At 42.5% G+C, this 288,358-nt stretch overlaps 2 protein-coding genes and 2 long non-coding RNA genes across 5 annotated transcripts; 2 read left to right on the top strand and 2 right to left on the bottom strand.

Moving 5' to 3' along the window:
• Window positions 1-59,441: 59,441 nt before the first annotated feature.
• VRK2 (VRK serine/threonine kinase 2) lies at window positions 59,442-135,928 on the top strand (the record flags this gene model as incomplete). Its single annotated transcript, XM_078384033.1, has 12 exons — window positions 59,442-59,625; window positions 68,796-68,851; window positions 72,099-72,168; window positions 72,635-72,722; window positions 73,354-73,462; window positions 76,235-76,327; window positions 88,707-88,839; window positions 106,673-106,793; window positions 121,780-121,838; window positions 124,964-125,145; window positions 134,031-134,198; window positions 135,517-135,928. Coding segments are annotated over 12 exons (1,503 nt in total), but the record flags the coding sequence as incomplete, so codon positions are not given.
• On the bottom strand, window positions 133,297-189,612 carry FANCL (FA complementation group L). 2 transcript variants are annotated; one of them, XM_072987093.2, is made up of 14 exons: window positions 189,245-189,612; window positions 183,298-183,356; window positions 181,951-182,011; window positions 179,856-179,912; window positions 178,319-178,416; window positions 174,097-174,193; window positions 160,975-161,043; window positions 148,283-148,433; window positions 146,712-146,795; window positions 141,507-141,552; window positions 141,255-141,336; window positions 138,675-138,791; window positions 136,278-136,349; window positions 133,297-135,856 (listed from the first exon to the last, which is right to left on the bottom strand). In XM_072987093.2, the coding sequence occupies exons 1-14, from the start codon at window positions 189,338-189,340 to the stop codon at window positions 135,821-135,823; spliced, it is 1,125 nt and encodes a 374-aa protein (XP_072843194.2). In that variant the 5' UTR covers window positions 189,341-189,612; the 3' UTR covers window positions 133,297-135,820. The 2 variants fall into 2 exon arrangements, with proteins under 2 accessions (XP_072843194.2, XP_072843197.2); XM_072987096.2 differs by lacking the exon at window positions 183,298-183,356 and having other exon boundaries at window positions 135,482-135,856; window positions 189,245-189,611.
• Window positions 189,613-195,022: 5,410 nt separating this feature from the next.
• Window positions 195,023-213,102, bottom strand: LOC144584925 (uncharacterized). The gene is made up of 2 exons (XR_013539414.1): window positions 200,914-213,102; window positions 195,023-200,812 (listed from the first exon to the last, which is right to left on the bottom strand). It is a non-coding gene; the product is annotated as an uncharacterized LOC144584925 (long non-coding RNA).
• Window positions 213,103-244,630: 31,528 nt separating this feature from the next.
• On the top strand, window positions 244,631-281,183 carry LOC140703690 (uncharacterized). Its single transcript, XR_012082964.2, has 3 exons — window positions 244,631-253,810; window positions 280,842-280,940; window positions 281,053-281,183. It is a non-coding gene; the product is annotated as an uncharacterized LOC140703690 (long non-coding RNA).
• Window positions 281,184-288,358: the final 7,175 nt, after the last annotated feature.

Raw genomic sequence — 288,358 nt, 5'->3', positions numbered from 1 at the left:
GAAAATGGCAGCCGTATGTGGAATCTTCACATAATGGTGAGTTTTGTCACATAGGAACGCATTAAACAGGGTTTAATGCGTTCCTATGGGGTTTTTGGCCCCGCATAGTGACGTTTCCGGATAGCGACGATTTATCCGGAACGAATTACCATCGCTATGTGGGGCACCATTGTATTTGGTTTATAATACCAAATGCGGGGGGGGGGCTTCTTGCCTTTGTGTTTTCCCTCTTCCCTCTCCATCTCTTATCTTAGTAGCCAGTGGTGGAAACCAGAGGAGTAGTTTCAAGTCCTGTCACTGCCACCTATTGTTACTTCTTTTTCCAGTCATAATCTTTAAGGGAGGGACTGTCCTGGTTATTATTAAATTTTTTTACCTGATATGTAAATGGATTGTGAAGCCTTTTTTTTAAATTGGTGAAGGATGTGAGAATATTTAAAATAAATAATAAAAAATAAGTAAAACCTGAAAAAACCTTATTATGTTTGTGTAAGATTTGCATAAATCACTGCAGCTAATGGTTGCTAATTGATGGGTGCTGGAACACATCTCAGTCACGTGCCTGGTCATGCAACTGGTGATACGACTGGGATGCATACTGTCAATCAGTCATAGTTTGCTTTGTCAAATCCCACAAACCTTATGTGGACACCCAAAGGAGTCCAGCTAGTAACTTTAATCTCAAGTGACCAGAACACTTTAAACAGTGTGATTATTCAATGACCATATTTTTCCATGTTTAAGACTATACTTTTGCCGCCTAGAGTGGTCGCAAGACCAGATAGGTGGGATATAAGTAGAATAAATAAATAAAATCTTTAGACTAAAAATTGAGGGTCGTCTTATACACAGAAGTAAGCTGAGGATAGAACAAAAACAAGTGGAGGGGAAAGCAGTGATCAAAGCGATCCTGCAGCGCTTTGATCCCTTTCCCACTACACTTGCTAAGCCCCACTTAGGTTTCTTAATTTTGGATTAGAAAAGTGGGGGGCGTCTTATACATGGGGGTGTCTTATACATGGAAAAATACGGTATGTGCAACTCCTACACAAACCCAAAATGAGAGAACTCGTTCCTTATTATATTAGAATAATAATATCATAAAAGCAATACCAGGTACAGAACCTTCTCAGAACCAGCTGCTCTGAATTCCAGGAAGCTGTCAATTATCACACCTTGCAAATAACTTGGCACAAGTCTCGGTCCCAGGGGTCGGGGTTCATTTTGGGTCCGTCAAGGTTTTGCCAGTTTCCAGGAAAGGTTGCTTCGATTTGCCTAGCTTTTTAATTGAGGGTCAGGCCATTGACGAAAAGGTCCCGTCACAAAATAGAATATAAACATCCTTTATGTGGCAAAAAAAGAGGTGATTTTAAAAATCCAGTTAAAGGGGAGGGGAAAGGAATGCCAATAAAGCTCTTAAGATTTGGCTGCTGCTAATTCTTTGACGCTCCTTTTTTTAAAAAAAAAATAGTGGTGTGTAAATTGCTGGCTAACCTGTGCACAAAATAATGTCAGGTGGGTCCTTCTGGTTCACAGTAACTCATCTATCTCTCCCTCTGTTCTGTTGCCAGGATAACGCAGAGAGCTCTGTTGAAGCTGTGGAGAAAGAGCCACAGACCGGCAGGGCTGGGAACTTCCCAGTCACAAAATGCTCCAAGCCAGATGGGGTCAAATATCAACATCATTGGACACCTGTCAGCAGATCAATTCTGGACCTATTTGAAGATTAGACCATTCTGATCCTATTTGATTAATAGACCCATTTTTTAATGTCCGACCACGACAACAGGGGACAGCTGACCAATAATCTAAGATTATCTATTCTTATGAACATACCTCCAGGTATACATGAAGGATCTGTGGGGGTGCTGCTCCACCTGTAGCTCTTTGCTCTGCCCTGTGGTCACCCCAAATTAACAGATACCCCCAAGGCAGTCTGGTGTTGGACACTGGTCCACAGACAGTGTGTGCCCCTAATTTGCTTTATACCTCTTGTACTATTTTATTAGATTTGGGGGTACAAACTTTTAACGTTGGTCCGCTGCTTACAGGACAAGAGGTGGGTGAAAAATCCTGAAAGAAAGTTAAAACTAACTTTTTTTCGCCGAGAAACCTAAGAATAACCAAGTGTCTCTGTCTTGCCTACGTCTTGAAATACAGCTGTCACAGGGAAAGGCAACTTGTCTCTTCAACTATCTACCGTAGGATTTCTTTATCTACAGAAGGATTTATTTGGGCCTCGAATGAGGGTGTGCTTATGCAGATCAATTGCTAGGTGGCGCTAGAGTTAATTGCAACAGGGTGGCATCAGATGGTTCCCGTCTTGCTTAATACCCACCAACTTGTTCTAGTTTCTGAATTGTTGTGTCCTCTAAGCTTGCCATGACAGGCTTTGAAAAGTTATGGTATGGTTATTGCATGGTCAGAAGAAGATGAAGATGGCAAGGAAGAAAAACAATGCTGAAGATGGCAAAGACAATGAGGAGGACAATGGCAAAGACAGCAAAAAGCAAGAACTCATTGCTTCAGGAAAAGTGGACCTACTTTTGGAATGCACACCTTTTAACAGAAAGTCTGGTTCTCAAACACTAGCACATTGCAGACTGTCCGACCTTCTGTTGAAGACAGGGGTAATACAAAGACAAATGCATTATGTTTATTAATATTTGTCTCCTCAATAAAATCCAAACAGCCAAGGAGACCACCTCCATGATGGGAAGATGTCAGGGTTTTAACCTGAAAACAATTATTGGAGTGCTTCTGCCACGTTTTGGCAGGTAACCAATGGCTCTGTCTATGCTCAGGGGTGATTTAGAGGACCTTTTTTTCACGCTGTAGCCTAATCAAACCTCACACTTGAGAAAGCCATTATTGTTCTGGCCCTGTTTTATTCTTAGAGCCATTGTTTTATATTGGACCATCACAACAGGGGACAAACTGGCCAGTAATCTAAGACTTATTCTTATGCATTTGTGTCAATTTCTGTGCGGAGATACGTGTAGGTAGTTTGAACTGCTGGATAGTTCAGTGGTTTAGGCATCGGACTGCAGAGCCAGAGGTTTGAGAGTTCAATTCCCCACTGTGCCTCCTTCACAGGGGCTGGAGTCTGTGATCCATAGGGTCCCTCCCAGCTCCGCATTTCTAAGATGATGGTGATTATTTTAAAAAAGAAAAGCTCATGGAGGCAACAGAAGTTCAGTTGTCACTCCCAAGTCAAACAGGGGATAATCTATTCTGAATTTTGGACTAGAGATGGGGATATTCATATATGAATACAAATATCCCTGTGCAGCTGGAGTTAATGAGGTTCCACCCCCTGGGGCCGGAATGTCCACTCGCACGTCCGGCGGTGGCGGCAGCCCCTCTCTTCTTTCCAATCACTCTGGACCACCGCTCGGCTAGCCACTCAGCAGCTTTGCAGGGAGACTCATCCTCCCTCCCTCTGCCAGGAGCAGCTAGACGTCCCGGAAGAGCACGGCGCTTGGGAGCAACTGGAAGGATGAATGGGGCCGGCAGTGGCAGCAGACATGTGAGTGGATGGTCTGGCCCCCCCACGGGCCAAAGCCTCGTTAACTCCAGCTGCGCAGGGATATTTGTATTCACGAATACGAATACCCCCATCTCTATTTTACACCAAACTTACAGGAGATGTCCAAGGTGCTGAAAACTGGCCCCTGAATAAGTGTGGTGCCTTTAATCGCTCTTTTATGGTTTGGACTAAAACTTGGAGTGGATTCACTGCCCCACCAGCATCGGAGCCTCCCTTAGTGTGAGGTCCCAGGAGGGTGTGACCTCACTAGCCTCTTCCGTCTGGTAGTATATATGGGCTGTAGCGTCATTTCAAAATGAGAAATGAGGATAATCATCCTTTTTTTTTTTGGTTTTCGGTCTCAGTTGAGGGGCACAGTGAAGGGATAGAAAATGCTAACGGTGTGTGAGATGGAAATAACATTTCGGTTTCCTGCTTATGTTTATTTTTAAAAAAATTAAAAAGAGAAGGGAATGAAGCAGGGATGTTGGAAAGTCTTGGGACCTGAATCCTAAGTCTGAGTGTGAGTCTTTGTTCCCAAGTCCCAAGTCCAAGTCTCAAGTCCAAGTCTTGACTCGCCCCGAGGCTTAGCATCAGGACAGGGACCCAGAGACTCAAGCCTTCCACCCCTGTTGTCTCTGAAGTGAGGATGGGCCCACGGGAACTCAACACCATGACTTGGACAAATGCCATGAGTTCCCTATCCCTGGAATGACGTTTTTCTTCCTTCATTTTATTTTAACATCGATATTTTAAACACCCTCTTTTCAAAGCCTGAGCCAGTCACGGATTCCACTGAGAAGGAATGGACTGATCTAGCCATTCGGCTTGTTTTCCATATATTTTTTTCCTCCTTGTTTTCACAAGCTTTCATTCCTCCAACCATATTTTGACTTCAATTTATGGATTTTTTTTAAAAGGGGGGGGGAAATCCACACAAATGCTGCAATATACAATTCAAATATATTTTTGCATGCATTCCTCCTGATATGCATCTCATGATGTGCATCTGCATATATTTTCATTCATTCATTCATTCATTTATTCATTTATTCATTCATTCATTCCTATGCCATCCTTTCACACAATCAACCCTCTACGTTTACCACCACCCTAGAGAAAACACAACAGAACAAAAAGACATAGTGCTAAAAACACGGATATATAACAAAGGACCATAAAACCACCCCGAAAGTCATTAACATTAACAGCCTATGTGACACTGCACACACACCCAAGCATGCACAAGTAAATGCATTATTTGGTGCCCAGTAAATGGGAACTAGGGAATATATGGAATTTCCCTTGGTATATGCAATTATTTTGTAAGCAGTTTTCCCTTAAACTTTTGCCTTTGGATATCTTACCACCACCATCATATGCCCTTTTGTCTTTTTCCTTAACGTGCACTGTTCTGTTCTTTTTCCTTAACGTGCACTGTTCTGTACATATTCTTTGTTTGGAGAAATGCAGCACAAAATTCGCCAAAGTGAGACGAATTTTGTGAGACGAATATCAGAGAATTACTTTAGATATATATATATATACATATCCCTCATTCCTGACTCTGAGAAATATGGGAACTGGACAAGAGTCTCCTGATGCTCCCAACAAATTTAATAAGCCATGACATGCCGTGCATAAAGAAAGGTTTGCTGTTGTTATGTGCCATCAAATCAACCTCAACTTATGTTGACCTGATGAATGAGTGATCTCCAAAATGTCTTGTCCTGAACACCCCTGCTCAGCTCTTGCAAACTCAAGCCTGTGGCTTCCTTTAGGGAGCCAGTCCATCTCGTATTTGCTCTTCCTCTTTTCCTGCTGCCTTCCACTTTTCCCAACATTATTGTCTTTTCCAGAGAATCCTGCCTTCTCTTGATATGTTCCCAGGAGGACAGCCTCAGCTTCAACGTTTTTGCTTCCAGAGATCATTCAGGCTTGATCTGGTCTAGGAACCCTTTTGTTTGTCTTCCTGGCACTCCAGGCTATCCACAAAGCTCTCCTTCAGCATCATATTTCAAACGATTCAATTTTTCCCTGTCCCCTTTTTTCATTGTCCAGTTTCCACACCCATCCATGGTGACTGGAAACAGAAGAGTGTGGATGATCTTGTTCTTGGTTTCCAGTGAGATATGATATGATATGATATGATATGATATGATATATGATATATGATATATGATATATGATATATGATATATGATATGATGATATGGTATGGTATGACATGATATACTGTTTCCATTCATTTGAATGGGTATAGCTGTGCATGGTATGTTTTAATCTGTGCCAACCAGTTTCCCCTCTCTGTTTCATTTCTCTCCTTTTTTCTCTTTTCTCGCTGCAGAAAACAGCATAATGAACTTGCATTTCATTTGAATATAGTTTATTAATGACACAGAACACTAATCTATTAATCAATTGAAATCAAGTTGGTAAAGGCAAAGGGAGATCCTTTTTTTAAAAAAAAATCTCCCCCCCCCCTCTTTTCTTTTTTAAACGTATGGGAACACGCTCAGGCATGCACACACATCTTGAAAGGGGGCCCATTATCTCTACGGGTTTCTCAGCTGAAGTTAAAAATCTGAAAATGATTTTCATTCATTTCTCATTAATATGCAAAATTATTCAAATGAGGCAGTAATTAACCATCTACTCAGTAGAAAACCTTTTCATGATAATTTATGATAAACTCAGTTGCAGCTTTGATTGAGATGGGGAAGCGGGCATGCATACAAAAAAGCACCTGAAAAAAAATATTTTTAAACACCTAACTTATTGCTCAGCTAATTACATGGTAACTGTGTTCACAGCAGATTTCAAAGGCAGGCCGATGGGCAAAAATAACACATCCTTTTGAGCCTGTCCTACATTTCATCAGAGAGGTTAGTTACCCCAAATAGAAGTTCCTCTTTTGTTCCATGCAACTGAATGGAGCCGACGGAAGTTATAAGGTTATTGGGTTTAAAATAATAATAATTTAATTAAATTAGCTTTATACTCCACTCCATTACTGTGATGCACTGTTCCGGATGGTCCACAACAAGCAGAATAACATATACTGTATTTTTCCATTTATAAGATGCCCCCCCCCCACTTTTCTAACCCCCAAATTAAGAAAACTTAGCTTTGAGTATTCAGCCTCTGGGCTCAGAATGCTCAGACATTATGAGTCCCTGTTGCATCTGAGCCTAAAGGTTCCACTTCCAACAAGGTGTGTTCCAGTTAGTTTGCTCAGCATCAGCCGACGTCAGTTCCGTAAGGCTCATGACTGGAGGAAGCGAAATCTCCTGACTGTAGGAAGCTAAGCCTTGTGATTGAAGGAATCCTGTTTACAGAGGCAAGGTACGGGCGGTTTTGTTCTCTCCATGGTCTCAGTGTACGTCCATGTATAAGATGTCCCATGATTTTTAGTGCAATGGTTTTAGGAAAAAGTAGTGTCTTATACATGGAAAAATATGGTAAATAACAAAAAACATGTGAAACTATTAAAACATAAAACCATAGGAACACTATAAAGACATTTTTTCTCTATGAGAAGAGCTATGATATAAGGCAGGGTCATTATGGAAGGCCTCCCTGAAGAACAGTGTTTTAAGCTGCCTTTTGAACATTAGCAGAGAGGAGGCCAGATGTAGATCCATCAGCAGGTGGTTCCATAGAGTTGGTGCCACCAGAAACGTTGCCCAGCTCCTGGTAAAGGAGGTTCTGTGGGCTCCCCCTCTGTGTGGCAACGTGGAGGAGTATAGCCAGGGAGGGTCCGGTGGGTTGGACAGATGACATAGGGGAGAGAGGCTCCAACAATGAGGGTGGTCCCACAGTCTTAAACTGATTGTGACCTATATTAAACATATCCTTTGTGAAAAGAAATGATTTTGGGGAGATTTAAGCCCTGCAGCCCTCTGGCAGTGCAGTACAGTGGTTAGAGTGGTGGGCTGTGATTTGCAGAATTTTTAATTTTAGTCCCTGCTGTAATCACGAGGTGACCTTTGGCTAGTTAATCTTTCTCAGGGAGCACATCGAAATACTCCTGGGTTTGCATTGGGTTTAGCACACTTGAAACTGATTTAAAAATATCTTTTTACCCAACATACCTCTAAGTGCACTCTTTTTGGTTGATAAGCATTTTTTTTGTTGTTCAGAAAATTAGGGTTTTAAAAAAAACCAGTTAGGGGCTTGTTTATTTTAATTCATTTGTGAATGTGACTTATTTTGAATCATTTCTCATGTATGCTGGCCGGTGTTAGAGTAAATTGTGTCTGTGGGATTTGTCAAGTAATGGATGCCAGGCTCGTGGGTTTTGAGCTGCAGGTAACCTTGCAGTCCAATCTGTGTTTTTTTTTTCCTATCTGTAACACAGATCTAGCGCCATGCCAGTTTGAAAACGAAATTAAAGAAAACAAACAAACTAAATATTAAAAATCACACCACAACAGAAGAATGTGGTTTTTGTCTTTGCTGCCCACATCATCTCAATCTGGGAAGTGAGTTGGTAGTGGTAGTGGTGAGTGGCAGTGAGGGACAGTGAACGTGAGAGCGGGCACAGGACAAAAACCCTCAAAAGCAGTTTCAGCATGATATGCCAGCAACCAGAGCATCTCCTGGTAGCTATGGCAGTGCAGGGTTTTATTTTAGCTTTTCGGTGCAGATGTTTTACTCTGGGAACACAGGAAGCTGGAGGGCCATGGTGCCAATTTTAAAAGCCTTTATACCCCCCCTTCTAATGATATACAACACATCTTATATCCAGATTAAAAGCTGCCCCAAGAGGATGCACACACCAACCCAAAAATGACACAACTTCCACATGATGTTAAATGGATTTCAAACCCCCTGATCCAGCGCTTGATTTATTTCAATAGTGTAACCGTGCTGTCAGTCAGACTAACAGCACCGGGTTCGTTCTGGATTTTAGTGGCAAGAGCTACTCAAGATGCTAAACCTCATCATGAAAACTGGTCCAGCTTCTGGAACAATGGCTTTAAAATTAATGGCTTTCATGTCCACTTCTATGAGGCCAAATGGACTGGCCGTACAGAAAGCTTTGAGTTTTTGTACAGAATACCTTTGCATTTTTAAAAGATGTTATTGCACTAACAAATGTGTGTTTTGAACAAAAGTCATTGATCCCAGTGGACAGGCAGGTCTATACAAATCCAGGGAAGTGGCTCTTCAAAAGCCTAGCCTCCAAGCTGTTTCAGTCTTTCCTGGTCACCATATTATCTACAGTTATACATGTACATGCCACGGATCAAGGGATCCAAAACAATTGCATTAGGTCAATGCAACCGTTAAGCTGCAGAGGCCTTAAATATTCAAAACATTGTTTTTTCCCCCTAGATACTTCAGTTTCACGAGTAAATAATTACTTCCTAATAGCTTCTGTTCATTAGAGACCCCAATAGGTGCCATGCCTGTACAACTGGGTTCCTGGAGCATTGAAAGCTGTCCTCAACCAAATTCCACTTTGAAGGAAGGAAATGTAATTGGTATGACCCTTAAATGGATCTAATTCCTCCTCGTTTTCCCCAAACCTTCACCAGTTGCTAAAGCTATAACCCTAAATTATATGGGCGCATATTCTTGGGATAATAGCAGTTTTGCTTGCACGGACACTAGGTATCAGTGGGAGATGGGCTTTACAACCTCATATGATTGTCCTCTGCCACTAACCTACCATATTTTTCTGTGTATAAGACACCCCCATGTATAAGACGCCCCCCACTTTTCTAACCCAAAATTAAGAAATCTAGGTGGGGCTTAGCAAGTGGAGAGGAAAGCAGGAATCGAAGCCCTGCAGGATCACTTTGATCCCTGCTTTCCCCTCCTCTTGTTTTTGTTCTCTCCTCAGCTTACTTCCATGTATAAGATGACCCCCATTTTTAGTCTAAAGATTTTAGACAAAAGTATAAACTTATACATGGAAAAATTACGGTAATTGGTGAAATTCTTTTCCTGTCTCTGGCATTTGAGGCATGTCCCTGCCCTTCTTCCTGTTTTGATTTTTTGCTTCCATTGTTTTCATGATGGATCCCCTCTTTTTCCTCTGACCATCTTCCACACAGCAAGGAGATTCATCTCCTTTTTTCCCCTTCTTCTAACTGCAACTGTGGATAGTAACCGTAGCAAAAGATACCTTTTTCTACTTTAAATGCTTTTAGAGTGATTTCATACAAAGTGCTAGTTTGTGTGCAAAAGTACGTTTCTGTGTTTTGGTTGTTGTTTCTCCTGCTTCTAATTCTGCAAATGAAAAAGAATAACCAAATTTCTGCAAGATTCTCTTCCTTTTTTTTAACCATTTCCCCCCAATATAGATAGCTCCTTGAATCATGGGGGCATGCTTCCTGACAGTATTGTTGCTGTTAGTTGGCAACTCTTTAACCTCCAGTAACTGATTAGTAAATCAAAGTTCCATCCTTTTGTGAGAAAAAGCAAGGGAGGTGACAAGGTTAACGTCTTGTGTATGTGAAGTTGTAAAGAGTGGATGTTTTCTTTTTTTAAGTGAAGTTCAAGGCAGGGAACATCTTTATTTAATTCATACAGGGCTTGAGGGGGTTTATGTCATTTAAAACAAGTATATAAAACATGAATTTGTAGTTGTTGTTATACGTATGCTGTCAAGTCACCTCCAACTCATGGCAACTCAATGGATGAGAAATGTCCTCTCCACAACAGCCCTGCTCAACTCTTATAGACTCAAGCCTTTGGTTTCCTTTAGGGAGCGAGTCCATTTTGTATTTGGTCTCCCTTTATTCCTGCTGTCTTCCACCTTTTCCACCATTATTGTCTTTTCCAGGGATTTCAGCTTTCTCATGATATGCCCAAAGTAGGGCAGCCTCAGTTTCAATATTTTTGTCTCCAGACATAGTTTGGGCTTGATTTGATCTAGGACTCACTTGTTCGTCTTTCTCGCAGTCCAGGGAATCTGCAAAACGTTCAGAGATCATTAAAAGGTGATTCATCAATCAAGAATTAAAACTTGTTAAAACATTGTGAAGACACATAGAAGTACTGAAGTACTATAATGACTATAAAGGACGTGGTGGCGCTGTGGGTTAAACTGCAGAAGCCTCTATGCTGCAAGGTCAGAAGACCAGCCGTCATAAGTTCGAGTCCACGTGACAGAGTGAGCTCCCATCGCTTGTCCCAGTTCCTGCCAACCTAGAAGTTCAAAAGCATGCAAATGCAAGTAGATAAATAGGTACCGCCTCAGTAGGAAGGTAATGGTGTTCCGTGTCTAGTCGCGCTGGCCACGTAACCACGGAAAACTGTCTTCGGGCAAACGCTGGCTCTGTGGCTTGGAAATGGGGATGAGCACTGCCCCCTAGAGTCAGACACGAGTGGACTAAATCTCAAGGGGAACCTTTACTTTTACTATAATGAACATCTGTCACTCCATGAATCATCCAAATCTAGGTGCCAAATGCCTGCTTAAAAAAGAAAGGTTTTGCCTGCCAGCAGAAGTCTCGCAAAGAAGGGCCCATATGAGCCTCTAGTGGAATGATATTCTGTACTCAGGGAGCCATCACTGAAAAGGCCCTGTCTCGTTCCCTCACCAGATGACCTGTGAAGGTGGTTGGTCCAAGAGAAGATCCTCTCCCTGATGATACTGAAAGTGCTGGGAGCTCATAGGGTCAGATACAATTTTTCAGACAGCTGTCCTATATAGGGCTTTGTAGGTCTAAACCCACACTTTGAACTGGGCCCAAAACCCAACTGGAAACTAGTGTAATTGTTCTAACGGGGGTGTGGGGGGTGTCACATGTTCCTTGGATCCAGCTGCAGCATTTTGTACTCTCCCGTGACTGTTTGTGATTACTCCATGATGTCTTTAGCTGAAACCTAGATGAAAGTTTTAGATATAAGTGGTTCGTGAATGTACTCCTAAATGAATAAGGCAGATATTTGAGACAGGAACGACTCTTACATTCTAACAAACTTCTGGAAATGAAAATGCCTTGTCAGAAATTTGCCTGACTTCTTCAGGGCGTTCTAAGAAATGCAGTCTGCTTCCACAGCCTCCGCAGTCAACTCGTTCTATCGCTAAACTCCCATGAAATTGTGGAATCTGGGCTTTTGTTTCTTTCGCTCTGCTTTCTCCTCCACCTACGTCTACCTCCCTGTAATTTAAAGCCATTGTTTGTTTTCTTTTATCTTGGCCTCCGTCTATTAAAAGTCATTGTTATTAGGCATTTATCTTGTTTTTGTCTCTTTGGGAGAATAACCTGACATGAACCATCCAAATGGCATCCAAATTTCTATGCACATTTTTTTAAACACTTGCCCCATTGTTTCCACAGTGGCCTCGCAAACAAAAACCTGGCATCGTTTCCCTTCCCTCCCACCCCTAATCAGCGCGCCGTGTAATTGTTTTGTTTAGGAAAATATTCCCCAGATCGGCCTCTTGTTCCAAACAATTTTGCTCTTCGTTGGGTGCATTTGCCATCCACTGATCTAATACCTATACTTACAATCTGAATCTTTTGAAACAGATTCCATTGTTCGTCATTATTTATTATGCTTCTTATTGTTTCCAGATGGTGCAGACAAACAATGGATTCATTCACTCCTCTGGAAAAAATGAACCCAAATTAATGGCAATATTGGGCCCTTCTCTCTCCCCAGAGGGAGTTGCAAAAGTTTTCCACTTCCTCTCTTTTTGTATCTGCATGGAATACGACAAGATGCACCATCAAGACTACACCTGCCAAGCTAATCAACATCCAGATCAGCCTTGGTTCTCCTATATGTTTTCACAATGGTGAGAGGCCATCATCATATTATCATCCATACTACTGGGAGGAGAGTTGGTGACAGAAGCAAACTTACCATCATACAAAGCGATGGCCATGGATGAGACCACTGGGTCAATTCTGGAAGTTCTGGGTGAAAGAGTTGTCGTTGTTTAGTCATTTAGTCGTGTCCAACTCTTCATGACCCCATGGACCAGAGCACGCCAGGCCCTCCTGTCTTCCACTGCCTCCCGGAGTTGGGTCACATTCATGTTGGTCGCTTTGGTGACCCTGTCCAACCATCTTGTCCTCTGTCGTCCCCTTCTCCTCTTGCCTTCACACTTTCCCAACATCAGGGTCTTTTCCAGGGAGTCTTCTCTTCTCATGAGATGGCCAAGGTATTGGAGCCTCAGCTTCAGGATATGTCCTTCCAGTGAGCACTCAGGCTTGATATCCTTTAGAATTGATAGGTTTGTTCTCCTTGCAGTCCAGGGGACTCTCAAGAGCCTCCTCCAGCACCACAATTCAAAGGCATCAATTCTTCGGCGGTCAGCCTTCTTTGGGTGAAAGAGTGCATCCCCTAAATTTGACACCCTGACTCCATAGCCCCTTCAGCCCTATATGATCTATTTTGATTGGTAGGCCAAGCTGTAACTGAATGGACCATTGGGGCTTTGCCCCAGAGTATCCAATTTAGAAGGTGCACCTTTTCTCCTAGATTTCCAAGACTGATCCAGAAGTTTGGTCTATTGTTATAGGAAAAGAAGGCAATGGACAAAGCCTCCAGGCATTTTTTACTATGTGGACAATGGATTAAGTCATGAAAGGGAGAGAAGAAATGGAGTTAGTGTTGGAGTTTTCGCAGCCTGGCATGCTGCCTTTAGTAGTTTTGGCTGGGTGGGACCTTTCCGGGCTAGGGTGATTGTCAATCTATCCAGCACTAACCAGGCATTCCTTCCTGCCTCTGAATTTAAAAAAAAAAATGCCTCCTTTCTGCCAAGTGCTCCCTTTCCCTCTCTTCCATCTGTTGGATCCAGAGTTCTGTAGTTGTTAGTTTGCTGTTGATCTGTTCACAACTGTAAGTAATGAAATGTTTTTATTCTTTCTCCTACAAACGTTTCAGAGTGAGTTATTGAGACTGTAAGTGCCAGTTAATGAGAATGGGGTGGACTATCTGGGGCACTTGAAACTATTCCCCTCTGTGACCTTTTGTGCTTCTCTAGTGTAGCAGAAGGAATTTTATGAGAAATTCAAAACTCTACAACAGTTAGTATAACAGGCACCACTGAGGCAGTGGAAGGAAGATCTCAGTAGCTCAGTATAATGGATATCTAGTCTATTGTCCAGATAAAGGGCTGGTTTGTATGAGCAGACCAGGCTGGACCATACACACCATCACCTTATAGATTTGCTTTTATAACTCTGGCACTGTAGAAGAGGATCGATGCTGGCAAGGTGTTTGGCGCTGTCATTAAATTCTTGTATTATTTTAAGGTTATGAATTACATGTTTGAATGGGCAGCACATTTCACACTGCTTGCCCCAAGTGCCAAAATTGCTACTCACAGCTCTCATCTAACACACTTATATATAAGCAAATTCAGACATGTTTATGAGTAATTTGGTCTTTCTGATATATATAAGGAGCCTCCTGGTGCAGTGGTTAAGCTGCAGCATGGCAGCCCAAATTCTGCTCACAAACTGGGTTCAACCCCAGGTAGCCGGCTTGAGGTTCACTCAATCTTCCATCCTTTCAAGGTCTGTAAACTGAGTACCCAGCTTGCTGTGGGGCGGGAGGGTCAATGTGTAGAGCAAGGTCACCGAATTCATAAACATCTCAGCAACTGAATGAATGTTTTGGTTAGAGTTTGTAAACATAGATATGAGATTGCCATTTCTAATCCAATATTGCCGTCTTTTGGAAAAAGCAAGAATATGGACTAGAGGTTTTCTTTGCTGCGGAATTTATCTTTCAGTAGTTCCTGTATTAGCAAGAACAGTAAAAACATAAATACAGTGGTGCCTCGCGTTATGATTGCCCTGCATTATGACAAAACCGCATTACGATGATCTTTTTGCAATTGCAATTTCGATCGCAAAACGATGGTCTGAATAGGGTTTTTTCGCTTTGCAATGATCGGTTCCCTGCTTCAGGAACCGATTCTTTGCAAAACGACGATTTTCAGACAGGTGATCAGCGGTTTCAAAATGGCCGCTGGGTAAATAAAATGGCTCCCCGCTTTTTTTGGGATGGATTCCTCTCAAGACAGCCACCGAAAATGGCTGCCCTATGGAGGATCTTCGCTGGACGGTGAGTTTCCAGCCCATTGGAATGCATTGAAGGGGTTTCAATGTGTTTCAATTGGCTTTTTACTTTCGCATTACGATGTTTTCATTCTACAGTGATTTCGCTGGAACGAATTAACATGGTAATGCGAGGCACCACTGTACATGATAACAGTTTGGTTTCTAACCCAGTAAAATGAGAAGAAGTATAATCTTGCTGTTGCTCATCCAGAAATTCCTGGGTGAGAAAAACTTGAGCAAAGCAAAGTGAAGTGTGCTGCTTATAGACCTCCCCATAGTACGTAAAGCTATTTATGGTCAATTTACAGTTTAATTATGTGGGCTACACATTGCCTGCCCCAGGAGGCTGGATACACAATTTATTTACTCAGGATGGAAGCGCATTGGAATCGAACTCAGGTTGTGAGCCGTCTTCACTGCAGTACTGCAGTTTAACCACTTGTTCCTACAATTCTCACTGAATTGAGTAAGGAGAAAGAAATTGTTTACAGATGTGATAAATGTGTTTATAAGTTTGTCTGTGTTTACAGATGTTTACAGACATGTCAAAGAAGGACACACACAAAGAGCAGCATCCAGGCGTTCATCATATCATCCCAGATCCACTTTGGGCATCAGACGTCCAAGGGTAACAATCAGAGATGGGAACAAAGCAGCAAAATGGTGGTTGGTCTTGGTGGTGGCGCTGCGGGTTAAACCGCAGAAGCCTCTGTGCTGCAGAGTCAGAAGACCAGCGGTCATAAGATCAAATCCACGCGATGGAGGGAGCTCCCGTTGCTTGTCCCAGCTCCTCGCCAACCTAGGAGTTCAAAAGCATGTAAAAATATGAGTAGATAAATAGGTACCACCTCAGTGGAAAGGTCACTGTGTTCTGTGTCTAGCTGCGCTGGCCACGTGACCATGGAAACTGTCTTCAGTCAAACGCTGGCTCTACGGCTTGGAAACGGGGATGAGCACTGTGTCCTAGAGTCAGACACGACTGGACTAAATGTCAAGGGCAACCTTTACCTTTACCTTTATCATGGCTTGTGCCCATGAAGCATGATTTTCCAAACTTTTCCCGAATAAACCATGAATCGGTTTCTTGGTTTGTTGGCCCTATAAAAGCCCCCTCCTCCCGGCACCTAAAGACACCAGAATCACCTTTCCACTGCCCCGTCACCTCTTTACTTTTTGCTGTTGTTGCTTCCGCCGCCATCACCATCTTGAGAGGCAGTCCAGCTGGCTCCTGCTGGCCGCCTGAATCTCAGTTGAGAGATGAGTGCATATGTCGAGGCAGCTTGTGGGCTTCCCCCAAGTTTTCCCCCTCCAAAAAAGAACCAGGAAGTTGAGGAAATCTCTTTAAAAGTCTGTGGTTTCGGAAAGTTTAGGTTCTCCCATATGGACCAACCCCAATCGACCTGAACCAATGAACTGGCGTTTTTCCACACACTTTCTGGTTCATTTTTTTAGTACATGCCCATCCCAATCGTCATGGGATTTTAATAGCCCGGCTGGGTTGAGCTTTTTACAAACATTTCTATGTGTTTTTAACAAGCTTAGAGGCTAAGAAATGCTTTTCATTTTCTATATCCTTATTTTAAGAACGTTGATATTTTTCTATTCCTTTCCAAGAAGGCTCTTAAAGCTTTTAAAGTATTTTAAAATCATCCTGTTTTTATTTTTTAAAATGATGCATAATAGAGATGCATTATCTAGCTTTATAGGCCATCAGCTTTTGTGTTTTGGATTGTTGCTTAAAACATTCTAATGGTTCTTTTTTATTCTTAAAAGAAATGCTCCTGAATTTTTATACTCAAATATTAAGTTCTGCTACCCTTTCGATTAAGTTTTCACAGATTTTTAAGTATTTGTGCCTACAGTTTTTCTTACAAGTGTAAGACTATATTCAATACATTTTGACGTGTTGCTTTTTGCATTTTGTGCATATGAAACACAGGAGCAATTGAGCTTATAGAAACAGACAAGCTGATATTGCCTGGAATTATTGCAACAATCATGACTTACAGTATACTTTAATACTCAAATGTATGTTAATATGATTGTCTGAGGTTGTTTGGTTTCATTCTAGCATCAACACCGTATTGGGATAAATGCTGGCTCTTAATGAAGACAAGGAAGGGACGTGGTGGCGCTGTGGGCTAAACCGCAGATGCCTGTGCTGCAGGGTCAGAAGACCAAGCAGTCGTAAGATCGAATCCACGCGACGGAGTGAGCGCCCATCGCTTGTCCCAGCTCCCGCCAACCTAGCGGTTTGAAAGCATGCAAATGCAAGTAGATAAATAGGGACCACCTCGGTGGGAAGGTAACAGCGTTCCGTGTCTAAGTCGCACTGGCCCTGTGACCACGGAAGATTGTCTTCGGACAAAACGCTGGCTCTATGGCTTGGAAACGGGGATGAGCACCGCCCCCTAGAGTCGAACACGACTGGACAAAAATTGTCAAGGGGAACCTTTACCTTTAATGAAGACAAGCTTCAGATGTTCTCTGGGAGGTCTATGGAATTTCTATAGGGCTCTAAGAGAAAGTCACACACCTAATTTCTAGGTCTGATGCACTTGTCTTAATTGGGACATGCCATAAAAAGGTAAAAGTTCGTGGAAAAGACAGTAACGCTATGAAATGTTGAAAGCAAAAACCATATTGGGTCCATTATTTGGGAGAAGTGGAATGGAATGAAACAGTAGGAAATGAGGAAGACATAACATGACATCACAGGATCATGGAATAATTGAGTTGGAAAGGGCCTATCTGGCCATCAAGTCCAATTCCCTGTTCAATGCAGGAATCCAAATCAAAGTGTATCTGACAGATGGTTATCTAATTTTCTCTTGAATGCCTCCACCAGTGTTGGGGCACTCACCACCTCATTGGTTCTGTTGTCATACTGCTCTAACAGTTAGGAATGTCTGTGACTTCCAAAAGTTTTACTTTTCCTGTAACTTTTTTCCCCTTCTCGACAGTGGAAAAAAAATGAAGCAGTTAAAAAATATATATGGAACAGCTAGAGGAGGAATCTGGGAGTCTCCAGCTTCCACCTTCCTTTATTATAAAGTCATTTTTTTTTCAAATCACCTTTCTGACACATTTGTCCATATTGATTAGATGCTTTTAGAATGACATTGTCTGACCTGTCGAAATCTATCAATTGCTCCTCCACTGATGCCTAATTCCTCCTGCCTCTTCTAAACGGCAAACTGTGGCTATTATTCAGGGCGGCTTTGCTCCCTCTCCCTCGGCTTCCCTCCCTCTCATTCTTTTCCCATCTCTTTGCTTAAAAAGGATCGATATTCATATGCATATTAAATCTGTGTGAGGGTTGCTTTTCAATTTGGTCTTTTAACTGACCCTTTCCAATATTTCTCTTCCCCCCCCTCCCCACTCTGCCTTTCCGCTTTTCTTTTCCACTGCACTAAACCTATGAGCGGTAGCATTTCAAGCGTATATATTTGATACCACACTCCCAAGATGCTCGGATTCGTTATTAGGAGCTTGTTGCGAATTAGGATAAATGCATATTCCCAGCGGGTTTCATTGTATTTTTCATTTAATGCACTGCAAACTTGGCTATTAAATATTCTTTGTCCATTTCTACTTTTTTTTTCCTAAGAAAAAAAAACCCCGCTACACCCTACTTTGTAGGGAAAAGATGCCTTAATTGTTCCCAAGACATTGGATAATCCACTTCTGATGGGTCTTAGGTTGAACTAATAGGCAAGCAAGTTGCAGCTTAGCTGCATTGGGTTTTAATCGAGTAATGAGCCATGGAATTCTCCCGTTCAAAACTTGTCAAGATGGGCAAGTCATCACATTAGAAGCAGAAACAAGTTTCTAAACTGATTTTCTTTTCTTTTTTTTAAATTTCTTTTTTAAAAAAATTTAAAACAGCAATTAATGATTATTCCAGGGGAGAGAAGAATCACATTCTCTCTCTGAGCTGATTGAAACTTTTCTCACTTAACAGGCAGAAAACAGCTAAGCTGTCTTAAAATAATGCAGTGTCTCTATCTGAATATCTTTTTTGACTTGCCCTCTTTTTTCCCCTAGGATCTGGAAGCACACAAATACAATAGGTAGGTAGGTAGGTAGGTAGGTAGGTAGGTAGGTAGGTAGGTAGGTAGGTAGGTAGGTAGGTAGGTAGGTAGGTAGGTAGGTAGGTAGGTAGGTAGGTAGGTAGGTAGGTAGGTAGGTTGGTTGGTTGGTTGGTTGGTTGGTTGGTTGGTTGGTTGGTTGGTTAGAATTTTTTCTCCACCCTCCTAAAACCGTTTTGAGTGCCTAGCAGCAATTAACATCAACGATGGCTCCAAAAACATGATCATTTGCTGTGACACATGGACAGATAGATAAGTAAATAGGTAGATAGATGGACAGGTGGACCAATACATAGAATTTTCTTTGTGTATAGTGTTCTGATATGGGTGCCACTCTCTCTGTAGCCAAAACAGAACAACCCATACAGAAGATAAAGCTTAACAGAAACTTTGGAGGACCCCCCCCCCATGGTTTTTGAACTAAAACCAACAGTAACAGACCTGAGACAAAATTTAAAGTGGAGTAAGATCCCTCAGCTTTCGTCATTGGTTCTTCTAGCTGAGGATGAGGCGAGTTGCATCCTGACATTTTGAAAGTCAACACTTCCAATCTCTGCCCTAAAAGATTTAAGGACCTGTCTCTGTGATAGATCGTCTGAGTACCTGTTCCAGTAAGTGTGATCACCACTCCCATCATCTCCAGGAGTTGTAGTCTCGTGTGCCTGGAGGACACCATGTTGGGGAAAATGGGTCTAAAGATAGTGCTTCTGCCTTAGCAAGTGTAAGAAGGAAAGTCATCAGCAAAGACACCCCAGGACAAGGTGAGACAAACAATGGCTATAGCATGACTTCATTTGTCCAAATGGGCTTGGAGGACATCCAAAATATTCAGGTAATCAAATGCTCCAATAAAAGTAAGTGCAATACACACAGGGGTTATGGTGACCCCAAGCTACGCCAGTGATACACAGTGAATTTGGATAACTAGATGCTTCAAATCTGTAGTGAGGTCTGCCAGGTCACAGCTTCAAATATGAGCTACATTATGGAACTCCGATGTGCTTTTGGAGAAGTTCTCTCGAACTCTGAATTTGGAAAAATGAAGGCATTGTATATACACTTGGGTGTTATTGGAGGATAGTGGTCTCTCTGTAAGAAAAAAGTGCCCAGGACCGCTATCTCCTGGAAAGGTTCCATGCTTCTTCCTATCAAAGCTTTTCCTCCCTAAAGTGTACATTGTAGGATGTACGTGTCTATACATTACAGACAGCACATCGTTAGACTCTAAAACCATATCAGTGCTCCAGAGATGTCCCTCCAGTCTGAGTCGCCATCCTTGCAAACAAGGCTTTTGTTTGCACCCAACCACTAAGTAAGAGAAACAAATTAGAAAACGACAGGAGGAATGAAAAGCTCAGAACCCATTGAGTCAACAAGATCAATGAAATTTACACAACAGTTAGATTCACAGAATAATTAAGCAAGAAGGGGTCTATAAGGCCATCGAGTCCAACCCCCTTTTCAATGCAGAAATCCAAATCAAAGCAGATCTGACAGATAGTTGTCCATTTTCTCTTGAACGCCTCCAGCGTTGGCGCACTCACCACCTCCCGACGTCATTGGTTCCATTGTCGTACTGCTCTAACAGTTAAGACAGTTTTCCTGATACTCGGCCTAAATCTCGCTTCCTGTAATTTGAGCCCATTGTTTCATGTCCTGCACTCTGGGATGATCAAGAACAGATCTTGTCCCTCCTCTATATGACTACTTTTCAAGTACGGTGTCTAAAAAGTGCTATTGTATCTCCCCCTCAGTTTTCTTTTCTCAAGGCTAAACATGCCCAGTTCTTTCAGTTTTCCCTCACAGGGCTTGGTTTCCAGTCCCCTGATCATCCTTGTTGTGGTCTTCTGAACTTGCTCCACTTTGTTAGCATCCTTCTTAAAGTGCGGTGTCCAGAACTACACACAGGACTCAAACTGAGGCCTAACTAATGCTGAATAGAGGGAGACTAGAACCTCACGGGATTTGGAAACTATACTTATATTAATGCAACCTAAAATACCCTGTTTCCCCAAAAATAAGACCTAACCTCAAAATAAGCCCTAGTAGGATTTCTCAGGATGCTTGTAATATAAGCCCTACCCCTAAAATAAGCCCCAGTTAAGTGAAACCCCGCCCTCCACCCTTGTGCAGCAACCAGAAGAAGACGACATGACTGTATTTGAATAAATGTAGATTGTACATGAAAAAAACACCACCCCCTGAAAATAAGCCCTAATGGGTTTTTTCTTTTATTGAGCAAAAATTAATATAAGACCCTGTATTATTTTCAGGAAAACATGGTGGCATTGGCCTTTTTTTTTTTTGCAGCGACATCACTCTGTTGGCTTATATTGAGTTTATAAGAATTCCAAGATCCTTCTCACTCGTAGTATTACTGAACCAGTCCCAACTTGTAAGTGTGTATTTGTTTTTCCCCCTGGTGTAGAACTGTGCATTTTTCCCTGTTAAATGTCATTCTGTTGTTTTCAGCCCACTGCTCAAGCCTATCAAGATCTTTCTGAATTTTTGTTCCTATCTTCCAAGTATCAACTATTCTACCTAATTTTGTGTCATCCGCAAATTTGATTAAGTATTCCCTGAATTTCCTCACCTAGGTAAAGGTTCCCCTTGACATTTTTAGTCCAGTCGTGTCCAACTCTAGAGGGCGGTGCTCATCCCTGTTTCCAAGCCATAGAGCCAGCGTTTGTCCAAAGACAGTTTCTGTGGTCACGTGGCCAGTGCGACTTAGACACGGAGTGCTGTTACCTTCCCACCGAGGTGGTACCTATTTATCTACTCGCAGTTTTACATGCTTTCGAACTGCTAGGTTGGCAGGAGCTGGGACAAGAGATGGAGCTCACTCAGTCGTGTGGATTTGATCTTATGACTGCTGGTCTTTGACCTTGCAGCACAGAGGCTTCTGCGGTTCAACCCACAGTGCAACCACATCCCTCCTCATCTAAGTCATTAATAAAAATGTTAAAGACACCTGGCCCAGAAAGGAGCCTTGAGGGATCCCGATTGTTACCTCCTCTCACTTTAAGATTGAATCATTAATAAGCACTCTCTGAGTATGACTCTGTGTATTCATGTGATAGTTGTTCTGTGCAACCCACATTTAGTTAGTTTGCTAACCATAATATTATAGGGTGCTTTGCCTAAGATATATTATTAGAGTGACCACTTTATAATCTGCTCCAGACTTTTCCCTGGGATTGATGTCAAACTGACTGGTCAGTCGTTTCCAGGTTCCTCGTTTTTGAAGACTGGGAAAATTTTACCCGTCCTCCAATAATTTGACACTTTCTCCATCCTCCATGATTTAAAGAAAATAATAGACAGTGGTTCTGAGATCTCTTCAGCCAGTTCCTTCAATGTTCTTGGATGCAGTTCATCTTGCCCTGAGGATTTGAACTTATTCAAAGTAACAAGGTATTCCTTGACTATTTCTCAGTCTCAAGCTGCAATCCTGTCCCTTCCCTTTGTCCTTCTCATTTGCCTGGGGAAACTGAGCTGGAGTAGGAATTGAGCTCTTCTGCCTCTCCCTTCTCATCTGTTACCATTTTTCCATCCCTATTAAGTAGCTGAGCCACTGTTTCTTTTCTCTGTCTTTTGTTACGCGTGTACCTGAAGAATGCTTTTTTTGTTGCTTTTAGTGTCTCTAGCTAACCTCAGCTCATTTTCAGCTTTTGCCCTCCAAATGCCATTCCTGCAATTCTTTGCTACTTGTCTGTACTCTTCCTTTCTAGCCTGGCCTTCCTTCCACTTCCTATATGTGTCTTTTTTGTTTTCAGTTTTTGTGAAGTCTCACTAGTCTTTTTTGCTGTATTCCAGCTTGATTCTTGTTGGAATTGTTTCTAGTTGTGCCTTTAGTTTTTTTTTTTTTTAAAAAAGAAACTCACCCATCTTGGACTCCTTTTCCTGCCATGGGACCTTACTATCAAAATGAACCAGAAATGAACGACGAAAAGGTCCAGTTTCTGAGGTTTTTTCTGTAAACAGCATTCATTTTGTGCCCGTCTCTATTCCTGCCCATACATGCCTCAGAGATACCAAATCCAGCCAAGTATTATGGGCGATGTAAACTTCTATTCCAAGGAATTTTATTAGAAACAGCACCAATATCACTGCCAATGAGAGGCTGATTGCTGCTTGCATCTGAGAATCACTCCTTAGCATCACTTACCTATGACTCATTCTTATAAAATTATAAGAATTGCCTTTCCCCACTTCTGTTGTAAGTGCAATTTTGTGAACTGTTTCCATGAGACATTAAACACAGATCATTTCCACCGACTGTCACTTAAATTTTATGATGTTTTCCTGATAGCCCTTTAAGAAATTCTGAACTAATTCGAGCTTTTAAAGTTCCTAATATTTAATAACTAATGAAACGATATGAACTTTCATTTGATTGTAAATTCTGTTTGCCATGTTGCTGCAGACAGGTGGCATTAAATATTCAATTTCAACCCCTACTTTGATGGCATAAATACTTCAGTGCCCTGCTGCTAAGATATATCAATCAAATCAAAGGTTCAAAAATGGGTTATTATCCAGGTGCGGGGATGAGTGCAAAAAACCAAGGCTTTCGCTCACAGTCAATCGGTAAAGAATGCCTTCACAGTCAATAAACGGCTGCTACATGTACCCCTCGCAGAGTTATTACTGCAGAGTTCATAAAGTGGAACACAGCACTTCTGTCAGAACTGTAAGAGACTGTGTTTTTCAGTTCATTTTTTTTTAAAAAAAATTGTAGGTTACACTACAAATAAAACAACAACATTGTCCAAACCTATGTGAAGATTGACTTTTTGTGGAGGACACGCGGAGGATTCTTTTTTTGTGTGAGGAGGTATCAAAGAGAGGTGAGGAAAAAGATTCTGAAGGATCAATCTGAGGTTTGGGGGTCAAACTAGACAATGGGGGAAAGTGCTTTGGCTCAAAGTAACCCATTTTCCTACCCACAATAGGGCATCCTCAGAGATGTGCGACTCAGTGATCAGACTTGGAAATTAAGCATTTTATCTTCTGGTGATCACTCACGAAACAACACATGCTAAAAAGAGCTACACAGGTGAGAGAAACTGCACACCGTGGCAAACACACCTGTGAGCCTGCCGAACCTTTTTTAGTCTAATTTAATCTAATTCTGACATTTTAATTGTTTCCTCATGTAAATTGTATTTTAGGTAAGGTAAAGGTTCCCCTTGACAATTTGTCCAGTCGTGTCTGACTCTAGAGGGTGGTGCTCATCCCCGTTTCCAAGCCGTAGAGCCAGCGTTTTGTCCGAAGACAATATTCCATGCTCACATGGTCAGCGCAACTTAGATACGGAACACTGTTTACCTTCCCATTGAGGTGGTACCTATTTATCTACTCGCATTTTTGCATTTTGCATGCTTTCAAACCGCTAACGTTGGCGGGAATGTATTTTAATTGTATTGTTTATTTTTACATTGCCATCATTATTTTTAGTTGGTTGTAATTCTGTATTTTAGACATGCTTATTGTGTGTTTTCTGTTGTAAAACCCCCAGAGTGGCCTTTGGCTAAATGGGTGGTATAAAAAATGGAACAAACAAACAAATAAATAAATTGGCCCCTTGAGAAAGCGCCTCTAAAAACAACATAATAAACAGGGTGACAGGATTAAGAGAGCTACATTGTACTAGTATGTCCACCTATTCACAGGACCCAGTTATGATGGGCCTTTTCTGTCCAATTCTGTGGAGACAGTTTGACCCTAAGCATCCTCTTTTGAATTCCAAAATATTCTATATTCTCCAAGAAACAAAACAAAACAGAGGCAAAAATAACAGATTAAAAAAAAATAAAGTAGATAAAATTTTGTGGCACCCTGAAGACTACTATATTTTAATGTGAGTTTTTGTGGCTCAAGCACACTTCCTCAGACATAAGAGTTAAACTGCACAACAAACATTTGTATGTTTATACTTGCCCCCAAAATAAAGAGACTGCTTACACGGCACAAGTCATTGATTGTGCCACATATCAAACCCCTATTTGATGTTCAGTTCCTCTTTTTAGAAGCAGTTGTTCTGTAAACAGCAACAATGGCTGATGGCTAAATTAACCCCAAGTTAGAAGAAAAAATACAGAACAAGAATCCAGAGAAAGAAAGAGAAAGCTGAGATTTTTGTTGTTTAGTCATTAAGGGAAGGTAAAGGTTGCTCTTGACATTTAATCCAGTCATGTCTGACTCTAGGGGGCAGTGCTCATCCCGGTTTCCAAGTCATGGAGCCAGCATTTGTCCGAAGACAGTTCCCGTGGTCACGTGGCCAGCACGACTAGACACGGAACGCCGTTACCTTCCCACCGAGGTGGTACCTATTTATCTACTCACAGTTTTACATGCTTTTGAACTGCTAGGTTGGCAGGAGCTGGGACAAGTGACGGGAGCTCCCTCCGTCACGTGGATTCGATCTTACGACCGCTGGTCTTCTGACTCTGCAGCACAGAGGCTTCTGCGGTTTAACCCGCACCACCACCACGTCCCTTAGTCGTTAAGTCGTGTCCAACTTTTTGACCCCATTGACCAAAGCACGCAAGGCCCTCCTGTCTTCCACTGCCTCCCGGTTCAGGTTTTAAGCTATGGTTTTATATATAAAACCATAACTTAAAATCCAACTCAATGGACTTGATAATAGCCAAGGTTTCGTAGACCATTCTTAAATGTAAAACACTACAATAGTTATGTTCAATCTGTTGTATTTTCCATACTCACATTCTTTCCTAACTAAACAGAGCCATCTTATAAGCTTCAAAGGTAGTTAGAGATTCTTAACTGATGATCAGAAATGGACACGAATCAATGGTGAGTCATTTTGATTCATGATTCACCAAGGTTGGTTTATCACAAATCATAAATTTATGCTTTTTTCTGATGAATCAATACATTGATGAGTTAATTCATTTTTTCCTAAAAACCCTGTAAAATCCCCAACAAGAATTAGAGGCACCAAATCAGCAGTGGATCTTCCCCTTACTCTCCCCTACAAGGTCTGTTCACCAAACCTTAAGGGCTTCTAGAGGACAGTCAGGGGAATCTTTGCTGATATTTTGGTGTCTCCAGGTGCCTTGGGGGCCATTTTAGAGCCCCACAAATCAACAAATCAAAAATTGTTCACAATATTAAAAAGAACAGAATTTAAAACATAGTTAAGTCAAACACTGGAAAAAAACATGATAGGATAATCCAAGACAGGCAGAGTCAGTGGGCTTAATCTACATGTGGCATGGCCCTTTAGTGCTAGGAACTTTTAGTTTGTCCTCTCCACTTGAACCTCTGTATGTGTGTGTTTCAAGGTTGCAATTAGATTTATGCATGGTCTTCAGAGAAGATGACAAAGAGAAAGAATGTTTATCTCTGCTTGAAAGGAACTAGGCAAGAGGGGAAGAAAAGGTCTGTCTTTGGAGACTTCTATTTGAATATCACCCCATACAATGAACTAACTAGTTATTGGTCTGTTGCCCCTGGTGAGTTCCTCTGCCTTCTAATATATAGGTAACAGAGAAGGTAGAAAATTACCCTGTCTGCTCTTTTCCTAGCAAGTCGGTATTAAAAAGGCAGTAAAAATAGAGAGTTGCAAAGAGAACATCTTTCCAAGAGGTCAAGGAAGACTTAGGACCCACGTTTCCTTCTTTCACTCACACACACACACATATAGACTTACTTTACTCACACATGAACACACAGATGTACATACTCTCACAGACTGCATGACATGAGCATCCAAAGCCCCTGATGAACCCCTCTCTGGAAGAAATCACACGAGAGCCAACAAAACACCCTCATGGGTGGCCTCGTGTTGTGCCCCCCCTTCTTTGAGATGACACAAACTAGACTGCCCAAAACTGTACCCTTGTTGCCTTCTAAGCAAGACAGCAGGAAAAGGGGGAGGGAGGACCACACGGATGTGTGAAATTCGGAGCTGCCAGTGCTGGTATCTTTGCTATCAGTTTCCTCCGTAAGGCCTCGTCTGGGCCCAAAGAGCCTCTGGATAAATTGTATTTTCCAAGGGTTAATTAAGCTGTCTTGAGCTTCCGCATGAAGTAGGGGGACAAACTGGCATTTGCAGTGTTTTCTGAAACCTGCTGTCGACATTACAGTCCCTGCTGCTTTTAGCTGTATCGATCGGATGCCTGACCTGTAAAATCCTTGATGGCAGAAAAGGCTGCAAGCTTACTGGAGCTTTCCATGGAAGCTTGAGGACAGCTTGTGTAGTCAAGTACAATTACCTGCCCCTCTAGGAGAGCCAATTAGTTCACAAAGAGCTGGAGCAGAACAAATGGATTGTGTGTGACTTGAGAATCTTTACAGGGGGAAGGAAAGTGGCCAGGGAGGAAGGAGAGGAGGGCTTGCTTTTTCCTGTCCGTCTGGGGTTTTTGTGTGTTGTCAGTATTGTTCAACTGGTGTGTGTGTCTGTCTGTGTATGAGGGGTGTGTCTACACGTGTACACATCTCACCTTCAGAACATGTGGAGCTCAAGGATGAGACATAACAATGACGCTACAACAATTGTGTTAGCTTTGAAAGACCTGAGTGGAGTTGTTAACGACCTTTGGGATGTCACAAATTCATAGAGTCGGAAGGAACTTGTTGGCACACAATGACAACTACTGTTACTGCGGTTGATTATGATGATACAATGAAATGAGTCTAAACCTCTGGTGTAAAGAATGTGTCACAACTGAGCGCTAGCTTCCTTGTTTTCCGGAATATCAGGGCGGGGAGTCCTCTTAGAGCAGTACAGCAATGGAACCAATTACCTCAGAAGGTGGTGAGTGCTCCACTGCTGAGGCATTCAAGAAAAACGTAGACGACCGTCTGTCAGATGTGCTTCTACTTAGATTCTTACATTGAGCAGAAGGCTGGACTTGATGGCCTTATGTATCCCTTACAATTCAGCTTTTCCATGATTCTATGTGACAACGGAAACTGTCTTTGGACAAACGCTGGCTCTATGGCTTGGAAACGGGGATGAGCACCACCCCCTAGAGTCGGACACTGTTGGCTCTCATGTGTGAACCTTTACCTTTACGATATTCTGATATGCTCACTGGAAGGACAGATCCTGAAGCTGAGGCTCCAAGACTTTGGCCATCTCATGAGAAGAGAAGACTCCTTGGAAAAGACCCTGATGTTGGGAAAGTGTGAAGGCAAGAGGAGAAGGGGACGACAGAGGACGAAATGGTTGGACAGTGTCACTGAGGATGCCAACATGAATTTGACCCAACTCCGGGAGGCAGTGGAAGAGAGGAGGGCCTGGCGTGCTCTAGTCCATGGGGTCACGAAGAGTCGGAATCACAACTTAATGACTAAACAACAACATGGTATTCTGAGGTATGGGAGGCTTAACTTATATTTACCTGTTCCTACGTCTATGGTAACTCCCACTCCATTGATCTTACTTTTAGGATCAAGACATATGAAAGGATACAAGGGAGGCTGCTTAAGATGATGACCCTCACACTTTGGGTGTCCCCATGCCTGATACAGCTGGACAGAAAAGTAGCACAGTGACATAATTTGGTCATGGATGCCTTGAAAATTAGAGGACTCACCATTAAGAAAGTTTACAATATTCACTAGACTTCTCATTTTTATTGATTTAGGCTTTCCCAATGTGAGAAGAGTCAGGAAGAGTTCTTGGTGAGGAATTTGAAAGCCCTCAAGGAGAAATGAGATGAAGAACTGTGTTGTTGTTGTGCCTACTGCTGCTGCTAAAATCTCTATGATTTGCACCAGGCATACACATCATCTTTGAGGTATTTGTGGGCTAGCACAAAGTGATGTAAAGAGGAAGTAACTTTGGCTCCTGATAATTAATACATTTCCATTTTTGCAGGTAGAGGTTGTGGACGGAATCATTGTGGAGAGGACAAACCCAGCATGTACAGTATGCTGGATCCTAGCATTTTTGGACTCAGCAATATGGCTGGGAGGTGGGATGGCTAAGTGAGGAATAAGAGTGATGTTGGACTTTCTCCATTTGTGCAATTTACCAGTCCACCTATAAGAAATGATAAAGAAAATTCCCTCCCCGAACTTCACAGTTCTGGATAACCAGCAGGGGATCTGCCATATTGCAGGAGTCTCGTGGCACAGTGGTTGAACTGCGGTACTGCAGCCAAAACTGTGCTCACAGCCCTGGGTTCAATCCCAGGTCACTGGCTCAAGGCTGACTCAGCCTTCTGTCCTTCCAAGGTTGGTGAAATGAATACCCATATCAGGGGGGGGCAATGTGTAGCCTGCATAAACCACCCAGAGAGTATTTTAAGTACTATGGGGGGGGCATATAAGCAGCACATTTTGCTTCCCCCCCCCCCCCATTCTTGGACAAGGCACTGAGGTGGCTTTTCAACTCCAAAAGTTCTTGGGCAAGATGGATTATCTAGATGGAGGTGGTTTTATGTAGTGGCTCCACTAATTTCTGGAGAAACACATTTAGAAGCCGATGTTGGAAGACCCTACTCTTGGGTTGTGGGATTCCCTGCTCCGTTTAGCATGGACATGAAACTACTTAGCAATGTTGTCCACTAGTATCTTGATGGCCTCCAATGCTATCTCTCCCTCCCACCTAACTATGAGGAAACTGCTTGGTCTGGTGTCCATAATGGACTATACGTGGTGAACAAATTGAAGTTTAATCCACACTGGGCAGAGGTGCTCCTAATCAGTCAAAAAGAAGATGAGGGGATAGGAATGCAGCCTTTGATGGATGGAGCAACCTTTCTTCTGGAAATTCAGCTTGTCAAGTTGGGTATATATCTGGGTTCATCTCTGAATATCCAGGTTTTCAGGGTGGCTGGAAGCTTGCTTTCACAACTGAAGCTTGTGCGCTATTCCTTAAGATATTTGATCTATTGGACTAATGTAATGCCTTCTAATATGCTTCAGCCAGGCTGGTAAAGCTCTATACAGTTTTCATCCAGATCATCTGAAGGGTTGTCTCCCTATATAAATGTCTTTGCGTTTTGAGAGCTTCTGGAAAGGCACTTCTGTTCACCCCATCGCCACCAGTCTTCTGTATGTCCTCTTTCAAGCTGTGGACTTTCAGTCTAAAGGAAGCAAAGTTAACCTTCTCTGTGTTCTTTGGTCATCAAGCAAAAACCTTTCTTCTCAGGCAGGCTTTAGTGAAATAAGCTAGCCATTTTAAAAAGGGCTTTGTAAGCATCATTCAGTCTCGAGAGACTAAGGTAATGTGCTCTCAATAGAGGTCTTGGAACAGCATCTAGTGTGGCTGAGAAGGCCAATTTGAGCGTGACAATCCCTTCCACACGGAGGACAAATACAATCTGCTCCCGTGTGTCGCTTCCTGATTTTATTGGGTTCAGGACTGCGTCTTCACCTCGGCCTGCTGGACAAGGGTCTCTTCAAATTGGGAGAGGCCAAGCTGCTCTGTCTGCCTCCAGGCTGAACGCTCAGATGTCAAGGTTTCCCATCTGTTGAGGTCCATTCCTAAGGCCTTCAGATCCCGCTTGCAGATCTCCTTGTATCGCAGCTGTGGTCTCTCTCTGGGGCGTTTTCCCTGCACTAATTCTCCATACAGGAGATCTTTTGGAATCTGACCATCAGCCATTCTCACGACATGCCCAAGCCAAAGTAGACGTCTACGATGAGCTATTGCTTAGTATGTCTGTTGTGAGTTTTGTATTATTTTATTCTTTCATTGTTTAATTCTTTTATATTGTGCAATATGCTTGATCTTCGACTATAAATAAGTACATTCAATTCTCAATCTCATAGCCTTCTACTCTGTGGTTCCTCAACAGGACCCAGGCAATTGCCTGACACAATGAGTGCCCACTATATTGAATCCAATGTATTTGTCTTTATCAGGCACAAACAGACTGCAGACTCAACCTTCAAGCTTCTTAATATTACTTCACCAAAACAAACAACCCCCCAAACCCTCATTTGTTATGCTGGTTTGGGTGTGTGTATGTGTTTTCTTTTAAAAGTATCTTGAAAGCATTTGATAAATTAGAATGGATGTTTCTGTTTGGCATTGGGGAGACAATATGCAAGCAAAGAATAAGTAAAACAAATGACTGTGATTGAGAACATTTTGAAATACAACGGAAAGTTGTGTTTTGTTAGTAATGAGTTGGGCATGGACTTGCGAACAAAGCACTTTATGCTGATTGGGTATTGTCACATGTAGCGACTTTGATTAAAGTTACAGAAAGGGGGCTAAGTGTGAGAGAGAGTTGTAGAAGAAAGAGGAAGAGGGAGTGCCAAGTTCTGCAGCCTTCACTGATTGATTAGGAGACTTAGCAATGGTTCCTTAGAACAGCATGACTATTAAGTAGAAAATCCATTATACTCTAGTTAGCTAGACTTTTATTGTTTTATTGGGGAATTGCTTTCAGAAACACATCTAATCCTTAGAGGCTTGGCATTTTAACAATTTGTACCTCTTGAAAATCTTATGCTTTGTAATTTTTTACTCTTTTTTGAATAAACCTTATTTTTTATTTTAGCCAAGCGTGATCCTTGGGGGAACAAGGGTTTGAGTGTCTAAAGAAAGTGCCTTAACCACAGGGCTATATGGGCTATTTTTGTTCTTTGGGTGTCCTACCTGGTCAGTCTGGTGTGCAAGGCTTAAAGTACACAGCCAACAGTATTTTATCCCATATTAAGGGAATAAATGGAAATCTAGGTTTAGAAGCTTGCCCATAGTTGCCCATTCATGCACCTTCTACGTTTCACCCAGCCTACGGTTCAAAGGATGGTGTAAATTTGGGAACTACAGTTGACACCTTCCCTTAGTGGAACAGCACTCTTTAAGGAGGGGCTGTTTTGCTTCTTGTCACAAAAAATCTAATAAGGAATCTAGTTGTGCTAATGAGTTTCATCATAATCACCTTTGAACTGCAGAGCTAGGAAGAACTCTATGGATCATCATGTTCAGCCCCTGTCAAGGAGGCAGAGTGGGGAATTGAACTCCCTCCAAAAGACGGGACACCAAAACACAACAGGGGCAACATAGTATATGTAGTCCAATGCAAAGAGGACTGTTTGGAGCTCATATACACACCATCAAAAATAGTTGACTGCAAGTTGGTGGTAAAATTCTACTGCAGAGATCATCATAATATTGTTGCTGTTATTGTTATGTGCCACCTCTGACATATAGTGACTGTACAAAGGAGCAATCTCCAAAATCTCCCTGTACAGATCTTGTAAACTCAAGCCTGTGGTTACTTTAGGGAGCCAGTCCATCTCGTATTTGGTGTTCCTCTTTTCCTGCTGCCTTCAGCCTTTCCCAACATTATTGTCTTTTTCAAAGAATCCTGCCTTCTCATGATGTGCCTGAAGTAGGATAGCCTTTGTTTCAACATTTTTTTTGCCTCCAGAGACAGTTCAGGCTTGATTTGATTTAGGACCCACTTGTTCACTTTTCTTGCAATCTAGGGTATTCACAAAACTCTCTTCTAGTGCCATAATATTACAATCACTTCATGACCTTGTGGGTGAAGAAAATTGATATAATGGTTAAAGGTGATCTGCCAGTTTCATCAAACATAAGCATTTGAAGCCAACATGGAATTTCCTGTCAAAAAGAAAGAACATGAAGTGAAATAACCATAATTTCAATTCACCCACAGGACTTCCTGAGGCAGGCTGTACAGATTGTTACCACCCGTCAACTTTGATCTTTAAAATAAGCGAGAAAATAGCATACAGTCACACAATCATTGTCACAGATCTCTGCCACATAAAGTGCCTGCAACAAATGATTCTGCTCCATATGATTTTTTTTTTAAAACTCTGGTGGCTTGGACCAGTCAGGCCTTGAACTTTGACCCCTTGGAAAACATGGTTTGTTGTCTTTGGCTTGAATCCCCTCAGACCAGCCATGGAGATCCTCACAAGACAGACAAGCATGCCCTGTCTTTTGTTTGGCATCAAGAAGTAATATCTAGTGGACAGAGATGTGGGAATGACATGGTTTATATCATCTAGCTCTCTCGCCAAAGAGCACTAGCATCATCAAAAACAAATAGGCTGTCAGTTCTTCACATAAGACGCAGCCTTTTCTCCTCCTCCTCCTCCTCCCAGAAGATAGACATCATGGCTATTTCAATGTTTGGATGCGCAAGTGCTTAAAAAAATGTTAAATTGCATCCAAACCAGATTCTCAGGTCCTCAGACAATAAATATATCCCTCTCTTTCCTCTACTACTTTTTTGTTGGAGTTTTATTTGCAGCCTCACATGCTGTCTGTGATTTGAGTGACTGGGAGAGATTTTTCTGGGCTGGGGTGACTGTCAGTCTATCTAGCATTAACCAATGGTTTCCTCTGGCTTCTGAATTTGAAGAGAGCCCTGCCTCTTTCCTGAGTGTTTCCTTTTTCCTCCCTTTAATCCGTTGGAAGCAGTGTTTGTTCGTTTGCTGTTGATCTGCGCCCAACTGTAAGTAATGCAACATTTTTATTATTTCTCTTATGAATGTCACAAAGTGAGTTATTGAGATTTTAAGTGCAAGTTAATGAAAAAGGAGTGGACTATCTGGGGATCTTAAAGCCATTCTGCTCTGCGAATCTCTGTACTTCCACAGCATAGCTTAAAAAAAGAGGTGGGGGAAGGAATTTTAACCAGAAAATCAAAACCTTTCATCTGGAAACGGATTCTTGAATAATAAAGTATAACTATCCATACTTCTTATTTCTTATTATTGTTGTTTAGTCATTAAGTCATGTCCGACTCTTCGTGACCCCATGGACCAGAACACGCCAGGCCCTCCTATCTTCCACTGCTTCCCGGAGTTGGGTCAAATTCATGTTGGTCGCTTCGATGACACTGTCCAGCCATCTCGTCCTCGGTCGTCCCCTTCTCCTCTTGCCTTCACACTAGGGTCTTTTCCAGGGAGTTTTCTCTTCTCATGAGATGGCCAAAGTCTTGGAGCCTCAGCTTCAGGATCTGTCCTTCGAGTGAGCACTCAGGGTTGGTTTCCTTCAAAATGGATAGGTTTGTTCTATTTGCAGTCCAGGGGACTCTCAAGGGTCTCCTCCAGCAACACAATTCAAAAGCCTCAATTCTTCGGCGGTCAGCCTTCTTTATGGTCCACCTCTCACTTCCATACATTGCTACTGGAAAAACCATAGCTTTGAAAGTGCAGACCTTTGTCAGCAAGCTGATGTCTCTGCTTTTTAAGATGCTGTCTAGGTTTGTCATCGCTTTCCTCCCAAGAAGCAGGCGTCTTTTAATTTCATGGCTGCTATCATGTCCACCAAAACTTAATCCCACTGAAACAAGGGGCTAGAAAAACACAATGAACATGCCATAATTGACACTTCCCATTGTCCATTTAAGAAAACGGAATCAAGTCAGGACTTTTGATTTTCAGAAGTTGCAGGACTGAGAAGGATAACTGCACCAAAGGTCAATAAAGTGATTGTTTTTAAAAGCACAGCCTCCACTATTTGTCTCCATGGGGAAGAGAACACGGTAGATAGCCACCCACCCAAACTACGTATGTGGTGGCTAGAACCGTGGTATAATCCAGTCTTGTTAACTCATGTAGATGAGATGTTCCTTCCAACCTGTCATGTGTAAGACAAAAGTAAAGATAGTCATTTCTAGTGTACAACTAAAAATAGGGCTCAAAAAGTTCATTCGTAACTTTTAAAATATCCAGCGCCATCTCTAGATGCTGCTGGTTTATGGGGAAACTCATTGGTCATGCTGTTCATTATTCATATATATAAAAACTTAATTATTGTCATGGGTAATATATTAAATATGACTCACTTTTACAGCAGGATCGATTTCCTCCTGACCTCTGAATAAATATTGATCTCAGTGATCTTTAAATGTAGTGCAAGGGTTATTATATTAATGGCATATTAATAGGAAGTAACCCTGACAGTGCAATACTAATATATTTGCATTGTTAGGTCCCCTCATCTCACCCCAAAAAAAGATGTCGAGAGAGGCTGAAGAGTCTTTGCCTGAGGAGAAATTGGGAAGCGCTTGCATCTTAATGAGGCATAAGCCATTTTTGTCTGGATGAATCCGAAAACATTGTCGGTGGACTGGCCGAGATAGTATTAACTGATATCTTGAGAGTGCGGTTGTGTGTGTGTGTGTGATCTGATTCTGCTGATAGGCTCCTGTTTGGAGAGAGATCCTAGGCTGTAGGTTTGCATGCATGGGGCACTGTAGTACAGTGGTGCCTCGCATGGCAAGCACCCCGTTTAACGACGAATCCGCATAGCAATGCGGATTTAGCGATTGCAAAAGCAATCGCATTGCAACGTTTTGAATGGGCGAAAATCGCATTGTGATGATCAATAAGCGTTTCGCTTACCAATCTTCACATTGTGATGTTTCCCCAACAGCTGATCAGTGGTTCCAAAATGGCCGCCGGATGAAGAAAATGGCCACCCGCAGCATTTTCGCGCCCTGCCCTCGCTTACTGAGGTGGCGAAAATGGCACCTGTATGGGGAATCTTCGCATAGTGGTGAGTTTTTCCCCCATAGGAATGCATTAAACAGGGTTTAATGCATTCGTATGGGGTTTCCCCCCCGCATAGCAACGTTTCCAGATAGTGACAATTTATCCGGAACGGATTATCATCGCTATGCGGGGCACCACTGTATCTCATACAGTACTTTTGATAGGAGACCTCTGTGTATCTGCCTTCATTCAGCTAGGCAGCAAGGGAAGAATGTTCTGGTTGTTGTGGGTTTTTCGGGCTCTTTGGCCGTGTTCTGAAGGTGTTTTTCCTAACATTTCAGCATCTTCAGAGGACAGCACTCTGTGCTCTGGTTCGTTTGCTTGGGAGTGGAGTATTTATGGCTGTGAGATAGGTTTTGTCCTATTCAGGAGATGGGTGATTAGTGTGTCTTGTTGTGGGTGTATTGCTGTGATGAGGAGAAGAGCCTATCTCACAGCCATAAATACTCCACTCCCAAGCAAACTACACCAGAGCACAGAGTGCTGTCCTCTGAAGATGCCGGCCACAGAGACTGATGAAACGTTAGGAAGAACAACCTTCAGAACACGGCCAGAGAGCCTGAAAAACCCACAACAACCATTAGATCCCGGCCGGGAAAGCCTTCGCGAATACAAAGAATGTTCTGTTAAGTGCTAAATTTCCTGCCCATACAGTGGCTCCTCTGTCCTTAGTTCATGTCAGATGCTGATCACTGGCCCATGTGGCAAATAATCAGCGGGCATAGAGAAATAAGCAGGTGGATTAGTAGGGTTTTCCCCCTTCTTTTCTAAAGCAAAAAAAAAAAAAAGCAACATGTGCCACGTATATACCACCCCATAGTGCATGTTTAATTATACAAGGTACACATTGCTCCCTCCTGTGATGGGGCAGAGGAAGTTAAAAAACAGATACACTATATCAGGGCATCGCTGATGTGCTACATCGCTTATTTAAAAAAGAAAGAAAAACTGAAAATTTCCTCCTAGAAGCTGCCCACAGGCAAATCCACTGCTGACCAATATTTGAACCAAAAGGGGACAACTTTACCAGCATCAAAAAAAGAGTAGAAGCCCCTGACAGGGACCCAGAAAGATGCAGGTAGGAACAACTGGGGAGGGGGTCCTGATTTGCTCTAGCAAAGATGTCATCTGATCACTGGCTTTAGGGGGTGAACCAGCTGGTCCCTATAGCAGACCAAACAGTGGGCTGAAGGCCCACGTATTCACCCTCTAAATCTCCTAACCAGAGATAGAAAGCAAAATTTCTATACACTGTTTTGCCCAGCTGCTCTGAAAGAGAAGTCTTTTTTGTGTGTTTAGCCAATGAGTGAGACCATAAACAATTTGACTGATGGAGAGTTTAAAATGTCCATTTTCAGTGCCGGATAAATGTTGAGATTTGGGGAAACTTTATTCTAACTGGTTTGCAAATATAAAGAATTTTGATTTTTCAGAGCCGTCTGCAAACACATACATCAATGGAGCTCGACGAATAAATGGCGAATGGGCGTGCAGGAGAACAAAAATATAGGCGGAAGCCCAGACAATGTTATGGAGCCATGGAATATGTTTCTTGGTCTATAATTCCTGTGCTGCCTGGGGGTGCTGTAGTCCGAAAGAGGACTTTTCCAGTCTCTGGTGTTATAAACATTGCTACCCTTCCAGTAAAACCAAAACCCAAATCAAACCTGGGTTCCATTTTATCATATATAGATCTGAGATCTTAGGTAGATGTCAGCTGGAGAAGAGCCATAGGTGGAAACACAAGAGGAAAAAGCAGATATAAACATTGAGGTTATGCTTGTGTCAACCCTACTCATTATGTTACTTTTGAACCTTGACTCTATTACGTCCTTGGTATCCTCCTTACACTCTAGTTCCCCAAAATGGTAGCCAATTATAATAACTGTGTCCTGTGAAGTCAATTCTGACTTATGGCAACCCTTACCAGGGTTTTCTAGGTAGAGAATACATGTAAGTGGTTTATTGTTCCCTTCTTCTGGGGGTGCCCTGGGACTGTGCAGCTTACCCTTGGCTACACAAGTTGGTTCTTCCCCCAAGAGGCTACAATGGAAGAATCAAAATTCCAGCTTCTAGATCTGTAGCCAGCTACCTAAACCACTAAGCCATCCAGTTATAGACAACTAAATTACAGTGGTGGCTCCCTTAATGATTGCCCCGCATTGCGACAGATCCGCTTTACGATGATCTTTTTGCAATTGCAATTGCAATTGCAATTGCAATCGCAAAACAATGGTCTAAATGGGGGAATTTCGCTTAGCGCCGGGAACCGATTTTTGCTTTACGACGATCAAAAAGAGCTGATTGTCGGGGATTCAAAATGGCCACCGGGTGCTTAAAATGGCTCCCTGCTGTGCTTAGGGATGGATTCCTTGCTATACAGGCAGCGAAAATGGCCGCTGTATGGAGGATCTTTGCTGGACAGTGAGTTTTTACCCCATTGGAACGCATTGACCAGGTTTCAATGGGGTTTTTAATTTCGCTTTACGATGTTTTCGCTTAACAGTGATTTTCTGGAACGGATTATCGTCATTAAGCGAGGCGCCACTGTACTTGTAATTTCTTTGGGTCCTAGATCAAATCAAGACTAAACTATCTCTGGAAGCAAAAATGTTAAAACTGAAGTTGTCCTACTTTGAGTACATCATGAGAAGACAGGATTCTCTGGGGAAAAACCCACAATGTTGAGAACTCTGGAAGGCAGCAGGAAAATGGAAAGACCAAATATGAGATTGATGGACTCCCTAAAGGAACCACAAGCATGAGTTTATAAGAACTGAGCAGGGCAGTTGAAGGCAGGACATTTTAGAGACTGCTCATTCATGGGGTTGCCATACATTGAAGCACATAACAACAACAACAAACGTTGGACACATCATAAGAAGGCAAGGTTCAGTGGGAAAGGCAGTAAGGGTGGAAAAAGTTGAAGGCAGTAGGAGAAGAAGATCACATTTGAGATAGGGGGCTGGCTCCAAAAAGGAACCCACAACCTTGAGCATACAAGAAACTACTTGTAATGTGTTACTTTCAAGGCTGACCACCATGTTTACATGGTGTGCACTAGTTACTGGCTCATAAGTTCTTGGCTTTTTTAATATACACATGCAGAGCACCTGACAGAAGAGTGGAGGGAAGAGGGTTGCTCCCATGTATATAACATGAACCTAATCAAACAATTGATTTGCGCCTTTAGTTATTCTATACAAATTCCGTAACATTTCAGAGCCTTTGGATGGGGGAGGATGAGCAGAAGGCCACTCTCTGAATTCCTGTTTGTGTTATTACCATCTAATGAATTTGGTCCTACAGCAGGTGTCAAATCATATCCGTCGGTTTGCAATCGACTCTGAATGGAAGATGTATTGCTCCTGCAAATGAATCTAATATGAGTCTAATGAGCAGTAATGAGCAACTGTTTTGTCATTATTGAGGCAACCACTGTGATACTAATAAACTCTCGTTTCAGTTCTTTAGAGGAAAGCAGTGGCCAGGATTTATAATGTGGCCTTAATGTCCCCGAAGCCTGAGGCAAAAGAGCGCAGTGAAAGCCCCCAAAACTGAGCGTAATTTAGTCATTTTCGATCCAACGGTCCTCTTATTTTGCCTTATTAAAATGAAGCTGGCTTTATGCCTCTGAAGCATTCTCTGCCTTGAAAGGGAAAGATGAAGAATGATTGTCTATTAAAGGAACATAAAGTTAAAGAGATGGGCATTCTGCCTTAATTTCGTTTAATGTAAATATAATAATTGTCTGCCGCTATACTCAATGGTCCTTTCATAGCCGTAAAAGCGACACTGCAAGTGAGTTTCAGAGTAGGACATTTAAAGTTTGTCAAGTCACATAGCAGAGTCTAAACGGAAGGTGTTGCATAGGTTTGGAAAAGCGAGGGCAATGGCTAGAGCCAGCGACCAATTCCCCTTGGTCACAACGCAGCTCTTACCGCTAAATGATAGGCAGATTATATATTTATTTAGTCTATTTAAATAATTTTACTTCACCTTTCTCCTTAAAAAGGACCCAAGGCAGTTTACATCACTATAAGACAGAATTTAAGCTTAAAACAGGGACCAGACAGATACTAAAAAAGACCAAACAAATACCGTATTAAAAAGCATAACCAGCTCCAAAACACATTTAAGGCAATAAGGCACAACAATCTGTTTAACAAACCCCACTCAGGCAGCCACTCACTGCGGGAAAGCTTGCCTGAAGAGAAAGGTCTTTGCCTGCTTGTGGAATGACATCAAAGATGGGGCCAGCCTGGCTTCCTGTGGGAGGGAGTTCCACAGTCTGGCTGAAGCAAGAGAGAAGACCTTCTCCCATGTCCCCAACAAACGCACCTGTAAAGGTGGTGGGACTGAGAGAAAGGCCTCTCCTGATAATTGTAACACTTGGGCAGGCTCATAAAGGGAGATTTGGTCCTTGAGATAGTTTGGATCCAAGCCATTTAGGGCTTTATAGGTTATATGAAATGTCTTTCTTTGGCTGTTGTAGATTTTTCAGGCTGTTTGGCCATGTTCTGAAGGTTTTTCTTCCTAACTTTTCGCCAGTCTCTGTGGCCTTCAGAGGACAGGAGTTAGAATTTTGTCTGTGTTCTGGTGTAATGTGTGAGATAGTTGAGTATTTGTAACTGTGGGATCAGCTTTTTGTCCTTTTCAGGAGATTGGGCGATCATGGTGATCAGCGTGTTTTTTGTTATGGGTGTATTGTAGTATAAGGGGGGAGATGATATGTCACTGTGATTGATGGGTGTTGTTAGCTAGTCTTTTGTGTGTAGTGATCACCGGTCCTTGTGGTTGGGTAGAGTTTGTTGACCTTTTTGCAGGCTGTATTTTTCAGCGCCGAGAGCCAGGCTTTGTTGAGTTTTAGACTTTCTTCTTTTTTGTTGAAGCTCTGCTGATGTTTGTGGACTTCAATGGCTTCTCTATGTAGTATAACATAATGATTGCTGCCGTTGTCCATTTCTTCTGTCTTTTGAAATAGGATTTCATGTCCAGCTTGTTTCTGGGCATGTTTAGCTACTGCCGATTTTTCTGTTTGTTTTGGTTTGCGGTGTCTTTCATGTTCTTTGATTCTGGTGTGGATGCTGAGTTTTGTGGTCCCAATATGTTCGTGTCATTCTGTCAACTCCTGCGACGTCGCTGAAAACAGTTGTATTTTGTTGTATTGGCTCTTGCCGTTCCATTGGACTATTTCAGTGATGTGAAGAGGAGGGATATGCTGCTTGGGTAACAGCCTATCCTCCATATTATTTTACCCAGGCTTCGTGCCCTGGAGAGGACACTCCAGCTTCGCATACAGCATTGAAACACTAGATGCTGTTCCAAGTCCTCCATACAGAGCACGTTACCATAGTCTCTCGAGACTGAAGGATGCCTATGATGATGATATACTTGGCGACAACTGCAAGGTGTCCGGTATACTCCTGCAGTGGTGAGGAGGTCCCTTTTGTCCTTTGCTGACTGTAACATTTGTTATATTTTTGTGGTGGGTCTGAATATTGTTTGTAGGTTATGGTCCCCCCCCCCCCAAATTTCTTGCTTGCTTCCATTCTTTCTTTCGTGTTTCCTTTGCATGCCACCATTTTGCAATCCATGTCTGTGATTAAAGCAAGCATGTGCTTGGTACGTTTGTAAGATCAGGCAAGAACAAGAAGGCTTATGCTCTGTGGATATGATTGATTCCACTATTAATCAAGGACAGTAATCCAACAGGACCTTGGAACATTCCCAGCTAGCTTCAGAGAGAAGACGGCCAGCATCCAAATTCCAACACACTTTGGGGCTCATCTTGTTTTCAGGTATAAATAATACACACTATAATACAATAATGCTATCTTCTAGAAAGAAGAGACAGCTGGGTACCCACCATCACAGCCTGCATGTAATGTCCCAAAAAGTGTTTCCAATGGTTTTGTGAAGGCTAAGTGCTAGCCCTCCATCAAAAATAATACTTGTGGTTGGTACAGCGCTTTCTCCCTGTGCAATCAAATGAGACTTAATGTACAGATTTGTTCAGAAGGTTGAACGGTTCTGCGCTGGGTACAGCTGTTTGCTTTACCACCGTATGCACTATATACACATTTAACTACTGAATGGAGAACATATTGCTGGCATTTAAGGTATTATTATAGACACAGTGGTGTAATTAGGAGCCGAGGAACCAAAGGAAGGGGGAACAGGAGGAGGTATTGCAATAACTACCTCCCAGAACTGTGAATTAGAGAATATGGAAAGCCCTCCTGGCTGGAGAGGTTTTACAAGCACTGAAATTCTAGGCCAATTTGATGTACCGTCTTCACTCATACTTGCTTGGAAGTGCCACTTCACTTCCTTCCTGGATGGGGATGGAAAGAATATTCTCTAGATCCCTCTTTGTTGTACATTTGGACTGTCCAGATATGAAACTTGAGGAGGAACATTTATGTCCCGTGGAATTCCTCACCTCCAGCTGTCGGTTCACTGTTGAAGTCTCTGTAACACTTGCAGAAAATATTTCTAGTTAGTTGTTCTTTTGACTCAGAAGTATGCACACTCATGCACACCCACACACTGAAATCAAAGGATTGCCTGATTATTTAAAAAGATGCAAACACCCCATCTTCTGCTTCAGGCTCTTAAATAAAGCACAGCCTTGTTCAATGGACAGACATTTTTGCCAAGAATATTGTTTCTTATTGATGTGAGGACACCACTGAGAGCACCAGGAAATTCCTCACAATCTTTGTTGGTGGGGAGAAGCATGCTGACATTCCTCATGTGTGAGAATGAGGCAAAGAAGGATTTACTTCCTACTCAAGATATTTCCATCTCCTTCACTGCACTGAGAAATCCATAGAAGCGAAACAGATATTGGACCACCTGAGATTTTGGCCCATACAGAACAGGAGCTATCCAATGTGCTGAATAACAAAATATGTCCAGCACCTTGGAGAGCTCTGTTGAAGTTCACACTAAAATCTAGAGCGGATTGATTCAAAGCAAAGCAAAGCGTGCTGCTTATATACAGCCCCATAGCACTTCAAGCATTCTCTGGGCAGTTTACAATTTAATTATGCAGGCTACATATTGCCCCCCCCCCCGTGAGCTGGATACTCATTTTACCGAACTCAGAAGGACAGAAGGCTGAGTCAACCTTGAGCCGGCTACCTGGGATTGTACACCAGGTCGTGAGCACAGTTTTAGCTGTAGTACAGCAGTTTAAACACTGCGCCACGAGGCTCTTCACCCATGAAATTCACCCCATGAAATGAGAACCACCAGACCCACTGCCTTGTAGCTGTTTTTTGGATCCCAATTCCAGATGTTGTTGTACCCCAAGGGCATAAGCCATTACCACCATCACCACTGGGGAGGGATGGTGAGGAAAGAGAATATGGAGCAAAATACATTTCCTAACAGCAAAGGGAAACCTTTCCAGCATGGGTTTATCTGCCATGAAATTTGTCACATGTTTTGCAAAGGATTCTGGGAAGAGGAGAGTCACTCTTGAGTTGTGCAAACCACAGTCCGCATTTAATAGCTGTAATAAGATTCCAAATTAAGTTGTAATGTTCTTTTTAATACGATTGTATAAATAACCCAACAAAATATTTAATGAACAGAGAGGACTATCATAACCCATCATTAATTTAATTACACTGAATATTTTCTTTATCTTCTATATGTGTATATTTGGAGCAGGGGGAGGCCCAGCAGACATGCATGAAACTACTTCCTGATTTTCCATCATGCCTCCAATTGTCATGACCAGTTTTGTAAAATTCCTTTCTGTTCTGTGGTGTGAGGTACTGAGAATACATAATGTTATCATCATCATCACCATCACCACCACCACCACCACCACCACCACCACCACCACCACCACCACCACCACCACCACCATCATCATCATCATCATCATCATCATCATCATCATCATCATCATCATCATGTGTCATCAAGTCAGTTCTGACTTACAGTGACCCTTTCCAAGGTTTTCTAGGTAGAGAATATTCAGAAGTGGTTTCCCATTCCCTTCTTCTGGGGGTGCCCTGGGACTGTGCAGCTTGCCCAAGGCCACCCAAGTTGGCTCTACTCGGAGGACACACAGTGGGGAATCAGACTCCAACTCCACCGCCAGATACCTAACTCATTGTGCTACCCAGCTAATTTCATAGTTACATCATGTCATGTTGAACACAAACCCAAGAATATGTGGACATGCTCGTAAATATATTATTTCAAAGTTCCTCAGAAACTGAAATTGGATGGTGGGTCTACCAAGCCCAGCATTCTCTACTCTGCCCGAGGCTCTCCAGGCCATCTACCCACGTAGAACTGCTGGATAGCTCAGTGGTTTAGGTATCTGCCAGTGGAGCCAGAGTTCGATTCCCCACCATGCCAAGGGCACATACTTGATGATCCATAGGGCCCCTTCCAGCTCTGCAATTCTCAGATCATTATCTTTCAACTGGACTTGTATAAACCTGGCATCTTCATTTTTGTATAGAGGAGGACTGCTTTTGATCCAGGAAACAACATCCAATTTTTGGTAGACCACGGGATGAATTACATACAGTGGTGCCTCGCATAGCGATCGCTTCATTTTACGGCGAAATCGCTTTGCGACGCTGTTTTTGCAATCACCAAAGCGATCGCTTTGCAATGTTCCCTATGGGGAAAATTCGCTTTGCGATGATCACAGGGAAGCGATCGTCGCAAAGCCGCCATTTTCGGCCAGCTGATCGGTGGTTCCAAAATGGCCGCCGGGTAAACAAAATAGCCGCCCGCTGTTTTGCCTCGCTTTAGAGGCACCGAAAATAGCCGCCACAATGGAGGATTTTCGCATAAGGTTAGTTTTTAAGCCCATAGGAACGCATTAAACACGTTTTAATGCGTTTCTATGGGCTTTTTAAAATCGCTTAGCAGCGATTTTTGCTGCACCAATTAACATCGCTGAGCGAGGCACCACTTTACTATGTTATGTACCCAGTTGGCCATTTAAGATCGCTGCTTTTAAAACTTTCATGTGTGTTTCCACAATTAAAAAGCAGAGATCTCAAACAGCCAACTAGGCACATAACACAGTGTGTATTTGGACTCTTGATCTACAAATAATCAAATCAGCTGTTAATTGTATTAAAAGGCAGTCCTTTACTATACAAACGAGCAATGAGAAGTCCCAGACTTATACAAGTCCAGTTGAAAGAAACTTCCCTGTGAGCCATGCAGCCCTAGATGATACGGAGATAACCATGGATAGCACATTAGATATCAGTCCACAGAACCAGAGGTCCAATCCCTCATTGTGCCTCTGTGATCTTGGGCAAGCTGCGCAGTCGTGAGGAGAAGGAAGGATAAACAAAACCTGAGTATTTTATATCTCAAAACTCCTGGAAAAGGTCACCGTAAATTGGAATTGACTTGACAGCAGACAATTATTATTGTTGTTATTGCTGATGGAACTCCAGTTTCAACAAGGTACATTCTTCTTCATTCGTTCGTTTGTTTAGTCGTTTAGTCATGTCCGACTCTTTGTGAGCCCATGGACCAGAGCACGCCAGGCCCTCCTGTCTTCCACTGCCTCCCGGAGGTCTGTCAATTTCATGTTGGTTGCTTCGCAGACACTGTCCAGCCATCTCATCCTCGGTCGTCCCCTTCTCCTCTTGCCGTCACACTTTCCTAACATCAAGGTCTTCTTCATTGCTTATCCAAAAAGCATAATAACTAGCTTATAGAAATCTACTGTTTTCTCCATGATAAGAGTCTCAGGACAGTACCGCAGTTTCATTTTCTAAAACTGGAGGTGGCTGGAATATATAAAAGGGGAAAAAAGATGTGAATATTCCACATGATTTGGTTACTGATGATGATGACCATGGCGACAATGTTGCAAAGTTGGGAGAGATTTAAACCTCTCCATGTAGCTGTTTTTGATTAAAAAATTCTCTATCCCACCTAGAGAAAAAGAAAAACCTTCAGTCACTAGTAACAGAAGCTCCTTCCTCCACACCCATAATGTCGGTCATTATATTGTTATTGATATTATATTGCACCTTGCCGACAAAGGTCCGCATAGTCAAAGCTATGGTTTTTCCTGCAGTGATGTATGGAAGTGAGAGCTGGACCATAAAGAAAGCTGACCGCCAAAGAATTGATGTCTTTGAATTGTAGTGCTGGAGGAGGCTCTTGAGAGTCCCCTGGACTGCAAAGAGAACAAATCTATCCGTTCTGAAGGAAATCAACCCTGAGTGCTCCCTGGAAGGACAGATCCTGAAGCAGAGGCTCCAAGACTTTGGCTATCTCATGAGAAGAGAAGACTCCTTGGAAAAGACCCTGATGTTGGGAAAGTGTGAAGGCAAGAGGAGAAGGGGACAACAGGGGACGAGATGTGGGACAGTGTCATCGAAGCGACCAACATGAAACTGACCCAACTCTGGGAGGCAGTGGAAGACAGGAGGTCCTGTAGTGCTCTGGTGCATAGGGTCACGAAGAGTTGGACATGATTAAATGACTAAACAACAACAATATTGTTATTGAAGCATACTGTACTGGGATTCTATTGCTATGTGCTATCCAGTCGCTTCTGACACATGGCAACCCCTGGAGAGTGTTCCAGGGAGATGAAATGGTCAAAACAGAGTTTATCATTACTGCCCCCCCCCGTGACTAATCAGCCATTCAAACTCAGCTCTCCTGAGTTCTAGATCGGCATTCTCATCACTACACCGCACTAGCTCTTAAGCTGGACTAGATACTGGACTCTTAGTGACCATATACCCTATGAAAAAAGTCCAAGAATTAAATGGGAAACAGCTGGAATTCCATTTCCAGTTTTGTTTTATTTTAATATGGGCTTTGGGAGTTTTAAACACTGCCTGGTGGCCTAACTAGTTGCCCCTCCAGGAGGCTTCCAGAAGCTTCAGTTCTCTTTCTGAAACGGGGATGAGGCGAAGCCTCCATCAGAGAATCATAGAAAAGTGAAATTGGAAGGGGCCTACAAGGCCATTGAGTCCAACCCCCTGCTCAATGCAAGAATCCAAATCAAAGCACATACGACAGAGTGATGGGGAAAGTAATGATACTGCATTTTAACAGTTATTACTATCAACTGTATCAATAAACTTGAGAATCTCTCTTATGTACTAACATCTTGTTCACAATGTAGCTGTAACAATACTGTATCTCCACTGTATCTATTCCACAAATGCTCTGGATGTACAGTACCAGTTATGGTTTTATACACTATCTTAATTGTATTTTAGAATCTTATTTTGTATTGTATCCTATACTTCCTCAATGCTGTATACATTTTATACATTCTCCAATGGTATTCTGATCCTGCCCCTCAGACTAGGGCACAGCAGAGGCCATTCAGGCCCCCAGGTCCAATAGCCAGCCATACCTGATGGGAGTCTTTATGGCCCATCCATGGGCCATCTAAATCATAGGTCGGGGAACAGGGGTAAATTACCCCAAATGGGGTAAAAGTGAAAACCCTGGGGGTAATGAGCAGAGTGCTACCCCCTCCCTCCCTCCCACCCCCACCCTCTGCAGCCAGACCTCAAATTGTAAGCACCTCTTTCTGTTACTTCCTTCGTTGCAGCAGGGCACTTCTAAATGCTCCGTTCTGTTAGAGATCGGAGAGATAAGCCTCCCTAATTGGGAGCAATCAATCAATCTGGGGCTTCTGAATGACTGCTTCCTCCGGAAATGAATGCGAGCGAGCAGAAGGCGGGAAAGGAGCAAGCAAGGGAAGGAGGGAAGAAAGAAAGGTGTGAGAGACCGAGGACTTCATCAGGCTTATTTAAATGTATGTAATTGTAAAAAATGGTGTGAGGGAAGAAATGGAGTGTGTGTGTGTGTATGTGTGTGTGTGTGTGAGAGAGAGAGACACACACAGAGAGAGAGAGAGAGAGAGACTGACTCAAAACTGAAAATGAACAGGCAGTCAAGCAAAAGAGAAACTGATTTAAGGCGGGGGGGAAGGGTGGCTTTTTAAGATGCTGTATGGGTTTATCATTGCTTTCCTTCCAAGAAGCAGGCATCTTTGAATTTCGTGGCTGCTGTCTCCATCTGCAGTGATCATGGAGCCCAAGAAAGTAAAATCTGTCACTGTCTCCATATCTTCCCCTTCTATTTGCCAGGAGGTGATGGGGCCAGTGGCCATGAACTTAGGTTTTTTTTTAATGTTCAGCTTCAGACCATTTTTTGCATTCTCCACTTTCACCCTTATTAAGAGGTTCTTTAAGTCCTTACTTTCTGCCATGTTTTTGCATAGTCAATGAAGCAGAAGTAGATATTTTTCTGGAACTCTCTGGCTTTCTCCATAATCCAGCGCATGTTAGCAATTTGGTCTCTAGTTCTCCTGCCCCTTTGAAATCCAGCTTGTACTTCTGGGAGTTCTTGGTCCACATACTGCTGAAGCCTACCTTGTACGATTTTGAGCATAACCTTGCTAGCGTGTGAAATGAGTGCAATTGGAGCATTCTTTGGCACTTCCCTTTCTTTGGGATTGGAATGTAGACTGATCTTTTCCAACCCTCTGGCCACTGCTGAGTTTTCCATTGATGATGATAAAAAAAGCACACTGGTCCTTTGATATTGGGCTGTGGCATCAGGGTGTATGACATGACCTTTAGCCTGGTTTGTTCCTTTTTGCACACCACACATACAGTAGAATGATTAAAGTGGTAGGGAAAGCCCACCCCCAATTCTGTGTTGGCTGTCTCTAGCAAGCATGTCATTGCTAGGACCCTCTGGGAGCCACTGATGATGATTAAATCCTCTGCAAGCTAGCAAAAATGTAATGCAACTTGCTAGGCACGTTGGACACCTTACTACTCCCTATACCACACCATGACTGGAGTGCAATGTGTTCCAGCAAAAATAGTGCACATCTTTATCAAATTTGGTGCATCCTGCTAGTTTGGTACACAGCCTGTGTAGATTCGATAATATTTTTAATTCAAATAATGTATGATTTCCTTCCTTTCGAATCAAGGGGGTAATGTCGGCATATATACATTTTTGGGGTGGTAAAAGGTAAAAAAGTTCCCTGACCCCTGATCTAAATAAAGAAACCCCATTCTACACTAGGAACTGACATTGTCGTAAAGTATGGCCAGATGGCTACACTTAGAATAACAAAAGGGTCCTCTATATCTGGCTCAAAGTGGCACTGGAATGTCAGGGGAGGAAGGCAGTGATAATGGATACTCTTGTTCTCAGACTTTTCAAGTGCATCTTGGGCACAGGTCAAAGAAACATCAGGGCATAAAACTGATATTTTCTTCTGATTGGCTAAGTTACCATCTCAGATCCAATGAGGACCAAGATCCAAGGTTGGGGTACAGATGACCAATAGGTCAACTGCAGAAACACCTGGAGTACAATCACGGCCGAGACCCAAAAGTTGGGATACAGATGACCAATAGCAATATAGTACTTTTATGGCTCTTTATCTGTAACCATTATAAAACATAGGCTCACTTTTTGTTCTGGGTCTCCCTCTGCTTTTAAGATGGGAGGCTGAGCTGAATTTTTGTACTTTAATAAAATTGGCTTGTTCAGCTGTCTTGTGTCTTGGCCTGTCTGTCCTTGCCGGAGATTTGAACTTAAAAATATAAGGTAACAAGAGGGTTGTCCAATTTTCGCATGAATGCCTCCAGTGTTGAAACGTTCACCATCAGAGATCTAAAAGTTCTTACTATTGAATTGATGAAGAGATTTGTACATTTTGGATTGTCCCCCCCCTTTTTTTTTCTTGTCAAATCCAAAGCAAACTCAACAGAATCCTTGCCAATCTCCACACTGGCCAAATCCAACAGGCCCTGATATTCCCTTTGAAATCCTATTCTGGTGGAGGGGTCTATGGTCCCCTCCTTCCTGAACCTCAGGAAGCAAATTAAAACCTGATTTTTTTTACCCAGGCCTTGGGAAACTTCACACTTTTAAATTTTTTATTTATGAGGCAATTTCATGCGGGTCCTCCTGGGTTTGGTCCATTTTCTAATGTTTTGATTTGGTTGCTTTAGCTTTGCCATCTTTAGATGATACCCGTTAGGAGGTTTTAGAGTTGATGTCTGTTTCCTTTTGTTCACACTTTTATGTTACTCTCTATAGATAGATAGATAGATAGATAGATAGATAGATAGATAGATAGATAGATAGATAGATAGACAGACGGACGGACGGACGGACGGACGGACGGACGGACGGACGGACGGACGGACGGACGGACGGACGGACGGACGGACGGACGGACGGACGGACGGATGGATATTTCCAACATAGGCAATATATTTTTATATATCAACACTCCCCCTACAAATACTTTATCTCAAGTGGTGGTGAGTGCTCCAACATTGGAGGCAGATCTGCTTTGATGTGGATTCCTGCCTTGCGCAAGGGATTGGACTCAATGGCCTTATAGTCCCATCCCAACTCCATGGTTCTATGATTCTACATACAGAGCACTTAGCACATTCAACCCACTGTGCAACACAAAACAATTGTCCACTTGGAAACAGAGATGGTGGGGAGAGTAGAGAGGAAAACAGAGCTTTCACCAGTCACTGGGCTGGTAAATTATGCTCACACATCATCCATATTGAGCATGCATTCTCTGAGACATAGCACATTAACTGACTCATTAGCTATTTCCAACCATATGGACTTGGGTTTGGGCGGGTCACTTTGATGATATTCAGAGGTGAGGTTCCTTAATTATTGTAATTACATGATCTCAATCATAAGGCCAGCTACAAAGAAACCATGCCGGAGCCTTCAAAATGGGAGTCAATGTACCCCAGACAATGACAGAGATGAACAGTGTGGCCTTTTGGAATATTGAAGCCCCCTTGATACCAGGAGAAGTAATTGCCTGAAAAAAGAGAGAGAGAGAGAGAGAGAGAGAGAGAGAGAGAGAGAGAGAGAGAGAGAGAGAGAGAGAGAGAGAGGAGCAGCCACAGGAGAAACAAAGCAGTCAACATTGCTGCACAACAAGGAAGACAAGTTTTCATCTACAGCTTTTGGAGGCAATGTGCTCCATGCTTCCCTTGCTTTGTGTCAATGTTCTTTTCTACAAGGCTGTTATGTGCCCGGGTGTAATTTTAGCGATGGTATTTTAAGCACTCTGGGGCTAAAAGGAAGGATGATGAGAGGAAGTGCTGAAATGTCAGTGCTAAATACCACAAGGGTGTCACACACCAGACAACAGTGTGAGGAGTTACGGAGGCACTGGCAACTGCCAGTTGTAAACGTAGGTGTGAAAGTGCAAGACTTCAAGATAATTGAACTGTTTGTTTCATGCCTAGCTTCAGGGTTAAGCCAAATTGTTTGGGGTGGTGGTGGAATAGAAATAAATTAAATTTAATTTAAAAAGAGGAAGTGGATCTAAGAGGCCACATTTTGTAATGAAATAATAAAACTGCTGAAGCAGGTCTTTTTTCTGCTGTTTAGCAGAGTAGACCCAATGAATCAATGGAGATCTGGAGAATCACCTCCTCCATAAATTCCATTGATTCAAATGGGCCTACTCTAGCAGCAACTTATTTTGGCATAGTAAGTTGCAGTTGGAGCAGGCTGATTTGAATCAATGGAATTTATGGAGGAGGTGATTCACCAGATCTCCATTGATTCAATGGCTCCACTCTAGTGTGATCTACTACACTGAGCCACAGGATGCTGGCGGTCAGGCAAGCTTAAATGATGGCCCCAGTCTACACACTTGGCACTTCATGCACTTCTTGTTGCTATTGATGGAAGGAAACCTCCCATCAGCTGTAGCGGGCATCGCTTCCTGGGGGGACATTCTATCTTCCAAAAATATTTGAACAATGACTTCTGTGATCTGTTACCACTGGTTATGTTGGCTACAGCTGGTGGGACCAGCAGCCCTAAAACAGCCATAGCCCTCAGACAGTTATGCCTTGAACTCTCCCTTCTAGCCTTCTTCCCAGTCTATGGTTTGAATAAGGTCAGAAGTATTTCTTTTCACTGATCCCGGCAGCAGCTCAGAACCAGAGGCTGATTATGTTATTATTTTGAACTACAGTTTCCATAGTCCTGCACCTACCACAATCACATCCTGGAGGTGTTATCAGGAAAGAGTATATTTTCTCCGATCATAGCCTACTAAAAATGGGCAGGAATAGCTATGATTCTCCTAGAGATACAACATAAGCAATTTATGTATCTGTTTGTTTGTATAAGGGACGTGGTGGCGCTGCGGGCTAAACCGCAGAACCCTGTGCTGCAGGGTCAGAAGACCAAGCAGTCGTAAGATCGAATCCACGCAACGGAGTGAGCTCCCGTTGCTTGTCCCAGCTCCCGCCAACCTAGCGGTTCAAAAGCATGCAAATGCAAGTAGATAAATAGGGACCACCTCGGTAGGAAGGTAACAGCGTTCTGTGTCTAAGTCGCACTGGCCATGTGACCACGGAAGATTGTCTTCGGCTCTATGGCTTGGAAATGGGGATGAGCACCGCCCCCTAGAGTCGAACACGACTGGACAAAAATTGTCAAGGGGAACCTTTACCTTTACCTTTTGTTTGTTTATGTGCTATTATATGTGTGTGTGTGTGTGGCTCACTGCTACTAGTGCAGGTGAGTCCCTGAGCCAGGAAATCAAGCCATACAGGCTACTCAAAGTAATTTTAGTCAATCTCTGCTGCAGGGTAGAGAGAACGGATTCTGTAGGTCAAATGAAATTAAGCAAAAGGCCACATCTGGCCCAAAGAACACAGAGTGCCCATCCACCACCAAGCATATGAATTAGGATACGACAACCTGGACATTGGTCGTTCTTTTTGGTCTACTTTCAGGATGGGTTGGTTCATCCCTTTTGCTGGTGACCAGACAACCTAAGAGCCAGCACAAACCAGCCTTTCCCCAGAACATTCCTACCCACACCTTTCACACTTTTTTTTTTAAAGGTGTGGGTAGGAAAACGAACTGTTTTGGTTCGTTTTCATCAGTATGATTACTACTTTACATTTCTCATTGGGTTTCAATTTCCCAGTGTCATTAAGCTTAGCCACTTAATGATATCGGGAAATTGAAAACCTCTGCTGCTCTAGGGGCAGAGGGGGAAAGCAAAGGGTGTTTTTGTTGTTGTTTTTAAGTGTACTAGATTGGTGCTAATGCACTGTAATTTTTTTGGGGGGGGAGATGGAAAAATTGAAAGTTTCTTCCCAGGAGGAGGAGGAGGAGGAGGAGACAGAATGGAGCTAGGAATGATTTTGATTTGGTTTGCTTCTTTTCTTAAAGGAGGTACTTAAGGGAGGTGAAATAGGGCTCTGGACACCATGTGGATGCATCAGAAGGCATACTGGATCCCCTCGTGACCTTAAGCAACTCTAATTAAGCTGATCCAATCTGTCCAATTGAGCTGTCCACCCAAGCCCTTACTTGATTGAAGATAGTGTAGGGTTATTTCAAAGAATATGGGAAGGAAGGCAAGGCTCTGCTTAGTTGGGATCCCTTCTTTTCAGGCAATAAGAAAATATCTGGTGTTCGGAATAACACTGACTGCCTACCCCCACCTCCCGTGTCCCTTCTGCAGGGAGATCACATAGCTCGGTGTAAACAGCAGCGGCTCCCCTTCCATCTTTTCTGCGCAGACCTTTGAGAGCTGCAGCTGACATTAGTGATGACCCCAAACCCGCCATCCTTCACTGATGACTACAGATTGTCACAAAAGCATAAGCTGAGCTGGAGGTCAAAGCTATTCTTCAACAGCGGAAAAGATCAGGCTTTTCAGAGAAGCCAAAGTCTAGGAGTACAAAAATAGCAGCACAGCGTGAAGGAGACCACCGAGAGTGGCGAAGAAAGAGAGGGATTTTCCCCCCTCTTTTCCTGTGAAGAAGGCACTGCTGGTTCTTCTCCTTCTCCTCCTCCTCCTCCTCTTCCTTCCACCCATTTGGTCAGCACGAAGAGGGTGACACCAGGACAGGAGCCCCTGTTGGTGGGCCACCTCACCATGGGCTAGGACCTTTGGAAGTTTGAGCTGTGAGCTTCCCGGTAGACTTTGGGGGTGCTCACCTAGTAGATCAGGGGAACCTGGGCAGTAGGAACCCGGAACACAGGAGCATGTAAATTAGACCAATGCCCTTGTGTCCATCGGGGGGAGGCCTAAGCAGAAAGCCCGGGCAGGGAGGACTGACCCCTGGAAGGGAAAGGGGACCTTGGCAGCTGAGGGAGGATCTAGAGGCAGAGAGATAGAGCCTATCTGGAAAGGACAGGAGAGGGAGAAGATAGAGCAGAGGGAAAAAAACTGGGGATCTGTTGGAGGAGGTGGAAGAAGAAGGAAGGAAACTTGGAAGGAACCAGAGGAGGGCTCCCAGACAGAGGAAGCTCTCACTGAAGACTCTGAGTCACCTGGGGATTGCGAATGCATTTATAAAGAAGACCCCCTGGGCTAGGCTGCTTCTACAGCTGTGGATGCCCAAAGGGGAGGCAGAGAAGCACGTCAACCACCGGCCCACTCCTCATCCCTCTTAGAATGAAGAGAGAAGAAGGAGAGATGCCACCTAACCAGCCTGGACCAGGAGAGCCAACCAACAACCCAGCTTTGACACTGGTGGAGACAGATACGGAGTGAGCATCCTTCATTTCCTTGCCTTTGGGTCCCCGTGTTTGAGGGCGCGTCTCCTTCTCCTTTAAGGTGCCACCGTGTTTTTGTCTTCTTCGATATATTTTTTAAATCATTATTATTTCTTTTGTTTTTGCCTGATAACGCCAGCACAAACTAGCCCGGCGACCGCTTCTCAAGGAACAAATGTCTTTTCTTCAATAATCATCACAATCCCTTCCTCGTGGGCCACCACCAACTTCTACTTGCTCCTAAGTCCATGTATTTGCTCAGGTCCTTATAACACCCTCCACGTGGGGAACCCACAGGCGTTGAGCTCCCGTAGAATGAATTCATTTGATATGATTATATTAAAAGAAAGAGTCCAAAGGATTTTATTTATTCCGAGGCTTTAAATTCATTCAGCACAATTCTTCATTCCGTCTGTCACCTCTTTCCTCCTCAGACTTCCAGCTCTTTTATTAAAAGCCACCCTCTCTGCTCCTCAGAGGGCTCCAAAACCTAAGTGACCCTCTTATTTCCTAGGTTTCCCAACCAATCAGAACTGCTCTTACTGATAGTCACTGCTCCTCACTCACCCCCCCCATCAAATACCTATCACGCCAATGCATTTCAAAACAATATAATTATTGCCATATAAACAATACTCTTAGACATAGGTGGGCATCACAGATAGCAGTGGGAGACAGCTACCTCCCACAGTCTCTGCTTGTGGACTTCCTAATTATAATAATCGTATGCTGTCAAGTCCATTCTGACTTACGGTGACCTTTTTGGGGGGGTTTTCCAGGTAGAGAATACTCAGAAGTGGTTTACATTCCCTTCTTCTGGGGGGGGCGTCCTGAGACTGTGCAGCTTGCCCAAGGCTACACAGGTTGGCTCTACTCGCAGGAGGCACAGTGGGGAATCGAACCGCTGACCTCTGGCTCCACAGCTAGGTACGCCAACCACTGAGTGATAGGCTTCTTAAAGGCAGGAAGAAAGCACGATGGTTGCTTTGCTGCTAAATCCAAAGCGAAGTTTCTCCGTGGTCTCATTGCAACTGATGCCTAAGGAGCATCGCTCAGAAGAAAGACTGACCAAATTAAACAAGGTAAACATGCAGAGCCTCCTTCCTCAATCTGGCATCCCTCAACTGGTTGGGGATTATCAAAACTGAAGTTCCATATTGTGGTTACCGGGCTGGGAAATGCAGAGTCTATAGTGCGGCAATCAAGGTTGCATTTTATTGCTGCAAAGTCGTGGATCTTGTGTACCTTTGTCCAGAACGTCATCCAGTTTGACAGCCAGCGGCCAAAATCCTGTTTAGAGATGTGCACAGATGGCTGGTTTGTTTATCAGACCGACAGGTCTTTCACGGTTCGTGGGCAGGGCTGGATCTGGCAGGCCAGGGAAGCCAGGACACTGTCTCCAAGTGAGCACCCGCCGGAGGGGGCAAAGGGTCAAACCGCAGAACACCTATTGGTCCGGTAAACGAAGTGGGATGAACCGGTGGTTCGCGTCTATGTCTAGTCCTGTTGCTCAGTATAGTAAATTGCACTAGAGTAGGGCCATTGAATCAATGGGGATTTGCCGTCACGAAAGAGTTCACCATTGGGGGGTTGACTCCAAACCATTCACGATTTGTGGTTTTCTCATGGACCTCCTCAGACTGGGGCCTATGGGGCTGAAACACGAATATTGATTGATTGATTGATTGATTGATTGATTTGGTTTGTATCCCACCCATCTGGTTTATACGACCACTCTAGGTGGCTAGAGAGCGGGATGCCGAGCCCACTCTCCCTCCATGGGCATTTCTGGTCCCCTTCTTCCACCAATCATCCTTCCCAGGATAGACATACACTGTCCCCATTCCACTGCTTCTGCTTCCCCCAGCGGTACCGCAAATCCTTCCTTTCTTTGCCTTTTCTCCTCTTCCTTCCCCCCCCCCCTCAGTCTCCCAGTCTAGCTCCTTTTCACCTTCCAAATTCTCCTCAGCCTCTGTCACCAGATATCCCTCTACTATTGGGTCCTCCCCTTTCTCGCCTCCCCTTCCCTCCTCTTTCCTGCTCTTTTTCTCCTCTATTCTCCATTGGGCCACTGTTGGTTGATCAGCGTATAGGCTGCCTTGTACCCCTCTGTTGTGGGTGCTTGAGCGGACGGCCCACACTCCTCTTTGCTGCTGGGAAGTAGTTCCTTCTCACAAACCTATGGAAGAGTTATGGACTAGGACTCTGGAGAACAGGGTTCGAATCCCCACCTGGCCACGGAAACTGACTGGAGGAGTGGAACTGATAAAATCTACTCCTAAAATATCTCATTTACCTTGAAACCCCTATTAGGGTTGATATAAGCCAGTTCCAACTTGACAGCACACAAGATATATCTAACTGCATTTTAATACTGTAATTAATAAAAAAACCAATTTATTGTTTTAGCTATGCATGTCTTTTGGTAGAAGGCCTAGATAGAGTAATGAAGTAGGACTCAGGGATTTTTGATTGACATCCCTGCTTAACCATGGAAACTCACTGAGGGTGTGGAACTGGTATAGCCACTCCTTAAACCACTCCACTTACGGGGTAGGATCACTATAAATCAGTTCAACTTGATAGCACAAAACACACACAGACACAGACACACAGGACCAGGGATGATTGGCTGTGGATTTCCTGCTTAAGTTGGGGTTCCCTTCCAGCTACACAATTCTATGATTTTATGTAAGAGTGTAAAACTTTTTTTTTGTCTCTTTCTCATATATAACGTGTAGTTCTGAAAAGGTACACATAAAATGGTGCTGTTAAGTAATCTAAATGACTTTATTAATTTGTACCATCCTACCTTTTAACAACTTTGGCCATCTCATGAGAAGAGAAGACTCCCCGGAAAAGACCCTCATGTTAGGAAAGAGTGAAGGCAAGAGAAGAAGGGGACGACAGAGGACGAGATGGATGGACAGGGTCATCGAAGCGACCAACATGAATTTGACCCAACTCCGGGAGGCAGTGGAAGATGGGAGGGCCTGGCGTGCTCTGGTCCGTGGGGTCACGAAGAGTCGGACACGACTAAATGATTAAAAAACAACAGCAACAAAACTTTTAACAGATTACCTGCCCATCCTTAGAAAGTAAACCATTAAAAAAAACTGTGAACATTGAAGAAGTCCAAAATTGAACAAGAAACATCAAAATACTACTAGATAAAGGGGACATCTGAAAACAGCTGACAAGTACCCAACAGCCTAAAAACCCAAAGAATTTAAAAGTCAGGAGTGAGTGCTGTCTCTCATTCAACCTTATATATGAATATTGACCGCCAAGGAATACAACTTCCACATTTGTGTTTTTCCTTTAGGTTACCACTGCCATCATCTTAAACACATGCCGTAATATGCATGAAATGTTCATGATTAACAGAAGACTTGATGACTAAAGCAAGGGCCCAGAAGGTAGCAGGAAATGAAAGAGAAACCAGACAAACGGATTCTGCTTTGGCAGAGGTGATAGCCTGGGGCTCATAAAAATTGCCTTTTCTCTTAAACAAAGCCGGGGAATTTTCGAGTGACTCATCTGGGCATAATCCCACAGAAATTTCAATACTTTCTAATCCTGCAATGATTTCAGGGGGAGAATTCCTCCAGATGCAAGAAGAACTCTGCTGGATTAGACCGGAAGCAATTTTGTTCTAGGGACCTGTATCTCAAAACGTCAACTCAACCATCCCATGGGCAGGTACGAGGGTGCAGAGGTGAAGTCCTGGGGCTCATCGGAGGAGCCTGCTCTTCCATCCTTAGGTGTTTCTGTTCCACCTATGATTACCTGCCCTTTTTCACAGCAGGGTGTGGCATGGATTTTCTTGAGAACAACATATTGGTCTCTTGTGATGCGAAATATTTTGACGTGGCTTGGTCTTGAAAGAGCAATTGACACCCAGGAGCTAAGCCTTGCTCCTGCTGGAGATGAAATCTGTTACAACAGTTTTCTTGATGTATTTCAGGATGGCTGGATTACAGTTCAAGGCAGATGGGAAGAATATCCCCAGCATGTGCTTCTCCATAAACTGACTGTTTCTGTTGCGTCTTTGGACCAATCGGTCTCTTAAGCATAAAACATGGAGTACACGACACCATATTGCATGGGGAACCTTACAAGGTGGTGCGTGAAAAACTGTTTCCAGTCTGTGGCCTTCGTCAAATGTGCTACACCCCCCCCAATCAGAACAGCTGCTGTATAGGAAAGAGTGATGGACATTCTTGGATGTTCATTCGTTCGTTTAGTCGTTTAGTCGTGTCCGACTCTTCGTGACCCCATGGACCAGAGCACGCCAGGCCCTCCTGTTTTCCAGTGCCTCCTGGAGTTGGGTCAAAGTCACGTTGGTCGCTTCAATGACACTGTCCAGCCATCTCGTCCTCGGTCGTCCCCTTCTCCTCTTGCCTTCACACTTTCCCAACATCAGGGTCTTTTCCAGGGAGTCTTCTCTTCTCATGAGATGGCCAAAGTCTTGGAGCCTCAGCTTCAGGATCCGTCCTTCCAGTGAATACTCAGGGTTGATTTCCTTCAAGATGGATAGATCTGTTCTCCTTGCAATCCAGGGGACTCTCAAGAGCCTCCTACAGCACCACAATTCAAAAGCATCAGTTCTTCGGCAGTCAGCCTTCTTTATGGTCCAGCTCTTACTTCCATACATCACGACAGGAAAAATCATAGCTTTGCCTATGTGGACCTTTGTCGGCAAGGTGATGTCTCTGCTTTTTAAGATGCTGTCAAGGTTTGTCATCGCTTTCCTCCCAAGAAGCAGGCGTCTTTTAATTTCATGGCTGCTGTCTCCATCTGTAGTGATCATGGAGCCCAGGAAAATAAAATCTGTCACTGCCTCCATATCTTCCCCTTCTATTTCCCAGGAGGTGATGGGACCAGTGGCCATGATCTTAGTTTTTTTGATGTTGAGTTTCAGGCCGTTTTGTTTGCACTCTCCTCTTTCACCCTCATTACAAGGTTCTTTAATTCCTCCTCACTTTCTTTAATTCCTCCTCACTTTCTGCCACCAGAGTGGTATCATGTGCATATTGTTGGATGATCTGTGTTCAAATCCCCGCTTGGCCATGGCAACTCACAAGGGGTGGGTACAACTGGGAAAACCACCCGCTCGGTGGTTTAGCCAGAGGTTTGGAGTTCGATTCCTCCACTGTGCCTCCTGGGAGAAGAGCCAGCCTGGGTCGCCTTGGGCAATTCACACAGTCCCAAGATGCTCCCGGAAGAAGGGAATGGTTGAAACCACTTAGGGTGTATTCTTAGACCCAGAAAACCCTGCAAAGGTCACCATAATTCAGAATTGACCTGAGGGCAAATGATGATGATTAAGTATCTTGAAATCACCATAAGTTGGATGCCACATGGCATGACATTAACAAACCGTGCTTTGCAAACTAACTTTGCTTTATTTATTTTTTCAATAGGACCGCACACAAATATTTCTTCCCCCCTGCCCAGCCTTTTTTTCCCAGGGTTTGTGTTGAAGCACGTGTGAACGCTCCCAGAAGGAGACGCACGCCCACGAGAAACGCGTGTTTCCTTGGGGGTTCGGCTTCCACCAGGAAGCGGGTCTGTTCCTCCTTTCGCCCCCTCCGATAGGCGGGTTTCCCCAAGGAGAGGCGCCCCGCCTCCAGAGGGGGTTTGTGTGTGTCAGCCAATCGGGAAGGGCGCCGCTCTCCGCTTCTCGCCCCGCCCCCTCGCCCTTCTCCATTGTGATTGGGGGACGCGCACCCGGCCCGGGGGAAGCCCCTCGCACGTGACGGCGGGCGGAGTCGTGGGAACGAGACGCAAAGTTTCCGAAGGGAGATTCCCGGCTGGCTTGTTGACTTGGAAGTTTTGCCCGAGCGAAGTGGAGGAAGAAAGAGGGAGGACTCTGACTCCCAGCCTCTTCCGGAAGGGCTAAGTAGGTGGCTCTCCTTCCCCGGGAGAAAAAGGGGGACACGCGTGTGAACGTGTGAATGGGGAAGACGCGGGATGACTTCGGGCGGGAGGGCCACGCGCTACAGGGGGGGGAGAGCTCCCCCTCGAAGCTTTGCAGAAGCCCCACTTCTTTCTCTGCTTTAATTGCAGTCAGCAGAGAGAAAAAAAGATGGTGTTCCTGGGGGGGCACCCCATAACCCCAGGGCTGTGTCTGGGGTCCTGGCTCCGAGGCAGCGCCCCCATTAATAGATGTGCCCATAAAGTTGGAAAGGGTACCTATGGAGATCATAAAACTCCCCCCCCCCAAAAAAAACTCCCTCCCACATTCAAATGCATGATGCCCGGGCATATTGGCATTTGATCCTTAATATCATCATCTTCCATGTGCCATCAAGTGAGTTCTGACTTATTTTTGATTTTTCCAGGGAAAGAGGATTCAAAAGCGGTTTCCCCTTCCCTTTTGGGGGGGGGGGGGGCGAACGCCCAAAAGAAGGGTAGGCTTGTGTCTACCATTTCTAAGAGGGGTATTTTGTTGTTGTTCCTTTAAATATTTCAACACTAGGTGTTTTTAGCTTTAAATGTTGCTTTGTGTGTGTGTGTGAGTGTGTGACATAACGCCCCTTTTTGTTTTGCTCTTACATCCTAGTCTTCTTTCAACGCTCGAAGCCGCCTCGGGTCCTTTTCTAAGGAAGAAGGTGGGGTAAAAAATAGTTTAAATAAATAAATTAAAGCCCACCCAGGCTGGCTTTTTTTTCCTGGAGGTACAAGGGGGAATGAACCCCCCCCAAAAAACCTCTGGCTCTGCAGCCGGATCCCGAAACCATGGAGCGATCCAGCCCACCTCAGAAGAGGGCCGAAGAATACCTTACGGCCAGGTTTCACTCCGTCCCCCCCCAGAGTCGGTCTTCGGTTTCGAGTCACTGTCAAAACCCAACATATTTCTTCTGGCCTCACCCTGACACTTTTTGCACCAGACTCGCAAAGGGAAACTGAGCCAGGACATTTTTATCCACTCTTTACCTCCATGGCAGGAAAACCTCCTCCCTCTCAGTGTCTGAGTGTCAGGCTGTTGAACACACCCCTGGAAAAAGGAATGGGGAAAAGTGTGCTAGTTTTGAATTTTTGTTTCATTTTTGCGATGGGAGAGAGAAGAGTTTGGGAAATGACTCTTAAAAATGCAGGGGAGTCAGCAGCCAATAAATATTACATGCTTCAAAAGGTGTAAATGCTTCAAAATGTGTAAATGTGAATACAGTGGTGCCTCACTTAACGACGATAATCCGTTCCAGGAAAATCGCTGTTAAGCGAAAACATTGTAAAGCAAAATTAAAAAACATATGGAAACACATTGAAAACCGTTCAATGCGTTGCAGTGGGCTAAAAACTCACAGTCCAGCGAAGATCCTCCACACAACGCCCATTTTTGGTGCCTATATAGTGAGGAACCCGTCCCTAAGCACAGCGGGGAGCCATTTTAAGCACCCGGGGGCCATTTTGAAAACCCAACAATCAGCTGTTTTTGATTGTTGTAAAGCGAAAATCAGTTCCCGAAGCAGGGAACCGATCATCGCAAAGCGAAATTCCCCCATTTAGACCATCGTTTTGCAATTGCAATTGCGATTGCAAAAACATCATCCTAAAGCAGATTCGTCGTAATGCAGGGTAATTGTTAAGTGAGACACAACTGTATGGGAAATCACTGCCTGGTGTTCTGAGAGACTAAAACCACTAATGTTTTTTTTCCTGCCGTATTAGGGTGCGATGCCTCCCAAAAGGAAAGGAAAATATAATCTCCCTGTTCCTCTCCAGGAAGGAATAATACTGAAGGATACAGAGAAGAGAGAGTGGAGGTTGGGCCGGATGATTGCCCAGGGAGGGTTTGGGCTCATCTATTTAGGTAAAGTATACACTCTCTCCTTTACACTGTTGTTCTGTCTGGTCAGCTGTTCTGGAGTAATAGCACAAACAAATAATAATTTGGAGGAATAGAGGAAATAGTAAAAAAAATTTATGTACAAGTACTGACAACTAACATGCTAATATGCTAGTGGAAGCAAGTATGTGTATTTTTAAGTTACAAAGATCGTGCTGTCACTTGAAAACTAATTGGAAAACAGTAGATTTTAAGTATATTTTTATTTTATTCATTTCAAATATTTTTAACCCACCTTTCACCTTAAAAGAGGTCCCAAGGCGGCTTACATCTCATTTCAAAGGCAGTGTTTAAGCTAAAAAACAGTGGGCATACAAATACTAAAAAGGACCAAATGAATCCAATACTAAAAAAATGTAAGCCACAACAAAACATATTTAAAGCAGTAAGGCACAGCCATCCATTAAAATACTTCACTCAGGGAGAGGGTCCCTCGGGGAAAGAGTGTCCGAAGAGAAAGGTCTTGGCTTGCTTGCGGAAGGACAGCCAAGATGGGGCCAGGCTGGCCTCCAGTGGGAGGGAGTTCCAAAGTCTGGGAGCAGCCGCAGAGAAGGCCCTCTCATGTATCTCCAACAAATGCGACTGTGAAGGCAGTGGGACCAAAAAAAAGGCTGATGATCATGAATCCCAGGCAGGCTCATAGCAGGAGATGCGATATTTGAGATAGTTTGGACCCAAGCCATTTAGGGCTTTGTAGGTTAGAACCAGCCCTTTGGATTCTACCCAGAAATGGAGGAGCAGCCCGTAGAGCTGCTCTAACAGGGGGGATGGGTGACCCCTTTGACCTCTGTCTCTACGGAGAATCCTCCAAACAGTTTGCTGGGGTCTGCGTTTCTTCCTTTAGCTGGCGCCGAGAGATGGCCCTAGCTGTGCGGTGGAGAATTCTCTTGAACCCTTATTTTTCCTTGGCATCCACACCCTGACGAAACTGGCATGCCACCTTCTGAATGGGCACAGGGACAGGAGAGCAGATGGCCGTGAGCTGAGCTATGCCAGATGCCTCCACGCTTAGTGCGGTTGAGCGTTCCAAGGCCCAGAGGGACATCTAGAAATGCCGAAACACATTGCTTTTGCTCCAAAGGTGAAAGACCTCGCTCAAAGTCAAACATAAGTTTCTGTCACCATTAAGAGATGATTTTATTAGTAACCTTTAGGATACTGACATGAGTACTCAAAGGATAAGTATTTCCAGTCTTTCATTGTCTAGACTCAAACTGTCTTGGAACGCTAATAATTCACAGATGAGTGTAAGATTCTTACACAATTTCATTTAGGGGTTCCCTTCGTGGAGCAGCTTTTGATTTGGAGAACGTAGCAAAGGAATGGCTATCTTCATTTTGCTCTGTTTGTGGAGTTTTCCTGTGCAAAAAGGCCCCACCATAACCTTGTTCTTGTGTTAAGAGCAGCACAATATGCCTTCCCCCTCATAGTGCAAGCAGAATAATTCTACAGTTCCTTGTCTTTGTATGTGATGAGTGAAACAAGTGAGGATTTACATCCCTTTATGGGACAGGGACGTGGTGGTGCACAAGCCTCTGTGCTGCAAGGTCAGAAGACCAGCCGTTGTAAGATCGAATCCACGTGATGGAATGAGCTCCCGTCACTTGTCCCAGCTCCTGCCAACCTAGCAGTTCGAAAGCATGTAAAAATGCGAGTAGATAAATAGGTACCACCTCGGTGGGAAGGTAACAGCGTTCCGTGTCTAGTCGCGCTGGCCACGTGACCACGGAAACTGTCTTTGGACAAACGCTGGCTCTACGGCTTGGAGACGGGGATGAGCACTGCACCCTAGAGTCGGACACGACTGGACTAAATGTCAAGAGGAACCTTTATGGTACAGAAGGCTGGCTGGATAGCTCAGTGGTTTAGGTCTCTGGCTGTGGAGTCAGAGGTCAGATGTTCGATTCCCCATTTGTGCTTCCTGTGAGTAGAGCCAGCCTGGGTGGCCTTGGGCAAGCTGCACAGTCTCAGGGTATCCCCAGAAGAAAGGAGTGGTAAACTACTTCCGGCTCCTGTCTACCTGGAAAAAACAGAATAGGTTTGCCACAAGTCAGAATTGACTTGATGGCACATTATTATTATTATTCATGGTTCAGGCAAGCTTTATTGTGCAGAATCGACAGAGATTCTTTTGTTTTTGTAAAGCAGTCAACAGTGAAAGGCTTGGAGAGTTCTCAAAGCTGGACTTGGTATCTCTGTCCTTCAGTTTGTGGCCCCTGCAATTACCTGAGAAAAAGTCAAAGGAAAGGCTTGAATCTGGAGTGTGGCGGCTGCTGGAGAGTCTGTTCTGTTGACCAGACCAGGGTTGGTAACGCCGTCTGCCAATCGTAGCTCTGACCTGCTTAGGGTGATACACCATCAAGGGGAGATTACTGGATTAGGTCCCACTCTATGATCCCACCAGGAGCTTACTAAGATGCTGTTTATCCTAGGTACCACAATGATAATTTAAAATTACAGTGGTGCCTCGCTAGACAGTTCCCCCGCATGACAGTTTTCTCACTAGACATTGACTTTTCGTGATCGCTATAGCGATTTGCAAAACAGTAATTCCTATGGGGGAATTTCGCTGGGCAATGTTTGGTCCCTGCTTCGCAAACCGATTTTCCCTAGACGATGATTTTGACAGCTCCTTCTGCGCTCGCAAAATGGGTGTTTTTGGGACCTAAGCTTCACAAGACAGCGATTTAAACAGCTGATCGGCGGTTCGCAAAGCGGCTTTCCTATGGCCGATCTTTGCTAGACAGCGACAATTCTTCCCCATTGAAACGCATTAAACAGGTTTCAATGCATTCCAATAGGGAAATGCTTTTCGCTAGACAATTATTTCGCTAAACAGCGATTTTAGAACGGATTATCATTGTCTAGTGAGGCACCACTGTATATGAATGATGGTTTGATGGGGGTTTCCTTTAGTCTCAATTCTAGGTGTTGATCAGCTGCATGCACTTAACTTTAGCAGAGCTCCAGGATCATCTGCTTCCAAATCACACTTTGCAAAAGTGACCGTTTGGATTCTCAGAAGCTCCTAGCCATCCTGGCCTTTTATTACTGGGACATGTAGTCCAAATGGTAACTTTTCCCCCCTCTTTGTTTCAAACGGTTTACTGTGTTAATTTTAGATGTTGTCGGTTGCAGGGAGAAAATGAGTGGAAAGCCATAAAGGTTCAAAGAAATACAATTCCGTTGCGAAAGGTACACAATATTCTGAATACCCTTTTAACATCCCAATACAAATGTAGAGGAGTTTGACACCTTTATTGGTCCACTAAAAATGAAACAATGAATGCAAGCTTCCTGTACACACCCATCATTTGTGAGTTGGGCAGAAAAATTATAAATGCATGTCCCCCCAAAAACATCCTAGTCTCTTGCGACCTGATCTTGAAAGATTGTGACTGTTGTGATGTTAGTGTTCAAATTATTATCCTGTTCTAAACCACCCAGAATAGTGTATTACACTAATAGGGTGGTATATAAGATGAATGAATGAACTAACTAACTAACCAACTACAGTGGGGTCTTGACTTGAGAACTTAATCCGTATTGGAAGGCGGTTCTCAAGTCAAAAAGTCTGTAAGTCAAGTCTCCATTGACCTACAGTGCATTGAAAACCGATTAATCCCGTAACAGGCCGTTTTTGTTCCATTTTGTTTTTTTTCTGGTCTGTAAGTCAAATCTCAGTCTGCAAGTCAAACCTAAATTTTGCGGCCAGAGAAGTCTGTAACTCAAAAAGTCTGTAAGTCAAGCCGTCTGTAAGTCAAGGGTCCACTGTAACTCTGTTCAGAGGAAATATTACTTAACAGACGTTCACAAGTATGGGATGAAATGCAAAAGAAAAGAGCATTTTGATGCGCTTAACTTGTGTTGCACACAAATTGACTTTCTTGAGGCTATGTATGTTTGCAAAACCCATAGATTTCGCCTAAAGCTGCGGCAATAGTAATGAGATCAGCTGTGGACAGAAGTTGGGGAATTCTGTTTAATTGCCAATCGGCAAGTTTTTTTTTTTTTACTGTTCCCTATAGAACCGACTCTCTGAGATCTACTGCATACCCTTTCTCTGTTATTCCAAGAGATGATTGCCGTGAAAACGAACCTCTGCGAGGGAAAGTTGCCAAGTTCATCTTGGCAAGCAAAACCAGCGAGTTACTTTGTTGGACTTCAGGGGTGCTGGGGTGCAGGCTGTCAGCAAACAGGGAGGGAGACGACAATTTCCTCCAGAAGTGTGCCCCAGTGTTACTTTTGCTTATTAAAAGTAATAAAAGCTGCAGGGAAACAGCTATAGCTTAGCGATACAGCACATGCTTCCCAAATAGAAGACCTTAGAGTCCATTTCTAGGTAGCAAGACTCGGGAAGACTGGTTTGAACAGATAAGATTTGATTAGAGGAACTGAATATCTGGCTCGGTCTGCTGTAAGTTAATAGGAACTTCATTTCACGAATTGTGGTTGTGGTGCAAGCCACCAGGTGTTGGGGTCTGTGCGTGTGGTGGAGTACAGTGGTGCATCGCTTAACGATTGCCTCGCTTAATGAGGAAATCGCTGTATGATTAGGTTTTTGCGATCGCAAAACAATGGTTTAAATGGGGTTTTTCCGCTTTGCGATGATCGGTTCCCTGCTTCGGGAACCGATTTTCACTTTATGACGATCAGCAAATAGCTGATCGTTGGGTTTCAGAATGGCTGCCAGCTGAAGAAAATCCCCCCCGCTGTTTTTAGGAAGGCTTTTTCGCTTAACAGGCACCAGAAAATGACCGCCATATGGAAGATCTTCGCTGGACGAGCAGGTATTCAGCCCATTGGAACGCATTGAACGGTTTTCAATGCGTTTCAATGGGTTTTTTATTTCATTTGACGACATTTTCACTCTACAGCGATTTCGCTGGAACGAATTAACGTTGTCAAGCGAGACACCACTGTATTGAGGAATTAAATCTGAAAAGAGGGGAAAATGTGCCTAGAGGTCAACATTCTGCCACGAAAAGTCCTACATTTGAATATCTGGGTCTATTCAACTCCAGATTGAATTCTATTCAATCTGGAGTTGAATAGAATTACTACGGGAAGGGAAAAGGGGATAAAGGTTGAGCCTTGAAAAGGGTATGAATGGGCAGTGTATGTTGCAGAGTTCTGTTAGTAGTTCATTTATTTTAAAGCACAGAATTGGATTTCAGGTTCTTTTTTGTTTATACACCTTCAACATTTCCAAGTTTTTTGGAGAGCATTTTCTGTGGGGCATAGGACCTCAAGGGTGCATGAGTTAGTCAAGTGGGAAGAAGCTGGTAGAGTAAGAGAGGGGAAGGGAATAGATTAATGGCCAAAATCCTATTGCTTAGTGTAATAAATTGAACCAGAGTAGGCCCACCGAATAAGTGGGGGGTTGGTGATTCAACTCTGCTATGTTGTTGTTGTTCAGTCGTTTAGTCGTGTCCGACTCTTCGTGACCCCATGGACCAGAGCACGCCAGGCCCTCCTGTCTTCCACTGCCTCCTGGAGTTGGGTCAAATTCATGTTAGTCTCTTCGATGACACTGTCCAACCATCTCATCCTCTGTCGTCCCCTTCTCCTCTTGCCCTCACACTTTCTCAACATCAGGGTCTTTTCCAGGGAGTCTTCTCTTCTCATGAGATGGCCAAAGGATTGGAGCCTCAGCTTCAGGATCTGTCCTTCCAGTGAGCTCTCAGGGTTGATTTCCTTCAGAAGGGATAGGTTTGTTTTCCTTGCAGTCCAGGGGACTCTCAAGAGCCTCCTCCAGCACCACAATTCAAAAGCATCGATTCTTCAGCGGTCTGCTTTCTTTATGGTCCGGCTCTCACTTCCATACATCACTACAGGAAAAACCACAGCTTTGACTATTCGGACTTTTGTTGGCAAGGTGATACAGTATCTGTGCTTTTTAAGATGCTATCAAGTTTTGTCATATCTTTTCTCCCAAGAAGCAGGTATCTTTTAATTTCACAGCTGCTGTCACCATCAGCAGTGATCATAGAGCCCAAGAAAGTAAAATCTGTCACTGCCTCCATATCTTTCCCTTCAATTTGCCAGGAGGTGACGGGACCAGTCGCCATGATCTTGGGGTTTTTTAAATGTTGAGCTTCAGACCAGTTTTTGCATTCTCCACTTTTACCCTCGTTATGAGGGTCTTTAATTCCTTCTCACTTTCTGCCATCATAGTGGTATTATCTGCATATCGGAGGTTGTTGCTATTTCTTCCAGCAATCTTAATTCCGGCTTGGGATTCGTCCTGTTTGGCCTTTCATATGATGTATTCTGTATATAAGTTAAATAAGCCGGGGGACAATATACAAGTCCTCCTTAAGTTCCATTAATTCAAATGGGTCTCCTCCAACACTAATGTACTGTGCTAAAGTAAGTCCAATTCAGAGGAGGCCCATTTTAGTATATATGGAGAAGTTGACTCACCAAATTCCCATTGATTCAGCGGACCTACTCTGGGGCAATTTGCTACACTAAGACTAGGATTTTAGCCAAAGACTATGAGAAATCGGACATAAGACTCAACAGGAGGTTTGGAATCGGTGGTTGTAGACGATCCACTCACAAGGGATGAACTAGGTCAAGTTAATGGAAGTCTAGCATATCTTGATTATGATATCATTGTGTGACACCTGCCATATAAGGGATGTAGTGTTTACCTGCCGACTTCCACAATACCTGGAGGAGAAGCAAAATGGGATACAGGCAGAAATTCTCAATCTTGCAGTGGTCAGTTAATTAGCGTGGACTGTAATTTGATGGCTGCTGCCATAGAGGGCAGGGCAGTAACACCACCCCTACAAAGGGAATTTGGACTGATGTCCTCGGTTGCAGAAATATTTCCTTCTACCTAGTACAGTTCTTTTATGCATCTGTTTCTGCATAGTTTGAGGGCACTTAGATTCAAATGTTAGCTCTGTCATGTTCACCTGGTATGTATTAGCTAGTTGCTAACTTCTTAGACTGTAATCGTAAACTGAAGGTTAGGGTTCTGTGTCAACTAAGAAACTAAGGTCATGAGTTTATATGTTTATATCTCACGTTTTTAAAATCATCTCCAATGAGTTTCTTTTTCAACATGTGCTGTTTGTCTTTCTGTGTTTAAAAACTGTATATGCATGGAGCACCCCACACTGTACTTGGTGCTTTTAAGCTGAGATTCGCTTCGTTGGGACTTCTGTAACCATTTCCTTTCCACCCACCTCCATTCTGTCTTACAGCCTCCCCTTGTGTTGATATTCCAGTAGATGAGAAGGCAGAGCATGTCATAAAAGTGGTAATTCTCATATCTTCTTTTTAAAATTAAACTTTCTTGGCACACACACGACACAATTTGTTGGAATAACTTTTAGTTTTAATATCCCTCTTTGCTGGGCTAGCCATTCTTAATCCAGTTTCACCGTGAGCCTTTTTTTTTGCAAGAAATAGGAGATGCTCATTTAGCCCTGTACTTTGTGTTGCTAGCAGTAGGAGACTGGTCAAGCAAACTAGACTATGTGTGTGTGCTTCTGTGTTGAACTGCAATTTTTTGTGGTGATGTGATACGTGACTGGTACCTTTTATTTTTACCTGAATGCCCACCCTGTGTATATATGTGCAGTCTTCACCTTCATGTAGCATCCTGTAGCCCTCCCTAACAATACACCCAATAGTGTGATGTACAGTGTTGCCTCGCTTAACGACGATAATCCATTCCAGGAAAATCGCCATTAAGCGAAAACATCATAAAGCGAAATTAAAAACCCCATTAAAACGTATTGAAAACCATTCAGTGTGTTCCAATGGGGTAAAAGCTCACTGTCCAGTGAAGATCCTCCATACGGCGGCCATTTTCGGTGCCTGTATAGCGAGGAATCTGTCCCTAAGCACAGCGGGGAGCCATTTTAAGTACCCGGTGGCCATTTTGAAACTCAAGGATCAGCTTTTTTTGATTGTTGTAAAGTGAAAATTGGTTCCCGAAGCAGGGAACCGATCATCGCTAAGCGAAATTCCCCCATTTAGCCCATCGTTTTGCGATTGCGATTGCAACCGCAAAAAGATTGTTGTAAAGCAGATTCATTGTAATGCTGAGCAATCGTTAAACGGGGTACGACTGTAGCTGCAAAAAGGCAAATGCTATTTTAGGCTGCATTAATTGAAGTATAGTTTCCAAATCACGTGAGGTGCTAGTTTGCCTCTACAGTATTTGGCACTGGTTAGACCTCATCTAGAGTACTGTGTTCTGGACACTGCACTTTAAGAAGGATGCCAATCAAACTGGAGCAAGTTCAGAGGAGGGCAACAAAGATGATCAAGTGGCTGGAAACCAAGCCCTAGGAGGAAAGACTGCAAGAACTGGACATCTTAAGCCTTGGGAAAAGAAGATGGGGGAGGGGGAGATATAAAAGCACTTTTCAAATACCTAAGAGGTAGTCCTCACACACAGGAGGGGCAGGATCTGTTCTCAATTTTCCCTCAGTGTAGGGCTTGTAATAATGGACCCAAGTTACAGGAAGCCAGATTTAGGCTGACTATCTGGAAAAACTTCTTAACTGCTAGAGCAGTACAGCAATGGAACCAATGACCTCCGGCGGTGGTGAGCGCTCCTCCACTAGAGGCATTCAAGAGAATTGGACCACCATCTATCAGATTTGCTTTGATTTGGATACTTGCACAGAGTAAGGGGGTTGGACTTGATGATCTTAGAGGTCCTTTCTAGATCAGTTATTTTAAGATTATATTAGTCTATGATCTGTTATTGCCTGTGGCTTCTGTAATCAGCTATGCTGCTGTTGTAGGCTACTATTTTTTGAAAGGTAGCGTCGTGAATTTTGGAGTGTGGCTGTCATGATGGAGGGGAAGTGGAACTTACACAAAGCCAGAATGGATGCAGGAGAGCTTGTGGTAGGCAGAGTGAATAACGATAAGGAGAAGATTGCGTAAGGATGGACTGTGAAGAAACAGAGTCTGTTAAACATGGAATTGGTCATTAAATTTGTGAAGTTTGGCCGGAGGAAGCTTAAACTCCTTCTGTCTCCCTCCAGCCCTAGTAATTGTGGTCAGAATCAACAGATCGTAAATGATCCTGTAGAAGTTGACCAAAGTTGTTGAACACCAAACTGGCTAATTCCTGTACAACCTTTCACAATGTTTTATTCTTTGGCCAGACTTCTTGTTCTCACAGTATTTCCTCTTGAGGGTGTCAGGATACTCTACTTTGTCTTCCCTTCCCTGCCATGATGCTCACACCAGCGCTATAAACTAGACTGAGAATAGATGAGACTTTAGGTCTTCCAGTGACTTTTGCATGAGTGAACCCAGATCATATTGCTCTTTGCCCGCTATACCACAGATATAAGAATGCAGGTATGTATACATACTGGACTTTTGTGCTGCAGTGGTTAAACTACAGTACTGCAGCCAGGACTACTCACAACCTGAGATCAATCCCAACACATTTTGGTAGCTGGCTCAAGGTTGATTTGACCTTCTGTCCTTCGAAGCTTGGTAAATTGAGTACCCAGCGATGTGTAGGGAGGGAGCAAGATGAAGCCAACGTAATTATGTTGTAAACTAGTGGTTCCCAACCCTAGATGTTCTTGGACTACAACTCCCAGAATTTATTTATTTATTTATTTATTTATTTATTTATTTATTTTATTTCTATCCCGCCTATCTGATCATATTAGACCACTCTAGGCGGCTTACAGTAAAAACAACAATGTAATTTTAAGACTTTACAGCAGAAACGTTAAAAAAAAAAAGAATCTTTCACTATAAATGGTGCTGGCCAGGATTTCTGGTAGTTGTAGTCCCAAGAACACCTGGGGACATAAAGGTTGGGGACCACTGTTGTAAACCACTTGGAGAGTTCTTTAAGCATTACAGTGGTGCCTCGCTTGACGAGGATAATTAGTTCCATTGAAATAGCTGTTAAGCGAAATCCTCGTCAAGCGAAATGAAAAAGCCCATTGAAATGCATTGCAAACCGGTTCAATGCGTTCCAAGGAGTGAATACCTCAGCGTCCAGCGAAGATCCACCATAGGGGCGGCCATTTTCAGTGCCTGTAAAGTGAGGAATCCGTCCTAAAGCACAGCGGGGAGCCATTTTGCACAGTGGGTGGCCATTTTAGAGCTGCCGATCAGCTGTTTTATAATTAATTTTCTAGCGAAAAATCGGTTCCCAAAGCAGGGAACCAATCATCATCAAGTGAATTTTCCCTATCTAAACATCCTCATCGTAAAGCGGATTTGTCGTTTAACGAGGTAATTGTTAAGTGAGGCACCAGGGTGTTATATAAGAAGCATATTTTGCTTTACATATTTTTAATGCCAGTTCCTTCTCTGGTACTGTTCTCCCATGTTTTAAATAATAATGTTCTTTGATCTTGAAAGAACTTGTGTACTACTTGTGTAGTACAACAGTCCGTATCCGGTTTGTATGATCAGAAAAAGTCTCAACTGGTCAGGGGAAAATATTTTGTCTTTAGTAATATTGAATAATTTGATGCATTCCATTTGTTTCTACTTTTTTTTATATATAGGAATACCTTGAGAATGGACCTTTGTTTTCTGAACTGAAGTTCTACCAGCGAGCAGCAAAACAAGAACACAGTAAGAACAACAATAATATTAATATTTTTACTGCCTTAAGATTGAACAAACTCATGGAAACATGGATGGATCATTGACCTGCAGGCCAGAATGTGATTGCTGATCACAATTTAGGATTGTGATTCCTTAGACAATTTAGGATTGTCTAAGGAAAATTATGTAAGTCTTGGCTGACGAATGTGTTCCTGGGTGTGTTCTTGATCATGGACTTGGGCACACAACCAGGAACGCAACCAGCACCTCACTAATGAGCAGCATTTTTCTGCCTGGACTTAACATGATTACAAGTGCAAATTTGTGTGGGATTCTGGCTGCAGCATCTTTTATTAACACCCAAAATGGCTACGCAGATTCCTGATAACTGTATTGGAAACCTTTTAAAAAGTTTGCTGTTTGTTTTTGAAAAAAGAGCAGACTTTGATTATTATTTTTTAAAATTCTTCTTTCTGTGTTATTCTTTTCCCAGTCCAGAAGTGGATGAAGCTGAAACGACTAACATTCTTGGGGATACCAATCTTTTGGGGGGCAGGACAGGCTGAACACAATGGCAAAAGGTAAGAAAAACACAGAAGCACAGTAAATTGAGTTGGAAGGAGCCTCTAAAATCGCTGACTCCAACCCTCTGCTCAGAGTAGGATTCCAAATGAAAACAGATCTGACAGTCCAATTCACTCTTGAAGACCTGCAGCGTTGGAGCACTCACCACCTCCTGAGGTTATTGATTCCATTGTGCTGCTCTAACAGTTAAGAAGTTTTTCCTCCTGATATTCAAGTATGCATATACATAGGAACGTAGGAAGGTGCCTTCTATTCAGTCCATCTGTTGCCTCATTTAGCATCATACTGTCAACTCTTGAATGGCATCAGCATTCCAGAGATTCAGACAGGTTTCTTTCTTAGCCACGTCTAGGATACCTAGTATTTCCTGCTCATCTCACATGCAAATCAGTGGGTTCAACGTAGTGCACACACAGAACAACGGAGATGAACTGAACTCAATGATTCCAGAAGAACGATGAACAGTTTTTATCACACATATTCTTGAAATGAATGCAAGCCATTGCTAGCTGGAATTGAGTCAGATGTGGTGTAAGGCAGCTCTGCGCAAGGATGAGTGTTTAAATGTTGTTAGTGATGATGTTGAGCTCTGCTGCCTTGCAATGTTTCTCTTTTGTGCTTTAACAGTTACCGGTTTATGGTGATGGAAAGGCTAGGAGAGGACCTCCAAACCACCTTTGAGAGAAGGGGACGAAAGTTTAACAAGGAAACTGTCCTGCAGATTGGAGTACGAATGGTAGGTCTAGAGTCTTCAAGCAATGTAAAGCTGGAAGGGAATCTGTGGACCCTTAAATTTGAGGTCCTTCCCTAGAGACTTGTCATTGGAATCTTTGAGATATACCATATTTTTCCATGTATAAGACCTCCCCATGTATAAGACGCCCCCCCCCCACTTTTCTAATCCAAAATGAAGAAATCCAAGTGGGGCTTAGCAAGTGTAAGGGGAAAGGGATAAAAGCGCTGCAGAATCGCTTTGATCACTGCTTTCCCTTCCATTTGTTTTTGTTCTCTCTTTAGCTTACTTCTGTGTATAAGACGGCCCTCAATTTTTATTCTAAAGATTTTAGACAAAAGTACAGTCTTATACACGGAAAAATATGGTATGTGTGCATTCTTGCTTGGACGGAAGACCTCTAAGGAAGAGGTTCTGCAGGACTTATTCCATTGTTCTATTGATTTAATAGATTCCCCCCCCCCCAAGAAGAATTGTTTTCTTACCTTCCTTCTACCTGGAGCTGCCAGTGCTGTTCCACCAGGACTGCTGTTTAGGTTCACATGCATTTAGTTTTGGTAAAGTTGTACCAAGCTCTCTGGGTAGCTCAGTGAGCCAAAAACTGGAGATTTGGTTCCCCACTGTTCCTCTCGAGAGAAGAGCCAGCCTGTGTAGCCTTGGGCAAGCTGCATAGCCCCAGAGTGCTCCCAGAAAAGAGAATGGTAAACCACTTCTGTGGTACTGATGATCATCTTCTTAGAACATCAGAGCTAGAAAGGACCCTAAGGATTATCACCTCCAGCCCCTGTCCAGAAGGCACAGTGGAGAATTGAACTCCCAAACTCTGGGTTCGTCGTCGGATGCCTAAACCACTGAGCTGTCCAGCACCATGAAAAGGATTGCCCTAAAGAGAAACTAACTGAACAGTACATGATGATTATGTTAAAGCTGTACCACCTCTTGTTCTCAGATGGAGCACGGAGTTCTGTGATAAGCATGGTTCTAAAGGTGCAGGTGGAAAAGCCACACTGTGATACTCTGATTGACATCAACCAGAACCAGCCACCTGATCAGTTTTGGGGAGCTGCTAATGTCTGGTCTTAGAGCTGGAAAGGGCAATGGCCTTACAAACCCAGCCTGTGAATCAGGGGTGGTCAGACTGTTCTCATGTGCTTTTTGTCCTGTAGCAGAGAACTCAATGTAGCTTCTCCTTACTAACATCCTCACATTTTATGAACGTCAGGTTCTCATGGGGTAAAAGACGTAATATTACAGTGTGAGGAAGAGACAAAGAGAGAGACAGAGAGTGAGCCGTCCCCTCAGATGCCTAGCATAGGACAGGTGGTAGAGCAAGCAAGGGATATAGTGACAAAGCAAGAAAGAGAGCAGAAAGCAGAGACGCGAGCTGGTGAGGAGAGAGGATATCGCGCAGTGGAATTGGAAGGGGCTCGAGACGAAGGAAACCGCAAGGAAGAGGAGCGGTTAGGACAGTTAGAAACGGCTGAGGCGACGGAGGCAGGGGAAAGGAGAGTGAGAAAAGGTGACAGGGAAAGTGTAAATGTCTTCCTGACCACTGAAGAGGGAGCAAGATCTAAAGAAGCAGAGAAAATAACTGTGATTAGAGAACCCATCACTGAGAGATCCGATGTGGGAACTCAAGTCTTCTCTGTTCCCATGACGAGGGAGGTTGAAGAAGGCGAAGGAAGTACAGGAAGAGAGAAAGTGAGACCCATAATAGCCGGTTTAAGTCCAGAGGAATGGACTGTCCTGGTGTACCCCAAGGGTCAGGGTCTCGGGCGGTTGGTACACCCAGTGGATCCCGCAGTAGAGAAAAGCAGCGAGAGAGGGAGAACGGGCCCATCATCCTTGCTGCGGAACCCTGTGTGCTGTCCACGGCGGGTTCCTGCGGCCACCGACAGAGGAAGAGAAAGCAGCAAAAACATATTACTGAAAGATCTAAATAATGATAAGTCTTTGTTATGGTTTTGGGATAGCTCCCCTCCCCAGTTAACGTTACATAATTCATTGGCGTTTACTAAAGAAGAAACAAACGGTTGTGTTAATAAAAATTCTTTTATTAATAATTCTGAGTCATCGTTTGTGTTGCCAGATGAGGAACAGAATAAGACTAATCCTGAACCTGCTTACATACAGAAACATTTTTTTTTTCAAGGGCTTGTACAGCATGGCCTGCTAATGCTGAGTATTATTATCTGTAGATTTATTTAGCTGTTTGGTGTCCTCCCCGATTTCGTCCCGAGTTAAGAAAATGCTTGTTCCTTGAATCCAACATTTTCCCTTCCATTTAATCACACAACAGCTAAACGTTGCTGAGCTTCCAGCCTAAAGAATATTCAACGAGTTTGTCATACTATAGAGATGGGTACAAACTCGTTTATCAAGACTGCTGCTGCTCCCCTCCCCTGCCTCCCTCTGGCTCAACCAGCCACTCACCAGGGCCAGTGGGGTAGCTTCCCTGCACCTCCTCAACTGATCTTCCAGTTCCGGCAGCAGCTCAGGCTTCTCTGGCCCCGCCCCCTAGGCTGATCTGCCACTCAGGCAAAAGGGCGGGGCCAATAAGGCTGTGCTCTTGCTCATGACCGGGAGATCAGCCGAGGAGGTGGGAAAAGCAAGCCGGCTGGGCCTGGTGAGGGGCTGATCAGTGGAGAATGAGAGAGAATGATGAACTAGCACAAACTGGGATTAACTGGTTTGTGCCCATCTCTAAACATAAATACGAGTCTTGTTTTTCTTTGTAACCCTTTTTTTAATTTCTGTTTTTTCTTCTTCCTCAAGCTGGATATCTTGGAATATATACATGAAAACGAGTATGTTCATGGAGACATTAAGGCGGCAAATTTACTTTTCGGCTACAAAAATCCACACGAGGTAAATAACTGCCAATCCCATCTCAGACCTTCGTAAATACATCATTGTTTCCTTTGTACAGTGGGGTCTCGACTTGTGAATGACCCTACTTGCGAACAATTCAACGTACAAACCCGCCCTGTAGGGGAAATAAGGACTCGACATACGAACCTCCCTCGAGTTACGAACAGGAAAAAAAGTGCCCCCTCCCTCCCCTTAGAGGCTTCTGGAGGGGAAAAAAAGGTCAGAAACTTAAAAATAAATAAAAGAAAGTCACTTACCAGGCCTTGGTAGCCCCCAAACAGCAGGAAAAAGAGCAGGAAACAGCTAAAAGCTCACACCAGAAGGGAGCCTGGCAGCCATTTTGTGCTTTTCCCCGTTCCTGCCCTCTCCTTCCCTGCCTATCAGCTGATGGGCTGGCTCTGAAGAGGCTTGGGGAGGCTTGCTCAGCACGTAAAAAGCCTGCCTTTGTCTCTTTGTGCTGAAAAAATCAGCACAACATGCTTTAAAACATGCTATAAAATTGGCTTCGTTGGAAAAAAAGATTTCAAAACTGCTTTGCAAACTGTTCCTTGCCTTCCCCCTCCTTTCCTGAACCTAAGGGAAAAAAAGAGAAAATATTCCCCCTCTAGTGGCAGAAGGCGGAATTGCAGCTTCCCATTAGTTTCTATGGACGGAAAAGAGCAGATACGGATTAAATGGTTTTCAATTCATTCCTATGGGAAATGCAGATTCGACCTACGAACTTTTCGACCTACGAACCACCTTCCAATACGGATTAAGTTAGTAAGTCGAGACCCCACTGTACTGTTGTTTATGTCCTTTTCCCATCTGCCACTCAGATCTGTTTGGACAATGATTTCTGACATGGCTATAAGCGGTGCTGGCTGAGGATGATGGGATTTATGGTTTGTATTGCCTGGGAGGCTGCCAGGTTGAGGATGACTGCCATGATTTTCTGTTGTTTTGGAAGATACTGCCGCTGTGGCTTAGCTCTCCCTTTATTTCTAGAAAACTTGTACAACCTTATCTGCATAGGGTGCCATTCTTGCTTTGATGGAGTGATTTAGTGGGAAACTTGGGGACTGCATTTAAAAGTTCTGTTTTTGCTAAAGGGTTTGTTGCCCTGGTTATATCTATGGATGAAGCAGTTCTGGGTAGTCATAACTTTTGTGCATGTAGTTTTAGCTCTGAAGGAAAGGTGCACATGTTGTAGGACTTTGTGTTGGTGTGTATGCCTCTTCAAAGGGTCGCACAGTTGGCTGCAGAGAAACAAGTCAAACAAGCCCAGTTCAAATGCCTCAGTAGCTACCAGCATGGAGATTATTTCAGGGGTAAGTCTGTTATCAGAATTGGTTCTTCTCTGCGCCAGCAAACCACTTGCTACCATTGCTGTTTCAATGGCCAGAGTTTTTACTGGCTGCAGACTTTGGGAGTTTGATTCCTCCCTATGCTTTCTGGGAGGAAAAGCTAGCCTGTGTAGCCTTGAGCAAGCAGCAGAATCCCAAGGTTCTTCAGGAGAACATGAGTTCATGATGGCTTGTGGTTACCCACAAACCACCATTTTTCACGTGCGGGCCCAACTGTGCTCCTGATTGTTCTGCTCTGGCAACTGTTTTCAAAGCCTTCTTCAAATTTTGTTCTATTTATATTACCGGTACTGTGTAGCCGCTAGGGCAGGGTGGATAAAACTCATTTAAAAAAATATTTAAATCATGTATTAAATTTTTAAAAAATGATTTTTTCCCCTAAAATTCAAATTGTTATAGAAATCAATTTGATTGAAATCAAATCCGCTCCGCACTAAGGAAAGCAATTTGTTTAAATCACAATACATGCTTTACTTCAAGGTATCCCATCGAGTCAACGGAGAAGAGTTTCTTTTTTCTATTATAGCACCAGATTTTCTCGGACTCTGTTCCATGGGAGAAGGGCTGAGCAGCTGATCTTTCCCTTTCTCTCAGTGGGAGATCTTTTAACATGTCAACAGGATATTTATATCAAATGGGGACTTAGGGGGTAACATTTGCAGTAACATTTCCATGCTCCGCTATCATTCCAGAAAGTCGGGGAATAGCTTAGTGGTGTCTTGGCTCAGTTGAAAACCTTGATCATCGTCATGCGTCGCTTGTCGTTGTCTTCACTGAGTGTTGTGGGATTTTGGTTCGCCTCCCGTTTGGTCCATCCAAATTCTCCTTACTCAGTTTGGGAACCAGAATGTTGCCCCTCCATCCTGGGGAGGCAGATGGCTACTGTGGCAGCAACTTGATTCCTACACTGTCTGTGGACCATCGCGAGCATGTCACTGTTATGATAGCAGCTCACACCCTTACCTGAGGGATGATATGCCTGGGGTCTCCTGGAGCCTGGTCAGGTGGGGACAATGAAGGGAGGAAGGTATTTGCTTGGACTGGAAAGGCCAGCCTTGTAAATTGCTGAGGACTATGTATCTGCAGCAAGGACTTGCTTCTGTTGATGTTACCACCAAACCAAGTTAATTGGTTGCCGATTAGAAAAAAAAAACCACCGGAGAAAAGCTCTGTGGTGTAGTTGATAGAATGTTGAACTAGGACTTAGACATTCTCGGTTCAAATGCTTAGCTTGGGAAGTGGCAATGGTAACCTCAAAAACCCTGTTCTTGCTGTGTGCTTCAGCACTAATGGGGTGGTGTATAAATCAAAGAAGTCTGACTGCAGAACAATGGATGCTTTTGAATTGTGGTGCTGGAGGAGACTCTTGAGAGTCCCCTGGACTGCAAGGAGAACGAACCTATCCATTTCGAAGGAAATCAACCCTGAGAGCTCACTGGAAGGACAGATCCTGAAGCTGAGGCTCCAGTACTTTGGTCATCTCATGAGAAGCGAAGACTCCCTGGAAAAGACGCTGATGTTGGGAAAATGTGAAGGCAAAGAGGAGAAGGGGACGCCAGAGGATGAGATGGTTGGACATGGTCATCGAAGCGACCAACGTGAATTTGACCAAACTCCGGGAGGCAGTGGAAGACAGGAGGGCCTGGCGTGCTCTGGTCCATGGGGTCATGAAGAGTCGGACAGAACTAAACAACATAAATCAAAGTGACACAACCTTACACTAGATGATCTTTTCGAATTCCTTCATTGCTTCCCTTCCGAGTCTCAGTTTTCGTGTGATATACTTGGCTGCCATCTCCACTTGGATTGATGAGTTAACTGAGGAACAGAAAACCCTATTAGAATCACCATAAGGCAGAAGCAACTTGATGACACAGGAGAACCAGAAATAATCCACAGCGTGTCTGTTTGTTCTGGTGTTGTCTAAAAATGTGAGATAAAACCTCAGCAGCCATATGCTTCTACAGAGTTTCAATCTGGCTAGGTCATTCAGTGCAAAACTAAAGATTTCATTTTGGTGTGCTCAGTACACATGCAATTGCAATAACGCAAATTTACAGTAAGGGATGACACTTAATTGAAGGCTGAGGCCAGGATTAAAAGAGCTGTTTGTAAATGTCCATGTGTGTTGTGGGCTTTGTATTCACCTTCACATCCCCTTTGTTTCTATTGTTGGAGAACCCTTAGATTGAAGATTCTATTATGTATTGATTTATCAGGGTAAAAACTAACAAATGCTATTCTGGTTGACATCATTTCTTAAAATCTTCTAATCACAAGCCAACTTCTTAGGGCTTGAATTACTAGCCTGTCTGTAACTATGGTTCCTACTGGTTTATTAGCCGCCTAGAGTGGTCCTGATACGACCAGATAGGCGGGATATAAACAAAATAAAATAAAATAATGTTAACTACCAGAAAGCTCAGTGGTTTAAATCTCTGGCTGTGGAGCCAAAGATTGGGAGTTCAATTCCCCGCTGTGCCTCCTTAGCAGGGGCTGGACTTGATGAGTTCTCAGATTCTAAGATTTCTTCTGGACATGCCAGGGAACTTAAGGCAGGGAAGGAGGCACCCCCTTAGCCTTGCTTCAGGAGAATGCATTGTTTGCAGTTCAGCATATTAGAGCATATTAGGAAAGTGTGAGGGCAAGAGGAGAAGGGGACGACAGAGGACGAGATGGTTGGACAGTGTCATCGAAGCAACCAACATGAATTTGACCAAACTCTGGGAGGCAGTGGAAGTCAGGAGGACCTAAAGTGATCTTTGACTAGGATCTGTGCATTGTTCTGCTGATGAATTAGGTATTGTCAGCAAATTGGGGAGGGGGCCAGCTCCCTCTTCTCCTGCAGCCCCGTGGGACTCCTCAAAGCCGGCTTTGGAGGGACGTTTTTCCAAAGCAGGTTTTTGGGTGTTGTGCAGGACAGTGGGAGCCTTGTTGTTCTACAGTGTGTCTACCTAGCATGATGCTGGATTTAGCCTTTTGTGTTTCTGAAGCCCCAGGGTCAATCTTTTGCATCTTCAGGTAGAACTAGGAAACATCCATGTCCAAGAACTTCAGAGTCCTTCTGCCATCTGCTGTCAGCAGTGCTGCCAATGATCTGAAGCAACAGTTACCCCTGTAACCTTGTCATGAAACTCTTAAAGAGATGTTATTTTCCGACCAGCTAGTCTTCAGGTCTCCTTGACTACAATATTCTTTCAGTGACAAAGGACTTTTTGGCTCTTACATAAATCAATCTCTCTTAGGGTGCAACAACACTGGAGTGATTTGGTTATGCGTTAGCTTGATCCACTGTCTCTTTTGTCTCTCTTGTGTCTGCATTCAATGTAGAGGACCCCATGAAGACCCCAGGTGCACACTGGCTCCTCAGTCTGATGCAGTTTGATCTTCAGCACAGCCCCTTTCCTTTGATACTGCCCTACTCCTGAGTCGGGCTCTCCTTTTGTAGTCTGTTATCAAGCCACTGGGACTGTTTAAAGGGTTGCACGGTGGTAGGGGAAAATGCACAGTTTTCCAAAATTCTCCGTACATGCAAAAATATGCATACATACTATGGAAACATTGCACTCAAATGCATCAGTAAAAGTGGTTTCGATTTTCTAGCAGTGTGTATCTTCATCTTTATCATCTTCTCTCTCTTTTGGTCTGTGTGAAGGTGGTCTAGCATTAAACTAATATAGCAATGCTGTGATAAGGTGATCTGGTGCTGTACTCAATTGTTCGTTTTTATAAAAGAGGTAAGTACCTTGGGGCAATTCGGGGAGGAAAATTGACGGTGTAGTTTCTGCTGTTCCACAACATCGTGCCTCAACTTATGATGTCAGCAGAAAACCACCCAAAGTCATGACCTCCACTCCTTTTGTAGAATAAAATAAAATGATTGCACAGGCAAAACACATTTGAATTTTTATGATTAGGAAAAAAACAAAACAGAAGCCCTCAGCAGCAGGGGGGAGGAGTCCGGATTGGGAGGAAAAAAGGACCAGCTGATTCACATGGATCTTTATGTCCTATGATCACTGAAAAATACCGTATATACTCGAGTATAAGCCGACCCAAATATAAGCCGAGGCACCCTATTTTACCACAAAAAACTAGGCTTATACTTGGGTATATGCAGTACTTTGGATTCACCCGTGCCAATTCCAGAGCAAATTGAACAGTGTTTTCTATCATAGAATAATCCAGTTGGAAGGGCCCTATAACACCATCAAGTCCTAACCCTTGCTCGATGCAGGAATCCAAATCAAAGTAGATCTAACAGAGGTTTATCCAGTTTTCTCTTGAACGCCTCCTGCATTGGTCATTGGTTCTGTTGTCGTACTGCTCTAACAGTGAAGAGGTTTTTCCTGATATTAATGTAATCACACCCTTAGTCATAAAGCAGTGATGGCCAGTACATGGCTCTCCAGATGCCTCACGATTTGTTAGGTCAGCTGGCAGTTGTAGCCAAAGAATGATCAAAGGGCTGATAACTGTCTCCTTGTCTTAATGCTGTGATTTCATGTTGTACAGTTAATGGGCTGAATAATTTTGTTTTTCTTCCCTTTAAGTTGATTTCATGGCATCCTTTCTGCCTCCGAAAATGTGTAGGGTTTAAATTAGTTTTGAAAAGGGCTCAGGAGCCTTTTTTTTAAAAAAAAATGTCTAAATTAATGCTTGCCTAGCCACAGTTTGTGGGGTTTTGGAAAAAAAATGAATTAAACCGAACAGCCTCTCTACTTAGATTGATGCAATATTTGGGTAAGGCCCCCTCTTGATGTTGCTAAGCTCAATGATATGGTAGGCACAGTCAGTTCCACTAAGTCACTTCTTCCGTCACACTGACTTGACGCATTATTGTCTTCTGGCTCAGCTAGGTTGGGTACCGAGCAGCATGAATCCGCTAGAGGATGCACGAGAAAATAGAGTCGGTCAACCTGACGACGCTTTTATGCCTTGTCCCAGATTTCTAAACGCTGCCTCCAGTCTTTAATCTTTGTATCACAGTTTGTTACAGGTCCGTCAGGTGAGAAATATAATCAGTATAATCTTGCTCCTCTCTTCTAGAAAGGGGCAGGAGAGGCTGCAAGCAACAGCGTGGGTTTTTTTTTTTTTTTAAGTCGTAGACCAGCCCATCCAAACACTGTGAACCTGCCTGGAGCACAAACAAGAATCTGTAATTTTAACAGAATCGGCTACATTACGAGATAGCCTGTCTGCCTTTAGAGAGAGAGAGACAGAAGCCCATCAAGGGCAATAAAATTAAATTAAGAGCAAGGTCACTCTTCTGCTGCTCATATTTTTCAGGGGCAAGAATTTACCTCCCAGGAGAACACAAAACTAGTTAAAAGAGTGGCACAGAAAAGTGTTTCCTCCAGTTAAAGGACAGCAAATTAAGACTGTTTCCCTCCCTCTTCTTTGCTGGCTAAGCTTGAAAATGAGCTGCTTTCAAGGTGTGATGGAGAGCAGTGGTAGGAACCTCAAGGACCGCGGCCGTGGCCGTGGCTAAGTGGTTCCTTCTTAATGCCTGTTCTCGATCACACGCCGGGCACACGAGTACTTGATGGTCTTACTATTTAGAGCTTGGGTTTAGTTTCATGGTGCAAAGTGGCAAGACGGCCTCTTTTTTTTTAATTCAATGAAGAGTAATACTTGGCCTACGGACATACGTGCACGCCCTGAAGTTTGCTAGTATGGCGTCGGCTGGGGTACAGTCCAGCGAAACCACCCAGTAAAGGCTGATGTCCCCAGTTTCACAGGGTCAGTAAATCCACTCCACGTCTTGTTTCTGAACTTTGCAAGAGTTATCCAGAGCACTCCACCCAATCCCCAAAAATGGGAACAACTATATGCCTAGAACTTTTAAAGTTTGGACTAAAACCCAGAGAGCTTTCATCACCCCTGTGAGATCAGTCACCAGCCCCCCATCATGACCCCAAACTGACAAAACCTATTGGCTTTTGACTTTAAATTACTGCGTTCTAGGTCCTGCGGCACGTTGCTCTTATTTTCTCTTGCCTTTTCTGTCCTTCCTTTGTTAATTTATACTCTTGGATCACAGAGGGCTAGAGCCTTAAAGAACCCTTGCAGTTGTATCCTGTTTTAAGCAGTAGGAAATTAATTTTTATTTATTTATTTATTTGATTTTTACCCCGCCCCTCTAGACAACGTCTACTCGTCTAAATACGTCTAAATACGGCCGTTTGCTCCAGCGGGTATGGAGGAGGGCTGCAGCACACAAACTTTTGTGACATTGGGAAGCTGGGGATCCTGTTTTGGGCTCGCAAGGCGGGAAAGTCCTGAGTTGATCAGCAACCGCATTTTGAATAAAAAGAACCTGTACCCGAACTGGTGGATAGCTGAGTGGTTTAAGTCTCTGGCTGTGAAGCCAGAAGTTGGGAGTTCAATTCTCCACTGTGCTTCCTTGTTAGGGGCTGGACTTGATGACCCATAGGGTCCCTTCCAGCTCTGCAGTTCTAAGATTATTGATTGATGGATTGATTTGATTTGAATTCTATAGTGCTCCATTAATGCAATAGGCTGTTCTGAGTGGCTTACAATAAATAAGATACTTACTATTAAGCTACTAATACATGCTAAGAGTTGTTGTTGTTGTTGTTGTTGTTGTTGTTGTTGTTGTTGTTGTTGTTGTTGTTGTTGTTGTTATTATAATATGCAGGGGTGAATTAAATTAAGCACATACTAGGTAATAGGTAAAGGTAAAGGTAAAGGTTCCCCTTGACATATTCGCGAAGGCTTTCACGGCTGGGATCTAATGGTTGTTGTGGGTTTTTCGGGCTCTCTGGCCGTGTTCTGAAGGTTGTTCTTCCTAACGTTTCGCCAGTCTCTGTGGCCAACATCTTCAGAGGACAGCACTCTGTGTTCTGGTGTAGTTGGTTTAGGAGTGGAGTATTTATGGCTGTGAGGTGGGCTTTTGTCTTTTTCTGTAGATGGGTGATTAGTGTGTCTTCTTGTGGGTGTATTGTTGTGATAAGAAGGAGAGATTATCTGTCACTGTGGTTGATGGGTTGATTGATGGGTTGAGAGAGCAGTGTTTAGGATTGGCATGCTTACCTTTCCTAGTTGTGAGTTGGCAGCCATACAGCTGGCACACTGCATATGCTTCTGGCTGTTTGTGGGGCTTCCGATGCTGCACAGTCTTTTTGGTTAAACCCTCCCAACACAGAACTCTCCTCTGGAAAGCCTCCCAGAGTAGCGATTCTCCTTTAAAACAAAACACCCTTCACATTCTGTTTCGCACACACAAACTTGGTAATACAGTATAAGAAACTTCTAGTATTCGTTCTGGTCTCATGTTGGAAGGGAAGGCTAGTGGGACCTGGTATGCCCCAGGGGCAGGAAGACTGGCTGGTGGACCCCTGGGAGCCGATCCACTCTTTAGGGACGAGGGAGAAGCCTGGTTCTTTCTTTGGGGAATGTGTGGAGGAGAAGGCTGGCCTTGGCTCTTGAGAAGACTGCAGAGGGGGGAAGTCCCCCGGGGCCTTCTGCTTTCCCAAGGGTCCCTTGGTTACAGACTTAGAGAAACACCCTAATCCTGTGGGTCTCTTAATGAAAATGGAAGGGGTGGGGAGGAAATAGCAAACATTGAATGAGGAGAGAGAAGAGAAGAATGAAAAGCTAACCACAGATGGTAGACAGTGAGTGGATCCATGGGAGGATATGAGAGAGAAGAACACACTGCATTGGTTGGTTGGTTGGTTGGTTGGTTGGTTGGTTGGTTGGTTGGTTGGTTGGTTGGTTGGTTGGTTGGTTGGTTGGTTGGTTGGTTGGTTGGTTGGTTGGTTGGTTGGTTGGTTGGTTGGTTGGTTGATTGATTGATTGATTGATTGATTGATTGATTGATTGGACTTGTATCCCATCTCTCTAGTGACATACCACTACTCTGTGAGGTTTACAGAAGAATGTGTAAGACAATGTTAAACGCAAAAAAATGCTTATGCTGAAAATAGCAGTAACAAAATAGGAAGTCAAGCATTGTAAACATAAATTAATAACATATGCCTTTATTAATGTTTGGATTTTTAAAATGTTGATGTATCAATTTTAATTTGTTGATGCATTTAATTATGTTTAATTCTTTTTTAATTTAGTTATTAAAAATGTATACAAAAAAAAAACAAATTTACAAAACATGACCACTGGAAACCAACTTCAAAATAAATAAAAACACATTATCAGCCCTGTGCTATCTGCCCTCCACCGGGGAAGAGTTTCATTTTTTTATCTTTGTATTTTGTACTGCCACACATCTCTCTAAAAATACATGGATTCTTCTCCCAGTGTATACTCCTTCCCTTTCTCAAACACATATGCCAAAAAGAACTTTGGATTCTTAAAGAGATCCTTTTCTGTTTTGCAGCCTGATTAGTCCTGCCTTGTACCATAGAGTTGGTCTTCAAAATTGAAAAGCAGGTGCAGATTCCTAAACTTTATGGGGTTTTTTTGTAGTGTTTTGTAGAACATTAAATAAGTTACTTAGCCTGGCTTTGGATGTGGTTGGATGGATACAGAACGGCAGGGCAATGCTCAGTAAACTCCAAGTGATGGAGGGAGACTGAGTAATACTTGTGACCCTTCCAATCTCCTAAACTTAAGTGAACCCTTTGTCTTTTCTTGGGCTCTTATGGGTCTACTCTCCTTCCTCAGTGACCTCTGTGTCTTCATCTTCTCTTCTTTTCTACTATAGTGGTGCCTCACTTGATGAGGATAATCCATTCCAGCAAAATCGCCATTAAGCGATATCCTCGTCAAGCGAAATAAAAAATCCCATTGAAATGCATTGAAAACCCATTCATTGCGTTCCAATTGGCTGAATAACTCACTGTCCAGCGGGCGGCCATTTTCTGTCTTGCAAAAAAGCCTTCCTAAACACAGCGGGGAGCCATTTTGTACACCCAGTGGCCATTTGGAAACCTGTCGAGCAGCTGTTTTTGATTGTCATAATGCGAAGAATCGGTTCCCAAAGCAGGGAACCGATCATCGCAAAGCGAAAAAACCCCAAACATCGTTTTACGATTGCAAAAACTTCATCGTGAAGCGGATTCGTCATCAAGCGGGATAAGCGTTAAGCGGGCTACCACTGTATTAGTTTTAGTTCAGTTTCAGATTCAGCAAGCTTGTGCAATGAGGGCAGTACAGTGAAAGGTTATGTACACGTCTGTACACGTCTGTTTGGAAGTCAAGCTATTTTCTAGCTAGAGGAAAGGAAGCTAGTGCAGAGGTTCCTTCTTGCAGCCTGAGAGATCAGCTTCTCCTGGAAAAGAAAAGCATGCAATGTGCCAGATTCACCAGAGATGGGGCTTGAGCCACAGAATGCTCTGTCCAGTCAATCTGTCCAGTGACTCAGCTCATTTTTTTTCCCCCAGTAACTTCGATTCAGTGGCAATTGGATCCCACTTCACCCCTCCAACAGCTTGTTTTTAATAGACACTCAGACTCGGGACAGCAGCTTGTTTTTAATAGACACTCAGATTTGGGGCTTGGGGCCAAAGACTTTGCCAACATCCCTGTGAATCGTGAGTTTGCAGAACTGGCCATAGTGCAGGGGTGGACAATTAATAGGGGGCCACATGAAAAATCTGAACTGTGTTCAGGGGCCGAACCAACTTTACTTAAAAATAAAATGAAACAGTGATGTTATGATTGCTTTTATTTTAAACTTGTTAATCTTCACAAATACCAAAGAGGGTTTTTTTTTTGCGGTATGTTACAGATAAGCAACTGATCAACTTTACAGAAAAAGCTATAAATGGTGTTGATGTTCAAAACTGTCCGCGGGTCGGATAGGAGCGGCTCGCGGGCCGTATGTGGCCCTCGGACTGCACTTTGCCCAGGTCTGCTATACAGTGGGGTCTCTACTTAAGAACTTAATCCGTATTGGAAGGTGGTTCTCAAGTTGAAAAGTTCTTATGTTGAATCTGCATTTCCCATAGGAATGCACTGAAAACCATTTAATCCGTATCTGCTCTTTTCCGTCCATAGAAACTACAGTGGAACCTCTACTTAAGAACTTAATTCATTTTGGAATGGTGTTCTTAAGTTGAAAAGTTCTTAAGTTGAAGGAAAATTTCCCATAGGAATGGACTGAAAATCAATTAATCCGTTCTGGCTGTTTTTTTGTTATGTAGAGGTGCATTCGTACCTTGAAGCATTAGTTCCTATAGGAACTAATGCAAAGCTGGTTAATACGTACTCTACCACTAGGGGGAGAATATTTTTTATAACCTAAGATGACCTAAGGTTAAAAAAAGAGCAGGAAAGGTTTTTTTCCCCCCTATTCTTATCTTGGATTTCTGTTCTCAAGTAGAAGCAAAATTTAGCAAATGGAGCTGTTCTTAAGTTGGATTGTTCTTAAGTAGGGACGTTCTTAAGTAGAGACCCCACTGTAGTGGGTCTTTTCAGGATGGTGTGAGGCTTTCTGTGGTGTTGGTGATGGGGGTTTCTCTCCAAAAACTTTCAGCAGTCATTATTCAAGTACAGGAAACTACTTCTCTCCTGGAGGAAGGAGAAAAAAAAAGAGAGAGTCATAAATGAATATGTTGTGCACTTGGTATTGGTGAAACTTTTGCACCCCCGTTCTTTCCCATCCCTGTGGCTTTTTATGAACCCGTTGCAGAGTTAGCTGTTGAAAGATGGGATCTGTCGTGCCTGCGTATGTGAGTGTGTTTAATAAGGAGGAGAAGGGGTCCCACAAGCAGCGTGAAGACAGATAAAAGACATATTGTGCTTTATGATGTCTGGATGCCCACCTGGAGAGAAGAGAACATAGGAGCAAAACAGAGTAAAATCCTGTTCTGTTCTGAAATGAGATGTGGGCACAGGAAGGCAGAGCATTCAACTTAGAAAAAAAGGGGTAGTAGCTGTTAATAGCCCCTAGATGTACATATTTTATCAGAAGGTGCCATTTGGCTTAATAAAATGCAGATCTCAGAGTGTCCTTAAGCCACCATTTTCCTCTGGCTTAATTAGAAAGGTTATACTTTTCAGAGGACGAAAACATCATTCATTTCTCCGTTCGTGTCTTCCAGGTTTATCTTGCTGATTATGGACTCGCCTACAGATATTGTCCCAATGGGAACCACAAAGAATATCAAGAAAATCCTAAAAAGGGCCATAATGGGACAATCGAGTTTACCAGCTTAGATGCCCACAAGGGAGTCGGTAGGTGGTTTTTTTTTTTTTTCCTTTCCTCCCCCATTTTCTTCCTTCCAACACCTTCAGTCCTTTCCGGAAAAAGATGAGCCATCAAGCTTCGTGAAGCATATAAGGGTAGCGGTGGATTTGGGTGTAGCTTCCTGAGCCTGTATCTCTCGATCTCTTGATCCAGCAAGGGTGGATGTCGGTGATCTGTGCTGTGGCAAAAGCAGTGTGTGGATTTTTTTGGGGGGGGTCTTTTTCTTAGAAACTAGGGGGAATTGTATTTTCTTCCAAATGGAGTCATTTCCTAGGTGCTGGAATGCTGGGCATGATGAAGCTTGAGCCAGCAGCTCTTTGAATAGGGAATCAATGGCCTGCTGATCAGAAGGGGGAAACACAACTAATTTGCCTTGGCGATTCCGAGCCACCGAGCTGTAAGAGCTTCGTGGTCCTGGAGAACCAGCCGGAGGTCGCTGTGCGCTCTGTCACATAGCTTGGGAAAGGTCTGTGGTGGACTACGTGTCCCAGGATCCCCCAGTCAGCAGGGCCATTGGCTGTGCATCAGTGGGCGCCCTCCAAATGTACTGAATTCCAAATCCCATCATCCCCTGTCAGTATTTTATTTTATTTATTTATTTATTTGATTTATACCCCGCCCATCTGGTCTAAAAGACCACTCTAGGCGGCTTCCAATATAGTAAAAACAGTGAAATAATACAAAAAACACAAACAATTACATAAATCATGTTGTAATAAACAGAATACAACAATAGAATAGAAAATACATAAGGAGAGAATAAACAGAAACGTCAGATATTAACTGGAGGGAAGGCCTGAATGTATAGCCATGTTTTTAATTGACTTTTAAAAGTGCCCAAAGTGGGGGCCGCGCGGCTCTCAGGAGGGAGATTGTTCCAGAGGCGAGGAGCCACCGCCGAGAAGGCCCGGTTTCGTGTCCTTTCGTTCTGGGCCTCCCTCGTCGTTAGGCTTGTCAGCCTCACCTGGCTCGTGTGGGTGATCCGAGTAGATCTAGGTGGAAGCAGGCGTTCTGTCAAGTATAACCACTGGTGTTGTAATCGAACACTTGTAGAGGGAAGTGGGTTGGTGAAAGTGCTGTCTCTTTCATAGGATCGTAACTTCTCTCTCTGTGTCCAGCCTGCTTCGTCTACAGCAGATGTTTGCTGTTCTTTTTAGCAGCTGACCGGGAGGAGCAGTGTGCTGATCATTGGCCAGCCTTTGCTTCCTACCTCATTCTCTTTTTTAATTAAAGGAAGGGGGAATAGTGTGGCAGTTTTCAATCTTAATTGGTTAGTTCCATCTTTATTTTAAAATAAGCTTCTGAATAACTAAAATGACCTCCCAACTAACTGAGCATTTTTTTTTTGTTGAGGAAAAAAAGAGACTGTTTTTAATAGGCCAAGAATACAAGTGGCAAGATCCATCTTAACAGGCATATATCCTTCTCTGTGACCCATCTTTTAAGACTTCATCACAACACAACTCTTTTTGGTTGATTCTGGCCCCTTCTAAGGCAAGGGGCAGTGCTTCTATAATACTTGTTAGTTTTTTTTATGGGGCTATTTGTTTACTTAGATATCTGTTGCTGGACCATGCAAACACAATTTTGCAAAATGAGGCTCTTCTTATTCGCAGTTATATAACAGACCACACGAGCAATTATAGCAATAACAGCTTGTACCTAGAACAAGTCAACAAGGGCATTAGCAGTCTTAAGTGGCAACAGCAGCTCCAGCCTCTTCAGCTCTCCTGCTCTTTCCGATTCGGATTTCTTACTCACAGCCTTGCTCTTTCTTAGTCCCACCCATTTGGACTGAACCAATATTTCATAGAGGTTACATTTTTACTTCAGACCCATATGATTTAAATCATTGAGATTTCTTGTCTAAGAATAAATAGGGTTTTGCATTGTTCCTGGAATGGATTATCAACTTGGCAAACAACTGAAAATGTAATTCTGCCTTCTGAACATACATACACGGAGTGAAACTCAAGAGTCCTATGAGATTGTCATCTCAATACTCCCACTTGTATTGAGAAGCAGGGAGATGAGTACAGTTGTATTGAGAAGCAGGGAGATGAGTACAGTTGTGATGGTAGATGAAGTAAACCATAAAGCTCCATACAAATAATAATAATACCAACATTATCCTTAACAGCAAATGCTTCTAGAGGTAAATATATTTATTTATTTATTTATTTATTTATTTGATTTTTACCCCGCCCCTCTAGACCATGTCTACTCGTATATACCGTACATCTCAGGAGAATAGAGAGAAATGGCCTTTCTGGCTGGTGAACTGAATTTAACATCTCTGCTAATCCATTGACACTCTTATATAGAGCAGGGGTTTTAAATACAATATTTGGGAAACTTTAGATGCTGAGGCAGAGAATTGAACTTGGTCAAGGGGAAGTCTCTTGGGCCGAATTCTTAGTCTCACTGCCTTGGGAGGGGTTGTGTGTCTTTTAGAAGAATGTTATGACTTTTTAATCAGAGAATTGATAAGCAGGGTAACTAACAGAGGTGTTACAAAGGGAGGTGCTTGAAAAACAACTGGGAATGATATCCTAACTCTAACCTATATCCAAACTCTAGAAACCAAATAGTGCCTGATTAAGAGGTTCCATCATGAATTTGACCCAACACCGGGAGGCAGTGGAAGACAGGAGGGCCTGTCGTGCTCTGGTCCATGAGGTCACGAACAGTCGGACATGACTTAACGACTAGACGACAACGACAAGAGGTTCAGGAGGGAAGAATACATTTTTACACTCAGTAGAACTCACAGTGGCACGTGGGCACATCTTCAGATTTGATCAGGGCTTTTTCTCCAACCAAAGTTAAGGTTGGACACACTTTATTGGTATAATCCAGATCAGTAAGGGATTGCAACCTCTTCTCTCTTGGACTGTGAAAATGTTTTGCTAGATTATCCATGCATTCTCTGCACTCAGGGTAGCCTGCTAAGAGTTCATTGTCCTTTCAGAGATTTCTCACCTCCAGGATAAGAAGAAGACTAAAACTGCTGCTCCTTTCTTGAAGTCTTTGCGATTTGGGCGAATATAGTGTGTTTTCCCTTTGAGAAGCAAAATATTCAACACACGCTGAAAACGTAGACATATCTGCTCACTGGGGCGGGGGGAGGAAGGTGTAAAGAGCTTCTACTGTATCCTTCTATATCTTTCCACACAGCCAGTTGCTAAATCTCACAGCTGTCATCCTTTCGCTCTGCAGTTTCCACCGAAAAGCACATTGAGATGCAAAACTCCGGCTGAGACCATTAAAAACAACAAGGCAATTGAGGATTTAGGTCCCTCGTTCTCTCTTCCCTTGCCTTTAGTCCAGTGGTTCCCAACCTGTTTTGAGTCACATCCCCCTTGTAATAGCCAAATAACCTGTGACAATCCCCCCCCCAATGTTTGCATAAAAAGGCATTTTTAGTGGGGCAAAGTGATCCCTTCTCAGAAAGTAGAAGCTTCTTTCTCTCCCCAAAGGGCCTGTTTCTCATAGATAAACGTGCACACTATCTTTAAAATCTAGTCCCAAAACGTCAAGGAAGAAATTATTTAACAAGGGCCACAACACATATAAGGTGACTTATGACCCCACCAGACTGGGAAACACTCCTACACTCCTTTAGTCAGACTCCCATGCAAATATGTGAAGCCCACAGAGGTTTTCCCAGATATAGTTTGTAGGGTGCTAGATTACTGTTGTTGGGCTTGCTGGTGATTTGAACTCTTTCCCTCTCTCTTCCTGTGTTTGTGAATAAGATGATTCCAGTTTCTTTATTATATTATTTCAGCTCATTGTCTTGTCTTCTTTTGCATGCTATGTAAAGTGTTAACTTTTTTTCTAAAAAAAAAATCCTCCTCGTTCTTTTTTTCCAGTTGCCTTTCATATATCTTACTTATTTAAACTCACTTTGACGGTATTGGAAACACATTTGCAGGTAAATTACATACATAGTCCTTTTATTGGATATTGATTGCGCTGCCTTGCATTGCGAAGCAGACTTAATTCAACAATTCCCTAATTAGTTAAAGTCATAACCTGTGTCTTGTATTCATTTACCATTAATTAAACCTCAGCTGTTTATTACACTGCAGTCCAAATTCAATAGCCAGCCCGAAGAGCCATAGAAAAGGAGTGGAAGGTCAATATCGAAAATATATGGCATGGCATTGGGGGGGGGGGGGCTCCCCCACCGACGGCTACGTGGTGAGTGGTCAATAATGGTCAATCCAACACGACTTTCTTAGTTGCTATGTCAGCAAGACACAAAGTCAATTCTCATGTTATGCTACTGTGGAAAAAGAAGGGATGATTGCCAAACTTCGGCTTTTGTTTAACTTGGGATGTTTGGATTCTTCAGAATGCTTCCTAGACTTCCTTCTCCGTGTGTTTACGTGGGCCAATCTCTTCTCTACGTCCCTTCTCAAAACGCACTTCTTCTGCAAAGTGTTTAATTCAGTCTCTTGGTGTAGTGTTTCCACATGCTAGTGGGACGCATGTGAGACACAGAACTCATTTAGGTGAGATGCAGCGTTATCATAATAATTACTAAGAATTCACTGTTTTCTCACTCCATGTGGCAAGTGTGACGTGCTAACTTCTGCCAGTGACTGCCCACTGTGGGCTTTTGTTGGGCTAGTAGTAACATTGGTCACTCAGCATCTTTTCCAGTCGCCTGTTTTCCCTGCCCACCAAAAGTTGTAAACCTAGGAAGGTCTGTCGTAGAAGGAAAGGGGGTGATGTTTTTCTTTGTTTTGATCAGTGTAAGACTTGGGGTTTTTGAGTGATAGGTGTGACAGAGCAAAAAGAGCAAGCATGAGGACCACTGCCATTAATCCACATCCCACCCTAATTTAGTATTTCCCCTTGTTTCTGCTTCCTTTCTGTCTTTCTATGGATAAAGAAGTAGGAATCCACATGGACATTCTCAGAGTCTTGATATATCTAGACCAGGGGTCTCCAAACTTTTCACCATGAGGTGACGTGATATATTTTCCATATTTTCGAGGGCCAAAAGAACACGCTCTCCCCGCATGCACACACGCACAGGCCGACGGAGGCTGGATAAAAAGGCAAGGTGGGCCAGATGTGGCCCGCGGGCTGTAGTTTGGTGACCCCTCATTAGAGTCACAAAGGGTTTTCTCAATATCAGCCAGGGATGGGGGCTTGAGACATGGGACTCCCTTTCAAGTCGGACTTAAGTTGCACTAGTCACTTGGCTCAGTTTTTTCCTCAGTGACTCAGACTCGCCTTGCAACTCGGATCCCACCCACCCATCACCTTTTTTCAGGGGGGAAAAGCTTGTTTCTAACAGGGATTTGGATTTGGGGTTGGGACTCAGATTTGAAACTTGGAACCAAAGACTTGGACTTGGGACTTGGAACTCTGACCCAAAGAGTTGCCAATATCCCTGCTATCGGCAGCTCCTCGGATTTCAGAGAGACAGGGTCTTTATTCTTGTAACCAAACTTGCATTCAGAATACGTGCTGTGCCTCCTTCCGCCAAGTTCGTCCTTTCAAGCGTTGTATAAATTGATGGTGCTTTGGATGTAATAGCTTCCACCCATTAAAAAGGTCAAGGTGTGCTTGTTTTTTATGCTAATCCGTCTTCCTTGGTCCTCCCCACCTGCCTTCTGCTGCTCTCTTTCAGGGGAGGGTCTGCAAATATTTGTGGTTGTTAATAGGAGCTGAACAGTTATCTTAAACTAACACTTGCTAACGAGTTTTACTTGGTGCAGACAACTATATGCTGTATTATTGCTTTTTCTATTAAAAGGACCATTGGCCGTGTAATAATGGAGAGGGCCTTGATCATTTGCCATTGCTGTTAAGACCTCCAAGTCATTTAACGTTGGTCATTAGAGGGGGGGGGAATGAAATTGGAGTCTTGTGCCTCTCTGATGCCGAGACAATTGCATCGTTTGACCTGCTGGAAGCCTTCTGGAGGAAAGAGACCGTAATGGGCGAGCAGTGCGTGACCTGTGCAGTGGGATAAGAAGCAGGAAATCTGTTAAATCTGTTGATGCTGTAAGCTGTTTGGCTACGGATCAGCAAGCCTTTTCCATAATAGCCACCTTCTGTACATTAGGGTGGAATTATTGGGTAGCCACTCTTGGGGCAATGCTTGGGCTTATGTTGTCTTAGTGGAGTAAGGACTTTCTAGTATGGGAAGCCACAGACGTTGCAATAACTGAAATCTGGAATAAAATTGAATTGTACGGATGCTGCCCATTTACACGGTAGTTTCTCTTCTCTAAATGGATGACTATTTTCAGCAAAGGAGGATGAGTCGGCAGCAGAGAACAGACATGCTTCTATTTCTCTCCAGGTGCAGGAAAACTAGAAAATTGGTTGTTGCTGTGTCTGTTTTTTCAATCTGCAAAAGGCAGAATTCTCAAGATATCAACATGTCAGGATTGCAGCTTGCAGCTTTTATTCTCAGCCTCCTTGAGGGCTTCGTGGGCCAGAGTCCTGAGACAAAATTCTCTGAACTGAACGCACTTGGGGTGGAGAGCCCTTGGTTCCTTCACGAAACTCCTTTGCTTGCAGAATGGAATGAGAAGACCAAGAACGTTATGGTCTTCCGAGTCATTGGCGATGCAAGGTTGATAGCTTGGCTATTGAAAAAGGATTGCTTTATAATGTGACACGGTTCTCTACAGGGGGGAAAAAAGCCTGGAGGACATTACCACAGTAGGGTGGTGTATGGCAGTCAATACCAGGTTCTTCTTCCATCTCTGAATATATATATATATTTAATAATTAAAGGTATGGGGAAATATAATGTAGTTTTCAGTCTGAGTATGATGGTATCCTACGGCTTTACTGCTGACATTGTAACGTATTTTTTGCTCCATAAGACACACTTTTCCCCCTGCAAAAAAGTGTGGGGGGAATCTGTGCCTCTTATGGAGAGAAGCTGGTGATTTTGACCCCACTGGTCCCGTGGGGGGAGCCTCGCAGGGGTCCGAGGGAGCCTTCCGGGACCCTTGCGCGGCTCCCCCCACCCCCATGGGGCCAGCAGGGGTGAAATCGTCAGCTTCTAGGACCTTTTCTGAGCCTTTCAAGCCTCAGAAAAGGTCCTAGAAGCTGGCAATTTTGCCCCCACTGGACCCGTGGGGGGTGGGGGTGGGAGCCTCGCAAGGGTCCTGGAACAGACCCTAGGACCCTTTGGAGGCTCACCCTGCCCCCCCCCACCGGGCCAGAGGGGATGAAATCACCACCTTCGGGGGCTCTTTTGAGGCTTGGGAAGCTTCAGAAGAGTCCCTGAAGGTGGCGATTTTGCCCCCTATGGCCTCTGGGGGGGGGCAGGGTGAGCCTCCAAAGGGTCCTAGGGTGTGTTCCATAAGACGGACCTCGCCATAAGGCTCACCAAATTTTTAGGAGAAGAAAACAATTATTTTTCTGTTTTCTTCTAAAAATTTGGTGCATCTTATGGAGAGATGCGTCTTATGGAGCAAAAAATACGGTACCTCTATAAGACCAAGTATGTATCATGCCTAGAACATGATATTCTATTCTTACTTTTATAAAAAATAGTGCACCCTCAGAAAACCTCAAACCACTGTGGCTACGAGAGTTTAGAAAATTTAACTATTTATAGCTGACAGCTCCAACAAATCACGGATAGACATGGGCATGAAGCGATTCGTCCCACTTCGTCAAAATTCGTACACTTGTACAAATTTTGACAAACTGGGGCAAACTGTGCCCATCTCTAATCGCTGACCATTGACCGTAATGAGATGGGGATTCTGGGAAATGTAGTCTAAAAACATGACCTGTCCTTTCTTCTTTCCCACGCTGCTGAATTGGTGGATGAATGAAGCCTGTGCTACAGCAGTGGTGAGAACCTGGGGGGGGGGTGTGCTCTTAGGCATGAGCTTCCTTGGTGTCTGGTCTTGGAATGAAAACCAGGACTTTCCTGCTTCTGCTTGCATCCCTGTCTCTTGTCCTGTAGTGCAGTGGTTCCCAGCTTTGGGTAACCAGCTGCATTTGCGCAGCAATTCCCAGAAACCTTCACCAGCAGCTGTGCTTCTGGGAGTTGCAGTCCAGGAACATTTGGGCTACCCAAGATTGGGAACCACTGCGGTTGAGCATTAGTAGCCATCTTGCAACCTGGGAAATTCTTGTAGGTAGTAATGGGAGTCCTGTGTCTGAAAGAATGGGGATCTTTCTTGATGGTAGACTGTGTTGTTTTTAGTACAGAATATTACAGGTACAGCCATGGTTATCTTTAAGAAGTAACCTTTGTTGAAACTTGGAGAACTGTTATCAGTCTGGGTAGATAACGCTTGGCTATAAGCATCAAGGGACAAAGTTGACCAAAGGCTGCCACCGGTTTCCTGTACACAGGAAGAAAAGTCCCTTTCACCTACATGCACCACTGAGGTTGATTGGCCTTTAAACATAATTACTGCCCATGTTTGTAGTCAGCAAGGGATGGGCTGTGTCTTTAATGCCCGTTCAACTAATGAAAAGAATCATCATCAGTGATCATGGGTCAGACCAAAAGGTCTTCTGTAAGTTTTTCCACACCTTAAATATCAGGGCAGAAGTAGGTCACCCGACAGCTCTACATATGTGTGCCCCCCCCCAATACAGCGTTCCTCTTCCTCCATGCACCGACAGCGATTGTTTTAATCTCCTTTGGTTTTTTGGGGGGGTCGGATCGTACCTGTGTGCGGGGCAGAACATTAGAGAGAACGTTGGTCCAGTCCATCAGTTGTTCCAAGGAGACCAGGGAAGGCAAAGACAGGCAGTTATGAGACGTTGTCAATGAGTAAAAGTGCTCACAGAATTTAGAGATCTCAAGACATTTCGGCTTTAGCATGCAGGTATTTGCAGGTATATGTAGAGATCTTGAGTTGCTGAGGTTGCCTTTATTTGAATCTTCTAAGCCAGTGTTCCCCAACCTTGGGCCTCCAGATGTTCTTGGACTTCAACTCCCAGAAATCCTGGCTAGCAGAGGTGGTGGTGAAGGATTCTGGGAGGTGTAGTCCAAGAGCATCTGGAGGCCCAAGAGTGGGGACCACTGTTCTGTCTCCTTTTTTCTTGGGTAAAGGGTCTTGCATCTACTAGGCTGTCCACAGCATCTGATGCCTGACTTTCGTTCTTCCTAGGGTTTCCCCGGGGTGCTGTCAACTGGTCCATTCCCTTTTTTTTCCGCCCAACACATCCTGCTGTAAAATACCCTCTTCCTCTTCTAAAAGTAACTGATGGAACTAAGATACGATGATGATAACATACCGTGTTAAAAAAAAATTCAGTACGGTATCTGTAAGGCGATAAAAATGCCGTAATAAGTAATAAACATTTAGCATGTTGCGCTTTTATTCCTCTAAATTAAATTCCTGAGGCTTAAGACCAGTGGGTTGAGCAAGTGTGTTGAAAGCTTGTGTGTGTGTGTGTGTGTTTTAAATCCTGAAATCCAGCCAGATTTTATCGGGCATTCATTCCTTTATTCTTTTTTCTTCTTTTTAAAAGATGCATTACATAAATAGCCTTGCTTTCCTTGTTCATTGATAATTAAAGAGAATTATGCTCATGTCAGGCATACATCTTAAAAAATTGTTACATTGTTAGTAGTGTTAAAAAGTAATATTTGGATCAATGGAGCGTATGGATTTTGGTAGGTTTTCTACTCACTGAGGCATGCAGTCAATATCTACCGTGTTTCCCCGAAAAGAGGACAGGGTCTTATATTAATCTTTGCTCTAAAAACAAAAACGCATTAGGGCTTATTTTCAGGGGATGTTTAATTTTTTTCATGTACAAGCATCTACGTTTATTCAAAGACAGTCATGTCATCTTCTGGTTGCTGCACAAGGGTGGAGGACGGGGTTTGATTTAACTGGGGCTTACTTTTGGGGTAGGGCTTAGATTACGAGCATCCTGAAAAATCATACTAGGGCGTATTTTCAGGTTAGGTCTTATTTTCAGAGAAACAGGGTAATTTATCTGGAGACATACTGTGCTTTAACATATCGAGCCTCTTTTAAATACTCCAGGCCCTGCACATGAAGTGCATGAGACCAGTTTTAATTTGCTGTTATTGATGAACATAAGAAGAATATGAAATGTCTGATTTAAATTTGTTCCTGTGTGTGTGTATCAGTATCGCTTGAGAGAGTATTTCTGGGATCTCCTTCCTCTATCCAGTTCCTTTAACAGGTAAATTATATAGCAGTTACTCACAGATTTGCTCTTTCGAAAGAAGGCTGGAAACTAGCATCTCAATAAGCTTTATTAATTTGAAAAAAAGAGAAAAAGCCATACCACTGCACGTCCATTCAAGTTCCTTAGAGGGAATAGCAGGACACTAAAATATGAGGCTTAAACTCACAGGCTGGCTTTTGCTGTCTGGGATATAGGTAAAGGTAAAGGTTCCCCTTGACATTTAGTCCAGTCGTGTCTGACTCTAGGGGGCAGTGCTCATCCCCGTCTCCAAGCCGTAGGGCCAGTGTTTGTCCGTAGACAGTTTCCGTGGTCACGTGGCCAGCGAGACTAGACACGGAACGCCGTGACCTTCCCACCGTGGTGGTACCTATTTATCTACTCATATTTGCATGCTTTCGAACTGCTAGGTTGGCAGGAGCTGAGACGAGTGACGGAAGATCACTCCGTCGCGTGGATTCGATTTTACGACTAATGGTCTTCCGACCTTGCAGCACAAAGGCTTTTGCGGTTTAACCCACAGCACCTCCACGTCTCCCTGTGATATAGAACATTGGGAAACCCTGGTTTTCAATCCCTGTGGGGCAATGAAGCTAGGCACCTCAGAGGGAATCTTGGCCTGGACTGCCTGATGACCTACTTCTGCCTGCCGTGAGATTTAAGTTGTGGAAAAACTTACAGAAGACCTTTCGATTCGCTCCATGGTCATTGACGAGGATCCTTTTGCCCCTATAGAAATTCAACAGAGTTCAGGGAAAGATTTGTTGTGGAGAACTTGATTCATCATTATGGGTGCATCACTTTTTTTTGTCCCTACAAGACAGGCTGAGCAGTTGGCCGAGTAAAAAAACACTATATAAAATACAGATTATACACAAGCTGTTGTTGTTGTGGCTCATGAAGTTGCTTCTGACCCATGGCAACTCTAGGAAGGAGTGATTTCCAAAAATGTCCTATCTTCAGCTGCCCAGCTCAGCTCTTGTAAATGGCAATTGTGCAGTAATTTTTAAAGATGTATGCCCGATAGGGGTATAATGTCTTGCACACAAGTTACAGGACTGTAAAAACAAAAACAAAAAAACAAGCATATGAAATGACCGTAGATTAAGCCCCAAGTTCAATGTCACAAGCAGCTGGTTAAGCCCTAAGTTCAATGTCATGTTGGCCACGCTTCCCTCTGTCTCCCTCTACTACACCAGTGCTTCCCAACCATGGTTCTCCAGATGTTTTTGAACTACAACTCTCAGAAATCCTGGCCAGCACAGCTAGTGGTGAAGGCTTCTGGGAGTTGTAGTGTAAGAACTCCAGGGGACTCAAGGTTGGGAACCACGGCTTTAAAGCGTTTTGTGTAAAAATGCCTGTTTTCCTATTCGTGAGGAAAAGTGAGAAGCAAGGTATTTTCCCCTGGGAGAGTCAGCGCGATGCTTAAACAGAGGTTGGGTGACCGCCCACAAGGGATGCTTTAAGTAATAATCTTCTTCCATGGCTGTGCCTTTGCAATGGTTTTCCCCAGTCCTTTTATGTTTCTACAAACGATCTTGTCTGCTCAGAACCGTCCTTGCATGAAGTCTTCCCATCACCACCTCCTCGTGTTTCTGGCTCCTAGAAAGTTAATAAACACCCCTGTAAGGTGTTGCTAGACACGCTGCAACTTCTGAGTTTGGAAGTAATGATGTTGTGCCTGGCTATATAAGATGTAATTGTGCTTGCAACCGCACAGGTGCAATCTGGTTGGACCAAAAATGGAAACAATTAGCATGTTCTCTTATTTGGGGAAGTAGAAACACTACAAGGTGATAAGTGTGTTTGAGATTATTGTGGCCTTGATATCTTTAATTGGGCACATTCTCTCTCTCTCTCTCTCTCTCTCTCTCTCTCTCTCTCTCTCTCTCTCTCACACACACACACACACACACACACACACACACACACACACACACACACACACACACACACACACACACACACACACACACACACACACACACACACACTGTACTATATGTGCAGGATTGTTCAGTCACCTGCAAATTAGGAGCACCATGTCCAATTCTTGGTATATGGTTTTAATTTTCAACTCATAGGGTTTTTTCATGGGCTCTTCTCTCCTTTCCCCCTGTAACAAGGCTGGCAAAACCGGTGATGATTTTGATATTGTTGAACTTGAGTTTTCCATCAGTCCAAGCTATACAGTACACAATGGTGAACCGTGACGGGAACAATAAGCTTAATTTTTGAACTGCAGAACTGAAAGGGACCCTATGGTTCGCTGAGTCCATACTCTTGCCAAGGAGGCACAGTTGGGAATCGAACTCCCTACCTCTATCTCCACAGTCAGATGCCTAAACCATTGAACAGTCCATAGTTGATCAACATGTGGAGGGCTGAAGTATCCCCACCCTTTTCTTGGTAAGTGATAAACCTGACTAGAATATCAATTTTCAGGCTCTTCCGGAACAAACTAAAAGTTATTTAGGATGATTCGAAGACTTTTCATTTTCATTAGATTAGTGTCTTTCCACCAAACGGTGTTCAAGATGGCGGAGTGGCAGAAAGAAACGATTGTTACCTAAAGCCCAAAAGCTTTTTAAAAAAGAGAGAGAGGTAAAATACATGAAGTAAAAGCAACGGCCAGTTAGAACAACTGCAGCTTATTTAGAACGTGTGTAGCGAATCAGTTTCTGAAGTCAAAAGTCTGCCTGCCTACAATTTGACCCCTTTTTTTGCCCTGGTCTTAAAGCAAGTAGACATCATCAGATATAGTAGAAACTTTGTTTAGATAAAGACGATCAAAGGCTTTGAAACAATCCGCTGCACAGTTATTTTTTTTAAGAAAGAAGGGTCTCTCTAGCACACATTTCCTGCAGTAAAATCAAGAAATTGGGGACACTGGATAACAACCCGTCTTTTAAGGAAGCCATTTGTCTATTTAATGCATATGTTGCCCTTGGATATACATTTTCTGGAGTGGTTTATAAGGTTAAAGAAAAAGAAAAGAATGAAAAACCTTCAATAAATAGACAGCAGGATTAAAATCCCCCTTGAATTGCACAAGTCTGAACAGCACAGTTTTGGTTATACATGAATTTTTATAAGTTAATTAATTATTACAATAAACGAATATTAAATAAGTATTTGATAAATACTGTGCCCATGGCCACCAGAACTTCATGGGTTTGATACTGAAGGGCATCAAAGTGGTCTAGGTAAAGGTTCCCTTTGACATTTAGTCCAGTCGTGTCCGACTTTAGGGGTCGGTGCTCATCCCCATTTCCAAGCCACAGAGCCAGCGTTTTGTCCGGAGACAATCTTCCGTGGTCACATGGCCAGTGCGACTTAGACACGGAACGCTGTTACCTTCCCACCGAGGTGGTCCCTATTTATCTACTTGCATTTGCATGCTTTCAAACCACTAGGTTGGCGAGGAGCTGGGACAAGCGACGGGCAGTCACTCCGTTGCATGGATTCGATCTTACGACGGCTGGTGTTCTGACCTTGCAGCACAGAGGCTTCTGCAGTTTAACCCGCAGCACCACCACGTCCCTTATGTATAGATATGCATGGTCTACTTTCACCCAAAACACATCATCTGTAATTCAGCCTCTCGATTAGGGCATCATAAGGACCTTTAAGGCTCGTTACACACAGGACTATATGGAAAAAGATTGTGAAAGAGAGCTCCGATAGAGTGTGTGTGTGAGAGAGGGAGCATAAATCAACTGGTTATGCTTTATAGTTATGGTTTGGGGGGCATAAGAGTTGTGCATGGATTTTGAACTACAGAAGGGCTGGTGCCCGTAACCCTAGCATTGTTGAAGAGAGACGTGTGTATAAACACAGTCATAACAATAGATAAGCGATCTGAGAAAAGATACACCTGAACCCCCAGCAGCTGTGCGTCTGGGGCCATTTCTCTGCTTTCTCCAATGGCAGGACCGGTGAACGAGCGATTGTGTCGTGGGGAAGGCGGCACAGCCATCGGCAGAAGTAAAGAATGCCAGATTTGACACTAGGGCCAGCGTTTCCCCACCCTTGCCTCAAGAGGAAGTACATTCAGCCACCGAATCTTTGTGTTTTCAATTTCTACTGCTTTTGAACCACCACCTGTGTGCAGTTTGACACCGTTGGCTAGTTCTAGCCGCCATATTTCTCTAGCAACCCAATTCTTGTTTTTCTGTTGTTGATTTAGGAGTAATTCGTGGCAGACGTGATTTGGCCATGTCTGTCAAAGGTAATCCTGCTTCTCAAAAGCCAGATTCTTGTAATAGTTGGATGTGATGAGAGTAAGACATCAGCTACAAAAGAAATACACAGACAAATGCACACAGGCATCTACCTTCTAGACTGCCACAACCGTACCAAATTATTTATTTAGTTTAGGTTGTCACCGAAGAATTATACTACGAGCACTATAAGAATTATGCTTCTAATGAGCAAATGCCTACTCCCCTAACTCAGGTTAGGCACATTTTGTTCGCAAAGAAATTGAGCACAACGGAGTGGAGTTGGCCTTTTTGTGAGGAAAAATATAGGACTGTAAAAGTGACAGATTATAGAGAGAAAACATTGGACTTTTCAGACATGAAATTATCAGAATTGACATGTTGTTTACAGCATCTTAAAAATGAAGCAACGTGCTCTGTTTTTCCCCTCGCCCTCACACAGCGCTCAAATTTATCTTTCTTGAAATTGATGGGAGACCCCGCCCAGCCATGCTGCCTCTAGACTTTTATCGCCCGCTCTCACCCCCATATCAGCTTTATAATTATCTGCCAGTCTGTCTATTAAAACAATATAAATATTTTGTCCTCAAGATCTTGATTATATTTCCCTTGCCCCCGGCTTCTCCTCAATTCCCTTCACATAAAAAAAAAAGTATTTAGGTTGTGTTCTGGAATGCAGACTGGGACACCATGAAATGTACAAAAGACATAACTTCTTATTTGTTTCTTTATTTCCCAGTGAAGGCCGATCAGGTTTTATCCAGGGGAGCAAACTGGTAGTCAACACAAAAAGCTAAATAAATGTCTTTCAGTGTTTCCTCCTGCTCGCCGTTAAATTTAGGTCAGTTGTCTAAAGGCATTCTTAATAAATTTTTTCCCCTTTGCTTCTCTCCCTCCCACCTTCTTCAGCCATTGATAGTTTGTGTTCTTATTTCTTGTGTGTCTTTGTTAAGGCATATCAGAGGTGTAGTCATGAACCAAGGGAATGATAACTGTCCCCCATTGCTGTAGAACAGAAAATGCAGAAGATGTGCTGGCTTCCAAAATGTCTTGCATGTGCAAATCTAAATAAATACAGAAATTGCAAAGAGAAATGGGATATATTGATGTAATGTTCTGGATACAAGAAAATGTTGTTGTTTTAGTTACACAGACTATCTAAGTTGTGAAAATGAGCCTGCGGTATTTTTTCACCTGGAGATCAGTTACGGTGGGTTAAGCTTGAGAAATCGAAATGACTTACCATCTTTTCCTTCCTTCCTTCCTTCTCGGGTTGTGTCCTCATTTGAGGTTGGACGCCAAAGGGAAGTGGGAAGTGGTCATTATAATTCTGACAACTTTTCTCCAGAGGCTACTTGCAAGCTTCTCCGTCTGGCGCAAAATGGACTAGCGTTTCTGAACAACGGGGAGAACGTAATTGGGCTTCAAGATGGGAAAGGTGATCGGTCGGAATGGGTGGTGGCGGCGGCGGCGGTGGTAACGATGCAAACATAACTGGAAATATTTTTGTCATATTTTCACTCTTGCAATTGCATCTCGAGATGCTGCCGCAGAATGGCACGTGTTAAAAAGATGGGTTTTGCTTCCTTTTTTTTTTTTAATACCGCCAGCTGAGCTCCTTGGATTCAGGACGTTAGCGGGAGCTAGCATTACGATACAAACAACACCCAAAGGGATAGGATGACATCCCGCTAGATGGAAGGGCCCTTCATAACCCGAAAGCCTAGGAGCAGTTAATGCAGAGGGGAGAAGTGAGAATTTACATGCTTCTGTCCTAATAGAGAGGGGTGTGAGTATTTGGGGAGGTCACAGGCCAAAGTTGTGACAGAACCAGAATTTCCAAGAGCTAGCTTTTGTAATTAAAAAATGTGCTATGGGGAATGGCTCTCTCTTGAGAGTCCTTTAATGAAAGTTCATAAGGCAGCACCTGTTGGGTTAACAGCCACATCCTCTGAGGGCTGTGTGTCTTTGGTAGTCCTTTCTCCACCCTCCATGTATAACAGACTGAATTAGTGCAAGATGCCGATGGATTTAGAGAGGTGTAGTTTTTCTAAAGCCAATTTACCTAATTTCATTCCTTCCAGATATTAGGAGTGGGCTCCTATCATCTGTTAACAGGCATGGAAGCCTGTTGTAAGAACGCAAAAAACGATGGTTCGTTCCGTTGATCAAATCGGCTTCCTCTTCTTTAAAGTGTTTCCCCTCCAAATCGCTTCACGCCCCTCCTTTCCAAATCCTTTTTCAGTGGAGAGGGTGCTTTGAATATGTGACCAAAATGCAGAGTTCAACCCTGGTTTCGTTGTATTTTTTTAAAATTTATACCCCGCCCATCTAGACCGTAGTCTACTCTGGGCGGCTAACAATAAAAAATAGAATAAAAACAATATAATAACATGAAAAACAACAATAGTAAGGTAGTTCAAGATGGGGGGGGGCAAAATCCAAGCGATGACAGGAGGGAAAGCCTGACTAAAGAGCCAGGTCTTAAGTTTGCGTATTGGTGTGGGTGTGGGTGGGAAGGCAGTAACTGATAACAAGACTCTCTTGGATTGCTTCTCTCTCATGCCGTTCGCTCTTGGGAATCATGATTTTCAGGTCTCTGTCTGCAATGTATGCTTTGAAATCATTCTGCCGGGGTGGGATGGGAGGAAAGAGTTAGCAAGCAAGAGAGACAAATGCCTATGTTTGACTCCACTTGTAGTTTAGGACGTCCTGTATTGACTTCCTATCTTAACCTTTTTTTCAAATGCATTGGTAAATGGAGCCAAGTTTAAATTTAAGGAACGGCTCCGAACAGCCAAGTCGAGTTTCGGGATTTCAGCCTGTGTGCGAGGAATCTCCGTCGGAGACCTTAAACCCACTAGAGGGCACTGTTGCCATGCCTTCGGCCGGCCGGCCGGCTCTCGTTTAGCAGAGCAGGAAAGGCCATCTCTGTTTAGTCTGCTCTCGGAGGGTCTCCGGCATGACCAACGCGGACCCCATGGACTTCTTGGAACATGTGTTAGCAATTTAGCCGCAGACATTTATTTCTTTGTTTTACTGCCTGGCTCTTGGAGAAAGTGTTGGTGCCTGGTTATGGTCTGTCTGGATCATGTCAGAGGCCGCGGGGATCAAGTTCACGTGACAGGCCAAGGATGAAGTTGGAGGAGGAGGAGGTGAAAAAACGGACCTTCTCTCTCAACAGTAACAAATCCTTGCCTGTCTGTGGACCCCCGCCAAAAAAGCCGGGCCCTTCAGAGTTCTTGGGACAGCTGAAAAAACACAGCTTTGCTCTTTTTCCATTTCACCCCATTGCAGTTCTTAAAAGTTACTGTAGTCTCTGTTTCTCTGAAAGAAGGTTAACGGATGAAACTCAGCTGTGTTCATTTCTCTCTCTCTCTCTCTCTCTCTCTCTCTCTTCCTTCCCTCTTGCTTCATTCAGCCCCATCCCGAAGAGGAGATCTAGAAATCCTTGGCTACTGTATGCTGCAGTGGATGTGTGGGAGTCTACCCTGGCAACACAACCTGAGGAACCCCGAGGCTGTTCAGGCTGCAAAAAACAAGTAAAACAGGCCTGCCGTGGATTTAATAAACGCTGACGTCGTTGTTGCGATGACAGTCGTGCATTTGAAAAGTGGGAAACGAGAGAGGGAGAGAGAGGGTTTCAGGAAAATACATATCGGCCACCGCAATTCCAGGAATGGCGGTCAAGTAGTTAGCCGACAAGAGAATGAAGAGGACAGATGTCATTTCTGGGGCTGTTTCGTCCACACGTGTATGAGTTCTGAAAGAGGAGATGCAATCGTTCGTTTCCCGTGAAGCAAACTCGCATCCTGAGTTTGAAATAAGTTCTGTCCAATTTCAGCTGTTTCCCTCAAACTGGTCCTCTCTGGAGAACTGCTGAATACAGAAGCCAGGGATGGACCTGCAAGCTGGGAGTTTTGAGGATGACGACGATTTTCAAAGTATCCATGTGATACTTGGATACAGCCTTGTTTTAATTTCCAGTGTGTTGTCAAGCTACCGTTTGAATATGAGAAGTCTGTCTTTCTAGAAACTTTCTAGAAGCCATCAAATTGGGGAAGGACTGCAGGGCAAGCCATTTGTCCCTGTGTCTCTCTCTCTCTTTCTCTTCCCCCCCCCCCCCGGGGCCATGTCTGTGCCAGGCATGTGATCATGGAGTTTGGGGTGGGAACACAATGGCCAGCGTATGGCAGTCAGTGCGATTGAGACATGAAAGATTGTGAGTTTTCTACGATGTGTTTTCAAACCTTTGTTCATTTCGGTATTGGTTTTAATTTGGAAGCAACCGCCCAGAATAGTGCTTTTGCACTAGTGGGGCCGTATACAAATGTATTAAGTAAGTAAATAAGTAAGTGCCATTGCGGGTTAAACCGCTGAAGCCTCTGTGCTGCAAGGTCAGAAGACCAGCCGTCGTAAGATCGAATCCATGCGACGGAGTGAGCTGCTGTCGCTTGTCCCAGCTCCTGCCAACCTAGCAGTTCGAAAGCATCTAAATGCAAGTAGATAAATAGGTACCACCTCGGTGGGAAAGTCACGGCATTCCGTGTCTAGTCGCGCTGGCCACGTGACCATGGAGGATTGTCTGCGGATAAAACGCTAGTTCTGTGGGTTGGAAACGGAGATGAGCACCACCGCCTAGAGTCAGACACGACTGGACAAATTGCCAAGGGGAACTTTTACCTAAATAAATAAATAAAGCCAGCTAGACAGCACACATAAAATCTAACTTTCTTCTGCTGCTGCTAAGAGCAAAGCGCATAATTGTGCACGTCTGATGTTGCAGATTCATTCCTAAATGCTCATATTAGGGCAAAGGGCTATGAAATCCTGGATAGAGATGCAGTTCTTTGCCTATTTTTTTTTCCTGAAGCTGAAAATGAAAAGTTTCAAACATTTCCCCCCCACGCCCCTGGGTGAGACCCTGAGAGTTTTTGTGTATTTCTCCCATTTTGGCTCTGTTTTTTGCAAAAAGTCCACACATACACAAACACACTAAAAAACACAAGGCATTAAATGCAAAGCTTGAGTTCTTTGCACAAAACGCACCGTTTTGGTTTGGGTTTTTTTTAAAAAATACCATTCCTGCTGATGAAAAGGTCCTGGCCTTTTTCCTGTTAGCTAGGACTTTTTAAAAATTGCATGACGGTGATGTGTCATGACACATGACTTAGGCTTTTTTTTGTTTTAGTCAAGACAGGGGAAAAATGCAAGTATCAGTGACCTCTTTACCTTGAAAAGGTTCAGCTGGTCAAAGAAAGTGAGCAGGGCGAGCGTAAGGCTGCTTCGTGTTTGCACTCCGACTGCAATATTTTTGCTTCAGTGTATTCTGCACAACCTCTTATGTTTTCACAAGACTACATGAGGTGATCACTGATGTCCCTTAGCCTAACCTGAGGCAGTCCTTTGTTGCTGGATTAGAAGTCCGATTTAATCTTCTTCTCTGCCCTCTGTATTGGTCTGCAAAACTGTGTGATTTGTGAAACGGCATCAGAGTCTGCCAAATTCTGCGTTTCTTGGCATTGCATTTTGGTTACCTTGCTGCTAAATGTTGGAATTGGTTTTTATATACAGTCCTACATTTGGCTTTTCAGGCAATAGGGTTGTGCACGTCAGAATGTAGAGGCCTGAGTATCTTACTATAATGCACACCCCTTCCTTTCCTTCCTTGTTTATTGTATGCCTGAGACTTATGTTCCCCGTTTATTCTTGTCTCAAGAGAAAAATGTTAAGGGCTTTAATCTATAAATCCCTAAACAGCTTAGGCCCAAGCTAATGATTGAATCTCCCTTTATGAGGATACCTGAGAGTTAAGATCATCAGGAGAGGCCTTCCTCTCAGTCTCACTACCTTCACAGGTGGATTTGGTGGGGACACAGGAGAGGGCCTTCTCTGTGGCTGCTCCCAGACTCTGGAACTCCCTCCCACTGGAAGCCTGCCTGGCCCCATCTTTGCTGTCCTTCCGCAAGCAGGCAAAGACCTTTCTCTCCAGGCAAGCTTTCTCTTAAATGACTGGCTGTCTGAGAAAGTTTTTAAAAATGGATTGTTGTCCCTTACTGCTTTTAATGTGTTTTTGCTGTTGTTGGTTTTTTGTTTTTTTTTTAGTTTAGCATTCATTTGATTCTTTTAAATCTTTGTATACTTATTGATTTTAGCATTAAGTACTGTCCTTTAATGATGTAAGCCGCCTTGGGTCATTTTAAATGAGACAGGTGGGTTACAAACAAACAGAGTTCTTACTCCCTGTGATAAATATTTTATTTAAAAAAACCATTCTTCATAAAAAGTATCTCTTTTTAGGCGGCCAAGGGGACCACTGCTTAAATTTGTTAAGGTAAAATAAATTAAGAATAACGATATTGTAACTTTCATTGACAGCCCTGGCCTTCAGTTTCTTGTGACGAGGAGTGTGTGGAGGATCAGCAGGTATTCCATGTGGTTGGAACAATGTCTTGCCTGCTGCGTTGACTGGGTGTTATTTTGGAAAACTTGAGTTGTCAACACTTTGTTTTGCTTCGACACTTTTCTCTAGCCTAGGCTTTTGTTTTTCCCGTTTTTGGGGGTTTCACATAAAAGGGGTTTGATAAATGTAGAGGGGAAAAAAAGGAATAGCAAATATTAGAATCCCTTCTCTTTCCCCAACTATGCCTCCTGTAATTATCCCAGGCTAAGCATACTATAGGTTGTTACCGCATTGGTGGGAATTGAGCCAGCTAATTGCTTGGGGGCCCGTACAGCCCATTGCTTGGCGTAACACACTCCACCTCAACGGCAGTGAAGTCTTACAAGTGGGGAGGTGGCAAACCTAAGTAGGACAAGTCACAACAGAGGTGCACAATAGGGAGAGCTGATCTGCAGAAATCAATCTGTGTGTGTTCTGTTTGGCAGAAGCTCTCTGCAGAGAGGGAAAGCGGGAGAGGGGGATTTATCCTGCAGGCGCAGATAATACAGATTGCCTCGGTAAATGTGGACTGCGTACAGTATCGTTCAGCATTCTCCCGGTCTCGAACTTTGTATCGTTAGCGTTTCCGTACAAACTGTGTATCTCGCCATTCCAATAGTGCCAATCATCAAGCTTCTTTATTAAATTCCACAGTCAAGAATGAATCCGAGGGAAGGATGGTTCCCTCTGTTTATGCGTAGACACCCCAAAAGGACTCCCTAACTTTAAAAAAGGACTCAAAGTGGCATTACATCATGAAAAAAAACCAACAATGATATTTAAAGCTTTTAAAGAATAAGTACAAATACGAAAAAGGATCAAACAAATGCCACTCTAAGCCGTGGTAAACAAAAATAGCATCGAGAAGACATACAAAGCAGTAAGGCACAACCATCCATAAAAAAAAAAACCCACTCAGGCAGACGGCCAGTTATAGCAGTTTGATTCCTGCCATAGCTTGCTTCTTTAGGATACTGGAATATGTAGTTGGAAAATTCTGTGCTTGTGCCTTGGTTTCAGCAAAGGAAAGTGAAGTGTGTTTCTTCAGAGCTTAAAGCACCCTCTGGGCAGTTTACAGTTTGATTATGTAGTCTGCACATTGTGTCTATTTATTTTATTTATTTATTTGATTTATATCCCACCCATCTGGTCTGGTCGACCACTCTTCTCTGGTCTTCTCCCCTCCAAGCAACCTAGGTACTGAATTTACCAATCTTGGAAGGTTGGAAGGCTGAGTCATTCTTGATCCAGCTACTTGAGCTCATCAGGATCAAATGTAGCTTGTGAGCAGAGTCTCGATTGCAGTACCGCAGTTTATGCACTGTGCCACGAGGCTCTACAGGTTACAGAATTCTAATTACCTCTTCACCCTATAGATCCTAGAATTCTGTAAGATGGGATTGTGGCAGCCAAAGTGGAATCAGTCTTCGGTGATTGTGTAGTGTAGACCTATTCTAAGGTTGTCTTTTCAATACTGGAAGATCACTAACATGGGGCTTCTTGGCCTTCTTTTTTCTTGGTGATTAAACATCTGTTTCTATCGACTGCGTCTTATAGGACTTGCTTCCCAGATTTCCACCCTCTTGGCTGCCTCCTGGTCCTTTTCGCACAGAAGCATCTCACAACCCTCATCATTCTACCTCTGATTTTTCTTGCTTAAATGTAGAACTTCACATTTTTCCCTGTCCCATTTTTTTCTTTGGCCCAGTTACTCTGTCTGTCATCCCAAAGTATCTGGTGTGGTCTGTCCAGTGGCCAACACGTCCCTCCTTTGATACAAGAAGCTAAAAGCATGTGGAATCAGTTTTAAACAGCAAAGTTCCAGTCCAATTGAAATGCATTTGACATAGAGCTGTGGTTGCCAAACTTTTTGGACTTCAGGCTCCCTTGTTATTTACTGACCACTAGGCTCCCTTGGGATTCCCCTGGACTGCAAGGAGAACAAACCTATCCATTTTGAAGGAAATCAACCCTGAGTGCTCACTGGAAAGACAGATCCTGAAGCTGAGGCTCCAATACTTTGGCCATCTCATGTGAAGAGAAGACTCCCTGGAAAATACCCTGATGCTGGGAAAGTGTGAAGGCAAGAGGAGAGAAGGGGACGACAGAGGACGAGATAGACAGTGTCATTAAAGCTACCAACATGAATTTGACCCAACTTCAGGGTCACGAAGAGTTGGACATGACTTAACGACTAACCAACAGGCTCCCTTGATTTACTGACCTCCCTTTGCTTGGAGGGGCCATTAGGTGTCCCAGTGCCACCGGGGTGGAATTTTGACACCCCCTTCCCAGCTATCTCATCTCTTCCTGTCAAACTGGAACTTGTGCAGATGGCTTCCACTTCTATTTCCTGTTTGACATGGAGCTGCGAAGGCAATTGGAATGTAGTGGCACTGTGGGTTAAACCGCAGAAGCCTCTGTGCTGTAAGGTCTGTAGATCTTCAGCTGTAATGGAGTGAGCGCCCGTCGCTTGTCCCAGCTCCCGTCAACCTAGCAGTTCAAAAGCCTGCAAATGCGAGTAGATTAATATGGACCACCTCGGTGGGAAGGTAACAGCATTCCGTGTCTAAGTCACACTGGCCATGTGACCACGGAAGATTGTCTTCGGACAAAACGCTAGCTCTATGGCTTGGAAACAAGGATGAGCACCACCCCCTAGAGTCGAACACGACTGGACAAAAATTGTCAAGGGGAACCTTTACCTTTACCTTTCTGAAGGCAGTACAGTGGTGCCTTGCTTTACGATTGCCCCGCATTACGACGAATCCACTTTACGACAGTCTTTTTGCAATCGCAAAACAATGGTCTAAATGGGGGAATTTTGCTTTGCGATGATAGGTTCGCTGCTTTTAAACAGCTGATTGGCGGTTTCAAAATGGCTACTGGGTAAATAAAAGGTCCCCCTGCTGTGTTTAGGAACAGATTCCTTGCTATACAGGCAGTGAAAATGGCCGCCGTAGGGAGGATCTTTGCTGGATGGTGAGTTTTAAGCCCATTGGAACGTATTGAAAGGTTTTCAATGAGTTTCAATGGGCTTTTTATTTTCGCTTTACGATGTTTTCGCTTAATGGCGATTTTCCTGGAACACATTATCGCCATTAAGCGAGGCACCATTGTAGAGGAACTGTTCATAAAGCTATGAACACCTATACAGCCTTCATAGCTTAATGTCTCATCCCTTTTCCTGTGGTGCCCCTGACTGGGTTTCATGGCGCCCCATGGAGCTGTGGCACACCATTCCGGGAACCTCTGACATAAGACTTGAAAGAATAGCTCCTTCTCAATTTTACCAGGTTGATGACGCTCTTTTACTGCTGAGTCTGGTTCCCTTTTTTGAAGGATTTAAAAAAAAACAATGAAATGGCGGGGGACGTTTTGTGGTTTTGCAAATGATGGTTTCTCAAAACATTTGTGAAGGCAAATGGCAGGCTGGTGTAAAACTTGCGCTTCTAATCATTTGTCTCTAATTGGCGAAGACTCTGTGAAGCATTGAGAGCTGAGAAACAATAATAGCAAAAGCATAATTAACAACCAGGAAAGTTGTCCTACAGGCAGCCCCACGAGAGAGGTTTAGGCTGACAGAATTGGAAAAAAAAATTGCGTTTGGAAAGTGGTCTCAGATCCATTAGCTAAGAAGATCCTCAGAAGCCGGCTCGGTGAGGCCTCTTTTCAGTGATCTGGAATGCACACAAAATATACAGTGTAAACTCTTCTCCAGAAGTATCTGCTTGCAAAAAATTATGCCTCTGTACCCATCTTAATGAGGGTGAAAGAGGAGAGTGTAAAAATGGTCTGAAGCTCAACATAAAAAAAACAACAACTAAGATCATGGCCACTGGTCCCATCACCTTCTGGCAAAGAGAAGAGGAAGATATGGAGGCAGTGACAGATTTTACTTTATTGGGCTCCATGATCACTGCAGATGGAGACAGCAGCCCCAAAATTAAAAGACGCCTGCTTCTTGGAAGGAAAGCGATGACAAACCTAGACAGCATCTTAAAAAGCAGAGACATCACCTTGCCAACAAAGTCCGAATAGTCAAAGCGATGGTTTGGAAGTGAGAGCTGGACCATAAAGAAAGCTGACCGCCAAGGAATTGATGCTTTTGAATTGTGGTGTTGGTGGAGACTCTTGAGAGTCCCCTGGACTGCAAGGAGATCAAACCTATCCATTCTGAAGGAAATCAACCCTGAATTTTCACTGAAAGGACAGATCCTGAAGCTGAGGCTCCAATATTTTGGCCATCTCATGAGAAGAGAAGACTCCCTGGAAAAGACCCTGATGTTGGGAAAGTGTGAAGGCAGGAGGAGAAGGGGACAACCGAGGATGAGATGGATGGACAGTGTCATCGAAGCGACCAACATGAATTTGACCCAACTCCGGGAGGCAGTGGAAGACAGGAGGGCCTGGCGTGCTCTGGTCCATGGGGGGTCACGAAGAGTGGACACGACTTAACAACTAAACAACAAACAACAGCCCCTGTAATATTCACTGTGCATCTTGCTTCTTCTTTCCTGTACAGCTGGGTCCAAATAGCTGGGGGCTACTGGCTCCATGGTTTAGGTCTTTGTCTACGGAGCCAGAGGTTGGGAGTTTGATTCCCCACCATGCCCCCTGTGAGTAAAGCCACCCTGGGTGGCCTTGGGCAAGCTGCACTCTCAGAAGGAGGGCAGGGTAGACCACTTCTGAGTATTCTCTACTTGGAAAACTCTGAAAAGGGTCCCCATAAGTCAGAATTAATAGCACAGTATTATAGATAATAAGAAGTGTTGGAGGTCATTAATTTGTAGGGTTGCCCTTAGAGATGGGCAGAAATTGCCAGTTCGGTGGTTTGTCCAGGTCCATTTACCGGCTCAACCCTTTCCTGTGGGCACTCATTTGGGGCAGTGCCCCAACTTTCCTGCCCTGCCTCCTCTGTATGCTGCCTTTGAGTGGGCGGACACCCGAGGGGGCAGGGCTTAGAAGCACCGAACGCCTGTTCGGCCAGTAGTCGAACCGGTTTACCGACTGTTCGTGCCCATCTCTAGTCGCTGTACGTCAGAACCGGCATGATGTCACATAGCAATCTGCCCCCAACTGATATTTTTTCCATTTTAAAGCAGCAACAGCAACAAAATGGGAAAAATCAGTTAAAAGGGGAAGGACAGGGTAGCTGCCTCCATTTTGGTAGCAATAGGAAGTTTGAATCCTCTACCTGCTAGACTCCATATTGAGACAAAGTACAACAGAGGTTCTGGAGAGGGAACCCCAAGGTTTTGCAGAAGTTCAGAAAGCCTCCAGGCATGATAAACAGTTCTTCGGAGAGCTGTCAGATAGTTCATCTAGGCCTAATTGTGCTCCGTAGGCATGGAAGGCTGGCTGTTGAAGGAGGAATCGGAAAATCAGGAGGAGACACGGAATGGTGTATCTAGGAAAAAGGTTTGGCTCTTTGGACAGCTGGAATCCTGACACAGCTGCTCTGCATTACTGCATTTTGTTGCACACTCATCCTGTTTCATAGTAGTGGAAAAGGTCCAGTGACATCAATGACGGATAAAAGGGATTTTTTTTAAAGGTGTGCAGGTGGAAAAAGTAAGGTCTTGTCAGCAAATATTCATGTCACATTCAGCCACTTTAGGTAATGTGGAAGAATGTGAAGCCAGGCCAGATTCTTACAGTCAGCACAGAGCTAGCTGGCAATTTTAGCTGACCAGCTGAGTTGTACAGTTTTAGTACATTCAAAGCAAAGCATGCTGCTTATATACTGCCGTATAGGGCTTAAAGCTCTCTTTGGGCAGTTTACGATTTGATTATGCAAGTTACACATTGCGCCCCACCCCGCCCAGCAAGCTAGATACTGTACACAGTTTACCAACCTAGGAATGGATGGAAGGCTGAGCGAAGCTTGAGTTGGCTACCTGAGTCTGTTGGGATCAAACGCAGGTCGTGAGCTGAGTCTTGACTGCAGCACCACAGTTTAACCACTGCAACACGAGGCTCCTGCTATTCAGGATAGCTCTGTGAATTGAAAGGTCAAGAGTCTGATCCCTCACTGTGCCTCCTGGGAGAAGAGCCAGCCTGTGTAGCCTTGGGCAAGCTGCACAGTCCCAAGGGAAGGGTACAATACACTTTGGAGTACTCTATTTCTAGAAAAAGTGTCACTGTAAGTTAGAATTGACTTAACAGCAAATAATAATAATACCCTGTTTCCTCTAAAATAAGACCTAACCTGAAAATAAGCCCTAGTGTGATTTTTTTCAGGCTGCTCATAATATAAGCCCTACCCCAAAAATAAGCCCCAGTTAAGTAAAACCCTGCCCTCCACCCTTGTGCAGCAACCAGAAGAAGAGGACATGACTGTCTTTGAATAAAAGTAGATTGTACATGAAAAAGAAACCATCCCCTGAAAATAAGCCCTAATGTGTTTTTTGGAGCAAAAATTAATATAAGACCCTGTCTTATTTTTGGGGAAACAGGGTAATAATAATAATAATAATAATAATAATAATAATAATAATAATAATAATAATAATAATAATAATAATAATAATAATAATAATAATAATAATAATAATAATAATAATAATAATAATAATAATAATAACCTCATCATCATGCAGATTCGTCATTTTGTGGGGTAATCGTCTAGCGAGGTACCACTGTATGTGCATTTTATAATAACAATAATAATAATAATTTTTGTTGTTGGTGGTGGTGGTGCTAACAGCAGACATTGACTGTGTCACACCTCATCTGTGAATGGCCAAAGATTGCACAGATTATAAAATTAGATATGACAGAGCAGCATAATTAGTGCACAAAATATAGCTTGTCGCCTCCAGAAACCCATGGGAATATCAGGTAGAGAAGGTGTCAGAAAATGAGGATGAAGAAGAGACTGAGAAAGAAGGATTGAAGTTAGTGTGGGAACAAGACTTAGGAAAAAGAATAAATGATGAAGAATGGAGGAAGATGTGGAAAATGAGGGTTTTACGATTGATGTCGGTGAGAATAAGAGAAAATATTTTCAAATGGGGTTAAGATGGTATTTAACACTGACAAAATTGAATAAAAATAGTGCTAGTTATCTGAATGTCTGTTGGAAATGTGAGAAGAGAATTGGTACATACTTTCCTATGTGGTGGGAATGCGAAAAAGTACAAAGATTTTGGAAACTAACCTTTAAAGAACTAAATGACACATGTGAAAAAGATATAGAATTTAATCTTGAGATAACTCTGTTATCAATGTTTGTGAATGTGGAATATGATAAGGTGACTAGAGAATTGATTACCAGTTTATTAACAGCAGCCAGATTAATAATAGCTAGGAATTGGAAATCAAAGTCTGAATTTTGAAGAATGGTATAATGAAATATGGAACATTGCTATAAATGACAAGTTAACTTGGACAGATTAAAAGAATAATTTATATGATATATTGGGCGGATTTCTTGAATATGTGCTAACAAGAGGAAAAGGGAAATCTCCAGATCAAGAATCAATGTCGTTCTGGAGAAGAGGACAATAAAAGAAGAAGAATATAGATAGAAGAAGAAGAGGGCTACTGCAAGAGGTCCCAACTAGGGTGGTGGGGATCACAGTCTATTTGCATTTTGGTTTATGTATTTTATGTTTATGTTTAGTTTAAGAAAAGAGAAAGAAAGAATATGAGGAAGTCAAGGTCTTGGGAGATTTCCAGATCAAAACAGACAAACACCTTGAACACAACACACTAGACACAGTAGTAATAAAGAAAGGTCTGGATCATTGACATTGTAATTCCAGGGGATGCCAGAGTTGAAAATAAAGAATTGGAAAAACTAAGAAAATATAGATATCTGGCAATCAAAGCATGTCGCTTGTAGATAAAGCACACTTCAATGGTCTCCGTAGTCATTGGGGCTTAGGGGAACAATTATAATGAAATTTCACAGTGTTACCGTGTTTCCCCGAAAATAAGACAGGGCTTATTAATTTTTGCTCCAAAAAAAAACGCATCAGGGCTTATTTTCAGGGGATGTTTTATTTTTTTCCATGTACAACAATCTATGTTTACAGTCATGTCATCTTCTTCTGGTTGCTGCACAATGATGGACGGCGAGGTTTCACTTAACTAGGGCTTATTTTTGGGGTAGGGCTTATATTATGGGCATCCTGAAAAATCATACTAGGGCTTATTTTCAGGTTAGGTCTTATTTTTGGGGAAACAGGGTATAAGGAGTTGCAGATCTCAGAAATAACACCATCAGAGCTACAAAACCCAGCATACATACTGGGCTGATATTTAAAAGGTACTTAGGTTTTTGGTTAAAACTTGTATCTGTTATATAATACCAGTCAGTTTTTTAATACTTTTGATTGACTGTGCCAGGTATTTTTAAATATTTTTGAACAACAATGATGTAAATCTCCCATTTAGAATATATAGAAAAAAGTGTTTTTACTCTATGAAAAGTATGGTGGGGGCAGCCGTTAAAATTACATACTTGGGCAGTTTATAGATACTAACTGAAATCTTTTTGTGCAGTTACGCAAATGGTGTAACTTTTGGAAGCCGACTGCCGTAAGTTAAGAAATGTCCATAAACTGTTTGCTGACCAAGTTGTGAGACTTGGTGTGTACTTGGTAATACCTATGGAGATTTTTTTTTTAACCTGTGGCAGTTTCAATGCAAAAGTTATACTGTTTAGGTAACTGCACCACAAGATTTCAGCCATACGTAAATAAAATTCAGTATCCTCAGTTTCTATTTCTGGTAGAGCGATTTCGCTGCCTATTTTTTAAGACACTGAAGACCCAAGTGATCAGATAGCAGCTGGTGAGTTGATACTGTGCAGCCCATAAATTTTTATATCATAAGGTATTATGGTAGCTTTGTGGTGACTGACATAAATGTTTGCAAGCAAGATGCATTTAATTTTTAAAAGAGAGGCTGAAATGTTAGGAGACGTCAGTGCAATTATGGGCAAACTTGCATAGAATTACCACGAACTAGCCGGTTACACATACAGTGGTGCCCCGCATAGCGAGGTTAATCCGTTCCGGATTAACCCTCGCTATACGGAATCATCGCTAAACGGGTAGGGGAAACGTATTGAAACGCATTAAACTTAGTTTAATGCGTTCCAATACCTTGTTTACTTACCCGTTCAGCGAGGATTCCCCTTGCCGGCAGCCATTTTCGCGCCCTCGCTAAGCGACGGCAGGGCGCGAAAACGGCTGCCGGCAGTCATTTCCGGGCTTCCGGCGGCCATTTTGGAACCGCCGATCAGCTGTTCGGCGGCTCCAAAATGGCCACCGCAATACCCGATCTTCGCAATGCGGGTTTTCCCCATTGCAAAGATCGGGTATGTTTCCGTATAGCGATCCCGAAAAAGGGATCGCTATACGGAAACATTGCTATACGGTGCACTCGTTAAGCGAGGCACCACTGTATATAGAATGCCAGCTTGTCTATGGGTTGTTGATTGAATTTTTTGCCCCCTTAGTAGAGGATCTGAACCAACGTGAGTCTATTTTTATAGCCCTGAAAGATTCTAGGCTCCTGGTTTCATTTTTCTGTGCACTGGTCGCGAGTTTACTTTTACAATAATGAGAAAATGTTTTGACGGTTGTTGCAGGTTTTTTCAGGCTGTCTGGCCGTGTTCTTGAGGTTTTTCGTCCTAACGTTTCAGCGGGAAGAAAAACCTCAAGAACACGGCCAGACAGCCCGAAAAACCTACAACAACCATCGTATCCCAGCCATGAAAGCCTTCCAGAATGCACATAAATTGTTTTGTCTCTCATCCTTAATCCCGGTCCTCTAACACGCTTCATGACAAGGTGTGATTCATACCACGATCTCATCTTTTGTTTCTGTTACTACCTTTCCCCCCAAAGTAAGTGTTCTGTTCTATGTCCAGCAAACAGGTTGGGAATTGAAAGCCAGGGCAGGATATTTGCTCCAAGACCCATGATAAAGTGTCAGAATTTCCTATCTCTCCTTTTCATTCTTCAGCTAACCGGAAAGGTCAGTAAAGAACTGAAGGTGGTCAAGCCCAGGAATTCTTAAATTCCAGCCTTAAGAACCTTGTGGGTTCAAGGAGTACAACAATGGGTTGATTGATTCATTCCACACACACACACACACACACAACATGACAAAGTGTTGGCACCATGGTGAATGGGCTTTCTTGTGAACTTTGTGCAGGCAATCGGCAAGAAACACTGGAAAGCAAATTTTTAGCGTCCAGACTTCTGGGGAGTGCAAATGCTGAGCCCTTTTAAGTAAATTGACACATGTGTTACAGAGCGTAATGCCTGAAGGGAGGGTGCTCGAGACTTATGAAAGATAAAGGGAGAATGAGAGAGAGAGAGAGAAGGAGAGAAAATGGAAACCCTGAGTTCTCACTGTTGCGAATTGCCACTATCTTTGATTTTTAAAAAAATCATTTGTTTTAAAGAGTAGAAGGTTGCATTTAAAAAAAGAAAACTGTATTAGGATAGGGAGAGAGAGTTAACTTCCAGATGTTTCAAGTAGTGAGACGGTCCAGGTAATTGCACCAGACACATATTCTGGAATTTCTGAGTGTCCCTGGTCTCCTAGCGGTATATACGAGTCTCTGTTTGAATATGTACAGGGGCAGTCCATTTGTGACTGAAATGTGGGTTCTTTTCTTTTTCTGCCGTGCTCCCAGGCTTCTGTGTCATAATTGTGTAGGCTGGGGTCCTAGTGAAACTTTCCAAAACTAATCAACATACCCTTCCAGCAGAATAATGCAGGATCGTATTAGTTCCCTTGCATACACAGTAACCCCACTGGATGGGAAAAAAAACTGGCTTGAACCCGTGCAAGGAGACACTGGATCCTTCCTTGAGCCACTGCTATTAATGATAAAACAACTCACACGGTGGTTGTGTAGATTTGACTGCTGGCCAAAAGCGATACTGTTTCTAGAAATTAATTCCTCAACTTACTGTGTAGGAAATGCCCCAAACTTGGAAAAGTCACTTCTTTATTTTTCTCCTATAAATCCCAGAATCTCTCTGTGGTGTCCTGGTGACCTTGGGAATTACCGTCTTGGTTCCCATCCTCAGAATGCAGTTCCCAGAAACTGCTGGCCAGGGTTTCTGGGAGTTGCAGTCCAAAAAATAAAATAAAAAAAAGCACCGGAGTTACCCAAGGTTGGGAGCCACTGGAATAGAAAGAAACATTTCTAAGCCCTGGGACGTTTCCCTCGCATCTGTACCAACAGCTTAATTTTTAGAATGGTAAAGGTAAAGGTTCCCCTTGACAATTTTTGTCCAGTCGTGTTCGACTCTAGGGGGTGGTGCTCATCCCCGTTCCCAAGCCATAGAGCCAGCGTTTGTCTGAAGACAATCTTCTGTGGTCACATGGCCAGTGCGACTTAGACACGGAACGCTGTTACCTTCCCACCGAGGTGGTCCCTATTTATCTACTCGCATTTGCATGCTTTTGAACCGTTAGGTTGGCGGGAGCTGGGACAAGCAACGGGCGCTCACTCTGTCGCGTGGATTCGATCTTACGACTGCTTGGTCTTCTGACCCTGCAGCACAGGCTTCTGTCGTTTAGCCCGCAGCACCACCACGTCCCTTTATTTTTTTAAATTTTTTTTATAGAATGATGATTCACTTAAGTAATAACGGGTCAGTGGGTGTTATTTCTGAAGAAGCATTGAGCAGCACCTGCAATTTATATATCTCCCTCCATTTGTGGAAGGAGAGTCTCCTTGCGAGCAACAAGAAACAGGCAGTGAACTGCACTGAACTTCTAAAAAGGCCATCATTAATCTTCGAACCGAGGGTGAAGGCAAATTTTTATCCCAGGCGGGATTTCTTCCTCACATTAAATTAAATGCATTTGGCGAGAATTCTTTGAGAGCAAACTCATTTCCTCGGCGATTACTCTACTTGGCTGATTGCTAATAGTTGCACTCCCTAAAAGGTCCGATAGGGGGCAGGAGAGAGAAAGATGGAGTGATTACCTTGCTCAGGTGGCTTCCGCAGGTCTCTCAAAAGGGGAAGTCATTGAACAAGCGTCGGATTCTACCGAGAGCATTGCATGCCTCTTCAGCTCACCCTCACTTTCTCTCTCGGTTTCAGGATGCTGGATGAACTCCCAGATTCAGTGACACAGTGGGCCCCTGCAGGAACCGACTGTGGTAAGTGCAGCTACACCCAAGGGACGGCTGGTAGGTCTTCCTTCGGGGAGCAGGCAAAGCAAATTGTAGGTTTTCAGGGTTCAGAACGATCTGGATTTCTGCTTCATTGCGTTGGTCAAGTAGCTCTTTTAGTTTTTTGTTTGGAGTAAACAATAGGAAGGATGCCAACAAACTGGAACATGTTTTAGAGCAATGGTCCCCAACTTTGGGCCTCCAGATGTTCTTGGACTTCAACTCCCAGAAATCCCAGCCAGCAGAGGTGATGGTGAAGGTTTCTGGGAGTTGTACTCCAAGAACATCTGGAGGCCCAAGGTTGGGGACCACTGTTTTAGAGTATATATTTTAATTGTATTTTAACTGTTTTATCTTTTTTACTGTAGTTAAATTGCTGTAAGCCACCCAGAGACCTTTGAGTAGTGTGGGCGGCATATAAGTTGAATGAGTGAATGAATGAATGAATGAATGAATGAACGAAGTTCAGAGGAGGCCAATAAAGATGTTTATGGGGCTGGAAACCAAGTCCTAGGAGGACAAAGAACTGGACATGTTTATCCTTGAGAAAAGAAGACTGAGGAGAGATAAGATAGCATTTTTCAGATACCTGAAATATAGTCATGCAGAGGAGGGGCAGGATCTGTTCTCGATCATCCCAGAGTGCATAATAATGGGCTCAAGCTACAGGAAACCATATTTAAGCTGAATAGCAGGAAAAAAACTTCTTAACTGTTAGAGCAGTGCGGCAATGGAATCAATGACCTTGGGAGGTAATGAGCACTCTAAAGCTGGAGGCATTCAAGAGAAAATTGGACAACCATCTAGCTTTTTCATTTTGGCTGCATCTGGTCTGGTGAAAAAGCAGCAACAGCAGTGTGCATATGACAGAGGTTGTATACTTCCGACTGTGTTAAATGTTTATTGTGCTTAGGTCACCAGTGTGGCGCATGCACTTCTTAAGTATCAGTGGCCTGTCGTGTGATATGACAAGTCATGGGCCAGGGCGTGGACTCACCCCCCTCTATTACCATCTCCACACAAGAACTGGAGGTTGTTTATGACTTTGTGTACCTGGGCTCAACCATCTCTGACACCCTCTCTCTAGATGTCGAGCTGGATAAACGCATTGGCAAAGCAGCCACCATGTTCTCTAGACTCACAAAGAGAGTATGGATCAATAAGAAACTGACAACACATACCAAGATCCAGGTCTATAGAGCCTGTGTCCTGAGCACACTCCTGTACTGCAGCGAGTCCTGGACCCTTTGTGCACAGCAGGAGAGGAAGCTGAACACGTTCCATATGCGTTGCCTCCGACGGATTTTTGGCATCACCTGGCAGGACAAAGTTCCAAACAGAGCAGTCCTAGAACGAGCTGGAATTTTCAGCATGAACACATTACTGAAACAGCGACGTCTACGTTGGCTCGGGCACGTCGTGAGAATGGCTGATGGTCGGATTCCAAAGGATCTCCTCTATGGAGAATTAGTGCAGGGAAAGCGCCCCAGAGGGAGACCACAACTGCGATACAAGGACATCTGCAAGCGAGATCTGAAGGCCCATCCCAACAGATGGGAAAACCTCACATCTGAGCGTTCAGCCTGGAGGCAGGCGGTGCATCATGGCCTCTCCCAATTTGAAGAGACCCTTGCCCAGCAGGCCGAGGCAAAGAGGCAGTCACAAAAGCAGCAAAATCAGGGAACTGGACAGGGGACAGACTGGATTTGTCTTCAGTGTGGAAGGGACTGTCACTCTCGAATTGGCCTCCTCAGCCACACTAGGCGCTGTTCCAAGCTCTCCATACAGAGCACGCTACCATAGTCTTTCGAGACTGAAGGATGCCTAACTGTGTGATATATAAAACTTGGGCAATTACTTTGAGAAATTGATTGGTTCCTTGTATTCGTGAAGGCTTTCACGGCTGGGATCTAATGGTTGTTGTGGGTTTTTCGGGCTCTTTGGCCGTGTTCTGAAGGTGGTTCTTCCTAACATTTCGCAGTCTCTGGTGAAACGTTAGGAAGAACAACCTTCAGAACACAGCCAAAGAGCCCAAAAAACCCACAACAACCATTGATTGGTTCCTGTTACTTGCTGCAGTATTTGATATGTAATTCATCATCATTAATATCATTTCTCCATTATTGTTGGACTCGATGGCCTTATAGGCTCCTTCCAATTTCACTGTTCTATGATTATTCTAATAACATCGAACAGGTGACTCACTGTATTACTCTTGTAGTAACAGAACTGTATTTGCGTTGAAAATCTCAGGATGTGTAAAATTCAGAAAATGTCCACTGCAAATACCTCCAAAATTCTTTGAATGAGAAAATTTTTTGAAGTGTTATCTGAAGAGTGGTTTGTTGTCCATGAAATCTCATGCTGGGATAATTTTTTTAGTCTTACAGGGACTGCAATACTTTTTTTTCTCAAATGGAACATGACTTGCTACATCTAATATAACAAGCCCTGTGTTCCTTCACCTTACATTATTTTTGAATTCTCATTTTGTTACCTTTTGCTCTGTGTATGGGCCATACATAAGGGATGTAGAACATTTATTTATTATTTATTTGATTTATATACAACCCATCTGGCAACCCAGGCCATTCTGGGCAGTTTACATGGTATAATAAAACAGAATATAAAACATGCCTTTTAAGTGCTTTTCCTCCACATACACCTGTATTTCTTTTTTAAAAAGTCCCAACTCTTTCATACTCCATCCGATGATCAAGTAACTTCTTGTGCCATCATCTTAATTCAGCTGATGACACTCACTCCTGTAGGACATCACAACAGCCGGCCTTGAGGATGACTTAAAAATGCAAATTCAGTGCCCATTTTACTGATTTTGCACTGAAAGATTTTTAGGCATCTCCATGATACAGCTGATAACCATAATCCATGAACACACAATTGCATTTGCTAGGTGAATTGGGCACATAACAATGTTTTCTAAAATGTGCATCTTCTTGACCTAAGAAACATTTCTGGGTTTCTCAAAAATCATCTTCATTAAAAAGCAGAATGCTGGACAGAATGGTTGTTTGGTGTGATCCACTAGAGTTCCTATGTTCTTAAGCCTGGAGCCAGCTGACCTCAAATGACCTGAAAATGTTGTTTTACAGGAGAAATAGCCAGGTTTTTGAAAAACGTATCCGGCTTGGCCTACGATGAAAAACCCGAGTATGAAACATTGAAAAAAATCCTTTTGAGCGGCCTGGAACAGAAAAGACCCTGTTACAACGGCGTGCTGGATTTGACCACCACTAAAAGCATACGAGGGGGATGTGCTGGGAATCCCAGGAAGGTACATAAATAAACAGGACAGGTCAAATTGAGATGAAACACAAGTTCTAAAGCATAGTTAACTAGTAAAGCCAAGTCTTGTATTTGGGGGCATATGATACGCATGGATGTCTGTGACATTTGCTTAAAAATATAAGTTAATTGCCGGAGAGGGAATGATAGCAGTTACTTTAAAACAGGGGGTAATAGTCTTTTTCTAATGTTCAGAGCCATATTATCAGTGATCATGTATCTTGAGATTTCCAGTCTCTTTCTCTTTCTGCCATGCTGTATTTTTTTTTCCTGCTTTGTCCCTTCCTGGCTGAAGGAGGGAAAAGTTGATCTTGTCTCAGATTAGGCTGGCGGCCACATGGTATCAGTCAGAGGTGTGCTAGGATTATAGGATGTCCACACCTGCTTTTTTATTTCAAATTAATTATACCGACTTAATTCAGTGTAGTACTTTGTGCTGATGCTCACTCCTTGTTTGTGTGTCTTCCTAAGGAAATATCTGACCATCTAAGACCTTAATTCTTCTGTTATGTTCACACTTGGGTTGTTGACCTTCAAGGATTGGGGAGTCTGGCATGAGTCCTGTGATGCACAGTTCTTATCCTAAGTCAGGGGACAGGGTGGATAAAAAAATCAATGATTTTTTTTAAAAAAATTGATTTAAGTCACTATTTACTTTTTTTAATGAGGGGTTTTTAAATTTAAATTCTTAAAAACATCAGGCTGATTTTACTGAAATCATGGTTTAAATCATTTTAAATCCCCCTTTCCCGGGGGACTTGTGTCTGTTTGATTTGCGCTTCCTAGCGGGATGCAGGAATGTGTGCATTCATCTTGTAGGGAGCAGCCCTGAACGTCAGCTCCTCTTTAAAGATCCATTTGAAAACGGAGTTGCCCTTCTGGGTGCAAACTTTCCCCATCTCTTGCACGCTCTCCATATATTTGTTCTTGCTTTCCAAAGTCACTTCCCTATAATCTTGGCTTTCGGTATAAGTTCTAACTCTTTACAATTGTAGCATACTTTGGTTTCCACCTTATGGGTTGTCCGGTGGCATTGTCTTCTTTTAAATCCCTAGGCTGAAATCCTGCTGCACATTTAGGGAAATAACTTTAAGAAGCTAATTGCTCTTAAGAAATTTTCATAGACATCTGTTGAAGCCCAAGTCACGTGACACAGTACAGTTGTGCCCCACTTTACGATTGCCCCGCATTATGATGAAACCGCATTACATTTTTGCGATCGCTTTTGCAATCGCAAAATGATGATCTGAATAGGCTTTTTTCGCTTTGCGATTATCGGTTCCCTGCTTCGGGAACTGATTTTTTGCAAAACAACAATTTTCCAACAGCTGATTGGCGGTTTCAAAATGGCCGCTGGGTAAATAAAATGGCTCCCTACTGTTTTCTGGGACGGATTCCTCGCAAGACAGCCACCGAAAATGGCCGCCCTATGGAGGATCTTCGTTGGACGGTGAGTTTCCAGCCCATTGGAATGCATTGAAGGGGTTTTAATGCGTTTCAATTGGCTTTTTATTTTTGCATGACGACATTTTCGTTCTACAGCGATTTCGCTGGAATGAATTAACGTCCTAATGTGAGGCACCACTGTATACAACAGATAATGCCTACACAGATTTCTTAACTCATGACAATGTATGTCTAGAACAGTGGTTCCCAAATGTTCTTGGACTAAAACTCCCAGGAGCCATCACTACTAGCTGTGTTGGCTGGGATTTCTGGGAGTTGTAGTCCAACAACATCTGGGGACCCAAGATTAGGAATCACTGCTCTAGAGGTTATGCCATTTGTGTAACGACACAACAGTATTTCAGCCTTTGTTTTAATACACTTGCACTAACATGATAAGGAGATTTACTGGTTCGACTTAGAAATGTGTGAGTGTTGTTTGCCTTCTGCCAAATGGATGAGCCCAAAGACTTTGTGGATGCGTGTTCAATAAGGTGGTGTTAAGGTGTCATGCATATTTAATATTCCAAATGAACTCCGGATTGCGGCTCTCCTACAGGAGCCAAAAAATGTGGGATGAAAACTAATGGGACTGATCAACGGCGAGATGAATGGCGATTCAAATCGCAGTGCACAGATGGTTCTGATTTGCCCGAGTTTTGTAGCTGCTGCAACTGAAGACATAAAATAGCTGCCTCGTCATAAATTAGCTCTTTGGAAGCCAAACCTTGGCACCAGCGCTTTACAACCTTCAATTAGTAGCGAAAGAAGTATCTGAATGACTCCAGTATTGACATCTGTAGGTCTGCATAGTAATCATTCCTAATAGAAGAGAATCTCTGTTTGAGGGGCTTTTGCATGGCTAATTAACTACCAGTGAGAATATGTAATTTTTTCATGATCTCCCGATTGTCACCTTTCTCTCATGATACAATTACATTTTATTGTAGCGAGCGCCTTCGGAAACCCAATTGTCAGCACTATTTACGTTGTGCGGAAAAGCAGAACAAAAGTTCATGTTTAATAAAAAGCCACTGGATTTTGATCTTGGTAATTACCAAGACTTTTTTTCAGAGTTTTATAGACTTTGGTGGATGGTGGGGTTTTCTTTGTTTTGTTTTTTAAATCGCTTTTACAACAAAAGCAGAAAAGCTGTTGCTTTGACAGTAGCTGGCTTGCTGTTGTGGTCACCATTTAATCTATGCTAATTTGAGCCATTTCTTTATGTGTCTGCAATTTGTCGTTTTCTAAAGTTAATTGAAATATATAAGCTTCCCCCCCCTTTAAACAAAAAGGACCTACTCTTTTCCATTTCTGATTTTCACCAGTTTGATCTCTCTTTTTTGTTAAACTCTAGAAAGCAGATTAAGAACTAGACATGGACAGCTATTAAAAGCTGAGCGAAAGCTTTCATGAAACTGTCCAAAAGTCAATGCTACACATTGTTTTCACTGTGAAAGTGAATGTGTGCCATAGTTTCTCAAGCTGCTCCAAGCAGTTGGATAATGATTATTAACAGTAATAGCAATAATATTTGTGATATTATTGCTTCTCTAACCGGATTTCCAACTTCTTCTTGGAAATGCATGCAGTTCTGCAAACTTCCCTTTGTCTGAAAGGTGGTCTGCCATACAACAGTAGATGGATGGTGTTAGACCTACAGAAAGAAGCCCAAGAGCTTTGGATATACAGCCTTTAAAAAAAAAGCAATCTAACCAGTTGTTGGGATTAAGGACCTGCTTAGGCATGTCCAGTGGGTTTTTTCCTTTAAACATGTATATCCTTCCTATATAATGTTATATATGCCTTTGAAAACTTCCCTTTGTTCCAAAGGCAGCTGCTTATGCAGGATGGGAGTATGGGGGATTATGTTCCAGATATTTATTTGTTTGTACAAAGTATTAATCATTTTTTTTCTATCCACCATGTCCACTAAACAATACGTTAAAAATACCTGATTAAAATATAAGTAAAGCAAAATGAAAACAAGCTTAAATCTTTTTCTGCCTCTCCCTCTGCAGTATCCTGGGCTTATAGAAATGGTGCCCTAATAGCTCTCTTGTTGGCCTGTTCTCACGATTTCTGCAATCAAAGGCTGACAGGCAGCCAAACTGTGTCCTTTTCTTTTGCACAGTCTTCAGTTTGTCACATATGACAACAGGACATTTTGGCCATGGCAAGTACAAGTGATTGAATTGCACAAGCCTTCTCTGGACAGGCTGCCAACCTTACTAAATGCCAGTAAGGAAGAGGATAGATTACAATGTAAAAGGAGAAGATTGGAAACAAGATATGGGAGGCTGATGATCATGATCATTTAGGCCAGGGGTCTCCAAACTACAGCCCATGGGCCACATCTGGCCCGCCTTGCCTTTTTATCTGGCCCGGGCATAGGAAGAGGGAAGGGAAACCCAAGCAATCCCCCACTCCACTCTCTTTGTAAAGACAGTGGGGGTGGGAGATCACTTAGATCTGGCTTCGCTCCTCTTCCTATTCTCGCTCAGGCATAGGAAGGGGAACCCAAACGATCCCCTATCCCCGTTGTATTTGCAAATACAGTGGGGGCGCGGGATCGCTTGGGTCCCTCTTCTGTCCTTTGGCCCTTGAAAATGTGTAAAATATATGTGGCCCTCATACTGAGAAGTTTGGAGACCCCTGATTTAGACCAGTGATGATCACAGCCATAAGATCTGTAGAGCTTAAGCTTCTCATATGAAAGGGTTATGGAGTTTTCCCTGAAGATCTGCTGTGCTTCCCACTGGACAAAGCAGGATTTCTCTGCACGCCCCTTCTGCTTCATTTGAAAGTGCAGCATTTATTCCACCTTATACTCAGCTTTAAATGTGGCTTAGATTATTGGCGCTAAGCAAAAATGGTGCTGAACTTTGATTGTAGGAAGATGGAGAGCTGTAACAGTATTTGCAAGTGCATAACCTCATTTAAAGCCCATGAACGAGGAGTGTCAATTATCACAGCTTCTGTTCCTTTGATGCAGCCAGTAGCATTTTTAATGGACAATAACAAGGTCAGAGAGAGAGCTGTGCTGTTTGCAGATGACTTGACCCAAGTATCCCTCACCCTGAGTTTTCATAAGGATTCCTAATACTTCCTTTCATTTGCATGAAATGAATACTTGCATCTTCTCAAGTCTGAGCTGTTTTTGACTCAAGGGTATTCTGACAGAGAATATGTGAACTACTGGAAAGACAGAGAAGTCCATTTTCTGTAAAAAGTTTCAGCTGCTTTTGAGTATGAAAAGCATTATTTTCACTCCCACACGCGTTGCAATTGTGGAGGTGAAAATGACATCCTCATACAGAATACAGTGAATTTACTTATTTAAATTTTTTTTTTACCCTTTCTTTCTCCTTGAAAAGGACCCAAGGTGGGCATACAACAATGAAAGACAAATATTTGTTTGAAAACAATGAGTATAAAATGACGGTTAACATCACTAAAAGATGATATTTAAAAATTATGAATAAGGAAGCATCTTACATCAATTCACAGGCATAATAAAGCCAAAGATTGAGTATACAAATTTTTTAAAAATGTCACTCAGAAATTGAAACTATAAAAATGGAAAACACAGGTACCACTAACAAACTAGTCAAAGCAGTAATGCATAACAATCTATCCAAAAATCAAAGACAGGTAGCTGGTTACTGAGGGAAGGCTTGCCTGAAGAGAAAGGTCTGATGATGATGATGATGATTGTTATTATTATTATTATTATTATTATTATTATTATTATTATTATTATTATTATTATTATTATTATTATTATTATTATTATTATTATTATTATTATTATTATTATTATTACACATTGAGACAGCCCCATGGTTGTCATGGTGGCCATGAAGTCCTAAGCCGCCCCAGTCAAGGCAGCCTCGGCATGGATGTTGAGGTCCCCCAGCAGCCTGGGAGACTACCTCCGTCAGCTCAGGCAGGGAGACTGTTGGTACGCAGCAGGGTGGGCGGTACACCAACAGAATCCCTAACCTGTCTCGCGAGCCCAACACACAATACAGGCCCTAAAGGCCTCCTCTCAGAGAGACAGGAAGCCTGGTCAAAGAGATAGAAATCCTATAGCCTATAGCAACTCCCTCTCCCCAACCTTCCCAGCGACGTTGGTGCTGGACCGAATAACCAGGCACACAGCTGGGAGAGGGGACCACCACCCTCTCCCACCGAGGTCTCAGTAATGCATGCCAAGTCAGCACCCTCATCCAGAATTACATCATGGATGAGGGCAGTCTTATTTTGTACTGGCTTGGCGTTCATCAACAGCACCGTGTGGCTCGAGGGTTTGCTGATATAGTCACCTGATACCATCTGGTTGGGGGCATTTAATTTATAAGCCGCCCAGAGACCTTTGGGTAGTGTGGGCGGCATATAAATAAATAAATAAATAAGAGGGAATAGATGTAAGGTATCTAACCTCTCTTCTCCTACATGGGCATGTTCTACCCCCCCACCACCATTCCTTCCCCTACCCAGCACCACCTCCAATGCCCTCCCCACTTCCTGTTCCCTTAGATTCACTGTGGGCCTCTATGTACGTAACCTGGTGGCAATTGATAATCACAATAAAAGACCCTTTTAAAGACCCTTCTCACCCCCCCCGCCAGGTGGCTGATGTTGAGGAGGGGGTGGGGCAGCCAGAGGCAGCAAGGGCCCAGTCCTGCAAGGCCGAGGGAGTCCAAGCCAAACTTCCCCAGGAAGGTTGGCAACCGGCGGCAGCACAGCCACACTGTCTCTCACTCAGTGTCTGAGGGACGGCAGATGATGAAGACTCCCCGGAAGGCAGGAATGTTGGTCTTTGCCTGCTTGTGAAAGGATAGTAAAAAATGAGTCCAGCCTAGCCTCTGGTGGGAGGGAGTTCCAAAGTCTGGGAGCAGCCACGGAGAAGGCCCTCTCCTGTGTCCCCATATGACACAGCTGTGAAGGTGGCAGGAAGAAGAGAAAGGCATCCCTTGATGATCTTAACACCTGATCTGGCTCTTAATGGTGAGATACGGTCTTTGAGATAGCTTGGACTCTGGCCATTTAGGGCTTTATAGGTTAAAACCAGCACTTTAAATTGTCCCCAGTAACTGATTGGAGCAAGCGGAGCTGCTGTATTTTGGACCTCCTGAAGTTTCCTGACACTTTCCATTGGCAGCTCCACATAGCGCGCATTACAGTAATCCCGCTGGAAAGTATCTAGGGTGTGTGGCCGGATCAGATCTCTTGAGAAATGGACATAGCTGGGCAATAGTTTTACCTGTGCAAATGCACTTCTGGCCACCGCTGAGACTGAACATCCAGGTTTAGGGATGAATCCAGGAGCATCCCCAAGTTGAAGGGGACAATAATCAGTTCATTGATTCAAGAACAGCAGGATATTTGTCCAGATATCTTGAGACTGTAGTAGAGATTAGTTTGGTAGCAAGCATATTTTGATGCATTTAAAAAAACTGCATCGGCACTTTCCAGCTCAATTATTCTATTATTTTTATTTCAATGGGCATTTGGACCTCTTGCTCAAACTTGTGAGCTACACTGCTGTTTGTTCCATATATTGAGCGCCTGTTTACTTGATAAACTATTCTCCTGTAAGTAAATCTGGAGATTGTTTTCCTCAGCCCCCCCCCCCCCCCCAAAAAAAACCCTGCTACCATGGATGTGGAGCAACACACTTCTGAATGGCAATGGCTCGCTAGAATTTCACTCTGTGCAGATCTTGCCACATTTACTGCACTTGGTCCACTTCCTAATGCAACTGACAAGTTACAGACTAGTGACAAGGGTAAAGATGTGTCAGAGTTCTGTATATTTGATCGGGAGAGAAGATAATGAAGGGGAGGCATGACAGGTTTGTGCCAATATCTGGAAAGCTGTCATACAAAGGTAGTGAAGATCTGCTTTGTTAGTTTTGAGGGTAGGACTAAAAGTGAGGGGTGAAAAAGTGCAAGGGGGTGGGTTTTGGCTAAGTAGTGAAAAAAGTGCCTTAAGGAGAGTATTTCCCTCTGTGAACTGCTTATATTTTAGGAGAGGCTAAATGATGGTCCAGCAGAGACGCCATAGCTGTCCCATTCCTTTCTAAGTAACCTGAGCTAGACTGGGGTACTTGTTTCCCTCAATACTTGGTTGCCATGTTAGCCCTAGTAGTTAGAGGCAATGGAGAAGGATGATGGGAATTGCACTCAAGCAACATCAGGTGCTTAAGCTATATCGAGACACTAGATTACCTCCAGTGTCTCTTCCAGTCCTGTTATCATGTTCTATCATGTCCAAAGTTAAATTGGGTTCTTTAGGAGAAAAGTGGGGTAAAAATATTTTAAATAAAAAATAAATCCATGCTTAAAAACAGTTTTGATGGCTCCAGCCAACATCTCACAGTTCACTCTACTTTTACAGGGCTATTCCGAGTTGGAAATGAAATAATCTCAGAAGGATAGGATGGTCAGTGAATCAGTACATTTAATGTAGGTACAGAGTTTATTAGAGGGGGTGGTGGGGGAAAAGTAGGAGCATGTTTTAGGGTAACTGGGAACATTTTCTGAAAGCGTATTATGGGGCAAGAGGAGAAACTAGTTGTCTCATTTGGGACATTAAATCGCCTGCTAATGGAATAAGTACTAATGATTTTTCTCATTTGAAGCATTGACATTAATTAGAATAATCACAATAACAAAACAAAATCAGATATAGTTAATAAGAGTTTAATTGATACTTACTGATTTCACACGTAGTAAAGGTTCATAACAATCACCTAGTGTTCTTAAAGAATTCTTAACAAATTGCCTGAAGGACAGCACAACTGCGATACACTTCTCCCTTCATCGATGCTGGGATGAGGAGCGCCAGACCTTTCTGTAGATCAAAATTCATGTATAACTCTTATGCCCCCCCCCCCAAAAAATATAACTACAAAACATAGTTGATTAACATAGAGAGGATAGTTCCTTCTGTTGGGGTTCTCTTCCATAACATTGACAATTCTTTCCATACTGTGTGTAATGAGCCTTAAAGATCCGTATGATTTCTTGAATCACAGATGTTGTGTTTGGGAGTAAGTAGACCACCTTCAGCATCGAACTCATGGATTTCTGAGTGGTCAGGGGCACAGTATTGAATACTTATATACTGATTTATTGGGGGGGGACTGTATAACCCAAACCATGCTGTTCAGACCTTTGCAATTGAAGGGAGAAGTGTACCCTTATCAAACGCTTAGCAAATCTGCTGCACTGTAAATTTCAGCCCTTCCTTCTGTTACTGTATTGTAATGATATTTTTACACAAAGCAGGTGCACGCTGCTGTCATGCACCTGTCATTCACTTTCAGAAGGTTCCCACATAAGACTTATTCAGTGGGATGGAGGCAATGCAATAGGAGCTTCTGTACTCGATGGCCCACTGAACCCATATGTTTTTCAGGCGGATTTGCCAAAGCCAGTAGCAAAGCAAGTAAAAGAAATGAAGGAGAGCAGGTTGGAAAACAAGGAACTTGCTTATCGTAGAAAAGCCGCTGTGGGAATGAAAAGCGGCCAAGTACAAGAGAAACAGATGCTGGCTGGAGTGAACAAGCCTCTTCAGATTGAAGTGGTGAGTTTGTTTTTTAGAAAACATACTATTGATGCATGAAACTGTACATGGCTTGTTGAAAGCGCTGCTTTTCAGGCTCTGCTTTCCCCCTTTAGAAAATGTTAAGCACGGATGAGAAACAGAAAAACAAACAAAGGTTCCTTCTCTCGTCTCAAATGAATGTTTTTGCTAAACTTGTCACTTCCCAACTAGTCCATTTTAAAATGGTGGTAATTCTTGATTACTCTCCTCTGCTACTTCATCTCCAAGCTAAATTGACTGGACCTGATTTGGTGTTGCCCACGTCCCTTATCAGTCTCCGTAACCATGTAAGCACTTTACGTATACCTCCTAAATGCACTGGCAATGTGTAGTGGCCCATTCATACACTGCTACATACAAACAGCTGCTGGGCAGATTAGGTGAATTCAGACATAATGGGGTGGAGTGTTGAATGGTGGAATGTTTACATGGCAAGGGCTTTGGCTATAGCCTGTATTCTATGTAAACTGAGCCTGATGTGCACGTTAATTTTGCCCTCCTCCCTTGCACTACTTCTAGTAGCCACACTTAAGCCATACTATTCCCATAAGGCTGCGAATAATAATCTGTAGGAAGCAAACTAGAATGATAAGCTGCAGCACTATAATGTAGATCTAAGCATACAATGGAACATGAGCAGAGACTTCTGACTTATATACCCTCCACCGAGAAAGGTTTGTAGGCTAGCAGAGACCTCTCAGCATGTGAAGGCACAGCAAGGCCAGTGGCTTAGTGCACCAGAAGGAAATGTAGGGTTCTGCCAAGTGTTTGGAGGAAAACCATTTCTGGCACAAGCAGGATTTGGGGGGGGGGGGGGAGGGACATTGGTAATGTTGCCAATCTGATCTGGTGGCTGATAAAATAGCACTTTCATGATGCCCCTTCTCAATTACCAATAGCGCTTTGTATAGAAAGGGCTGTGTTTGAAAAGATTACCCTTCAAAGAGAATGAACAAATAACAGTTGAGCCCATGTTTCACTGATCTGAAAAGTCTGTTCCAATCCTAGGACTGTACTTGGAAAAAAATAGTCTCAAACGGCCTTCCAGCATGTCATCTTTCCCAGGACCAATGTTGCCTAAAGCCATTGGAATGGGTTGTTAATTTTTGGCCTAGAAAGGAAACACACCAAGTATATTTGCATGCATGCTTCTTATATTATATAGGGGCACTAAAGACCCTTGCATTCCTTGCAGTCAACAGCTACAAGCAAACAGTTGCTCCCCCATCTCAAGGTGCTTCATTAATTCTCTTTCAACTGTCTGTTAAATAACTGGCATTTATTTATTCTTCCTTAGGAAAACACAGAACCACCATACAGTACTTATCCCTACAAGTCCTTCCAGAAAACTGAAGACAAATGCATAGAAAATGGAGTTACATTTCCACCAGTCTGCCAGCCCGAATGCCTTCAAAAGTTGACTAGCCCCACAGCATGCAGGAATTCAGAGCCAGGACTACATGAAACATTGTACCAATATGTCATAGCCATTGTTATCCTTGTCTTCTTAATATTTCTTGCCTTGTATTTCCTTTGATATCTTCAGGAATGTGCATTTCTAGTCTTTAGTTATATGCATATACATTGTGAGAAATTCCATTTCAGACTTCCTTCATAGACATTTTCAGTGTGATCTGCTGCAAAAAAAATTCAAATCAAAGGTGAATTGTTTGAAACTGAAATGTAATAAACTTTTTGCACTTAGCCCATAATGTTCTCTAGTATACTTATTATCAAAAAAACAATGAAAAAATAATTTTAAATTCAAACAATTAACCCTCCCCCACATGCAGAGTATCAAAATACTTAACTGGTATTTGAAACATGCAATCATAAACTTTGCAAGAGGTATTATATCAAAACATGCATATTTATTTCAATTTCATGTGAAATAATAGCTGCATCTTATTATTTTTATGGGCACAGGAAAGGCATTGTGGACATTGTACATCTAATTGACAAGGTGCTAGCTATACATTCAAAAATGTAATAGGATTCTGCCCAATAACTGTAATATAGATATTGTGATTATTATAAAGCTACATTACTTTTTCTTACCTTGTTACAATAGGGACATTCACCAAATATGACATTAAAACTCTGTCGACTAGAAGGAAGCCCACGTAGCCACTGTAGGGAAACACAGTTTTGTTAAACTGTTAACAGGTGCTGTCTGAGCAGATTAAGGCCCAGGATGAGACTAAGAAAAGGTCTTAAATCAAGAGGAGAATCTGATACAATACAGTACTTATAAAAGGGAAGAGTGGCAAAATGAGGAATACTGGATGGTTGTTACAAGGCTGAGTTAGATAAGAGCAATGGCAATAAACCAGAATCGCCAGACATTCATTTAAATGAACGAACACAGGAAGAAAACCTCAGAATTTGGATTATTGTTTTTCCCTTTTAATATTCCATAGAGCTCAACACATTTTGGCCCTCCCTCAGGGTCTAAACCAGATTCTTTAGTGCTTTAATTGTGGTGCAATTTCCTTTACACTGATAGAGGGCTGAAACGTATCAAGCTCCACAGGATAATAAAAAGAAACAAGCATTTTGAGATTTCTTCCTTGGTTCATACATCTTGTCCAAGCCAAAAGGAAAAAGAAAAAAAATTACTACTACAAGGCATTCACCACAGGACTGAATTGGTACACGTCACTCTGCAAGATGGCCTTTTGTGGGAATCTGACAGAGGTTTAGTTGCTAGCGAGGGTCTCCTCTCCAATTAGAGGATAATTTACTTAGCCTGGACAGGGTTATACTCCACCTAAAAGACTGGGTTTGCAATTTGGGCACTGTCCTGCATTGCCTTCATAATACAGTGGTGCCCCGTATAGCGAGGTTAATCCGTTCCGGATTAACCTTCGCTATGCGAAAACATCGCTGTACGGGCAAGGAAAGCCTATTGGAACGCATTAAACTTAGTTTAATGCGTTCCTATAAGCGTCCAAACTTACCCCTCCAGCGATGTTTTCGCGTCCGGCGGCCATTTTGGAGCCGCCGATCAGCTGTTCGGCGGCTCCAAAATGGCCGCCGGACGCCCCAATCGTCGCAAAGCGAGTGCGGCGATTGGGGCAGATCCATATAGCGATCCCCAAAAAGGGATCGCTATACGGATTCTTCGTTAAACGGTGCGCTCGTTAAGTGAGGCACCACTGTATCAACTTTTGGCCGTGACAGGGGATAGGCTAAACTTTTAATTGCCCCCAAATGGCTGAAGCTGATGTTATCAGTTGCTTGACATAAAGTTGCTCAATAGGATTTCAGCCAATATGTACTATGGATTTCATATGTGCAGAAAACAAGATGCCAGATTAATCCCCACATCAGTTACATCCTAGGTGTTAAATCAACCAGTGGACAATCAGGACAGGATTCTCCTCTCTGGGTGAGAAGCTATTACCCAGCAGGAGACCAACATTGGGTGGCGGGCCCACACTTTCAGAACATACTTTCCTAAGAGGTCAGTGTTGCCTTATGGTTTCTCTGTGGGATAACAGCTAATATACATAAGTATTATAATGAGATGGGCACAATACTGCATGTCCTTTGGAAAAATGCAAATTATCCATCCATACTGTTTCCAACCCTGCATTTATAAATGCAAAGTGAATATCTATTGAAATCACCCCAGCATCATCCCCCATCAATGAGGATCTTTTTAAAAAGGTATCTTAACTATGTAGGAAACAAACAAAATCAAACTCACCAAAACAAAAAAATGATAAAGGGATAATTATAAATTTTCTAAACATCTGGATTACATTCGTTTTCAGTTATCTAGTCCAAGTATACATACAATGGGGCTGCCTTTGAGGCTGCTGCGGAAACTACAGGTGGTGCAGAATACGGCGTCCAGATTACTCAGTGGAGTGAGAAAATTCCAACATATCTCGCCCACTCTGGCCGCATTGCATTGGCTGCCCATACGATTCCACATCGACTTCAAAGTGCTGTCGCTTATGTATAAAGCCCTAAACGGTTTAGGGCCTCGATGTTTGGTGGAACGCCTACTCCCACCAAGATCTACCCGTGTCACCCGCGCGAGCCAGGAGGTGAGGCTGAGGAGCCTAACGCCGAGGAAGGCCCGGAAAGAAAAGACAAGAAACCAGGCCTTCTCGGCGGTGGCTCCTTGCCTCTCGAACAATCTACCTCCTGGGATTCGCGGGCCTCCCTAAGAATCAATTAAAGACATGGTTATTTCGGCAGGCCTTTCCTCCAGACAATCCCTGATGATCCTCTTTCTTTCCTCTCTACTTGGTTTCTTCCCTTGTAAAGTTTTATTATTTATCCTGTTTTATATATGTATATCTTTATTATTTGATGATTGTGAGCTGCCTAGAGTGGTCCTGAGTTGGCTAGATAGGCGGGATATAAATAAAATAAATAAAATAAATAATAAGTATAGATAGCCAGCTAGAATATAGTACTGAACGTTTCAGATTATTTTACCTCATATAAACAAGCTTGATGGAAAGACTGGCCACAGCGGGAGTCATTGCAAACTTGATCAGGAATAGTTCCATCAAGACGATATGCATAGCAGATCCCACAATCCATGGAAAAGTCCTTTAAACAAGCAAGGAAACAGAACAGAATGCAGGTACAGTACATCCAATGAATTGCCGTGTTTTCTTTTGTGAATGAAATCCTGTTGATCAGTGAGTCATAAGCAGAATAGGCCCACTGAATCAGTGGGGATCTAGAGAGTCTCCTCCATAAATCTTACTGATTCGGTAGGCCTACTCTAGTTGCAAATAAATCCACTAAGCAACAGGAATTCAGCTTATTTTTACTTGTTTCCATACTTTAACATTTCCCCAAGTTTTACTCATTTTAAATAACCACATGATTTCATAATATATCGGAGTTTATTTATGACAATGGACGAAAGCCTACACCTAATCCCTCAATTACAAATGTGTACCGAAGCTGAAAGAACCCTAATTAATTTTTCAACACTTTGTAGAAGTTTATTTTTCATGAAAAAATTTATAGAGGCCATAGATGGCAGATAACATTTGAGGTACTTCCCTATTACTTAGAATACCATGTCTATGATGGTAGGTCCATAGGTCTACTAAACTTATCCAAAAACAAGGACAATAAGCTTTTTTTTCTGTTACAACTGTTCTTTTGCTTATATGCCAATTTAACTAATTAACATTCTTAATTAATTGACTGAAATATCTTTAATTAGGTGACAGCCCTGCAAATTTATCACTCAAGGGACAAGCCAAACAGTGATTCCTTACACACATGTATAGAAATAAGTGCTGTCTTAATAAAATCAACCCACAAATGTAAAGGACATCTTTACAGAATACACAATCAAATTATTGGATATAAACAGACTAAAGCTTTCTGAAGTGGACTGATCCTTGGATTAACCCCAAAAATTCTATTTCAATTCATCTTGATACTGAGGATATTTTGTGGGAAATGACTTTCAGTGACAGAATTACAATAAAGTACTATTAACTCATGTGGTACACTGTGTGGATAATGTAAGATGTTTCAGTGGTGCCTCGCATAGTGATTGCTTCGTATAGCGATGAAATCGCTTTGCGACGAAGATTTTGCAATCGCTTTATCGCTTTGCGATGGTCCCTATGGGGGAATTTCGCTTTGTGATGATTGGTTCCCTGCTTGGGGAACCCATCATCGCAAAGCAATGCTTTTTAACAGCTGATCAGCGCCGCACGCTACCCCCCCGGCGTGCAGTCCTAGGTGCTGCAGAGCTAATGCATAAATAGGGGACGGCGGGAGGGGGGGTGCTCCGGATTGGCGCCTCGGGAGGAGGGAGGGAAGGGGGACGAAGGGCCTGGCCCCGATCCCCGTGCGCACTTCTGGGGCGGCAAGCCAGAGAGCTGTTGCGGCGGGAGGCACTGCAAAGGAGGAGGCGCCCGCCCGGAACCGGGATCAGGGTGGCAGTGGCTGGACGGGGGGGCAGTGCGCCAGAGACGGCCTCCTTGCCCCGTCTGCGCCCCAGGAGAGCCCCGTAAGGGTGGCGGTGGGTGGCGCGCCCCTTCCCACTGCCTCCAAGCTCTCCTCCCGCCGCTCGCCGTCCAAGGCAGACAAACCCCGGAGGCCTTCCTTGCGGCACCTGGGGAGCGCGGCCACGTCTTGACCCGCCAGGCGCCATGGGCAGGACGGGGGTGGAGGCAGAGCCGGAGCCAAGTGCCTTGGGCAGCCGATAACCTGTTTGCAGGGCTGGCCCTGGAAAGGCTCACCGGGTTTTGGGAGCGCCGCGGAGAGCCGGAGGAGCCCGGCCCCCGGAGGGAGAGGCCCCACACCCTGAGCAGTGTGTGTTTGCCCAGCAGCTGCCCAGGCCGTGGCCTGGATGCATCCCGCCCCTCCGGCCTGCCCGTCTGTGCCCCGGGACAGCCCCGCCAAGGAGACCAGGCGTCCGGGGTTGGCTGGCTGGCAGTGGGTGGCGCGCCCCTTCCTGCCCTGGGCGGCTGCCTGCCTCCAAGCCCTCCTCCCGCTGCTCGCTGTCCAAGGCGGACAAACCCCGGAGGCCTTCCTTGCGGCAGCCGGGACTGGCTGGCTGGCGGTGGAATTTCGCTTTGCCATGATTGGTTCCCTGCTTGGGATCATCGCAAAGCAATGCTTTTTTAACAGCTGATCGGCGGTTTCAAAATGGCCGCCCACTGTTTTCTGGGATGGAATCCTCGTTTCACAGGCAGCGAAAATGGCTGCGCTATGGAGGATCTTCGCTGAACGGTGAATCTGAAGCCCCTAGGAACGCATTAATCGCGTTTTAATGCGTTTCTATGGGCTTTTTATTTTTGCATTGCGACATTTTCGTTTAGCAGCGATTTCGCTGGAACGAATTAACATCGCAATGCGAGGCACCGCTGTATTCATACTGATAGCTAGTTAAATATATGTTGCAGACTTTAATTTTTTAAAAAATTGAAGTTTTTGGTATCTTTTGCACAGGCATTCTTTTCTAGAAAGTGCTTCCTGCTGCTCCCATCTGATACTGTATTCAAAATGTGATTACCCAGTTGCTGTGGATTAACTTACTGATTTTTCCAGAGCTTCTCGAGATGGAAATTCTATTTCTAAAACCTCCTTCAAATTTTGTAATAAACTGGTCTCTGGATCCCTTAAATAAATAAATAAATAAATAAATAAATAAATAAATAAATAAATAAATAAATAAATAAATAAATAAATAAATAAATAAATAAATAAATAAATAAATAATGTAATGCTCATTTTCCAACAAAGTTAAACATTAAAGTTATAAACTAAATATATAAAAAATACACTTACCACAAGTGTATATTGCTGTTGAGCTTGACTTTCAAGGGATTTACCACTGAAAACAAATAAAACATGTTGATGCCCTTAATATGATTTACAGCGGTGCCCCACAATACGACGACCCCGCAGTATGACGACTTTTTTGCAATCGCTATAGCGATCGCAAAACGATGGATCCTATGGGGGAAATCCACTTTACAATGATTAGGTTCCTGCTTCGGGAACCGTTTTTTCACTGGACAACGATCTTTTTAGCTTATTGTCGGCTTCGCAAAATAGCCTCCCTCTGTTTTCCGACCCATGCTTCAGAAGACAGTGATTAAAAACAGCTGATCAGCACTCTCAAAATGGCTACCCTATGGAGGATCTTCGCTGGACGACCAGGTAATTTCCCCATTTGAATGCATTAACCAGTTTCCAATGCATTCCAATGGGGATTTTTTTTTTCACATGACGACGATTTCCTGTACAGCGATTTTCCTGGAATGGATTATTGTCGTCATGCAGGGCACACTGTATCTATTCATTATTTTGCATTTATGCCACCTTTCTCCTGATGAAGGGACTCAAGGCAGCTTACAAATTATTAAGAAGCACATCAACTAAAAACACAGTGCATAAAATAAACATAATATTAAAACAGTTAACAGCAGTGAAAAACACCTTAAACTCATATAAAAAGAATGATAGTAAAGTCCAGCATCCCAAAATCAAGAACTGGTGATTTTGCCAATGCAGCTGTTAATAGCCTGTCAAATAATAATAATAACAACAACAACAACAACAACAACAACAACAACAACAACAACAATAATCTCTTTGCCTGTTTCCTGAAGGACAAAAGCACTCCTCGCCACTACTGAAACCTGGACATCCAAGCTGAGTCTAGGGCTATACCCAAGCTGCAAACCTAATTTCTCAGGGGGAGTATAACCCATCCAGCATGGATTGGATGCCTATTTCCGGATCTACATTTGACTGACCAGGAGCACCTCTGTCTTTTCTGAGCTAAGCTTAACTCTGGTGGCCTCATTCAGTACATGAGCATTCTCTTTATTAACATTTACTAAAAGAATGTTAAGAGGATTAAGAGGAGTCAAAACATGTTACAGAGTGAGATATGTTAGAGAGTCAAAGAGAGCTTCTACTTCCTCAAATTTTTTGTGAGGTGTAGATCTGGCTGCTCAATTTAGCACAGAACATGCATTCTTAATGATCAAGAGTGTATTTGTTTTTATACTCATTCCCATTTTTTCTGTGCATTGGCTTCTAAGGCAGCAGGCTATTTAGCTCTGTGTTATTTGCTTGGGGCAAGTTTCATCTTCGGTAACTCAATATGACAATGACGCTCAGCCTTGTATGCACTATTGATTTCATGAATACATTTGCAATGGAAGGAAGTCTGTTAGCATGTTGTTCCCAAATCGCAAATCCAAGCTAGAACTGAGGGGCTGCACTACAGGCACACATGCTATCTGCTGTTTGGAATTTTTGTCACCGGGCAAGAGCAACAGTTGCCACATCACACAGTTGCACATAATGGTTCGCCATACTTTTCAAAGACATAAAACAGTTACCACTAGATACTAAGATATGATCTTTAAGGCATGAAGCCACCAATACAAGTACAGAGGAAAAATGCCTTGAGATAAATACATACCTGACATAATTAAATGTGTATTCAATTGTTAAGCTGTTAATGCCTATCAAAGCAGATCTCAACTTATGTTGCCTCCCCACGTTTTTGGTTAAAAAATTAGAGGAACAGTGGATCAGCTAAGGTCATTGGCTGTCCATTTGGGGAAAGGGTAGCCATTTCTTAAATCAAGTTTTATTTAATCAAGATAGTAGAATAATTCCAATTGCTTTCATTCCCCTTAAAGCATTGGTGCACAAACTCTGCCCCCTAGATGTTTCTTCTGTCCTTTCCATGCTTCTTTCCTGCTGAACCATCACCACTAGGAGTCTGCTTCTGCACCACCAACAGTGCAGTACACCAATATTGGTTGGAGTCACTGGGAGAAGGAAAGTTTCACATGTGCATATATAGTTTCCTTGCATACACTGTCTCTCTGCTCAAAACGAGTCATATAGTCCCACTCTTAAGGTTTAGATCTGCAGCATCGTGGTAATCATGAGTGGCTCAATATGCCCGGATCGTTCAATATTTAAACTGTGTGCTTAGTTTTTCTGTTACTGTGAATCTTGTGCTACTTTATATTACATCTGATTTTATGGTTTATATTTTATTTGTATCTAAATAGTTTCATGTTTATTGTAACACATTTTAAAATCTTGGAGTGGTAATGATGAAAATGCCATCTTGCTCCTTTTAGGAAGACTATGAAGATAACATATTTTCACACTGGCCTTTTCAACTGTTTTAATGTTTGTCAGGAATTCTGATGATTTCCATGGTTTTACTGTTTAATTTATTTTTAGATATGTTAGCTACCTTGAGCAGTTTGTGTGTGTTGAAAGAGAGAAAAGTAAAATGAAAACAAACACAACTCTGTCATTTCAAATAAGGAAAGAGTGTCTACTGGCAGCAATGTCTAGCTAGAACCCTGACCGACAGGAAGCAAGATGATTAGGGATCCATAGGGACGGAGAGATGTACAAGATGATTGTCAAATCATCCAGAATAAGATGCTTTGGTGAGACCTTCCAATAATCTGTGGAGAAATCCAGGGTAAGCTTCCTAGGCTTCTCCAGGCACTGGAAGAAAGATGCTCTGGATGCTAAAGAAAAATTGCTGGACTCGAGTGACACTAACTGCATGGCAGTAGCCGTGCACAGAGCTATTATGTAAAACAGTAACTGCACATTTTAGAGAAGGTATGATAAAACTGTAAATAGCTTTTGTTTTGAAAATGCTAAAGGAGTATTGGTCACTTATCTGCTCTCACCCAAATTCACATACCAAGTGTTTTCTTACAGTTTATATTACCACGACATAAAAACTGATAATGTGGCATACCTAGAAATATGTACTTTACATTCACAGCTGCACTGCTACAGTGAGATGTCTCTCTCAGTTCAGATTGCCAATATAGTCTTTTGCAGAGTACTAAGTCAGTCAATTTTTTGAGTGGGATGCCTCCCCCCTTTCTAAAAATTTAGAATGATATCATTCAGGTTTTGTCTGCCTGAAACAGGTATAGTCAAGTAACTAAATTATATATTGACAGAAGAGCTAGTCTGATTAGGTATCCTTCAGTCTCAAGAGACTATGGTAACGTGCTCTGTATGGAGGACTTGGAACAGCATCTAGTGTGGCTGAGAAAACCAATTCGAGAGTGACCATCTCTTCCACACTGAAGACAAATCCAATCTGTCTCCTGTCCAGCTCCCTGGTTTTGCTGCTTCCGGGACTGCCTCTTTGCCTTGGCCTGCTGGACAAGAGTCTTCAAATTGGGAGAGGCCCTGAGGCATCGGCTGCCTCCAGGCTGAACACTCCAATGTCAAGGTTTCCCCTCTGTGGAGGCCCATTCCTAAGGCCTTCAGATCCCATTTGCAGATATCCTTGTATCGCAGCTGTGGTCTCCCTCTGGGGCGCTTTCCCTGCAGTAATTCTCCATACAGGAGCTCTTTTGGAATCCGACCATCAGCCATTCTCACAACATGCCCAAGCCAACGTAGACGTTGTTGTTTCAGTAATGTATACATGTTAAAAATTCCAGCTTGTTCTAGGACTACTCTATTTGGAACTTAGTCCTGCCAGGTGACACCAAAAATGCATCAGAGTCAACGCATATGAAACATGTTCAGCTTCCTCTCCCGCCGTGCACAAAGGGTCAAAGACTCACTGCAGTACAGGAGTGTGCTCAGGACACAGGCTCTATAGACCCAGATCTTGGTACATGCCGTCAGCTTCTTATTAAGCCATACTCCCTTTGTGGGTCTAGAGAACATGATAGCTACTTTGTCAATAGTAGCTCAACATCTAGGGAGAGAGTGTCAGAGATCATTGAGCCAGTCCAAAGATAGACACCTTCTGCTGCAATTCCAAAGGCATGCTTCAGCATGACAGCAAAAAAGATCCCAAACAGGGTCAGCGCGAGGACACAGCCCTGTTTCACTTCGTTTCGGATGTCAAAGGGATCTGATGTTGAGCCATCAAAAACTATAGTGCCTTTCATTCCCTCATTAAAGGATCTGATGATGTTAAGGAGTAAAGGTGGACATCTAATCTTGGTAAGTATTTTAAAAAGTTCATCCCTGCTAACCTAATCAAAGGCCTTTGTGAGATCTATGAAGGCCACAGAAAGTGGCTGTCGTTCTTCCCTACATTTCTCCTGCAACAGTCTAAGGGAGAATGCCATGTCAGTGGTGGATCTATTAGCTCAAAATCCACACTGTGATTCTGGACTCTGTCTGCAAGCCCTGGAGTCTCTTCAGCACAACAGAGGCAAGCAGCTTCCCTACAAAGCTAAGAAGAGATGCCACTGTAGTTATTGCAGTCACCCCTGTCTACTACAATGGCAATGTTTGCATCCTTCAAGTCCAGTGGTACTCCTCCTTCCCTCCAGCAAAGGCAAAATACTGTACTTCATACAGCTTGATGGTGATGATCTCTTTACAGCACTTCATCAGGGATGTTATCCTTCCCAGGTGCCTTGCTGGAGGAGAGGGAATCCAAGCCCACTTTTATTTCTGCTAAAGTTGGTTTGCTGTCCAACTCTTCCAAGACTGACAGGCACTCAATGTTATTTAATGCTTCTTTGGTTACTACATTCTCTCTGGCATATAGCTCAGAGTAGTGCAGCACCCAGCGTTTCATCTGCTGTGCTCAGTCCTGGATGATCACACCTGTAGCAGACTTCAAGGGAGTAGATTTCTTCTGTATTGGACCTAGAGCCTGCTTGATACCGCCATACATTCCCTTGACGTTACCTGTGTCCGCTGCTATCTGTATCTGAGAGCAGAGCTGAACCCAATAATCATTGGAACATCTCCTGGCAGTCTGTTGGACTTGGATACGAGCAGCTCGAAGAGCCTGCAAATTGTACTCACTAGGACAGGCTTTGTATGCTGCTAGAGCTCTCCTCTTATCCTCGATGGCTGGCATCAACTCCTCTGAATGGGCTTTGAATCCAGTCTGCCATCTTTTTGGTCTTCTTGCCAAATGTGGACAAGGGGGTGTTACAAACAGCATTCTTGAAAGAGCTAGTATGACCAACAAAATAAGGTTTTCAATAGGAATCATCTTACCGTGATCTGCTCCAAGAAAGTAACATTCAGGAAGCAAGGTGGGATGCCTAGGATCTACTTCTATATTAATTGAAGCATTGTTTCCTGAAAACACAAGGAAAGGTACACTTATAAAAAAACAATGTGGTTTAATTTTTACTCACTTCACAAACTGAAAATGAACATAGAGCATAAAAACAATCTTAGTTCACGCCTTGTGCCCATGATTTAGGTCTGTAATTTTTAACAAATATTAGGGTGATCTAGACTGGCTGGATAACTCAATGGTTTAGGTATCTGTCTGTGGAGCCAGAGGTTGGCAGTTTGATTCCCCACTGTCCCTGGCATAGTCAATTAAAATTATAAAAACATTTGACTGGTATTATATAATAAAAATAAGTGTTTGCTAAATATCGACATATATATGCTGTTCACGTCCAAATTTATTTGAGCAACTAACAGTCCTGTTATTGATAGGTAGTTTACAATATAACAGCAGGCAGGACTCATAAACTAAATTCTGGTATGTTACTGTCTTTGTTGTTTAGTCGTTTAGTCGTGTCCGACTCTTCGTGACCCCATGGACCAGAGCACACCAGGCCCTCCTATCTTCCACTGCCTCCCGGAGTTCTGTCAAATTCATGTTGGTTGCTTCGCAGACACTGTCCAGCCATCTCATCCTCGGTCGTCCCCTTCTCCTCTTGCCGTCACACTTTCCTAACATCAAGTTTTTTTCCAAGGAGTCTTCTCATGAGATGGCCAAAGTACTGGATTCTCAGCTTCAGGATCTGTCCTTCCAGTGAGCACTCAGGGTTGATTTCCTTTAGAATTGATAGGTTTGTTCCAGCACCACAATTCAAAAGCATCAATTCTTCGGCGGTCTGCTTTCTTTATGGTCCAGCTCTCACTTCCATACATCACTACAGGAAAAACCATAGCTTTGACTATGCGGACTTTTGCTGGCAAGGTGATGTCTCTGCTTTTTAAGATGCTGTCAAGATTTGTCATCGCTTTCCTCCCAAGAAGCAGGCGTCTTTTAATTTCAGGGCTGCTGTCTCCATCTGCAGTGATCATGGAGCCCAGGAAAATAAAATCTGACACTGCCTCCATATCTTCTCCTTCTATTTCCCAGGAGGTGATGGGACCAGTGGCTATGATCTTAGTTTTTTTGATGTTGAGTTTCAGACTGTTTTTTGCACTCTCCTCTTTCACCCTCAATACAAGGTTCTTTAATTCCTCCTCACTTTCTGCCATCAGAGTGGTATCATCTGCATATCGGAGGTTGTTGATATTTCTTCCGGCAATCTTAATTCCGGCTTGGGATTCCTCCAGTCCAGCCTGCCGCATGATGTATTCTGCATATAAGTTAAATAAGCTGGGGGACAATATACAGCCTTGTCATACTCCTTCCCCAATTTTGAACCAATCAGTTGTTACTGTCTAATACTACACTATTCACAACATTGTATCAGATACTAGTGTGTTCTGTTTAAGAAGTGTATTTTAATGGCAAACCCATAATTTTAACCTTTTTTGCTTTTGTGTTTTTGCCTATTTATATGAGGCCAACCAAACTTGTCCTCTATTCTTACCAATTGCAATTCTTCGCATTGTAGAACTCCGTGTGGGTTTTTCTGGCTCAAGTACCCAGGTCTTCTCATCAATTTCATCTAGAGCATTCCAAAACTCCTTCAGTGATTCTAATGCTGCCAAGAACTGACTGTGAATACTTAATAAGGAGCTCTAAGTGAGAAGGAAATTGTAACAAATTTTACAGATGGCATGGTACCAATAGCAACAGACAAAAAGTTTTTAATAACAGCCTGTTGTAACTTTTTAAAGTCTAGCACACAATTTACCATAAAATATGTGGTTTTGAAAAGTCAATTTGGGATGGGCCACACAAATGCTGCATTTTTCTCCATATTATGATTCACCTTTAAAAACCAATTTTAAAATGTATTTCCCCACAGGGTGGGGGATAACCTAAGCCTTTTCTCAAGACTAGTTTTATTCTATAGTAGAGACATAGTATTACTTCAGTGATTTAAAACATCTAGAAATGTTTTTAAAATTAAAATGTCTTAGGATGTTACCCACGGCTATATGCTACCAGGACTCTTTAATCCATTTGATTAAAGAAACCCAGGGATGCTACAACTAAATGAACCCTAAAAGAACTCCATCTGAAACAGTATTTTCCCACTAATGTGGCCTTTTCCCCCCAAAAACTGAAACGTCAGCTGGGAACCAACTTTGCCGAGTCACATTTCAAGAAGAAGAGAAAGATTCATGTGGTCACTCTAGTTACTTTAAAAACTTTAAAAATACAGTCAGTGACTGTGGTCCTTTGCTATATCAAATATGTGATAAAGCCTGTATATCACCAAATTACAGAATTCCAAAAGGTCCCCCCACCCCAATTTTGTTTTTAAATATGGGAACTAATCAAGTCAGAAAGAAGCAAGCAACACTAGCAGTATTCTTTTCAAAAACAGGATCATACCCCTCTTAATTCAAAAGTACAGAGTTGGAACCATTCTTTCTAAGAGCAGTTTAACTGATATGGCTCTTCTTAATGACCCATTCAAAATGTCAAAAGACACAGGTGAAGTTTTGGATTTTAAAAAATGGTTTAAATAGCTTTGTTGGAGTGGTGTTATACATGCAAAAAATATTTTTAAAGGAAGGGCATAGCTTGAGAAAGAAAATGCAGAATTTTTACCCTACTGTTATTAAATTATATTAAAGTGAGAAAGCACTTAAGCAGAAAAGTGTGAATACTGCCAATCTCAAAATGTAACGCTTATTATCTTTAAAAGCATTTTGTTACTTTTATAATACCTGAAGTGATATAATAGTGTCAGTCACTTAACCAGATCTTAGAGCATAATATCTTCATCTTAAGTACTATTATTTCCAGTATTTTAATAATTTTCACACTGTCTTGGAATGTGATCTTTTGTGCTCTGATGACACTTAAATTAATAGCATAATTTTCTGGTACTTGCAACAGTTGCTTTCCATTTTGATTTTTCACATTTTCCTACATCACATACAGATAAATCCGCTAATAATCATTTTTATCTTTATCTTTAGGGAATTCAAAGGATTTTCAGTAGAAATAAAGGAACATCAAGGGATTAGAATCCACAGATACATTTTGAAATCCAATTAATTTTAATACTAATTGCAATTTTTCAATGATGTTCCTTAAAAGGTGGCCAAATCTTTTCTTAAAGTGAACTGCTCATCTGATCTTATTTGCATGCCTCATTGATGTTGCCGACTAACTTTCCATATGCATATCTGAATCACTATCTTAAAATCAGGCACACTACTTTGTCATGCAAATCATAAAGAATTTATAACCCATTTTATACCTCAACCATTTATTTCCGAATACTTCTCCTTTAAACAACTTACATGAATCGCCTTTTATTTATAACAAGATACTCAGTATCCAAGCTCCTGCATTCACATTTTTTAAATACAGAGTTTTGGGGGTTTTTTTAAGAATGTATACAGATTGCATCTTTGAGAGTGTTCAAGGTGATGTACAAACTCTTATTTAAAAAACCTCACTACATACAGGATTAAAAGTGGCAAAGAACACAAATTGCAATAACTTTCACTGACCTTTGACCAATATATACAATAGATTTCCTTTCTTCTGCAACTGCTAAAAGGACATTTTTGCATCACATTATATCAAAACATCACTGTTTATTTTACATGCTTCTGGTTTCTACCCAGAAAATGCCACAAAATGACAAAAGTCTTCAATACAACCACATCTGCTTAGATCCATGAGACAGAGAATCAAACCTCAAGGATTTCTAGAAGGCATTTCTTAAATACCCACCCAATAAGGCAAGAAAACAAGTTGAAAGGGCAAGACCAGTAGGAGGAATGAACTGCAAGACAGACACAACAGAGCAAAAGACAGTTGTTTTGGGAGTTGTCTCTTACACCTAGAACTAGATTAATGGCATGGACCATTCTGGACAGGAATGCTTCACTCACACAGGCTTTGGGCACCAGGCTTGTGCTCACTTACAGACAACCCCCAATCCTTACATAACTACTGACCCATGTAAGGAAGGCACAGAGAAGGAAAAATCCTGCTGTAAACCTAAAAGCCAACTCTGTCTCCAAATCCACTCTGGCAGCACTATTACACGTCCAAATAGCATCACCCACAACATTACTGACTTCTTTGTTTTTCAATGCAGTGGTTCCCAATCTTGGGTAACCCAGATGTTCTTCGACTGCAATTTCATGCTGGCCAGGGTTTCTGGGAGCTGCAGTCCAATAACACATGGGTTACCCCAGTTTGGGAACCTCTGTTCTAGTGGAATATATGCCATCATTTGCCTATGCTGCCGTTCTACAATCTTTATACGGGCAATCAGGACAATTACCATATTTTCCATGTATAAGACACCCCTCACTTTTCTAATCCCCAATTAAGAAATCAATATTTTAAACATAAAACAGAATACATTTTTATTTAATAATTAGGTAACATTTACATGCCAGCACTGTCATATTATGCATCATACTTAGCTTTGAGCTTATCACTTTATTCAGCCTCTGGGCTCAGAATGCTTGAACATTACCCTGTTTCATCTGACCACTGCCTATATGCTCCACCTCTAATGAGATGTGGTCCAATTGGTTTGTTCAGCATCAGCTGACATCAGCTACATAAGGCTCATGATTGGAGGCAGCAAAACCTTGTGACTGAAGGAAGCCTGTTTGCAGAGGCAAGGTATGGGCAGTTTTGCAATCACACAGTTCTCTCCTCAGCTTAATTCCGTGTATAAGACAATGCTCAATTTTTAGTTAAAGATTTTAGACAGAAGTATTGTCTTATACATGGAAAAATACAGTAATGAGAGAGAATGACTGGACATAAATCTGACATGATCGCACACAGAAACCAGTATCACAGCATTTTAAGCTCCCCGGACACTTTGTTACGAACAGCTACTTAAAAAAAAATCAACGAGAGACATAGTTCAATTGGGATATATTAATAAACTCCAGTGTATGTCTAGAGGCTAAACAGAGACTGGGGCTTCCTAGCATACATATGTAGAAACACACACAAACACAGTTTTAGGCTACAAAACTGTCTTTTTTGCAACAATAATAGCACAAAATCTGTTTTATTTTGCATGAAAACTCTGGCCTGAGTACAACCAAAAATCTTTTTTGAGACCAAAACTCAGTGATATAATATGTCAAAGACACAGCCTAAATGTTGTATACAGTACAGTGGTGCCCCGCATAGCGAGGTTAATCCGTTCCGGATTAACCCTCGCTATGCGAAATCGTCGCTAAACGGGTAGGGGAAATGTATTGGAACGCATTAAACTTCGTTTAATGCGTTCCAATACCTTTGTTACTTACCCGTTCAGCGAGGATTCCAGGTGCCAGCAGCCATTTTCGCGCCTTCGCTAAGCGAGGGCAGGGTGCGAAAATGGCTGCCGGCAGCCATTTCCGGGCTTCCGGCGGCCATTTTGGAACCGCCGATCAGCTGTTCGGCGGCTCCAAAATGGCCGCCGCAATACCCGATCTTCGCAATGTGGGTTTTCCCCATTGCGACGATCGGGGGAGTTTCCATATAGTGATCCCGAAAAAGGGATCACTATACGGAAACATCGCTATACGGTGCACTCGTTAAGCGAGGCACCACTGTATTAGGCTACAGACACAGCGTATTAGTTACTCTACCTACTGCCTGGATGACTGTGTAATCAACGTTTTGAAAGTCCATTAGATTAATAATGCAATAGTCATCTTTTGTTTCCCATTTCACTGTGTCACCACACCCACAACCATGTGCACAGCATATACAAGCCTGTAGCCTAATACTGTACTCATATCAGAAAAAAAAGTAACATTGTAATCCATGAAAGCTCACTCTGATTAGTCTTAAAAGTGCAACAAGGCTGTTACTGTTAAGCACAAAGAACACAGAGTGGAATCCAAGAAACATAATCAGAAGGAAAACATCCCTGTTCTGTAAACACTTCCACAAAAGCTTGAATGGCTCCTTAATTGGTTCTAAAGTTCTCAGGCTTGCACAAGAACAATTCTGAATTTAGCTTCTTTTCTCACAAAGTACTGTAGTGCAAAGTGTCAAACAATCATTCTGCAACATGCCTTTTGTGTGTGGAATAGCACATTTGTGTCCAATTCACTGTACTTTATAATATGATCAGTACGATGCCTGCTAACAGAAGTGATTCATATAAAACAAAGAGAACAAACTGGACTGAACAGCGGTTTTATTCAAAGGCAAAATATAAAGTTTGAAAATAAGATATCAAAAGGGGGAATCAACTATGAGGTGCTGAAGGCTATCAATAGCCACTAACAAGGCTCTACTTTTCTGGGCTGTAACCAGCCTGGATAGGACCATTCTCATGCTATTTGGGGCTTGCAAAAGACAACAGTTTCCTGTAAACAGGAAAGGAAAAAGATATCTTTCTTGCCCCGATATCTCCTCATGTAACATAGCAAAGGAATTTTCACTTTACCATACACATCTGCCCCCTCTTCTTGGATACACATTTGGTGAAGGGGTATGAGTACGTCAGAAAAGCTGAGAGCAATGCCATCAGGAACCAAGACTCTATTACGAGTCTGGACTCCTAGCAAGGTCACCCAAGGCATAATACAGTGGTGCCTCGAATAGCGAGCGCATCTATTAACAAAGAAACCGTATAGCAATGTGGTTTTCGGGGCATTTTTTCGCCTTGATTAGCGATTTTTCCTATGGGCGATTTTTGAATAGCGATCTTCGGGACTGCGCTTCGAATAGCGAGTCCGTTTTAGGTCCCCTGTTTTCGATTAGCGAGTTTTTAAACAGCCACGCGATCACTATTTTTAAAAGGGTTTAAAGTTAAGGTTTAGGGTTTGAAATGTTTGAGATCGTAAAGTGCACTGAATAAACCCTTTGTTAACCCAATTTGACCTTGTTCTGACTCTTTTTAAATTTGTTGTAGATTCCCCCCCCCCATTGAGATGCATTGAATAGGTTTCAATGCATTTCAATGGGGGAACCGCATTTTGAATAGCGAGGTTTCCTATGGAGATTTTCCATTAGTGACAGCAATTCGTTCCAATTGGAACGGATTAGCCGGCTTTCAATGCATTTCAATGGGAAACCTCATTTTGAATAGCGATGAATTTGAATAGCGAGGTTTTTTGCGGAACGGATTAACCTCGCTATTCGAGGCACCACTGTAGTTACAGCTGAGGTCCCAGACTAAGATGCATCCACTCTCTTCAAGGATAATGGCTGCATCAGCAGAAGAGAGTGGATAGTTACAACGGAGATGGGGTGGCAGCAACTGGGTAGCAGTAGTAGATGAAGGTGATACTGGCAGAGGTGGCAATGGCAGTGACGTTCGTGTTAGTACTGTGCAGAAGGCGACAATGGTAAACGACTACTAAACGTTCCTTACCAAAAACACTCTATGATGAGACAGTCCAAAAGTAAGGTCGTTGTGGTCCTCATTGCACTTGGCTGGGGCCTTGATGTGAGGCAATACAGTAGATGGTAAGGCAAGAGATGGCGGTGGTAATAGTTTGGGCAGAGGTATCTGGCCCTTAGGTTCTTAGCATCGGTCTTTTTCAAATGAACATCAGAATTGGTAGGTTTCTTTTTTCTGCGTTGGCAATACCCCTTTTACTGCTTTGGAGGTGGAAGGTGTACCCTCGGTTTCAAGGTTAAGAGTTGTGGTTTGCTGGCTAAGATCTATTTGGGTAGCCTTCTCTATGGTTCTAGCAAAGGGAGATTCAGTGAGGAGGATCTGTGTAAGAGGTTTGTTTGATATTGTTTTGCAGAACAAAATGGTAGGAACTGAAGTCTCCTTGGCAATGGTGTCAACAACCTTAAGGGATATTTTTCACTGATAAAGATTCAAATGGTACTGGTGGCTCCTGATGGCAACCTTTATACATTGTTGTACAGAATTGACAGTTTTGTGGTTGATGGCCCTCACCGAGGCAAAATAAACACTTCAAATGTCCATCCGTGAGGGTTTTTTTATTATTACAGCTCGTGCATCTTTTGAATGGGTCTGCTGGGGCCATAAAAGGCAGAACAGTTATTAACTGCAAGGCAACTAAACTAACAAACAACTTTTCTTCTTCCTCTTTTTTCAAGAACTATGATGAGAACAGGACGTGGTGGCGCTGTGGGCTAAACCGCAGAAGCCTGTGCTGCAGGGTCAGAAGATCCGGCAGTCGTAAGATCGAATCCACGCAACGGAATGAGCACCCGTCACTTGTCCCAGCTCCCGCCAACGTAGCGGTTCGAAAGCATGCAAATGCGAGTAGATAAATAGGGACCACCTCGGTGGGAAGGTAAACAGCGTTCCGTGTCTAAATCACACTGGCCATGTGACCACGGAAGATTGTCTTCAGACAAAACGCTGGCTCTATGGCTTGAAGAGCGGGATGAGCGCCGCCCCCTAGAGTCGGACACAACTGGACAAAAATTGTCAAGGGGAACCTTTACCTTTACCTTTATGATGAGAACGGAGGTGGTGAAGAGGAAAAAAAGGGGGGACTATATATAGATGGTTGTAAAGTCAGATCAAGCAATTTTAGGGTCTAAGAAAAATTCTTGAGATGTTCTCTGAACAGCTTTAAGAAGGGAACCAAGGACTACCCTCAAGGTGGGGAGAAAGCGTAGTGGAGAGGGCGTGCTTCTTTAGGCTCTAGAAGATTCTGACGATGTTCAAGCATGCACAGAATGAACCCCACATATGTGATTTCAGGGAGACCACAAAGAAGCAGGAACTGCTCTCATTTTTAGGTGGTGCCACCTTTTTCCCAACTGAGAGTAAATTCAAGTGGTCAAAATTCTATTAGAAGGAATGACCTTTTGTAAGATTTGAAAGTTTCTCATTTTCTCCTGGCTCTTTGAAAAAAAATATTATGGGAGGTGGTTGTGAACCTCAACAATACTAAGGAGCCTCATGGTGCAGTGGTTAAACTGCAGTCAAGACTATACTCACAACAGGCTCAGGTAGCTGTCTCAAGGCTGATTAAACCTTTCAGCCTTCCAAGGTCAGTAAACTGAGTACTCTCAGCTTGCTGGGAGGTGGGACAATACACGCAAGCCTGCATAATTAAACTGTAACCACCCAGAGCAGCTATTGGGCAGTATATAAGCAGCACACTTTGGTTTGTTTTACCACTCAAAATGAAAAGACAATAATATGCTGCACTTCTATTGTCTTTTATTAACAGATCTTGTCTATTAATGGGGGCAGGAAGGGAAAACGGAGAAAACAACAGAAAAAGTGATATAAGCAAAAGAAAGCTACATCTGAATCTCCTGTACAGTGTATTTCCACGAATGAAGCAGGGCAACTGATCAATAATAGCTTTCTCGAGATGCATCCAGCATGTATGCAACAAAAATACATTGATTTTTGATGCTTCCATGATTTGCCATACCTTTTCTGGATATCAAGCCACAAAATGCAAGAGGAAAAGTCCATAGTCCATACCTAAACTTAAGCAGAAATTAAAATTCCTTTTAACTAAATAATAGAAGAAAAGACTTGCTAGGCTAGCAATATCTACTACATTGATTGGAGGATTAAGACAAAAACATGAGGAAAAATGTATTGCCATGAACAGGTTCTGACACAGCAGGGGTATGGATTGGGTGACCTGCTAGGTCTCTTCTTTTAGTAATTTATGATTCTTTCCGATTTGCCTGGAAAATGGTTTCCATTTGTCATTTACTCAAGCTGAACCCTCTCTTCGGCTCCCCTCCCAATCCTCATATCCACCAGCAATAAGAAAAAATGTTGGATCTGAAATCTTTAAAGAACTCTCCTTATCAACCATCCAAGCCTTTGTGTGTGTGATATTGATTCAATATTCCATGATTCCATGGCAGGCTTAGCAACAGAAGCTAGAAATACAGCAGGATTTATTTTGAAAATCCAAAATTGCATATTTTAACAAAAAAAATGCTTTAAAAATTCAAAAGGAAAAGCAGGGCTTTAATATAAAGGTTCTGTGAATAATTACAAGCAGGAACCATTATATCCCCTAGTACAAATGGAATAGACAGCATACGTATTTGACTAATTAGAAAAATATATATAAAGTATGTGACTGAACAAAGTAACAGCACTAGTTCTTGTCATTGGGAAGCTCTCCATTATTTGGCACATGGAACAATGGCAGCAGTCTTGCCCTTGGGGCTGATTTCTGACTATTCTAAAATGTCGTCCCTGAGCCAGAATACACTGGCTGTTACTGATCATGCTGTGAGACACCTGCACTGGCTACTAGGCTTGTCATGACGCACAAAACCCTACCATCTTCGGCTTGACATTGTGCATGTTATAATTATTCATCCAAATGAATATGTCAGAGCAGCAGCAGCAGACCTCTCATCAGAGCACAAGAAAAATACATCAAAGCATTATCAACCCAGCAGGAAGACAGGGACCATAAGGAAAATTACCCATTTTTAATACAGATGCCATAAAGCCATGTCTATTATTATATAAAGGGGGGGGGGAGAGAGAAGAGAAACACCATCAAGTTTAAAGTCCAAAAGTACTAGAAGAACATGAAATAGGAAACAGCTGTTAGGGCGAAAAATCAATTATGGTACCTGAAATCTATTTATATTCTCTTTAACAAGCATGTGCTGGTATTCTAACGCTGACATTTGAACTGTTTGAGTTAAGGGTCTTGTCAATGTTTTCATTAAAGTGACCTACTCATGTTAGAATTAAATACCTATCAAACATTAGAACATCATGCTGAATATACTAAATATCTAGCACAAAAGGGAACCTGCCCACTATTGTTGTTTGCATATACAAAACATTAAATCACTGTTCTTTAAAAAATGAAAATCCAGACTGCAGGATCAGATAATTCTTTTAGTTTTCATCTGCCATACACGCACACAGACAAAACATGTACGTACTGCGTGCAGTGTGAAGAGTAAAACTAAGAAGAACTCGTTACATATATCTTTTAAACCAGGACCTACAGCTATAACAATTCAGTCCTTTCCCTGATTCTAATTCATGTAGTTTTTAGTGTTGATCAGATGTATTTCTACTTTTTACTTGGTTATACACGTCCCCATAGGAAAAACTGAAAATTGCCCCTCAATCAATTACTGGCTATGCATTTTTTAAAAAAGACATAATAACTGCACAACCCTCAGACCCAAGATTTATATCATTGCTGTTGTCCTTAGAAAGGTATAGCTTTATTACATCAATACCCAAGGGTTTAAAATGTCTCCTCAAACCAAAAGCTTTATTAGCACCAACAATGACCTTTTGCAAATGCCACCAATAGAAACAAAAACTGTCCATACAATTATATATTGCCCTATCAAATTTGCAAAATGAGGTATTTTAAAGACTACTATTATTTACCATTTTAAGTCACAACTCACATTCAAACTGCCCAATTTCTGCCACATTAGTCTGGATGAGAACGTTGACTGAGAATTTTCCTCAGCAGCATCATTTAGAAGGCACCTGCAACAAACTAGTGCTGTATAAAATTGTGTTCAATGATGCTTCAGTCTGTTACACAGGCCTTCCTTCCTTCATGAGACACCACGGTAATACTGTGTTCCCATAGTCTTCACAACATTTATAATTTTATAGATACTGCATGTGCTTTTGATTCCCCACCTCCTGATATTTATTTATTGGATCTCTATATCACTTTTCTCCAAAAATATATTCAATGGGATCCACAAGACTGAGCAAAATACAATTAAACACAGGCAAATTTAAATATTAATCATCATCATTATTTTAGAATTGCAAACACAATAACAGGGGAAAATAACACCACAGTAAAAAGCCTTATCCCCAGCAACTGCTCTGTTGCCAAAAACTTGATTGAATAAAAAGGCCTTTTCCTGTCAACGGAAATACAACAGGAACAGGTCCAGCCTTGCCTTCCTCGACATGGAAACAACCGCTAAGAATACCTCCTAAAAACAACCGCTAAGAATACCTTCTTCTGTACTTTTCCAAGCTTCTGGTTTACTAATTTATTTATTTATTTATTTATTTGATTTGTATCCCGCCCATCTGGTCTATATGACCACTCGGCTAAGCAAAGGTACACAGAAGACCTGAAGTCATTAGTAGTCTTTATCAGTGGTCCCCAACCTTTTCAGAACTGCGGACCCGTTGGGGAGGCAGGGTCCATGTGCGGGGGGGCAGGGGCACCCCCTGCGCTTGTGTGGCACATTTGCAGATGGGAGTGTCGCACTCATGCACATGTGTGGGGTACACTCACGGATGGGTGTGTCGTGCTCACACGCATGCACGGGTGGCTGTGGCACACTCACGTGTGAGTGGGGTGCACACGTCCGCGAGCGTACCATGTGTGCCACACCCACCATGCATGTGTGCGGGGGGGCAGGATGTCTATCTCCACGTCCTGGTCCTGCGAAGTTCACAGACCGGCACTGGGCCGCGGGTTGGGGACCCCTAGTCTATATGATGCTTTTTGGACTATCTGAATAATAGTTCAATAACGGCAGGTGGTGCTCTGTATACCATTGCTCAGTAAGCCAGAACCTTGGAAAAGTCCAGAAGAATTATAGGAGCAGCCACCAAGAATACCTCCTAAAATTCTTCTGGATGGACTTGGACTCATATAAATGATCATTTAAGTCTAGACCCCTATCAATGCAGAAAATTCAACATCACAGAATCCCCCCCCCAATCTTTTTTGGTTCTGTTTGTAAAACTTTGTTGGTTCTCTTTGTAAAACTGAAAATAGCAAATACTGTATTTTTTGCACCATAAGACTCACTTTTTTCCCACAAAACAGGGGGGTGGAAAGTCTGTGCGTCTTATGGAGTGAAGAAAACAGATTATATTTTCCTGTTTTCTTCTCCTAAAAAATCGGTGCGTCTTATGGAAAAGTGCGTCTTATGGAGCGAAAAATACGGTAATCAAAGGAGAAAATTTCTATATCCTTTCGTAAGTCTCTTTCAAAAATTTTAACTTTTCAGAATGATAGTCTAAGATATGCTTTTCCACAAAAAATTACATGTTTGAAGGCTTCCAACTCCTGTACGCTAACACAGCAAGAATTATGTAAGAGATTGATATAAGTTTGCTAGAGAGTAGATGCCACTCAATTATTCTAAGAATGGTAACCATCAGAGACCACGGAGGAGATGGTCTTCAGCCCTGAAGCTGCAGTAGAAAGTAGCTATATGTTGGAAACTTAAGGCTGTAGGAGGACGTAACAGAATATGAACCAAGGGCACAATAAGTGAAGCAAATTCATCCTGTCACCTCAAACAAAAAGAAGGAAAACACATCACCATTCCTTCCTTTATTACACACCCTGTGGAACCCAGGAGACAGTCTCAGGAATTTAGGTCTTGAATGTGGATGACACTTTTCATACTTCTGCAATTTTTCTGTGCATCTTGAATTTCACAAACCAAATGGGTATATCTGCCAGAGCTTTACAAGGAGGTATGCATGTGTGAGGAAGGGAACTGGATGACAATATATAAACTGGCTTGCTTTTGTTGTGTTGTTTCGGAAACACAATATTCTCACAGTACTATTCAGATAACAGAAGAGGTAATTATAATAGGGGAAACGTCTGCATAATTAAATATTTTGCATTTTTGCTAGATGGCAGCATCCCATGAACAGTGCAAAGTAATAAATTCCATACAAATAATATATGGTAGGCAAGCATCTATATTTAAAAGGGATTAAAAGATTTCTAGTAAGGTTATTTTTAATAGGTCAGAAAGAGATCCACAGCTCTCACAGACACAAGCTTTTCACATTTTTTTTCTATGTGCAAATCTAAATACAAATTCAAAGATTCTAGGCCACTACCATGACAGAGCTCACAAAATATCATCTGGGAATCCATCTCCAGTCTGCTCAGGACTAATATGGGGTGCCAAAAGCTAAGAAAATCACTCTCTCGCCCACATGAAGATGCCTGCATCATTTGTTTTCAAACCCTTACCAACATTTTTATCGGATGAAAAATGAGAATCAAATTTAGATGTTTTCAAAATTGTCTTTAATCTTGACCAATGTTTAACTGATTTTATTAATATATACTTCTGTATGGTATTTTTAACTTGGACGCCCTATGGGGAGAAAGGTAGCATACTAAATAAATAAATGAATACATTTTATATTACACTGTGACAAGCAGGTAAGTTCATTCCAACTTGAGTTAAAAATGGAAGGTTGCTTACCAACGGAGTCCAGGATACAAAGAACTGCACTGGTAAATCCACTATACAATCTGGTGGTTCTGTGGGATACTGAGCGGGAGAAAAAAGAAAGTTCACTTTAAAACTTGTGTTTGCAAAGAATTCGCAAAGAAGCTGTGTTTTCAAAGAATTTGAAAAAACAAACAAACACCCTGAATTGCTGGATAGCTCGGTGGTTTAGGTATCTGGTTGCACAGCCAGACATTGAGAGTTTGACTTTCCACTGTGCCTCCCTGACAGGAGCTGCACTCGATGATCCAGTCCTGCAGTTCTAAAATGATGATGATGATTATATTAAAGAAACCCAAAGTAGAAAAAATGTTAAGGTAGACTTTCCATGGAAGAACACAAATTTGACCAAAAAACCCCACCAAAAACACACATCTTGCTACAGTGGTGCCTCGACTTAATCTGTATTGGAACAGCAGCCGCAACTGGAAAGTCTAGTAAGTCAAAGCAAATTTTCCCATAGGAACGCATTGAAAACTGATCAATCCATTCCGGCAGTTTTTGTTTCTTATGTCGAGGCGCCGTTCGTACTTCAAAGCATTAGTTCCCATAGGAACTAATGCAAAGCCCGTTAATCTGTGCTTTACCACTAGGGGGAATTTTTTTTTAACCTAAGCTGACCTAAGGTTTAAAAAAAGGGCAGGAAAGGAGGGAGGGAGGGAACACCTTTTACACCAATTTTTACATTTTAAAATTACAGTACCAGGCAGTACCAGGCAGTCCAAGTCCATTTCCCCACGGGTTTTTTTTTTTTTTGTCAGTAAGTTAAATCTCCGGCTGCAAGCCGAAGCAAAATTTTGCGGCCAGAGCTTTTCGTAAGTCAAAATTTTCGTAAGCAGGGACGTCCGTAAGTCAAGGCACCACTGTATTTGCCTACATACACCAGTACAGTGGCGCCTCGCAAGACAAATGCCTTGCAGGACAAAAACTCATAAGACAAATGGTTTTGCCGATGGGGTTGATGACTCACAAGACAAATGTTCCTATGGCCGTGCTTCGCAAAACGAATGTTTTCCGTTTTTTGCTCCTGCCTCATGTTTGCTGATTCTTAAATGTTTTTCTATGATCTTTAAAAAGTTAAAGTTTTTTGATTGACATTTTTTAAATCATCTGCACAATATGTATGACTTTAAAAAGCACTTACTTAACCCTTTGTAAACCAAATTTGACTTTGTTCTGACTTTTTTTGCCCATAGGAACTCATTAATTAGATTTCAATGCATTCCTATGGGAAAACGCGTTTCGCAAGACAAATTTTTCGCAAGTCAACATTAACTGTGGAACAAATTAAATTCGTCTTGCGAGGCACCACTGTATCTGTTTCTTCTCAATATAAATATTTTCTTCACAGGGAAATCTCTTTCCACCTATCAAAGTCAAGTGCAAATATGGGATACAACATTAATAAACATGATTAACTACATAGCCACATTTCAAGAAGTACTGCCCCCAGTTGATCCTTCTTCTATGATAGACGCAAACTATGTACATTACTAATAATATTTCAAGGCTATGGAATGAAAACAAGAGGAAGGTGACCCAACTTCACCAAAATTAATATTCAAGTTTCAATCTCTTTTTTCAAATCCATGTGCAGGCAAAAATTGTGCTCCCTCTATACATGTAACTTTCATGGATATAAGGGAGACCCTGTATGTACAACTGAGGAAAACAAAGAGCACTCAGTTTGGCTGATAGTAAAACAGGAGCAGAGATGAAAAGACTGTTACCCATCCCCTAATACACCTTAATAAAACTCATGATTACAAGGCAGAACATGGATATTTCAAATGTTAAGAAGTAAGGTTAAACATAAATACAATTTAAAGCTTTCTGAATGAATACACCCAACATTAATCCTATATACTTGCCATCTACTACTTTGAATGTATTATCCTTCTACTTTGTTTTCTAATGCTATGGTCCCTGCTAAACTTAATTCAGTCATAGACCACATCCAATTGGCTTTTATGGTAATGAAGGTTAGCTTCTCTATAACTTTATATCCGCTTCTAGTAATCTCTCACTGATTCTCACACCAGCTCCTCACCTATGCTACACTTAAATTTATTTTTATTTCTCTGGCTACTTGATATTCAAATCTACACTTACATTTTATAATGTCTACCATAGTTTATGTTTCCTCTCATACTTTCTCTAAAGGAAGCTTTTTATTGTTTTCAAAAGCTCTTATACTTTGCCATTTTATCATGCTCTTTTTTGGCAGTTACACTGATGACTTTTTAACAAATGAGCAGACAGGGTTTCAATCCATTTTAAGGGACCCTGCTGAAATTCAGATGGGAAAGCGTGCACTGTTTTCTATTTCTATACACATCATTTTTGGCATATCTTCATGATTAAATCATCCCAATTCTTGCACGTTGCGATTTCTGATGCTATGGAAAACATAATTTGGGTTGAGGTGAGCCGACAGATAGCTTTTTATCCTTTATTGCATTCTAGCTGGTTATTGGAGCACATCAAAGAATTTCAAATCAGTCTGTGCTTTATAGACTACAGCAAAGCCTTTGACTATGTAGATCATGAGAAATTTATCAATGGTTGTGAAAGAAATGGGTGTGCCTCAGCATTTGGTTGTCCTGATGCATAACTTGTATTGTGGACCAGAAGCTACTGTTAGGACGGAATATGGAGTGTGAATATGAACAGAATGGTTTCTTACAGGAAAATGTTATCAGACAAGGGTGCATTTTATCTTCCAATCTGTTCAGTCTATATTCAGAATATACCATACAACAGCCAGACTAGATTCCCGTGAAGGAGGAGTAAAAATAGTTGGAAGAAATATCAATAATTTAAGATATACAGATGATATTATCCTACTGGCAGAAAGCAATGACTTTTAGTGAAAGGAAAAAAGTAACAAAGCAGGACTTCAGTTGAAAATTAAGAAGACAAAAATCATGACCATATAAGAATTACACAATTTTAATGTCCACAATAAAGAAATTAAAATGGTTAAGCAATTTATATATCTTGCTTCAATCATCAATCCAAATGGAGACAGCATCTAAGAAATCTGAAGATTGAGACTTGGAAGAGCAACAATGAAGAAACTAGAAAAGACTATTGAATGTAAGGATGTGTCACCTTACCAAGATTATCCACACCCTTAGATTGACTGAGAGGTGACGGAAATTACCTCTATTTAGGATGCTAACGAAAATAAAGGAGTGGAGGAGGGGGAGAAAGACAACATTTTGCAACACTTTTAAAGACCAGCCGATTCACTTCAGTTCAGACACAAAAGATCACAAACGTATTCCCCTCTATTTATTCCCATTGTGGTAAGATTCATGTCCAGGTGTGGAAATGGATAAAGTCTGTAGCCTCATTCGACTGTCTTGAAGGTAGGAAGCAATGAAGCAAGGCAGGAAAAGAGAAGTGTTGGGCAGAGTCCCAAGAAACAAGAGACTAAGAAGATCCTACGCCAGGACCAGGAATTTAGGAGAAATATATCTGCTTAAACTAAGAAAAAAAGTAATACACCTAGGGCTGATCTCTAGGAGGCGTCAGACTTTTAAAAAAAGTCATCTCAAAGGAAAGTTAGTGATGCTTCATAAGGAGGCTTCAAGGCAACTTTGGGAGGAGACAAAAAACAGCATTCAGGTCCATACTGGAATGAAAAATATGGTCCACCTTGTATCTTCCTTATGGAATTTTTGGGACAATTTGCTAAAGCTACTTACGGCCACCACAAAAGCATAAGCCTTCTTTTTCTTATCTAATTCAGACTTGATCATAGTCTTGACCACCTGGATAATTCTTTTTGCTGGTCAAAGTATCAAAATATAGTAACATAACCAAGGGCGTCCACCTGCTCACTGCTGGGAGATAGGGGGGTGCAGGTGGGTCCTCTATGTGTAATCACTTTGGGTTGATAAAAGGTATTTTCTCAGCAGGAATTCTGGCCATAACCATTACTTTGTCTGGGAGCTATCTGCATCCAATATCCACTGACTACACAATCTACACTGAATGAGACTGTTTATACAGTAGTTTTATTTCCTGTATTTTTCACATCTTAAAGGCTGATTTGAAAATATGAAAAGCAAATCCTTGCTTTTTCTCTTTTTTTTCTGAATTAAATCTACAGTTTCTGGGATTGTGGCCTCCAAAAACTTCCTTCCAAAAATTTGTTCCCCCTTATGGACTTCAGGGAGCATATTGAGGGACACTGCAATGTATAGACCATACTTTGCCTATCACTGTTTTAATGACAAGAAAATGTGAACTGTTCAAGAAACTTAAAGAATCATTCTTATGAACGGAAAGAACCTGGGATCAGTTAACACTCTCATTTTATGAAATTCACTGACTACTCTCTTTCATTTCCCAAGAAAGGTATATGCTTAATCTATGGAGTCATGAACACAAATTCTATTTAGCTTTTTTAAGCACTGTCACAATGACGACCTGAAAAAATGAGGCCAGGGTACAAAACAGAACCATCAAGGGATTCATGACTGCAAACTAGCTTCCTGACTTTAATAAAAAGTTGGTTGAGAAAATTTGGAGCACGGTAACTTGTACTAGTCTAAAACATGAAAATTGTCAAGGAACCTTGTTTGAAGACGTTACTACAGTAACTATTTAAAATGCAATTACAATTCTGGGAAATCTATCCTTAATTTCTAGGGTGTAAAGATACAAGATGTTTAATGTAATTCACAAATTTAAACATTTTATCACCAAAATTTTAATTTAATTTAAAAATAATAATGTAAAAACATCAAGTCTCAGTAATTACAAATCATACAATATTCTAAATTCTACTTAAATAATATGAACAGCACCTCTTCCTAACAGACTATTTTGACACCACTGAACTTTTCCTCAATCATTTTCAGTAACTTCTGACTCAATAAATCTTGTTAATTTCGAGTGGTTTGCAAAATAAGTTAAGAACCTATAATTTGGGTTCTAATTTCAATTATAATATTATGTTTATAACTTTCACAAGTATATTTGCCCTTTGACAGAATAACTGCATGTGAATGAAAACTACAGTGCTCCTGTTGTTCTTTCAAAGTCAATGGACATACTGTACATGTTTTTGGTTTACTATCTTGGAGCGATATGCTCTTGAAAATTAGGCAAACATAAAATTCTTTTAGTTAAAAGATTGTTCTATACTTCTTTGGGTACAATCTTATTTAAACACTTTTAAATAAGTCACGGCCAAAGAGCCCGAAAAACCCACAACAACACAAAATAATCTTAGGTACAGAAAGATTATTGAATGTTGTGTGTCTACAAAGGTGGACCAATGTGTCTAATTTCTCAGGTCCCAGTCAGTATTTAGCTTTCTGGATAACTCTTGAGAGCAGAAGCAAAGGTTGGAAGTTCAAATCCCTCCTGTGCCTCCTGTGAGTAGAGCTAGCCTGTGCGGCCATGGAAAATTTACATAGTCCCAGGATACTCCAGAAGAAGGGAATAGTAAGTGACTTCTGAGTACTCACTACCTACTGTGTTCTCCCAAAAATAAGACAGAGTCTTAATTTGTGCTCCAAAAATGCATTAGAACTTATTTTCAGGGTACGGTTTTTTTTTCATGTACAACAATCTTTGTTGTTATTTAGTCGTTAAGTCGTGTCCGAGGCTTCGTGACCCCATGGACCAGAGCATGTAACAATCTACATTTGTGAAAATACAGTCATGTCATCTTCTACAGGTTGCTGCACAATGGTGGAGGGCAGGGTTTCACCTAACTATGGCTTATTTTTGGGTTAGGGCTTATATTACGAGGATCCTGAAAAATACTAGAGTGGTCATGGCACCAGATAGGCGGGGTATGTATAAATAAATAAATAAATAAATAAATAAATAAATAAATAAATAAATAAATAAATAAATAAATAAATAAATAAATAAATAAATAAATAAAAACCCATACATACATACATACATACATACATACATACATACATACATACATACATACATACATACATACATACATACATACATACATACATACATACAAGGGTTTATTTTCAGGTTAGGTCTTATTTTCGGGGAAAAAGGGTAGAAAACCCTGGAAAAGGTCACTGTAAGCCGGAAGTAACTTGATGACTCATGATGATTATTAGTGAGTATCTGGACTACTCGAGTGTGAAATCTAACACCATTAGGTCACATGATGAGTTGTAGGCTATGGTTTGCAATCTCCATGACACTCCAAGATGATATGAACACTATATATTAAGATCATGTTTTCCTTACCCCTCCTGCCCCTCTTCATTTTATAACAACTTGCCTGATGAAGAGACAGTAAACGCAAAAGCTTGCATCTTGTTCAGTGGAGGATTTTTTGTTTTGTTTTAATAAAGTTATCACAACAGTAGAGATTTAGGAATTTTCTTTGTAGCAACATGCCCACCACTACTTTCTGAAGCTGCATTTTAAAAATCACCTATTATATTTTCAAATTCTGTTCCAGAAAACAACATATTTTATTTCTTTGCTGCATAATTAAAAAGGTGACACAACTATAAATAATGAAAAAATATTATGAGGTTTTCCCTTTCGATTTTTATATTTAATCACAAGAAATCACTTTATTATTTACAATTATTTTTTCTAGCAACCCAAATCCAACTTCTGTCAAACTGAAAACTTTCTTAAATGTTTATTATGATTATAATTTTCATCATTAATCATGTGTTAATTAGTAAAACAGGTGATTCTGCTGATGCCAATTTTCCTTTGAAATACATCCTATACTGCTGTGAATGAGCTGACAATGCAGTTATAATTAGGGAGGGGGGTGAACAATTTCACATTTGTTTCTTAACCCAGAGAAAACCACATGCTTGCACAGTACAGCATTTTGTTTGCCATATAATTCATAGTGATCTTTCCTATCAAATGACTAGTGTACTGTTAGCTTAATAGTGCACTGTTAAAAATTTTTACCTACAAGTCTCCATTTTTATTGCACAGTTCCAGCCAAATTGTGGTTCTCCTTTAAGGTCCAGAAAAGGATCTTACTACAGAAGTTAAGGCTCCTTCAACCTCCCTATAACTTAAACACTGGTGTCAATACTTGAGATTGGGAAAGAAGTTCCCTATCTATTTTCTCCACATTATGCATAGTTTCATAATCCTCTCCTTTGAGATTAGGGGGATAATTGATATAGGCAAACACAAAGAAAGGAAGACCATCACCCCATCCACACTATGAGCAGGAAACTGCTAGGGTCACATTCTCATCAGGTCAGATAAGAAATAAACTTTTTTTTCCACTATAGAAGAGGAATTTCATGAACAGCTTTCTAAAAACTTGGCTGCTGACTTATTGAGTACTTTTTAGAATACTAAAAAGGATCAGACAGCATTCATTCCAAATTAAGCACTTATAACGTTCCATAAACTCCACAGATTTCAATGAGAGTATTTAACATATGGCCAAATCTCTCCCATGGAAATCAATGAGATTCAAAGCTCTTCCAGAATTATGCACACAAGCTTGTGGGTTTTATATCTTTAAATTAATTAAAGTATGAATAAGCATTATGACTAGAGATGGGATATTCATATTCATCTCAGTAGCTGAACAGGGAGACTTGTCATTCTGCCTCCTTGCTGAAGTGGTCATCAGCACAGGGAGGCAGGGGATCACCAGCCAGGCTAGTTCCATGACTCACGTGATGTTACCAATGATGGCTTCACATGGACTGGAAATGGTTCTGCGGGGAGGGAATGGACTTCCGTGGCACCTATAGTGTCGCACTTCATATTTGTATCCCCAGAGAGACAAATACAAAGCTCCCAAGTCTAATTATGACTAAGTGTATTTATTACATATATTACTATAAATCAAACTCCAATGTCACTAAGCACACGTTTTATATATTAATTTTCTTCCATGGCAAGTTTAAATGCCAGACACATTTTTAAAAAGGACAAACGCAATTGATCCTTTCACATTATAGTCTTGTGAAACAGAGTTGATTGATGACTAGTTACAAACAGAAACTTGAACAACCTGCTCACTGCAAAATAAAACTAAAATATTTACTTCCTTATCCTACAAGATTCCCTTTGATAAAATAATACTAAAAAGAATTAGCACAATAGAAACTGAAATTTTAGCAGTCTTGGCTTCTGTGAGAATCTGACTTAATGGGACTTAGTGAGAAAAGCTTTGTAGAGTAGCCAAGGGTTTAGAATTGCAGTCAGTAATACCCTGGTAAACTTGCAGAAAAGAATAAGAAACAATCAGAAGACTTGATTGTTCACTGTCTCTACTATTAATAAGGGCATGTGTCACACAAAGGGGTACATAGCAAACTGGGAGAGGCAGGATCCACAGTACTGTCCCAATCAGACTGGGTCACACACACTCTTAACTGGTATCTTGGAATGGAAAATTTCTCAGAAAACTTTCTAGTGTTATTTGGGACTAAGTCTCCCCAGTTTGTTCCTTGTCTGGCATTCTAATTGCTTTCAGATATATTAGTTCAAATACTTCCGGTTGTTGGGACATAATCAGTGATGTAAACATAAACAAAACAAAACAAAATAAACAAAATAAACTTACTACATCAAATCATGCTATTAGACCATCAGGAAATGTTCTAAAAATGTACAATTCAAACTTTTCTAGCCAATCTGTATTACCGATTTTAGTCCATGTGCAGCTGATCTATGCCACAATACCTCCAACTGCTCTGCATCTAGTTGTTATAGGTTGTCAAGTCTCCAGTGATGCATCCTTACACTTAATCTTTTCTAATTCCTTCATTGCTGCCCTTCCAAGTCTCTGTCTTCTCCTGATTTCCTGGCTGTCTCCATCTGGATTGATGACTGAACTAAGGTACATTAGTCCCCAGACACACAGATGATATCACTCTGATGGCAGAAAGTGAGGAGGAATTAAAGAACCTCTTAATGAGGGTGAAAGAGGAGAGCGCCAAAAATGGTCTGAAGTTCAACATCAAAAAAAATAAGATTATGGCCACCTGACCCATCAACTCCTGGCAAACAGAAGAATGGAGGCAGCTTTCTTGGGCTCCATGATCATTGCAGATGGGGACAGCAGCCACAAAATTAAAAGATGCCTGCTTCTTGGGAGAAAAGCAATGACAAACCTAGACAACATCTTAAAAAGCAGAGACATCACTTGCATACATTACTGAAACAGCGACGTCTATGTTGGCTTGGGCATGCCGTGAGAATGGCTGATGGTCAGATTCCAAAGGATCTCCTATATGGAGAATTAGTGCAGGGAAATCGCCCCAGAGAGAGACCACAGCTGCGATACAAGTACATCTGCAAGCAGGATCTGAAGGCCTTAGGAATGAACTCAACAGATGGGAAACCCTGACATCTGAGCATTCAGTCTGGAGGCAGGCAGTGCACTATGGCCTTTCCCAATTTGAAGAGACCCTAGTTCAGCAGGCCGAGGTGAAGAGAAAGTCACAAAAGCAGCAAAATCAGGGAGCTGATTGGATTTGTCTTCCGTTTGGAAGGGATTGTCACTCTCGAATTGGCCTCCTCAGCCACACTAGACGCTGTTCCAAGTCCTCCATACAGAGCATGTTACCATAGTATGTACGGAAGTGAGAGCTGGACCATAAAGAAGGGTGACTGCCCAAGAATTGATGCTTTTCAATTGTGGTGCTGGAGGAGACTCCTGAGAGTCCCCTGGACTGCAAGGAGAACAAACCTATCCGTTTTGAAGCTGAGGCTCCAATACTTTGGCCATCTCATGAGAAGAGAAGACTCCCTGGAAAAGACCCTGATGTTGGGAAAGTGTGAGGGCAAGATCAGAAGGGCACAACAGAGGATGAGATAGACAGTGTCGTCGAAGCGACCAACATGAATTTGACCAAACTCCAGAATGCAGTGGAAGACAGGAGGGCCTGGCGTGCTCTGGTCCATGGAGTCACGAAGAGTCAGACACAACTTAACGACTAAACAACGAAGTCCTCAGGATTCCTGGATCAACTACAGACAGAGGGAACCCACTGAAGAGAGTGAGTAGAGGGGTGAGAGGAGGAAGTAAGAGTGCATGTGTACTGCAGGCTGAGTTCCAGCAGCACAACTGTGGATAACTTAACTCAGATACTGAATCTGCAGTGCTAATTGAATACAAAATTGTTAGCGAATTCAATTTTTTCATTGTTAACAGTAAAATTCTGGAGTTCCTCTGTAGTAATGATTTTTGTCTCAATGTTCAACTGTAGTTCTGCTCTGGCATTTTCTTCTTTCACTTTCACTACAAGTCTTTTCAAATCGTTGTTACTTTTTGTCGCTATGATGGTGTCATCTGCGTATCTTAGATTATTGATGTTTCTTCCACCAATGTTGGTTTGATTGTTTATTGAGCTTCTAGACCAGTGGTTCTTAACCTTTTTAAAAGAAACGCCCCCCTTGAGTCATTGAGGAAGTTATCATCGCCCCCCTCCCTGTGGTGACGGTGCGGCAGCATGGCAGTGGCGTGGCGCCACCATGGGGAGGGGGCGATAACTTCCTCAATGGTGGTGGCAGTGGTGCAGCGGTGCCAGTGGCACCACATCCACTGCCAGCACCAGCTGCTCTGGATCCGGCGGTGCGGGGATGGGGCAATCATGACTTCCACAACTGTGATGGTGGCATAGCGCCCCCCTTATGTTCTTTGCCCCCACATTGCCCCTTTTTGTTCCATCGCCCCCCTGAAAAATGAAATCGCCCCCTATGGTGCAATATTGCCCAGGGTAAGAGACACTACTGAGGGCACTTTACATAATTAAGTAGAACATACAAACTAAAATGACAAAAGAACAACATAATATCACAACCTAAACAGAAACAAAAAGGTGATTGAGGATTACCAGATGGTTGATGTTCACTATTTATTAATCTGAATCTAGTCTGCCATCCCATAAAATATGTTCTGCGTTCAGACTGAACAGATAAGGAAATAAACTGCACCCTTGTCTGACACCTTTGCCTTTAAGAAACCATTCTGTCTCTCCATATTCTTTCTTAACAGTAGCGTTTCATCTATACAAGTTATACATCGGGACAAACAAGTGCTGAAGCACACACATTTCTTGCAGAATAATCCCATGATATTGAGTTCCCTTATGTTCTTGGACTACAGCTCTCATAAATCTTTGTGGTTTTTTTCAGTTTTACTCTAAAGTTGGATATTAACAGTTCATGATCAGTACCACAATCTGCACCTGGTCTGCATCAACTTATTCACACCTTAAAAATGTCTTTTCCACCATAATCCCAGGTCATCATGAGAAGTCCTTCAGAGTCCTCTTCTTCTCAAACAAAGGTCTAGTGTTGGATTGCAATTTTGACAATCCCTCATTGGCTTTGTTGACAACAGCTGCAAGAAGTTGAAATCCCCAATATTTTAATTACTATTTTGGAGGACCTTTAGAATAGCGATACCCTACACATGGGATACTTTTCCTAATGAAGCTAATCGGATACCACACTAGATGTTCTTCTGGTGCTAAGCAACCCCCTTTTTACTTGGCCAGACTTTTCAGCATGCTATCTGGGGTCAATCTGATGCTTTTTAATGACAGAGAATGGTTCCTAACATTCTGGTTGATTTTAAAAAATATTAACTCTTGCACCACTATTATTAGTGGTGTAACTTTCTGTCCATTCCTTCCTTGTAAATAAACTTCCACTACTAGGATTCTTGCAGCAGTGGCAATTTGTTTCAGGGAGGAATGGACGGAAAGTCATGCTTGGCTTATGCCACAAACACAATTTCAGCCATTATTTTATATTACAGTGGTACCTTGACTTACGAACAGCTCCATTTGCAAAATTTTGCTTTGACTTGCAAAGAGAGCTTTGACCTACAAACCAAAAAAAGGCAGGAGGAAAGGGCAGGAAATTCAAACTGTTGGTGGTGAAGAGGCTGCTTCTTTGTAGCTCTTTCGCCCCAACGGTTCGGAAAAGGGAAGCGGAGGCAGCGGGGGTGGCCCAGCGTTGGGAGGGTTGAGCCCGGCCGGGAGGCCATTTGAATTTCTTGGACTCCTGCCTCCTGGCGCGGAGTCTGTCCGCACTGCTCACTTCCTGGCCAGGTTCCGGTAAGCAGAGACTGGCTGGGAAGCAAACAGGAGCCCCGGCCGGGCAGTGGCAGAAGTCACTGCAGCGGTGGAAGCCCAGGAGGCTTCAGACTGGTAAGGTCATTTTCCTTTTTAAAAAACTGTTCTGGGCAGATTTTGGAGGGTGGGTTTGGACTGGGTGGGATTATGTTTCTGTGCCGTGTTGTTTTGTTTTTGGATTTGTGTGGGGTTTTTTGTTTGTTTTTTGCAGTCCAAGCATGGGACTTGCTCTGTTTATTTTATTTTGGTATTTTTTTTGAAATACTGGAACGGATTAATCCCATTCCCATGCATTTCAATGGGAAATGGTGCTTTGACTTACTAACATTCTGACTTATGAACACCATTCCGTTACAGATTAAGTTCATAAGTCAAGGCACCACTGTATAGCATTCTTAAGAATACTCTCGGCCAAATGGGATTTTTGTCAATTGAAGGGCAGCACAGAAATATTATTTTTCTCTATTTCGATACCTACCCATCTTCAGATGCACACAAGAGAAAGATTGGCTGCTATGGGGAACAACTTTTCAAGCTACAGTTCATGCAACTTCTGAGGAATTAAGACTGAGGCTTTATCAATCAATTTCCAGGGAATTGCTTCTTTTTCAATGAAAAGTCCTATCTAGGTACACAAAATCCAATTGGGAAGCTTTATAAATACTTCAAAGGCTAAGCTCAATGATCCTCAGATAAAGGGCTTCAAAAATAACTATGAATTCAAATGGGGACAGATCACCCTCAACCAAGCTACAAGGCTCTAAGAGGGATAATTTAGAAAACTTGCTTTTGGTACTAATTTTCTTCTTTCTTGAACTATGCTCCATAGATTTAAACAGAAAACAGAAGCAACCAGTCTTGAAACAATTAACTGCCAAGCTTCAACTAGCTTAAACACAGAGAAACCTTATTGCTCAGCTGATGAACTTCAGCAATAACCTTATCTGAGGGACAGAAATTATAAAAATGTGTATTTTCTTTAAAACACCCTAAAATCATTCACCTTTGGAGAAAACTTCAAGGTGATTAGATGATCCCGACCACAGGAATCTTCTGCTTTTAACCTGATGACATTAAAACCAGGATCCACAAACAGAACCCTGGAAAAAGAAACAAATTCCACAGTAATTCTAGTTATAATTTGCTCATATTAATCTGATACAAATATATTAATCCAAAATCATCCATATGGCATTAATTTCTGGTGTTAAGATTGACTACTATTGATATAACAGTCAACTGCTTAATGCAGTCATATGTGTATCTCTGGGTTATTTACACTGCGTGTCAAAGCACATGCTGTGGTCAGTGAATACTGTGAATCAATTTTCCATCACTGAAATCTTGGGCATGCACAGCATGTTCATGTCAGCCTCTACTTATGTACACATTACACTTCCTGACAACAATCTGATCCATTTCTACAATTACTTGGAGTAGAAAGATTTCATGCTCAGTTTTTCTTCAATGAACTTTTGTCACTGTAAATACAGATATTGTATCAATAGTACTGCTCAGATACTGGGAATATACTGAGGACGAAAAAACATAATCTTGAATTATAGCATACAGTAGATTGTGAGATTTGTAAATCTTCACAGGAGATTCAGTCATACAAAACATTTTGGACAGCCTTTCCTCATAAGGCTTGGTTTCCAGCCCTTTGATCATCCTTGTCATCCTCCTCTGAACTTGTTCCAATTTGTTAGCATCCTTCTTGAAGTATGGTGTCCAGAATTGGAGACAATACTCAAGGTGAGGCCTAACCAATGGTGAATAGCGGGGGACTAGCACCTCGCAGGATTTGGAAACTATACTACTATTGATGCAGCCTAAAATAGCATTTGCCTTTTTTGTAGCCACATCACACTGTTGGCTCATATTTAGCTTGTGATCTAGGACAACTCCAAGATCCTTCTCACTTGTAGTTTTGCGGAGCCAGGTATCCCCCATCTTGTAACTGTGCAATTGATTTCCTTTCGCGAAGTGCAGTACTTTGCACTTATCCCTGTTGAATTTCATTCTGTTGCTTTTGGCCCAGTGCTCCATCCTATCAAGGTCATTTTAAATTTTGTTTCTGTCTTCTAGGGTTTTAGTTATTCCACCCAATTTGGTATCATATGCAAATCTGACAATCATTCCCTGCACTCCCTCATCCAAGTCATTAATAAAAATATTGAAGAGCACCGGGCCCTGGGGTGAGCCTTGGGATACCCCACTGGTTACTTTCTCCCAGTTAGAGAAGGACCCATAATCATCACCCTCTGAGTACAATTCTGTAGCCAATTGTGTATCCACCTAACACTTGATCTATCCAGCTCACACCTAGTTAGCCTGCTAATCAGGATATCATAGGGCACTTTGTTAAAAGCTTTGCTGAAGTCAAGATATACTACAGTGGGGTCTTGACTTGAGAACTTAATCCGTATTGGAAGGCGGTTCTCAAGTCAAAAAGTCTGTAAATCAAGTCTCCATTGACCTACAGTGCATTGAAAACCGATTAATTCCGTAACAGGCCGTTTTTGTTCCATTTTGTTTTTTTTCTGGTCTGTAAGTCAAATCTCAGTCTGCAAGTCAAACCTAAATTTTGCGGCCAGAGAAGTCTGTAACTCAAAAAGTCTGTAAGTCAAGCCGTCTGTAAGTCAAGGGTCCACTGTACATCTATAGGGAGGTGACCTGATCAAAAAAAACAAGGTCAAATTAGTTTGACAGAATTTGTTCTCAACAAATCTGTGTTGTCTTCTAGTTATTACTGAATTGTTTTCTAGGTGCTTGCACAATGACCACTTCACAACCTGTTCCAGAATTTTGCCTGGGATTGATGTCAGGCTGACTGGCCTGTAGTTCCCAGGTTCCTCTTTTTTGTCCTTTATGAAGATAGGGACAACATTGGCCCTCCTCCAACCCTCTGGCACCTCGCCCGTTTCCCATGATTTCAAGAAAATAATGGATAGCGGTTCTAAGAGTTCTTCAGCCAGTTCCCTCATTACTCTCGGATGCAGTTCATCCGGCCCTAGAGATTTGAACTCGTTCAAGGTGGGTAAGGTACTCTTTGGCTATTTATCTATCTCCAGTTGCAATCCTCTCCTCTCCACCTGCACTTCCAATTTGTTTCCCAAGTTCATATGGGAAACTAACTATCGGGCTATCTCCAATAATTCATTCTTGGACAAAGTGCTTGAACACATGGTGGCCTCCTAGATCCAGAGATTCCTGGATGAAATGGATTAAACCAGGGGTCTCCAAACTTTTCACATAGAGAGCCACATAATATATTTTTGATAGCCGAACAAACGTATGTGTACACCTGCACGCACGGGCCGGATAATAAGGCCAGGCAGGCTGTATGTGGGCCATGGGCCATACTTTGGAGACTCCTGGATTAGATCTATTTCAATTTGGCTTCAGGCCTGAATATGAGACAGAAACAGCACTGGTCACCTTGCTTAATGAACAACACCTAGAACTAGACAGGGACAGCATGTTATAGTTAGTTCTTTTTCACCAGCTTTTAATAATGTTAGCTATGGCATCCTTCCAGGTTGTCTCCCTACGTTGGCACTGTTTTACAGTTGTTCTAGTCCTACATGGAGGGCCAATCTATAGTGTTGAGGAACTCCCATTCATTGCTGTGACTGTGCACTCCAAGGTTCTGTTTTATCAAAGGTTCTCCTGGTCAGTCAAGGACAAAGATTCAACTTGTGCTGGATGGGGTTGCACTGATTCTGGAAAATCAGACACACAGCCTGGGTGTACTCCTAGATTCATTGCTAAGCATGATCTTAGCACTGACCAGGAGTGCATTTGCATCATTTAAATTGCCATACCAGTTGCATCTACTGTATATATGTCCAAGTTGGTTTCTGCTGGGCTTCTCACCAGCTTTTTATACCACTAACCATGTTATCCTTCTGGGTTGTCTCCCTGGGACGGGATTTTGGAGGATCTGTTTTACATTGGCTCCAAACCTTCCTGGAGGTGAGCTCAGAAGATAGGGCTGGATGACTCCTGTTTAAAAACCTGGCCACTGGCCTGTGCTATCAATCCCTCAAGGCTCTGTTTTCCTCCCATGCTATTTACCATCAACATGAAAATACCGGATCACCATTATGCTGATGATAACCAACTCTCTCTCCTTTCCATCTAAATCTGCAGAAGCTGTTTCAATGCTAGACTGGTGTGTAGTGTCAGAAATGGACTGAATGAGAACAAATAAACTGAAATGCAAGCTGAAATGCAGATCAGGGAATCAAGATCCAGTCTGTGATGTCTGTGGTTACACCTACCCTGAAAACACAGGTGTGCAGCTTGGGTGTGCTCTGGGATTCAGCCCTGAGCTTAGACACACAGGCCTCAGTAAAGGCCAAAAATGCCTTTGCACAGTTAAAAAGATTCACCAGCTGCATTCACTCCTGAAGGGGCCTGATCTGGCCATGGTGACACATGCCTTAGTTACATCCCAGCTGGATTACTGTAACATGCTCTATGTTGGGCTGTCCTTGGAAAGTGTTCAGAAACTTCAATTAGTTCAAATATTGCAGCCAGATTGCTAAGTGAGGCTGGTTACAGGGATCACATAATCCCCATTACAGTATTTTCAATGGCTCTGGGTTTCTTTATGATCACAATTCAAAATGCTGGTTTTAAACTCTAAAGCTCTAAAAGGCTTGGTCCCAAGCTATCTCAGACCAAATCTCCCTTTATGAACCTTCTTTGGTTTTAAGATCACAGGAAGCCTTTCTCTTGATCGCATCCACACAGGTGCATTTGATAGTGACACAGGAGAGGGTCTTCTCCATCGCTGCTCCCAGACCCCTTACCAAGGGAAGCCAGGCTGACTTTTTGCAAGCAGGCAAATAACCTTTTTTCTAGGCAGGCTTACTCTTATTGCCTGGCTACCTAAGAGGGGATTTTTTAAACAAGGAAAGTGGTGCTTTTAATGTGTTTTTAGTATTGTTTTTGTTTACAAGGTTTAATATTTAATTATCTCTTTATATTGTAATGATTTATTATTTTCAGCTTTCAATATTGCTTCTTTTTAATACTACAAGCCACATTGGATCTTTTTTAGGACAAAATCACGCTATAAACGTTCCAAATGCATGCATACATACACACACCAACCACCGTAGATACCCCATTAGAGTAAATTAAAAAAAATATAATTATACAGACAGATTTTCTCAATATTTTGCAAAAGAGTTTGATTGATAAACTTGACATACTTATTCCAGCCCAGTATTTCTATATGTTCAATGAGAGCAGAATAATACTGTGGAGGTGGTGATGCATGGAATTCTTGTCTGTTTTTCAGAGCAACGTCCTATTAGGAAATATTATAACATTAGCAATGTTAACAACAACATTTTGTGGGATTTCCGGATCCAAATGGACAGACACCTTAAACATAACACAGCAGACATAGCAGTAATAGAACAAAGAAATGTGCAGATCATGGACACTGCAGTTCCAGGCATACTGTGCCGATTTTTAACAGATACTTAGGTTTTTAGTTAAAACGTTGGGGTTTTTTTTTGGGCTACACAAGAACAAGAACTCCAAACAGACATAGTAGTAATAGAACAAAGGAATGTCTGGATCATTGACATTTCAATTCCAGGGGATGCCAGAGTTCAAAATAAAGAATTGGAAAAACTAAGAAAATACAGATATCTGGCAATCAAAACATCTTGCTTGTGGATGAAACACACTTCAGTGGTCCCCATAGTTATTGGGGCTTTGGGAAGAATACTTCTAAGGAGACATGCATAGGGCTGCACTGTTAGTCAGGACCACACATAGCTAAAGTTTCTACATGAAAACTGAAAAGCATTAGTCCATTAAACTGCTTTTAAACACTCCGACAGAACCTCCTGCACATTTTAAACAAGTATTATCAGTGAATGTATGCATGCAAATATGAAGCATGCCTCCAAGTTAAAGAAAAAATAGAATCACTTAAACACTTAAAGTGTGACTAAAAGCACACTTTAAAAAGTAAAGGATCCATTAAATGAATGGCTCTCTTAATGGCGAGGCATATTTAGAAAATTTCCAGCTACCAGCACAATTCTTCCTTGAAATGTACTACACTTCATTTCTTAAGATATAGTTCACAATATCTTAAAGAAATGGAGAATGTGAGCTGCTCTTAAAAAAAAAACCCAACAACTTACAACATGATTTGAATGTCATTTTTAAATTCAGCTTCTCAGATCTTACCAATTGTTAAAAACTCAAGGCATTCATCTTTACAGTACACGATCCTCGTAGAAACACTAATCTGTGTGCACACATGATGGATTTGAAACAACAGCCTTGCTGCAACTAGATTGCTTGCTCCGGAGTGCCTTCTGGGAGGGGACCCTTGGGTGAGGTACACCGTTCCAGAGCGGCTCCAGAAGACAAACCATTTCTGACTACTCTATACCTACAAAACCCTGAAAAAGGTCACCAAAAGTCAGAATTGACTTTACAGCCCATAATGATTTCATTATCTGTTCACTTCAGTACCAATTAAATAAGTAATCCTATTTCAGATTACTGCATAAAGATAATCAGCAAAAGCGTTTTTCACTGGCTAGCTGAAAACCAGGAAAAACATATCTCATACTGGCTATATTTATACAATTCTATCAAAATGTTTAACTATGAAATTATAACATAAGCAATACTGGGATTTATTCTCCAGAGACTATGCAAACTTATAAAGCATCTGGCCATATTAGATATGGAAAGTATTTTGCTTAGTTACATCCTCACCAAAATAGTCTTCAACTCCATCATAAAACTGACTAGATTCGAGGAGTGTTGCAGCCTCTGAAAAACACATTCATATTCATTAATTAATGTATGCAGTTTTTCAAAAATTAATTAAAATTAATTAAAAGCTATTGATGGACTATTCTTTCAATCACATGGCCAATTATGAGTTTCCTTACAGCTGTATCATACAGGCCTGGATAACATTAACGGAATGCATGAACCAAGTATTGTGGTGGGGCTCAGAAGTAGGCAAATCATCAATTTTTTTACCCTTGCTTCGCAGGTCCCTTGGCTCTCATAGGAAGTACAGTGGGGCCTCGACTTACAAACGTCCTTACTTACAAAAATGTTGAGTTATGAAAAGCTCCATTTGCAAAATTTTGCTTCGACTTGCGGCTTGAGCTTCCAGTTACGAACAGAAAAAGGCAGGGGGAAAAGGCAGGGAATTCAAACCATTGGTGGCGAAGAGGCTGCTTCTTCGCCTCAAAGGTTAGGAAAAGGGAAGCTCAGCCTCCTGGGCTTCCAACACCACCGCAACGGGTGCCGGTGCTTTGGAAGCCTGGGTAATTGGTACCTGGTGCGGCAGTCAGGGCAGCTTTGGAAGCCCAGGAAGCCAGCACCCGGCGTGGAGGTTGAGGTGGCTTTCAGCTTCCCAAGCCGCCCCTGCTGCCCTCTGCCTCCCGTCTCCACTGCAGGAGGTCGGGGTGGCTTTCGGCTTCCCGGGCTTCCAAAGCTGCACCTGCGGCCCTCTGACTCTTGTCCCCGCGGGGATAGGAGGCAGAGGGCAGGGGGGGCGGCTTTGGAAGCCTGGGAAGCCAGCACCTGGTGTGGCAGTTGGGGCAGCTTTCGGCTTTCTGGGCTTCCAAAGCCGCCCCAACCGCCATGCCGGGTGCCGGTGCTTTGGAAGTCCGGGAAGCCTCCACAGCAAATTTTTGGATTATATTTTTTTTGCAGCCCCAGTTTGCAGTGTTTTATTTTTATTTAATTTTTTGTGTTTTTTCCCCTTTGGATGGAATTGATTAATTGGTTTTCAATGCATTCCTATGGGAAATGGTGCTTCGACTTACAAAATTTTTGAGTTATGGCCACCGTTCCGATACAGATTAATTTCGTAAGTCGAAGCACCACTGTACAGCAAGCAACAGCAGCAAATACAGCTGTCTCTACATAGGTTTTAACTTATGCTACATCTTTCCAGTTTACTATGAAAATATATAACTCTTTAGGAAAATTATTTCCTTTACTCATATATTTTTCTTTTTCTCTTATCTATTCTTGAAGGATTTCCCACACAAACTCGTATAAAGTACCATTTACCTCTCTGTTCTCTCATCTGGTTCTTGTCTTATCTACCTTGCCTTTTCCTCAACATACCTTACTCCTCCAACATCTATATTTGACAACAGGTCTTGCCTTCTCTGTATCTCCCAGGTTTTTAATATTCTGCCCTGTCTGTTGCAGATGCCCAAGTTCTGATCCTGGATACAGCATTCATCCTTCATGGCTAGTAGCTGCTGAAATCCCTGGAGTCCTGAATGTGTCCAATCCCTTTTAAAGTTTACAGCCATCACTATTTCCTGAGCTGGCAAACTCCACAGGTTAACAATGCACAGTTTAAACGTGCATTTATTTGTCTTCAGTCTTTCACTGCTCAGTTCCAGTGGATGTCACCAGATTTCATGTAAAAAATTAAGGGATCTTTTCCCTCTACCAACCTACCACCATTTTGTATAACTGCATATCTCTAATATGTCTCCTTTTTCTTGCTTTTCCTAAGCTAAACAATCCCAACTCATAGGGGAGCTGCTAGAGCACCTTGTTCATTTAAGCTGCCAGATATGCCTCTTCCAAAAAGCAACTCCCTCTAATGTTAAATTCCTTGTCCCTACTTGCAGGTTCAGGATCATAATCTGACTCATTTCAGATGTGATCCATAATCCATTTATTCTGACCCATTTCTAGAGAAAAATCAATATAACTGTTAAAGACTGCCTCATGAATGGGTTGCTGACTATATAGCCTGACTCAAATATTCGTAACAACTCAAGCCATGGAAATTCAAAAACTTCAACTGCACTGTTCACTATTATACCTGTTTTAGAATCTGTTGATATCCATCTAACAGCTTTTTCAGATGCCAGGAACACTGTATCCTATAAAATAAAACAGCATTGCAGTTCAATCTGGCCAATGCTCAGATAGAAGACAACAGTGTTCTTTATTAGTTTCACATACATCCGAAAAGAAAAAAAATCATAAGTGTATCCAGTCACTCATACAATCTGCATTATAAGCATTATTATTGGCAGCACAGTTTCGTTTTTAAAAAATAAACTTTACTGATGTATCTTCAATAGAAATGAACAGATATAAGCAGACACCAATGCAAAAGTTCACATATACATCAGCTTTAATGGAGTTTCGCATGCTTGATTTATACTGCACATAATTCAGTATCTTAAACTCTAAGGTTTAGATAAACATGTAGGAGTACTTGCAACTACTTATAACCATCTATAACTATAGCAGTACATAATTAGAAAAGGAAAGTGAATCAGTTTTCACTGACCATTCAACTTCATTTCAAAGGTTCATAACCTCCCTCATAACTAGGGTAATCAACCGTTTCTCTCAACATTTATTCCTTTTATGTTCATTGAAATGTAGCACAAATTCCATTCAATCTTTCCATCTCAAAGAACAATGCACTTCTCAGAGTATGAAATGCATGTCATCGGCTCTGAAATAAGATCAACTGCAACACTCCTATCAAAGTAATGCTAGTGGGTTTTTTTCTGCAAGCCACATTCACTTTCTGAAATTTTAAATTTTCTACAACCTTGGTTGAACTCTGCCAGAATCAGATCATAATAGCACAAAGTAGTCTATTTAGGATTACTGTCCACATGATATTTTAATAAACTGGGAGAGTAAAAAAAGAATGCAGGACTCTGCACATGGTTAGTATGAAAACTACCTAAGCACTTACACACACATTCAGCCTCTGTACTGAACGGAAAAGCACACTTTAGTGTGCTCAGGAGCAACTCCTTTATTCTCGCATTCCATCTTTATCTAAGCATTTAGCTCTGGCATCTCGGCATTAATGAGTATCAGTTCAAGCTGTGTGCCAGTTACATTGAACTTGAGCATGACATGGCTCAAGTCCCTTTGGGTCTTTTTAAAGAAAAATGTAGGATAAAAATATTTTAAATAAATTAAAGAAACGGCTCACACACTCATGTTGACTAATTGCTGTAAAACAAATCTCTGTCTATAGAACCTCCTGGTACTCATATCACCAAAACCCAAAGGGTAGTATTATTCCCAACAATCTAATCATCACCTGAACAGATATCTCATACACATAACTCTTGACACAGACGTGGGGACTTACTACTAAAAATGAAGATATTACCTTGGAAAACATGTGTCTTACCTTGCATTTTTAAGCTGGAGATCCAAAGGTAACAATATCCTTACGTGAAAGTCTCTGCCCTGGGAAAGTAGCAAATCAATGAACAGAGTATCTACAAATGTATATATCTGGCAAAGTCTATATGCATGAGTATTTCACTGGTATTTTAGAAGCAGGTTTTGACCCCAGTTTAAATTTCTTTTCTTTTAATGTGATAATACTGGTAAATATTCCCAAATATTGTCTTAGTGATTAAAACATCAATACACAGCAATAACACCAATTTGATTGACATCAGCAGAAGACAAATGCCAATTTCAAACACATTCAAATATTTATTAAAGAATTAGAGTTCTGTACACAGTGGTGCTGCTGTATCCATGGGATCAGTACCTGGTTATCTGCTGCCTGAAAATATAGTCAGGCTATTGTTATGAAATAATTTCCAGTCCAATACCATACATTGCATGCCCAGATGTAAGCTCTACTGAGCTGAATGAAAATTTATCTCAATAGGTGAATACAAGACTGCAGCCTTCATTTTCCCCTAAAGGTGTAGTCAGATTCTTTCAATAAATTTCCTTACAAAAGGTAGATGTTGACCAGATTTGGAGAACAAATGGAGGTGTCAAGCCTCCCCAATACAGTTCACAAAGCTCTGATCTGCAAAGCATTTTAACTGAGTTTGGAAACAGATTTCAGTTAGCCAATAATTATTTTCAGCATTTGTACAAAGGAATGGATGTTTCAAGAAACTGTCATAATGCAGTCTGAAGTGGAGCACAATTAATGTACCCCATAACCTTTACCTTTATAGTATATTGCAGCTCTCCCATCTATTACATTTAAATGGCCTTTTTAAAAAAATAAGAAAGCACATGTAATTCTGACCTTTTGTAAAGGTCAAATAACTATGATTCAATGTTTCATTAAAGTATCAAAAGATACTTTAAGAACAGCTTTAAAGAGACCCGCATACTGAAAAATTTGTGACCATATGTAAATGTTGTTATCCTCTAGACATAGAACAGCTTTGATAACCCTTAGTTAACAAAGGAAGAGAATTTTTTTTCTATATAATGGGTTATCTCCTTCACATTCAGAAGCAAAGGACAAAAAATACACAGGAAACAAAGCCAAATTTCCATCCAGCCATGGCTCAATAAAACTCAGTGTTCTAAAAGGGTAATTCTGTGCCTTCCAAATTCTTCTAGACGGTTGGCTCCAATTTTAATGCAATCCCTTTTGCTACCATTTCAGTTCCATGACATGTACATATGAGGTTCAAGCCCATACAGTGGACCCTCGACTTACAGACAGCTCGACTTACAGACTTTTCAAGTTACAGACATCTCTGGCTGCAAAATTTAGGTTCGACTTGCAGCCGGAGAATCGACCTACAGGCCAGAAAAAAACAAAAACAAAATGGAACGAAAACAGAAAACAGACGGTTATGGATTAATCGGTTTTCAATGTATTGTAAGTCAATGGAGCCTCGACCTACAGACTTTTCTACGTGCAGCCACCGTTCCAATACGGATTAATTCCATTAGTAGAGGATCCACTGTATGAGGTAGTATTAAGTCCCCTTGGTTTATAAGAGGCAAAGCAAGATAGTTTCTCTGAGAATATTTCAAGGAAGTTAATGCCTGGGGGAGGAATGTATGAAGACAATTTTCTCCTCCTTCCAAAGAAATCATTAAACAGCCTCCCTCTTTGCCTAATACTTTGAGCTAGAGAAAAATTAATCAACAGGATGAGAAGCCCCACCCTAATGTGGCTGCAGCCAAATCTGGACAATGAAATGAAATGAGGCAGTATAATCTTGATATAGTACAAAGGACTTCAAAATGCTATTCCACATAATAAAAAGAGATCTTTTTGAATTAGGGGACGTCAAACGCAGGATTTTCCATATAATAATAATAATAATAATAATAATAATAATAATAATAATAATAATAATAATAATAATAATAATAATAATAATAATAATAATAATAATTTATTGTCATTGTAAGTATATACGCAGTATACCCATACAACGAAATTCACAGACACTCAGAGACCAGACACAAGCACACACATAACATTCCCCAAACACTTCCCACCCACTAAAAAATTCCCCACTAAAAATACAAACATCTACACCTCAGGCCAAGTAACACAGTTCAACTAATTATTCACTACTGGTGGTCTTTAAGCTCATTATTAATTGCAATTATAGCTCTAGGATAAAAACTATTGAGAAAACGTGTGGTCCGAGTCTTAATTGTTCTATATCTTCTGCCAGATGGTAACAACTCTCCCCTATGTAGGATGGTGGGAGGTGCCATCAGAGACCATTTGAAGTTCTACACAGGACATAGAACATCACGTGCCCCGTTGCTCATTCATAGTTGGCTTCAACTTTGCACTGCAGCTCTTACCCGGTTTCCATGAAAATAAACCCTAGAAGGTTTTTTTCAGCATGCTCATCAAAAAAGCTGTACCCCAAAAATAAGCCCCAGTTAAGTGAAACCCCGCCCTCCACCCTTATGCAGCAACCAGAAGATGACATGACCATAGGGTACTTGAATAAATAGACTGTGGTCCATGAAAAAAATAAAACATCCCCTGAAAATAAGCCCTAATGCAAACATTGATATAAAATCCTGTTTTGTTTTTGGGGAAACACGGTATGTACACGTCTGGCACAGACACAGGCAGGGTTTCTATGCTGTCTACTCTCACTAGCAGAGATGCTCCAGTCACAGGCAGACAAAAGTCCTTTCTGGCAGTTGCTCCCACACTCCAGAACATTCTGTGGGAGACTAGTTTGGTTCCCTCTTTGCTACCCGCAAGGCAATTTTTATTAAGCACGTTAGCTGATCTTTAGCTTTTTCTTTGTTGGAAGTAATCTGATGGTGCATCTAGATTGGAAGGAGCAACTGACAGGTTCTGTTGCTGCCCAAGGGATGCTCAAACGTGTTCAGGTTCTTCAGGAAGGCTCCTTCCATGTCCCCCAATATTTTCCTGAAGAGGTTTAACTGCTGATATGTTGGCACTGACCTACCTGTAGTGTTTTCAAATGAGTTTCCTTTTAGATTATATTTCAATAAAGATTTTATTTTAGGATTGCAAGCAATCCTGAGCAACCTGTTGGGGGTGGGAGGGGTAAGATGGTATAAAAGCAGGGAATATATTAAACAAAAAATCAACAAAACAGAAACCTCAGGTTCTGAAATGTGAAAGAACATTTGAAAGAGCCTGTGTGCTGTAGGGGTCACAGTACTGACATGGGAACTTGGAAATCTAGGTTCGATTCCCCATGAAAATCACTTGGATGACCATGACAGACCAAAATAAAAAGAGGACGATATCTTTACTGGGCCTCTAATGTAAGGCCCTTCATCAGGCTCAACACTGCAGAGTTTCAGAAGTGAGGGAGAGTCCAAAAACTCATCCTGACCAGATAATGCAATGTCAGAATCCATATTAGAAGCAAATAGGATGAATTCAACCATATTGGTAGACAAAGGGCTGCCTGGTACTTTCTCTATTCCTATAAAGTTGGAAGTAGAAGCACATACAGGAATCAATTTTATTTCAGCCCCATCTACCTCACAAGGTTGCTGTGCAGATAAACTGAGGAGCAAGAACTAATGTCATTTTTATCTCCAGCTCTTTCAGTCTACAAGTGCCTGGTGAGTCATATGTGCAAGTGAATCTGAAGAGCTGTTTTGAGCTTCTCTTCCAGCATCTGTGAATGACAGCGATTTCCTATTAAACATGAACTGTTAGATAGCTCAGTTGAGCATGTGGCTTGCAGAGCCAGAGCCTGGGAGCTCAATTCCCCATTGTGATCATTCTCTTTCTCACCAGCACCCTGACTTCTTTTGCTAGATTCCTTATGGTGGGTGTTTTTTTTGGGGGGGTCACTTATGCTTCAGCAACTTTTAATAACAATTATAATCTTAGAAATGCAGAACTGAAAGGGATAATAGATTCCAGTCCCTGTCAAAGAGGGGGAGGGAAATCAAGCTCTGGTTCCATAGCCAGATGCCTTTGCGGTGGGGGGGGGGGAGGGATTGCCTTGGTCACTCCTGCTTTATATCATGAGGAAATCAAAAGCAGGAAAGGGCTCCTGTGCAGCTACTCAAAACTGAGCCACTGACTCAAAGTTGTGTGAAATTCATACAGCCATACTTGCATCAGCTAAATTGTTCAGGTCTTATTGGAAGAAAAGTGAGATCTAAATGCAGCGAGGCCATGATAAAATTTGGAAGTGCTGGGGCTCACAGGCCCTTATAGTCTCCCTGCCCCATAAGGAGAGTCTGAACATCAGAGTGGATCTGCTTTAAATCACTAAGGTTTGTTTAAATCATGATTTGTAAATCTGGAGACTCATTCTTGCTGGTAGCTATAATCTTTCATATTTGCAACCAGATGAAGATTTCATATTTAGAATAATAATTTGTCAGATTAGTAGAACAGTTGTATCAGAACAAATTTTAGCTGAATTGGTTAATCACATATTTGGAGAACTACTTGTTTTATTTAACTAAAACAGTAACATAGATATTTTTGTATTTGGTAAAACATCACTGTGTTCATTGTTTGTACACAGATTTGCAGAACAATGGAATTAGGTTTTCCTGAACTTTGTTCATTTTATACCATCTCTATTGTGAAAAGTGCATGTTTTTCTCAGTTTGGATAACTTGGATTAAATGAATTAATCCAAAAAAATGTAAATATTGCATGAATATACACCTTCATGCTACATAACGAAGTTCGATTTCATGTTGAATGACCTTTCAACTATAATGTATCTTAAATATAAAACTATCTTTAGTTTTCCTCCAGTAACATTTCATTAAAATAAATGTGATTTAAAAAATTTTAAATCCAATTTAAACTTTAAAAAATATTTTTTTAAAAAAAATCATCTATTTTAATCACCCTGCTGAACATTCAGGCAGCTAGATCAGTCTCTATGAATAAATACGTTGTGAGTCTTTTGTAAAGTCAATGGCTCTTGACAGCCCGTTTCAGAAAAAAAAATCATGCTTAAATACTTCACATTCCAGCAGGCACAATAATGAATAATTATGTGCTGTCACGTCAATTCTGACTTCCAGCAACCCTTGCCTGGATTTCCTAGGCATAAAGACCAAGCAGTAGTTTACCAGTCCATTTTTGTGTTAGCAAGAATATAATGTCTTTCTTTCCCAGCTAGTGTCAGGATTTTAGATCAACTCAGAGGGATCAATAGGAAATCCTGAAGAAGTAGATGGTTTCACAGCCCCTGCTTCTCATAAACTCCTGGGGCTTCAACTCCATAAGTCCTGGCACCACTATTTTTTGTTTATTTAAAATATTTCTTTCCTCCTGCATAAATGTAACAGATCTATAAATGAAATAAACCATTTTCTAATTGGGACATATAGCGTGGCAAGCAAACAGAAAGTTTAAACAAAAAGACCCAAGATACAAAATAAAATAAACAAATAAAAGATAAATAAGTAAAACATAACTAAATAAAAAAGCAAAAATTAAAGCAATTTGATTTAAAACATGATTTAAATTTAAAATGCAGATTTTTTTGACAATTTAAATTTTTTTAAAAAACGACTTTATGGATTTTTTAAAGCATAATTTAAATCAACTTGGTTTTTTTTAAAAGAAAATCTGCCCTGCAAGCAAGTGGCCTACCTCGCAGGGTTATTGTGTACATCTGTGTGGGGGATGTGCGAGGGATTGCTCTCCCACCGCCCCTTTATAACGACAGAGAAAGCCTTGGGGGATGGCCAAAACTTGCCCATCATGTCTGGGTGGGAGATCCCCATGACACCGGAGTTCGAATCCTCCCTCAGGCGGGTAAAGCTTCGGGCTTTCTTCTTTCCTTCCCCTCAACTTCCCTCACAGGCGAGTTGAATCTTGAGCTAATTAAAAGGCTGAAGAGCAAAGGAAGGCGTCTCTGTACCTGAGCAGTGAGGAAACCCTCATAAACCGTCCCTTCCCGGTTCTGAGGCAGGAGAAGCGGACACTCGCGGAGCAACGAACCGAGACCAGCCGCCATCTCCCGCCCGCGCCTTTAGGTTCGCCGTGCAGGGAGGAAAACCAAAAAGACAACCCACAGCGAGGGTTTCCACTTCGGCGGCGCGCACGGCGCATGCGTCCCTTTCCCTTCCTATCCTTTTTATTTCCCCCTTCCAACTCGCGCGCCACCTTCCCCTCCCAAGAAAGAAGCACCGCAGGCGCATGCGTATTGTTCCTTGAGCCTATTTCCCCTTTACCACCCCTCCCCGCGCGCGCGCGCCGCGGGACATTTGCCACCAACTTCGGACAGGGAACGCGGGGTGTGCAATAACGGGGAGGGGGCGGGCGCTTAAACCCGAAAAAAACAGAAAGAAAAGCAACTCGGGCGCGTGTTCTGTTTTGGGAAAAGTCCGTTCCTATTTGAATGCCCTCCCCGGCCTTCGCGCGCTGTCTCTGATTGGACGGAATGACTCTGCGTGAAACAGGTGGGCGGGGCAAAGCGGATGCCACACCCCTGCTGCTCGCCTTTAAATAGTCTCGAGTCGTTTCCTCAGGCCGTTATTTCATGCGCTAAGGTTTTGTGGGTGTGAACCCTGAATAAATGTGGCAGCTTACGTGAAATGTAGTTTTGTGGTCTCCTCATGCTTTCTTTCCCCATTAAGCCTAGTGAGGCTCAGTCATCCCTACTGCTTGGCCTGTGTTCACACATACCAGAGAGTCAATCCCATGGCATCAATGGCCAGCATGCTATGAGGGGTTTACTCCCTTGTCAATGTGATTGTAACCCGTAGGGGTAAAATCCTGCTCATTCTGCCCTTTTAGTTTTCTGGGGAGCTGGTGGTGATGAAATGAGTGGGATGTAGGCTTACTTGAGCGACAATGGGTGAAAACTCAACGTAATCTGCTCCAACTAGGGTTGCCAGATGTCAGGCAAAAGGAGGACATGTCCTCCTTTTTAGCCTAATGTCCTCCGTCAGGCAGGCAAAGATAAAAATCTTTAAAATGTCAGGCTTTTGTATATTTTATGTTATAATTTTGGATGGGAGGGGGAGAGGTGGAAGGACCCCCTTCCCCCTGGCTTTCCCTACCTCCACCTGCCCGCCCACTTCCGGTATTTTGAGAAAAAAAAAAGGCTCCATTGAATTTATTTTCCTTTTTTAACATGACTGTTTCTTGGTCAGTTCACTAAGAGACATTTATTGGCAGCTATTGTAATAAAATTGTATTGATTGTGGGTTTAATCTGGAACGATTCAAATGAAACATTCAATATGTCCTCCTTTGTCCTCCTTTTTGTCTTTCTTTGTCCTCCTTTTAGTACCCGTGTATCTGGCAACCCTAGCTATTCCATGGCTATTCCATGGCAATCAAAACGGTGAAGAAGTCATTCTTCTCTGCCACCACTCCATCTGCACAGAATCGCCAAAAGCCCAGCCTTTTCGAACGGTCAAGGGCCTGTCACATCCTATCCCTCAGGAAGCTAAGGCTGACCACACTGTAGCTTGCTGTGAAGAACTTGCACACCCCATTTTGCAGGCAAAACAGCTCAGATCTTCCTCGAGTGGGAAGCTGTCGTCGTTTCAGGCCCTGTGAATAGAACTGTGGCCCCTGCTTGCCCTGTGCCAAGGGACGAGTTCCCGTTTCTGCAGCCTGAGGATGTGGTTGAGGCCCTTTGGGGGGGAGGAGCGAGGGCTTCCAAGCATCGGCTGGCTTCTTGCCCTTCCTGGCTCACAAAAGCTGCCAGAAAGGGACCAGCCGAGTGGGTAGGAGGAGTGGGTAGGTGCCTCCTTGCAACAGGGTAGCAGCATCCCCTTGTCCTTAAGGGAGGCCACAGTAAGACCATTGTTTTAAAAAAAGCCCTCTTTGGACCCCACACTACTCAATCACTAGCAACCAGTATCTAGTATCCCATCCTCAGGGAAGGGTCTGGAGCGGGTTGTGGCCTCTCAGCTTCAGAGGTGGTTTTTTTTGTTTTTGTTTTTGTTTTTGTTTTTTTTTTGGATGAGGCCGATTCTCTAGACCAATTTCAAGCTGGCTTCAGGCCTGGTTATGGGACAGAGACGGCTTTGGTTGCCTTGGTAGATGACGTACGCTGGGACCTGGATAGGGGATCCGTGTCCTGGTTGGTTTTGCTAAACTTCTCAGGGGGTTTCGATACGATCGACCACAGTAGCCTCCTGTGGAATGGGACTTGGAGCCACTGTTTTCCGGTGGCCCCAGTCATTCCTGGAGGAGAGAACTCAAAAGGTGGTGCTGGGGGACTCCCCTTGGACATCCTGGCCACAGACCTGTGGGGCCCCTCGGGGTTCTGTTTTGTCCCCTGGGTTATTTAACACCCACAAAAAAACACAGATTATCCGTGTGGTTGGTTCAACAACACCCAACTCTACCTCTCCTTCCTAAATCCGAGGAAGCTGCTTTGGCTCTACATCAGTGTTTGGTATCACTCATGGACTGGATAACGGGGAATAAATTGAAAGTATTCGCGAAGGCTTTCATGGCCGGGATCTAATAGTTGTTGTGGGGTTTTCGGGCTCTTTAGCCGTGTTCTGAAGGTTGTTCTTCCTAACGTTTTGCCAGTCTCTGTGGCCGGCATCTTCAGAGGACAGAGCACACGTTGCTGTCCTCTGAAGGTGCCGGCCACAGAGACTGGCGAAACATTAGGAAGAACAACCTTCAGAACATGGCCAGAGAGCCCGAAAACCCCACAACAACCAATAAATTGAAACTTAATCCAAACAAGACAGAGGTGCTTCTGGGCAGTCCAAAGGCACACCTGCCAGGAACAGCACCTGCATACAGGTGCCCCAGGCCGGCCTCAGTGGTAGCCAGGAGTGCATCTGCACAATGAAAACAAGTGCACCTAGTTACTTCCCAGCTGGATGAGTGTAACACACACATTGTGGGGCTGCTGATGGAAACTGTCAGGAAACTTCAGCGGGTCCAAAATGCAGCAACCGAATTGCTGCCCGGGGCTGGTTATAGAGAGATCATATAACCCCCCCCCCACAGCAACTCCACTGGCTGCTGATCAATTTCCAGGCACAATTCAATGTCCTGTTTCTAACCTATAAAGCCCTAAATGGCCTGAGTCCAAGCTATCTCAAAGACCGTATTTCCCATTATGAGACTATGAGTGTTAAGATAATCAGAAGAGGAGACCTTTCTCCCAGTCCCACCACCCTCACTGATATGTTTGGTGGGGGCATAGGAGAGAGCCTGCTCTGTTGCTGCTCCCAGACTTTGGAACTCCCTCCCACTAGAGGCCAAGCTGCCCCCATAATTGCTGTCCTGCAAGCAGGCCAAGAACTTTTCTCTTCAGACAAGCCTTTCCACCATAGCTAGCTACCTGTGTGTGATTTTTTTTAAAAGATGGATCCTTATTAGAGATGGGGGTATTTGTATTTTCATATGAATATTAATACCCCCTCGCAGGTGGAGATAATGAGGATCTGTTGTTGTTAAAGACTGGACACAACTTATGTCATAGATGGGCTGTTACATATACTCTATAAAGGTAAATACACTTACGCTGGCATAAATCCTCAGTGGGATTGTGGCCAACTGGTCTCATTTCCATATAGACTTTGGGTTCCATGACCAAATTATTATAATTTAATTAAATTCCTCAGGAGCCATTTAGAAACAGTTTTCATTTCAATAATGCCAATGTTGTGCTTTGCGCGAATGTGAATCTGTAAGGCTGGCTCAGATGTGATCGTTTGCTTTAAGAAACAAAAAGTGCCTATGAACAGGGCAGGATGGATTTAATTTAAATCAAATTGATTTAGATTTTTAAAAAAATCACTTAAAAATAAATCATGATTTAAATCAATTTGATTTTTTTTAAAAAATCATTGATCCACCCTGTGAACAGGATTATCAAATTAAGAATCATATTCATATTCGTTATTCACAACAGAGAAAGTGCTGTATATGTATATCTAACCATTCATACTACCTTAGTAAAGACCTTACAAAAGCATTTGACTTGGTTAGCAGGGATGGCCTTTTCAAAATACTTCCCAAGACTGGATGTCCACCTCGTCTCCTTAACATCATCAGGTCCTTCCACGATGGAATGAAAGGCACTGTAGTTTTTGACGGCTCAACATCATATCCCTTTGACATCCGAAGCGGAGTGAAACAGGGCTGTATCCTCGCACCAACACTTTTTGGGATCTTTTTTGCTGTCATGCTGAAGCATGCCTTTGGAACTGCAACAGAAGGTGTCTATCTCCGGACTAGATCAGATGGAAAGCTCTTTAATCTCTCTAGATTGAGAGCGAAGACCAAAGTCCAACTGAAATGCATGCGGGACTTCCTCTTTGCAGACGATGCAGCCATTGTTGCCCACTCTGCTGAAGACTTCCAACAACTCATGAATCGTTCCAGCAAGGCCTGCCAAGACTTTGGACTAACAATCAGCCTGAAGAAAACACAAGTCATGGGCCAGGGTGTGGACTCACCTCCCTCTATTACCATCTCCACACAAGAATTGGAGGTTGTTCATGACTTTGTGTACCTTGGCTCAACCATCTCTGACACCCTCTCTCTAGATGTCGAGCTGGATAAACGCATTGGGAAAGCAGCTACCATGTTTTCTAGACTCACAAAGAGAGTATGGCTCAATAAGAAACTGACAACACATACCAAGATCCAGGTCTATAGAGCCTGTGTCCTGAGCACACTCCTGTACTGCAGTGAGTCTTCGACCCTTTGTGCACAGCGAGAGAGGAAGCTGAACATGTTCCATATGCTTTGACTCTGATGCATTTTTGGTATCACCTGGCAGGACAGAGTTCCAAATAGAGTAGTCCTAGAACAAGCTGGAATTTTCAGCATGCATACATTACTGAAACAGCGATGTCTACGCTGGCTTGGGCACGTTCTGAGAATGGCTGATGGTCGGATTCCAAAGGATCTCCTATATGGAGAATTAGTGCAGGGAAATCGCCCCAGAGGGAGACCACAGCTGCGATACAAGGATATCTGCAAGCGGGATCTGAAGGCCTTAGGAATAGACCTCAACAGATGGGAAACTCTGACATCTGATCGTTCAGACTGGAGGCAGGCGGTACATCACGGCCTCTCCCAAATTGAAGAGACCCTTGTCCAGCAGGCTGAGGCAAAGAGGAAGTCACAAGGGAAGCAAAACCAGGGAGCTGGACAGGGGACAGATTGGACTTGTATTCAGTGTGGAAGAGATTGTAACTCTCGAATTGGCCTCCTCAGCCACACTAGACGCTGTTCCAAGTCCTCCATACAGAGCACACTAGCATAGTCTTTTGAGACTGAAGGATGCCTACCAGTAATGAGGGAGCTGCTACATCGTGCCTAGTTTTATGGTTCTCTGAGTGGGTACCGGATAGCTGTTCAGCTGGAAAACGAAAGGCCGTTTATGCCTATTTCTACTATGCTGTCATCACATCCCAATACCCAGGTTAAGTGGAAGCTTAGGGTGCAGCTCACCTTGTATCCATATTACCCTACTAGCAGCTATTCATGGTGAACATACTGCTGTGCATGGAGGCGGCCATTCCAGCACATTGCTTGGGTTGCATTGTGGTTCTTGTGTGCACCTGTTTCTCTAAAATGTAGCTTCAAAAGGCCTTAGGTGTTATGTAAGCGCTTGTGCAAAACGTGCTCTTGGTTCCCCAGAATTCCGTCTTTTGGCAGGAATCCAGTAGCCACCCTATAAATCAGCAGCCTTCTTCACATAAAGTACATAGGTTCTCTAATACCTCGTTTGCATCTCCTTGAATTATAAAAAATATTCCCCTTGCAGACATTCCCAGCACTGACACGCCAGACCAATCCATATGCTATCCTGATTTTTGGAGGCTCAGAAGCGTACTGCTAATCCCTTACAAACCTTGAAAATATTTGGAGGTTTTCCAGACTGTCCACCGAAGATTTTCCCCCTCATAAATAGTGGTTGTGAATTGTAAAATAAGACCTTTGGCTCAGTGTGTGATCTTTTACTACAGGGTGATTCCTGCTTTTCCATTCTTTTAAATGATTGCCCCAAAATAAATTTCCTAAACATGTCCTTTCCTAACTATTATAACTGCATGGCTTAATGCCTGTAACTCCCTTGCATTTTATATTCAAAAATATAGGTACATAATGAATCAGCTAATTGTACATAAACATATCTGGAATGATAAACGTATTTTAAATGGGTCATTTCTCAGGATTAGAATATATTTTTTTCTTTTGCTGGAACAGGACTAATGTGTACACAGCCAACATTAGACAAAATCAAATTAAATAAAGTAAGTTATTAAGTTGATAAGTTTCTTTTCATTAATTACTTTTATTTTATATTGTACTCATTGTGAATTTTTAAATAACTGCTACTACATGTACCGGTATGTTTTTTACAATATTAATATTATAAAATAATCTAACGTTTTGTATATTTAAGTTTGTTTCCATAAAAACATGATTTTGAAACAGAAATGGTCCTTGCTTTTTGTGTGTAAAGTGTATTTAAATATACATAGCAGGAGCTAATAGATTACCCTTTTTATGAAATAGAACTTCTCAAATTAAAATATTTTATAACGTAGAATATATTTTGTAATGATCAATATAATATATGATTTCACAATGTCAGGTAGGAAAAAAGAAAGAAACAAACAACAAGACATTCCAAATTCACATCTGAAGAAGAAAGGTTTTAAGAAATGGAATAAATCGCTTTTTGAATTGCAAAGCTCTAAATGAGTGAAGTAAAGACTTTGAATATAAAGATGATTAAAAAGACAATATCATGAGCAGAAAAGATATTTACAAGTTTAGTCTCTTTCATTTTGACTGTAATTTTAATTAGTTAGACACAGGGGGGTGCTGAATATAAAAGCTTACATTGTGTACTTTCTTTTAAATTGCATTCCACCATAATTTTATGCTTTTCAATTCTTAATTTTTTTCTCTCCCTCAATCTTTCTCCCTTTCTTTCTTTTGTTCTTCATAAACTGGTGATCAGACGAAAGTTATTTTCTCTCAACCAGATTTAAGATTGACCATTCCAGCCTTTAATTTTCATTCTTACGTTAGCCAAATCTCTGCAGGTAACTTTCCAAATCCTTTTGTCTAGATAGCTTGCAGAGTTTTCCATGGAATTATAAGTCTAGACATAAAGCCAGTTCCAGATATTTTATTTAACTCCCCCCCACCCACCTATACCCCACATATTTTGGCCCATGTGTCTTTCTGAGCACCCGCCACACTTAAAGCATGATTAAGAACCCGAATCCAGAAATTTCATTTCCGGGAGCTGCGGGAGAAAATGTATCAGAGAGGCATTGTGGATCCATATGTCCACCCCAATACCCCTGATCCAGATATTAGTTATGGATAGAAAAGATGGGCAACAGTGGATTGGATCTTAAGGATTGATCTCACATTTAAAAAAATCATTTTATGTTCACCCCTTTTTGGAATCGATACATTTTCAAATGCAGTCACGTGGTAGGAACATTCACCCTGTTGTGAAAAAAATTGTTTCATTTCTAGCTATTTGAACCATTTTAGCAGACAACGCTGTCAAGTATTTTAAGTCAATTCTTTTATCATCATGATTTTGGAGGAATGCTGGCCCCACTGCCCCCTTTTTATTTTATTTTAAAAACTTTATTGGTGTATCAATAAATGCCAATGCTTCTTTCTTTCCCCCCTCAAACAACCCCAAGCAGGAAATGGCCCTTTCTCTGCTCAAGCCTTCTTTCCCCACCCACAAAGGAGAGGGGGGAAGGCTGTCTCCTTCTGAGCAATGTATTCTTGTTTTTGTGGTGGCTGCTGCTATAACAAGCAATTTACCAATATGTCTTTTTTAAAAAATAAATAAATAAAAGGGTACAAGCACAGTGGCCACAAAGTGGCCACAGTGCCCAAAAACTTGACCCCTTTGCAAAGGAAATAAATCTACAGCAACATTCACACGTGCAGAATTTGAATGAATTGAATCGATACATGATCAGTACATTTTAAAACAACCCCACTGGCGAGGAGGAAATAAACCAGTTGCCTGGATAAATAAATTGATGTTAGCCATGTGTTGTATGAACGGAAAATTTTGAAACAATCCAAATCATGTCAAAATCGGTATAAGTGGGATTCTTTTGACACGTATGATTGAGCCTTTAGTCATACTTAGAGCAGACCCACTGAAAGTTATTTTCAGACAAAGTGGGGGAACGATAAACTTGAGAGGTGCTATAAAGCCCAAAGACATACAGCTGAATCCTGTGTATATTTGAAATTGGTCCCACTGAGTTCAGCGGTGTTTACTTCCCGGTAAGTACAAGACGCAAAAGTTCTTGTGCATAAAGAAGTTTCTCATACGGAAATAATAAAGCCAAACATGTTTAACGAAATTATGCATCACATCACATTTTTAGGAAGGGTTGTTAAAACACTGATGAATGCATAGAGGATAAGATGATGAGTCAGGGACAGTAAAAAAGACCAAATGGGCAGGCTCCACTAGATACTCTCATACGTACCGAGATGTTTTGCTTTATAACCCAGTGTGATTAAACTGCATGGAAATTAAGAAGTGATAATGCTACAATAAAATAAGTCTTAAAAAATAAAGAGGCTTCTAACAAAAAAAATGCAACATTAAAAACCTCGAAGGAAATACTGGTGGAGGATGTTTTCTCGGTCAACCAACTTATAGGTAAACCCTTAGTACGGAACTGGCTGAGTGCTGAAAGGAAAGAACTACATTGGAATGTAACTTCTACATTTTTTAAAGGTATTGGTTCTTGTTCTTTTATATATTATTGACTTGCTCCCCAGCCCATGCATACCATCAAAGTGGAATGAAATGAGAATGGGTGGGGTTTGGAACTGTCTGAACCAGCCGCATGATCGTTTTAACACATGCACAGTGTTGACATGGCCCTCATCTCCTGCAACTGTAAAGATTCATTCCTAACCTTGCACTTTGGCATATGTCATCACAGCAACCAAATCCAAATAGATTCCCTCAGGGGTCCTATATAAGGAAGCAGGAAAAGGTTGATGGCTGTCTGGACAGCCATTTCTTTTGCTGTTGCCTGCTTTGTTGTCCTTGGCCTCAAACCCTTGTGTGGTTTTCTATTGCTCTTTGCTTTCTTTGGCTCCTTGCTTTGGACCGTGCATCTTTACCTACCTATAATCATGGCTAGCTGCACCTGCATCATGATCACGTATAAAGAAGCAGTGCATCTTTCCCGTGACAGGACAAGCCAATCCAGAGATAGAAACCGTTTACAAAGGATAAGGGAGGAACTGGGTTGGCTTGCATTTTAATGTGAACTATTAAAATTCGCACTCCTGAACCAAGATGTGAGCTCAGTTTTTCTTCACAATTTGCAAGCCCCCAAATTGTGCAATAAAATTATCATGTTAAACAAAGTGCCCACTAATGGGCCGGTCAAGTTGGCGTTGTGTGAGGAAAAATGGTATGTTAAGCAAAATTGTGCACACGTCATCAAACGAAATAAAAAAACCCATTGAAATGAATTGAGAATCGCTCAATGTGTTCCAATGGGTTCCAGTGAAGATCCTCCATAGGGGTGGCCATTTTCGGTGTCTGTAGTGCGAAAAATGGTTCCTAAAAACAGGGGGGGGCATTTTCTTCATCCGGTGGCCATTTTGAAACCCGTCGATCAGCTGTTTGCTGATCGTCGTAAAGTGAAAATTGGTTCCCGAAGCAGGGAACCAATAATCGCTAAGCGAAAAAAACCCATTTAAACCACCGTGAAGCGATCGCAAAAAGTTCAGCGTTAAGCGGATTCATCGTTAAACAGGGTAATCGTAAAGCGGGGCACGACTGTAATAGTTTCTAGCAGCAGATAAACAAAACCACAGGTACTGATCCCACAGATACAACAGTCTTACTTTACTTGAATAGGACTCTGAAATCTGATCTTTCATTGTCCCACACAAATTGAATTAACTTCTAAAATGAATTAGCTTCTACTTACTGGCTAAAAATGCCAACACAGTCATTCTTTCATTTTATTACATTTCTATTTTGTGTAAATTAATACAAGATATAAAATACAAACTATAATAGTTGTGCTCCCCACCACCAGTGGGACCTTCTGGAGAACTCTTCTTCTCATTGTCCTCCTTTCCAGAATTGCATTGCTCCTTGTGTTGGCATTTATTGATTACATTACATTTATTACATTTCTGTGCCACCTTTCTCCCAGTGGGACTCAAGATGGCCCACAAAACATCTAAAAATACAAAAACAGCATAGAAATAGCAATTTAAAAATATTAAACAAGGAATTCTTAAAATTTAAAAACAGAATAAGAAATATAAAAAACTATTAAAAATGATACATAGCAGCAAACATAACCTTGTACGAGGTATTCTCAGTTGTACGGGGGATTTGAGGGGGGGCGTATTCCTAACCTACACAGAATGCCATTGCCTGCTGATGATCTGTTAGCAGCTACCCTATGATTCATTGTCAGCCACTTTGGGAGACTAAAACAAGCATGTCTTGGGTTGTAAATTACATGTATTTGTGCATTTGCTGAAGCAACAGCATGTTTGAATGGGCACATACCAAATTCTTTGCTGATCTACTCAGCCCACGATTTTCTGCTGGCCAGTTACGTGCATTGTCTCTGACATGCATCATGCATTTGAGTAATGCAATGGCTGGCCCGTTGCTGGAAAAGTTGAGTGCCTTACCGCAACAGTTTGGAATGAGACATGCCCTTCCCAGCCAAGACCTAAGTTGTCCTTGGGTAAATATGTCTTCTCTTGAGATCCTTGTTTGCCTTCGTGCAAAGATTGTGGGAAGAAAACACAGAATTCTGCATATTTATTTGCAAAGTTTGACTTGCCAAACTCTTTGGTCTGCATCCAATGTGCAAAAGACTCTTAGCTTTTAGAGTCTAGACATGATCTTCTTAAAAGCATCCTCAAGGGGAAATAGTTTTATTTCATGCTCCGCTTCTGTTCATCACTTCTCGGACATTAAACGCTTCTGGCTTACTTTTTCTAATAGAGACCAGTCTGCTTTGTGATGTCATTCAGTGATATTCTGCATTACCATATGGCCAGACTTAAGGTTGTGCTTTCTCTTGTATCATCTATGGAACTTCACATGGCACATGTACTTTTTTGCCAGAGACCTGGGATCTATAACATTGTCGGAGTTTCTCTTTATTCTACAACTCAGTTCAATAAAATTCATCATCCCATTTCATGAACAATATGATTTCCAGCTACTTAAGGAGACATTTGTCAACTGATTCATCAACCAGCTTTGAAATTCCACAGTACTTTATTAAAATGTCTTATAACTAAACATTACGCAGAGGTTTTTATTCATCAGGCTGGATTGAGACTTGACCCTCCGTGCACAGGAGTCTCAACCATAATACAGTGGGAGCGTCCTACTGCAGGATAACAGGAAGGGATATTTGCCAGTCTTCCCCCTCTTCCCTTGCTCCTCTCAGAGTTTCACTTCTTCACTATACTGGTGGCTTTCCCTAGAGTAGAGAACCAACAGATTTAGTGAGTGATCTGAACCAGGGGCTGATAAAAGACAGACAGATCAAGTGTGGTTTCCTCCGGTCTTTTCTAGATCTACCTGCAGATTGGAACACTTCCGCTTGTTTTGTTCTTCCACTGAGATCGCTTCCTGTTTTCCTTTTGCTTCATCATCTTCGTTAAAGAAGCCAACTGGAAGACACTAAGGTCATCTAGCCGCCTAGAGTGGTCGAAATGACTAGATAGGCGGGGTATAAATGCAATAAATAAATAAATAAATAAAAAATCTGTAGGAACTCTTGTAATAAACTTCAGTGACCTTGTTACCTCTTGCACTATCCTCTGTTAATCAACTGTACTCTCCCCCGCCCCGCCCCCAGTTTTGGCAGTACTACTAGTCTCCAGCATCTCCTCTTCAACAGCCTCCGATTCAGCACTATGCTGCAGTGAAATATCAAATAATCAAATAACTCCAAGTCATAATTGTAGCTTTTCAGGAGATAGAAGGAATCAGCAAAAATGCTCACCTTGCCCTCCAGTTCTCAAAAATTCCTATAAAGCCTATAGTGGAAACAGGAAGAGCCAAGAATTGTCTTCCATCTCTGCTTTTCTGTCCCTCTTCCTATCTCTAGAGTGAACCGTTAGATTGCCCTTGCAGTGTTCTCCAACTCGCAATTTGCAAGAGGGCTTAGCCTGAGGTTGGCATGATACCGGACTGTATTCTACAGTGAGCATTTAATACATAAGGACCATTGGCCACGTTGGTTATAGAAAGTAAGTACACATTCTGAAACACACCAAATACTTCCAGCGTTTGAGAAGTTGCTTTAAAAATAAAATAAAAAGAATAATTATCATTGCTTGTTGCCATTACCCAACTTCCCTTTTACGTTTTATGATGCTTTGATCATCATAACGCCGGTCAGTTTCATTATTTTGTAGCCTTCTCTTTTTTTCCCTTCAAAACTTCCTAACTTAATAATAATAAAAATAGAAATAATTTTAAAAGCAAAATGATGTTTTGACAGTGGCATGCTCCCCAGAAGTAGAAACCTAAAAAACATTTAAACTAAAAGAGCTGCACTGGCTCTACCTAACTATATTCTCCAGTAAACACATCTTTAAATGGAAACAAAAATGTAAAAAACAAACAAACCACAACACATTTCACCTTCGCTTTAAGATATCAGGATATCAGTAAAACTTGAGCAGGTGACTCTTGCTGTTTCCAGTGGCTGACCAGTCTGAACGTTATGCAGAATTGTATCATTTCTCCTGAAAGGAATAAGAACCACCTGGATATCATCATGTTTTATAAAAGATATCTTCTCTCCCAATAGCATAGGTAAAGGTAAAGGTTCCCCTTGACATTTAGTCCAGTTGTGTCCAACTCTAGGGCGCGGTGCTCATCTCCGTTTCCAAGCCATAGAGCCAGCATTTGTCTGAAGACAGTTTCCGTGGTCATGTGGCCAGTGCGACTAGACACGGAACGCCGTTACCTTCCCACTGAGGTGGTACCTATTTATCTACTTGCATTTACAGTACATGCTTTCAAACTGCTAGGTTGGCAGGAGCTGGGACAAGCGATGGGAGCTCACTCCATCGCATGGATTCGATCTTACGACTGCTGGCCTTCTGACCTTGCAGCACAGAGGCTTCTGAGGTTTAACCCGCAGCGCCACCACATCCCTTCAATAGCATACTCCTGATCTTCTTCTTCTTCTTCTTCTTCTTCTTCTTCTTCTTCTTCTTCTTCTTCTTCTTCTTCTTCTTCTTCTTCTTCTTCTTCTTCTTCTTCTTCTTCTTCATTACTCCATTGACAACTAACATTGACTATAGACCTTCCCTTTTTAGTTTAATAATTTCTGTTTTGTGCTATTCATATCCACACCAGTCCTGTTGATTTTTATAAACCATCTAGTTTGCAGTCTTCTACTCTCTTCTCCTGATCCAAGATCATCACTGATTTCTTTATTCCATTGCCCATCTTGCTTCATTGTGCCTTGTCTTTCCTTGAATAACCCAATTTCTATACAGCATAGTTCAGTACTAGTAACCCATCTTTGAGGCACAAAATGATAGAATAATGAAGTTGGAAGGATCCTAGAAGGTCATTGAGTCCAAACCCTACCTTTGAGTTTTAATTTACACTTCCTTAAGGAAATGTCCAGATTCTCGATCATTTTATTAATTTACCTCCTCTTGAAAAATGAGCAGTGTTATTCGCTCTTTACCCCCAAAAGTAACATACCGTGTTTCCCCAAAAAATAAGACAGGGTCTTATATTAATTTTTCCTCCAAAAAAAACCCAGTAGGGTTTATTTTCAGGGAATTTTTTTTTCTCCATGTACAACAATCAACGTCTATTCAAATACAGTCATATCATCTTCTGGTTGCTGCACAAGGGTGGAGGGCAGGGTTTCACTTAACTGGGGCTTATTTTTGGGGTAGAGCTTATATTACAACCATCCTGAAAAATCATACTAGGGCTTATTTTCAGGTTAGGTCTTATTTTCAGGGAAACAGGGTATTAGTTTGTTTCTCCCATGCTCCCAATGGTCCTTTGTAGCTTCCTGCAGAATGTTGTCAGAATTAATAGACAGGTAATTTCATAGAAACAGAAGACACTCACTTATATTAGGCCAGATTATTTGTCAGTCAATTTATATATTATTAAAGTTTTATTTCATTTTATTCTTGGCATGCCAACTTTCATTAAAAGTCACTTCCCAAGGTGATTTATTACAAAGCAGAAGAATAAGAAGTAGGTCAAAAGACAACATACTGTACTATAAAGAACCCACTATAAACAGAAGAGAACTTCTTTCCAACCAAAGGTACAAAGTTGAAATCCATTCCAGTGACATAAGTCTTTTTCATTACCTGTTTTACTACTCAAGTGAAGGCAGGTGAGTTTGAACCTGCAACAGTTGTATACACAAAACAGGGGCTCAACCACTGAGCTATAGCCCTGAAGATAGTTGTGTATTGTTACAATCATCCTTGGTAAGAACTCTTAGAAAACACTATAGGGTCCTCTGGGATAAAGTTTGGAAACCACATGATTTTGCGATATTCATGCTAAAATATCAGACAGCTAGATCCAGGAGATGGTATTCTAGGTTTCTACGCACCCCCACCCTTTACTGTCCTTTCAAATAAAACAGCATTTACCCTCAAAGGGGAAAAAAATGAAATGTGTTCAACATATGGCATCCAAGACCATTTGATATTTTAAATCTATAGTAAATGTCAGGAACAATTTTTACTGCCCTCCCAACATTACAGGCACTCGAATCATTTGTCTTTCAAAGGACTAGTAAACCTTAATTTGCTTTAGCAGCTTTCTCAGTGGATTTTTTATTGTTTCTTACTGCTGCCTCTCAACTCATGTAATTTGTAAAACTAAATATGAACTGCTAAACTCCATCAATCCGGTAGTATTCCTTTAATATCAATTTTTACATAATTAGCCTGCAAACTGTGTTCAATTACTGACAATTAATCTCGTGTACTTGGAAGGACAACATTCATTTTGCAGCGAGCAGCAGGAAGGAAGAACGATGATTTCAGCACTGGTGTGGAGGCGATATATATATTGCTAACATAATGGAGTGTATCCGAAGGAGGGAAGTGACCAAAATAGTGACGGGTCAGGAAACTACATATCAGAAGCAGTTGTGGAAAGAAGAGAAAGTTAAGGAGAGACATGATTGAAGTGTTCAAATATCTGAAAGACTGATGTAGAAAAAGGTAGTGTAGTTTTTTTTTTCTGTATTGGCAGAGCCAATATGAAGGTTTTAGCTTAAACATTAAAAGATGTTTCGTCATAATCAAAACTGTTCAACAATAGAACAGGCTATCTCATATGTGGAAGGATTTTCTTTGCTGGAGGTATTTAAGCAGAGTCCAGACAACATATGTCACGGATGCTATAGCTGTATCTTCTATTGTAGGCTTTCGATTGATTGGATTGAATCAATTTCATGGCCCTTCTATGAGGATTTTGTGAGCCCACTCCCATTTCCAACCCAGTTCCTTCATTCAAATCACCGGTCAAGAATAAATTCAACAGGTTTATTAAACATAGTAAAAAATATTTGTCAACTCTATTTTGTCTTACTTGGTACTTAAAACATTGTCTACAGGCATTGAATGTCCTTTCTTTAAACAGTGTTCTTTAGAGCACTGATAACAACAAGAACTAGTTTCACTATCAAAGACTGTTAAACCCAAGCCACTAGGGATGCTCACTGACCTCACAATTTTGTTCTGATCCCAATCCAACAGTCCGGAAAATGATCATATTGATTTACAGCCTGTTGCTTTAACATGAGTCCAGAATCTATGTTGAAATTCAAAAATCTGAATATGCACTATCAGTGAAAATAAAAAGGTTGACTACTGAGAAATTAGAAATTAAGAAATTACAAATTTGAAAAAATTAAAAATAAGAAATCAGTTGTAAACTGGAAAGTAGAGTATAATAGGTTGACTATAGCTGGAAATAAAAAAACGGCAAGAATAGTTTGTTCCGTTTGTCCAGATTGGCTTTTAGTGAAGTGCATCGTGTCTGGAAGGTTGAAGTCTGAAGCTCAAAATAAATCAAGGCCATTTGGACTCATCTGCGTGCTTCCCGTGGTGAAGTGGGCTTCCTCCCAAGCTAATAGAAACAAAGATGGATGAAAGCCACAATTTCCTGAAGACTTTTGGTTTCTGGAATAAAGGGGAAGCAGCACAGAAAAGAAAAAAAAAATAAGTAAGGAGAAATTAGTTGTGCATCTCTATAAGCCATATCCATCTATGTATGGAAATGGTCTAAGACGATCAAAAATGAACCTGGTGCTAACTTGTCTGTATCCTACCAGCATGTTTTGACCTATACTAGATGCTCAAACCCCTTCCTGGATTGCTGCCTTGTTGTGTTGAAAGGGCTTGAGTAATTCAGAGAAGCTATGGGCTATGCCGAGCAGGGACACCCAAGACAGACAGGTCACAGTGGAGAGTTGAGACTAAACGTGATCCACCTGGAGCACGAACTGGCAAGCCACTCCAGTATCTTTGCCAAGAAAACTCCGTGGACAGGAACAAAAGGCTAAAATACATGACGCTGGAAGATGAGCCCCTCAGGTTGGAAGGCGTCCAACATGCTACTGAGGAAGAGCAGAGGACAAGTACAAGTAGCTCCAGAGCTAATGAAGTGGTTGGGCCAAAGCCGAAAGGATGCTCAGCTGTGGACATGCCTGGAAGTGAAAGGAAAGTCTGATGTCGCAAAGAAAAATACTGCATAGGAACCTGGAATATAAGATTTATGAAGCTTGGTAAGATGGATGTGGTCAAACAGGAGATGGCAAGAATAAACATTGACATCCTGGGCATCAGTGAACTAAAATTCAATTCAGACGATTATCATATCTACTATTGTGGGCGAGAAGCCCATACAAGGAATGGAGTAGCCCTTATAGTCAACAAAATAGTGGGAAAAGCTATACTGGGATACAATCGCAGAAGTGATAGAATGATTTCAATACAAATCGAAGGCAGACCTTTCAATATCACAGTAATCCAAGTTTATGCACCAACCACAGATGCTGAAGAGGCTGAAATTGACCAATTCTATGAAGACTTACAACACCTTCTAGAACTGACAACAAAGAATGATATTCTTCTCATTATAGGGGGTTGGAATGCTAAAGTAGGGAGTCAATAGATAAAAGGAACAACAGGTAGATTTGGCCTTGGAGTTCAAAACGAAGCAGGGCAAAGGCTAATAGAGTTTTGTCAAGAGATAAAGCTGGTCATCACAAACACTCTTTTCCAACAACACAAGAGGCAACTCTACACACGGACATCACTGGATGGGCAATACCGAAATCAGATTGATTATGTTCTCTGCAGCCAAAGATGGAGAAGCTCTATGCAGTCATCAAAAACAAAACCTGGAGCTGATTATGGCTTTGATCATCAGCTTCCCATAGCAAAAATCAAGCTTAAACTGAAGAAAGTAGGAAAAACCACTGGGCTAGTCAAGTATAATCTAAACCAAATCCCTTATGAATACACAGTAGAAGTGAAGAACAGATTTAAGGAACTAGATTTGGTGGACAGAGTGCCTGAAGAACTATGGATGGAGGCTCGTAATATTGTACAGGAGGCAGCAACAAAAACCATCCCAAAGAAAAGGAAATGCAAGAAAGCAAAGTGGCTGTCCAAGGAGGCCTTACAAATAGCAGAGAAGAGAAGGGAAACAAAATGCAAGGGAGATAGGGAAACTTACAGAAAATTGAATGCAGACTTCCAAAGAATAGCAAGGAGAGACAAGAGGGCCTTCTTAAATGAACAGTGCAAAGAAACAGAGGAAAATATTAGAAAGGGACAAAACAGAGATATGTTCAGGAAAACTGGAGATATTAAAGGAAAATTTTGTGCAAAGATGGATATGATAAAGGACAAAAATGGTAGGGACCTAACAGAAGCAGAAGACATCAAGAAGAGGTGGCAAGAATACACAGAAAGATCTGGATGTCCTGGACAACCCAGATAGTGTGGTTGCTGACCTTGAGCCAGACATCCTAGAGAGTGAAGTCAAGTGGGCCTTAGAAAGCATGGCTAACAAAAATGCCAGTGGAGGTGATGGCATTCCAGTCAAACCATTTAAAATCTTAAAAGACAATGCTGTTAAGGTGCTACACTCACTATGCCACAATGTTTGGAAAACTCAGCAGTGGCCAGAGGATTGGAGAAGATCAGTCTACATCCCAATCCCAAAGAAGGCCTGTGCTGAAGAGTGCTCCAAATACAGTACAATTTGACTCATTTCACACGCTAGCAAAATCGTACAAGGTAGGCTTCAGCAGTATCTGGGCTGAGAACTCCCAGAAGTACAAGCGGGATTTCGAAGGGGCAGAGGAACTAGAGACCAAATTGCTAACATGCGCTGGATTATGGAGAAAGCCAGAGAGTTCCAGAAAAAACATCTACTTCTGCTTCATTGACTACCCAAAAGCCTTTGATTGTGTGGACCACAGCAAACTATGGCAAGTCCTTAAAGAAATGGGAGTGCCCCCTGAGAAATCTATATGTGGGACAGGAAGCAACAGTTAGAACTGGATATGGAACAACTGATTGGTTCAAAATTGGGAAAGGAGTATGACAAGGCTGCATATTGTCCCCCGGCTTATTTAACTTCTATGCAGAATACATCATCCAAAAGGCAGGACAGGATGAATCCCAAAATGGAATTAAGATTGCCGGAAGAAATATCAACAACCTCCGATATTCAGATGATACCACTCTGATGGCAGAAAGTAAGGAGGAGTGTCCGCATAGTCTCCCCAGTTTGTTCCTTGTCTAGCATTCTAATTGCTTTCAAATATATTAGTTCAAATACTTCTGGTGGTTGGGACATGATCAGTGATGTAAACATAAACAAAACAAAATAAACAAAATAAAATTACTATATAAAATCATGCTATTAGACCATCAGGAAATTTTCTAAAAATGTACAATTCAAACTTTTCTAACCAATCCGTATTACCGATATTAGTCCATGTGCAGCTGATCTATGCCACAATACCTCTATCTGCTCTGTATCTAATTGTTTTTGTTACATGTTGTCAAGTCTCCAGTGATGCATCCTTACATTTAATCTTTTCTAATTCCTTCATTGCTGCCCTTCCAAGTCTCTGTCTTCTCCTGATTTCCTGGCTGTCTCCATTTGGATTGATGACCAAACTAAGGTACATTAGTCCCCAGATATGCAGATGATACCACTCTGATGACAGAAAGTGAGGAGGAATTAAAGAACCTCTGAATGATGGTGAAAGAGGAGAGCGCAAAAAATGGTCTGAAGCACAACATCAAAAAAACTAAGATTATGGCCACCTGACCCATCACATCCTGGCAAATAGAAGAGGAAGATATGCAGGCAGTGACACACTTTACTTTCTTGGGCTCCATGATCACTGCAGATGGGGACAATAGCCATGAAATTAAAAGATGCCTGCTTCTTGGAAGGAAAGTGAGGACAAACCTAGACAGCCTCTTAAAAAGCAGAGACATCACCTTGCCAACAAAGGTATGCATAGTCAAAGCTATGGTTTTTCCTGTAGTGATGTATGGAAGTGAGAGCTGAACCATAAAGAAGGCTGACCGCCAAAGAATTGATGCTTTTGAACTGTGGTGCTGGAGGAGGCTCTTGAGAGTCCCCTGGACTGCAAATAGAACAAAACTATCAATTCTGATAGAGAATTGGCGTGTTCTGGTCCATGGGGTCATGAAGAGTCAGACACGACTAAATGACTGAACAAGAACAACAATAAATTCTGAAGGAAAACAACCCTGAGTGCTCACTGGAAGGACAGATCCTGAAGCTGAGGCTCCAATACTTTGTCCATCTCATGAGAAGAGAAGACTCCTTGATGTTGGGAAAGCATGAAGGCAAGAGGAGAAAGGGATGACAGAGTATGAGATGGCTGGACAGGGTCACCGAAGCGACCAACATGAATTTGACCCAACTCCGTGAGGCAGTGGAAGACAGGAGGGCCTGGGGTGCTCTGGTCCATGGGGTCACGAAGAGTCAGGCATAACTTAATAACTAAACAACAACAAAAAATCAAAGCACATCTGACAAACGCTTGTCTGGTTTTCTCTTGAATGGCTGCAGTGTTGGAATGCTCGCCACCTCCTAAGGTCATTGGTTCCACTGTCGTACTGCTCTAACAGTTAAGAAGTTTTTCCTGATATTCATCCTAAATCTGGCTTTCTGTAGCTTGAGTCTATTTTTATGTGCCCTGCACTCTGAGATGATAGAGAACAGTAGCCTCTCCTCTGTATGACTATCTTTCAGGTATTTGAGAAGTGCTATTTTATCTCCCCCTAGGTCTCATCTCTTCAAGGCTAAACATGCCAAGTTCTTTCAGTCTTTATTTATAACACACAAGATGAGGGGTTCTCACTGTCATGGTAAGAGCCCCTCTGCTTGTCCTAAAATTATTCCTGGAAATTCTTGCTTGCTTGCTTCTTTTCTGGAACTGTCACCTCTTGAATCAGCCTGGACTCAATTTTTCACTCTAGCAGATTTGAACTGATCTCTTTCCATTTTGCAAACTGACCATCGCTACCTTCTTTGGGTGTAATCTCTCTTTCTCTGATAATCCTCTTTCCTACACGATTCATACAGTAAAGGACCAAGCACAGATTTTTCGCTTAAAGGACCTATAGGTCTTCATCCTTCTTACCGCCTCATTCTACATGCTTATCAACACTCTCTTCTAAGTGGTCTGTTGGTATTAGTTTTCAGGACACACATGCTAAGCTTATCTTGTTTCCCACAAGGAAATGGGAGACGGCTAGGATACAGTGGTAAGATTGTGAAAAGTGAGGATGCTGTTACAGCAGTAATAGATTTGATCTTGGAGTAATTGGCAGTTCTGCCTCCTTATTTATGCTTCTTCTTCCGAGTGTCATCAACATAAGCATTTGTAGTGTTAGATGGGTGCTATTTTATTGTAAGGCAATAAAAATATCCAGGCAAATATATAAAAATTGCACCTTGCCCATGTTAGGATAGAGGGCATCAAATAAACATAAACTGATGAGTAATACTGCTCGCAGAGTCGTATACATTATCTGGCACGTGGCGAGAACAATAAATAGCAGAGGTGGGTGTTTTTTTTTAATGCAGGGATTCTAGTTCAAAAATGCATGCCTATAGAAAGTGAAAAAGAATGTGGCAACCTTCTCTCTTTTTTCCCTGAAAAATGAACGTCAGTCTAGCTCTTCACACATGTCACATTAATGGAAAGGAAAAATGGACGTTAAATGAATTAAAGCTTTCCATTCAAAATTTCCATACATGGGGCAAAATCTTGTTGAGGTAACTTTGGGCCAGCATAACCTGGATCGGTGATTTCCCCTTTGGCCACAGCAAGCTTTCAGGAGTCTCAGGACGTGGATGGTGAAGACTTGAGTAGTAAAACATCAGCACTGGAGGTCCCAATCCCAGCAACAGAGATCCAGCTGTGTGTTTTTTCCCTATTACAGGCTCCCTCCCATGTTCCGATGCTCTCAAAGGCTTCCCCGTGTCAAAAGAAAGCCCAAGGTGGCCTTAGAACCTTAAAGGGCAGGACCGGAAAGTTTCCATGAGTCTAAATTACATGTTTCTGGTACCCAGTCTGAATCACACCAGGACAAAGTTAAACTGCAGGGTTTTGCCCAATATAGGTGGGAAGGTGATACAGCAAATACAAAAGTTGGTCGGCTTTTTGGTTTGTTTTTTAAGCATCTTGTCAAGTGCCCCACCTCCTTTGGGTCTTCTCATGAGGCACCAATCCTATTCAGGCCCTTCTTCCATGACTTGCCTCGCAGGGTTTCAGTAACAAGGCCCCAAGGCCATGGCTATTATGTTGGTTTTCTTTCTTGTTTATCTTTTTTTATGAATTTATGGCATTTGACCAACACCACACACTCACACAAATTCTCCCAAAGGTGGGAAGTCTCCATCATAGCAGCAGAGCGTATCTCACAGACAAGTAGAAAACAATCACAGTTTCTTCTCATGGACAAGAAGGATACGGGAAAGAGTTCACCTCTTTATTCAATACAGCTTGACAAGGATACTTGTCTTTATCATTGTTACTCTTACTACTGGCATTCTAAATTTAGGTTTTCAACTAAAAAGATGCTCAGAACAGCTTACATATAAAAGCCAGTCCTCGCCAATAAGTAAGTTTACACATAAAAAGACAAGACACAAAAGGAAAAAGGAGATGAGGAAGAAAGAGGGGGGGAAAGACAAGCAATATTTCAGCAGGGCTGATGGAGTGGTCTTGTTCCCTCTGTCCTTCTCCTCTGCTGCAGCTTGCTAGAATATCAATCATAGATACAGTCTGAACTTCATTGCTTCAGCGGAAATAAAGAGCCAATGTTATGAAAGTTGTGTGTCTATTGCAAAACAATATAAGGCTTACAACAGGCAGCTCCATCTTTCTTTCTCTCCCCCACCCCACCCCCAAAAACCTGCAAAAGTCAACATTCAAGAAATATATAATAAACCTGAACCTGTTGAACGTAAATCCTAAATAAACACCTTTCGGAGAGTGGGCAAGTTCAGTTAGATGTCATCTGGGTGAGCCCATCAGGAATCTTTAAAAAAATTGATTAAGGAAAATGTACCTTCGGTCCACAGGCTGGAAAGCTGAGTTACTTGTGAACAGCCATAATGGGATATGCCAGGCCACCTTAAAACAGCTGTGTGTCCCCCCACACACACACACATATACTCATTGCTCTTTTGCACCTGTTAAGCAGGCAACATGACAGAAAGAGCAGCTCCTCGTGCTGAGCCGTGGCATGACACCCAACTCAGAGGAATTGTAATTCCTTGTTGCTTTCTTTCCCCTGCTAAAGTTTTGTGCCGTTGTGAGGTGACAATCTCTACATTGCTACTAAGTCCAAACAGGTGCAGAAACAAAGAGGTTTCTGATTTAAAGCCACTGTACCGATGGCACATTGTCCACTCTTTCTCATGGGCCAGTTGTGTTAACATTCACATAATTACCAACTACTATTCCTTTGCTTAGTGGGACGTGGTGCTGCTGCGGGTTAAACCGCAGAAGCCTCTGTGCTGCAAAGGTCCTAAGACCAGCCGTCATAAGATCAAATCCATGTGACGGAGTGAGCTCCCGTCGCTTGTCCCAGGTCCTGCCAACCTAGCAGTTTGAAAGCATGCAAATGTGAGTAGATAAAAAGGTAACACCTCGGTGGGAAGGTAACGGCATTCCATGTCTAGTCGCACTGGCCACGTGACCACGGAAACTGTCTTCGGACAAACACTAGCTCTATGGCTTGGAGAAGGGGATGAGCACCACCCCCCTAGAGTCGGGCACGACTGGACTAAATGTCAAGGGGAACCTTTACCTTTACCTTACTCCTTTGCTTCATTGACCTAGTAAAGAATTTAAGAGACAAAACCCTGTGGTCCAGTAACCTGTTTCCCCTCCCCCCCCCAAAAAAAATGGCCAGTCAGATGTCTCTGAGAAGCAGGTGTAAGAGTCAGCATCCTCTCCTCCTGCTGTTATTTAGGCTTCTGTCCTGTACTCTCTTTTGACAAAACCTTTGAAAAGTTATATTTTGGAGGACCAGTAGCTTCCTGAATCCGTCTTCCCTCCCCCCCCCCCAAAATTCTGGGAATTGTAGCTTTAAGAAAGTAACATTGTCACGGTCTGCCTCTGAACATGGAGTCTAAAATTACTAGTACACAGGAGTGTTGGCAAGTCTTTGGTATCAAGTCCCAGGTCCAAGTCTTTGGTACCAAGTCCCGAGTCCCAAGTCCAAGTTTTTGGTATCAAGTCCCAGGTCCAAGTCTTTGGTACCAAGTCCCGAGTCCCAAGTCCAAGGTTTTGGTATCAAGTCCCAAGTCCAAGTCTTTGGTCCCGAGTCCCAAGTCCAAGTCTTTGGTATCAAGTCCCAAGTCCAAGTCTTTGGTACCGAGTCCCGAGTCCCAAATCCAAGTCTTTGGTATCAAGTCCAAGTCTATGGTACCGAGTCCCGAGTCCCAAGTCCCAAGTCCAAGTCTTTGGTATCAAGTTCCAAGTCCAAGTCTATGGTACCGAGTCCCGAGTCCCAAGTCCAAGTCTTTGGTATCAAGTCCCAAGTCCAAGTCTTTGGTACCGAGTCCCGAGTCCCAAGTCCAAGTCTTTGGTATCAAGTCCCAAGTCCAAGTCTTTGGTACCGAGTCCCGAGTCCCGAGTCCAAGTCTTTGGTATCAAGTCCCAAGTCCAAGTCTTTGGTACCAAGTCCCGAGTCCCAAGTCCAAGTCTTTGGTATCAAGTCCCAAGTCCAAGTCTATGGTACCAAGTCCCGAGTCCCAAGTCCAAGTCCCTATTAAAAACAAGCTGTCTTCATCAGAAAAAAGAGAAGGGTGGATGAGTTGAGTCATGAGTCAAGTCCAAGTCATTGAAAAAACAAACAAACCCCGAGTCAAGTTGCCGATGAGACTGACTTGACAGCGAGTTGTATAAAAAGTTCTTCACAAGTTAGAAACAAGACATATACAGGATTATAGGCTAAAATGCCATGTACAGAAAAGAAACCAAGGAGAAGAAAGTAAGAATTAAACTGGGAAACCAGTTCTTAAAAATTACCTTTGTTATAATGACCCAGAGTGCCAAGGGCATGCATCTTTTCTGACATTTCCTTTCATTCCTCCTTTGAAACAAGGAGGTGGTTTGGGTAAATGCAGGTAAATTAGTATGCGGAAGTTCTTAAGCCCCTCTTAATTTCCTCATCCCCTTTTAATTCAGTCACTATGACAGTGGCCCATTCTCTGGTTCCTCACAATGACACAAGTTCTATTTGCAACTTCTCCCTTGAATTCTCCAAAGAAAGAGAAAAAAAAGACGTTTAGGACCCACTAGTCTGATCAGAAGCTGAAACATTTCCTGCTGATTTCAGCCTGCAGTGTTGCAACCGACGAGTAAATCGGGTGCTGTTCGTCAGAGGGACACACGACTCCTTCCCTGTAGGTGGTCCCTGTTTCATTAGGCTTCAGGTTGATGGTACCGAGCGGTAATCCCAAAATGTGCAATGGGTACATCTACCTCATTTTCCATTAACAGCGTTTCTCCAAACACGCTGGAAGCAAAGATGAACCATAGATTTCACCTGGCTTATTTTGATCCTTGAAGACTCAATTGATTATCCAGCATCGCTGTTGGATGCTTGCTGCTCCCGTTAAAGGATGTCTGGTACATAACTAGAGGAGACTGGAATCTGGCACAATCACGCCATTTGAGCATACTGTGTGTGTGTGTGTGTGTGTGTGTGGGAGGAATAGTTGGAAGTAAAGCTGATAAAACTCTTTGCTTTTTCTCACAAATTAAATGAGCTCATTTCAGAGGATTTTCTGTATCATTTGAAATTATGTGGATCATCCCAGATCTAGCTGTACCATGAGCATCCAAGAGCGAGCAGATGAGGAAGCCAAGATTGAATTTCCCAAACTTTCCTACTTTAAAACTAACTTTTTCCCCCGAAGTTTTCATTCAGCAGGATCTAAGCAGGAGGTTTCTTCTCGGAAACAATGACTCTTTTCAGTATTTTATGTGGTGGGTTACTGTGCTACACTAGCCATGATATGGCCAAGAGAGATCTTTCTTCTTGCCAGCTGTGAATGCCACTAAATTTCATTTGGCAATGGGACACAGATGGCTACTGTAAGAAGAAAAATCCTTTTCCAGTTCTGGACACCATACTTTAAGAAGGTCGCCAACAAACTGGAACAATGTATTCACGAAGGCTTTCAGGGCTGGGATCTAATGGTTGTTGTGGGTTTTTTTTTGGGCTCTTTGGACGTGTTCTGAAGGTTGCTCTTCCTAACGTTTTGCCAGTCTCTGTGGACGGCATCTTCAGAGGACAGCACTCTGTGCTCCAGTGTCCTCTGAAGTGCTGTCCTCTGAAGATGCCGGCCACAGAGACTGGCGAAACGTTAGGAAGAACAAACTTCAGAACACAAACAGCCCGAAAAACCCACAACAACCAAACTGGAACAAGTTTAGAGGAAGGCAACAGAAGAGTGGAAACCAAGCTTTATGAGGAAAGACATCATCCATCAGGGCTGGAGAGACAGTAAGGAATAAATTAACTCTGCTCACACATTATACCCGTGGGACATGGTGGCACTGTGGGCTAAACCGCAGAAGCCTCTGTGCTGCCGGGTCAGAAGACCAGCTGTCGTAAGATCGAATCCACGCGACGGAGTGAGCTCCCATCGCTTTGTCCCAGCTTTTCACCAACCTAGCAGTTCGAAAGCATGCAAATGCGAGTAGATCAATAGGTACCACCTCGGCGGGAAGGTAAAATGGTGTTCCCTAGTCACTCTGGCCACGTGGCAACGGAAACTGTCTTCGGACAAGCACAGGTTCTACAGCTTGAAAACGGGATGAGCACCACCCCCTAGATCGGACACGACTAGACTAAAAATGTCAAGGGGAGTTGGACATACACATACGTCCTATCACCATACACACATATGTCTCTCCACATGTTCATGAGAACTCCAAATGATTGACAGTAAGGTCTGAAAAGGAGCTTGTATGCACTCTTGGTTGAACACCATTGCAGTGTGACAGTGATCAAGAGCCTGCCTTATCAAGGTTCCCAGTTTGAGAAGTGCTGCATATCTCTTCTCCCGAATGTCCTTGCAAGGTCTTCTCCAGGTCTTCACCGACTTACTAAAGTCGGACTGGGGATCATGGGAGTCAACTTATCATGGTTACAGCCTTACTTGCTCTCAGGCTACAATACCTGAATAGATCTATTGTCCTCATGGAATACTTTGGTGTCAATTTCCTGTATGGAAAATCCTGAGGATTTCGGATAATTGTAGATTATGGTGTGTGTTGTCATTTCCTCCTATTCAGTGAAAGACACAGATTTCCTCTTTACAGGAAGATAACAGGGGCAGGAACATGGCTTGCATTCTCAATGGGAATGTGGAAGGAAAGAAGACCCCCCAATGTGGTGCCTCAGTGGTTCCCAGCTGTGGGTAACCCAAGTGTTCTTGGACTGCATTTCCCAGAAGCCTCCACTACCAGCTGTGCCTGCCTATGAGGAGCTCACTAGCTTGACACAAGCTTGCTCTGCTGCACCCTTTTTTCTCACTTCCTCCAGCAACTGATATACAGATGTACACAGACTTTGATACTGGAGGCGTCATCCTGACGAATAGAGTCAGATTCAAACAAGGAAGAGTAAACTCACCAACCCAGTCTGATTTCAGTCTCAACTCACCAACCCAGTCTGATTTCAGAAGCTAAACAGGAGGTGGGACTTGTTTAATTCTTGGATTTGACTTGAGTAGGGAATACTGGGAATTTGTGAGTGGGGCTTTTTTTTAAAAAATCATCCTTCCTGAGTCCTTCGAAAACCATTACTGCCCTTCAGACTTGAGTTGACAATACTCAACAAGATGATCCAGTGGTCCAACTCAAAATATGAATAGTTTACTAATCCGAGGAAGATTCAAGCAAGGTGAAGTACCTTTTTTTCTACCAAATTTATAGAACATTAACCAATAGTTTCAAATAGAAGAGGTGGACTTGAGGGCTGTTGGATCTGGACTAAGGTTGGCAACATTTTTATATGATCTGAAAACCCTGTAGGCTAGTCTGAAGAATCAAGGATGAGTTTGTTCTTTTGAAACGAAGATATTTTAATACATTTAAAAATAATGTGTTTTGGATGAAGCTCATGGCCATTCTTCTTTAATAGATGGTTATGGGGTCCAGTGACAACAACCAAGTCTAATAAGAGTTATTGAAGTTTGAAAAACTGAGGGATTAAAACTTTTATGTTCCTTCCTTCCTCCAGGTAGTTCCATTTTTGGGAATTTTCCTGTAAACTGGTGTTATAAACCTTTATTTTTAGTTATAAGCGAGGGGTGTCAGGAAAGATTAAAACGTGGAGACAAAGGCACTTCAGTTCTTGATCTTTTCTTCTTCTTATCTCAACCTTTAGAAAGTCTTGCTGGAAGAACACAGAGAACAGCAGGAAGGTTTTCTAACACACCTTTGAGAACTCCTTCCACTCAGATCCCAGGGTGGCTAGAATAGTAAAACTCAGCGGTTCAAAAAAGTCTCCGGGCCAGAAAAGGGAACCTTTATCTCCAAACGTTTCAAACGCATTATATCAACATATTGACTGAAGAAAAAAAAAGACGCTTCTTAAAAGACTTCTTGTAGAGAAATTAGTTTAAGGCTACCCACGTCAACCACTTGAGAGCCTTAGCTTCCTTGAAAGTAACAACAGTTCCTCTTGGATATCATAAATTTGCACAGGAGCCCAACTCACTTAATAGTCTTCTTAAATGTTTTGAAGAAGGGAAAGACAGATCTACTTGCCAAGAGGAAGATGCTGGAGACGCTATTTCATGCGGTGAGATCTTGCATCAAGGAACGAGGGAGGGATTTTTTTCTTTTCTCCTCCAAAAGCCATCTCATCTCGGATATAAAAGAAATAGTATACAGCCCATTTAACCTTCCAGGGAAGTTTTCATCAGTGGAAACATCTAACGTTTGCTATTCATGCTAGACCTACTACCAAAGGTTCCTCTTACTGATAAACAGGCCCTTTCTCTTCCTTTCCCTCCTAAAACCGCTTATTTTTTTTTTTCTAGGTAGCCCTGGCACTGCATTTCGAGAAGGAAAAAGGTTTCACCTGCTGAGAAGTGGATTTCTCAAAGTAGAAAAACAAACAGTGATTAATATCATTAGTTAACAAGCTGAAAATTCAATAGCCAATTATTTGTGCAAGGTTTTCTTTGCAATACATTTTTAAATAAATTCTTTGCTTTACAAGGAATGGCAAAGCCGGTTTCCCTTGATGAAAGAAAGTAAAATTATGGACTTTTAATTATTTCTGATGTTTTTGAAAAGAATGAAATCAAAAAGATCTTCAATCAGCCTTATGACAAAAACATGTTCTCATATTTACGCCAACATGACACAAAGATTTGGACCTTAACTATAGAGCTCTAAGTGGCTTGGGTCCAAGGTTTCTCAAAGACAGTATCTCTCGTTAAGAACCGGCTCGGGTGTTAAGATCATCAGGGGAGGACTTTCTCTCAGTCCCACCACCTTCACAGGTGCATCTGATGCAGACATGGGACAGGGTCTTCTCTGTGGCTGCTCCCAGACTCTGGAACTCCCTCCCACTGGAGACCAGGCTGGCCCCATCTTTGCTGTCCTTCCACAAGCAGGCAAAGAGCTTTCTCTTCAGGCAGGCCTTTCCTTAATGACTGACAGTCTGAATGGAGTTTTAAAAATGTATTATTGTATTTTTTAAATGTTTTTGAAAATGCGTTTTTAGTATTGATTTTATTGACCATTTTTAATATAATACTTGTTTAATTCTTTTAAAATATTTGTATATTTACCATTTTTACCTTTTAAATATTTTTAATGATGTAAGAGACCTTGGGTCCTTTTAAGGAGAAAGATGGGGTAAAAATATTTTAAATAAATAAATAAAATCAATGAACTATTCTGTGATTGATGTAAATAGAATAAAAATGGGAAAGACAATTCAGTTGTATCAGGAGCTGAGTTTGTGACAACCTTTCTTGGTGCCACAAGAACCATGTTAGATAGTCGTAGGCATCTTTTAGTCTCGAGAGACTATGGTAATGTGCTCTGAACAGAGGTCTTGAACAACTTCTAGTGTGGCCAATTTGAGAGTGACCATCCCTGCCACACTGAAAACAAATCCAATCTGTCTCCTGTCCAGCTCCCTGATTATGCTGGTTTCGGGACGGCCTCGGCCTGCTGAACAAGTTCCTCTTCAAATTGGGAGAGGCTGTGAAGCACCGCCTGCCTCCAGGCTGAACGCTCAGAGGTCAAGGTTTCCCATCTGTTGAGGTCCATTCCGAAAGCCTTCAGATCCCGCTTGCAGATCTCGTTGTATTGAAGTTGTGGTCTCCCTCTGGGGTGATTTCCCTGCACTAATTCTCCATACAAGAGATCTTTTGGAATCCGACTGTCAGCCATTATCATGACATGCCCAAACCAACGTAGATGTTGGTGTTCCAGTAATGTACAAAAGATGTCAAGACTGCCATGCCAAAAGCAGCATCGTTCTTCGTCTGGACATTGAGATGGCAGTGCCTCACAAAGGTCGATGGATTAAACCATGTAGGTGCATGGCAGATGTAAGGAAGCTCTATTCCATGGTGCAAGGCAGTAGAGGTTGACAGTGCTCTGGTAGAAGGAGCTCTTAAATGTTCAGGAGGTGTCTTGCCTCTGAGGTCATAGGCCAATGAAATTGCTTGAACAATCCAGCACAAGATAGTTTGAGGCGAAGCTGAGGCACCCTTATGAGGGCCATGACAACATAAGAAGAGCCTTGGAGACTTTCTGAACGATTTAGTTCTATGAATGTAGAAGGCCAAAGAGCGTCTTAGATCAAGCATGTGGAGCATGCGCTCGAGAGGTGTAGAAGGAGATGGAAATAAAGTTGGTAAAATCAGTGGTTTATTGAGATGAAAATCAAAGACAATTTTAGGTAAAAATGCTACATCAAAGTAGAGAGTAATCTTATCTGGATCAAACTGAAGGAAAGGTGGGTCTGATCTGAGGGCTGCAAGTTCGCTGGTACGTTTGGCAGATGTTATTGCTATGAGGAACGATGTTTTTAAAGAGAGTAATTTGAAAGTAGTGGCAGCCATTAGTTCAAAGGGTGGTCGGGTAAGTGCGTTAAGGACGAGTTGCAAAGAACATTGAGGAAGAGGATATTGAAGTGGGGGACAGATATTGAGGAGTCCCTTGAGAAATTTCTTCAGCATGAGAGAAAAGCCTAGCTAAGTCAGAGTGAGAAGGTTGATGAGCTATAATAGCAGAAATGTACACCTTGATGGTAGAATGATAGAGACTGAGATGAAAGAGATGGAGGATAAAGGTAAGTAAAGTCTTCAGTGAAACTGGAGTTGCGGGTAAGTTATGAGAATGAGCAAAGGAGAGGAATGATTTCCATTTGTTTTGGTATAACCTTTGGGTTGATGGCTTTCGAGCTCGATCTAGTACATTTTGTAAGGTGGGAATATCCTCCACGCTGTCAGGTTCAGAGAGTCTATGTTGGGGTGGTAAATCATCCCGTTGTCTTGGGTCAGAAGGTTGGGGATCAACGGGAGATGGAACACATTGGTTGATATCGATCTCAGGTGGGTGAACCACGGTTGACGTGGCCACCATGGGGCGAGGAGGATGGCACTGGAGTGGATCGAAGTTGATTGACGGTTCATTGTATGAGTGGAATCAGAGGAAATAGGTAGAGTGGACCTCCGACCCAGTCTATCATAAAGGCATCGCCGAGTGAGTTTGTGTCGACACCGGCTCAGGAGCAATACCATTGGCACTTGGTGTTGGCCTCGGAGGCAAAGAGATCGATGGACGGAACACCCCATCGGTGACAGAGGAGGTCAAAAGCTTCATCGTTCGGTGCCCACTCGTATGTCATTGTGTTAAGACTGAGATGCTCTGCAAGACGGTTGTCGTTTGTGGTGATGTGGACAGCTACCAGGAAAATGTGGTGTAGGTAGCATCATCAAATGAGGAAGAAACGTCTACCAGGTGAGTTGACTGGCAAGTTCTGATGTTACTATGAGATGTTTGGAAGGGTGGTCTGTTATAGGATCAAATAGCGATAGGTACCATAAGGGACGTGGTGGCGCTGTGGGCTAAACCGCAGAAGCCTCTGCTGTAGGGTCAGAAGACCAGCAGTCGTAAGATCGAATCCACGCGACGGAGTGAGCTCTCGTTGCTTGTCCCAGCTCCCGCCAACCTAGCGGTTCGAAAGCATGCAAATGCAAGTAGATAAATAGGGACCACCTCGGTGGGAAGGTAACAGCGTTCCGTGTCTAAGTCGCACTGGCCATGTGACCACGGAAGATTGTCTTCGGACAAAACGCTGGCTCTATGGCTTGGAAACGAGGATGAGCACCACCCCCTAGAGTCAAACACGACTGGACAAAAATTGTCAAGGGGAACCTTTACCTTTACCATGATTGTAGGGACCTCAGTTCGAGCCTTGTGTGCTGAACAATGACTGTCGTAGAAGCCATAAGCCTGAGAAGGTTGCCGGGCTTGATACGCCGATACTGAAGCTAGGGGCTGGATGGCTCGTTTTAGTTTGGTGATTCACTCTTGAGGGAGAAAGGCTCTGGCTGGAAGGGAGTCGAAATACACCCCAATGTAGGTGGCGGTCTGTGAAGGCTCGAGATGGGATTTGGCAAAGTTTACCTTGAGTCCTAGATTTTGAAGTATATTTAAGCGATTTGATCATAGAGGCAGGAATTGAAGACGGGGTAAAAACCACCTTATTTCAGTTGAAACCAATCTCTGAAATAAACATGTTTAATTAAATCCGAACCTTTTTGTGCCTGAGAATTCCTCAGAGGGATGGACTGATTATCCAATACTCTTAAATAGTTGAAAGCATGTAATAGGACCCCTTCTCACTGAGCCGGTAATTCAGATAAGCCTCAAGGCTGATTTGGATCATAGTTCCAAAAACATCTTCCGCAAATCTACTAGACCTTCTTGAACGTAGACATCTCCAGTATCTGTCCAAACCAGCCTAATTTCTTTGCTCAACTTTAAAGCACACCCTAACAATGGGCTGTTATTCAGATTCAGCAGAATGCTGCTTCATATATTTCAAGTGTGTTAGGTCAGAAGCCGTATTCTGCTTACGTACGCTTGGGAAGAGATGTTGTGACATGCCTGTGGATGTGAATGCATCTTTTATTGGCTATGAAAAGCTTTTGATGTGGCCCAACATAGAAACTGAAGCAGTTGTTGGTTTAAAAAAAAACCACCTTGATTTATGATGTTTGCATAATTGGGAACTGCTTCTGGCAACAAAAAGCTGCATGAAAGTTGAAGATCAGAGGACAGAGAGAGATAAAAAGGACTATGACAAAAGATATGTACTCTCACCACTTTTTTTGAGGTGTATTCTATGAATATCTATGGAGAAATACCTGCTGATTCAAGTGAGAGCATAATTATCAGCAACATCAGTATTAAGAGGTGACAGTGCTCCTCAGTAAAGTCAATGGAACAAATAAGTTACACAATGTGAAAAAAGAAGGTTAAGAAAACCCAGGTTAATCATAACCAGCAAAAAGCCTGAAGTCTAAGAAATGGGCCTTGAATACTGTATCTCCCATCAAGCCCAAAGAAATAAGTCCGAGAAGATCATTGTCACAGCAGTCACGTAAGAACATGCCAAACTGCGTGGCTCTGCCTTTTTTTTTACTGTGGTCTGTTTAAGAAAACCAGCATTTTAATTGGAATTAGAGCTCAGTTTAATTATCAGCAGGCAAATATGTAAAGCGCAGAACAAAATTGGTTTGCATAGCAAGGCATTTCAGGGAGAGAGAAAAAATGTAACTTCTCCATTGACTCATTCTGGGCTCGTTGCATTTATCTACAAAGAGGCCCACAAACAATTTCTATTATTCAGATCCTGACCGTGGCTGCTAAATGCCAAGGGGTGCGTTACTTTTCTGCTGTGTTTCCCTCCCTCTTCTTTATTTCTGCCCTTCCTTCCCTCTTTCCTTCCTCCCACCCTTCTTTTTCTTCTCCCTATACAGTATAATGGTTCCTCGCTTGACGAGGATAATCCATTCCAGCAAAATCGCTGTTAAGCGATATCCTCATCAAGCGAAATAAGAAATCCCATTGAAATGCATTGAAAACCCGTTCAATGTGTTCCAATGGGCTGAATAACTCACCGTCCAGCAAAGATCCTCCATAGGGCGGCCATTTTCAGCTCCCTGTCTTGCAAAATAGCCTTCCTAAACACAGCAGGGAGCCATTTTGTACACCCGGCGGCCATTTTGAAACCCGACGATCAGCTGCTTTTGATCATCGTGATGGGAAGAATCTGTTCCCGAAGCAGGGAACCGATCATCGCAAAGCGAAAAAACTCCATTCAAACATTGTTTTGCAATCGCAAAAGCGATCGCAGAAACTTCATGGTTAAGTGATTTCCTCGTCTAACGAGGCAATTGTCAAGCGGGGCACCACTGTATATACCTTCCCTTGCTGCTTAACTATTGCTGCTCCAGAAATCTACTCAGGGCAATACAGAAGTGTAACAGAAGGCTATCTGTGTCCATTGCTGTACAACCAAAATGAATGAAATGGGGCAGGACCAAATATTGTTGACTCCATATGGCTCCTGGCAATATGGTTTTATAAAATCATAGGCCCAAATCCTGTTGCTTAGCTTAGTAATGCCCCAGTATATAATCACATGACTACGATTCAGTATAATGGAGGTAGGGGGAAAAATCGCTAGAACTGGGGTACATTTTGCTGATATGACCATGTCCCACATATATTTTAACTTCCATCTTCATGCAACTGTCGCAGGATGGTGAGGAACTGAGTCAAAGGCAGAAAAGACTTCCAGTTTATCATTAGGTTTACTCCAAAGGAGATGTAAAATAACAGTTCTTCCTTAGGTCGGAGCACCACGGTTTAAGTTATGCATGATTTCCCAACCAACCAACCAACCAACCAACCAACCAACCAACCAACCAACCAACCAACCAATCAATGAGTCAATCAATCAATATGCAGTAAATAAATATTCAACAAATCCTGCGCTGCTACTCATCTCCATGAAGTGGCCTGAGAAAAATTGGACTTACCGGAGGCCCTGTTGTTAGCTGTGCTAACAGCCCAGAATCAAACGGTGATGGCCCAGCTGTCCCCCTCTCCTGGCATTGCAGCTCCACATGGCGGCCAGGGAGGGTGATGGGGCATGCCGGGATGCTGACATGGGTGAGGAGAGCTTTCTCTGTGTGTGTGTGTGTGTATGTATGTGTGTGAATCAACTGCTTACGCTTTGCAGTTATGTTTGGCCCCATTCCTTTTATTCTTCCGCCGACAGATGAAGACCCATCTTTACAGGCAGGCTTCTAACAATCATGATTGAGTCCCTGGATGTCTTTTTAAAGTTCAGATAGTTTTTAATGTTTAGGTAAAGGTAAAGGTTCCCGTTTAGTCCAGTCGTGTCCGACTCTAGGGCGCGATGCTCATCCCCGTCTCCAAGCTGTAGAGCCAGTGTTTTTCCGAAGACAGTTTCCGTGGTCATGTAGCCAGCGCGACTAGATACGGAACGCCATTACCTTCCCACTGAGGTGGTACCTATTTATCTACTCATATTTTTACATGCTTTCGAACTGCTAGGTTGGCAGGAGCTGGGTCAAGCGATGGGGGCTCACTCCGTCGTGTGGATTCAAACTGCTGATCTTTCAACCTTGCAACCCAGAGGCTTTGCGGTTTAACCTGCAGCACCACCACATCCCTTTTTTATGTTTACTCACTTTTAATTATTCAATCATATTTTAATTAGTGCACAGTTTGTTTTTAATGTTTAATTCATTATGTTTTAGTTCCATTCTTCTAATATTGGTAGCCACCTTGGGTTCCCTTACGGAAGGAAAGGTGGCCTATAAATGAAACAAACAAACAAACAAACACAATGGAACGACATAGCAGCTCACTAGTGCAAACTGTGCAAAATTGTGCAAATTTTTATCTTATCAGAAAATATGTCACTTCCTAGGCGAGGAGCTAAAAATGGTGCTTTCTTGTCCTTGCATAAAAGAAGCATGAATTTATGTCCCAATGTTTATAACCTTGACGTCTAGGAATATGCCAAAGGTTTACATGTCAGAATGCAAAGTGCGGATGACACAAATGTTATGTGTGCAAACCTATCTGGAGTACAGCCAGTGGCAGGTGGTAGCCGTTGGGGTTGGTGGAGCTGAAGGACCTGAAATCACCAGTGGAAAAAGCCAGGGCAAAAGTAGGCACTGAACACTCACAAAGTCATCAGGCAACGAAAGAGTCACATATAGACACACACACATAGGCTAGGAAATCACCCAGATGCTCAGTCCATTCATTCAGTCCACAGCTCAGCTGAAAAGCATTAAAATGCACCCTGCCACCGAATTAAAAAATTTGCTAGCTGCCTGCTGCGTCCCTCAGTGCTTGGTTTCAAAGCTGGGCAACTGATTTGTTGACTACTACTTATACTCTTATTTTCTCTGCTCCTGTCATTTATACACACACACACACACACACACGAAGAGAGAGAGAGAGAGAGAGAGAGAGAGAAGCTAAGGTTTCAACAGAAAGAAAACATATGTGATGGTTGGCCATGGGAAAGGAAGCAGGAAGGAGTGCTAGTATGTAACTCAGAGTATGTAACTCAGAACTAATTACCATCCAAGGTTAGGTAAAATGCAGTTCAAACAGCAGCCAGGATCATATTGGAACTTCACTCAAAGTAAATGAAAATAGCAAAGAGCAGCTAATTAACAAGATGCTGGCGACAAGCCCGGTTACGTGACTGGCAACCATGCAGCTGGCACCTTGTTAATTAGCTGCAATGTGCCACCATGATTCTACACAGTGTCACTTATTCCAGAGAAAAATCCCAAAAAGATTCTAGTCAATGGACAATATCTTAAGAGTGCTTATACTCAACAAAGATAATCCATTTCCTTGCCCAGCTAGCAGGAGATGACAGCAAGCTCCGGCAGCTGCACAAAATCGAGCCACTTTGTTAGTGATCTGCGGCTGAAGACCAAAAAAGGGAAGGAAGAAAAAGAAAATAGCCCTCTGCTACCTGGGATGTTTCTTAAAGAATGGGTAGGATAAAAACGTTTCATACAGAAAAAGAAGGATAAAATATAGAACCATAGAGTTGGAGGGGGCCTATAAGGCCATCAAGCCCAACGCCATGCTCAATGCAGGAATTTGAATTAAAATCTATCTGACAGGTGGTGGTCCAATTTTCTCTTGAGTGGCTCTAGCATTTGAACACTCGCCACATCCCAAGGTAATTGATTTCATTGTCATACTACTCGAACAGTTAAGAAAGTTTTCCTGATATTCAGCCTAAATCTGGCCTCCTGTAGCTTGACCTCAGTATTGTGTGTCCTGCACTCTAGGATGATTGAGTACAGATCCTTCCCCTTCTCTGTATGAGTGGAATTATAGAATCATTGAATAACAAAGTTGGAAGGGGCCTATAAGACCATTGAGTCTGAACTCCTGCTCAGTGCAGGAAAACAAATCAAAGGAGATCCGCTAGGAGGTTGCCTAAATTTCTCTTGAATGCCTCTGGTGTTGGAGCACTCACCACCTCTTGAGGTACAGTGGACCCTTGACTTACAGACGGCTTGACTTACAGACTTTTTGAGTTACAGACTTCTCTGGCTGCAAAAATTTAGGTTTGACTTGCAGCCTGAGAATTGACTTACAGACGAGAAAAAAACCCAAAATGGAACAAAAACGGCCTGTTACAGGATTAATCAGTTTTCAATGCACTGTAGGTCAATGGAGACTTGACCTACAGACTTTTTGACTTGAAAACCGCCTTCCAATACGGATTAAGTTCTCAAGTCAAGACCCCACTGTAACTGATTCCATTGTTGTGCTGCTCTAACAGTTAGGAAGTTTTTCCATTGTTGTGGTGCTCTAACACTTAGGAAAAATGTCATGATATGCAACCAAAATCTGGCTCCCTGTAACTTGAGCCCATTGCAGCGTGTCCTGCACTCTGAGATGATTGAGAACAGATTCCGCCCATCGTCTGTATCACTACCTTTCAAGTATTTAAAAAGTGGTATCAAATCTCTCCCCCCCCCCCAGTCTTAGAATCATAGAATCACGGAGTTGGAAGAGACCACTGGGGCCATCGAGTCTTCTTTTCTCAAGACTATGCATGCCCAGTTCTTTCAGTTTTTCCTCACAGGGCTTGGTTTCCTGTCCCTGAACATCCTTGTTATCCTCCTCTGAACTTGTTCCAGTTTGTCAGCATCCTACTTGAAGTGTGGTGTCCTTTTAAGTATTGGGGGGGGGGGAATGCTGTCCTATCTCCCCTCAGTCCAAAAGTTTCTACTCGCTGCCTTTGCAAGGGGAAATGCATTCCTGATACAGACCCCCTCCCAATCTCCCCTCTGAAAAGCACAGTAAAATGGGTTAATGAAAATGCTTTCTTGAACTTAGAAATCAATATGTTAGTGTCGAAAGTGTGGGTGGCGTTAACCAGAGTTTGAAATAGGGCACCCCCATGAACCAGCCCTGGTGCCTACAGCACCCACTGGTTGAGTCTCTTGGCCATGTTTGCAGTCCATGGCAAACTTTGGCAGTGACGGGTGATGGCCATTAAATAGCCTCGACGATGCTCCTTTTTTCTTTGCTGTGGCCAGAATCTGAATGTGTTAATCAACAAGAATTGGAAGAGAATTTCTGCCTTCTTTTGTATGGTCGACAACGTGCGTTATCATCTTGAACACGGCGGCTCGGAATATGATTTTACATTACCTTGTCAGCCGGCCCCGTGATAACCAGAAGTCATTTATTTCTAAAGAAACAATCCTAACCATGTATGACAACTGGGGCTAGGATGCAACAGTGTTATTTTCTGATAACGTAGAGTACAGTTGTAAATCACAATTTTGTTTTAGGCAACAGAAGCGGCGGACTTGTGGGGCAAGCGATGAGGAGATAACACACTTTCAAGAACGGAGGGGGGGAGAGAGAAGAGGCCTTTTTGTCTGTCTGGATCAAGGACTGCTGCCCCTTGAGTTAAAGATCGGCGCACACAATGGAACAAATGTTGCTTTGCTAAGCAATAAAGGAAGATTAGAATACGTATTCATTTATTCATTGGGATTCTATTCGGTATTGTCAGGGAAGTTCAAGACGGGTGACTGTATTAAAATAGCACACATGAACAAAATCAGAATGAAACACCACACATTTAAAAAAAAAACATCCACAACAATCCTCGGTGTAACTCCAATAATCTAGCATGTAGGCAAACAGAACGGCTGGGACTTGTGCGAATTTGCATTCACTGCAAATTGACAGATAGCTCCAGCATCATGAAAAGAAAATAGCATGTTAAAAAATAAGGCAGCCACTGTATAGGTAGACCAGAACAAGAATGAGTTCCTGGAGAAAAAGTGATCTTTCTTCTCCTGCTCTATATATCAAATAACAGAGGTGTTATGAAATTCTATTACGGAATTATTATTTATTTGGTTGTTCATTACGGTTTACATCACACTCTTGAGTCCAGTTACTTCTGTGGCATCATCTCTGTAATAAATATAACAGTAGCCAAAATCCTATTGTGCAGATACACAAACAGTGTAACTTTGGGAAGTAAATTGCTGTAAGTCATTATAATAACTTAAAATTAAAATTCAAGCTTAGACTGAAGAGATTAGGAAAAACCACTGGGCCACTCAGGTATAATCTAAACCAAATCCCTTATGAATACACAGTGGAAGTAAAGAACAGATTTAAGGAACTAGATTTGGTGAACAGAGTGCCTGAAGAACTTTGGATAGAGGCTCGTAACATTGTCCAGGAGGCAGCAACGAAAACCATCCCAAAGAAAAGGAAATGCAAGAAAGCAAAGTGGCTGTCCAACGAGGCCTTAGAAATAGCAGAGAGGAGAAGGGAAGCAAAATGCAAGGGAGATAGGGAAAGTTACAGAAACTTGAATGCAGACTTCCAAAGAATAGCAAGGAGAGACAAGAGGGCCTTCTTAAATGAACAATGCAAAGAAATAGAGGAAGATAACAGAAAAGGAAAGACCAGAGATCTGTTCAGGAAAATTGGAGATATTAGAGGAACATTTTGCGCAAAGATGAACATGATAAAAGACAAAAATGGGAGGGACCTAACAGAAGCAGAAGACGTCAAGAAGAGGTGGCAAGAATACACAGAGGAATTATATCAGAAAGATTTGGATATCCCGGACAACCCAGACAATGTAGTTGCTGACCTTGAGCCAGACATCCTGGAGAGCGAAGTCAAGTGGGCCTTAGAAAGCCTGGCTAACAACAAGGCCAGTGGAGGTGATGGCATTCCAGTTGAACTATTTAAAATCTTGAAAGATGATGCTGTTAAGGTGCTACATTCAATATGCCAGCAAGTTTGGAAAACTCAACAGTGGCCAGAGGATTGGAAAAGATCAGTCTACATCCCAATCCCAAAGAAAGGCAGTGCGAAAGAATGCTCCAACTACCGTACAATTGCACTCATTTCACACGCTACCAAGGTTATGCTCAAAATCCTACAAGGTAGGCTTCAGCAGTATGTGGACCGAGAACTCCCAGAAGTACAAGCTGGATTCCGAAGAGGCAGAGGAACTCGAGACCAAATTGCTAACTTGCGCTGGATTATGGAGAAAGCCAGAGAGTTCCAGAAAAATATCTACTTCTGCTTCATTGACTATGCGAAAGCCTTTGACTGTGTGGACCACAACAAACTATGGCAAGTTCTTAAAGAAATGGGAGTGCCTGACCACCTTATCCATCTCCTGAGAAACCTATATGTGGGACAGGAAGCAACAGTTAGAACTGGTCATGGAACAACTGAGTGGTTCAAAATTGGGAAAGGAGTACGGCAAGGCTGTATATTGTCCCCCAGCTTATTTAACTTATATGCAGAATACATCATGCGGAAGGCTGGACTGGAAGAAACCCAAGCCGGAATTAAGATTGCCGGAAGAAATATCAACAACCTCCGATATGCAGATGATACCACTCTGATGGCAGAAAGTGAGGAGGAATTAAAGAACCTTGTAATGAGAGTGAAAGAGGAGAGTGCAAAAAACGGTCTGAAACTCAACATCAAAAAAACTAAGATCATGGCCACTGGTCCCATCACCTCCTGGGAAATAGAAGGGGAAGATATGGAGGCAGTGTCAAATTTTATCTTCCTGGGCTCCATGATCACTGCAGATGGAGACAGCAGCCCTGAAATTAAAAGGCGCCTTCTTCTTGGGAGGAAAGCGATGACAAATCTTGACAGCATCTTGAAAAGCAGAGACATCACCTTGCCAACAAAAGTCCGAATAGTCAAAGCTATGGTTTTTCCTGTCATGATGTATGGAAGTGAGAGCTGGACCATAAAGAAAGCAGACCGCCAAAGAATTGATGCCTTTGAATTGTGGTGCTGGAGGAGGCTCTTGAGAATCCCCTGGACTGCAAGGAGAACAAACCTATCAGTTCTAAAGGAAATCAACCCTGAATGCTCACTTGAAGGACAGATCCTGAAGCTGAGGCTCCAGTACTTTGGCCATCTCATGAGAAGAAAAGAGTCCTTGGAAAAAACCTTGATGTTAGGAAGGTGTGATGGCAAAAGGAGAAGGGGACGACTGAGGATGAGATGGCTGGACAGTGTCTGCGAAGCAACCAACATGAACCTGACACAACTCCGGGAGGCAGTAGAAGACAGGAGGGCCTGGCGTGCTCTGGTCCATGGGGTCACGAAGAGTCGGACACGACTAAACAACTAAACACACACACATTATAATAAATAATAATTATTATCTATTGCACACCGAGTCATGTGACTCACTATGTAACATATAATGTATAAGGGGATTTCTTAACTTATCCACTTCCAAAAGTTGCATTGTTTGTGTGACTGTGCAACACAATCTCTCTCTCTCTCTCTCTCTCTCTCTCTCTCTCTCTCTCTCTCTCTGTGTGTGTGTGTGTGTGTGTGTGTGAACCATAGCTTTGTAAAATGTAAATGCTTGCAGATTGGCTTGCCTACTAAGGGGATCCTGGAGACGAGAAACTGAGAGATATTTCATTTTCAGAACACATTGACCAGTAACACCCTTCAAAGCATAAGGACAATTCTGTAACTGTTTCCCTGCCATATGACTGATCATGTAACTGGTTGTGCAAGCTGTAAGAGATCATGCACGAAAAGAAGAGCCAGATAGAGCAAGGGAAACACTTAGATGATTAGCCTTTCCTGGTCACTAAACACAACAGAATGCTGGCCATTAATTCATTGGATTAACACAATGTTTAATACCTGCAGTACCATTTTTTCTCACTAGGTTGCAGGCTTCCCTAACCTACCCATAGTTTTGCAGTCAATGTAGATTAAAAAAGGGGTGTGTAAGCAGCTCTCTACTCAACCTGTATCTAAATGTTTGCCATATACTGCCAGACTTCTCTAAATGACAACCTAGCACAGACCCTTGCAAAAAAAATTTCTGATTTTAATACCAAAAGACTAAAATCCATTTTAAAGCACACCAGCCAGCACAGACCCTTGCAGAAAGGACCTGCAAGATCCACCAGAGCACAGAAACATAACCCCCCACCCACCCACCTAGACCAAACCCAAGCTGCAAAACCCCTGTACAATAAATACAGTGTACTCACCCAGAACCGGCAGTCTCTCTGTTTTAAAAAAGAAAGTCAAAAATCCAAAATTTTTTTAAAAAGCCCAAAAAAACCCCCAGTACGTACAGTACAGTACCAGGCAGTCTGAAGTCTCTCTCCATATCTACACTCTCTAACCACTGGGGTGAGCGAGGTAACAGACAAGCAGCCTCTTCGCTGGCCAACTGAAAGTTCAAATTTCCCGCTTTCTCCACCTTCCCCACATTTTTTTCTGTTCGTAAGGCAAAGCTCCCGTTGCAAGTTGAAGCAAAATTTTGCAACCGGAGCTGTTCGTAAGTCGAAATGTTCATAGGTAGGGGCGTTCGTAAGTCGAGGCACCACTGGTATTGGAAGGGGGGTTCTTTTAATATTTTTAATATTTCCAGACTGTGGATAAGTGAATCAGCGGATACTGATCTCACAGATAAGGGGAGGGGGTCCTACTGTATTATACAAAGTGTAATGCGGTCATCTCAGATATGTAACAAGTTAGGCAGACCATATGTTTAATGCAATCCCATATTTAAAAACACCCTCGGCATGTAGAAAGCAAGCACATACAGGTCTTGTATGCTCCTCTGTAGGTAGTACTTTAAGGAAAGCACAGAATAGGATTGTTTAATCATAGGATACCAATTAGCAATTAGTGCAGTTAGCTGAAAATAGTCTGCAATGGTCTGCTTGAAGCAGGTTTTGTGCCTGATAAAGCCTGTTGCTGAAAGTGTGCAAGTCCTTTGGTGCAGTGCGCTGCTTTTGAACTGTTCGGAACTGTGAATAAATGAATTTTTTTTGTTTTTTCTCTAACTAATGTCTCCAAGTACGTTATTGAGACTGTAGATGTCAGTTAATGAGTAAAAGGGGTGGACTGATCTGGGGAACTTGAAGCTAATTCTGCTCTGTGAATCCCTGCACTTAGAGGAGTTTGACCAAATGCTGCAATAGTAGATAGGCTGCTCTAAACGTCACAGTGAGCCCAAGTGCACGGACCATTGGCTATCTCTTTGGTACATCAACGTTAGGCCCATTGGGCTATCTGGAGCAATGTAGTGAGTGGAGTACCAGCGCCATAACTCACTAGCCTTCTTGCTACATAAGTCGTGAAAGCATCCATGCAAAACCTGGGGCTGGGGGCAGGAGAGTGGGAATTCCCCTTCATTTTATGCATTTAGCTATTAAAATATTTCCAAGTCACCCTATATTGAGGGGTGGGTGCCCATCAATAAAATCACATTAGAAGAACTAACACAATTCAAATGTTTTGTAACAAAGCATTGGTATTTAAGACAGCTTAGCAATTATGACAAGCAAGAAGCAGACAGAAGGAAAGCAGGTGGAAGGATTGATACGTAAAACCTTTCCAACCCTTTTCTGCCCTGCTTCCTTGATATCACCAAGGTCTCTTCTCTGGTTACAGCCGCAGAAGAAGATGCTGCTGATCTGTTTGCTTGTTTAATGTAAAAGAACATAAACAAATGCAGATTGCAATATAAATATGAAGGAAACTGTTCCAAAACACATCTAGGTCCAAAGTCCATCTTATTCTGTGTAGCTCTGAGATACTTCTAAGTACTTTTGTTTTCCAGTTTACACCTATTATTTATTGGATTGGCTTTTATGCTGCTCCTATCAGATACCAAGGCAGTGTATCATAAATGACATCCACTGAGTTATCCAGTAGTTCTAACAGGGCTAGCACTTTTCATAGCCAGTGTCATTACCCAGGTAATTCTGGGTATTGGATTCCAAAGAATAAAGAGTTCCCCCCTCTGTTCCTTTCTAGGATACTTTTGAGTACAACAGCCATCTGGAGATTCAAAGTTGGGAACCCACGTGCTTAAGCAAGCTATTCCACCTACACCCTTTTTACCTGGCAGCCTTCTATGTCAATCAAGCATGTCCAATCTTCCTTATGTTGCTTTTGGTTTTTCTGGATGAGGAGTGCTCTAGACAGTTTTTTAAAAAAGTTATTCTTGTTGCACTTCTGCAGACCTCAGAAGAATGCCTTGTTGATCCCTCCTTCTTTTTTCTCAGAATCAAACTAAACATTACAGGTTGCTCATTGTTAGAAGTGGGTATTCCTTGACTCCTAAAAACATCAGAGGTTTCACACCTCCGTAGGGTGCACGTGAACTCTCTGCATTGCAGTTGGTCTTCTGGATGTAAACATGGGCTTTATTTGCAAATAGGATCCCGCAGCCACCAAGGTTTCCAAGAAGTATGTCTCTTCATGTTTCAGCTTCTTAGAAAAGGCCATCTGTAACATTCCATTGGCCCTCCATGTCTCCTTATGAAGAGTCGTTTTCACAAGAGGGCACCCTGTAGATCATCTTGACTGCTGTTACAGGTGCTGTGTAAAGCTTGGGATCCTTGTTCCTGCTGGCTGTGCAGCCACTTCCAACTTGAGTTTACTAGCAGTTATTTTTCTGCTGGTGCTTTTAAAAAACTAGCATCCAAAAATATTCACCAACCATCAGCTGTACATAATTATTCTTGCAGCACCGGGCCCTTGTCCAAAGGTGTGAAGGATACTTCCATTTTGTACTACCATAAAGTGAATGATAATAACCAGGTGCTATCAAGTCAGTTCTGACTTATGGCAACCCTTTTCAGGGATCACCAGGTAAGAGAATACTCAGAAGTGATTTAACCTTCCCTTCTTCTGGAGGCATCTTGGAACTGTGCAGCTTGCCCAAGGCCACCCAGGTTGGCTCTTCTCCCTGGAAGCACAGTGGAGGAATTGAACATCCAACCAGATACCTAAGACCAGTGACCTATCCAGCCATCACCCATAAAAGATTAGGTCTACAGATGAAAATTGGGTCCCCTTTACTGATGATTGTAAAGCCACGCATGAGCCTTCCTTGGCTTCAGCCCACAAAAACTTCTTTTTTCAAACCTTCCCCCTTCCTTTTTTCACATAAGCGTTCCCTATTACACAACGAGCAAAATGCAGATTAGCGTGTGCTTTGAAGTTTTAACGGCCACTCCGCTGCGGTAATAGCAAGTCCTGCCTATGCTTGTAATAAGTCTGTAAAAGCCTGAAGCAAGAACACTTATCTAGAACTATGGTTTCGGAGACCGATGAACTCAAGGGAGACGGATCAGCTTCAAAGGGCTTATTCTTAATATTCTAGATCTGCCTTTTCCCATTTATCAGAGGAAGGGGGAGCAGGGAATGTGAAACAGCATCTGGTCATATCAAAGAGAACTTTCCAACACGAGCCATTCAAAAATAATAATCTTCCTGTAATAAACCTGACCAGCCTTCCAGGTGGTAAAACGCTACGTGGGCATGCTTTCCCCCTCATATTCCTGTATAAAGAAAGAGAAAAGGGAAGATGGGTGGATGGAGTGGGAAGGAAGGATTAAGGAGGTCCCTATAAAAAGCAATTTGGGGCAGCCTCTTTGCAGATTTCGGAACTCAAGTCGCACGACTCCTTATCAAGTTGAACCTCAGACGCACCAGCGACTCAACTCAGCGCTTTTCCAACACCTCAGACCTCCACATAAACACCCCACACAGAAGCCATCCACTCCTCCCTTTTTTCTGGGTGGAAAAATTTGTTATTAAGAGAGACTCAGACTTGGGGCAGTGACAGATTTTACTTTCCTGGGCTCCATGATCACTGCGGATGGGGACAGCAGCCATGAAATTAAAAGACGCCTGCTTCTTGGGAGAAAACCGATGACAAACCTCGACAGCATCTTAAAAAGCAGAGACATCACCTTGCTGACAAAGGTCTGCATAGGCAAAGCTATGGTTTTTTCCAGTAGCGATGTATGGAAGTGAGAGCTGGACCCTAAAGAGGGCTGACCACCGAAGAATTGATGCTTTTGAATTGTGGTGCTTGGAGGAGATTCTTGAGAGATCCCTGGACTGCAAGGAGAACAAACCTATCCAGTTTCAAATAAATCAACCCTGAGTGCTCACTGGAAGGACAGATCCTGAAGCTGAGGCTCCAATGCTTTGGCCATCTCATGAGAAGAGAAGACTCCTTGGAAAAGACCCTGATGTTGGGAAAGTGTGAGGGCAAGAGGAGAAGGGGACGACAGAGGACGAGATGGTTGGACAGTGTCACCAAAGCTACCAACATGAATTTGACCCAACTCTGGGAGGCAGTGGAAGACAGGAGGGCCTGGCGTGCTCTGGTCAATGGGGTCATGAAGAGTCAGACACGACTTAGCAACTAAACAACAACAAAACAGACCTTGAACTTGGACCCAGAGAGTTGACATAATCCCTCCCCCTTTGTCACATAACCCTGGGTTGGAGTGTGACCAGTGCACAAGCTGGATACAGCAAGGACAGTTTTCCTACCTGGCCCTCCAAGGTCCACCATGGAAGACTGACATCTTCCATTTCATTGGGTTAGTGAATAAGCTCCGGGTTTTACTCCAGACTTTCCAGGAGCCAACCAAAGTGCCAGACCCTAACCAAAACATCTCTGGCTTTAGAAGGCACTGCCCTGAGAAGCCAAGTTAACCCCTTCCAGGATTACTTGGAGGACAGCAGCGGTTGGGGTTTGTGGTTTCGGCAAAGCCTTCGATGTGTAAGACATCTGTCCTCATTCGCCCTTAAAGAGATTTCACCCTTCAGCACTCTGTTCAGCAGCTATAAACCAGCAGTTCCAACTTCTACTAGGACCAGCAGGGCAGTCCAGATAAAAAGGTAAGACTTCCATTTGCAACAGCTGGATTCAGATTTATGTGCCCATTTCAATTTTGATCTCCTTGTTGTGCTATTTCACAAGTAACCGATAATGGGCCCCTTGATTGTACTCTCCAAGGATACAATATGTCATGGGGCTCAGTAAAGGAAGTTTATAGTGTCAGCCTATCATACCACCTGGGCTATTTAGTGGAGTAATATATCATGCTCTCTCCTCCTTCCTAGCACCAGATTGACATTTCTTAATCTAAGGTTTCCTTTCGATGATGTCCAGCTGACTTTGAAATGTTTTTATAGCATTTGCTGGTACAATAGTGTCAACTTGTCCAATCTCATTGCTTTTTTTCTGGTGTCGGACTTCTGCCACTTTAAGACAGAACTCAGTATCATGGCAGATGTCTTGACTTGATTTAATCGAGAACAATCTACATTAGCCACCATGATACGGTGGTGCCTCGCTTAACGGGCGCTCCGTTTAGCGATGAAATCGCTTAGTGACGACTTTTTCGGAGAGTTTTTGCATTTTGTTTAGCGATGGTCCCTATGGGCAATTTTCGCTTAGCGATGGTTGGGACCATGCTTCGCATGCCGATTAAATTTTGGATCCCCTGTTTCACTTAATGATGGTTTAAACAGCCTCATGTTTGCTGTTTTATAAATGTTTTTCTGTTATTTATAAAGTTAAAGTTTACTGTTTAAAATGTTTGAAATCATAAAGTGCACTTAATAAACCCTTTGTTAACCAAATTTGACTTTGTTTTGACTCTTTTTTAATTTGTTGTATTTTTTTCCTTCATTGAGATGCACTGAATAGGTTTCAATGCATTTCAATTGGGGAACCACGTTTCGCTTAGCGATGTTTCCCATGGCGATTTTCGCTTAAGGACAGCAATTCGTTCCTATTGGAATGGATTATCCGGTTTTCAATGCATTTCAATGGGAAACCGTGTTTCGCTTAGCGATGAAATCGCTTAGCAGCTATTTTTTCGGAACAAATTAATATCGCTAAGCGAGACACCACTGTATATGGAACCCAGATTTATAGAGTCAAAGCACTAGGATTCTGTTCACTAGCAGAGATGGTTCCTCATCTGCCAGCTTAGTCCCTATACCTTCTCCTGCTTCTTCTAAGGAGCAAACCATATTTTAACAGAACTCTGAATTTCCATGATTACATTTTCCCTCTAGGCCGAATCCCTTCAAGCTCCTTCAATCAGATTTGCAAATGAAGTCCAGGTTGACTTCCTAATGGCCAATCATAAAACAGAAGCAAGCTGATTTGCAAAAGGTCAATGGAGACAGACTTGTGTTAGGACAATCAGATATCCTTCAGCACCTCAGAGAGCTCTACTTCTAATGACATGCTAACTGTTATGGACAAATTTTGTTTCTCCGTATTGTTATATTCTTATGCAGTTGCTTATAATTTTACATTCTTAGATACTTTTAGTTTAAGTAAAGGTAGAAAGCCCAGGATGAAGCTTTGAGGCATCAGCCCAAGCTTTTGTCCTTTTTCGTTAGATAAAGAGAGTCGAACTTCTGACAAATTATAAACCGCAAGAACCCACCTAAGAAGGCAAGCTACTGTATTTCTAAGATTATAAAAACCCACACGTCTTTTTTGATATCTTCCTCACCCATTCAAATTTGCACGGTTTAGATCATGTTTGTATTTTGGATGTCCTCTATTCTCCGGCTTGGAGAATTATTATTATTATTATTATTATTATTATTATTATTATTATTATTATTATTATTATTATTATTATTATTATTATTATTATTATTATTATTATTATTATTATTATTATTATTATTATTATTATTATTATTATTATTATTTATATCCCCCTATCTAATCAATTAAGATTACTCTAGGCGGTTGGGGACAGTCACAATGTGATGAGATACAGTCATGGCCAAAAATATTGGCACCCTTGCCATTCTGTCAGAAAATGCAACCCTTCTCTCGGAAAATTGTTGCAGTTGCAAATGTTTTGGCACTCGCACGTTGATTTCTTTGGTTTGCGTTGGAACAACACAAAAAAACAGAGAAGGAAAGTCAAATCTGATACAATCCCACATGTGAGACATATGTGAACATATCTGCAGGCTAGTTACTTTTCTTCTTTTCTTTTGCTTCATTAATCCTCTATTCATTCTTTTCTTTTTCCTGACTGCTTCTATGTATGTTTGTTACATTTTGAATAAATGTATTGACCACCGGGCGTTCTGCATCTGTTTTCATGATCCCATTGAGCCATGGACATATAAACCCCTAAACAGCTTGGGCCCTGGATACCTGAAGGACCGCCTCCTTCCATAGGAACCTACCCGGCAGTTAAGATCTAGCCAGGTGGCCCTCCTGAAAGAGCCGTCCCTCAAGGACGTAAGAAGGACGGCTTGTAGACAAACGGCCTTTTGGCAGCTGCCCCCAGACTATGGAATGCCCAGGGTATGTTTTGTTTTACAGTTATATCATCTTCTGGTTGCTGCACAAGGGTGGAGGGCAGGGTTTCACTTAACTAGGGCTTATTTTTGGGGTACGGTTTATATTACGAGCATCCTGAAAAATCATACTAGGGCTTCTTTTTCAGCTTATTTTCAGGGGAAAAGGGTAGATTAATAAAGGTTATATAACCATGCACAGGATTGCACTGCAAATCTACTAGTTGCAGATGCAGACATTATCAAAGCCTGTGCTTCATTTCATCTCTTCTACCCTGTTGATAATATGCTATATAGTAAGAAGGATGCTGGGTGAGATTATGCCATAGTGTTTATTTGGGGTAGAAGTTAAGGTACAAGAAAGATGCCCATAATTTGACTGAGAAGTGGAGCAAATTTATGATCTAAAATTTCTTCCTTTGAGGAGTGCAGCTTACAGAATGGTTTCCTTTAAATTGAAGAGAACATGTGTATATGTGTGCTGAGAGAAGGAAATCTGTCTTGAGTCTCCTCTTTTTTAAAAAGAAACCATAGCCGCCCATTGTGGTAAAATATACCAGATGGGCGGGAGATATATATATCCCCCCTATCTAATATATAGATATATATTAGATATATATATATCCCCCCCATATATATATATATATATATATATATATATATATATATATATATATATATATATATATATATATATATATATATATATATATATATATATATATATATATAAAAATAAATAAATAAATAAATAAATAAATAAATAAATAAATAAATAAATAAATAAATAAATAAATAAATAAAAACAACAGCCAATAGAAGGAAAGTATTTTGGACTCACCAGCTTTTCCCAAACAATACTGGTTGGTTAAAGAAAAAAGCATGCATAACGGAGGGGGTGGGGTGGGAATCTTCTGTTCTGCTTCAAACTCCCCTCAGGAAACACAATACAGGATCAAACATGTTCCAATAAAAGCTGGATCTATTTTAAGGGCGAGGGGTTAGGAAACCCCAATTTGCATACCATAATTGTTACTCTCAATTTTTTGAATAAACAGGACAAGTAGAGAGTCCGGGCTTTTCAAAGAGAGCAGACAGCAGGTGATGAAAGAGGAGCACGAATAAATAATAGCAAAATTAGTTATCTAATTAAAATGTTACCTCCAAAAAGCATGTCACCACCATTAATTTTGGTTACTAAAATAACAAGGAAACCTCTCATCAGCCATTTCTGTGTGAAGCCACCATATTATCACTACCGTTTCACTAGTGATCCTAGTTCATGCTATACTTTAAGAATGTTTGGCACACCCGAGCTTTGAAAAAGTGACCTCTTGGACTACAGCTCCTATAATTCCCTAGGGAGAGCGGATTTGGGGAAACAGTATCCCAACAACAATACACACAACTTTATTCCTCTTTCCCTCATGGCTATTTTGCTCAAGAGTTCCAGAGTGAATTCAGAATTATTTTGCCGGGCTATCCATTCTGCAGAATAGAAGAAACCAAAGAGGAAGCCTATGAGCAGCTGATGTTATCCTTCATCAAAAAACTTAAATGATTTATTTATTATTTTATTTATTCATTATATTAATAAATAAAACAATGTCTATAGTGGCCTTGCCACTGTTCTGGGCAGTTTCCAACAGTAAAATAAACATAAGCCAAATCCCACCCAAACAAATATATATATATATATATATGAAATAAGATATATCTACATAACAAAACAACAGATCTAATGATCAAGATGGCAGCAACGGACAAGATCAGGGACGCAGAGTAGAATAATCAAAATAAAATGAAATGACCCACAATTATAAAGGGAAGATATCCGGAAATGCCTCCTTGAAAAGCAGAGTTTTTATAAGCTTCCTGAATATTAGGAGGAAAAGGGACCTGGTGTATCTCCACAGGGAGAGCATTCCATAAAAAGGTGGCCAACACAGAGAAGACCTCCCTCGGGTGCCCCCTTCCCTGCAACATCAATACAGTACCTGGAAAGGAAAACAAATAGGGCTGACAAGGAAAGATGGAAGGGGTCACGGACATGAAGCGTGCCCCCACATTTCCATCCCACCATGCCCACGTTCAGTACAAATGTCTGCATAGGTGCGATAAGCATCTTGTACAACTGTGAAGATGCTTACAGAACCTATGGAGATATTTGCACCAAACACATGGAACTCTACATACTTTCCAGATGAGATGATGCCCAGGCTTCCTGCATCCTCACATCCCCTCCATCCTTTGAACCCTCCATGTGTTCAGACTGAATACCTCAATAAGGGCTTTTAAGTTCCAGTCATCAGGTAATGCTTTTATAAGCTTATTGTCAGAAAGAGATGTTAATTACCAGTAGCTAGTTATTTGCTTTGACTCAATTGAATCCAAACTCTTTTAAGTGTGATTCTCTTCGGCAAAGTAACACGGCGTAATGGCTAATCTCCCGTTTGTTACTGTGCTTCACCACTATATGGCCAACATTTGCTTCTACAGCCCTATATTTTAAAATAATTTTAATTTTCGCTTTTGTCTGTGGTTGCAACTTGCCTTCCTACCTCCTTGAGACGAACTATAAAATGTTAATAGGACAATTTAGTGCGTCTTTATTACAGCGTTTGCCATTTTTCTCGCCTTGATCAGCTCTTTCAAATGGCGTCGTTATGATCCAAGTTGTTTACTGCAATAATGGCAGAATACTTTTCAGCAAAAGAGGAGGGGGTTTCATGAGAAAAAAATACCTAGTTTTGTCTTTGGAGTGATATTAAGAAGGGTCCTTGGGCATTCGGTCTTTGTTTGTTCTTCATGGGGCCATTGTGACTTCCTGGAACTGTGATAGCAGAAGCCACACCAATCCAGTTCCACAGCTAAACGTACCTGGCTAGATGCTTACACAGCTAGGGTGAACACTGCCCGATACCCAGATTATGGTGGCCTCATGTCCTCTTCATGGAAGGTAATCCTCCATTTGAAGAATTGCCATAGGACAGTCCTGTTCTGAAGGTGACCTCCATTTGAAAGCGTCTCCGGATCAAGTCGGATTCAACTCTAAAGAATTTTATAAGTAAATCAATGACCTTGAAGTTTTGTTTTGGGGGACCAGCTAACGACATCCATCAGTGACAGTGACAGATCATCTCTCCCCTTATCACAACAATACATCCACAACAAAAACACGCGGATCACCATAATCACCCAATCCCCTGAAAAGGACAAAAGCTGTTCCCACAGCTATAAATACTCAACTATCCAACAAACTGCAACAGAGCACAGACAGCGTTTCTACTCCTGTCCTCTGAATATGCTGGCTGCAGAGACTGGTGAAACGTTAGGAAGAACAACCTTCAGAACATGGCCAAAGAGCCTGAAAAACCCACAGTAACTGACCGTGAAGTTGTTCATCCAAAGTAGGAACCTGGACAGCAGACTCAATGGGCAGACTGGCTATACCAGCTCACAGTCTCCCCACTCAAGCAAGGTGTACTAGGAATCTCATGATACAGTGGCTAAACTGCAGTCCTGCAGTCAAGACTCTGCTCCCGACCTGAGCTTGAACCCAAGGGACTCAGATAGCTGACTCGAGGTTGGCTCAGCCTTCCATCCTTCCAAGTCGGCAAGTTGCATAAACTTCTCCTTCAACAATACCGGGGTTAGGAGTCCCGGACCCCTGTGTGGTTCAAAATCCAGGTATCATTCTTATGCCTCAAAAACATAACTACAAAGCACAATCAGTTGACCAACACATACCTACCACTCCTGATTTACACCCGTCTCTTGGAATGCCCCAGCACCCTTCCTGGTTGCCACATGGTGACACCACAATGGGGAAGGGTGGCATCTGGGCCACTGCCATCAGACAGGTAGCTGCCACACTGCCAACCACAGGGCCCTGGGTAAGTCCAAATTGCTGGGGGGTGGGGAAGTGTAGCCTGCATTAATTAAATTTGTATGTGCTTTAAGGACTATGGGACACTACAGAAGCAGCACACATTTGCTTTTAAATTATGGAAATCATTTCAAAAATGTATTTGTACATGTACATTAACAAATGCAGTGTTGTCAAAATCCATGTTCAGTTTTGTCCTCTTTTGTGATATACAACAGAGACGTGGTGGAGCCATGTTCAGCTTCACCTTGACATCTAGGGAAAGAGTGTCAGAGATGGTTGAGCCAAGATACACAAAGTCATGAACAACCTCCAACTCTTGTGTGAAGATGGTAATAGAAGGAGGTGAGTCCACGCCCTGGCCCATGACTTGTGTTTTCTTCAGGCTGATTGTTAGTCCAAAGTCTTGGCAAGCCTTGCTAAAACGATTCATGAGTTGGTGGAGGTCTTCTTGTCAACTTTAATGAGTAAGGAAAGTTGAAACTTCCCATCTGTTTCTCCATTCCTGCCCCATCAACCGCCCCATCAACTAGGCTCGTTTTTCATCATCAGAGTTTAGGAAAAGTTACTTTTTGGTACAAAAGGGCAACTGTCCCACAAAATGCCCTTTGTCAAACAAGTCTCGTATCATTTTGCCCCACAGAACTCACAGCTTGGGAAAGAAAAATTCCAATGAAAATTCCTAGAATCTTTCAGCCCTCATTGGCCACTAAGATGAAGTTCCACAAGACCATTCTGGGAGTTATATTTCAAAAAGCAGATTTTCCATGCTTGGAATAGAACTAAGTCAGGACTGTTGAGAAAGGGTTGAGGAGAACTTTGTGCAAAACCAAGGCAATCCATCCACTTAACCATGAGGTCACCATGTCTGGAGAAGAGCAGTCCGTGCAAAGAGAATGCTTATCAGCAAGACGGAAGAGGTGGAAAATAGAATATAATCTGACTCACGTTCTGTCTTGTACTATGTCTCATGTTTCAGCATTCAGATTTTAAAAAAAACTAAAAGTAACTAGTTACTTTTGGAAAGCCAAAAGTCAATAGTTCCTTCCAGAAAATGTAACTGTAACTGCAACTAATTACACAGGGAGGAACAGAATGATAACAATGATTAATCGTTCTGGGCAGTCTCTTCATGTGATTCTCACCCCCCCACACACATCCCCAGAGCCCTGAGGAAGCAACTATGTGGCCAAGTATCACATAAAACAGCTCCCCAGAATGAATGAGAAAAGCAGGGCCCAGAGGTATGTTGGCCTTTGTAAGGGGGGGGGGCTGTGTGGCTCCCAGTTTGTGAGCCCACAAGCAAGCTTGTTTGCTCAACCATATTTAAGCCAAACTTTTACTGTTATGCCTTCCAGCTCCGCATTCAAAGTTCTGTAAGCACCGAGGATTGTCTGACCTACTTCTCCCTCGTAATTGAAAGGGATTATTACTGACAATTACCAAGCCAGCGAGGCCGTAAACTACAAAGGCTTGGGTGGAAATTTCACTTCTCAAGTATTTTGCTAACAAATGCAGTTTTACACAAACCTTGGAGGAGGAGGAGGGGATACACTACATTTCCCCCCCTCTTTTCTTGCGATTTGTTCCTTATAATTTCTTACTGTATTGAAGAATTTAAAATACAGCTATTTCGTAGCTGATAACTCAGCTCCACTGCCCTCCACACGCAGCAGGCGAGTTCAAATACAGGGCCAGTCTCCTATTGTCTGAAGCACACAGACATTTGCTGGCCCCTCGTTCCACGTACAGAATCCAACCCAACCAGGAGATGGGTCCAAGCTCTCCAAAAGCCCACATCTCCCTCTATAAGCCTGCCGGGGAATTAAGATGATTTTAAATACTGTAAATAAATAATAAACATTTAAACAGTGGTTGCCTCTACTACATCTGAAGCAGCAGGCGAGCTCAGTGGTCACAAAAGAGGTTGTGCACCCACCTATAGCTACGCCCATCAACCTCTCCCTAGGATCTCTTGCTCAAAGCGATGGATTTCCTTTCCATGAGAAGAAACCCGACCAGCTCAGGCTTATCCCTCATTACAGCAAGCTGCAGAGTGAGGAATGTCCTGGACGGGTCTCCACATGAACCCAAAAGATGCAACCTCCCTGTTGTTGTTAAGTCATTAAGTCATGTCCGACTCTTTGTGACCCCATGGACCAGAGCACGCCAGGCCCTCCCGTCTTCCACTGCCTCCCAGAGTTGGGTCAGATTCATGTTGGTCGCTTCGATGACACTGTCCAACCTTCTCATCCTCTGTTGTCCCCTTCTCCTCTTGCCTTCACAATTCACACAACCTCCCTGGGCTGTAGAAAAAGGCAGCTTTCTGGCTGTCCCTCACGGTGTCCCTTTGTTAGAGGGCATATCTATTTCTGCCTCTAAATCTGTTTTGTTCTTTCTTCTTCTTCTTCTTTTTAATTATCTAGTATGCATTTTTTCTAATTAATTTTTTCCCCTATTATTTTAAGGTAAACATAAAATACATAAAACAAAATGCAAGTCGGGACCTCTTGCAGTCATCTTCATCTTCCATTATCTTTCTTCTTCTTCTTCCTTTATTGTCCTCTTCTCCAGAATGGCCTTTATTCCTGATTTGGAACTTTCCCTGTGCCTCTTGTTAGCACATATTCAAGAAATAGGTTCTTCTAAGACCCTGGTTTTTGTTTTAAGCTGCAGTTGGACACAAACTGTGCCGCTGGAAAAATGTGTGTAGTAGGGAACAGAGATTAGCTCAGGAGAAATGGGATGGCTTTAACAATGAGACATCAAGGTTTTTAAAATTATAATAACAATAGTCTTAGACATGCAGAGCTGGAAGCGACCCCATGAATCATCAAACCCAACTCTTGTCAAGGAGACAAAGTGGGGAGTCAAACTCCCAACCTCTGGCTCCACAGCCAGAGACCTAAACCACTGAGCCATCAAGCCGTTCTTTATTCGCTTCCCGTACCTGCAGAGTGGAATCTCCTAATGCAGTTGTGTTTCTTGAGCTACTTCTTAACAATTTGTCCAGTCGTGTCCGACTCTAGGGGGCGGTGCTCATCTCTGTTTCCAACCCATAGAGCCAGCGTTTGTCTGCAGACAATCCTCCGTGGTCACGTGGCCAGCGTGACTAGACACAGAATGCTGTTTACCTTCCCACCAAGGTGGTACCTATTTATCTACTCGCATTTTTGCATTTTGCATGCTTTCGAACCGCTACGTTGGCAGGAGCTGGGACACGCGACGGGAGCTCCCTCCGTCGCGTGGATTCGATCTTACGACTGCAGGTCTTCTGACCTTGCAGAACAGAGGCTTCTGCGGTTTAACCCACAGCACCACCACGTCCCTAGTTTCTTGAGCTACAGACCCCCATAATTCTCCAACACTGAGACAAAAGCAGGAAGCTTGGGCGGCTCTAAGCCTCACAGCCTTCCAGTTGAAGATCTTCTCCCAGATGAGCCACATTTAGGTGTCTTCCTGCTGGGTAGATCTCCCAGAAGGAAGAATCACAGGATCTGTAGTCCAAGACATCCAAATATCATCCCTAATGCTGATCTGTGAATTACCTGTTCGCTGACTCCACATTCAGGAGCTAGCTTTCAGACAGATGATAGCTTATAATGTAGAGCAAATCACCAGTGTTGTTCTCGAAGCCACAGCCATAGGAAAGAACACTGGTGCTTTTCAGGGGCCACGGCACAGTCCAATCGTCTGTGAAACAGGTAGGGTGACAACTGTTCCTCTCACTAATGAAGTTAATGTGGCAGATGTCAAAGAATTAAACAGCTAGTCTTTAAGAAACTCATGCGCCACTCACACTGAAGTTCCCTATCTGTCAAAATGAAGAAAAGCTACATTCCAAAAGACTTTTAGAAGAATTTTTTAAAAAGGGGGAGGGGTTCAAAAGCAAAGGTTTTAAAAGCAAATCAAAGATATTGTCTGTGGAAATAGTCAGCTACCCAGTATCTCTCCCAAACAGCTTCTCCTGGTGAAGACTCATTAAGAACCATTTAAAAGTCTTCAGAAATCCATGTTTGCTGTCTGACAATCGCTTCCTTGATTTTTTTAAAAAAGTATATATCTTTTTAATGTTAAATATATATCTTTTTTTTTTTTTTGAGACAGTCCGGCAGCATTTGTTAACTCCTCTGTTTTCCTTTTCTCCTCATTTTAATTGATGTCAAGTGGCTTAATTAAAAAAGAAAAACGAACGAGACGCTTTCTGTAAAACTTGTTTTAAAGAATCTGGACGGTGGAATTGAAAAGAAAAAACAAGTACTGCTGCTCTTTGCTCTTGGAATAAACGGAATTGAAAAATAACGAAGAGAATGTACTATTTTTCAATATTCGATTTACCTTGCTGATCAGGCTCATGGTTGTCACAAGAAGTCTCAGTTTTGATTTTGGCTCTTAAATAATCCCCACACATACCTTGTTTTTATTATTTGGCTTTGACTTTTGTTTGCTTTGAACAAGCATTGAAGACTCAGGAGATCACGGGAAATCATCAACCTTTCTTAAGGGCTCCTTAAACAGGTTCTGTTATTTTTTTAAAATGTAACAGAGAAATAATAATAGAAAACGTATGAAAAATTCCCAAAGCTACCTAAACAACACAGTGAAAAAAGTTTAGGAATTATTTCATCCTCGTGTGCTGCCTTTGGTAAAGGTGCCTGGGACAGACCTTTCTGGGCTGAGGTAAAGGTCAATCAACTCATCATTAACCAATTGTTCTTTCTCTTCCTCTGATTTCGAAGAGAGTCCTGCCTCTCTGCTTAAGTGCCTTTTGCCCTCTCTTTTAGTCTGCTGGCAGGTGTTAGCAGTTAAGAGTGCAGTAATGGAAGCAGGCTGTGAATCTGTTCAGCCCTGTTGCTGAAAGTCTGCATGCAGTCTTTATTGTTGTTGTTGTTTACAATATGCTGTTTTTGATCTATTCTACTGTGAGTAAATGAAAGCTTTTATTCTTTCTCTTACCAATGTCTCAGAGTGAATTATTGAGACTGTAAGTTCCAGACGATGAAAACAAAGGAGTGATCTACTCTGGAGAGACTTGAAGCTAATTCTGCTATGTGAATACCTGCAATTTAGCTATGCAGCTAGTGGTTTTAAAACCAACGTTCATAACTCTGCAGCAAGAGAGGCTGTTACCTTTCACCTGCTCTAATAAAAATACATTCTACTTTCTATATGTCAAAAGTGGGCAACGAGAAGTATTTACAGTGGAATTATGTAGGCAGGACTCATGAAGACAAAACCACAGGATTTCCTGAGTGGCAGGGATTCTTACTTTATTTGCAATTCTTCTCAGCTGCAATCCTCACCATTGCCTGGAAAGAATGGATTTTCTCCTGGAGAGGATATTGCTGCAAATTATCCCTAATGAAGTGCAAATTATTTGATGGTGATTTGGTGCTGAATGGGCGATCAGGAGCCATTAACTTTGCAAAAGACCAGCTCCTCACTTGCTGATACTGACCTGTCCAGTTGCTTTGATTTGGGGGCTCTATTTATTGGGAAGGTAGCTCCTCTGGACAGAAGGCTCAGCTGGCAGACTTCATGCCTTGGAGAGGCCTAATTTCCTGTTGAACCAGGAGCTGTCCTGGTCGTTCTTTGGGAGTTTCCTTTTCAAACAGGAAGTTAGGCCCACTCAAGGCATGAAATCTGCCAACTGGCTTTCTCTCTTGGTGAACACAATTAAAATGTCTATAGGATCTACTGTAGGTCTGGCAGGTAGGACTACCTGGAGAATTATGGGATGTGTAGTCCAAAAATGCACATCCCTACCATTTGCATGCTTGTTGCTGGGCCAAACTTTGAGCACAACAGCCAGAAACCAATTTCACAGAGACTTGATTCGAAGATGGCTTCCAGGTCCCATGTTCCCCCATTTCTTAGTGTCTTCACCTCCAAGCTCTACTATTTTGAACAGTGATCAACTGAGGAGCATTGGATTGAACGTTCTGTTTTTGTGAGCCTAACGGGAGAGACGGGAAGCCACCCACTATACGTTCTCCAAATGGAACAAGACGAATAAGCGGATCAGGCCAGTAACCACGCAAAAGAGGCTTAAGGCCAATTCACAGCTGAATACTTCTGCTAGAGACAGAGCCTAATCCCTTTCGTGGGCATTTGAATTATCCTGAAGAAATGTACAATGAAAAACTGTATCTCTCACCTCTTCATCCTGGAACTGGTCATATAAATAGTCATTGTGTTTGAATGGCAGGATGCAGTAAAGAATCTCATCACTGGGACTCTTTCTCATGTGATATTTCACCCTATAGATGAAGCAGGTGCAGTTAAGGGACAGCTAGTGGGCCCTTCGTGGTACCCACCCCCCTAGGCGTTATTTTTCTGGACGTTGAGAACTTCATGGGCACATAGTAAAGGTTTCCCTTGACATTTAGTCCAGTCGTGTCCAACTCTAGGGGGCGGTGCTCATCCCCGTTTCCAAGCCATAGAGCCAGCATTTGTCCATAGACATTTTCCGTGTTCACGTGGGCAGCACGATTAGACACGGAATGCTGTTACCTTCCCACCGAGGTGGTCCCTATTTATCTACTCACATTTTTACATGCTTTCAAAGAGCTCAGTTGGCAGGAGCTGTGACTAGCGACGGGAGCTCATTCTGCCACGTGGATTCAATCTTACGACAGCTGGTCTTCTGACCTTGCAGCACAGAGGCTTCTGTGGTTTAACCCACCATGTCCCATGGGCATATATCCCAGGCTAACTCTGGGATTCTTGCTCCTAATAAGTCTTTCCATCAGTCTGAGGCTCAGATGAAATATTTCTCATTCTCTAAAAGCAAAGAACATGAGAGACACTGCAGACTAAAACAACCAGAAAATTCTGCAGTAGCTGAACATGCCCTAAAACAAGCTGGACATGAAATTCTATTTCAAAATACTGAAATACTGGACAACACCAGCAATCATTACGTCAGACTGCACAGGGAAGCCATTGAAATCCACAAGCACCAGCAGAACTTCAACAAAAAAGAGGAAAGTTTTAAACTCAACAAAACATGGCTCCCAGCTCTGAAAAATACAGCATGCAAAAGGTCAACGAACTCTACCCAGCCATAAGGACCGGGGATCACTACACACAAAAGACCAGCTAATGACACCCATCAACCACAGTGACAGATAATCTCTTCTCCTTATCACAACAGTACACCCACAACAATACACACTAATCACCCATCTCCTGAAAAGGACAAAAGCCTATCTCACAGCCATAAATACTCCACTCCCAGGCAAACTACACCAGAGCACAGAGTGCTGTTCTCTGAAGATGCTGGCCACAGAGACTGGCAAAACGTTAGGAAAAACAATCTTCAGAACATGGCCAAAACCCCACAACAACCAAACTACAGGCAGCGTGTGAGGCTGTAAAAACCCCAACACAAAACACCAAGAGAGAACTAGGATCTCTACTTCTGCAACAGTTTAATGCTACTTATGATAACTCCCCTTCTCTCTTTCTCATTCAGGGAATGGAACAAATGCTAGTTTGTCATTCCCCATGCTAAACTTCGCGAGAGCGGATTGTTTCCCATTCTCTAAAAGCAATCTGTGGTTACAGAAAACTGAGATAGATAGGAAACCCTAATCCACCCCCTCCACACACCCTAATTCTTGTTTTGCTAATGCATGTACAAGCTGGGTGGTTATTTTTCATCATTGTGGCAATTTTCACTAATATGACAAGTATGTTACAGACGTGATTCTTCTGTTTAAAAACTAATACTCACAATTAATATGTTACAATGATGAATTGCTCTGTGTAATCTGTCATCATGGGGGGGAAATTGGCATAATTAATGCACAGTTATTGTTATAAAACAGCGATTTGGTAACTTAGGGTAATACTACCAAGGCGGGGGTTAGGGGGCCTGGAAATATCCCTTTTCCCTCTCCACAATTGTCTTTATTTTGCAATGACACCTCGTGTCAGCCCATAACCTTTAGCTGCCACTCCTTATGTCAGCCCCTTCACATCCAAGGACCCACGGAATATGGATGGGGTTAAAATTCAGTTTCTGTTTTTTGGGGGTTCTAATGTACCGTAATCCACACATCTCACAAACTGGTGCTTAGTAGAGGCTGGCGGTTCCAATATCACCGGGACTGTGAGTCTGCCTCTGGGTTTTAGTCCAAACTTTAGAAATGCTGTCCTGCTTTGTGCCAAACCTATTATGGGCAAAAGATTAAGTACCCTGGACAGCTCTTGCAAACCTAATGCCCAGAAAGGATTCAACCACTCCTATAACATTAGACTCACCAGTAAGGAATGAGTCTTTTGTGGGTTTTTTAAAACTACAACTCCCAAAAGTCTGCTAGAATTGCACCAAGTAGATTTTTTTTGGGGGGGGTGGCTTTAGAGCCCACAAAGCCTTCTCATATGTTTGATATACATGTATCAATATATCACATAAAGGAGGGAGGGAATCCCTCCATTTCAGAGTTCTTCTGAGCCTGGGGAACTAGCTGGATGGGGGTGAGTTTCAAGTTTGGACTGGACCACAAAATTCACTGTCCAACCTTGGGCAGGTCATTTTCTCAAAACCTCATCTTCCTCACCGGGCTGTTGTGTGAGCTTCAGATAGGGAGTCAAAGACACTGACAGCATCCTTGCTAAAGCTTAGACCCTAGCAAGTCCATCACAGAATTCTATCTTCTGCTGAAATCATTCATATTTATCGGGGCTGCAGTTATACATTGTTTTCCCATCTCTTTTTGATATTTCTTCCCTTGCATTGGAAAGTGTGCAGGTAAAGCACAGCCAGGGGTGCTCCGGGAAGGTTTGCAGTCATCCATCATCATGCTCTGTCCGCAGAGTCAGAGAGGCGCTGCCACCCATCTTGATGCTAGGTCACCGGATGAAAACGGATGCAGTAAAAGAGAGAAAGAGGTTCTCGAAATAGTAGCATCAGAAGGATGGGGAAGGGAAGGTTCTTTCATGGGTCTCGAACTCGCAGCCTTACTGCCACAGTGGTTTCCGATGCGGACAACTCAAAGTTAGCATTATCACTTCCGCCTTCTATCATCACACACTGTCCCTGTCCTATATGGCAGGTGGAAATCTAGCCGATATACTGTATCCACATGTGGCTAACTCTCCCTCCCCCACCTTACCTGTGCTTTTTAAAGAGCTGTGCTCAAGGCAAGTGATCTGTGCAGAATCCATGTGCACAAGAAGGATTTCTACCAGTGTGCCAGCAGGAATAGTGGGATCCCAGAACGAAAAAAAAAAGTATTTGTTTGTCTTTTAAATTCATTTAAAAGATGAATTTATCTTTTAAATTCATGAAGGGCCGTTTCCAGGTTTCTCTCCCCCACCATCCAATTTTTTATCAGCTCCTTTAGCTAGAACCTGCCCTAATTCCAAGTGCTCAATGGAAGGACAGATCCTGAAGCTGAGGCTCCAATACTTTGGCCATCTCATGAGAAGAGAAGACTCCTTGGAAAAGACCCTGATGTTGGGAAAGTGTGAAGGCAGGAGGAGAAGGGGACGACAGAGGACGACATGGCTGGACAGTGTCATCGAAGCGACCAACATGAATTTGACCCAACTTCGGGAGGCAGTAGAAGACAGGAGGGCCTGGCGTGGTCTGGTTCATGGGGTCATGAAGAGTCAGACACGACTTTAGGACTAAACAACAACAAGCCCTAATTTGAAAGGAAACTTCACTAAATGTAGACCTAATATATCCATCAATGTCTCCAGAGAGGGCAAAAGAGAAGGGGGCTTATTTCTTTCTAATCATAAATCTATTTAATATGTTAACAAACACTGATGAGCATATTATGTTGTAGTGGAAAACACGATACCAAAACTTATGTTAGGCCAGTGGTTCCCAACCTTGGGTCCCCAGATGTTCTTGGACTACAACTCCCAGAAGCCCTCACCACCAGCTGTGCTGGCCAGGATATCTGGGGGTTGTAGTCCCCAAACACCTCCAGGGCCAAGGTTAGGAACAGCTGTTCTATGACCTTGCCACATTCTTCCCCAGAAAAATTTCTACAGATGATCTTGGCTATGTCAATATTACATGGAAAAGCACTTTTAAAAGGGGACAAAATGGGGATGTCATTTTTAAAAGTTAAATAGTGTTTACCTATTTTTAATTATTCAGTTCTATTTTAATCAGTGTATAGTTTAATTGGTTTTTTTAAATGTTCAACTATTGGGTTTTTTTGAAGGGACGTGGTGGTGCTGTGGGCTAAACCGCAGAAGCCTGTGCTGCAGGGTTAGAAGACCAGCAGTCGTAAGATCGAATCCACGTAACAGAGTGAGCTCCCGTTGCTTTGTCCCAGCTCCTCGCCAACCTAGCAGTTCGAAAGCATGTAAATGCGAGTAGATAAATAGGTACCATCTCAGTGGGAAGGTAAAACGGCGTTCCCTAGTCACGCTGGCCATGTGGCAACGGAAACTGTCTTTGGACAGGCGTGGCTCTATGGCTTGAAAAGTGGGATGAGCGCCACCTCGGACATGACTGGACTAAAAATGTCAAGGGGAACCTTTACCTTTTTATTGGGTTTTTAGTTTTAATCTCTTTAATATTGTGAACCACTTTGGATCCCGTTATTGGGAGAAAAGCGGCCTATAAATAAAACAAATAAAATGAATGACAAAGAATTGTCAAACAGGCATAGCAGCAGGGGCTGGCTGAAAAGCTGGCAACCCTGCAAGTAAGAAATTGCACTCTGCCCATGCTTAAGCGCACTCCTTCCCTTCCCATTCCTACCTTGAATTGTGGCTCAAACAAAACCCTGTAGAGGAGACCCCCAGAACGCCGCCTCTTACTACCGGTTCCCCCCCCCCTTCTTATGGGTTGTAAAGAATGTCGTTGTGCGATTGTTGAGGGGGGGGAGAGTAAAACTGAAAGAAACGGGCAGGGAACGAGGAGGAGGGGAAAAAATCTTACCGAAGTCCAAGAATAGAAACCAGTAGCAATTCTTCCTTAATACCTAGGGAAGAAACAGCAACCACTTAAAAACAGGGATGGAGTGAAGGATTAAATATATAAATAAAGAAGACAGAAAGGGAGCCCGGGCTGGCTGCTGTTGGTGGGAAGGCAGAGGCAGAAAGAATTAGCTAAACAAAAGAAATCATGGCGGAGCGCTTGCTTATTTGATGCCCTGAAAGGCTGTGTGGATTATGGACTTCAAAACCTATGCCAAGAGGTGGCCAGAAACGTCGCCACGGCCCGGGTAAGTGTGACCGCAGCCTCGGGCGATGATGGAAGAAACGCTGCCCTTATCCCCCCCCCCTTTTACCATCGATCACATCTCCCAACCCCCTCGACTCCAAACCCCCCGATGAGTCGCCCCATGCAGCTATCAGCTTTCCCCCTCGGCCCCAATATAGGGAGAAGCGGCCCGGAGGTCGCGATGCGCTTTTACGCATCGGCCAGGGCGCACCGTTTGGTTCCATTGGAAAAGCGCTGGTTTGGGTGGCACGGCCGGGAGCGCGACCCGCGCCTGTTTGAAAGCTGCCGGGGAACAACAACACGGGTGGGAAGCTGCCAACCGCTCGGAGGGAGAGGCTCCCTCCGGCTTTGGGGAGGGAGGGTCTCAAGTGGCACGAGCTTGCCAAGGTCTGGCTGGGCAAGAGGGCCGCCTGCCTTGCCACTGCTTTGGAAGAAGAGGCTGGCTTTTACCTATTGAGTTGGAGCCAGAGGAAGGAGGGAGGAGAGCGCGCCCCGGTCCCGCTGGCGGGAGGAGAGGGAGAGGTCGGTGAACGGCAAAGATCCACCCTTCCTATAGGGGTTCATGGGGGGGGGGTTGCGCGCCTCTAATTGTTCCTACCCGATGGGAAAAATGCAAACGGTTGTTTCCAGAGGCTCCTTAGCCTGTGTAGCCCGTTGCAGAAAAGAAAAGAAACCCAAGAGTCTTGTAACCTTAAAGGCTAGCAGCTTTTATTAGGCACAGATTTCCGTGGACCAATTCAATGAGTTAGGTTTCTGGCTGAAAACCTGGGAGTTCGGTTCTCCGCTGCGCATCCCAGGAGAATCAGCCTAGGTGGCTTTGGGCAAGCTGCAAATCTTGCGGGAGGAAATGATAAACCACTTCTGAGTACTCTCTACCTAGAAAAACCCCGGAAAGAATGGCCAGAAGTCAGAATTGACAGGAGGGCACGCAGTTATTTTTATTTGTGGACTGCAGCCCCCTAGGTACTGATTTATTTACGTATATTTTCTTTCTAGGACTTTCTACTGTCATAGAATCATCATAGGTTCATGGCCTATAAGGTTATGGAGTCCAACCTCCTGCTCAGTTGCAGGCATACAAATCAAAGGAGATCTGCCCGGTGGTTGTCTGAGTTTCTCTTGAATGCCTCCAATGCTGGAGCACTCACCACCTCTCCAAGTCATTGGTTCCATTGTTGTGCTGCTCTAACAGTTAGGACGTTTTTCCATTGTTGTGCTCCTCTAACAGGACGTTTTCCCTGATACTCAACCAAAATCTGGCTTCCTGTAACTTCAGCCAGTTTCCTGCACTCGGGGATGACTGAGAACAGATCCTGCCCTTCCGTTGTATGACAGCCTTTCAAGTAGTTGAAAAGTAGTATCACATCTCCCCTCAGTCTTCTTTTCTCAAAGTTAAACATGCCCAGTTCTTTCAGCCTTTCCTCATAGGGCCTGGTTTCCTACCCCATGATCATCCTTGTTGCCCTTTTCTGGACTTGTTCCCATTTGTCGGCATCCTTCTTGAAGTGTGGTGTCCAGAACTATCTGAATTTTTCAAGTGCACCATCATGACCCTCCATTAAGGCCTGTCTTTGTCATCCTCAAAAGACTGTTCAAAGCCCCTTAATGACCAATGTTCAACCCATCACCTTGCTGGGCTTTGTGCATTCTCATTCTATTGTACAGGCACATCATGCCTGCCTACAGGTTCTATGGAACCCAGTAATCCATGCATCTGAAGAAAAGGACTGCAGTCCATGAAAAGCTTGTTCTGAGTAAAACTGACTAGTCCTGGGAGCGGCTGCAAGATTATTGGACATGGTGGCTACTTCCTAACTGGGGGAGAGACAGGGAGAGAGGAAAGATTGGCTAAAACATTTCAAATGCATGGGGACTATCCAGGAGGTGTTGATTTGGGCCAATCAGCCTGAAAATAGCTCTAAATATCTGAGAGCCAGCTTAGTATCTGATGGGCAGCTGCTTTGTGTCCTTTTTAAGGAGAAAGGCAGGTAAAATATTTTAAATAATTAATAATAAACACAATATTCCATTCCTTTCTTCCGTAATCTTCCTTACTTACTTTCAGTCCTTCCTTTCCTTCCTCCCTCCCTTTCCTTCCTTCTTTCCTCCCCACCTTCTTTCCGTCCTCCCTCCCTCCCTCCGCCTTCCCTCCCTTCTTTCCTTCCTTCCTTCCTCCCTCCCTCCCTCCCTCCCTTCCTTCCTTCCTTCCTCCCTTCCTTCCTTCTTTCCTCCCTTCTTTCCTCCCTCCCTTCCTTCCTCCTTTGTTTCCTTCCTCCCTGCCTCCCTGCCTCCCTGCCTCCCTGCCTCCCTGCCTCCCTCCCTCCCTCCCTTCCTTCCTTCCTTCCTTCCTTCCTTCCTTCCTTCCTTCCTTCCTTCCTTCCTTCCTTCCTTCCTTCCTTCCTTCCTTCCTTCCTTCCTTCCTTCCTTCCTTCCTTCCTTCTGGTAATGACATTGCAGAAGCATATTTTTCTAGCAAATGCTATGCATAGCATGGTCTCTGGTTCCCTCTAGTGGCCAGTTCTGACTTCTTCACCTTTGGAAATAGATATTTCTAAGGTTTTTCTTTTAATATTTTTAGTATTTCCAAATTGCGGCTAAGTGAATCAGCGAGTGCTCTTCCCGTGGATAAGGGGGTCCTACTGTAAATGCCTGCCTTTACCTGTTCATGTCAAAGTAGAACCAGGCGGAACCTGTTTCTGTTCATTCAACCTTTTTTTTGTTAGAGAATGTTTTGGGCATCTGAGAGCATTCATATACATTGGGTGAGGTCTGGAAGTTGAGTCGTGGCAACTGGACTTCTTTCTTGTTAGGTTGAAATGTTTCACTACTCATCCAAGTAGCTTCTTCAGTCTGAGGAGAGTTGGTAGGAGACCCCTGATACAGTATATCGTCCACGTTGGTTTCACTTCCCCCTGGTCTGAATAGGCTTGTTAGATGGACAAAGGACTGGGGGTGAGGGATAATCCCACTTCTGCAGTCCTTCTCTACCTATTGACATGTGTCATTAATGGTTGTTAACAGTGGTCTTTCTGATGTGTGTGTGGTCCTAATCTTTCTGAGGACGGATGAAAGGGTCGTTCCTTACATGGCAAGTGTGTCTGAAAAGCTCAAAAGGATTTTCAGTAAACACCACATACCCATGCACTTCAAACCCACTAAGGTAGAGATTCGGCCACCCAAAAGAACGGACACCAAAATACAACAGGAGCAATATAGTATACGTGGTCCAATGCAAAGAGGAATGTTGAGAGCTCTACATTGGAGAAACTAAACAGGAGAATGGCCCAGCACGGGGGGGGGGGGGATGGCTCAGGACTACAATCCACAGTGTCCCTTCATTTGAAGGACAAAGGACACTCATTCGATGACCAAGATGTACTCATTTTGGATCGAGATGACAGGTGGTTTGAGAGAGGAGTCGGGGAGAACATACATGTGCATATAGAAAACCCCTCACTCAACAGCGGTGGAGGCCTTAGATACAATCTGTCTCCTATTTATCATGATGCCCTTTCATCCGTCATGTGATCATGCTGTCTGGGGCATTCTGGGAGTTGTATTCCAAAGAAGTGACTGTTCTACGTTTTGGTCTAAGTCAGGATGACATAGTGTTACACATCAACGTAAACCAGTGGTTCCCAAACTAGGCACCCCAGGGCACAGCGAAACGCAGTCCGGGGTGCCACAGAATCCTGAGAAGTGGCATCTGTGGAAGTGCTACTCGGCCCGGGCTTTCCACCTCCCTTCTCCCCTCTCACCTAAAGTATTATATTGTGAGAGCCATGGTCAAGTAAGACAGGGAACTGCAAGTCAAAAAAGTTTGGGAACCACGGACTTAAACTGACAACCTGCATGTCAACCACCCTCTTACCCTCTCACTCCGTCTCCTTCTCCATCTCTCGTGCTCTCTTTCTCTCTCTCCTTTCCCTTTCAACCGCCCGAGTTTTTGGCAATGAGTTTAGCACGGGGTACTCACAATAACAGGAGCCAGTGAGTATGCCGAGGGGAACGAAACAGATCTCATAACTGTTGTCTTCACACGTGCTGCATATGTAATAGGCAGGCTCTCTCCGACTGTAAGTGGACAGTAAGGTATTATGACATGAATATATATATTTTGGAGTGCTGAACAAAATGAGAATTTCATGCATTGGCAATATAGTGAGACGAGTCATATCCGGCATGACCTTGGGCTTACGGTGGGAAGCCGAGTCGTAATGCATTCTGCAGAGAAGCCAGTGCACAAAATCAACAGGACGTTTCTCATTTTTAGGCGGCCAATAATGCTTTCGTCATTCTCTGCCAGGTTCATAACGTCTCTTGCAGGCAGGGCCTAAGAAAGGAATCCTTCCCTCCCAATCTTAATTTATTTTCATCTTGTTGGATGATGTGTTTGGTTATTGGTATTGATAAGGCGTCGTCGCCGGTCATGGCAGATATTAAAATAATACCTGGTTGAGGAGAGGCAGAGTTGACTTCCAGGCTCAAGGTGTTCACATGCTTGTGAGGATGGGCATCATGATTGAGCCGCCATGGGCTTCTGAATGATTGTAGCTTACAGCTCCCATCAGGGTTTATGGGAACTGCAGTGCAAAGCCATCTGAAGAGACACATGTATGCAGACATGACACACACCCAGGATGTTTGGAAGGATGGCAGTGGACAGTGAGCGGTTCAACATGGCAGCCTTGGCTAGGTAGGAAACCTTGGGCCGTGGGGCCAAAACTGCCCTCTTGAGATTTCACTGGGATTCCTCAGATAGCTCTGCCGTTCTTTCTTCTCTGTTTTGTTTGGTGGTTTCCAAAGATTTTGCGCAGCCTCCCCCCTATTATAAACAGTTGAAATCTCTCTCTTAAGGCATAGTTACTCCTGGTGAGAGCTTTATGCTCTAAAAAAACATGCTGATATTTTGGGTCCTGCCTTTTTGCCTTCAGCTCACCGCCTGAAAATAGGATCCCCAAGGAGGTCTCTGAAATTCAGTCTGGTCTTTCGGCTGAAAAATGTTCTCCACTCATGGCTTGGATCTTACAACATGATAAAGGCACCACCGTTGCACGGTGAGTCTTCCGTCCTTGCTACAGTGTTCCCGTGGGGCATGGAATCCTCCATGCTTCAATATTCCCCTTATTTTCCAGTGACAGGAGATGGCGAGAACGCCAACTGCCATGAGAGGGCCTTCAATGCTGTCTGTAGTCCCTGGGTTATGCAGTATATCTAGCATATGTGGAACTAAGAGAGCTAAGAAGGCAAACCTGGGGCGGGGGGAGACTGTTGATCTAAATCAGCGATTCTTAACCTTTGTTACTCGGATGCTTTTGAACTGCAACTCCCAGAAACCCCAGTCAGGACAGCTGGTGGTGAAGGCTTCTTGGAGTTGCAGTCCAAAACTCCTGAGTAACCCAAGGTTAAGAACCAGTGATGACACGAAATGAAGGCTGAAGTTGAGGGCATGGCTGCTACTGGGAAATGACTCAACAGAACAGCACAAAAGGGCATCTCACGGACCAGAAGTGTTTGGTTTATTTCAATTTTTTAAAAAAGGAAAAAGAATTAAATATAATTCCACCTTGCTAGGTAACTGGTAGCCAACACCACGTGTTTGTGGGTGGGAGATCGGACATCTTTGGGTTTCTTTACAACTCCCAGATCTCACAGCCTGCTTAGTCATTGGCTGGGCTGGAGCTGAAATATGAATGAATGAATGAATGAATGAATGGATGGATGAATGAATGAATGAATGAATGAATGAATGAATGAATGAATGAATGAATGAATGAATGAATGAATGAATGAATGAATGAATATCCCACCTTTGACCTGAATATTAGGAATGGTCAGAGATGTTGTTACACCTAGAGGGATGTAGCCTGCCTTCCCACGGCCTTTTCTGTCAGATTTTTGTTCGGAGCAGAGCCCTTTCCCTCTGCTCGTGTGAAGTAGTTCTCTTCGGTGCTTTTATTGATGCTACTGCGTAGACCTGTCTCTGAGCCCCAGGCTTTGTGGTTGTTCTGTTTCTCTCTGCCTTGGCTGCTGGGCAAAACCACAGAAACCCATGGCCTTCAGGATCCACTCCCTTGACCTTAACGAGTTGCAACTCAGCTTCGCAAAGACCGCCGCCTGTTGGGGACGGAGGACATGAAGTGACCTCCAATGTGCAACTTGGTCCCTCGTTGGAAATCTTTCCGATCCGCAAGAGTCCAGTTTTCTGTGGCATAACAGAGGAGGCAGCAGATACGCCGAGAAATTTGCGCGGCCCGTGAGCGAGTCCAAAACTTTGGCTCGACGCCATGAATACATCCCGAAAAAGTCTTAATTCTGCTTTGAACGTCACGTTGAAGCCTTTATTGAGGGAGGACATCTCCCCCTCCCTTGCGTCCACTCCTCGCCGAATTAGAGCTGCCTTTTATTACGCACAAACGCCGACGGACCCTCATCTCAGTGTGGGAGAAACAAGTGACAAAACCCAGAACGAATTACAAGAAACTCTTTCTCATTAAGCCAGCACAGAATAAGGATTTACTGCATGGGCAGCAATGGTCCCTCGGGGCTTCTTGTCCATAATCCCACCATGGAAAAATGGTTCTGCAATTATCCTCACACACACACACACACAGAGAGAGAAAGACACACACACACACACATGCCCAGACACTGTTTTCAGATTGGCATGTCTGCTTCACACATAACTAATTGTAATCATAAACTGGCACTATATTCCTTTTACTTCTTGCTTCTTCCCCCGCCCTTTGGTGTTCCTTTCTTGCTTTGGCGGAATGCCCTAGTTTTGACAATGCCAGCTCAACTTAAAACCTTTTCCGTCTCCCCCCGCCTCCTCGGTTTCTGATTCTGAGCTTTGCACAGCCAACAATTCCCGTTGGCCTGTTTAGTCGCAATCATGCTGAGCGCATACTGGCGGATGCCCTCGCCCCTCTGCTTGGTCCGTCCTTCCCAGACGCTAAGATATGATGACATGAATATATATTTGGGAGCTTTGCACAAAATGAGGATTTCACGCATAGGCAATATAGTGTGACGAAGAGTATCCGGCATGACCTTGTGAACGCAGCCAAGGCCTCCAGAATAAACAATGCAAAGGGACTCGGTAGAACAAGAAGGACAGGAAAATATATCTAAAGTGAGGGAGTGGCAAGGTCCATTCTGGAATCTGCGCAGACAGAGGTACCTTGGTGGGGCATGGGGAGGTAGGAAAACAGTTAAGGTTAGAGATAGGTTGAGAACTAGAGAAGAAAAGCAATTGGAAAGACAGGAAAAAAGCAAATGATGATGATGATGACAGCAAACCCTGGGGTGAAGAGGGATTGGAACAAGTGAAGAATGAGGGGGGCAAATCACATAGAGGTAGAAAGCAGTTCAAGGACAGCAGGAAATAGGACAATGAGAGGCATATTGCACATACCGATGCTATGTTGAACAACCAAACATCCAGAGATCAGCTCACCAGGGCAATGAGAACATCAGGAACTTAGCAGGAGTCCCTTCTGAGCAGTAGGAGCCCCTCTCCCCAACATTTTTAGTGTCCTATCTTGTGCAAATCAGTGAAACTCACATTTTTGTTCCAAGATGTTGGTCCTACCAAAGGATGCTGGAGAAAACAGAAATCACATGAAATCACATGAGCTTGGGAAATTTAACCTTTCAAGACTACAGCTCCCAAAGTCTCCCAGCTAGTATGGCCAGTTTGACCTCTCTGATCCAGAAGTAACAATTTTAATGGCTCTCACTAGGACATGTTCCACCAGCATAAGATGGACTTCAGAGCTGTTGGGCTGCAGAGGCAGAAGGAGTGGCTCCTTATACATCCTCTACATCTGTCTAGACAGACTAGATTCAAATGGAAGGAGGAGTGAAAATAGGTGGAAGAAAGAGCAATCATTTTAAGATGTGCAGATGACGTCGTCGTTTAGTCATGTCCGACTCTTTGTGACCCCATGGACCAGAGCACGCCAGGCCCTCCTGTCTTCCACTGCCTCCCAAAGTTGGGTCAAATTCATCTTTGTAGCTTTGATGACACTGTCCAGCCATCTCGTCCTCTCTTGTCCCCTTCTCCTCTGCCCTTCACACTTTCCCAACATCAGGGTCTTTTCAGGGAGTCTTCTCTTCTCATGATATGGCCAAATTACTGGAGCCTCACCTTCAGGATCTGACCTTCCAGTGAGCCCTCAGGTTTGATTTCCTTTAGAATTGATAAGTTTGTTCTCCTTGCAGTCCATGGGACTCTCAAGAGCCTCCTCCAGCACCACAATTCAAAGGAATCAATTCTTCAGCGGTCAGCTTTCTTTATGGTCCAGATCTCACTTCCATACATCACTACAGGAAAAACCATAGCTTTGACTATGCGGACTTTTGTTGGCAAGGTGATGTCTCTGCTTTTTAAGATGCTGTCAAGGTTTGTCATTGCTTTCCTCCCAAGAAGCAGGTGTCTTTTAATTTCGTGGCTGCTGTCTCCATCTGCAGTGATCATGGAGCCCAAGAAAGTAAAATTTGTTACTGCCTCCATATCTTCCTCTTCTATTTCCCAGGAGGTGATGGGACCAGTGGCCATGACGTTAGTTTTTTTGATGTTGAGCTTCGGACCATTTTTTGCACTCTCCTCTTTCACCCTCATTACGAGGTTCTTTAATTCCTCCTCACTTTCTGCCATCGGAGTAGTATCATCTGCATATCAGAGGTTGTTGATATTTCTTCCGGCAATCTTAATTCCGGTTTGGGATTCCTCCAGTCCAGCCTTTCGCATGATGTATTCTGCATATAAGTTAAATAAGCCGGAGGACAATATACAGCCTTGTCGTACTCCTTTCCCAATTTTGAATCAGTGTAGATGACACCATCTTACTAACAGAAAACAGCAATGACTTGAAAGGATTTCTGGTGAGAGGCGTAGAAGAAAGTGCCAAAGCAGGACTGTAACTGAACATTAAGAAGACCAAAATCATAATTACAGAGAAACTACACAAGTTTAATGTTGACAAGGAAGAAATTGTTGATTACAGATTTTGTGTACCTGGGCTCAGCCACCAATCCATCTGCATCAATCATCAACTGCAGCCAGAAAATAAGAAAATCGAGACTAGGAAGAGCAGCAATGAAGGAACTCAAAAATATCATCTAATGTAAGGATGGGATACTGGCAGACAAGGCCAAGATCATCCATACTTACCATATTTATATATATCCATGAAGTAAAGCTGCATAAATATAGGAGCAAAAGAAACTTGTCATCGTTTAGTCGTTAAGTTGTGTCTGACTCTTGTGTCTGACTCTTCATGACCCCAAAGACCAGAGCACGCCAGGCCCTTCTGTTTTTTGCACTCTCCTCTTTCACCCTGATTACGAGGTTCCTTAATTCCTCCCTGAGCCTGAAGCAAAATCTTGCAGGGCCAGTGTAATTTTATTCAAGGTACCACCCCATCTCTCCCCATCCTGCCACTCAGTTGGCATTCTGTGATTGCTGAGCAGAGTCTTTCTTCATTGGCCTGTTTTGGTTCTCTATTGCAGGGGAAAGGGTCTTTTGATAACCTCTGGAGCTTTGGGAGGTTCTGGATGATTCTCCCTCCCCAAGGATACCTTCTCTTTGTTTGTGGGTGATGCCCATTTGCCTGCCTAAAGATTCTGCTTGGAAAATTCATTTGCAAGAAAGGTAAAGGACCCAGTTTCTCCTGTAAAAAAAAAGGAGCGGTGGGACATTGACAGAGTATATTGACATCTCTCTCTCTCTCTCTCTCTCTCTCTCTCTCAATGCCTCTGATTCATGTATTGAGAGCAAGACTATGGAATACAAAATGCATTCTCTTAAATTTTTTTCCGTTATGACGCGTTTATTCAAATAGGCTGGTTGGGCTCTGTCCCAAGGAACTGGTGCAAGCTGAGTAAATAATACATGGCAAGAATAATACACATTTTTAAAAGTCCATAATTACATATTTACATGATAGTCTGTAAATTCCATAATTACTTATTTACACAATAGACCATAACAGCTGCTATGGTCTATTATGGCAACGCTCAGAGAATGGCATTATGGATTTTGTGAATGCTACATAAATGTAAATAAATAAATGCACCCAGAATTGCATAGGTGTTTGTTTATATGTGCATATATATGTGTATATGTTCCTTCACACACACACACAAAATTCTGAACTTGACAGGTGATGGCAATATGCCTGCCAAAAGAGGCTTCCATGAGCCCATATTGGATGCGCATTTGAATGCAAAAGGTGTGTATTCATTTTGGATGACTTCCAGCTACTTCCAGTGGGGCATGCATCGGAATGCACATCCGGGCCCAAATGGAGATGGGAATACACATTTCACCGCACACCCAAATGGGCATCCTCTTGAAAGTAATCTGTGACTTGCATACTCTGATGCACATTCAATTTACTCAAGATTCGTGATTAGTCACATAGTGCTATATCACATATGCAAGTGATCTTATCTGGATTGGGGCTTTTGTTATTAATGTTTCAGTGTGTCCCAAAATGTTCAATGTGTTACCAATCTACAGAAAGAGAACCGTGCTGTGTTAGACCAAAGTACAGTGGTGCCTCGCATAGCGACGATAATTGGTGCAGCAAAAATCGCTGCAAAGTGATTTCGTCACTATGCAATTTTAAAAAGCCCATAGGAATGCACTGAAACCCCTTCAATGCGTTCCTATGGGCTTCAGACTCACCTTTAAATGAAAATCCTCCATAGGGCGGCCATTTTCGCTCCCCAGTAAGCGAGGAATCTGTCCCAAAAAACAGTGGGAGGCCATTTTTTTACACGGCGGCCATTTTGGAACTGCCAATCAGCTGTTAAAAAATCATCGCTTTGCGATGATCGGTAAGCGAAACAGGGTACCGATTATCGCAAAGCGATTTTTGCTTATTTAAAACATTGCAATGCGATTTCATCGTTAAATGGGGCGCCCGTTAAGCGAGACACCACTGTACTCTCTTGTCCTACATTCAGTTCTTATGTTGGCCAACCAGATGCTTCTAAGTAGCCCATCAAGTAGACATTGAGCGCTGTACTAGTATTTTACTCATTTCTCAAGGCCAATGGTATTGTGAGACAAATAAGAGAATGGTCTCCTGTTTCAAAGAGCTTGCAGTCTGAAATTAAACAAAGGGGATATATAGGGCTTTGGGGGAAAGGATGCTGGGATGAAATACACATTTCTTTTGGTATGACAGAGTGGGCTGGAGGAAAAAAAACAGCCATGGGTGGGCCAATAGGTGTTATCCTTTGCCCAATACTTCTTTATGATATATGGGTTGCAGGTCATGTAGAGACAGAAATGACAGAAATCCAGACAGAAATGTTTTAAAGATATAATATTAATCACTAAATTGACCTCCATGGGCTTACAGTGTTGCTGGGAGGGAGAACGAGGAAAAGCAGAGGAATCAGTTACAGGCTGGTGTTTCTTTTCCACACATCCAGCACCTTTTGAGGTTCCAAGTGCAGGAGCACGTGCAGACTGATCACCTGTGGTAACACCATATAATCATCACCACCACTCGTATTACAGAAGCACCACCGGCTGCTGATCCATTTCTGGGCTGAGTTTAAACTGCTGGTTCTAACCTCAATGATTTGGCTCCAAGCTTTATCAAGGACAACATCTCCCTTTATAGGCCTCCTCAGTTGTTATGATCATCAGGAGAGATCTCTCTCCCATTCCCACTACCTTTACAGGTGCATCTGCTGAGGACTAGAGACGGATGCAATTAAAAAAAAAAACAAATTACAAAATTTGTTAAAAAATCACTAATTTGTCAATTCGTGTTCATCTGAATTGATGCTTCCAATGAATATGGATCAATGAATTTTCAGCAATTTATGAGTCATTGATTTGTTGGGCTATAAAATGCCCCCCCACTAGAGACACCCACAACAGCCCCCCCCGCGGAAAGTCCCCCCCCCCAGGCACCTACGTAGCGGCACCAAAATTTCAGAGAAGCTTTCCCTGACTCTTTTCTACAATCCCTCCTAATGTGGTGGGTTCCCCAAGCTAAAAGTGGCAGTTTCTGGAGGGGCCCAATTTGTGAGTGTATAACTTGGATGTCCAAAAGCCAATCTTCACCAAACTTGGAGATATTGTAGAGGAGAGTCGGGGGAAGTTTCTCTGGGATCTTGGTGTCTCTAGGTGCCTGGTGAGTACTTTTCGTGGGGGGCATCTTTGTGGATATGTCCAAAGACCAAATGTTACTAAGCAGGGCTTGTAGAAGAGAGTCAGAGGAAGCTTTTGGTGTCTCTAGGTGCTGGGGGAACCATTTTATATGGTGTTAAAGGCAAAAATGAATCAACAGATCAATTAATCAGGGGGGAAAATCCGTTATTCATGATTCTTCAAACTTGATGAATCACGAATCAAAACAATTGTCATTTTCCCCCCAATTCGTGCCCTTCTCTGTCAGGACACACAAGAAGGCCTTCTTTGTTGCTGTTCTCAGACTTTGGAACTCCCTCCCACTGGAGGCCAGGCTGTCCCCATCTTTGCTATCTTTCCACAAGCAGGCAAAGACCTTCCTCTTCAAGCTGGTTTTCCCTTAACCATTGGCCACCTGAGTGATATTTTAAAATGGATATTTTAAACATATGCTTTGCATATGTTTTGGTGTTGTTGTTGTTTTTAAAATATGGTCTTTGTTTGATCTTTTAAAGTATTTGTATACTCGTTGCTGTTAGCGTTAAATCCTGTCTTAATTGTAAGCCGTGTGGGTCCTTTTTAAGGAGAAAAATACTTTAAATAAATAGATGTTTGCTTGTCTGTCGAGTGAATGGCAAGTGACTGCATGATTCAGCAGTCATAAAATGTCTCTTCCTGGTCAAAAACTAGTTATTTGTTTGCAAGTATATGTGTTAGACTTCATTTAGTGCTTTTTTATGATAATGGAGTTTGAAGACGAAGACAAATCTCTTCCCCGCAGTGTTAACTACTCTAAGAGGTAGCATTAGGGAATGTCATTTTTTGCCTTTTATAATGATAAATATTTCCAAGACAAAGCCAAGTGGAAAAGCCTCCATGTATAAATATGTCTATCGTGTCAGTTAGGATGAAGAGTAAATCTACTCTTTCTTTTTACTGAGAAATTGTCACAAACTAAGTGATTCCTGACAGGGAAAGAATACTCACGCTACACACAATTCTTTCCTTCACATGGATCTTGAACATACACCCATCTGTACACACATGCGCATGTGGGCACGTGTGAATACACACACAGATGCACACACATATACACAGAGAGATACACAAAGAGACCTTAGGAATTAAAGTGGTGTTGTGAAAAGGGCTGTTGATCAGGTCACTGGCGTATCTCGTTTTTGACGTGTTTGAGTTTTCATCGATTCGTTGGCCTGCTTTTAACGTTCTTTCTTTTAGGTTTGAAACTGGCACAGTTTGGGGCTTTGTTCTTGCTTTGGGGGTGGGTCATTTGTCATTCTGTTGTTTAGCTGCCTTGAATCCCATTTCTTGGAGGAATGGCAGAATATAAATCAAATCAGTAAATACCAATGTGCATACCTGCAAACGAACTACTGTATACGTATATATCTCAGGCATCTCCCCCAGACATGCCATCTCTTTAAAAGTAAGGAGGACACTAACAAAGTCCAGTCTTCAGTCACGACTAGAGTAGGCCCATTGAATCAATGCACTTGATGGAGGACTTGATTCACCAGATGCCCACTCATTCAATGGGCCTGTGTAAGAATGTAAGGCTGTTTATTTACTTAGATATCCATTGATGAGCCTCACAAACACACTTTCACAAATAGAGTCTCTTCTTATTCACAGTTATATCACGAACAACATGAGCGATTCAAACAACAACGAGCTAAATATGTGCACCTATGTCCATGGCAGAAGCACCAATATAGATGTCGCTCGTAAAATTGTGAAATTCAAGTTGTCCTTTTGAATTCAAATTCAGACAGAAATCCAAGATCTCTTCCTCAATGGGTTAGGTGTCAAGAACCCAAACCACTGAGGGTTTAGGTTTAGACAACCACATGCACAATCTTCAAAACCGAAGCAGGTAGAAGGGAGCAGGCAGGCAACAGAGGAGGCAGAGCGCAGGCAGAGGCAGGAGCAGGTAGCTCCCACCAGGCACAGACCAGGAAAATGAACTGCAAACCAGGGCTTCCCACTGAGGTGGTACCTATTTATCTACTCGCATTTTTACATGCTTTTGAATGGCTAGGTTGGCGGGAGCTGGGACAAGCGACGGGAGCTCACTCCGTCACGTGGATTCGATCTTACGACGGCTGGTCTTCTGACCTTGCAGCACAGAGGCCTCTGCGGTTTAACCCACAGCGCCACCACGTCCCACAGGGATAACTGGGTTCAAATACAGAGGAATTTAGCTGCCTTTGTTTGCCAGTTCAATAGTATCGCTTCTAGAATAAGAAAAAGAGACCTTATTTGCACTATAGACGGGTTTCCCCCCTTTCTTGTTCATGGTCATTAATCCTTTCATGTTGAGTTTTATTCGGACAATTGGATCAGTCAATAAGTTAGGTATCTGGCTGTAGGGCCAGAGGTTGGGAGTTCAACTTCCCAGTGTGCATTCCAAAATAGCCATCCTGTGTAGCCTTGGGCAAGCTGCACTGTCCCAGAAGTGCCCCCCAGAAGAAGGGAATGGGAAACTACTTCTTTTTTTCCAGAACAAAAACAAATACACAAATACAAAATACTTACTATACAATCTAAACTACCGTGCATCCCATACCCACGGGACCCCTTGGAGCAATACTTTTAATATGAACTTCCTTTCCAAAATTGTATTGATTGTTGTTTAGAGGCTTTTCCCTTTCCTTTCACTAATACAAATTCACTAATACAATGGGAATGGGAAAACCTCTGAGGACACTCTATCTAGAAAACCTTGAAAAACATCACCATAAGTCAGAATTGACATGATGGCACATGATACGCAAACAGACAGTATTACAGCCAGCCCTGTGATATCTTCCTCAAATGTGCTGTCAGTAATAGGGGGACCACCTTGCCTAGTCCAAAAAAATCTTTAGGGAGGGACCATGCAAATCATCCCAGCTTCCTTTTTCACAGAGGTTATTGCAGGAAGGGCGAAACTTCGCCAGTCCAGATATTTTGGACTACAACTCCCAGAGGAGGGGCAGGATCTCTTCTCAATCATCCCAGAGTGCAGGGCAGGTAAGAATGGGCTCAAGTTACTTGAAGCCAGATTTCAGTTGAATGGCAGGAAAAACATCCTAACTATTAGAACAGGACAACGATGGAACCAGTTACCTGGAGAGGTGGTGAGTGTTCCAACACGGCAGGCCATCAAGATAAATTTGGGCAACCACCTGGCAGATCTGCTTTGATTTTTATTCCTACACTGAGCAGAGGGTTGGACTCCATGGCCTTATAGGCCCCTCCCGACATCATGATATGATTCAGTAACACATGAACCAAATTAAAGTTCTTTTTTTTTAATTCAATTTTTTTTAACTCTGACATGGCTGGCAGGTGTAATGTAGTCCTCTGGACATCCTGAATTTGGTTGGCAGAAACTGGGGAGAACTTAATTCCACTGAAAAGTTTTAGTTAAATTTTCGAATGTGTTTATATTATGAGTGAAAAGAACCACATGGCATTAGATAAACCAGAGGATTTCCCTACTTCTCCTTCAGAAGCTGAAGCCAGGCCGGATCTTAGTTCTGCTTGCTTGATCTTTTTTTCCCCCTGCCATGCATTGTATTAGCAAGCAGCCATAATTTATTTAATTAAGCGCTGTTGAATCCAACTTAGGGCAGCCATTTCCAGAATTTTCAATGCATTTTCTATGTATTTACCTTTGCCTTCTTCTGGGGCCACTTTGGGACTGTGCAGCTTGCCCAAGGCTACATAGGCTGGCTCTTCTCCCTCTGGCTCTGCAGCCAGGTGCCCAACTCCCTATAGGGAGAATATTTACCTGCTCGACTGTCCCAGCCTGAATTTTTATGACATGTTACAGGTTTGTTTGTTTTTTTGATACTGTGCTCATTACAATATAGTCTTTACTGGCTCCCTCTGATCAGTAAAGGTAAAGGTTCCCCTTGACATTTAGTCCAGTCGTGTCTGACTCTAGGGGACGGTGTTCATCCCTGTCTCCAAGCCATAGAGCCAGCATTTGTCCGTGGTCACGTGGCCAGCGCGACTAGACACGGAACGCTGTGACCTTCCCACCCTGGTGATCCCTATGTATCTACTTGCATTTGCATGCTAGGTCGGCAGGAGCTGGGACTAGCGACGGGAGCTCACTCCGTCACGTGAATTCGATCTTACGACTGCAGGTCTTCTGACCTTGCAGCACAGAGGCTTCTGCGGTTTAACCTGCAGTGCCACCATAGCTATAGGAAATAACTATTTTGGGAGCTTCAGATCTGTACGTGTAACTTAGTTACTTTTAAAACCAAGAGACCAACCAGTCTGAGACCATCTCTGAAAGATTCTTGATACCTTGTCCTGCAAATATTACCAGTGGCCAAAATCTCCATGTAGAACATCTTTAGACATGTAGAATTTCTAGAATGACCACCCTGGCATCTAAGATGATTCTGAAAGTTTGGCAGAAAGTGTGGGGGGGGGACTATTCCATTCTCCCCGTGTTGTGTCACACCACATTGCCCGGCCATAAACCATTGTTCCTGCCCTCGCTGAACTTCCCTGCGAGTGTTAATGGCCAGCACTTAAATTCTTTATGAATCAAATTTCGCTTTCTGTTAAAAACTGGATTGATGAAATAAATTACTTAGATCTTGTAAGCCAAGGATTCAGGCCTGCCACTGTAGCTGTTACAAGTTACCAAAATGACACTCACCTCGTCCCGCCCCGACCTTGTTCCGCGCAGTCCTATATTTTTACAACAGCTGCGATAACAAAAAAAAGTTCTATACAAAAATTGTTTGCTATTAATAGCAATCATTAACAACTTGATAGATTCTTGTTAAGTGTATTTTTGCAATACGTTTAATCTGATTAAACTCAGCTCTAGGTTGTTTCGTCCGAATATTATAGGTCCTTATGAAGCTCGCAATATAAGGAATAGATTTCAACCATTTTCGGCAAAGAATTAGGTTTAGCTTAATGGATCAATTCTTTTCTTATTAAACTGAGTCTGACCACTGCAAGGTAATACATTCAGCATTGATCTTTGTCTCACTCTGCTCTAGCTTGCATTCTCTTTATGTACTTGAAAAATAAGGTGCCACCAGTGAAAACAATGCCTTTATAATACAAATATAGAATTTTTCACTGAGTCCGTTTCTGCTTATCTTTTCACTTTCTTATTAACATCTTGTTCGGTGCTTCTGGAGAAATCTTTCAGGCACAGTTATTATTATCTTTCTTTTTGAAAAGACCTTCTCACACTATAATTTTAAAATGTAAAAGATTTGATGAAGTGATTCCTTAATTGCACTAGAGATTCAAAGGTTCAGAGATGCACACATAGAATATGACATATACATGGATGCACATACACAGATGCATATATTAGGAGTATTATTATTATTACCGTGTTTCCCCGAAAATAAGACAGGGTCTTATAATAATTTCTGCTCCAAAAAAACACATTAGAGCTTATTTTCAGGGGGTGTTTTATTTTTTTCATGGACAACAATCTATGTTTATTCAAATACAGTCATGACATTTTCTTCTGGGTTTGTTTTAATATATTCGCGAAGGCTTTCATGGCCAGGATCTAATGGTTGTTTTGGGTTTTTCGGGCTCTTTGGCCATGTTCTGAAGGTTGTTCCTCCTAACGTTTCACCAGTCTCTGTGGCCGGCATCTTCAGAGGACAGCACTCTGTGCTCTGGTGTAGTTGGCTTGGGAGTGCAGTATTTATGGCTGTGAGATAGGTTTTTGTCTTTTTCTGTAGATGGGTGATTAGTGTGTCTTGTTGTGGGTGTATTGTTGTGCTAAGGAGAAGAGATTATCTGTCACTGTGGTTGTTGGGTGTCATTAGCTGGTCTTTTGTGTGTAGTGATCCCCTGTCCTTGTGGCTGGGTAGAGTTCATTGACCTTTTGCACACTGTATTTTTGAGAGCTGGGAGCCAAGTTTTGTTGAGCTTCACACTTTCCTCTTTTCTGTTGAAGTTCTGCTGGTGCTTATGGATTTCAATGGCTTCCCTGTGCAGTCTGACGTAATGATTGCTGGTGTTGTCCAGTATTTTAGTATTTTGAAATAGAATTTCATGTCCAGTTTGTTTTAGGGCATGTTCAGCTACTGCAGATTTTTCTGGTTGTTTTAGTCTGCAGTGTCTCTCATGTTCTTTGATTCTGGTGTGGATGCTTCACTTTGTGGTTCCATTATATACCTGGCCACAACTGCAAGGTATCTGGTATACTCCTGCAGTGGTGAGGGGGTCCCTTCTGTCATTTGCTGACCGTAACATTTGTTGTATTTTTGTGATGGGCTTGAATACTGTTCATAGGTTGTGTTTTTTCAAAGGTTTCCCCATGCGGTCCGTGACCCCTTTGATGTATGGCAGAAATACTTTATTTGTGGGTGGCTGTTTTTCTTCTTCAGTTCAGTGTTTTTTTCTTGGTTTGATGGCTCCTGTGATTTCATTTTTGGAGTAGCCATTTGCCTGTAGGGCCCAATTCAGATGATTGAGTTCAGTGCTGAGAAATTGAGCTTCACAGTTCCGATTTGCACAGTCTACCAGTGTTTTGATTATGCCTCTTTTTTGCTGTGGCTGGTGGTTGGAGTTTTTGTGTAGGTACCGGTCTGTGTGGGTGGGTTTTGTGCAGACCTTGTGTCCCAGTCGGAGGTCAGTTTTGCGTAGGACCATGACATCTAAGAACGGGAGCCGGCCCTCTATTTCTTTTTCCATGGTGAATTGTATATTTGGGTGGATGCTGTTTAGATGGTTGAGAAATTCTTCCAATTTTTCTTCACCATGATTCCAAATTGCAAAGGTGTCATCCACATATCGGAACCAGACTGTGGGCGTGAGGGGTGCCGAAGCCAGGGCAAGTTTTTCGAAGTGCTCCATGTAGAAGTTTGCTATAACCGGGCTGAGGAGGCTGCCCATGGCCACTCCATCTGTCTGTTCATAGTATTCATTATCCCACTGGAAATAGCTGGTTGTTAGGCAGTGTTGGAAGAGGGCCTTGATGTCTTCTGGAAACATCTGCTGGATGAGTGTCAGATTGTCCTTTATCGGTACCTTAGTGAACAGGGATACTACATCAAAGGTGATCAGTCTGTTCCCAGGGTTGAGTTTTAGGGTGCTGATCTTGCTTATGAAATGTCCTGAATCTTTGATGTAGGATGAGGTTTGTCCAATGTGGGTTTGTAGGAGGATCGCGACGTAGGTGTTTGGATAATTAATATGTTGGGGAGCTGATGGCACTTACAATGGGCCTGAGTGGGATTGAGTCCTTGTGGATTTTGGGGAGTCCGTATAGTCTCCAAAGGGTTTGTGACCCAAAAAATGGTTAAGAGTCACTGATTTGTCTGTCTGTCTCTCTAACCACTCATCTATTTCATTCATTCGTTCGTTCGTTCGCTCGCTCGCTCGCTCGCTTGTTTGTTTGTTTGTTTGTTTGTTTGTTCGTTCATTCATTCATTCATTCATTTATTCATCCATCTTTGGGCAGTGACCCAGCCTAGTTCCCAACACTGCAACACACACATTCATTAACAGTTAAGTGTAAATAACAAATGTTTGAGAAAGGAGTAGATCTGACTTTTGTTGACTTCTCATTTCCCAACCAGTTGAATGTCAATCTCTGACATCATCGGTGCTTCTTTTTTAAAAACAAGAATGAACATTTGCTCTCTTTGACTCTAAAATGGTATCATCCATTCTATCGCCTCACCTACATTCTCTTGCCTCATGACCACTTCATTTGTTGCCTATTAAAAGTGAGCAGCTGTTGTCGGTTTGCACAATCTGCATTTATTTGTACAAAAATTATTCTGCCAAATGTAAAAACCTATGTCAAGTTCAACAAGAAATATCTCCCTCCGCCTCACCAGGTGTGGTTTCTAGAAACAGGCAAGGAATTCTGGAGAATTCTGAATCCCTATTACAATAATTTGAAGCATAAAAATGAGATATTCTCAATTTTTTTCTCTCACAGATAAAAGACACAGATATTCATTTCATCCTAAGAGTCATTTTTACTTTTATTTAGTTATGTATTTATTTTCAACCCAATAAGTGGAATACAGCCAAATAATCCCCTTCTTCAGAGAGAGGTAGAACCTACTAACAGTGACAGTTCTCCATATATTACTTGGAAATAAATTTTGTTGATTTCACTGGATAGCATTTCCTCATGAATCCATGAAGGAATTCTGTTTTGAAAATCTGGTCTGCAGTCACGTACAGGAAATGGTGCTGTGTGCGATGAAATTGACTCTAATCCACAAATGGAATTCATTTGTTAGTCTTGAAAGCACCCCAATGTTCTTATTGTGTTGTTGATTTGGTTGCTGATGAAATAACACACATATAATACATGCTAGTTCATGTATCCCTAAGGATATTGTTAGGTTTTCTGTTTATTATGTAGCACACGTGAATTCTGCCTGCCAAACAGACACCTGGATTATGCTCACCCTGAGGAAAGCCAAGCTGGAAGGTCTCATGGCCTCAGATAGGCTGGGCTTTGCCCTCGTTTACTGTTAGGGGGGAAAAAGGGTATCCCAGTGCTTGCTGGTATTCCTAGGCCTTTCTCCAGGTGAGCAAAATTTAGTGTAGGTCTCGGGGTTTGAACTCCCACAATGGAGAATTCTGGGATTTGTAGTCCAACCCTCACCCAAAGAAACCCTAACATTGGCACACCCATGGAAGCCACCTCAAGCAAGAGATTTCATTGTTGTGAAAAGACAATAAACTGATGGTTGTTCAGTTGGTCAATATATTATTTTTACTGCCCTGATTATGATGAGACACTCAAGGGACATTTTGTCTCAAGTATCCTAACAGCTTGGCAGACTGAAGGTACTGCCCATATTGGGTGGGTAAAGGATACCATTTGTGGTTCTCCTTGAGGTAGTGGAATGTCTTCTGCTGTCCTTCTTCTTCTTCTTCTTCTTCTTCTTCTTCTTAGCTAAAAAGCAGAGTTTTGTTATTGTTATTGTTATTAACAACAACAACAACAACAACAACAAAACTCTTCTTGTTAGCTATTTTCTATCATACCTTTTCTACACTGAGCTAAAGGCAGCACACCTCAGCTCTGTCTTCATAACAGCCCTTCAGGGTAGGCCATGGTGAGCAAAAGAGGCTGGCTCAAGGTCTCTCACTGAGCATTGCATGGCTCACGGTCAGGGCTTCAGTGTGGACATTCCAAACCCACGGGGCAGTTCAACCGCTGTGCCATACTATGAGGGAGATTGGCCAATATATTCACATCTAAGCTATGAAGGCAGGATAATTTAGTAGTTTCAGGGGCAGTCCAGGGGCAGGATGGTCCTGGTTCCCCCTCTCAGACAGAAACCCTCTCAGTTCTTTTCATAAAAGTCTTAGTAATTTAGGTCAATGCTCACATCCCCCCAAGATAGTTTTTAAAAAAATCCTTTTGTGTCACCTGTGTGTAGAACATCTGCATGGACTTCTGTGTTCCACTGCAGGCAACAGGAGAGCGTGGGACAACCCACTCTTTAACTTTTACCTCCTGCCTGTGACTGAAGAGCAGCCACCACACCATCTAATTTCGACACTTGGCACAGCCCTACTTGGCACAATTTGATGGTCTTGATAGGATCCACTTCCACCCACTATTTCCATAAACAATACTATGTCTTTTGAGCCGGTTTCTCCTAACAGGTGCATTCTGCAGTATTTCATCCTAATGTACTTACTGTATGTAGTTTATATACTCTATCCCTCACTGTACACATTTTTGAATACTTCCCGCTATTTAAAAACTGTTACGCAAATTTTAGTGAAGTACAAAAAATAAAAGGTGATTGTCTTCTGGTTTGTGTGAAATTAAGTCAGTGGCTCAAATCCTGTTGCTTAGTCTAATAAATCACACTAACGTAGACTCACTGAATCAATGGGAATTTAGTCAATCAACTCCTCTACTGACTCAAATAGGCCTGTTCTATTTACTATGCTAAAGTAACTGACAGTTAGAATAGGCTCATTTGAACCAATGGAACTTATGGAGGAGTTGACTCACCAAATCCTCAAGATTCTACTCCGATTTACTAAGCTGAACAACAAGATTTTGGCCAATATGTATGAAAATTGTGAACCACATTGATTCCGGTCTCTCCCTTTTCTCAGCATTGAAAAGAATACTGTGATTTCTTTACATGTGACAGAACCTCACGATCAGAGCACAAGGAGTCACATAAGCCGCAATGGCTACCAAGGGTCTGAAAATTGCCTCGGGCATGTGGGAAAGATTTCAGTGTAGCTTTATAGGAACTAAGAAGATGGGCCCCCATCTCTCAGAGTCTGCAGGTGTTTCTGAAATCTAATAATAATATTAATGGGTTTTTCAGCAAGTTCATGTGAGAATTGTTTAATATATAATCAGTGACTATATAAATATTTAAAGGTGTTATCACAATGCATCTTTTAATAATAGCATATTATAGCCTTCTCCCGCCTTTTCTTCAAGTTTTCCCCCCTCTGCTCCTCTTCACATTTTTTAAGAGCATCAAAAGATGGATGAACAATTTACGTTAATCCAAAAATTGCTTCTGCAATGAGAATTTAAACAGCCGCACAGCTGCAAATATACCATTAAAGAGAGATCAACAATTTAAAAACAATTACAAATCACTTAACAAAAGACATAGATAATGTTCTTAAAGGCAAACACACATTGTAGATTCCTTTTGTCTGTGTTGTGAATGGAAAAAAATCCATCTCATTTAGCCAGTTGACTTTTTTTTCTAAAGGAAATTATTAATCGGTCCTTTCTTTAAAAAAAACAAAACACGCACACACACACACACACCTGGCAGTGTTTCCTAGTCACGACAGAAGTGTCTCTGTTTAGTACCCAAAATAAATGGAGTTTCTAAGGTAGGTTCACTTGCAGATATGCCAACTATTTTCTGAGAGAGCTCCTCTTATATGTCGGCAAAAGTAAAGGGGAAGGAAGGAAGGAAGGAAGGAAGGAAGGAACAACTGATGAGGAAGGAAGGAAGGAAGGAAGGAAGGAAGGAACAACTGATGAGGAAGGAAGGAAGGAAGGAAGGAAGGAAGGAAGGAAGGAAGGAAGGAAGGAAGGAAGGAAGGAAGGAAGGAAGGAAGGAAGGAAGGAAGGAAGGAAGGAATTTTTGGACTTTCTTCTACTAGATGTTCATCAACCAGAACTTTAGCAGGCAAATTCTTCGAATGCAGAAATGAAAAAAATGCTTCTGGTGAATTTCTCGCTTCTCACACAGACGTTAAAGGCACCCATGCCTTACTACACAAAAGTTGTTCATCTTCATGTCTTCTGGTGTGCTTGTCAGAACATAGCTTCTACAAGTTCAACAGCCTTTCTCACCCTCAAGCAGACATAAATGAGGACCAGTGTGTGGCAGATTGGAGTAAGGAATGGGGAATGGAGACTAGTGCCGTGGAGTTCAAGCTAGGATTTTCTGAGTAACAGAGGCTGTGACATCACCTGCCAGTTTGGGCTGCTTGTTTTCCTCTGAGTTTAGCTGTGACACTCTCATTCCTGGGAGAGAAAAGGTCCCCCCCTCCAAAAAAATATGACATTAGCAATCCCAGTTGTAATGCAAAATGTGTGAGGGTGGTTTGGCCTTCAATGAGCAATTACGAGCCATTAACTTCACAAAAGACCAGGTCCTGATTTGTTGATAGGGCCTAATCCAACTGCCTGCATTTCTTCTTTTTGTTGTTGTTTAGTTGTTTAGTCATGTCCGACTCTTCACGACCCCATGGACCAGAGCACGCCAGGCTCTCCTGTCTTCCACTGCTCCCGGAGCTGGGTCAAATTCATGTTGGCCGCTTCGATGACACTGTCCAGCCATCTCGGCTTCTTTTGTCCCCTTCTCCTCTTCCCTTTACACCTTCCCAACATCAGGGTCTTTTCCAGGGAGTCTTCTCATGAGATGGCCAAAGTCTTGGAACCTCAGCTTCAGGATCTGTCCTTCCAGTGAGCACTCAGGGTTGATTTCCTTCAGAATGGATAGGTTTGTTCTCCTTGCAGTCCAAAGGAATCTCAAGAGTCTCCTCCATCACTTGCATTTCTAATGTCATCTTATTGGGGTTTATGTTTATCATGATGACCTCCTACACTTCAAAATAGACTGTCAGATTAATGAATGAGTGGTGAGGGGGAGATTTTCTCTCTAGGATCTCAGCAAGATCTAAAACAAATGAAGAAAGACTACCATTGCTTAGGAGAAATCTCAATGATCACAGGAAGCTAGTATATATTCCATGCTGTTGAGATGAGCTGATCTCTGACTGGATATGCATGCATTTTAGAAGTTGCCCTCTGTTGAGTCAAAGGGTCCTGCTACCCTTATATAACCAACTTTGACTGGCAGCAGCACTGTATGATTTCAGGCAGGATTCTTTTCTAGCCTATCCAGAGATCCTTAACATGGGCCATGCTATTGCTTACAAGGCCCAACTTTGCTTGGATCCAAAATCAGGTGTTAAAGATGCTATGGTGGTGTCCAAAATGGCTTCCAAATCCTGTCCATGACCGTCCTTTGCTTTCTGCAGCATCTTCTCTGACTCCTACTGGCATGTTGAAGGAAGCTTCTATTGCTGACCCCAGGATCTTCCCTTCAAACACAAGCAGAAACTTTGGACAGACTTTCTTTCTCTGGAGATCATCAGATACAGAAAGTGTTCAACACCCCTTCCCAATTCCCACCAGTCCCAAGGGGCTTCCATGCAGCAAAACTGCATTTTTATTGCAAAATCTGTGCACATTAATTGCAATCATACAACTAGGAAATGCATGAATTGCATTTATTGAGCATCTGATGTGGTCCCTAGATGGTGGTCTTTCTTCCGCCATGTTTGATTTATTTGGAACCATTTCTTTCTTTCTGATCTCTTCTTATCGTCACCTGTTTTGACATCCATTGTTCATTCAAAGTGCCTAAACTTTTTTAAAAGTTACTTCTGCATGGGAGAGATATATGTAATAAGCAGAAAAGTAAAGTTGACTTTCAGAAGTAATTTTCTTTAGCTCATTTAAACAAGACATAAATATATCTTAGAGAGGCTAAGTTTTCTCTCTCTCTTTCATTGTTAAATGAACTAATGAATAACAAAAGCAGTGTGAAACTGATTAACAGGTAATTTAATCAGAGGAGATAATTAAAATTACTGAAATTAATAAATTTTTATTTAATTGCTATTAGTTAATATTGTAATTTTCAAACCCTGAATGATGCTGATGAAAGGTTTCCTCTCGGAAATAGCCAGTGAAAATTAATTAGAAATTAATTTAATTTGACTGGAACATTCTCAAAAAGCTGTCCCTGTCATATTGTGTGTGTGTGGGGGGGGGGGGGGGCGTACATGCAATAAATAAACATAAGATTGAATGTGCCATCATATCTTCCTGGGGGAAATTATATCCACATATTGCGAATAGATGGGGTTTCTGAGAAAGTGTGCACAGTTAATATTCCAGGAATCAATTTAGTATTAAGGAAAATAAAACAAGCTCAGCAGGAACTCCATTGCAATCTTGGTATCTGGCTCCATGATATGGTTGCATCTAATCCTCTCCTATCCTGCATTAGTGAAGCTTCTGAACAGAAGCTTTGGAATATAACCTCCAGACTCTGTCTTCCGAGAAGCCTGAAATACCCGTCGTTCTCAAAAATAAGAATTCACGCTAACACAACTTGTTCAACCAAATCAGACACAGTCCACCGGCCTCATACGATGGCGCGAGAGAGTCAAAACACTTTTGTTTTTCACTCTCTGCTTGGGGATGAAAAACACAGAGTGGTTGCCATCAAATGGGCAATGGACGTGAGGTGGACTTTAGATTATACAGACCTAGAGTCCATTTCTGGTATGGCACATTGTTGTGGTTAGCGACTGCAGTTTCATGTGTGAATCCAGTGTGGGTTTTATTCTGCACTTTACAAGAATTATCCAAGATGTTAGATGTACCTCGGTGGAAACACAGACACTGGCTGCCACTAATATAGCCAGAACAGGAAACTGGATTTGGAGTGGGGTGGGGAGCCCACAGCCTTCAGTGGATTAGATAACTTCTCGAACGGCACTTGCAGGAGGTAATGGAGTCCCAAGCTAGGGGATCTTGACAACCCCTGCAAATGTGGGCTGAGAGCATCCTTTCCCCATCATCAAAGAGGGAAGTTGGGTGGGTTGAACCAAAGTGCTCTTATCCAGTGCATGCAAGAGGTGGTCTGACATAAGGGGACACATTGCGCTGGCCGATGGGTGCTAATTAATGAGTTGCCACTCGCCGGCCAATCGCATGACTCCGAGTATGACCAGGAATGCTCATGGCTATTCATTAATTAGCAACAGTTTGCTTCCACCGTTTCCGCAACTGTGCTTACGCCACATAAATCCAGAACTGGATTCTAGCATTGTATCTAAAGCTTAAATTTTATTTGTCATCTCTTTCTTTGACTGCCGGGGTGAAAATGTAGTAAATCTGAAACTTAATCCCGAAGTTTCCACTACCATGGCCAAAGTCCTCTGAATCTTCTCTCATCTCCATCTGGACAAAATCAATTCACAAACCTAGACTGTTGTTGTTGTTATTGTAAAACATATCGAGAATGGGAAAAACACAACTGGAAAAATTCAACCATGTCCAAACATTCCAGGTCATCATTCAAGGGTAATCACCTCTATAGGATCCGGGATCACGGGATAGCATTTCTGAATAGGAAACATCTTTGTAGCATGGGACATATTACCAATGCCTCAATTTTCAGCTAATAGAAATCTTGTTAATCTTGATAATATTCTTTAAGTCTCTCTCTCTCTCTCTCTCTCTCTCTCTCTCTCTCACACACACACACACACACACACACACACACACTTTATTTCTTGGGAAACCAACAAGAAGAAAAACTTGTTTCTGAAAAATTGAATCGCAGCTGTAGTAGCAGATAAGACTGACATTCGGTTCTTAGAAAGAAGCAATCAATGTTGAATGTATCAGGTGAGTTCATTTCTCTTGCTCTGCTTTAATAGCTTATAAAGAAGATTGATTAGGTTCTTGTCTGACAGATCAATAGTGGAATGAAACTGAACTTCCCATTTTTTTTTCCAAGCATGGATTCTCCAAGTACGAGAGAATGTGGAGTGAGCTGGATGCAGAAGCAGTGGAAGGAGCAGGACGGCGAACTACGTATAATAGATTAATAATATGAATATTAAAAACAAAACAATATCGGGCACAACACGCCAGCTGTGAACATCCAGTCCCTATTTATTTTTCAGCAAAAGGATGTATATAGATTAGGGGTTCGCAAATGTACATCCCCAGATGTTCTTGGACTACAACTCCTAGAAATCCTGGCCAGCGCAGCTAGCGGTGAAGGCTTCTGGGAGTTTTAGTCCCTGAACATCTGGTGACCCATGGTTGGGAACCACTGATATAGATGGATGGCTGTCTACAAAGGGTAAGGAACCTCAAATCCTGAAGATGAATCGGAACCCCCCTGATGTACCAATCTGATGTAATTTCTTAATAAGAGTGTCATCTGGTGCTTTCCCAGTTTTGAATGGGGTTCCTCCCCTTCTGAGAGGCTAATTATGGAAATGAGAGCTTTCAGACGAAATACATTGGCAGTTTGGTCCTGCTGTTCTCCCTTTGGTTCCATCCACCACTAGAAGATGGGCTCTTAGAATATATCGGAACATTAAATATGGGTATTGGGTGGCAGGCAGTGTAAGACAGGAAGGCCTGGCATGCTCTGGTCCATGGAGTCACAAACAGTCGGACATGACTTAACGACTAAACAACAATAAATTGGGGCAAGGGAAACTCTTTATTCTTAATACATGGTTATATAGTCCGAGGATATGTTGAAGATAGAAGGTGATTTTTTTTTTTTTGATCCATCAACTAGACCTGGTTTTTCTGCATGGTGTTTGTGCGTGCTTAGCTTCACAAAGGGAGAAGACACGAGTTTTCTGCAGAGGCATTTTGTACAAATTACAAAAAATCTTGAGCAAAGGAATACACTCGGGCTTGGAAATTCCTTGTTGAGGTGTCTGGTCGTTTCAAGACGGTCTAATTCAAGGAGATATTCAGGAAGTTTTATTCGCATCCCTACCACAGAAAGGTATAACAGAATCCATATGACAGGGAGTGTCTGCTCTTCATTGCACAATAGATCACTTGTTGAAGCCAACAAGGCTTCCACTTGTACTAGGACGTCCTAGTACAAGACCTCTACAGGTGCTACAGGTGACCCTTTGACAATGGGCCACTATGCCAGCAGAAAAAAATGAACAGGATTTTAGCAATCACTTCTAAGTCTCTCTCTCTCTCTCTCTCTCTCTGTTGACTTTTGTTTTCTAATGACACCCTTTTTAAAAATCTTGCTTTAGAGAAGAGAGATTGAGAATGGGATTGAGTTTTTAGAAAAACTGCCTTTTTCTAAAAACCAAATACAGACAGGCATTCCCTATTGGGAAATAAGCCTCTCAGGTCCATCATGAAATACAAGCTGACACTTTTCAAGGACCCTCAAGAGTGTTTTCTGGATATAATGCCTGCTGTAGTTCTTGTGAATTCCATCCAGGTCACTAGGGGTGTAATTTGCAGGGGGGGCAGGTCATCTAACTTTGATTGATGTAACTTTTAAAGATCAAATATTTTCCCCCAGATTTACAAAAGGCATGACCCACTGCAGTATTTCAGCTTTCATATAAAGTATGAACTTGCAGTATAGTTTATTCAATATTCACTGTGCTGGAATTTCCTGGATGGAAATGGTCTATGGGTCACTCTCTCAAAACTGGTGGAGAATTCTTCCTTCACCAGGAAATATGTGGCAAAATCCTCTTTCAATGCCCCATCCCAATAAATTCCATAAAATTTTTTAGAAGCTTTCAGTCTCTGTCCACCCTTAGAAAACACACTTAATTTCAGAAATACGGTCTTCTCTTTTCCTCTCCGTTCCAAAGGGACCTCTCTCTTCTGCCCCCCCCTTGCTGCAGGATTTCAAAGCTGGCATGCTTGACACGTAATGCAGTTTGACAGTTCATTTGAAATAACTGTGCCGATAACCCTTAAAAGTGGTAATAAAATACACTTTGCTCTACTGTACAGATGATTAATACCACTAAGGTAATTAAATTCCATTAGTCGGGGAGGAAGTGATGGGTGCGGGGGGTGGAGCGGGGGCCGGACAAAGGAGGGCTGTGAGTTTCTCGTCTGTACATGGGATCCCGTGCCAGGACTCAGCAGATCCCGAGCAAAGCCAAAAAGACAAATGCATCCAAAAGGCTGTGTTTTCCCAGTTAAAATCCCAGGGAAGTCTATATTAACTTAGGACATCTGCTTGTTGTGATGGTTTGAGCTATTGATGCATCGGATCATTAGGCAGGAAGAGTATGAATCAGTATTTCTTTTTTTTCTTTCTGTTGACGGGGGGGGGGGGGGGAGAGCACACTCTGGCTGGCCTTCTTGCTTTCTGCAAATGAACCCGAGGTTGCCAAGTTGGATCTCGCACCTATGATCCGATTCCCAGAATTATGGCCATCTCCAACACCGCCTGTTGAAGGTCGGCAAGGAAGATTTGTGCCCCGTGGCTGAGCAGTTCCCTCCAAGATCAGCCCCGGCATAACTTGGCTCTCCTTTGTAGCTCTCAGGTCTTTAGGACAAGCATTACTGTCGTAGATGAACAGTCTGTCCCCTTTCAGATGGCTGCAGTAATGACCCACAAGGGACCTGGGGCTGACGATGTATCCAGGTGCAACAACATAAGCATTTCATTAAATATTGAAGGCGCCGGTTGCAGTCATAGTGGCAAAAGGGAAATTTGGTCAAGCTCCAGAAAGGGATTAGCTGTGCATGTGCACACACAAACACAAACACACACACACACACACACACACACATACACATATCCCTTCTTCTTCCAGTCTTTTCCAGTCCTGGAGGTTTTTGAAGAACAGGGAAAGGATATTGCACGAACTTTCTCATGCTAATTAGCCACCTTTCCAAAAAAGCATCTTTCATTTTGGTCTCAAACAGCATGCATTTATTTGGAAGTTTCCGTCAATGATTTCAGTGGCGAAGGAGACTGGAACAAAATCAGCAGAACGGCACATCTTGTTTGAAAAAGGAAGGATGGGACAGAGATGGGCTAATCTTTTTTTTTTTAAGCCCTTGATAGCTCAGTGGGTTAGCCACCTGGCTGCGGAGACAGAGTTTGGGAGTTTGATTCCCCTCTGTGCCTCTTATGCGTACAGCCAGCCTGTGCAGCCTTGGGCGAGCTGCAAAGTCCCAGAGCACCTCTAGAAGAAGGGGAGGAAAACCACTTCTGAGTATTCTCTGCCTTGAAAACCCTGAAAAGGGCCACCATAAATCAGAACTGACTTGACAACACATTATTATCATTACTGTTCTTTTAATAAAAACACACCCATACCCGCGCATCATTTTTGCTGTTGGCTTTTGGGACTGCAACAAGCAACACCGACAATAATTGAAGGATACATTTAAAAATGTACTTAGAAATAAATAAGGTACCCTATGTGGTGTAGCGACCATCTAAGACTCTGGAGACCAGGGTTTGAATCCTCGCTCAACCATGGAAACACACTGGGGGAGTGGAACTGGTAAGGTAAAGGTTCCCCTTGACAATTTTTGTCCAGTCGTGTTCGACTCTAGGGGGCGGTGCTCATCCTCGTTTCCAAGCCATAGAGCCAGCGTATGTCCGAAGACAATCTTCCGTGGTCACATGGCCAGCACAACTAAACACAGAATGCCCTTACCTTCCCACCGAGGTGGTCCCTATTTATCTACTTGCATTTGCATGCTTTCAAACCGCTAGGTTGGCAGGAGCTGAGACAAGCGATGGGAGCTCACTCTGTTGCGTGGATTCGATCTTATGACTGCTTGGTCTTCTGACCCTGCAGCACAGGCTTCTGCGGTTTAGCCCACAGCGCCACCACGTCCCTGTTAGGGTCACTGTAAGTCGGTTCTGCTTTTATTGCACGTAACTAACTAAATAAAAGGCATACCAAAGAGTAAAGCAAAAATGTTGAGTGATGTCACTCTGAGGAATGCATGGAAGTAACTGTAAACAGACTGAATTAGATTTGCAAGTGTTCGTGTCATCATCATGACCCACACTATCTATATGCACCTGGCTGATAATGGAGTTTAAGTTCTCATGGTTCTCTCCAACACTTTCTCCCATCCCATCCTAAGAAGACAGAAATGCTTTTCAGAATGGGAGGAGTTATGATTGATGCCAGGAAGAGCTTAGTCATTGCCATCATCATCCTCTTAGAGCTGCAGTGGACCCTCTAGATCAGAGGTCCCCAACCTTGGGCCTCCAGATGTTCTTGGACTACAACTCCCAGAAGCCTTCGCCACCACCGCTGTTGGCCGGGATTTCTGGGAGTTGAAGTCCAATAACATCTGGAGGCCCAAGGTTGGGGACCACTGCTCTAGATCATCAAGTCCAGGCCCTGTCAAGAAAGCACAGTGGGGGAATCAAACTCCCAACCTTTGGCTCTGCAGCTGGAGAACGAAATCTTCTCTGAGCTTGTTAGAGACCGGCGAAAACTTTTTCGGGCCTTTATGAGAAATCTGAGTGTCTCTGAAAGGAATGCCATTGAGTGGCACAGGACCTGCATTTTCCTTTGCTCCTTAAGCTGAATTAGGAGACAGGGGAAACTGCAGATCCTATGCTCTTTGGCAGCGAATCACCCTTCTTCCTAAGTTAAAGAGGCTGGAAAGGCTTCTCCTGTTTCAAGGTTATCCCTCCCAGTCTTCACTTAATTTCCTCCCCCACCAAATAAGCAGAAATGTGATTCCTTATTGGTCTCGTCTTTGAACATTTGGAAGGGGGGGGGGAAGCACAACTGTATTCTCTTCACTCTGTAGGAGGGCAAAGTAATTTGTGGCACACTTGACAAGAGAACGAGAACATTCCTTGTGCAAATTCAGCAACATTGTACAAATAACAAACATGCCTTGATCCTAATAGTGTGAATTACTCAACATAATTAGGATGGCTGCTTTTTTGCATATGCTTTAAAGGTACAGAAGCACTGAATGGGTTGTTTGTGTTTGCTGAAACCATCAGGCTATGGTTGGTTTTTGAAAAGCCAGGAGACTAGTTTTGTACAGGGACAGTTTAAACAAATTATGGAGACCACAGCAAGGCATTATTTTTTTTTTAAAATAGTATTTATCTGATGGTTGTTGTGGGTTTTCCAGGCTGTTTGGCCATGTTCTGGAGATTTTTCTTCTCGAGATGAAGCTGCCCAGAGTGGTAGAATATACCAGATGGGCGGGATATAAATTGAATGAATGAATGAATGAATGAATGAATGAATGAATGAATGAATGCAACAATCCACATCAAACCAGATCTGATAGATGGTTGTCCAATTTTCTCTTGAATGCCTCCAGCACTGGAGCACTCACCACCCCCAAGGGTAATTGGTTCCATTGTTGTAGTGCTCTCAGTTAAGAGGAGGGTTTGGACTCAATGGCCCCTGTGGTGTCTTCCAACTCTGTGATTCTATGATCCTATGGAGAGGTTTTTCCTGATACTCAGCAGAAATCTGGGTTAGTTGAAGGAGCCCATTATTACATGTCCTGCACTCGAGGATGATCGAGAATGGATCCTGCTCCTCCTCTCTATGACTACCTATTTGAAAAGTGCTTCCTCTCAGTCATCTTTTCTTGCCCAGTTCCTCCAGTCTTTCCTCACAGGGCTTGGTTTCCAGCCCCCTGATCATCCTTGTTGAATCCTTCTTAAAGCGCAGTGTCCGGAACTGGACATAGTTCTTGAGATGAAGCCTAACCTTGAGTACTGTGTCTAGTTCTGGATGCCACACTTTGAAGAAGGATGCCAACAAACCAAACCCTTGTACGTAGTAGCATGTGAATACTTTACTCCATTCCTTTCCTTTGCACGAGGGGCCACATTTTCATCATCCCTGGGGGACTGAATCCCATGAAAAGTAACAGCTGAATACTGTTTTTACTTACTTTAAATCGGAATGGGTTTATATCAGGTTTTTAAGAGCAATCCTCCTGAAGGTGGAACAAGTCCCGTTTTAAAAGTTAATTGAACACCAAATTATTTTTGACTGTTTGTGAACTTTCAAATGATCATGTATGTTTTTTTGATAAGTTAGCTGCCTTCTAGAATAGCTCTATCTTTATTTATTGTTCCATCTTGCCACTCATACTTGGGCTTACAGTATTTTCAGGTTAGGTCTTATTTTCAGAGAAACAGGGTATCCTTAATCATATTGCTTCTCCTGGTTGCCCCAAGGCTGTAAGTTTCTCAAAAAACTTTCTGCCTCTGTGCTCTTGGGGGCTGGCCGCTGACAATATTTACAGGCAGACTCCTGCCCAGGTTTTGGCTGATAAATAAATACCTTTCAATATAACATTTTGTTACATTACCTTTATTATTTATCCCCCCCCCCCACATTCCGCTCCAAAGAATGCAGTATTTCAAGGAAAGCAAAAGCACAAAGATCCTTGTCTCACCTTACAGGATAATGGGTTTTAGGGTATGATCAGGCAATGCTTAGCCCTACAGTTTGGTCTACTTTAGGAACAGGCTAGTTCGCTTATTTTACACGACGTACAGGCAATTGCGAGCCTGCCTGACCGCATCCATGTGAAACCACACTTTTTGGGTTGCTCTGTTTTGGTTCAGTTCCGGTATGTTAGAACACTGGTATCAAACCAAGGTAGATGGGTTAATAGTCTCTTTGTGTAAGCAGCTGCAGGATCAAACCACTTAGGGAGAAAATGGAAGCTTCCTCCCACTCTCCTTGGGGGAATAGAATAGATTTTCTCTTTGCAAAGGTTTTTCTTCCTTATAATCTAATGTTGAACGGGTTGACTGGCAAGCCAATTCAGTGCTATGCACTTAAGAATATATATATTGGGGCAAGGATTGGCCCCAATGCCATACCACTCCTCAAAGTGTCTTTGTTTTGCACAATCCAGCCTGGGACAGTTTGGCAGTCTAGTCACACCCTTCCTTGAGGAATGGTGAATACTTTTGGTGATTCTCAGGGCCGTTGTTCACCGAGATGAGAAAGGACAATTCGTCCCAAACTGCCAAGGTGAAATCTGGTGGCTTCAACCTAATGTAGAAAAGTTTGGATTCTCCATCTTGAAACATTACTTTAATCTAAATCCAAACACTACATCATGTTAACATCAGGGTTGGGATATTCATGTTTGTCTCCCCAGAGAGACAAATATTAATATCCCATCTGTAGTTAACACGATAACACTTTCCAAAGTCTTAAAAGGTAGTCATACAGAGGAGGACAGGGGTCTGTTCTTGATCATCCCCGAGCACAGGACATGTAACATTGAGCGGAACTTAAGGGAAGCCAGATTTCAGCTGAATA

Source organism: Pogona vitticeps, chromosome 1 (assembly GCF_051106095.1).
Source record: "Pogona vitticeps strain Pit_001003342236 chromosome 1, PviZW2.1, whole genome shotgun sequence".
In the NCBI taxonomy this organism is placed as follows: Eukaryota; Metazoa; Chordata; class Lepidosauria; order Squamata; family Agamidae; genus Pogona; species Pogona vitticeps.
Note: the sequence above shows the minus strand (reverse complement) of the source record. Positions and strands in the feature narration are given on the sequence as shown.

What these genes read in the sequence shown, in the direction of transcription:
- FANCL (XM_072987096.2), bottom strand. Translation starts at nt 189,435, where the DNA reads ATGCGCCGTGCGCGCCGCCGAAGTGGAAACCCTCGCTGTGGGTTGTCT. An exon ending in CCTTGAAGTTTTCTCCAAAG is followed by an intron (nt 161,044 to 174,096) that starts GTGAATGATTTT and finishes TCTCCCGCTCAG; the next exon opens with TATCCCACAGAACCACCAGA. An exon ending in TTGTATCCTGGACTCCGTTG is followed by an intron (nt 148,434 to 160,974) that starts GTAAGCAACCTT and finishes CTTCTCACTTAG; the next exon opens with AGCTCCTTATTAAGTATTCA.